Raw genomic sequence first — 288,358 nt, forward strand, 5'->3', positions numbered from 1 at the left:
TGTACCCTGTGTAGTTCATATAGAGAACAGCTGGCCCTGTGTGCAACAAACAGTAGTCAGTTGCCAGACTGATTATTATAAGTAAACATTTACATAATATTCTGGGATATGAAATGAGCTGTACAGCTGCTATCATAATTGAATGAGAGTGATAAACAAACGAATCTATTAGCTAAATAGCAACATTACTTCCAAAGGTGAATCGGGGGTAGAGTTCTTGTTTGTGATGCTACTCAGCTTCTGTAAAATACGTGTTAGCAAAAGCCTCTTTCTAAGTTGCCCCAATGACACCCACCAGCATGTAAAATCTACATATCAGCTTGATGATAGAGTACTTTGCCAGATGTCCTGCCCCAGCCCCTGAGCTGCCCTGTGTAAGGGAGAAGCTCATACATGAGTTGTGTGTGCCTGCAAGGGATTGCTCCTGCTCCTGCTTTCACTGTATTCTGACAGCAAACACACTGAAAGATGCTTCAAGGGAGGGGACAGAGAAGAGGCGGGCTAGGGTCCCTTGGCTTCTTTCCACCCCTATGGAGTAGGAGAAGGGGAATGGGACTGCACGCCGCACACTGCAGACGTGGAGCAGCTCCCCCCTTACAAACCCTGATTCCATCAGCTGGCAGCATATATGGCCAGTTACAAACTATACAGGAGACTAACCAAAAACAGAAGCGCTGCCAAAGGATTTGTTTCTGTACGTGTTCCCAATGTAGAACCAAAGGGCATCATGTAAGAAATGTTTTGCCTGCAAGGTGCTCATGGACTAATGTTCAAGCGATGGAAGAAAAGAAAATGATACTTTGCATCCTTTGTAGATCAGGGAATGAGAGTTGTGGGATCAATGACTACTATTGCTGATATGTTTTTCTATTCCATGGATTTGTTTCATGGGAGTCTATGAACCAAGAACATGTCGAGTGAGATATATATTCAGAATCGGACTATGGATTACTATTACAGCAGCAACAACTATTCCTGGCCAGAAGATCCAGTTTTCTTGTTCCCTGTCCCAGTGCTGACTGGGATAACTGTCACATGCATTCTTCTTTTCATCATAGGGATATCTGGAAATGTGATGACAATGTTAGTGGTGTCCAAGTATAAGGATATGAGGACTACAACCAATCTCTATTTATCCAGTATGGCATTTTCTGACCTTCTCATTTTCCTCTGTATGCCTCTTGATCTCTACAGACTCTGGCAGTACAGACCATGGAATTTTGGGAGCTCCCTTTGCAAACTCTTTCAGTTTGTCAGTGAGTGCTGCACATACTCCACTATACTGAACATCACAGCTCTCAGTGTGGAACGTTATTTTGCTATCTGTTTTCCCTTGAAAGCCAAGGTAGTGATAACCAAAGGTAGAGTAAAGCTGGTAATCTCCGTCCTCTGGGCAGTGTCATTTGTAAGTGCGGGGCCAATATTTGTCTTGGTGGGAGTTGAACATGAGAATGGAACAAACCCTTTGGACACAAACGAGTGCAAAGCAACAGAATATGCCATAAAGTCAGGTCTCCTAACTATAATGGTCTGGACATCTAGTATCTTCTTCTTCTTGCCTGTCTTCTGCCTCACCGTCCTCTACACTCTCATAGGCAGAAAGCTGTGGAGAAGAAAGAGAGAGACCATAGGTCCACACACCTCTATAAGGGACAAGCATAACAAACAGACTGTGAAAATGTTAGGTATGGATCTCTTTTGCATTCTGTATACTGTATTTTGTGTTTGCATAGAACATACGTTCTCAGTCCAGGGTATGTCTTCACTCAGTGCATCTCATTTCACAAACATTCAGGAATGTCTGCATTTGCTGTTACCTGCACTCAAGGTCTGCACATTTACACTATACACAAATAGGCAATTTGGGCAACATGTTTTATTCCTTCATCCCTTCCCTCAGTTATCTGACTTTTAGAAATCCCTGTTTTTCTCTGCCTAAATATGGGCAGTGCCTAAAAAGGCATTATTTATAACTGTATATATTACTAGGAAACATGCATTCTCCTGTCCTTAAATCACCTTTCAATGCAAGGGATTTATTGGAGACAATAATAAGCTGAGAAAAAATTTTTACCCCAAGATTTCATATTAGTGCAATAACAGCAGAGGCAAACAGGTGGGAACCAGAGAACCCAGGGGAAATATATTTTTCTGCACAATAAACTGGCACATCTATACTAATGCCAATCCAAAGCCTGAATCTTCTACAGTGGCTAGAAGGGGTGCAAAGTTCCTAAAGATGCATTGGCACTTACATAAACTGTTATTCTGAGTAGACTGGGCTTAAATATTGCTTGAAAGCATATCAAGCTGAAAATGATTTAAAGAATGTTTAGATATTTCTTGTTAATAAAAAAAGTATCTTTCTTTCCTGCTGGAGTATGCAGCACGATTATGTGTAATTACTTGTGCACCACTCAACAGTTACAGTAAAGGACAAAAAAATGCTAACCATTCTAGCTGCTGGGGACTGCATTTCCCAGCATCCTCTAACAACCAAAAAACTTATAAGAGATTCTGGGAATTTAGTTTACAGCAAGAGTAAAAACTAGGTAGTTATCTGAAAATCAATGCAGTTTTTGGTCCCAGTTACAGCAAACCTGTAGTTACCTAGTAAAAAAAAAGTCCAGAAGAAAATGGGAAAATTAGAGGTTAAAAAAGACTCAAGAAAGTAATTGTCTAATAAAAAGTATTTTGCCGAAGGGTTGCCATAGGAACCAATAATTGTCCTCGGTCCCTTTATACAGGCTTTTATCCCCTTAACGCACCATGGATTTCCACTGAACGTCAATAAGCGCTGCCCCTGCAGTGAGAATTTCAGAGACATCATGACAATATGAATTCTGTCCAAAAGAAAAGTAGAGCTGCTGCGGTATCTGCCATGCATTGCCAATAAGTCATTATGTTCTATATAGGGTGACCTTTCAAAGTGCGCAGGCTTCCGCAGGTATTTATTTGTGGGAGAATATACAGTAGTATGGAAGCAATCAGAATCTGTGCACTCCAGTAAATATATGAGTGAACCTCATGAATCAAAGGCATATTCATTCAGTACATCAGTGAAATTGCCCATTAAATTACACATATACTTTATTATTCTTCACCCACACGCTGTGACCACTTCTTCTTTAGTCAGTCTTCAGCTCGCTGAATAAAGGACAATATAGTTCTGCAGCAGCTGTAATGGCATATTTGTTTCAGATTAGTTACTGGTTTTTGTGAGTTTTGCCGACCAGAGCTGCCCTGATAAGAAGCCCTAATCTGTTAAGGTTCTACTTTCAGGTTCATGCGTGCATTGGTCCCCTAAACAGACAGCTTCACTGCTAGGAGAGTGAAATGATCATGTCAAGATAAATGATGTTCCAAAAGTAAATGTATGATGCGTTTGCCTGTCATAAGTAGTGGAATGGTAAAAACATAAATGCAGAAAAACCTGTCATATTACCCATTTAGAGTAATTTCCTCAGTAAGTAGGTGTGGATAATGGCGCACTTACATGTAAATAGATTTCCTTGATAGAATAAGGGGACATGTCTGCTGGGGCTTATTGATTAATGTTCGTGGGGTATGTTAGAGGGGCATCATATTCAGTAGAGTAATGCCAACCCATTTTCTTTCCTCAAACAGCACACTGGATTATTAATTTACTACTCAGGTACTGATATTGCTGCTATATTGTGCAGTAACACAGAGTGCCCTGTGGGGCATTTGTTTACATTATCTGATTTGCTATAGATCAATCCAAGCTAACATCTGAATGGTCACTGAATAGCAGTAAATCTACATCTGTGATGTTTTATAAGCAAAGATCTCCTATAATCAATTACATAAAGTTATCCTTTGCTTTCAATGCTGAGACACATCTCTCTGTTAGAGATAGAGGTTGAAATAAGCTTCACTACAGCAGTTAATGTGGGGAACTAGTGAGAGGGAAAGGAGGACGTCAGAGATCAGACATACTAAAATACCAGTTGCAGGCTATATAGGAACATCAATGCATATACTACGTGGCAATATTAAGGCTTTAGTTGTCCTTATTATAAAGGTATTTACTAAAAAAGTTTAATTTACAAAGGCAGGGGCAGCATGCAAAGTACAAAAGGAGGCACAAAGAGCCCTGTTATTTGCACTTTGCTGGTTGCCCTATGCAATAGTGATCTGTGGGTTGATAAAAGAGCCAACCAACTACTCAGTGAGCCATCATTATTTATAAACCTGCATTGAACCTGCCCTTTTCTGATGTAACCAGAGGGGGCGGGGCAGGCAGGCTTGTATAAATAAGCTGACAGCAGGTAGCTGGTCGCAGAACTGGGACAATGCTAATATTGCGTTCATACTGCTACCAGCTCACAACCTGCTGATATGTGTTTGGCTGGCCCAGTCCTGTAGGTTACCCCTGGGTCCCACAGATTTCGGGCCAGCCTGCACATCATTACTATGTAACATGCCCTAAGGCCTTCCTCTCAATACAGCACTGCATGTTTTGGACTGTTCCTAACTACTCAGCCTCAATTATGACACAAGCGTAAAGTGCACTTTTTAGATTATATTCATCATGCAAAAAGTGGGGGAAATTACTGCCGCCATTAATGCCACTAGTGTCCAATTTGCTAGCTGCAACTCAGTTGTGTCCTTGGAGGTAAACTCCGGAATTTCAGCCAGATTTAATGCATGCACAATATGCATTTAAACTAATGCCTCTCAGTTGCACTTGTGGTTGTAAATGAGCAAGAAAAATAGGGGAATACATGTCAGCACCTTGCTCTCATATTGACTATGTACATGTATCCAAAATTAAAATAACTCAAACTTTCATAAAAAGCTACAGTAAAACTTGACCCCCCATAAGTTGTATATAGCATAGTGATTAATTAAATTTATAAGGAAAAACCATATCTATGCAAAAGGTATTCATATGGACATTGTAATGTGAGTTGTCATACTTATAATATAGGGCAGAAACTAGAGGGAAACTTTAGGGAAATATTACTTTAACTTTCCCTAAATATCATGTTAGAATAGAGAGTATAGCAAATGTGAATCTCATTCATTTAGTATAATTCATTTCACTGCTATCTTACCCTGATACACAATTTTTGATTCATTATCAAGTTTAAATGGCTTTGCCCATTTATTAGGCTCTGGCAGCAGAAAAGTATAAAAATGGTTTAAAAGAAAACACAATTCCTTATATTCAGTTATACGAGGTTTAGATCATATTCTTTTTCCAAGAATGAGAAGCAAACCTTAAAGCTAAAATGGAACCACAAGCATTTTGGAACCCATGAACATTCTATATTACTATGTTTGAAGGCTGGGTCTAATACAGTCTTGTAAGTTCTCTTCTGGAAAAATATGTACAAACGTCTTTTAGTTTTAATAAGCTCTCTGGGACGTGCAGTGGTTGACCTTTCTTATTAGTTTACATTAAGCTTGGTGGCATGTCAAACCAGAGTGACCTTTCTGTATGTTGAAAGTCATGAGCATTTTCACAATGGATTTCAAAATGTAGAGTAAAAAAAATTATAGAAATTAGAAGTAAAACTGAAATGGTTGTTAGTGTTCAGCATACATCAAAGATAAATCTGTAAAAGCAATGCAGCAATTTACTCTTTAACCTTTAACCCAAAAAATACATTTCATGTTTGTAATAGTAACAAGCTGTAAACAACTATATAAATATATCTTGTGTGTATACAGAATATAACTGATCACACACTGACCATAAGCCAATTAAAACAGGATTTTCAGTCCACCATAATAATGTGTTGTAGTCACTAAAATAATGTGGTCATCTGCAACACGTAAGTAGGGATCCCTACATAAACAACGAGATACTTCGTTATAGTAACACTGAAATGGGTACAGCAATCATTTTAAAATATAATACCTTTTATTTATCAAGCAATAGCATATTGTGGAGTAATTCAAAAGGGGTTCAGATATTCATGGACTTTTGAACAAAATATTAAAACTGGAGGTGTTGTTAAAAATGACCTTGTATGCTGACCAGTTTATAGATGGAGTATTGCAAAATAGCCTCTGCTACATTGTGTTTCCCCATATTGACTTGTAGCCTCTCTATGGAGTATAATTGTCTACTGCATTCATGGGTGAATGGTGAAGGTTGGATGATTTGGTGAACGGTGACAGCCTGGTCATAAGGATTTCAAAGATTCAAGACAAGAAGCATAGGTTGTGATTGCAAATGATCAGCTGTTATAAGAAGAAGTAACAGAGAGTCTAGTTTTAATAAGGTTTCATATCAGGTTAGTGGAACACATTAAATCAATAAAAGTACAGAGAGGAAAGACAGGTCTGGAGATGATCAGTATAAACTAAAATTACTTATTATTTTTAAAAGGATGGTGTATAGCAGTTACATTAGAGCAGCTTCAGGCTCCTTCCAGTGCTATCACAGGCAGTGGCAAAAATGTACTGTAGGCCAAAGGGAAAATCTATATAAGTTTAGAATCTAGCATAGAGCAGTGACATTAAGAGTAGTGGCATAAAGCTAGTGGCAAGTACTGAGAGAGGATGATAAAAGAGGTGTCCCTATGACATAGCTAGGATCATACTGTTGGCTGCTTTGATGAATGCATTATCTTCTCAAAGTGAAAAAGAAGCCAAGCTACAGGAAATCAATAATGTCTATTGTCGAGTTGAGAAAATAATACAGCCTAGTGAGTATGTGTATAATGCTGCTTTTATGCACAGTATATGTTTTTACAATATATAAATAATTGCTTGGACAGGAGAAAATAATGAGCTGGGCAAGGTTCTTTTGTAAGTTAGAGATTTACCAAGTAGTTCAAAGTAGCAAATTGTTAAGGGGAAAGATATTGAATGGAATGTGATGTTTTAGAGCTAAGAAGGTACATACCAATGACAGAAGGGCAAAAGCACACAGGTATCCTGCCATAGAGCCAAGAGTAGCAAGGATGCATTTGTGAGAGGTTTTTACTTTATACCTGATGGAATCTTCCTTGCATTTGAAGTAGTTTCTTACATTTTGGACATTAAAATAAAAAAAGAGATTAATTAAATGTGTGTTATGGTTATGGATGTATGATTATAGGTTGGATAAAGGATGTATGTATTAAAAAATGGTTATGGGGTTGAATAAAGGATGCATGTAATAGGCAAGCAGTGTCAAAAGTGGTGATTATGGGAAAAGTTAAAATGAATATGTTAAACCAAGGGAGTGACTATTAAATTACAAATGAGAACTGGTCCAATTATATTCAGGAAGATGGGGTGAAAAAGGTAGTGAGTAGAAAGCAGTAGGTACACTAAGATCTGCGGCCAATTACATATGGCATCTAAACTATGCAGAGTCATTGGAATCACCGTATGACTTAAAACGTAAATGAACAGCTCTGAATTTTAGTAGATTTTCTCTTACAGACTGAATGATGTTCTGCAAATTTGATCAAAATTGGTAATTGACTGACCCTATCTCTTGTGTATCTGTACTACATACGTACATATAACTGGCACAGGTTATTACTTGGGCAGTGAACAGAATGCCCACTTGTAGACAATAACAGATAAGTGCAGTCAGTTGTTTGTAATTTCTATATTCCAAAGTGCAACAGAAATGGAGTAGAAAGTGCTGAGTTAAACTTTTGGGACAGGAAAATTGAAGATGGAGATTTGTTGGTACAATGAAGGAGGGAGACATTCAAGGTCAAGCGGCTTTGGAAGAGATTTCACAGCAGCAAGTTTAAAGGACATGTCAACCCGAAAAACATTTTTTTGCCTTATAAACAAAAGCATAATTCTAAGCAACTTTCCTATGTTCAGTGATTACAAATTTTTGTATTTGCAAACGTCAGTCTCGGCCCACTATACAGGTCAGTCAGTTGGCTTGTGTTATGTTGTTTTATAAGCCAAAGCCACCAGGGCAAATAGAAAAGGACAAACACTGCTTTTAATAGCAATAATACACACAGATTTATAGGCCATTACATATTTATAATGAATGTATATTGCAAAGTTGCTTAGATTTTTTTTCTCTTTTATAAGACAAAAAATATTTTGTGCATTGACATGTCCTTTAAGGGTAAGGGCTGAAAGAGAGAACACATTTGTAAAATCATAGGGGGTAAATTTAAGTACAGAGCTAATAAGAAACGAAAAGTCTTTTTAACAGACAAATGCATTCATTAACATCCAATAATGATGAGGGAGCCAAGGTGGATACAAAATGTAAGGAAATAAGCTCAATAATGCTTTCATTTATGATGAGGAAGAGATGTTCCTGTAACAGTGATGGAATGCATGAGATAAGAAGATAGTTCTCTTTATTGTTAATAATGTTCAGATGTTAGAAACATGGTTTCTCTGCTGCACAGCTGCCCAGTGTAATATCCTTGGAATTAAGGTCCAGGAAAATCTCAAAAGTCTCTCAGGGCAAAATGAATGGTTGGGCAATTGTTCTCCTGTGATTCGATTATATGAAGCTGATTAAAGAGAGGCCATTATTGAAAGAAGGTAAAATGAATTTAATCTGAATGCTAATGTATGGAAACACAAGACATATAGATTATGTGTTTTCTTTGCTGCACCCTATCACTTGAGGTCAAATTAGCAAGTTCAGGTCACCAGTACAAATAAATGGATAAATGTTATTTGGCCATAGATATACAATAGATGACCAAGGTCCACAACCTTTTTTTACCTGTCAGTAAAATGAGTTGGGGAGCAACAAGAGCATAAAAAAAGTTCCTGGGAGCACCAAATATGGCCTATGATTGGCTATTTGGGAGCCCATTTGTGGACTGGCAGCCTATAGGAGATTCTGTTTGGCAGTACACCTGGTTTTTATGCAACAAAAGCTTGCCTCCAAGGCAGAAATTCTAAAATGAGCACCTGCTTGAGGCCCCTGGGAGCAACACCCAAGGGGTTGGTGAGCGAGGCCCTGGTTGGAGATAGTGTATAGTATGGAAAATGTTAGCTTTCGTGTTTCCCAGGCTGACCACCAATCCGCACCGCTCTGTGTGCGCACACTCTGGCTGTTGCCATAACTATTAATGCACGCACAGAGAGCAGCGTACGGAAGCAGATCCGCTTCTTTCAGCCAGGCAGAAAGGCACAGGGCTGAGAGAAGTGGATTAACACTTCGTCTGCCCTCACCCTAAGTCTTGCCAAAAAGAGCCAATATCCGGTCAATGTCTCCTGGAGAACGTGTGTTATATTTAGCCTTTCTTCAACACAAATGTCCCCTGCATTTGTCTGAGACGTGATTTCTCAGCCAATACTCTTGGCATTCCAACCACCTGATATCTTTAAATATTTGTTAACTTTGACAGAATAATCAATTATGGATTTTGTCTAATAAGTTCTTTCTTCTCTTTCAGCTGTGGTGGTGTTTGCTTTCATACTGTGCTGGTTGCCGTTCCATGTAGCACGCTACTTGTTTTCCAAGTCTTTTGAAGCTGGGTCCCTAGAAATAGCTCTTATCAGCCAGTACTGCAACCTGGTCTCCTTCGTGCTGTTCTACCTGAGTGCTGCCATCAATCCTATTCTCTACAACATCATGTCAAAAAAATATCGTGTAGCTGCTTGTAGACTATTCCGACTAAAGCAGGTTTCACGGAAAGCCACCTACACAACAAACGATGAAAGCTCTCCCGCCTGGACAGAGTCCAATATGAGCACGTGACAAGAAATAGCTGCTGAAGAACAAACAGCTGCCCAATATTTGCAGCCTGGCACAAAGCCATAATGTACCAGGACATGCTATAGACATTTTCCACTATGTTTCATTTACACAGACAATCAATACAAGTTTATCTCAGGATGTTATTCGAAAGTAGCAATGTGTGTGCGTGTCACATGTGTGGCGATTTGAGTTTGCACCAATGCATCCATCAGTTAATGAATATTTTGACTGTTTTCTGAGCTCAGGTCAGCCTTTTAATCCAAGGAAGTTTGAACTTATGTAAACAAAACAGAGTGAGCTGTCTGAAATATATATATATATATATGGATATGGGCTGCTGTAAGCCATCTCCTTATGTGATGCATTTGTTCAGCTTCATGCAGCTCCTATGGGCTTTTATCTTAATACCTGTCTTCTGTTACTTACTGCCAGACCATTGGATATCTAAGACTGGGCATAACAGAATGTTTTATGGCAGCTTGTGTGTAATGATGTAATTCAGGAAGCAGGATTTTGTCAACATTTATGTGAGGTCATCCCTGCCCCACCAACAGAAAGTCACCACTGCGATTTCTTCTTTGGACATGAACACCAGAGGTTTTTTTATTATCTGAATATTCATTAGACTGGGAGAAAAGCACTACCTGGAAATGTTACTGTAACAAAGTATCTGACTGTCATTTTGGCTTATATTGATTGAATTGTAAAATGTGCTGTATATTTGGAAGCTATATTCTGGTTGATGGCAATCCTGCCATGAAGACAAACAAGCACCTTGAGGCCTAGCATGGATGGATCAGGTATCACTTGATATGACTTATGGGCTGACTATGGAGGTTGTTCCATAACTCTAGAGTAATACAGCAGATGTTGTGATTTGACTTACCCTAATTTGCTCTGAGGCAGAACTCCTGGCTTGTACGGTACTGTGGGGATGGTGCTGACACATGTAAGTAGCCATGATTAGTATTCAGCTATCCAGTCCGGTGATGGAACATGTGTCTCTAGCTAACATTCATCTTATTTTGTAATAAGTACTGTAACAAGAATGCCTGAATAAGCTATGGCAGCAAGTCACCACTGGATCTGAAAAACACAACAAAATATCAGCAAAAAGGGATGGAGAGATGTATGTGTATTTATTGAAACTAAATAAAAAGCTTGTCATATCCCTAGTAGTAGTATTTCATTTAGGGACATATTTTTACCATATTTTCATCAAAGTGGATTGAAGGCTTAGGGTATTTTTCCAGCTATTTAAAATAATATGATAATATTATTATACAAATGGTATTTTAATAAAGGTATCCAATAAAAAATAAAGTTATTCAAGATAGCCAATCATCTGGGGCTTATTTATCAACACTGCCCAAATTTGCACATGAGTAGTAACACATAACTACGTTAGTGATTGCCTTTATTTTTCAGCCAGCTGAACAGGTAGGCTAGTGATCCCCAACCAGTGGCTCAGGGGTAGCATGTTGCTCCCCAACCCCTTGGATGTTGCTCTCAGTGCCCCCAAACCAGGTAGTTATTTTTTAATTTGTGTTTTAGTTGAATGAAAACAAGATTTACTTCCAAATAAAGCCCCCTGTAAGCTGATAGTGTGCATAGAGGCTACCTAATAGCCAATCTTAGCCCTTATTTGGCACCTCCATAAACTTTTATGATGCTTGTGTTGCTCTAAATCTTTTTACATTTGACTGTGGCTCACGAGTAAAAAAGTGTTGGGACCCCTGAGGTAGACCAATGAATGCAACAAGTTGATTGGTTTCCATGGGTTAGTGCCCACAGGCAAATTTGCCCATTGTTAATAAAGGACCCCCAGGAAGTTTCAAAACCCAGGTAAACACAGTACACTCTCACTTTTACCCCTTATTGCCATTGAGAGTAGTAAGAAGGAGCAAAGGGAGGAAAATTAGCTTTTCTTTAAAAAATATTAACAAGTTTGAATGAAAGCATATTTCCTAAATTCTTATTTTTAAATGAGGAAAACACATTCCAGATTGTATTTAAACACAGTGCACTCTCACGTTTTCCCCTTATTGCCATTGAGAGTAGTAAGAAGGAGCCAAGGGAGGAAAATCAGCTTTTCTTTAAAAAATATTAACCTAATTTCCTACATTCTTATTTTTAAATAAGGAAAACGCATTCCAGATTGTATTTAATTGACAATAAGTCCCCGTTAAGATATTGTTAGACTACAGCTCTCAGAACCAACCCTCTGCAGCCTTTAATGGGGGGCATTGGTTGCCCATGCCAGGAATGGAATCATAATAAGCTGTTTGCTAAATCACATGCAATAGAAGCTTTTCAAACACAAGAGCACATAACAAATGCAAGGAAGGGTTGCTACAGATCTAGAAATCCATATGTCGTAGTTATAGGTTACTGGAATGGAGCAAGCTTTGCGCCTGTTACCACTCTCCCCCAGGGCAGTTTAGTAATAAATGGGATTAGCATAAAACAGTAAGCCAGGCACCTAAATAAAGGATATTTGGTAACCCGCGAGGAGCAAATATCACTTGTGCCATAAAAGATCTATTGCTTATAAACATTCATGTGGTTGTATTGTATACTGCTTTAACAACAGTGCTCCTAATTTTTGTTTATAAAACAAAACAGCAGCCACTTAATTCTCTGTGCATGCAGAAAGAGAGAGATGCTGTATTAAAAGTGGGCTGGTAACAGGGCGATAATAATGCAATATATATATAGCAGGTTTAGGGTTTGGATTTTATTTATTTTATGTTACACATTGTTGTCAGACACAATGATATCAACCTTTAAAGTGACAATAGAAAAATTGAGTTTACTCTACCTAAATGGTATTAATGTTTGTCCTGTTTGTTTGGAGAAGTACATTTCCATGGAATAATGACAGCATGGTTACGAATGCAAAGCATTGCTTGCAGAATGCAAACGGTACATTCCCTGGTTTTCTAAATACTAAAGGGAAACTCCACCCAAACACATATTAAGCTTTTTGCAAAGTTAACCTCATTTCCAACAACTTTGCAGTATACACCATATTCTGACTCAATTGCTGTGACAATGGCTGAGTTTCCCCTGAGACCCCTCTCCCTGGGCCTGTATGGAGCTGGGCACAACCACTGTGGGCAATCTTTGCCAGATAGCAGAACTCACCAGACACTTGGAATCCACAAAAGGTTCTTTATTTGTTGTGGGTGAACAAATGTTTGGGTGGATGGACAAATGCTAGCGGTCAAAAGGAATATTGCTTTCCCAACCCCTGGAGTAGCTCCTCACACATAGAAAGCAGGAACATGAATGGCATGATGGGAGGAACTGACATCACATATAAGGAAGGGGATGGGTGGGTATACAGACTTAGAAGTAAACAAGTTGCAGTAGGACCTTGGTCACTAGGTGGCAGCGTAACAATGAAAATGCATATAAACCATTAACTTTAAACCTAATACAGAAATATTAATTGCTGGGGCAGCACACACCAACTGAAGAATATGCAGCATTTTCATGATTTTTAATGTTATAATATGGTTTGGAACCAGTTTGGAACTGGTTACCTAAGCCTGGCCCCCTGTTACCCTGCTGATCTGGCTGACTACTTTGAGACTCAAATAAAATGTACCAGAAGTCGACTGTCCTCATCCTGCCTTCAGCCTCCATCCTCCAAATCCCACAATTCCCAGCACATGTGATGTCAATAAGGAAAGGAACATCAATGCAAGGCATTGTGGGTTATACAGCTCCTGCATGCTGTCTGTAAGCTGCAGAGAAGTTGTTACAATTTGTAACATCAGTGTTTTAGTCCATCCTCCCCTACCTCCCCTGGACACATGATGCAGAAACAGCAGAACTGTTTTGCAGCTGGATTTCAACATATAAAAATCGTATTTATCGATATTTTATGGCTGAACAGATTACAGTGATAATTATGTTGGGGGTTTCTTGTTTGTTGTGTTAGTTTAAAAAATTTTGGTTCATCAGCCAGAGTTCCCCTTTAATGAAAATGTTAAATTAAGGCTCATGTCATACATTATATAGTCCACTTAATTCTAGTTGGGAGAAACCATGGCAAGATGAAGATTCCCTTCCCCTCCTGTGGCAGTTTCCTATTCATTTGAATGCGACAGATGCTAGATCTATTAGGACAAGAACTCTTCAGAATGTGGGAGTGACCAAAAGTCAAACAGCTTTACACAGTAATGTAATCAAAGGCACAATATTTATCCAGGTCTTCTAACCCATAGCAAGCAGATTTTTGTTTTCAAACAGCTGACCTCTAAATGCCGCCTGCTGATTGGTTGCTATGAGATACTGGACACGTAGCCAACTTTTCACCTTTTATTACTTCACTTGAATAGTGTATGGCATATAGTACAAAGAAATGCAAAATTAGCATGACACAAACAAAAATAAAGAGGGATTCTATATGAACGGGCAATGAAATCATGTTTATCTGATCTATGCACATTCAAATTTGTATTCAGTCATGGTCTAGTGATCCAGACTACTTGGTAACCAAAGGAAACTTCAGCACTCCCACTGCAATAAGCAGCATCCCAGCCCTTGCCAGTCTGTTGAGGTAGTGATAAGAGGAAAGCAAATAAGCAATGGGGTGGGAGAAATAATAAAAACAAATAAGGAATTTCATTAATGAAGGTTTTTTTTAATGGTATCAGAAATGGTTAATGAGGATATCAGGAAGGAACAACCTGTTTAGTCTTCAATGAACAATCTGATACATTCTTAATAATTTCTGCTACACTTTTCTATCCACAGTGGAGATATTTCCCAGAATGTGAGCACTAAATGTGACCACAAAATATTATGTGCACCATAATGAGATAGGAACATAGGTGGAAAACCTTGTGTCTGTTTGCAAATGGTTCCCAAGATTCATCCTCGTTATTATGTTCCAGGACAAAAGCATTCACTCTCTGTCTACAATTGTGATTTCTCATGGGCAAAATAAAACAGCCTATGGCTAAATGTGGAAAAAGGTGCCCTGTACTTGACACTTAGTAAATGGTATGCACAACCAGGCCCCATCACGGGAGTAAAGTCTGGGGCCATGTACAAAGGGAGGGCCCAGAGATGAAAAGTGTTATTCACAGGACAACAAATAGCCAGGGCTTGCATTAGGTGGGCAGGATAGGGGTAAATCATTGGAAGAGTTTTGGAATAATTGGGTAGTAGCTGGGACAGATCAGGGGCATGACCATGCACATGTGGAGCACTTATTTTTTATGGGAGCTCCATTACACTTGGCTGGGCTTGCCAACCAGGGGCCAAAGGTGGCCAGTGGAGTAATAGCTGAGGCCCTTAAGGGAAATAGCTTGTAAAATAAGTGCCCCTTTAGACACAAAATGCTTAAGGCCTCTGGTGTCCACTTTGTTTTTTACTGACTGCATGTTGTATACTCTTTTGTGAAGTATCGCCCTTGTTGGCTATGGACATAAAGCAGTTAACTCCACCTTTCCACAAGTTGCTCATTTTCTAATACTTACACCTTTCCTAGCTCTAGTGCTTGATATTAAGCACATTGAGTTCTACAAGAAGGGCTAACTGTGCAATATTTAAGATAGGATCATTTACTAAAATGCAGCAGTTCACACATTTCCCACCAGATCTGTTTCTTTCTGTCAGTCATGCAACTGTGGCCTCTGAAAACCAAATACAAAAAACCTATGACTTGTGTATTAACGGACAATCATGTCTACAGCTGGAAACTGCCATGGCCTGTTCTGTTCTACTCTGTACATAGCTGCCAGAAGAGGAGTGAAATCATTATAGATGGAAAGGTAAAGGAAAACTGTTCAGTTGTGTTTAAGTAAAATAGAATAAAAATAAACAAAAGAGAATGAGACATTTTGAGGGAAGAAGAGATTAGGCGCATAGAGAAAGCGTAAGACAAAATTAGGTGTGAAAGTGATGACCATGGAGAATAGAAAGATTAAAGGAATTGAAGAGTGTATAAAAGAGAATTTGCAATGTAACAAGGTGTGACAGATTGAGGGCAAATTCATATTGCAATGTATGGAAAAGCACACAAAGCAATGAAATGACAAGATATTGTCCAGGATTTTTAGCTGCAGTTCTTTCCCTTCCTAAAACCAACAGTTAAATAAAGCTGGAGTTGTTCTGTGTATTGTGACAAACACCATATATCAGTTCCCAATAAACTGCCAATAAATTGCACAACAATACTGGGGTAATGTCTTGTAAGAGGCTCTCTCAGTCAGTGCATACCCTTTGATTAAATATAAACATAACCCACCAAAAAAGTGTAGGTTTGGGGTGATAAATAAAGCCCCAATTAACTTTTGTTTTGTTATTCTGACTTAAGCTATAGACTCTCACAGGTTTTCCACTAGGTTTCTAAGGCTACTGGCCCAATGACACTTAAAATAACAGCTGGGTAATGGCACTCTCCAGAATTCCCAATAGTTCCTTTGAATGAAATAATATTTCTTTTAAAACTTTTGTATACTATATATCTATCCTACTATGAGGAAATCACTGAATTAGTATATGAGAGCAGTACAGGTATGGGACCTATTATCCAGAATGCTCGGGACATGGGGTTTTCTGCATAAGGGGTATTGTTTCTGTAATTTGGATCTCCATACCTTAAACATTTAAACATTAACTAAACCAAAAAGGATTGTTGTGCTTTCAGTAAGGATTAATTATATCTTAGTATCAAGTACAAGGTACTGTTTTATTATTACAGAAAAAAGTTTGTCTATGTGCATTGATGAAAAAAGCCATGGCATCAATTAGTGGCAAAAAAAACAAAGACATGTGAAAGATATGTATTTCAAAATGCTACTACTTATCCGTAAACTCATTATCCAGAAAGTTCTGAATTACGGCAAGACCATCTCCCATAGACTCAATTATAAGGAAATAATTCTAATTTTTAAAAATGATTTCCTTTTTCTCTGTATTAATAAAACAGAACCTTGTAGGAAAAACATCGGAAGCCGCACACACAGGACTTATGCAACAAATAAACGATTTATTATTGCCAGAAAGGTGAACTAACGTTTCGGCTGATACACCAGCCTTTGTCAAAGTTGAAGCAACCAGTGAAAAACAACCATATATAGCGTGTATGGCGGGAAAGTGAATCAAAGTCGTGAAAAAAAGAAGATGTGAAAAAAATATACAAGATGTGTGCAGTACTCCAAAAACGTAACCCAAACCCATACCCAAATTGGGTATTCACCTGGTGATGTGTTTGTTCGTGTTTCCTTCTGCACTGTACTTTTTCCCGACAATGTGTGCCTTACCTGTATATCTTTGATTGTTTTCATGTACTATCCTGTATTTTCTATTTTTTATTTATTTTTTATTTTTATTCTCATGATGGTATTCGTTTATTCAATTTCCCGCCATACACGCTATATATGGTTGTTTTTCACTGGTTGCTTCAACTTTGACAAAGGCTGATGTATCAGCCGAAACGTTAGTTCACCTTTCTGGCAATAATACCTATACTGACCAATGAAAGCACTCATATATAACATTATATATACATATATACTTATAGTAAGATAAGAACAACTAAGCACACGAGAAACAGCTTAACCAGCATTCAGGACATACAGCAGAACCTATGATGATCCCTGTCTGCATCAATATACTGCAACAAGGCACCTGCTTTTATTAGATTTTTCTCTGAGATTGCAAGCCATACTATCAAAGATGTCAAATACGTCGATTTCAGTTTATATAATAGATTTAGTCCGAATACATGCTAAAGATAAACATGGTTATAACCAATATGGTGGTACACAACCAAGGATGTACTGATCACCCAAGTTAAGAATACAGATACATACAGTTAAATATAGAATTTAACCCTAAATAAATGTCAAGCAGTGACCCTAACAGTTGCACGTAAATCACAAATGGATCAATGCCTGTATATAATAAAATGTCAGGCTACATTGTTCAAGAGGAAGGTCATACTGAGTTAATCAGATTTATGTTTAATAACACATATGCTGACGGAAATGGTTCCTTGCTTACAAACAAAATAATGCTTTCTCCTGTGTAATTGGATCAGCCTTTGGTTGAAACCTCTTACATAGAAAACACCATTAGTGCAAGATTTTGTGTTTGTGAAACAATGCCATGTTTTTTTTTCCCTTACAATTAACCATTTTTTGCAGCCATGCCATACTTCACATGTGTCAAAAAAAGGCCCGCAGGCCGAATCCAGCCTCCCTGGCTATTTTATGTGGCCCATGGTGACTGTGTTTGACCTTGCAGTATGAGCAATTTCCTGGCTGCGCCGCTCCACTCCCAGTGGCGCTGCGACTGTGCCTGACTGAGCAGAGTGACCAATTGCCTGACTCCAGGTGCTCCAAGCAGCCACTTTCATTCTGCCCTGCAGGGTGCATGGTGCGGAATGACTTAATATGCACCACTCACCCTGCAGGGCAGCACGTAAAGCTGGCCATACACGCACCGATAATATTGTATGAAACCTCGCGAGGCGACCAATATCGCAGAAGGCTGCAGATAACGGCCGACTCGCCGACTCGCGGCCTCGCGGGTTAAAAGATTTTGATCCATCAGTGGAGCTTAAGAGCAGCCACTTGGAGTACCTGGAGCGGTGCAGGTATGTAACTGGGCAGTGTGTGTTGATGGTAGCAGGGCTGCAAGATAAGGGAACATTTGTCTTTGGACAATGTATCCCAAAACTAAACCAAAGTGATGCTGAAAAGGCCCCGGAACAAAAATGTCCCATCCAAATTGTGAACTTGTGGGACTATTTGTAAACTTATGACTGACTGACATGCAGTGAATTTAGCTAATAGTAATCACCCCAAAGTACTAAACTACTATTCCCTTGAGTTTGCTAGGGTGTTTGATACAGTACCTCACAGAAAGTTAAGTGATAAAATTAAGAAATATCGGCTTGGAACATAATATTTGTAATTGGATAGAGAACTGGCTGAAGGATAGATTACAAAGAATATTTTCTAATTGGGCCAGTGTTGTTAGTGGAGTAGCGCAGGGGTCAGTCCTTGGTCCTTTGCTTTTTAACTTGTTTATTAATTATATGGATTTGGGCATTGTATACAGTAAAAGATTGGGAAGCAAACTGGCAAACAAGGTTTAACATTAATACAAGATTTAAGACAAGATTATGCACTTGTGCAAAAATAACATGAATTCCATTTGTTGGGGGCATAGGCGGATTTTCAATAAGGTTAGGGGAGGCTAAGCCCCCCCAAACATGCTTGGCACCTTAAAAATACAAACAAAAATAAAACTCACTCAATTTCTGCACTGTCCTGCAAGCTCCATTTCTGCTGTAATCAGCTGTGCTCTCATTGGATCTTTCTTCTTGTGGATTCTCCAATCAGAGCACAGCTTTCTTGACAGACAGTAAAATTGACAAGGCACAGATGCAGACAGGGCTTGGAGAGATATTACAAACTAAAGGCAGTGCAGAAATGAAGACTGAAAAGAAGAATCTGCAACTTGGGGGCCCCCATTGGCCCCCAGGTACAGGGGGCAGTGTACGTGTGTAGGTACCTGTTTTATGTGAGTGCATTAGCTTACCTTAGCCTAGGAAAAGTTACAGGATGAGGTCATTTGTGGTAGCTGGGTTGCAAGGCATCATGGGTAGTTATCTGCCTGGTATCATACAGCTGTTTCCAGAGGTGATTGGCTTATTGGCAGGTGGTCCGATCAGCAGTCATAGGCAGGCAGGTTTTGTCTTGCCCAGCAACAGGTCATTCCAGCTGGATTGCTGCCTATAAAAGGGGGATGCACTGGACACTGAGGCACAGAAGTTTTCCCGGACGAGCGAGTCAGGATGTTCCCCTCCCACCTACCCACCCTAATATATATATATATATATAAAAAAAAAAAGTATGTGTTATAAAAAAAAAAATGTGTATTGTCGCAGCTGTGTGGAGGTAAGCCCTGGGCTTTTAGCAGGGGCTAATAAAGGTACACTTCATTCGCTGATTTTGGAGCAGAGGCTGGCTGGGGTAATTGATTTTATAGATTTTGGAAAGTTAGGATCTCTTCTATTTTAAAAGTTATAATGGTGTTATTTATGGTTTAAAATAAAACAGTTGTGGCCTTTTCTCCACCAAATGCTCCAGTGTCTTGTGTTTTCATTTATTTGGTTATTTATGTTAAGTACACACATTACGTGCTACTAGCCCCATGCAGCTGTAACTTTACCTGAGAACCAACTCTGAACTTTTGCTGCAGATTTCATCCCACAGGTACTATACACAGGTACTATATACAGGCACTATATACAGGCGCTATACACAGGTACAATACACAGGTACTATATACAGGCACTATACACAGGTACTATACACAGGCACTATATACAGGCACTATACACAGGTACAATACACAGGTACTATATACAGGCACTATACACAGGTACTATACACAGGTACTATATACAGGCACTATATACAGGAGCTATACACAGGCACTATACACAGGTACTATTCCCAGGCACTATATACAGGCACTATACACAGGTACAATACACAGGTTCTATATACAGGCACTATACACAGGTACTATACCCAGGTACTATACACAGGCACTATACACAGGTACAATACACAGGTACTATATACAGGTACTATACACAGGTACAATACACAGGTACTATATACAGGCACTATACACAGGTACAATACACAGGTACTATATACAGGTACTATACACAGGCACTATACACAGGTACTTTACACAGGTACTATACACAGGCACTATACACAGGTACTTTACACAGGAGCTATACACAGGCACTATACACAGGTACTTTACACAGGTACTATACACAGGCACTATACACAGGTACTTTACACAGGCACTATACACAGGTACTATACACAGGTACTATACACAGGCACTATACACAGGTACTATATACAGGCACTATATACAGGCACTATACACAGGTACAATACACAGGTACTATATACAGGCACTATACACAGGTACTATACCCAGGTACTATATACAGGCACTATACACAGGTACAATACACAGGTACTATATACAGGTACTATACACAGGTACAATACACAGGTACTATATACAGGCACTATACACAGGTACAATACACAGGTACTATATACAGGTACTATACACAGGCACTATACACAGGTACTATACACAGGCACTATACACAGGTACTTTACACAGGAGCTATACACAGGCACTATACACAGGTACTATACACAGGTACTATACACAGGCACTATACACAGGTACTTTACACAGGTACTATACACAGGTACAATACACAGGTACTATACACAGGTACTATACACAGGCACTATACACAGGTACTATACACAGGTATTATACACAGGCACTATACACAGGTACTATACACAGGTACTATACACAGGTACTATATACAGGCACTATACACAGGTACTAAACACAGGTACTATACACAGGTACAATACACAGGTACTATATACAGGTACTATACACAGGCACTATACACAGGTACTTTACACAGGCGCTATACACAGGTACAATACACAGGCACTATACACAGGTACTATACACAGGCACTATACACAGGCGCTATACACAGGTGCTATACACAGGTTCTATACACAGGTACTATACACAGGTGCTATACACAGGTACTATATACAGGTACTATACACAGGTACTATACACAGGTACTATATACAGGCACTATACACAGGTACAATACACAGGTACTATACACAGGTACTATATACAGGCACTATACACAGGTACTATATACAGGCACTATACACAGGTACTATACACAGGTACAATACACAGGTACTATATACAGGCACTATACACAGGTACTATACACAGGTACTATACACAGGTACTATATACAGGCACTATACACAGGTACTATACACAGGTACAATACACAGGTACTATATACAGATACTATACACAGGCACTATACACAGGTACTTTACACAGGCGCTATACACAGGTACAATACACAGGCACTATACACAGGTACTATACACAGGCGCTATACACAGGTACAATACACAGGTACTATACACAGGTACTATACACAGGCACTATACAAAGGTACAATACACAGGTACTATATACAGATACTATACACAGGCACTATACACAGGTACTTTACACAGGCGCTATACACAGGTACAATACACAGGTACTATACACAGGCGCTATACACAGGTACAATACACAGGCACTATACACAGGTACTATACACAGGCACTATACACAGGCGCTATACACAGGTGCTATACACAGGCGCTATACACAGGTACAATACACAGGTACTATACACAGGTACTATATACAGGCACTATACACAGGTACTATACACAGGTACTATACACAGGTGCTATACACAGGTACTATATACAGGTACTATACACAGGCACTATACACAGGTGCTATACACAGGCGCTATACACAGGTTCTATACACAGGTACTATACACAGGTGCTATACACAGGTACTATATACAGGTACTATACACAGGCACTATACACAGGTGCTATACACAGGCGCTATACACAGGTACAATACACAGGTACTATACACAGGTACAATACACAGGTACTATACACAGGCACTATACACAAGTGCTATACACAGGTTCTATACACAGGCACTATACACAAGTGCTATACACAGGTACTATACACAGGCACTATACACAAGTGCTATACACAGGTGCTATACACAGGCACTATACACAGGTACTTTACACAGGCACTATACACAAGTGCTATACACAGGTACTATACACAGGCACTATACACACGTGCTATACACGGGTGCTATACATGGGTGCTATACATATACACAGGCACTATACAGAGGTACTATACACAGGCACTATACACAGGTTCTATACACAGGTTCTATACACAGGTACTATACACAGGCACTATACACACGTGCTATACACGGGTGCTATACATGGGTGCTATACATATACACAGGCACTATACAGAGGTACTATACACAGGTACTATACACAGGCACTATACACACGTGCTATTCACGGGTGCTATACACGGGTGCAATACACGGGTGCTATACATGGGTGCAATACACGGGTGCTATACATGGGTGCTATACATATACACAGGCACTATACACGGGCACTATACACACGTGCTATTCACCGGTGCTATACATATACACAGGCACTATACACAGGTACTTTACACAGGCGCTATACACAGGTACAATACACAGGCACTATACACAGGTACTATACACAGGCACTATACACAGGCGCTATACACAGGTGCTATACACAGGTTCTATACACAGGTACTATACACAGGTACTATACACAGGTACTATATACAGGCACTATACACAGGTACAATACACAGGTACTATACACAGGTACTATATACAGGCACTATACACAGGTACTATATACAGGCACTATACACAGGTACTATACACAGGTACAATACACAGGTACTATATACAGGCACTATACACACGTGCTATACACGGGTGCTATACATGGGTGCTATACATATACACAGGCACTATACAGAGGTACTATACACAGGTACTATACACAGGCACTATACACACGTGCTATTCACGGGTGCTATACACGGGTGCAATACACGGGTGCTATACATGGGTGCAATACACGGGTGCTATACATGGGTGCTATACATATACAGATACTATACACAGGCACTATACACAGGTACTTTACACAGGCGCTATACACAGGTACAATACACAGGCACTATACACAGGTACTATACACAGGCGCTATACACAGGTACAATACACAGGTACTATACACAGGTACTATACACAGGCACTATACAAAGGTACAATACACAGGTACTATATACAGATACTATACACAGGCACTATACACAGGTACTTTACACAGGCACTATACACAGGTACAATACACAGGTACTATACACAGGCGCTATACACAGGTACAATACACAGGTACTATACACAGGCACTATACACAGGCGCTATACACAGGTGCTATACACAGGCGCTATACACAGGTACAATACACAGGTACTATACACAGGTACTATATACAGGCACTATACACAGGTACTATACACAGGTACTATACACAGGTGCTATACACAGGCGCTATACACAGGTTCTATACACAGGTACTATACACAGGTGCTATACACAGGTACTATATACAGGTACTATACACAGGCACTATACACAGGTGCTATACACAGGCGCTATACACAGGTACAATACACAGGTACTATACACAGGTACTATACACAGGTGCTATACACAGGCACTATACACAGGTACTATACACAGGCACTATACACAAGTGCTATACACAGGTTCTATACACAGGCACTATACACAAGTGCTATACACAGGTGCTATACACAGGCGCTATACACAGGTACTATACACAGGCACTATACACAAGTGCTATACACAGGTGCTATACACAGGCACTATACACAGGTACTATACACAGGCACTATACACAAGTGCTATACACAGGTACTATACACAGGCACTATACACACGTGCTATACACGGGTGCTATACATGGGTGCTATACATATACACAGGCACTATACAGAGGTACTATACACAGGCACTATACACAGGTTCTATACACAGGTTCTATACACAGGTACTATACACAGGCACTATACACACGTGCTATACACGGGTGCTATACATGGGTGCTATACATATACACAGGCACTATACAGAGGTACTATACACAGGTACTATACACAGGCACTATACACACGTGCTATTCACGGGTGCTATACACGGGTGCAATACACGGGTGCTATACATGGGTGCAATACACGGGTGCTATACATGGGTGCTATACATATACACAGGCACTATACACGGGCACTATACACACGTGCTATTCACCGGTGCTATACATATACACAGGCACTATACACAGGTACTATACATATACACAGGCACTATACACAGGTACTATACATATACACAGGCACTATACACAGGTACTATACACAGGCATTATACACAGGTACTATACACAGGCACTATACACAGGTACTATACTCAGGCACTATACACAGGTACTATACACAGGCACTATACACAGGTACTATACATATACACAGGCACTATACACAGGTACTATACATATACACAGGCACTATACACAGGTACTATACATATACACAGGCACTATACACAGGTACTATACACAGGCATTATACACAGGTACTATACACAGGCACTATACACAGGTACTATACACAGGCACTATACACAGGCACTATACACAGGCGCTATACACAGGTGCTATACACAGGCGCTATACACAGGCGCTATACACAGGCGCTATACACAGGCGCTATACACAGGTGCTATACACAGGTACCATACACAGGTGCTATACACAGGTGCTATACTGTATCATCCCACTCCCACAGGTACTATACTGTATCATCCCACTCCCACAGGTACTATACTGTATCATCCCACTCCCATAGGTATTATACTGTATCATCATCCCACTCCCACAGGTCTTATACTGTATCATCATCCCACTCCCACAAGTACTATACTGTATCATCATCCCACTTCCACAAGTACTATACTGTATCATCATCCCACTCCCACAGGTACTATACTGTATCATCATCCCACTCCCACAGGTACTATACACAAGTACTATACTGTATCATACCACTCCCACAGGTACTATACTGTATCATCATCCCACTCCCACAGGTACTATACTGTATCATCATCCCACTCCCACAGGTACTATACTGTATCATCATCCCACTCCCACAGGTACTATACTGTATCATCATCCCACTCCCACAGGTACTATACTGTATCATCATCCCACTCCCACAGGTACTATACTGTATCATCCCACTCCCACAGGTACTATACTGTATCATCCCACTCCCACAGGTATTATACTGTATCATCCCACTCCCACAGGTACTATACTGTATCATCATCCCACTCCCACAGGTACTATACTGTATCATCATCCCACTCCCACAGGTACTATACTGTATCATCATCCCACTCCCACAGGTACTATACTGTATCATCATCCCACTCCCACAGGTACTATACTGTATCATCATCCCACTCCCACAGGTACTATACACAAGTACTATACTGTATCATACCACTCCCACAGGTACTATACTGTATCATCATCCCACTCCCACAGGTACTATACTGTATCATCATCCCACTCCCACAGGTACTATACTGTATCATCATCCCACTCCCACAGGTACTATACTGTATCATCATCCCACTCCCACAGGTACTATACTGTATCATCATCCCACTCCCACAGGTACTATACACAAGTACTATACTGTATCATACCACTCCCACAGGTACTATACTGTATCATCATCCCACTCCCACAGGTACTATACTGTATCATCATCCCACTCCCACAGGTACTATACACAAGTACTATACTGTATCATACCACTCCCACAGGTACTATACTGTATCATCATCCCACTCCCACAGGTACTATACTGTATCATCATCCCACTCCCACAGGTACTATACACAAGTACTATACTGTATCATACCACTCCCACAGGTACTATACTGTATCATCATCCCACTCCCACAAGTACTATACTGTATCATCATCCCACTCCCACAGGTACTATACTGTATCATCATCCCACTCCCACAGGTACTATACTGTATCATCATCCCACTCCCACAGGTACTATACTGTATCATCATCCCACTCCCACAGGTACTGTACACAAGTACTATACTGTATCATACCACTCCATATACATATATATATATACATATACACAGGCATATACATATACACAGGCACTATACACAGGTACTATACATATACACAGGCACTATACACAGGTACTATACATATACACAGGCACTATACACAGGTACTATACACAGGCATTATACACAGGTACTATACACAGGCACTATACACAGGTACTATACACAGGCACTATACACAGGCACTATACACAGGCGCTATACACAGGTGCTATACACAGGCGCTATACACAGGCGCTATACACAGGCGCTATACACAGGCGCTATACACAGGTGCTATACACAGGTACCATACACAGGTGCTATACACAGGTGCTATACTGTATCATCCCACTCCCACAGGTACTATACTGTATCATCCCACTCCCACAGGTACTATACTGTATCATCCCACTCCCATAGGTATTATACTGTATCATCATCCCACTCCCACAGGTCTTATACTGTATCATCATCCCACTCCCACAAGTACTATACTGTATCATCATCCCACTTCCACAAGTACTATACTGTATCATCATCCCACTCCCACAGGTACTATACTGTATCATCATCCCACTCCCACAGGTACTATACACAAGTACTATACTGTATCATACCACTCCCACAGGTACTATACTGTATCATCATCCCACTCCCACAGGTACTATACTGTATCATCATCCCACTCCCACAGGTACTATACACAAGTACTATACTGTATCATACCACTCCCACAGGTACTATACTGTATCATCCCACTCCCACAGGTACTATACTGTATCATCATCCCACTCCCACAGGTACTATACTGTATCATCCCACTCCCACAGGTACTATACTGTATCATCCCACTCCCACAGGTATTATACTGTATCATCCCACTCCCACAGGTACTATACTGTATCATCATCCCACTCCCACAGGTACTATACTGTATCATCATCCCACTCCCACAGGTACTATACTGTATCATCATCCCACTCCCACAGGTACTATACTGTATCATCATCCCACTCCCACAGGTACTATACTGTATCATCATCCCACTCCCACAGGTACTATACACAAGTACTATACTGTATCATACCACTCCCACAGGTACTATACTGTATCATCATCCCACTCCCACAGGTACTATACTGTATCATCATCCCACTCCCACAGGTACTATACACAAGTACTATACTGTATCATACCACTCCCACAGGTACTATACTGTATCATCATCCCACTCCCACAGGTACTATACTGTATCATCATCCCACTCCCACAGGTACTATACACAAGTACTATACTGTATCATACCACTCCCACAGGTACTATACTGTATCATCATCCCACTCCCACAAGTACTATACTGTATCATCATCCCACTCCCACAGGTACTATACTGTATCATCATCCCACTCCCACAGGTACTATACTGTATCATCATCCCACTCCCACAGGTACTATACTGTATCATCATCCCACTCCCACAGGTACTGTACACAAGTACTATACTGTATCATACCACTCCCACAGGTACTATACAGTTCTAAAGGCTGAATCACTACCTGAAATTAAATTGTTTTTTGTCACCTGACATCTATAATATCCCTATCACCTACCCTAACAGATGGATGGTAAGTTAACTTTTTTTTTTTTACTTTTGTCATTGCTTTGTTCATTTTTAGTTAGTTACAGTGGAGCCAATGTATTAGTGCCAGTGTTATAGTGGCAGGACCTAAATACATACCCCCCAATTGTCCGTAATAGATTAGGGAAATGCGGGACATTCATTGAACTATCCGGGACAGCGGGATGTGCTATTAAAACCAGGACAGTCCCGCGGAAAGCGGGACAGTTGGGGGGTATGTATGCCGGGCGCTCCTGCTTCTTGTGCGGCTCTTGCTCCTTATATGGCTGCTGCTCCTTGTGCAGCTTCTGCTCCTTATGCATCTCCTTGTGCAGTGGGGACAGGCCCTTTTATAAGGTTGCGCCCTGTGTATGGGGGCTACTGTCTATGGGGCAATTGGGGACACTGTCTATGTGGTAATTTTTTATTACTTATTTTTCCATTCAGGCCCTTTAACTATTCTTATTCCCATCTCTTGTTTAAACCACTACCTAGTTGCTAGGGTAAATAAGACCCTAGCAACCAGATAGCTGCTGAAATACCAAACGGAGAGCTGCTGAACAAAAAGCTCAATAACTGAAAAACCATTAAAAATAAAAGAGGACCAATTGCAAATTGTCTCAGAATATAAAGGTGAACTACCCCTTTACGCTAACTGTTCACAAACACAAATGGATGGAGAACCCCTCACAGAACCCCTCACAGAAGTACACGTATAAATACTTTACTCCCACCCGCACTTTTGCACAGTATCCCTGGAAGCCAGTGGGAACGGCAAGAGGTAGTTGGAAGGTTAGATTTTTCACCAGCAGTGAATCCACTAAGTGTCACATTAGCTGTAGGTCAGTCTATGTATGGCCCATCTTTAGCCTCCCCAAACAAAAAAGTCTCCCTCCGCCTATGGTTTGGGGCTTCTTAAATTGTAAAAGATGGGGGGTGTTGCAGATAACAGGCAGTGCCAGGCACTATTTGCTATTGCTAACCATATACTCTGTCATAATAAATGGACATTTACACAATTTATGAAAGCATCCTTTAGTCCTTTTACCTACATATAGATCCCTCACTTTAAAATATTGTGCAGGTTTGAGGATCAGTGCATTGGAAGGATAGTAATGAGCTTGAAAGGGAGCAGAGAGGAGCAACTACACCGGTAAGATTATCCTAACTGTATAAGTAAACATCTGATTGGTTGCCTTCTTATTTAGAGTTTATTTTAAGGGAAATACACATAAAGTTTTTTCTTGTTGCACCCTGCTGTATACAATGGGTGAAGCAGCTCCTGGTGAATTTGTGTCTACTCCTGCTTGAAAGAAAACAATTATTCATTCGGATAGCTTTGTTGATCAGCGTGGGAATTAGTCATGCGCACCTGAGATTTCAGTCATTCTCTGCACGTAAAGATGATGCCAACTCCAAAGGTCACTTGACATTTATGAATAATTTTGATCCTTCAGATAAATGAGCCTAGAAGTCATTTTGTTAATACAGATATGGCTAATTGGACTGAATGAACTTGTGAAAGAATTTAAGTGAGATGGCAGAGAATGGCCCCATCTTTGGGTTGAGATGTAGTTATTAGGGACTGAGATTAAATAGTGTATTACAGACTGACTCATCTTAACCCTTCAGAGGTCTGTAAGTAATAGCATATTCCTTAGTGCTGTACAGGTATAGGACCCGTTATCCAGAATGCTCGGGACCAAGGGTATTCCAGATAAGGGGTCTTTCCATAATTTGGATCTCCATAACTTAAGTCTACTAAAAATCAATAAAACATTAATTAAACCCAATAGGATTGTTTTGCATCCAATAAGAATTATTTATATATTAGTTGGGATCAATTACAAGGTACTGTTTTATTACTACAGAGAAAAAGGGAATCAGTTTTAAAATTCTGAAGTATTTGATTAAAATGGAGTCTATGGGAGACGGGCTTTCCGTAATTCAGAAGCTTTCTGGATAATGGGTTTCCGGATAAGGGATCCCATACCTGTACAACAAACAGGTGTGTACAGTGAATGTACAGATTATATACAATAATACAGATAACCGATACAAGAGTAAAGGAGAAAATAACAGTAAAAATGATTAGAATATTAGAAAGGGAACATTGCTGTTCTCGGGCTTGCATTGTCCTGGCCACCAAACCCTCATGACATTGTTATTATTGGCCGGCATACACAGGCTCCAGGATGGAAAAGTCCTTGCTCTTTTATAATTCATTTTTAACCATCTTGATAAGTCCCATTCTACACCATAAGCTAAAGTAAAGGCAAGTAATTACAAATGAATGATATCAATACCATGACATTTCTTGTCCAAGTTAAACCTGCCTAACTGCTAATTAATTCAGAGGGAAGGCAAAGAAACCCCCATGTAAACTCATCTCCAGTTTGACTCAGAGTTCCTTTCTTTTCAACTCAAAAGTACTAACTACCTCTGGAATGATCTACTAGTCAAGTGAATAAAGCATGAGTTTACTGTAAGATCCCCATATATGTTTATACATAGTTATTATATCCATAACTAACACCTTCACACTCTCAATTACGCTGTTTTTCTCTTAACTTTCTCATTTCAATAATGTCCCTTTTAAACACTGGAAACCAAAAAAAAAAAATGCACTGCATATTCTACCAGTACTTTGTAAAAACAATGACTCTCTCCCCCTGTGAATCTATACCCCTTTCAATAGAGGCCAATACCTTACAGACTTGCCTTCCTTAGTAGACTTTAGTTTAATAGCCACCAGTACCACTAGGTCCATCTCTATTAAGGATTTGCCATTAAGGGTATAAATGGCCTGTATATTATTTATAACCTTACATTTATTAACATCCCTAATGGATACAAACTTCTTGCATAGTTGCACGTTATTTGCAAATAAATGGCTTTATTCACCCTCCCAGTACATATGATTTCTTTGCAATTAAAACTTGCCTTCAAGCCAGGGATTCAAAAATAAGCATCTGCTTTGAGGCCACTGGGAGCAACATCCAAGGGGTTGGTGAGCAACATGTTGCTTGCAAGCCTCTGGTTTGGAATTACTGCTCAAAGTCATTAATAAACAATTAAATAAAGGTGGACCCAATTCACTACCCTGGGTCACATCTTAAAAAACTCACCCCAATTAGAGAATATTAGAGAATGCACTGCTGACAACAGCCCATTCTCTAACAATATACAAATAGCATTAACAAGATCATCAACTTCAGTTTAGAAAGCTTAATAGTGCATGAGCAAAGTTCTCTAAGTAATTTAGGGTGTTTTCATCAGGGTAAGGTGTGAAATATGGCCGGAAAAGTTGTTGAGAGACCTATATTAATGCATAATGGTAATCAGTATGGTTTTATGGAGATTTCTGACTTGTATAGATCAAAAACTCCCAGCAATACCAAAGGAATCAAACCAATATATTTCTTTTCATCTAGTGGGCTTGGTGGTCAAAATTGTAATTCCATTGCTATAAATGCAACAAAGCCACCAAAACAAAATAAAAAGGTATTTCACAGTGGGAGTAGAGAATTTGCTCTTCACATTGACAATAAAACAGAAACAATACAGTACAAAATTGTAGGCTGTGTGTGTGTGTGTGTGTACACTTGGCAAAATGTGCATTGTGTGTATGTGCATGCGTGAGTGCTGCTAGTGTGCAAAAACCCGATAGCCCACCAAAAATATGTGTGTGTTAGTGTAACAAGTGTGTGTTTATTAGTGTGTTTGTGACACTTACACTACCTTACCATAGCTGGCAGGCAGTTTGGTAGGTCAGGAGGACCACTGGATTTTGAGGATGATCGCCATGTTCGGTAGGATTGCAGGGGGAGTGATTCTGGGGTACACAGGAAGTAGTAAAAGCCTGCCTGGGGGCCCCTTAGCACTCACCCAGCCCTGAAGTGCAGTAGAACTTAGAATCTACATTCTGTAGAGTTTTCAGCCTGTCATTTAAAGTAGATTCTACAGTCTGTGGCACTTAATGGGTTAAACATTTATGCACCATATTGTGTACTAGCCACTGACAACTGAGCTGACCCATCTATACTACTACAGCATGGACCCTGGAACTCTGGCTTCTTTACTGTGTACATTGAGAGTTCCCACAACCAAATTATTTTAGTCTTTATGGTACCGGCACACGGGGAGATTTGTCGCTCATGGTTACATCTCAGCTTCCCAGGGCGACACATCTTCCTGTAATGCTTTCTCACCGGCATTTTGGGGAGATCAATTGCATGCGGTAGACATGATTTAACCATGGGCCCTGCCCTTATTGGAGTCAAGCTCTTTTCTATTGATATACGTTTAACAAAATTGGGATTAGTCTTAATAAACGAAGCAACAAATTAGCTCAATTTTGCCTTCTTCATTTTTGCTGAACAACAATTTTTAGTCTTTAGTCCTAAAAGATGCTTCTGTGCCCTCTAACTTGTAGATTTTAAATGTTTTCCTCTTCCTTTCAATTACCTTTCTTACATCTGGGGCATTTTTCCTTAAGGGAATAGAGAATAGCTGAGAACTAACCATTCCAATCTATGATGATCTTCAAGTTTACTTTCCTGAGTCCTGACATTTATATATTTGCTGACTCCGTGTGTCTGAGTTTTACAATATACATTAAATTATAATATTATGGTGACTAATACCCAGGTATTCTAGTACTTGCATATTTGTAATTCCCTCTCTGTTGTTAGAGATTCAATAGAGCATTTATTCTAGTTGGGTTCTCAACAATCTGTGCCATGAAATTGTCATATAGCAATTTTCTAAACTTGCTTCAATTAAAAGTGCTAGGAGTAATATTCTTCCACTTAATATCTGGGTTATTATAATCCCCCATTACTAAGACCACAAACATGCAGCCTTTTATACTTCTTGCAATAGGAACTGAGCCTCTTTCTCTTGATTTACACCAGTGATCCCCAACCAGTGGCTCAGGGGAAACATGTTGCTCACCAACCCCTTGGATGTTGCTCCCAGTGGCCTCAAACCAGGTAGTTATTTCAACTTTAAGTTTTGGTTGATTAAAAACAAGATTTACTACCAAATAAAGCCCCCTGTAAGCTGATAGTGTGCATAGAGGCTCCCTAATAGCCAATCTTAGCCCTTATTTGGCACCTCCATGAACTTTTATGGAGCTTGTGTTGCTCTCCAAGTCTTTTTACATTTGACTGTGGCTCACGAGTAAGAAAGGTTGGGGAATCCTACATGAAGGAGTCTGTAACATGCTGCTACAATAAATTGCCTTACAGTTTGTGAAAAGATTAACCCTTATGGCATCAGTAGTATATTTTCCCACCACAAATATACATTTGATATTCCTACATAATCACTACAGTGATTTTAAATTGTATTTGGATTAGGGAAGATAAATAAGAGTTGATGATGACAGTTTGCCAAAGACCACTTTTATCAACCTAACAGTCAGGTAACCAAAAAATGTCAAAAAGTGTTTGTACATCTTTCTCGACAGTCAGTTTTTAATGTGCTAGTTCAAAAAGTTCAAGTTTTCTGCGAGAGTTGAATCAAAGAAATGAAAAATAGAACTGCTGGAAAAATAGACCCTGGATTCTACAAACTACCATTTTATTGACCTGGCCCCAACAGATAACATTTTGCTCAACATTTCTGAAAGCGACTTTTTAATGAATCATATAATGGTACCGGCTAAACACATGACCATGTAAATAAGAAGTAAAACATTTATTGGGCTTAAATATATTACATATACACTAGAGGTACAGTTACATCTTACATACTGAAGCATATTTCTGGAAAATCTATACATTAAATTTGATATGGCGGCTTTAATACAATGCATACAAAGTAGTCTTTAATTTACAAAAGAAGAAAGTGTGAATGTCTTATGAAATGCTTGGAATGTACGCCCAACAGTGAGGTATTTTTTTTATTTTCTTTTTTACAATTTATAAATTGTACAAGGAAAATTTCATTTAATTCTGAGTTGGTAAAACTGAATACTAATTCCTTTTACTTATTTTTGCCAAAATCTGTATGGGGAAAAAGGGCAATATTATAAGGAACACATGGCTACTAAATTCGAAACACGTTGGGTCACCCCTTGTCATGGACTTTCCTGGTGTTGACTATTGGTGTCCAATGTCAACACAAATAGTGGGGAAACATGAAAATATAAAAATATATTATGTATTTGTCAGTCTCATAACTTCAATGGACACAGGGAAGATGGTTTATAAAAATAACATTTGTTATTAAAAAGAAAAACAAACACATCTTCGTGAACTGGCCAATAACTATATTGCTCATTGCATATATAATAACAATTCTATATAGTGGCTTATTATTAAAGTTGGAACAAATAAGTAAAACAACTTATGGCAAGAGAACAGCGATTGTTTACTATTCAACGCAGCATTATTATATACAAAAATAAAATATTCTGAAAATAATTTTGATGTACCAACTGAAAGCAAGCCCCAGTATTTCTAATGGATGATACTGCTCCTTATTATTTTTGCTCTTAAAAATGTACCACAATTAGAATATTGCACTGAACCTATGGATATGGCAAAGGAATTTGAGGTTGCCTTTTAATAAACTTTGGCATTCTGTTCATAAAATAAATCAGGTGAGAGTAGGGTTGCCACCTGCCCGGTTTTCAGAAGAACTGCCCGGGTCAAAACCTCCTACCCGGTTTCCCAAATTAGGAATTAGGACTTAGTAACATTGACGTAGCAATCGGCCAATCGCTGCATCATAGCCCCGCCTCCTTCCCGTCCTGCAACTTCACAGCCCCACCTCCTCCCCGTCCCCCGTGACATCAGCCCCACCCCCTGCCAGGCTAAGAATGCCGGCAGAGGTGGCAACCCTAGGTGAGAGGGTAGAAGCCCCTTTTTAGACTGAAAATAACAAAGCTAATAATGCTGCTTTGAACTAAAGCATTAGAAAATATTTGGAAACATTCCATCTCAACTGTTTTCTTCTAGTCTGATTTTTTTTTCTTTTGTTTTTGTCTTTTTTTTTAAGGTAGCAGCAGTGCTTAAGTAATATATGTAAAATTAAAAAAAGAATTGTAACTAATGGGACAATTATGACTTAATTTTTTAAAAAATAAAATACAAAAAGATCTTTTGTTTGCAAAACAGAGAGTAGGATAATGTATAAAAAAAATACAATTAAATAAAAAATAACCAAAAACTTGGTATGCCCGACGCTGGCAAAAAAACATTAGTTTGCAAAACTACAGTATGTTAATATATTTGGCGCTACATATATTTTACAGAACCAGTTTTATAGTTGCTACATCATTACAGCCACACAGCATGATTAGTGGATAATAACACTTTTTTTCTGAAGAGATGATTAGAGCATTTGGTTACATGTAAACGTTTTAAAATCATTGACTTTTTTTTTTGGTTTAACATGCGCTTAATTTTCTCAATAAGAATGAAAATAAAACATGTGATAGATAACACTTAGAATGATAAAAAGTAAAAATTGGCCTAACTTACAAAACTGAAAATATATATATATATATATAATGTGCTACAAAAATTAGTACTTTTTTTTACAATAAATAAAAGATTGCACTGTAGTTGGAATTGAAAGTACTGTATTTAATATATTGTAAAAAATAAATCTAAAACAAATTACCATTGTTTTCCCATTACTTTGGTTATGGACTTTGCAAGCTGATACACTGTAGGGATATGACACTATATTTGAAAGAATAGCAACCATTAAATTCTATCACAAGGCACAATAAAGCAGCAAAAATAGACAAAAGGTATACAGTTATATAGAAGCAGGGTATATGCTCTGTGTCTGTTGCACCCTTTTGGAAACGACTTGCACCTTCAGCTGATAGATTTCCCTGAGGTACTGTACTTCTTTGCTTTAACTGGAAAGAGTTTCATGTCTTGGAATAAAATGACAGATCAGACAAAGGACTATCCATCAGTTGGTGCCGTATTAAAGAATAAAGTTTTTCCAGGATTTGCAAAAGTTTGCAAAGCAGAAAGGTGTATTCATCACAATGTCATTGACTATTTAAAGTCACGGTACTGTATATTAAAAAATAGCTTATAATGTTAATTTAACCCTCAGCTACCAGTCTTACACATCCCACCAATGGGTTTCTTTTTATTTTTCCTCTGATGTATGCCATTTCTCAAACTCCCTTCTCTGCTCGGAATTGTATTTAGACCCTTTTCAGTTGCGAAGGTATGAACTTTCTTCTAAATAATATTTAGTGTTATACAATATAATTACTTCAAATTTACAGTAAATCATGTCATATAAATAATGGCAAGCATAAATGGCAGCCGGCACTTCCAACCTCCTTTACTGCTGTAGAGGAAATAGAAAAGGTGCTAAGCATACCAGTTTAAACTAAAAGAAATTCTCTTCAGCAGTATTTTAGTGCTATTATCACTAACAGAGTATTTCACCTACACAAATATAAAAATGATCATTTCATAGTTTTTAACTTTCTACATTTGAATTTCTTGAGATACTATTTGATGTAAGGTTTTCACATTTAAAGAGTTTAGGTTTTCTATGACTGTGTATAGAACCTTTTGGTCAGACTGAGCTGGGAGCTATTACTGCAGCTTGTAAGAGCTTAATTTCTTGGGTTTCTAACTATTGCACACTGCCCTTTTGCGTTAAACTTTGTTTTAAGAATAAAAAAATGTTGATTGGTGTAAAAACATAAGGATTTAGAGATACTGGCACTAATTTATGAATACTGGCCAAATTTTGCACCGAACCCATAAAAATAAATTATAAAATAAAAGTCAATGTCGAATTGCTATGGGTTACTGAACTGGTGATAAATTGGCCAGTATTCGTAAATAAGATCCACTAAATATCTTACACTGCAAAGTATATATAACTGAAACTGAGATGAGCAAATCGGTTTGTATGAATTGTGATTTATTTTCAATCGACTAAATGGTAGTCATGAGCGAATCTGTCAAAAATTTGTAAAATGGCAAAAAATCTGTGAAAAGCGTTTGTTGCACAACTTTTTTGTTGCCTACGGTTTTTTTGGGGGGGAGGGCGTGACTATTTTGCCACAGCCACACCCATTTTGCTGGGACCACTCCTATTGTTTTGTGACCACACCCAATCTGGCGCAACCACACCCAAGTTGATGCAACTGCAAGTTTTTTTGCCACGCGCCGAATTTTTGCTCATCACTACTAATTAGCTATGAAATGTAATTAACTTCTGATGATTTGTGCTTGTTTACTATGGCTTCCATCAAAACAGGAAGTTTCCTTGATTTCAAATGTACAAATCATCCTGTGTATTAAAGGCAATTTGCTCATCCCTTTATTGAAAGACAGTGCATATAGCACATGTATTATATCAATTATTATACACATTAAGTTAAAAAACAAACAATGGAACGCATTGATTATTACAAACTTGGTAAGTTTAGGAATGGTCATTTCTGAAATATATGGAAATTCTTCGGAACAATACATTTTCCACAGTATGTTGTTAATTTAGACATCCAGTTAACCCATTATGCACAAAGGCCTGTAACATACTGCTTTCTGTTGCTTTGACACAGACCCTTTGCAGTTTTGTAACCATTGCCTGGATTGGTATTTCAAAAAGGTGCATCAAAACACTTTGAGTGTATCTAGCTGAAAAGTAAATGAATGAATTAAAAATGAAAAAAGTCAAAATCAAAAAGTTTGTATTTTTTAAAAAAAACGAATAACTGGTTAAATGTCTGGATTATAATGCGTAGCATTAGTTAACTTTGTACCTCAAATGTGTGTTGGACATTTATTTCATGAAGAAGTACTGAAGTATAAAGGCAAACAGAACAGACAAGGTTGCAAAGCCTAAAACGATGAGAATGGCAAACTGTTCGTCAGTAGGCATCATGCTCTTGAATTTAGAGCTGTCCAAATGGGATACATCTCCTGGGAGCATAAGTTCATTTCGTCTCATTACAAAAGACACAGATGGACTAAAAGATCCAGAGAGCTCCTGTGAGGTATCCAAGCAGCGACGACATACACATACTCGGAATCTGTAATCCATATTTGTTTGAAGACCTGAGATTTGGAACAATGTGTCTTCTCCTTTATATACCTACAAAATGCAAGACACGAGAAGAACATAAACAACATGGCAAAAAGTGTCCTTCCAAAGCAAATTTCAACTTTTCCTTAACATTGTTCTACAGTAAAACTGAAAGTGAGGCACAAACAAAGGAGACCTGCTCATGCCACACTCCTCCCCCAGGAGATAGTTATCAGTCGGTTTATTTAGGCCACTAATTTATTTGGTATATAAGGGTGTCTTGTTAGTATGGATGTACAGTGACCCAATGAATTCATGGAGCCAGAGACATGAATGGGAGAAGCAATGGGGATGAATGGGAAGACTAGCAAGTGCTTTTTCTTTCTGGCCTAGTGCTGGTTGCAGAATATCACCTAAAAGATCTCTGTGCAGAGAGATAATGATCTACACGACCTCTAAAGAAGCAGATCTGACTATTAGCTAAGCTGAGGCAACCCTAAGCAATAACATAATTTTGCTAAATACTGTCTCAAGAACAACTAAGATATCAGGTCTTAACTATTTAAATATTTTTGTTTTGAATTTGGACTAGTGATGTAATCACCCTATGTTCAGTCAGAAGAAATATATTCTATACTTTATGATACATAAACTCAAGAAAATCTATCTATGCAGGCCATGCAAACAGTTGGAGATTACATGCACTGGAAAGGTATAGGCACCTCATTCATTTAGCACCCCATGCTTTGCCAACAATGCCCCTTACTAATGAAGTTAATAGCAACTGTTATGTGGTAGGGGAATTTGTTGCAACAGATAGCTTTAATCATATGCTGAATAATGCGTAAATCACATGGGGATTATCCCACATTAGACAATTAACTATTCCCATTATTTCCTAGTGAGTATCTACTGGCAAGAGAAGAGGAGGCAAAAGGTTGACTGGTTCAACATTTTAAGCTCCAGTAACTTAATTGGTTTGCCTTGCACATCCTGCTAGGATATAATTGCTGCAATTGTCATATGTAGATGCTGATCACGCAGTAATGTTCTGTCCACAAAGTTTATTAGTCTGGCTAGTTCTACATGCTTTTATGTAATTACAGTTGAAGGGCTAAAGTGGCAGTACATTGCAGATTGATTCTATGTAAAAACTCTGGTTCAGACATCTAGAGACATGGTTCCACAGACCATAGAGATGATAATACATATTATGTATTGTGAGCCAAACACATGGATATCGTACCAGGAGTATTGGCACACGCTATTGCCTGCTTTCTATTGTTTTAATATTTTGTTCAGTTCAGCACAACATCAAAAGGTTGACAGGTCAAAATATCATTACCAAACTAGAAGCACCCAATCAATATCTTCCACTGAATAAAGGGGGCATTAAGATATTGGTTCTAATGTTTTGTTTTCATAATGGAATGCCATTACTCATTAGTTTGTTCTTGATATTTACAGAAAAGGTTATATTTCGGTGTCATACATTATACAGTTTTCCTAACTGAAGATCAATTCAGTCACAAATGCAAAACATTTTACAAATCAAAATATGGACTGATCTAAAAAATGACATAAGTATTTATCGAGAGTGTATAAAATATTTATTAAAAAAACAATATCCAGGAGCCTCAGTAGCTATTTATTGTGCATGGAAAAAAATTTTCCCATGCTATAATGCCCTTGCTCTGGCAGATAATATTCCCTGATATTGTAGTCTAGCAATTCAGAAATCATCAGCATAATAATATGAATACTTTAGAGGTATGTTAAAAAATTATGATATAAAAGAGCATGTAAATCTACATATACAGGTATAGAATCCCTTATCAGGAAACCTGCTATCCTGAAAGTTCCAAATTACGGAAGCCCATCTCCCATATACTCCATTTTAAGCGAATAATTGACATTTTTCAAAATGATTTCCTTTTTCTCTGTAATAATAAAACAGTTCCTTGTACTTGATCCCAACTAAGATATAATTAATCCTTATTGGAGACAAAACAATCCTATTGGGGTTATTCAATATCCAAATAATTTTTATCAGACGTAAGATAAGGAGATCCAAATTACGGAAAGATCACTTATCCGGAAACCCCCAGGTCCCGAACATTCTGGATAACAGATCCCATACCTGTACTCCAATAAAAGTACACTGTGTTCACGTTCAATAGACTCCAATAGTGTAGACTAGGCTGAATTGGGGTCTAAAAGGCCTGATTAATCTGTCAATTAAGAATCATTGCCTGCTACTGTTTCTCAGTATATATTTTCCCTGACATGAGCACTGGTGTAATTGACTTTAGAATAATTCAATCAAGTTTGGGGAAGACTTTGACACTGAAGACTGTGGATTGGAGAAATGTGCTTGTTTTATACTTTGGGGTGATTTATCAAAATTCAAGTTTTTTTTTTTTTTTTTTAACAATTCTTTTATTGAAAATTAAATGCACATATTTTACAATAAAGTGTTTCAGTAGGCATCTGTTCATTGTACAGTTGTACAGAAAGTAAATAAAGTAAATTACTAACATAACAATAACAACTTTGCAGTGTCTTCCTTTTATTAATACGTGTGCTATTCACCTTTCAACCTTTATTTGGCTATCGGCCTATCTTTCTGGGTCTTAGTGAAGTATTGTTATTGCGTTTTTTACCTTGTATCTATGTATAGAGGTTATCCGAGAGGAGGGTTTGGTCGTGGGGTCTTCCCTTGTCTCCATTGTTTAGGCGGGGTCTGTGTCTATCCATGATGACCATATTTTATGAAATTTTTGAGGGCACCCCCTCCTTATATAAGTTAGTTTGTATAGGGGTATAGCCTTATTTATCATAGATTCCCATGCTGCCACTCTGGGGCCATCTGGCGACTTCCAGTATAGGGCAATCGTTTTTTTGGCATACATACATTTGAAGTAGTGTTCTTTCAGCCCTTTTAGGTGATAGATCCTCGACTTGGTTTAACAGGGTTACTGTTGGGTCTAGTTGGAGTACCAGATTTGTTCTGTCCTTTATAGCTTTTGCTACTTTCCCCCAGAAACTTTGTGACCGTGGACAGCTCCACACCATATGTACAAATTCAAGTTTTTACTGCAATTTTGTAAGAGTTTGTTGCTTTGAAAATCTCAAATTTAAATTCTAGTTTCCAAAAGTTGAATTTTGGGGAGGACTTTAACATTGGCTTGAAAACTGGATAATGTGTTTTGAAGATACTTATGTATTTTACACTTTGGAGGACACTTCTGAAAATTCAAATTCAAGTTTTTCTGCAGTTTTGTAAGAGGGTTTTTGCTTCACAATCGAAAATTTGTTCTAGTTTCTGAAACTAGAAGTCAATGGGAATTATGCAAGCAAAATTCAAGATATTTTCAAATTGAGTTTTAAAGATCCAAACAAAATTTAGCAGACATGTTGCAAATGATGGGTAGAATGTGATTTCACTGCTTTCATGTAGTATTTCACATTTTTACACAATCAACTTATTATTCGCGTTTTTTTAAATAATTAAGCACACACTTGGAATTTTCAAGTTTTCTCAAAATAGAAAGAGACTCAAAAAATGGACTTTTGTTAGATCTGCCTCCAAATCTGCCTACATATCTACATATCTTTCTATCCTATCAACGTATTGCTTTACCACAAAAGAGGCTAGTGATTCTGTATTTCAAGGTATTCAGGTTCATCTGTCAAGCTAAGACACTTTTACTTTTAATTGATAATAAGTGAGGAATCAAAGAGGGATCAGTGCAGTGAACTTCTGCCTCTCTTAAAAGCTGTATTTGACATTACATTGAAACTGTTACCACCTTTCCCACTAATTCTTCATTCTGCACCAAATTATCATAATGACAATATTTATAAACCAGAAAACCATTTTCTTCTTTCTTCACTTATCGTAACAATGCAGACAATATGTCCCTGATGAAGCCACATGAGCGGTGAAATACGTAGAGATGTAAAGTTGGACTGTGGATTGTGGCTAGCCCCCATTAGTCCCAACATGGACAGGTAGGATTGACTCACTGGATGAAAAATTTGGGAAGGGGTGTCATGGTTATTTAGGAATAAGTGATAAAACTGAACAAAATTGAACCACTATATCCATGAGTCCACTATAGGAATTAGTAATTGTTTTTAAGGGTATTATCCTGAACCATTCCTAATGTTGTGAGATGGTGGCGATGTTAGATTAGTAAGTAGTTTAACAGGTTTTATTTTGTGAATAAAGGTTATGTTTAAGTTTTGGGTAACTGACAAACTTTATGAACTGGTGGGGGGGGGGGTATTGGGGTGTTAGAAGTATTAACTTGCTGGACCTGTGCCTGTAATGGTGCATCACTTCATTACTTTGTTGCCTAAGTTATTATATTCATAATGCAGAAAAGCCAGTGATACAGGGTACAGAGATTTCCTTGGCATGCCAAAGATGCGCTCTAATGTGACACAAATGTCAGAAATTAGCTGGCAATTTACTTCAAACACTCCATTTATCATAATTTTCCTGTTCTGAATTAATCTGGTACTATTAGCACTTTAAATTCAGTTACATAAATTACATTTTACCTTCTAGGCAGGTTTACCACCGTAACTTTATTAAAAATGTCATGAATATAACTATCTTCACATTTTAACAAACGTTCTAAGAAGCTGCACTTACACAAGCATTTACATTTGCGCGTGGGCTGCTATTTGCTAATAAGGGTCGGCCAGTTCCCTAGTAACAACTACTGACACCCGGTACACTTTATTGTAAAGACAATAAGGTCTAGTGTTAGGGTAGAGCAGAGAGCCATTTGCCCAGGGTAGAATCCACAGGGACAAGTTAGGGGAAAATACTGATTATATCACAATGGAAAAATATGTTGTGTAATAACTGTCATATCATATCAGGGATGTCTAATCTTTAGCCCTCCAGCAGTTGTTAAACTGCTCTCTCAATTAGTCCCAACTAATGGAACACGATAAAGGACATGTAAACCCAACATCTGCCTACAATGTATATAAGTTGGGCACATCTCCCCCACCCAAATGGCATCATGTGTACTGCATATACCCCCCCGTTTGCTAGCACCATCACATTTTCCTAAAACAAAAAGCAGCTTTCACCCGGTGGCCATTTTTCTTCTAACACATCAGTTACATTTAAATCTGGAAACAGCATATGTGAACAAAGACCCTTATTTAGCATATATTTCATCAATAATGCAGGCTCACACAGGCAAAACTGTAATGGTTAATAAGCACTGTAATGGTTAAGCTAAGGAAATGAGGTTAGGAGAAAAAAATTGAAGCAGACATCTAGAGCTGAGTTTCTATGGGAATCAGCAATGCCATCTCTTCATTGGCTGCTAGACTGGAGGGCGTGTTTAGTAATCTGAGCTGAGAAAAATTGAGCATGCTCACAAGCCAACAGCTAAAGCAAATTCCTGAGGGAGGGGGCCGAGTGGGTTACAGGAGGAGAAGGAAATCTGATTAATGGGGATGTTGAAGCCTTACTATTATCCTTTGAATAACCGTAGTGCCAGGTATTGTATGTATATATGTATGTATGTATAACTTTATTTATAAAGCGCCACAAGGTATTGAAATATTTTAAAGAGGCTGTTCACTGATTACATTTTTGTCTGTGGGGTTTACATGCCCTTAAAGAGCATAATGCAAATGGGTGAAATGCCAGAATCTGGACCATAACAAGTGCAGATAGAACTTTCAAAACCTGAATCTTCTAGGCAAGCCAAGCTGTAAATGTATGGCTTTCTTAATCTTCCGTTATTCTCTTACTGTGGTTTTCATCAAGATACAGGGAATGTACTTTAAGCCAGCATAGAAACCATTGTTAGATTCTGCTGAATATCAAATCCATGAAAACATTAGGGCTAGAGTTCAGCTTTGGAGCACAGAGACCAATAGACCAGGCTGTGTTAGTGCAGAGGGCAGTGTGCATGGGGCATAAGTGCCTTCCTTAATGAGCAATGCACCCCTCTTGCACATCCACCCCCAGGGTCAAAAATGATCCCTATTGTCTGAATACTGAGTCAACTCTAAACTGCCATTTTATTTCTAACCAGTGACAAATGGCATCATTGTAGCCTTTGTGAGCAAAAATGTTTTGTCTTCAGTTTTTCATTACAGAAAAGTCACAACCAAAACAAAAGTAATTCAATTTGGCCTCATACTAAACATTTGATGATTTTTGTACCTTGAAAAAGAACAAAATCTTGGATCTGATGCAGATGTGCTTCAGCAGGGAAATTCTAGGAAACATTATTTCTGCAATGATGGCTGTGTCAATAGATCCCTATTCCCCATGGTAACTAGCGTGGGACTAGGATTTTAGGAAACACCAGAGTTAATCTGACCAGAAATCTATATGGCAGATTTATATATTTTCAAGTTTGTGGGGAAAACATTTGTGACTATGACAATAAAACAACTTGTTTCCAATCTGGCGCTTATTTAATCTGGAGCACTAGCATATTTAAAGGGAGCCTATCACATCAAAACAGTTTCCTCACCGGAGGCTCAGTTAGACTGCACCTCTGGTGGGGGAAACACTGTGACAGAAAAGGCTCAGACAGAATAATCATGATTTGTTGTGCCAAAAAAATAAAAAGTCTATTTCAAATGAAAATCAAGTTGTCCCATTTATTTTCAGGCTGTAAAATCTTAAATTTTATGAAATAAAAAAAAGCATAAAATATAAAAAATTAAAATATAAAATTCCTTGAATGCTACAGAGAAACTTCAAACTGACTTCTTCAGAAGAACATCAGTTTTCAGGTTGCTTTTTGTCACATTGTACTTGAATTGATGGGAGCATATATAACCTCCTTTATATATATATATATATATATATATAAGAAAAAGAGAAATATTTCTGTACCATTTTTGCAAGATTGCTACAAAATCTTGTGATGTGCAGAATAACAATTAATCCCTGAATACTTGGGAAATTGCACAGAGGTAATTTAATTTAACAAATGTGATTCCTCATTCCCATCCTATATACTTGTTACTTTAATGCAACTTTATCTCATGTATGCTAATGGAAACCTTTATTACAAAAATATGAGAATTCCTATGATGAAATTCATCTTGAAACAAAATTCATTTGGGGACTGCCATCATTTCTTATTGGGTTATCTTTGTAGCGCTCAGTGATTTATTACATCCATTCAAACAATTAGCATTTTTATAGTGCGCCTTCTATATATCAGGATGAATGTTCAAGTTCATTTGGCGCCACTTGTAATGCTGATCACTGCACAGGGGTATGGTCCAAGAATAATCAAACAAGATTGCAGTTGTATAACTTACCTGTTTATATTCGGCCTCTCGTCCAACCTGTATTTGTAACATATAAGCGATCGGATCCCCTTTCATTGGTAATACCGACTCCCATGTGACTTCACACACATTTCCTTCTAATTGTGTAATTCGTGGTGCTAAAAAAAATATGGCAGCTTTTTAGTGACAGATAAGATACATACTAAAAGCACAATATCGCTAACGCTTTTACTAATATGAGGCAAAGCAATTAGCATGCTTGTCAAATTACCATAAAAACTACTAAGCTGATTCCTTGAAGGCAGATAAAACCACAAACTAAGGAAGAGATAAAATTCAGATCAATTTGCTCCTACTACCTCACTAAAATCTATATAACAAAAAGTCGTTACATGAGAAATGAAATCGGTGTATTTTTTAGAGAATTTTTATCATTGTAATTTTATTATTTGTTTTTAGCCATGGTGTAATTAGAATCCAGCTCCATGTGTACACTGCCTTCTGCTCTCACTTCTTTATTATTCTGGCAACTTTAATCATTCTTTTAAGAGCAAGAAATAATAAGAAACACTGCGACAGGCATAGTAACCCACTGTAACTTTTGGAGTGATGAGTTCTTTTACATAGTCCATTAACCATCAATAATTATTATACAATGTATTAAAAAATCCACAAATGGTCATTAAAATATCCCATTAATTGAGAAATAAAATGTAAAGGTGCCTATTAAATTACAAATAATTTGTTACAACCAGATATACCTATTACAACAAGATCGATCTATGCAATATACTGTATGCAATACCCAACATGACTGGCAGTAGGATGAAGGTTAAGGCAATGCTTTCAAATCAGTCATTTGCATTACTGTCAAATATATTTATCACTAGAAATCCATGACCTCTTGTCTTTATGACATGTATGTGTTATGTTGCTATTTTTGTTTGACTAAAGTGGGGGCTGCCATCTAGGAAAATGCTTCATACAAATGGCATTCCATTTGCATTATCAAAGTGTTATTTTCATTCCTAATCATCCATAAAACATCCAACTGTCAATTGCTCCCTATAGAAAGCATCAGCCTGGCGGGTAAGCCAATGCAAGTGACAACGCTATCAAACCTATAATTTAAGTTCAATAACATTAGGATGAAGCATCTCCCAGAATATATGTGTTTTTGTGAAGGAAATGATGGTTATAGGAGGCAATAAATAAATTATCCCAAAATTTCCGGTTTCAAGTTATGGTCTTTGAAATAAAAAAAAAGTAAAGGTGGGCAAACATGTAAAGATCCACTGGTTTGAAGAGGCTGCCAAACAAGTGGATCTTTTACTGATATGTCCAACTTGAGGTTGGCAATATTGGGCTGATCTGATCATCTGGCCCTCGAGCTGAACATGCAGGCCATCTGGGGAGTAGATGCACCACTGCGGATATGTCTTTAGAAAAATTGCCCATTCTCACATTGAATCTGCTGCTTATACTTGATGAACCAAGGAGTTCTAAATCATACATCTTGTTTTACTACATCTATTATTATATTGGCTAATAAAAGTTGCCACTAAATGCTGTAGTGTGTTAACTGCCCATGGTCATGCTATTTTCTTCTATGCAGCAAAAATGAAGTAATTAGAATCTACTATTCTGTAGTGTGGATATGAATAGGCCAGCCATTAAACTGGAGAGCAGTGCTTTTGTGCTATGGTAATAACTTTAATATTGGATTAGGAATGGCAGTTCTTAATAAAATGAGAGGAAAGCAATTTTTAAAAAAATAATGTAGTTATTGAGTTTGAGGAAATTAACAGATATCAGACAAACGGCACCCCTCATTGAAAATAATTTCTATTTAGCCTTATCTAATGGACAGGGCAGCAGAAAGGAGCCTATTCATTTCATAAAACAACATTTTAAAATATACAGTGCTTTCTTGTTATAAACCTAAGGAAAATATAAAAATATAGAGGATAAACCTTTAAAAATATAGAGGATAAATGCTTAACTGTGGGTGTCAGTTAGTTTGTGTGTTTATTTACCAGTGTGTGTAAATGTGTATTTTTGTGTGTAAATCATGCATGTGTGTGAATCAGTGGAATTTTGTATGTTAAGTGCCCAATGTTTATGTGTCAGTCAGAGTACAAATTGGTCCTCCTTCTACTGCTTTAACAGACTATTCTTCTGGGAATTCTTTTCACTAGATTTTAATACTCCTGGTGGAGCCAAAAGCTAAACAAACATAAGAGTGGTTAGGGAATGCACTTTGTGTTGCAATTTGTCCCACACTCCCAAATGTCCCTTATTTGGATTGAAGTTAGGGCTCTCTGTAGCCAGTCAAGTTCTTCCACTCTCACATCAAACTCATTCAGTACAGAGCTTGCTTTATGCAACAGCATCTTCCCCAAACTGTAAAGTAGGAAGGATGGAATTGTCATGGATCTCATTCTGTGCTCTAGGTTTAAAGTTTTCTTTCAGTGGAACTGAAACTTTATAGTAGGCATTTTTCCACATAGTATTCTCCGGTCATCAACTCAGATTTTCATTCAGATAGCTGGATGGCAAAATGCCACTAATCACCCCAGAGTCACTCTACTGCTCCAGAGTCCAATGGCGCCGACTTTTATACTACTCTAGCTGGCACAGCACAAGGTAATGTTAGGTATGTTTGCCTCTGATTACCCATAGAATCCCCATGGACCCTATGAATAGTTCTTGTGCTGACACTGTGTTCCAGCTGAGGTGTGTCCAGATACTTTTAGCTGACATGTGCCCAGATACTTTGAGCCATACAGTGTATGTGTGGGCCTGTGGGAGCAAGACTAGATTGTGACCTCTGCAAGGTAAGGCACTGATACCAATGCTTTAATATTTTCTGTGGAGCTGGGTAACTTAACAACACGATAAAATAGAGAGATTGTTAAACAAGAGCTGAAAAGAATAAAAACATTGCTGTTGTCCTGTAAACTTGTATACATAACTCCCAGAAGTACTCTAGTCTTTTTATCCTGAAAAATGTGCTTTATATATATATATATATATATATATATATTTATATGTGTTCGTACTGCATTGTGCAAGGTAGCACGAATGAACATAGGGCAGCTTGACCTATTAACACTGCACTGTCAGGGCTCCTATTGCCTTTCTTTAATCTCTCACCTTTAATTGTTGGAGGCACTGACTTTGTTGTGCTGAAAGTGCAGATATCAGAAAATGGTCCCTCCCCTGCGTCATTTACCGCTTGTATTCTGAAACTGTAACAGGTAAACTCTGCCAGCCGCTGTACCTTATATGTGTGACTTGGTCCTCTGTAAATGGGAAGAAACCTACAAAGTCAAAAAATAAATCAGAGAGTTAATGTATAAGCAAACCTGTAATTAGTCTGATGATATGCTATGTTACTATGCACATAAATGTACTGCACAGGGTAGATATATTCCTCTTTATAAAATAGGGAAACATTCTCTTTTAAAACAACATTAAAAAATTATCTTTCCACAAGCATATCTGCATCAATAACAGTATAAACTGCCAACCCTATTCCACCAGGCACTGCAATCAATAGTCTTTAAATATAATTATAACATGAATTTATTGAGGTATACCTAAAATACTCATAAACTCATAAAAGCATTCCTGGAGGAAAATGGGCCCTTCCCTCTGCTCAATAATAATTTGTGGTTAACACTTAACGGAATATGTAGATAAGGTTTAATGCATACTATTGTACAGCATATATTAAAGATATCCAAGCAACGATGTTCATTTGTAGGCATACACACGTGCTATGAAAAGCACTCTGCAGATCCATCAGTAGAGCCACGTGAAACCATAAGTCCCACTATATTGCTGTTGTGTTTCTGTTCCAATATCAGTATAATTAAGCCATGAAGTTCACACAGTAATGCAATATGTTAAAGGGCATTAACAAGTTAATGGACTGTTGTGCGAGCCACAATACAGACCTCTTGTATGCAAGGAGAGACAATTTGGTTCGGACCTCTTTTATAACATTATCCCATAGAATATTTTGCATGTCCAGGCACACATTTTAAAAGTCAAAAAATAAATCAGAGAGTTATTTTTCTGCTCCTGAAGGGGTCTAGTTGTGTTCTGACCAATAAACCCTGGTTCTATACTGTCTAAACCAGTGATCCCCAACCAGTGGCTCATAAGCAATATGTTGCTCACCACCCCTTTTGATGTTGCTCCAAGTGCCCTCAAGGTAGGTGCCCATTTTTAAATTTCAGGCCTGAAAACACATTTCTGACTTGGAGACAAGTTTTAGAAGCACAGACACAGTTTTACTCCAAGCAGAGCCTTCTGCAGGCTAGTGGTCCACATGGGGCTACAAATAGCCAATCAAAACCCCTATTTGAAATCCCCAAAGAACTTTTTTCATGCTCAACAAAACCTTTTACATCTGAGTGTGGCTCACAAGTAAAAATGATTTGGGATCCCTGGTTTAAACCATTATAAGCCCACTCTCTGTTTTGAACCAGGCCACCTTAACAGTGTTCTCAGTCAGCCCTGTTCAAATTCCTTGTTGTTCTTGTTCACCCAGTGCCCAATTTAATCTAGATGAGTAATTACATGATGCAGAAAGCAAGAACAAGTTCTGGTCACTTCCCGTCCTGTTGGGCTTAACTTTCCACATGCACCAACAGAGGTTGTTGGTTAACAAGAGTTCCAGATCACAGCAACAGTTTTGAAAGTTCTCTTGTAAACATCAGAATTAAGCATCACCTCACATTGTGTTGTTTCTGCTTCAGGCATCCTCATTTTTTGAACAATGCGCAAATGATGACACCAGTTATAATCAGTGTTAAGTAATATAACTTGAATCACATGACTTAATGACACTTTATGAAAAAATAGTGTACCCTTCTTTAAAAGTTATTAGAAGTCTCCTTGGGGTTCCATACTCTGTATAAAAGAACCCATGGAACTGCTTCATAATTCTAATAGTGTTATATTTTGCAGGAGAGCATACAATATTCCCTACATTAATCTGCTAAGTCCTTCTTGGCAAAAGACAACTTTCTTCACACAAGCCTACATAGTGAGAGAAGTGAAAAAAAAGAAAGAAATTGATATGTGCCAGTCAGAGAAAAACAAATGCATTATTTGATATTGGTGTACACCAAATCCGAGCTCAAAGTTTAAAAGAAAAAGAGCTAGCAGCCGGGGCTCCTCAGAAAGGAACAGAGCCCACGGAATTGTGAGAATTAAACAAAGCCAACAGTATTATGTTGATATTTAGAAACTGCTGGATGTTCTGTTAGAAATACGTGATTGAAGTCAGACGTCTGTATCTGTGCAAGATTAAAATACACAAGAGAGATGAGCTTTTATAAACTCAAAGTTTTTTTTTTAAACAAAGAAGAAAAGCACTGATATTAATCTAAAACCATTCTGACCTTTAAAGCCCAGTGATGCAGTGCATCATGGCTGCCTGTTAACCCAATCACTATGTAAATGAATAGTACTCTTGCATTTCTAGTAATACTGCCCTTAAGGTTTGGCTTCCATACATTACAGCTGGCGTTTATATTATTTGAACAGCAAATATAAATGAAGCTTTGCCCACAAATGGCATATGCTAATAGTCACGTAAGTGTTTGCATTGTTACATATATATATATTGTTTGTTGTACCAATGTTCTGTTGTATAAAAAAATAAACTATATGCGGGTAAAATGAAATGTCATTATGAAAAACAAAAAATATACTGCATGTATTAGTAGAATATTTTTTATACACACATATATAGAGGTATAGGACCGTTATTCAGAATGCTCGGGACCAAGGGAATTCTGGATAAGGGGTCTTTCCGTAATTTGGATCTCCATACCTTAAGTCAACTAAAAAATCAATAAAACATTAATTAAACCCAATAGGATTGTTTTGCATCCAATAAGGATAAATTATATCTTAGTTGGGATCAATTACAAGGTACTGTTTTATTATTACAGAGAAAAAGGAAATCAGTTTTAAAATTCTGAATTATTTGATTATAATGGAGTCTATGTGAGACGAGCTTTCCGTAATTCAGAGCTTTCTGGATAACGGGTTTCCGGATAAGAAATCCCATATTTGTATATATATATATATATATATATATATATATATATACAGGTATAGGACCCATTATCCAGACCAAGGGGCCAAGGGTATTCCGGATAAGGGGTCTTTCTGTAATTTGGATCTCTATATCTTAAGGCTGCTAAAAAATTAAAAAAAACATTAATTAGACCCAATAGGATTATTTTGCATGCAATAAGGATTAATTACATCTTAGTTGGGATCAAATACAATGCTATGTTTATTGCTACAGAGAAAAAGTAAATCCATTTTAAAAATCTGAATTATTTCATTAAAATGGAGTCTATGGGAGACAAGCTTTTCATAATTCGGATCTTTGTGGATAATGGATTTCCGGATAATGGATCCCATAACCTGTATATATATATATATATATATATATATATGTATATACACAGTATATTTACATATTAAAATACATTTTATTTTACACACACAAACATAAAAACATATAGCATTATGGGCAGAGAACACAAATATTTTTATCTGGTTTTATAGTAATAATACACTCTTACATAGTTTCGGGCAATAACACAAGACGACTTTGTTCTGTCTATGGCAGAGATTAAAGACACGCCTCATTTTTGTCCAAGGATTTGTAGTTCGGCGCAAGGGGCTGAATATAGCTTGCAGCAGAAATACTAATGAGATTAGTAAATGAGCCCTATAACCTTATAATGTAAATTATAAATTGCCCTTTAAATACAGAACTCAATTCAAATGTTTAATGATGTTTGAGGTCAATGGCCCGCATTAAAGTGCAGGTGATAAAATGCCTGAAAATACCATTCCACAGGCAAGTATTGTAACCATCACAAACATGTCAGCAGAAACATGGAATAGGGCAATTCTGCATGATTACATGATTTTACCTACATGATTGTGCTTTTCATACTGAATGGTATATTTTTGGATGTTGTCACCCCGTGTCTTAATGTGGCCAACAAAACACCCCTTGTGCCATTGCTCTTACAGTGTACATTTTATATTGAGAAACAAATAGAACTGGGCAAGAACACTTACATGAATTTATTCCTAAAGATCCTTTTGTAATACAGGGAAGCAATCAGCTGCCATTTACAGATGATTCCAACCTACTGAACACTTCAGTAATCGTAACCTACCCTAACAAAGAACACAAGAAATGTTCTTTTCTCAGAAAGCTCAGTATTTATCATAAAAGCCCATGCATTACTGTCACTCTGGGAGCTTCCACCCACTTATTTTCGTTTTACAAAACCAACAATTTCTGCATATTTTTACGTATCCTAAAGGAATTCGTTTAGTGAGAAATGAATGACACATTCGGCCATTCAGGCATTTGGTCCATGGAAAAAAAGTAAAATTCATAAAAATATGCTAAGGAGAAACAAACATATCAAGTAAATGGTTCCAATAGTCTCCACCAACTGAACAGCCACAGAAATATTGTCCTAAACTTTATTTTTGGCTACAATATCTGTTGACACCTGAATCCTTTAAAACTGTATACAAGTAAAATTCAAATTGTAAATCACTAGCACACGTCTTTGATTGGATTTTGATTATCCATACTAGATGCAGATTTATATGTGCTGGGTTTAAAGGCTAGACGTAACACTAAAAAGCAGGGATCCCAAACCTTTTACACATGTGAGCCACATTCAAATGGAAAAAGTTTTGGAGAGCAACACAAGCATGAAAAAAGTCTCAGGAGGCAGGCCCAGATTTGTGGCGAGGCCACAAAGGCCCGGTCCTAGGGCGACACAAATTTAGGGGCCGCCGCAACAAAATTTTTACATTTTGCTCCCATACGGAACAATGGGGACTTCTCCCTACTGCTCCGTATGGGAGTTTAAATGTTGCGCATGTGCGCTTGCATCAGCACGGCGTGGGGGTTGTTCACACATGCGCGCAGTGGGGGGCACTAAAGAGGGCCCGTCTGGATTTGAAATCCGGCGCTGCCTGGAGGTGCCAAAGCGCGCTATAATTGCCTAATTGAGAGCCCCTATGTTGACTGGAAGCCTATGGAAGGCTCTGTTTGGCAATTACACTGGGATTTTAAGCTTGCCTCCTAACCAAAAAATTCAAAAATAAGCAACTGCTTTGAGGCCACTGGGAGCAACATGCAAAGGGTTGGCAAGCAACATGCTGCTCGCAAGCCACTAGTTGGGGATCACTGCTATAAAGGAACAAAAGCAGAGGTTACAATAAATGAACGATTATATATATTTAGTATATGTTTAGCAAGGCTTTTCTGGTAAGTTACCCCATATAGCTTTGCATTAAACTTATAAGGCACAATCATTAACATTCCAATGGGGGACTCCTAATAAGGTTGCAGAAGTTTAATATTATTTTTACAGTTATTAAAATTTGACCTTACTGTCAGGAAACCTTTAATTGGAGGATTAATGATCCAGACAGCTCTTTTTAGCACAGGAACGAATTGTTCCAGCACAGAAAACAGCTTGGTAGATCTGACAGCATTGGTATTTTTTGTACCAAGTGGTAAGCATAGATATCTGTCATAAATTAGCCCCATGCTGTATAAAGTTTACTAACACGGATGGTAAGAATATTGTCTAACTTGCACTAGATTCAAGAAAGCAAATTAGTTGCCATGGTTTACTGTACTGGGCACAGTTCATATGTAAGTAAATTAAGCTTAGAATGTGTTGTTTTTTATTGTTCCTTATTGCCCAATGATATGAAAACAAAGCCTTTAAAATGATTGTTTACTGAGGTCGTATGCATTCTAAAGCCAGAATTAGACTACAAGCAAGTTTTATAGTGAATTTGTTTCTATGTCTTATGTTTCATGAGATGAAATACCAAAAACTGATCTGGGGGTGTCCTTTAATGAAGTGTCCCATAGATTTTAACAATTTTGGAAGCCATTCCTGACTGACCATTTCCATAAATATTTATAGTATACTTGTTCATAAATTACCAATCCAGTCAGCGATCCACCAGTTGCTGTAATGTGACTTCCATTCAAATGAATGTGAGGCAGCTCTGGCAGAATGTGGCGCTTCTCTGATAAACGTTGGTATGTGTGTGCCCCATGTGCCATCAACGTAATTGTGACATCAATATATATTTGGAATCACAAGGAACATGAAATATAATGCTCATTTGGATACTAACTCTTACATTTCTCATGAAAACATGTAGATGCATTAGCTCATTCTCAAGCAGTGGGTTCTGGAATCATAGCTTAGACAAGTACTAATTTGATCCCAGTTACAGACCAGTTTTTCTCTTGATGCAGCTTGCCAGTGTCAGATACACAGATGTGTATATTTGACTTCAACTGTGTGCTGTCTAACTAAGCTCCTGCACTCTGTTTCATTTCTCCTGCCACCTGGAACAGGCTAGTTTTGGAGCTTAGGGTGTCATACAACTGAACTGTATAATCTCTCGAATGCTGCTTTGTATAACTTTCTCTTTTAGTTGAACTTCAGAGGAGTCATTGACTGTCACTCATGTATGTTGGCTAATTAGTCATCTTTGTTCCCTATGGCCAGAATTGCAGAAGAGTTAGGGAGTTCTGCATATATGTATTTATTGATTTGAAAACTGGACAATTATGAGAGGAAGAAAGAGACTTTATACAGATTGAAAAACAATAATAAGCTTTGACGGGAAATGTAATGACAAGTGCATTTCTGTATAGTATTTTGTGTGCTATCCCAGTTACTGTATGAGTAATGTATCTTAGAAAACCTGAGATAATACTTAAATATAACTTAAAATGGCATTACATGGGCCAGTAAAGGATGCCAACTCAGTCCATTTAGAACAGGGATCCCCAACCTTTTATTTCCATGAGCCACATTCAAATGAAAAAAGTTTTGGAGAGCAACACAAGAATGAAAAAAGTTCCTGGTGTTGCCAATGAGAGCTATAATTGGCTATTTAGTAGTCTATGTGCTGGAAGCCTGCAGGAGGCTCTGTTTGTCAATTACACTGGGGCATTATACAGTCGACACTTGCCTTCTAACCAGAAATTCAAAAATAAGCACCTTCTGGCCACTGGGAGCAACATTCAAGGGGTTGGGGAGCACTGATCTAGAACATGCCAATAGCTTATGGGTTGTATGAGTCCTGTTTGACAGCCTGTCTGACTGATATTGGGATTGGCCACATATCTGTTGGTCAGGTTACAAAGTCCCATTGTGGAGAATAGCATGTTTATGTAGTCCTCTTCCAACAAACATTCTAAGCACCAATATTTCTTCAATCGTTGGCCCCGGGGCCAAACGACTGGGTATTCTTCTTTTGGCCCAACACATTGGTGGCCAAATGAGGTAAAGATCCACTTCACCCTTTTGTGTTCAAATTGCTTTGTATTGTATTTTTATATAATTTATTTATTTACACAAAACCACAACTATAAGAACACAACCTTTATTTTCAACTGTCATAGCCTTTAGTGCTTTGTATTGTATTGTACTGAATGCAATTAGTCACACAGCCCTTGGTATAGTGTATCTCAGTATTACTGCTGTTCTGTAATGTTTTGCAATTAACGGAAACTACATTTACATTTCAATTTAACCTATGCAAAATTAATAAGCAGTTAATAAGAATGGAATGCAGACCTGTATTAATTTTTTATTGCCTGGAATTGCATTAAATATGAGTGGGAGTTAACTGAGTTAACATTTGATTCCCCCTTCACAATGCAAAATAAAAGAAAGCAATAAATAAACAACATTATTATTGATATCTGGTCCATGGAATCATGTGGAAATGCCCAAAGTTAAATAATGTCAGAGCATTATATAAGTTATTATTTAGTTATTATTTCTCCCACAGATTCACATTATGGCTCAGTTTTTAAAGTTCTTGTGTCTTATTCCCTAACTTCTACTATTACTACACCTAACCTGAAATAGCCACAAATAACAAATAACACAGATCTATATGCACTGGGCCAATTTATTAGATTTTGTGCAGTTTGGCCACAATGCAATGATCTTATCAGCAGCTTCTGGGCTGCCTATTACAAATATGCCTATAAGAAGTGACATTCAACTCAATTTAATGTTTTATCACCCAAAGGGCTGACTTGCACGCTCTTCACATACACCATGTTTTCTAAATATTGGTTGGTGTATAATCCCACTAAAATATAGCTAACCCTCAATATATAATTCTCTTTTTGGCTTACTTTTAAATACTGGTTGGTGCCAGCAGTGGAGCATGTTGGTAGCTAAGCTTCAATGATGAGTGACGGTTGCTGATTACCCAAGAAGGCTAATACAGACTGCACTGCCTAATATTCCTGTAGAATATATATCTATCTTAACTCCAGTTGAGTTTTATTTCTGGCTTTGCTGGTTAGCATTTTCACGGCAACAATAATGCTGTTGGGCTATTCATGGCAGCTGCAATTTTCTTTCTGCATCTTTACGCAGTTTCAAAAACTGCTAATAATACAGCATTGTATTATCAATGTATAGGTGCAACAGAAAGGGCTTCCTTTTATTTCATGTTATATAAATAAACAGAGCTGTAGCTTATCCAGTCTGTTACATTGACCTCCTTCCAAGGAAAAATATTGAGAGCCTAGAATCCACAGGCAGCAGGGCTGTGGCATAGAAGCCTAAGCTATCTAATGAAAAACACATGCTGAAGAGCACTGGTGAATAATTACAGCCAAACACCATTTAGCTCCTACTATCAGAGCTACCAAGAACTATCTAGCACTGCAATAGTTACCAGTCAATAAAACTAGGCACTTCCACCAAAATGTATTCCATTTTCAGCTATAACACTTTATTTATGAAAGGTCCAAATTAAAATTAATTTACATGGATTATGACATAACAGAATAATTTAAGCAATCTCAATTTGAGAATAAGTTATAAATCCATTAATACCAGAGAGGTATAACACGTTTTATTTACACTGATTTATTATGACATTTCAGTGCATAGCAATGAAATAATAAATCATATTCTCATATGTATAATAAACTTGCTTCACACATAAAACAATATAACTAGTTGATTATGGGAAGTTTGCATCTGTCCTTTTTCACACTTTCATAAATGTGCCCCTTAGCTATGTATCAGTATGTCAGCTGCGTAATAACATAGGCTGCAAATAAACAGAGCTGCTAATAATTTTTTTTTGTGTATTTGTTTTATTTTACATTTGGTAACTTCCTTCTATTTAATCAATCATTATTACATTTCCTCTTCTCTTTCCAACTGTGAATGTAAGATATGTTAATAGAAGATTAACTAATGGGTCAAGGTATGATTTTTAGCATTTGTATTGATTAGCTTTGTCTACTTCCTTTATGCACATGTAATACTAATTAGCTGTATGGTAAATGAGAAGGTTTTATAGTTAAGGACATATTGTTACCACAGCAGGTGTACTTGAGACAGCCATGTTAGAAGTATAGAAGGATTAGACATGCCAGCCATGCAGCACTATAAGAATGCCCATTGAAACACAATACATCATTATTGGTGCCTTGCAACTCGTGGTAATGTGAAACCCTTCCAGTAAATTTTGATATTTTTGACATTTACTACCTGTATCATTGTTTCAAAGTTTGCCTATGCAGACATAATACAAATTGCAAACATTCTTTGAAAAGGAAGGACAAATATAATTGCATAGTTTGTGAGGATGGAAGGGTTGTGCCCCCAAAACGGTGATGCACAATTGGGCACAATAAATGCAATAAGGTCCCTAAATACATAAAGTAATGTGTGTGAAGCTCCTTAAGGTGCTCCTTAAAGACTCTCTTGGTCTGAGCCTATTTTCAGCAACTCTCCACTTTGGAATTTCAGAAGTTATATGATTGCTAGGATAAAATTCAAAAGCTATACAAAATAAATAAAAACACCAGTTTAAAAGTTGCTTAGAAATGGGCCATTCTATAACATATTAAAAGTTAACGCTGAACCACCCCTTTAATACCATCACATAAACATTTGCAAGGTGTCTATATGCTTTGCCATTGTTTTTTTTTTTATTGTGGCTCCTGTTTTTTTCTTTTGTTGTGCCAAAGTAGGGATAGCTTTAGAAAAAGGTATTCATGGAAATATAGTTTGCTCTTAATCTAGAAGGACCTAGTGTGAGGAAAGTAGATACACCTAGATGCTAATGCTAATTCATCATAAATCTGGTGCTAAAGGGACTATCTGTAAAACTAAGTTATACCTACACTATAGCATCACCCTGTATCAAACATGCATTGTGCAGAGATTTTAGTTGAAATATATAAAGCACACCCTTTCAAAGCTTCTTCTTTTATCGATGCGGTTTAACTTTTCTCATGCAGTTTGCTCTAGGAGACATGAACATTCTAAAATTCTTTAAAAATGTTAAATATATGTCTCAGTGTTAGCATGAAAAGGGCAACCATCTATTTCACCAACTACTTTACTGCTTTCACAGCCCTTTCCTCACTCAAAGTGCATCTATGTTCAATACAAACTACAGTTCCCCAAATCCCTTTTCCTATGGCCCCCAGCCACAAAACGCAACCTGGTTGAAAGAGAAGTGTGTCAGGAGAGCTCACCAAAATGTACAATGTAAAAATTAAGTGTCAGATTCATTTTAATGAACCGCCAATATACAAGAATGTTATTAGTCTAAAATAATTGAATGTCTAAACATATCGTGTTTAATAACCATACTACTAGTAATTGAAAGCCAACAAGTAAAGAGGGGACAATAACTACCTTTTGCTTTTGTCCTCTATTTGAAGAATGTAAATAACATCATCAGTAGCCTGTGACTTAGCACTACTATCCCCCCATTTTAGTTTGAGGCTCTGGGGTCCAGCAGCAGCACACTCTAACCGAGGAGGCAATGGAGGAAGAGGGTTCGTTTTTACATTTATTGTATGGCTGAATGGCCCAGCTCCAATATCATTCACTGCCTGGATTCTGATCCTGTGAAGAGAACAAACAGTGGTGGATTACATACATTATATACATCTAAATACACATTAACTGCAATGAAATAAAATAAAACACATGGACATTTCTGTCACTTTTGTCATTTTTGATAGTTTGTGCTCTAGGGCAGTGTTTTAGATGTTGGTGAGAGATGCTGGGGCAATGTGATGGCATGGTGTTACTGGGTGATAGGGTACCAGATTTATCAGTATCTGATCCCTCAGCTGCAAAAGATATCTGCCTGTAGATGGATACTAGTACCTCAGCAGCCTGCATGCCTTCCCCAGGCTTCTCATTTCTACTTCCATCAGGCAGGAATGTTTGTGATACATTCAGTGACAGTCAGGTCTCACCCTCTTTAGTGTTTATACAGTTCATTTCCTTGAGTTAGTTATATTTCCCTAAAGTACTGCTGCATTAACTCTGAGGTTGATTATTCTACTGCTGACTGCTGAAAAAAAATCCCTAATAGCGAGAAAAGAACATACTACTAGGTCCTTCACAAATAACAATAACCACACACCCAGCTTTCTGGCTACTCTTTGAGGTTGAGGCCCACCATGTCCAGATAAGAACAATGGCTAAATAGAAAATGAGCATTTCATAAAGTTCTGTAGCCATTCTTTAGATTTAACAGGTGTGGACTGGAAAAGAAAATGATCCAAAAAGGTGAAGTGACTTCAGATTCCCTGAAAAGGGGGAGTAAGGCAGGGGTTGTCAATATCTCCCATCTTCTATTATATAATGTTAGTTTAATTAATTGATCAGTTACTTTATTTGGCCTCTTTATGAATGGGGTTAAGAGAGAAACTGAAAATAACCCGTAACCATACAGATGTAAGATTAAGACCATTAAAGGAAGATATTTTTTGCACTTCTTTACATACAGGTTTCATATGGTCATTTGATACAGTTTTCAGTAGGTATAGTTTGCTATTGATATTCTTGATATTATGAGAGAAAGCAGTATCAATAAAAGTTATATTGGATTTTAAGCTTTATTGAGCAGGGCTTTCTTTACCTCTTGTATGGGTTACATCTTTGTATGTATATCCGATGTATACACCTTTCTATTGTGTAGTGCTGCTGAATATGTTGGTGCAGTATAAATCTTAATATTTGGCTCATGCTGAATACAAGTGTATAGTGCAATTCTGGATATTTAGAATGGTTGTATGCCAGCAAGCAGAATGTACTGGAAGGTGAGGAACAAACAAGCCTAAAAAAATATACTAAACTCTATTTGCAACTCTTGGAACTGCAGCCTGCAAGTCTTCATCAATGTCTTTATTTATTACTATTTCACTCTGCTTCTTCTAAACATAAGCTAAAGAAAACCAGTAGCATTCCAGCCTCATGAACTTCTTCCCCAAGAAAAACGTTAAGAATACCATACTAATATAAACAGGAGTGGTTCTATTTGTAGTCTATACACTGCTCCTAAACCATAGCAAGTGAATTAATCTTCACCAGAACGACATGAGAATGAATTGCTTTAGTAATTCCCACATGATTAACTTGCTCAAACATCTTTCTAAATGCAGCAGGGTCAAATACACCAGGGCGGCTAGTGCAACTATGTGTCACCAAGCCACTTTTGTTTTTGTGCTTTATGGGGAGTTCTGGTTTAGTAGTGTATATCTAAATATATGTTGTTTTCAGTCTGGGATACAGACAATGTCTGAAACTTTGTAAGTACAACAGTGAATATAGGACTATTAGTTGTGAAAGAGTTAACAACATAATGGTCACGTGTACTGACCAGTGTTTCTTGAGAAACTGAGCACTTTCCACTGCCTAACCTCTTTTCTGCCCTCCCCTTATTATTTCCTGCGTTTTCCTCCAACACAACAAAGCGGCCATATTCTCTTCAAAGTAACACTGTCTATTCAATTTGCTCAAACACCAAATGACTAGCCATTTATGTTGCTGCTTACCAGAGTCTCACAAAGGTCAGGGCTCCTGAATCCTTTTAAGCCATAGTATTATTATAAACTAAGAGCTCATGGGTATAAATACCTTTTATCAGTCCCCACACTGTAATACACAACAGATTATACAATTGTAAGGACAGCAAATAGCTCATCACAAGAAAACCTCGCATGAATTCAGTTGGGAAAGGCACCTTGCCATCGGCAGTTGAAAGAAAAAGATACTCTCAATCATATCAATGTATTTCTGAAGCTTATATTATACTTTAATTACACAGAGCCAATGAAGCTTACAATATAAGCTAGGAGCTTTAGCAGAGATATTTTTATCTTATGGAGTCCCACATAGATGTAGGGTAGAAGTGTCTGCTTGTTTAACAGCACTGAGCACAGATTATGGCAGGTTATTGGTTGGTTTCTCTCCCCAGTATAGAAGCTGCGGACCTAGATGGCAGCCTACAGTTTTCGGATTATTATAAAAATCAACTGGCAGTCCAGTCCAGCCTATAGGCACAGTTAATGAATGGAAAATATCAGAAACAAGAATCTCTTATCTTTTCTAAGTTCGATGTTGAAACATGCTGCAGAAATCAGTCACTTCCATATCTAGCATGAAGCTGCATCCCTTTTACTTTACTGAGCCTTCCTTTTTCTTTGAATAGGAAGCTGGTCAAAGAGCGTCTACCCTGCATGCCTGATTGTCTTCCATTGGAAGAGGAGGCAGCAATCATGTCAGCAGACAACTCTTTGACTGGCTTCCTATTCAAAGGAGAAGGAAAGCTCAGTACACCAAACGGCATGGCACTTCAAGTTAGATAAAAAAGTGACCAGTGTCTGAAGAATGGTTCAGCTTCTATCTTAAGGTCACCAACCAAGCGGATGTTCTCTTGATATGTCCACGTAAGGTGTGCGATATTGAACTAATTTGATCATGTGGCCCTAGGGCCAAACAATTAAATTACAGTGATGGGCACAGGAGCCATCCTACCAAAACCGCATCAATGAGCCGATGCAGTCCCTGATTCAACGGGAAAAATCAAACCCACACGATCGACGCCTGCCCTATTTTTGGCCAGACACTGATCAGAGGGGTATATAGGGGGTCACCATACAGAGGCAGATAAGCTGCTGAATTGGTTTAAAGGCCACCTTTGGAAAGAATATCAGACTCCTTTGGGAGATAGGTATGTCAATGTAGGGGCTGTTAAGAGATTTTTGAATACTTAGAAGTAAAAGGTTAATTTATTCTTATGTAACTGCACAAGTAACTGTCACATATTTTAGTTACACAAACATTTGGGACCAAAAATCCTTATAAACACCCCCAGGTGTTATAAACGCCCAGGAGGTAACCAATGGGCTAATAACTGGGGCCCCTTTGGGGGGCTAACTTAGTAGTTAGGGCCTCATGAATCCTTATAAAGGTTTTAGGGACTAAGCCAGTTTTATTACAGCACTTAAGTAAAATAATACCAAAACCATTATAGCATAAAAAAGTGTATTATGGGAAATGAGTAAAATGGAAATTAATTCTGTGTACACTATTATGAGGCAAATTATTGTGGGTAAAGTATCACTAGTTTAAAGTCACAATATGTTTGAATCTTTTTAAAGAAAATTCTGAATGGGTAACACATCTCAATGTTGTGAAAAGCTACAGGCAATGTAATTTGTAGTTTAAAAAATATCTGCAATACAATCCATCTTTTATTTTCCTGATTAATATTGCTCTACACTTGCTTGCAGCACAAAGAAACAGCTCGAGCTATGAGATTTAGCTTCCTACTGGAAGGGCATATGAGGTGTGGTATTATCTAGGCATGAAGAATATTCTGCCGTACCTTATTGCTTAATTCAAATAATCTAATTTTCTGAGCTGGAGAAACACAAATCAGTTTGCATTTCATTCGACATTTACTTTATCAACTTGATTGTGATCTTCCCATGTAGACTCATGATCGTTGCCACAATGCTTTTGGTTATAACAAAACACCAGTTTTTCATTCATCTTGGAGACAACCAGACTCCTAGGCTTAAGATGAGTAATTTAATATGGCCCTTTATTAAACATTAAATTGGGAGCCGTAAGAAAATGGAAAATAAGACAGAGAGAACATATTACATATTAGCTGCCTCACTCCTGCCCCTCAAGTACTGAGAAACCTCCATATATGAGCTCTTGGATAAATACTGTGGTGTTCAGGACATACTCTTCACTATCCTTCTACTGAATTTTTTATATCATGCTAAATAAAGCCTGTTTTTCAATAAGCCAAGGAAAACTAACCAATAAAGTTGTTAATGAAAAAGGAATATTCAACTGGCTGATTATACAGAAAAACCAAATACATTTTGGCATTTCTTAATGACTACATCTCCTTGTCCAAAATTTACTGTTTGGTAAAACTAAGTACCATTCTGCATTTTTCATATTAAATACTTCGTTAACTTTCGTGGATAGCACCCCAAGTTCTCTCCTAATCGCTAAAATTCAGATCTTTACTTTACTGTGCAAGAGCTTTATTCAGGATCACACAAAGGATCAGTAGAACGTTGGCAAAAATGGCAGCCAAGATTTAAGGTGAGTGGTTGCATTCACTAGGGGTAGGGGGGGGCTTAACACTGGTTAGTGTCAGAAGATCTTCACACTTTCATATAGATTTGCATGAATCGGAGGATGGAACTGTAGTAGGTGCAGGTGATTACCTGTTTGTCTCCACATACAGTAAATGCCAGGATTCTAGGAAAAATTGCACCTAGATTATGTGCCCTATTGTGTCAGAAGGCCTTCCTAGCAGATAAGTAGACATGCATTCTTTTTGTGTTACTGTCCTTAACATTTCATCTTCTCAAACAGCTGACCAGTAAATGCTGCCTGCTGGTTGTTATGGATTACTAGACAAGTAGCAAACTTTTGGCCATTAATTACATTACTCTCTTAATGTCTGAAAGTTGCTTGTTTTTTCAGTATAAGTTATGTCAATGGAGCTCCTGTGGAAATAAAAAAGGCACTCTGTAAAATGACAAAGCAAAGCCCTGAATAATAAATAGCAGCGTCGCTTTCTTTTCTAGACTGCTTATTAAAAACATTTTAATGGCAGTGTATTATACCAGGTTAAGCTACCTCTGATTGGCAGAAATTTTAAATTTTTTTTGGTAAAAACACTAACGCATTCATTGTAGGTAGGCAGAGTGTCTCATTCCATTTCTGTTGCATCCAGTGTTGTCTAAAAAGTGATAGATCCCACTCAGTTTCTAAAGATTAGAAGCATATTGGGAATGGCAACGCAGTGGTAATCCTACTTCATGTTCCTAGGTTTGGTTTCAGCCAGGGCACTAAACTGGGGTTTTCCCTTGTCTGGGTTTCCTTTGGATGCTCTGAGTTTTTTCTTTCAGGGAACAGTGATCAACCTCGCCCTTTTAAGTGCTGGGGAATAAATTGGCACTGTGCAAACAAACATTCTGTGATTGTACACAGTTACAGGACAACAGACGGAGTTATAAAAGTCATACATATTGGTACATCTAGGACTATGCATCAATAGTGCTGGCTCCTTCTGAAAGCTCAGGCACAATGCACTGAGATGGCGCCTACACACCAATATTACAGCTAAAAAAAATACATTTGCTGGTTCAAAATTAACATTTTAAATGGCAGAGTGCATTTATTTGCTATGTAAACAGTGTAATTTAGAAATAAAATGTATACCATAAAAATCATGACAGAATCCCTTTAATGGAATGAAGGTTAATGAAAGCCACCCAGTTCTTGATGTACTTTAAATTTCTAAGCTCATTATAGTTTGATTGTCTGTTAAGCAAACTAATGCTAAGCAGTGCATGGAATAAACTACAGAGAAATGCAGACAAGCAAATACTTGGTAGCCCCGCCACCTTGCTAAATAGTAATACTGATACTGTCAACATGTACAAAGTGCAAAGTCATGGGGCAGATTTATCAAAATGTGCTTTAACATAAAAACTCCCCAATGTTATATTCATTCCTATGAGATTTTTAGAAGTGTATTTATTAATAGTCAACTCTAATGTTCACCCATTGATAAATACTCTTCTAAATATCTTATAGGAATGAGTATAGCATGGCTGAGTATTTGTATTATGTAGTATATAAGTATATGAGTATATGTATTGCTGTAAACAAATACATTTGCCCAGGTTATTAATTGGGAACACATGGGGTGACTATTACTAATTTTTGGAAAAATTTACTATATTTACTGCAGCTGATCTAATATTTTCATCAGTGAATTTAAGTATTCTATTCTTTGCTGTAAGTCATAAATTCTACAGAGAATTGTCTCAACATTTGAAAATAATTAAAGACTGTGTCTAAAATGAAGAAATCAATATAAACCCAGAGGGATAGCTGGAAGCATCTTCCAACAATAGGATCTTTAGAATAAAATAAATAAATGCTCACAGTATTTCCAGTGCTAATCTATTATGAAGCAGAAATGAAAGGCCACATACTGATAGGTTGCTTCTGGCTGCAGATTCTCAATGATGTAAGTCGTTACACTTCCGACTGAGATGATAATGTCTCCCAAATCAATGTTGTATGAAATAATTTCAGATCCGTTGCTGCATGGCTCTTCCCAGCCTAACATGAGTCGCACCAAAGATAACATGCTGCATGTTTCTAAACGGGAATCGTCCATCACATAAAGGCTAGAGACTGCATCAGGGATAGAAGCTGGAGTTCTGCAGCTCACTAAATCACTTAAAGGCCCAACACCAGATAAATTTACTGCCTAGAGAAAAAAAATATATATATTAAGGCTTGTTTAGAAAAAAAATTCAAAACAGAGGTAAAGCATAATTACATTCAAAGTGATACTGTTACAGGGGTTGTTCACCTTTAAATCAGCCTTTAGTATGAAATAGAGAGTGCTATTCTGAGACAATTTGCAATTGGTCTTCATCTTTTATTTGCATCATTATTTAGCTTTTTGTTCAGCAGCATTCCAGTTGGAATTTCAGCTGCTACCTGGTTGCTAGGGTCCAATTTAACCAACCAGGCAGTGGTTTGAAAGGGAGACAGAGATATGAATAAGGGAGGGCCTAAATAGAAAGATAAGTAATAAAGAGTAAAAATGAAAATTAGGTTGTAGCCTCACAGAGCAATAGCTTTTTGGCTGCTGGGTCAGTGACCCCCGTTTAAAAAGATGGAAATAGTTAAAAGAAGGCAAATAATTTAAAAAATAAACAATGAAGACCAACTTGCTAAGAACAGGTCATTCTATAACATACTAAAAGTTTAACGAATACTTGGTTGTTCTTGATTATTAACACTGTTAATATGAATGTTTGGCAAAAATAATTAATCCACTGACTAATTTTATCTTAGTATGAAGCACAGCATCCTCAGAATAAAAATTCAAGGGTTGCTAAACTTTTAAATTCGATTAAAAAATGGAATTAATTTTTATTTGAACTACAGATTCAATGTGAGCCGAACGATCCTGAGCAGAATAAACCTAGTATGAGAATATAATCAATCTGCCCAACAGTAACATACATTGAATGGGTTCCTTTACAATAGAAAGGCTAGGCTTAAATATTGGTGCAGACTCAATAAACAATGTCCATACTGGTCTATATTAACCTGATTACAAGGATTAAGTTGGGCACCTTTTTTTTTTGCTAAATAAAACTAGTAAGGCAGTGAAGAGCCCACAAGTCAGTCCATTTACTAAGCCTTAAGGGCGACTTCTGCTAAGCAGCAAAAGTGTCCCTGAGATTTTTGGGGGGCATTTACTTCCATTTCCCCTCACCAAAATCTAATTTCATTATTTCTCTTCTGCAGGTTTTTTTAATGAAGTATTTGGCTAAAGCATAGAATGTGATCATCCACACACCTTCCCCACATCTAATAGGCCTGTCAGTTGCTTTGTGTTCAGGGAAACTAATCCTAGCATTAGCTCAGCAATATATTCATCATGGTCTCACCCTAAAATAGTCCATTTAGACCTTCTGTCCTCCTTGTCATACGAGGGCAGATTTAAGCTGTGATTCGAGTCCTTTAGACTGATTCGGCAGCTTATCTGTGAGTGTATGGACAGGCCTCTCCAATCGATATCTGGCCAAAAATTGGGCAGGTGTAGATCGGACAGGTTCCATCTGATGGCTCCTATAGGCCAAATGAACAAATTAGCCTGAAATTGCCCACCTTAGGTGGGCATATCAGAAAAAGACGTGGTCACCAAATGAGTGGATCTTAACATGTATGACATCCTTTAGACTAACAAGGTTTAGCAATCCTCATCTTGAAAAGTTTCTGTGGTTTATTAAGATAAAACGTCCCTGGAAACCCACCACTTAAATGCACTTATATATTGTCATGGGCAAGGCAGAGATCTTAATGCAAGAAAACATGTTCTGTTTCCCTACCCATAATGTGGTAAGAAAAACAGAAGTCGATGAAAATGGATCTGACGTCACATATTTGTTGCAGTACTGGCACAACATGCTGACATTTGCGGTGCCTTCTGACCGAGTATTTTGCTTTTAAACTACTAAATTAGCCTTTTGACAGATACCATAATGAGAGAGCATATTGTGCCATTTCTTCCAGTGCTGCTTCTTCAGCTACTGTTTCTCAATGGGGTATGTTAGGCTTCTTGTGCAAGGTGGTTGCTATGGTAATAGGTGTTAATACAGTTTGAAGGGCTGGTTCTGGGAAGTGCAAACTGAGGTAAATATGGGTCACTTACAGCCTAACACATACCACTTATCTGGGCAGCATTCAGAGCACTTAAAAGAATCTTCATGTTTCCTACAGGTACCGATACCGCACCAGCCTCAATTATTATCTAATAGAATTTATGTTAGCTCAAAACCAGCACATATTTGTTTATTTATTTTATGCAAACTCATTATCCTAAAATGGGTTTCAATAATTACATTATTTTTGTCTCTGGGAAATTCACAATCGAAATGTTTAATCAAATCAGCCTGGTGTGAGAGAGCGCTTTATAAGAACCTATTATCCACTTAATGGGTAGAGCCTATGGTATATCAGTGTTTATTTAACTGCAAGCAACGGCTTTGTTTTTTATGTGCTATAGCAGGAGATAATAGCCATAGTTCTATAATATGGGAAGTATGAGGATTTCTTAGATTAAAATATTTGATTATTGTATTTACTATACAGTTACATTTGACCCTAATAGCTGGCCTGTTGTTTGCCTTGAGGATTAGCATTCCAAAAGCCCAGTACAGGCAGGCTCTCTGCAATTCATGAAAATTAGAACTTTCTTTTTAGACCTGAATTGTACTGATTCACTAGGTTAAACCTATATATATAATTGGGGAAGCAGGACAACTCTGATTTGGAGGAGCTGATTCAGTTGCCATTTCCACTTGTGTTGAACAAATTGCTTTTGGGCTCTTATTCACAAGAGTTTGTTTCTGCGCTTTCCTTCGGTGCATTCCCTGCATTCCACTGCAGGGAAATGCAGAAACAAATGTACCTTATTCTTCCTAATGAGCCCATACTCACAGAGGCGCATGTAAGTGCCAAACCAGGGTGGGGCGCAACATGCTGCTTTCCACTTGTGTTTGGAGCTTACATCCGCCTGTGCGAGTATGGGTGCATTAGGAGTAATGAGCCCTTATCCTTTTCAAATACAAGTATGGAACCTGTTATCCAAAATGCTCAGGACCTGTGATTTTCCGGATAAGGGAAATACATTAACCCAATAGGATTGTTTTGTTTTCCTATAACAACTAATTATATTTTAGCTGTGATCAAGTACTGTACAAGGTACTGTTTTATTATGACAGAGAAAAAAGAAATATTTTTTAGACACTAAATTAGCTGATTTAAATACAGCCTATGGGAGAAGACCTTTGCTGTTATTCAATGGTTTCTGGATAATTTCTTTGCAGATAACAGATCCCATACCTGTACAGTTATTTACCTGAGGTGCTCAACAGCCTTTAGACACACATTACAAGAAAGCATGGATGCCAGGAATGCCCTTCAGGACCATGGGAACCATATGTGCTTCTTTGCAATGGTACATGCTTCGTCATTGTAAATTAATCAATTATAGGGAAGGTACACCTTTAAATTCAGTTTTAGTATGTTACTGAGTATCCTATTCTAAGCTGTTTTCCTACTTATTTCCTTAAATTCAGCCTATTTCAAATCACATTTTAAATCTCTGTACAAATAAACAGACACCAGACCCATTTCCCTGTGAGGCTACAATATTGTTATTTAGTATTGCTTATCTTTCAAAGAAGCCCTCTCCTACATATTTTACATTTGGATTTACTGAATCAAAGTTTTAATGCAGGTTAGGTAGTGCCACTACCGTGGAGATCTGCACAGTCCCATCTGCCCGACGGACAGGGCTGCCTTGTGGGTGCTGGTACCAAGTTTTGGTATTTAAACGCTATCATAAAAATCTGAAGAAGGTATCAACCTTTAGCATTTTAACAAAGCACCTTGAGTTTGAGCAAAAGTTCAGGCACTTCATTTCAGTTTGCATTTAGGTGTAAAGCTTATTAAACAAATGTGTCACCGTGCAATCAATACAAAGCTTTCCAAATTGGGAAATACATTATGTATAACACAATTCAGACTACTTAATACAGAAAACCTTCTGAAACTGTTCTAAAAGTGCTCTCCTGGGATCCTGCAAAAAGTTCCATGCATGTAGCAGCAATCTTTTTCAAATCTCTAGTATTTCATCACCAGTTTTAGCAAAAACAATTTATGGCAAATTACTGCAACTCCACACATGCTCTAAATGAGTTCAGTGAAAATGCTAGTGCATGAGTAAACTGGTAATTTAATCACCACCTTGAATCATATGCCTTCGGGGTTCTGCTGAAATATCTCCCATGTAATTTGTTACTTATCTGCTCATACTCATCTGCTTTTGTTTGTATTAATATGGATTTTTGTTTTAATGCTTGAGTGACAAACAATGTTTGTTTAAATACAGCAATATAATTGCTATTTCCATGCAACAGAACCCTAACAATGCTATTGCAGAGGCAGGTCTTGATAGGATAGCATCACTAGCACTACTAAGGGTCACCTTGTTAGGCATATATTAATAACAGCAATCATATTCATTATGTATAATAACACACTAATAACATTTTGAAATATGGAGGAAGGTGCATTATACGCACCCCACCATTGTTATCAATTTAGCTTAGATTCTATTATTTCGTCTTGCTTCTTTGCATATGTTATTGTGCACCCACAAATGACTGGTAGCATCCAGCATTTTACTGGCATCTTACTTAAGCTGATAATGGTCCTGAGTAGAAGTTTTGACCTCACTAAATCACATTGTTGTGGCTAATTCACCTACAAATAGAAGTTCATCTGCCAAACCCAGATTGAAAAAGATTAGTAAATTTCCTCAGTCTTCCCTTGTGATCCCTTTGTTTGTCCCAAAGATCAGCTATTACATTAGTGCAATCTGATCATAAATGCATGTGGCTGAATTGTACAATACCCAGTTCACTGAAATTCCTGAAAACGTGCCTGTGTGCAGTCATTTTATGCCTTGTCCTATCTCTGTATATGGCATATGAGCCCCTGAAACATTTGTTTTATTACTTTATAGCTTGATTTATTTTATCATAACAAGAAATGTATACATTTTTTAATTGCATTTCACTGTCGTAAATACCTAAAATGCCATTCAGAAATTGTTTATTGATTGTTAAATGCTTAGTGCCTTGCCTTAATTTATCTTATTGGGTTCAAAATAAGTTGAAAAATATCATTTCATGGCAAAGAACTATACATTATATACTCTGGTTACATATCTCTACATGTAATTGTAGCTCACAAAGTAATTTATAGTTCATCCTAGATAATACGATTACGTATGCATTCTGTCTGCTGCACTTCTGTGGCTTTATGTATTTTCTGTCTATTTAAATGTATTTTCTGTCCACTCCCACAAGGGGCAGATTTACTAAAACTCCATAATTTAAATTTTTTTTTTCAAATTCGACTAAATTCGCCTTCCAGAATGTCTAACATTTTCTAAAATAAGTCGCACTGAAATGTCGCTGTGAGAAAAGTCTTTTTCAAACTGTCGCTCCAAAAATCCCAATTTTATCTAATTGTTGCTGTGACAATTTGGAAAGTCAGGATTTTTTTTGAGACAAAAAAAAAGTTCAAGGAAAGGGTCATGGTGAGAAGGATTAAACAGAGCAAGATAGAATTAAATGGAGTGCATGGTTATGGGGGCAAAGAGAGACAACATATTGGGGGCAATGTATTACAAGGGATAGGTAAGACCATAAGAACAGACTGCAAGCAAAGGGCACATGAAGGGAACAGAAATTATAAAAGAATATTAGGTTTGCCACCTGGCCTAATGCCAATATTTTCCATGTGGCCACCTAAAAGGACATATTCAGGAATGTACAGAACAAATGGACATAATAAAGAGGGTGGAATGAGAGAAAGTGAGAAATGAACATAGTGAACGCCATAAATATTATTAATATAATAATGTAAATTTAATAAGGAAACAATTAGGTAATTTTAGGTCTCACCGCACCTGGAGTCTGCAGCAGTAATCCATTGCTGGGGACAAACCAGATATTTCAAAGCAAGGATCCGTGCCACTGTAAACTAACTCTAGATCTTCCTCTTCCTTTGCCCACTGTAATCGATACTCCGAGATATCGGCCCCATTACTCTCTGGACTCTGCAATGAAAATCATACAACATTGACTGAACCATGCTAGGGGTTTCCAGAGATTTCTGAAATCTACTTTGTTTTAAAGGAACCATAAAGCCCGTAGTAAATACATAGAGAAAAGTAACAATAAGGTTGCACATTTTTAGTGATCATACATCACATAAGTTGAACATCATGGGGTATAAGAATGCTAGATTCCCTATCTTGATCACAGGCACATTCTGCACCTGACGTAGTGGCATATGGAGCTGTTGCAGGAGCCAGGGCACCAGCGTCAGTTTTGTTTAACTACAACTCCCAGGATCTCAACAACAGCAAAGTATAAGAGGTCATCACTCCATACTGTGCCTGTTTTTTTCCCTTACTCCTGCTCATTCATAGTTTCACTTTTTTTTCTCCTTACAATAAACATCAGTGACATAAAGCTTAACACCTTCCTCTTGTAACAAACTAGAAACCAAGCATTGATCATGTGGTCAAAGTAAAAAGACAAGGAGGTAATTTTTCATCCCTGATTTATAGCAAGTTTAACTGCATGTTCACACATCTCTGCTTGCTCTGTTGCTATTCATCCTGGTCATTTTCACGAGTAATAACTCATTCCCTCTTTGCCTGCTTCACTCTTCTTTCACTTGACAGAACTCAGTGCCCATTTGCTTACGTTAACCCATATGTTCTTTCTAGGAAATACCTGCTTAAGTAACTTGAAAAATAATTTGGCATTTCTAGTCACGGTTTCCCTATCTCCTGCTTTCAATTTCCAAACAAAAGATACTGAGTGATTTATTACTCTGCCGAACACATAGCTCTGAAATATAACCCCCTGCATCCTAAAACTACAAAGACATATAAATTGCTACTGCATGAGCAAATGAAATACAATGAAACACTTGATAATAAAAGTAAGAGTTATTCTCCACTGTTTAAAGTGATACAATCACCCTGAAATGTCATTTGTCTGGTTCACTTTCTATGCACTGGGCTATGTTTTGTTGCTAAATATAACCAGATTTTAGATTTTGTCCTGTTTACTAAGCACTTTCCTGGCAGCTCAGCAGCAACACTGAACTTTAACACCCTCTAAATGGCATAAGCATTGTTACCATTGTATAAAAAATACCAATGCTTGATTAGATGCCCCAAAATATTCTCTTCTAAAGACACAGTTCTATATAACTTCTGGAGCACTGCTGAAAAATCATGACTCTGGCAAGTCATAAATTGCTACTGTGGTGAGAAATTGCCCAGACTGTGATTCAACCACGTTTTCAAATACTGTCTCTGTGCTGCCCAATTACTTACACTAAGTTTTTCTTGTGAAATGAACCTGCACTTTTAAATAAAATAATCCACAGTTTGAGTAAATAAACTTACATTTTTAGTAAAATTTGAGCTCCCCAAGTTTCCCCCTAAAAGTAATTACCACAAAATCAAACCACCATAGTCTTTTTCCCAATTGGCTACCGCCACCTTGAACATGGCAGTATGTCTGGCTGTACACTGAAATATCCACTCATTTAGCAAATTCGCCAAATGAGCAGCTCTTTCCCCAATATGCCCACCTTGAGGTGGACAATATCAGATCATGTTGATGGGATACAGGCTGTCGGGAAGAAGACTGCCCTAATGAGTAAACACAATTCTCTTTCTGTTGGGATTTGTCAAAATGCACAATTGCAGCAGGCACAAATCTGCAATTATGCTGAATTATGGGAAAAAAACACTGTAATGCTGACAAAAAAAATAGTGAATGGAGTTTGAAATTGCACTTTGAATACTGCATTTGCTGGCATTAATCACCCCTATAGCGTGTAATACTTTGAAGACTGGAATACCCATGATTTAGCCCACCAGCTTCTGCTGAATAAAGACTCTTACCATTCAGCAGCTAAGGTTAGCTGGATACATGAAACTGACAGCCCAGACTTCCTTAACTCCATATTATATAAGCCATGAAATGAGGTGGGAAATATTTTGAAATAGCAGTGTAACTAACAGAGGGCACTGCTTTCTAGCGAGCAAATACAACTATTGGTAATGAAAGAGGGAAATATACCACACAATATTCTGAAATCATCTCATAGCCTTTAAAGGCTTGCCTACGCTCTTATCACTGCAGTAGTTTGCTGGATTGGAGGAAAAAGCAAGCATATCTGAAACATATCCGGTTTCACCTCAGCTTTAGTACAAGCTAATATTGTATTTCTTTCAAAATGAAAATGATGATGCTCCTTCAAAGGGGAACTCCACCCAACACAAGCTTTTTGAAAAGTAAATAATAAATAATTATAAATAATAATAATTTTAAGCAGCATTGCATTATACATCAATTAAAAAATATGCAACCTTTTCATGATTTTTAATGTAATAATATGGTTTGAAACAGTTACCTAAGACTGACCCCCTGTTCTCCTGCTGATCTGGCTGACTACTTTGAGACTCAAAAAAAATGTAACAGAAGTCGACTGACTATTCTAAGCCTGCCTTCAGCCTGCATCCTTCAAGCATGCAAATTCCCCCAATTTCCTGCACATGTGATGTCAATAAGGAAAGAAAGATCACAGTGCAATGCATTGTGGGTTATGGTGTTCCTACATGCTGTCTGTAAGCTGTGAAGACGTTTTTACAATTTGTAACATTGCTGTTTTAGCCCCTCCACCCCACCAGGATTTAAAATGATGCAGAAAGAGAACTGTTTTGCAGCTGGATTTCAGCATATAAAATGGGATTTATTTATACTTTTTGAACAAACAGATTACAGTGATAGGTATATTAAGGGGTTCTGTGTTGTGTGGGGCTCTTTAATAAATTAACAACATGGCACTGGCTTGCACATTGCTCCCCTCAGATATTACAATCCCATCTTTATATCATAAACAACGGAGTATATGCTTAATATTTGTTATTATAAAGTATATGGCTGAAAGTATCCAGACACACTTTATGGCTTAAGTACCCCTTCAAAAACTGCATTTTTTCAGCTGGAACACTCACTGCCAAATTCCAAGCTGGCTCTCCAAGCAACACAAGCAGGAGAACTATTTGTCAGTACCATTGTTTTCTCTATAGATGAGCAGCAGCACAGAAGCCTAACATCAGCATAAGTAAATTTCAAATGTAGGCTTAACTGGAATCCGAAGAAGTAGAAACGCAATCTTAAGTGATTCCGATTCCAGGAAAACTCTACCTACTTGAATGCGGACTGTAAAGTTTATATGAAGAAAAATAATGGTCTGGGGTTGGGTTATGACCCCTGGTTCCAGAAGTAGCAAATCATAGGGCAAGAGCATTCTTCCAAATCCCCTCCTTCCTACTTTTTCTCACCAGTTTAGTGAAGGTATTTTTAGTTGCATGAATCCCCCATGCACAAATCCAGGTTCATTACAGAATTACTGTAGCTTGATAAATAGCAATGGAAGACCTTGACTGACCTGCACCTCAGCCTAACTGAATACCTGTGGGATTAAAACAGCCATTGTGACCTAAAACTGATCCCCAAAAGCAGTGCCTAACCTCACTAATGCTTTTGTGAGTGCATTAAAGCAAATATCACCAACAACCTTTAAACATATAGTTTGAAGTCTTTCCAGAAAAACAGAAGCTGTTTTAGCAGCAGAGAGAGGATCAACTTCATTTTATGCCCTTAGTTTGAAAATAAGACATTGGACAGGCAAAGCTCTGGACAGTGGTAATATCATTTATGTCTAATCTAACCTAATTATATAAAATACTACTTAGTATTTGGGGTTTACAAAAATGTATATTCCTTTACTGACAACATAAACAAGAAATGCCTAAATATATTTTTAAACCTTGGACTATAAAGGTGAGAGGTTCTCATAGCAACTAAGAACTCTTACCAGGCAGCACTGACAATCTGTAATTGATGGTTAGCGCAGCGCTTATTTAATTACACAGCAGTTATTTAATTCCAGTACAGGAGGATTAATTCTACTAATTGCGCGAAAGGTTTCACAGACATATCCCTGGAATGTGCTGGCTGTTTACTTTAAACTATAGTGGCAGCTCAATAAGGGCACCTAATTGAACACCTAATAACCTGAAAAGTACTACAATGTGTACATATTACATGGTTACACACGTCCACAATAAAACTCCACACTTGCAGTTAATCCTTTGTGCATGAAACTGAGTATGATATTTTGCAATAGACAGAGAAAACTAATCTGTGTGCATACTACAAACCTTTTACAAAGGGGTGCATGTTTTGTATGTTCTGTTTTGCATTTTTTCAAACAGCAACCATCTTGTCCTTTGTTCCCTGCACGTGTATTGAACCACAGCTGGGATGTTGGGACTGAAGCTTCACAGCACTTGCCCCAAAAGGCACAATATTTGCCCAGGTGCAAAAATCTGCCCCTTTTATTCCATAACCCCATTGGAGGGGTGAAGGTTAATCTATCCTGAACTGTCCAGCACACACTGTACAAATTGTCTTCCACTTGCTACTTTACTGCAACCTTGAGAACCCCTGGAAAGCCCTGGAGTGGTCACAGGTTAATACAAAGTAATACTGCATCTTTATAAATTAAGGTGGGCAGATACAGTATCTTTTCAAAAGTATATTACATATTTTCCCTCACTATTGGAAATAGTTCCAGTATAAAGGTTCTGAGCAGGCACAAGTTATAGGCATTGCTGTGTTAGGTGCTTGTTGAACCTCAGAAAGACACTACACTTGTGGGTTCATTGTCTCAATACAGTGGCAAAAGAATGGTTACATAACCTGTCAAATTATTTTATTTATCCCCTACTCCAAAGGTTTTTATTCTTTATGAATTTCTAATGAATTTCTGCCATGTTTGATGGGAGGAAATGATAAGTATTGCCTGCAGGATAACTCCACAGATAACATGTACTTCCTATGTTATGAACACAAGCTCTCCTTACCTCCCAGCTTATAAGTATACATGTGCCAGACAGGAAAGTTAAAACTGGCGGTTTGCACTGTGCGGGTGGTCCAGCTGCTGTTGTGAGTTCTGTAGCATCTGAGTAAGGGCCATACTGAAACATAAGTGAATAGTAAGACAATACTGATTAATTTACAAGCAGTTTTCTCTCTTTGACACTATGCAGAAATCCAACTAGATACGCTTTAACTTCAGCTTAAAAATCCACAATTTGAACCTCCATAAATAAATATAAATGTAATTATTTTTTACATAGACATAGCTGATTCAAATGACAAAAAACTATAAAACTCATGTAAACAATTTCTCAAACCCCCTTAGGCTTACAGTGTAATGCACCCTCTACCTCACCTTGTTCAATGTGAAGTGATGGATTCAGGGACTTGAAGTCCCTTTGCTTTCCAGACAATCTGTGCACCACAGGGTCTGCTTCCCCTATTTTTTACTCCCCTGTTGGTATCCATTGAAGGCCTTAGTTCATATGTGTCATCATTACACAGGTATGGGATCACTTATCCAATTTCCTTTTTTTAACATATAAAAATTACTTTGTATAAAAGTTTATTAAATGTTTACATGGTTTTTCATGTAATGGTGATTTGAACTGTAGGAAAAAAAAAGACCCTTATCTGTAAAACACTAACCTTGTAGCAGTAACCCATAGCAGCCAATAAGGTGACCAGTAAATTCTACCAGCTGATTGGTTGCTAGGGGTTACTGCTCATGGGTTTGGCAATTTTATTACATAACCCCAGATGCCAAGCATTCCAAATAACAGAGCCCATACCTCTACATTGACTTTCTACACAATGTTGTTTAACTGAGCATTGTATTTCTGGGAACTGAGCATGTTACATGATGCATGTCACTGATGGAACTGAGGTTTCAGCACTTGCTGCTGAGGGACTTACTGTCCCTGTCTTTCTGCAGCTAACATGTTATGAATGGAATATGCATTCACATTAAGCAGACAGTAATTATTCCAACGTACTCCTCCATCATTCCTTGCTCGTATTCTGAAATGATAAGTAGTTCCAGGAAGAAGACTGCTAATTGTACACTCCAAATCGCTTCCATGATACACTTCAGTGCCTTCTTCTCCAGGGTCAGAGATCTCTAGGCTGTACTCCAGCACCTGGCAGTCAGGCTGTGTTACAGGGGCATCTGCAAGAGAAGCCAGCTCTCATGAGTGTACGACTCAGGGCACACCATGAAAAAAAATGCTTCAAGGGAGAAAGCAGTTATTTTATTGACAACACCATGATAACACACAGCTTATGTTCACAATACACACATTCAGTGATAATTTATGTGGCTACTTGGCATTTTAAAATGAAATTGAATTATTTTCTGATTAATGCTGTTAATTAGTTAATGCATAGTTTGACAGAAAAATGCTTCACAATCTCTTCCAAGCCACAAATGCCGCCAATTATTCTTCGTTTTAACATAACACAATAAAGAGCGTTTTTTTTTTTTTCTTGTATGTATTCTCATGAAGGAATGAAAGCACGCGTAAACTCCCATAAGCTTTAACTACTTTATCCATTTTAGATTAGAGCACAAATGCTCTAACAAGCTATTTGCTCATCATTATGCTTTCTGCGACAATCACTGTTTTCCAATTTTCATTTCCCAGAATTCTGGTATTATTGACTTCGGCACAGTCAGTACTATACAATAAAGCTCTTTTCTGAGAATAGCAATGCAGAGAGGAAAAAAACCACACCAACGATCACTGGCTGAAAAATGGAACCCCTAGACAATTATTCAGTCAGGTCACCTTGGGCAACATAGCCAAATCCTCTTAATGGGTATTCCATTTACCCAGTATAAAAGAAAGGGTGGAATTAGGTAAGCAGAAGGTATACATGCTAGAGAAGTCTATAAAATGGAGACTGATAATCAGAATTATAAAAGCAGAATATCCTAGGCCCCTCATTAGTCTTTTAAATATTAGAAAACATATCCTTATGTTTACTATTGTCTTAACAGGTGCACAGATTGCTCAATGTTTTGTAACCAATCAAATGTTTTCTATTATTCTTTATAATTGTAGCACAGTTGTAAATGCCAACTACTTTGTACAGAAAAATGTATCTTTCTCTTAATAAAATTAAAGTTACAAAGTCTAAAACCGTACTAAACGCTGCCACAAGAATGTTTAGTTTACAGTTTAATAGACAAAAACTCACCCACATTCTATTTATTCCTATGGGAATTTTAGATGCGTATTTATAAAACGGTGGACTCCAACTTTCAACTTTTTATCTCTAAACTTACATTTTGATAAATCTCTCCCCAAATATAATAATTATTATTAGTAGTAAAATTAACCAGTACAAGAGGTAAAGAGGAGTGACAATTGTGTAGTGATTACTTACCCCACTGTAACTGAATTTCTTTGTGCTTGGGTTTGCCCACGACCCTTGGTGGCTGGCAAAGTCCTGGTGCTACACTTAAAGTCCGAATAGGTTGACTCTCTGAACACTGCAGATCGGGAAACAATCAGCCCCCAATCAATAAAGAAGGATGTTTTTCTTTATAATGTAATACAGCAAAGACTGGAAAGCTCACTAGTAATGAGTGCTAGAGGGCAGTTAGTGGTTCTTCCTTACCATAATATAAGAAAGAGACCACATAATAGAATCCATTGACTAAAATATAAAGGCAGACCTTCCAACTGAAATGGATCTCAGTTTAATAAAATGCATTGATTTAATGGGCAGACAAAATAACGCAAGAAAATGGCACTTTGTTCGTTTATGTTTTACTATGTAAAGCAAAACCATGTATTACTTTTTCTAAATTAATATGCCCAGTTTACTCCTGCCGTCGGACAAAAGCACCTAGTGAATAGTGGTATAATACCTAGCTATTAATAGAATTGGCAGCACTGTGGGCATTGTCTGTAACAAACAGAGCTGTTTCCCCATATTTGGTCATTAAAAGATGTAGCATTTATATTGTAAGCAGGAGATCAATATCGTAAGAAGAATGAAACCTCCAGGATAAAGCATGGCAGGTAAGAGGCACTATTTTAGAACATGAATAGCCAGCCTGTGTCTCTACCGCTGTATTAGGAACATCATTTGGTCAGCACTCTTACACAACCGATGATCCTGTAATAATGTTTTATATTTCGCAAACACATCAGGAAACAGCATATCCTTAAAGGAGACATATTGTGTGTATAGGGAGCTCCAATAAAGTGGTCTTTTTTAAAGGTAATATTAATTTTTGGCACAAAGTAAAACCAGTACCATATATTATGCATTATTGCCTACAAGATTATAGGGGCTTTTGGTTATGCTATATGTCTCCTTTAATATAGAAAGCAACAATAATTCGGTCTGGACTGCACTGACAGGAATTCTTATCATGGGTACCTTAATATCATTGAAAAACTCATTATACTATGACATGGGGCTAGAACCCCACTGCTTGCTTAATGAAAAGGGAATATGTATTTGATATTATATAATGCCTGTTCCTTCTGTCCCAAATAAGTCTGCCCATTGTATTAAATGCAGAGTGAACAGATTGTGGGTGTTTACCTGACTGTGCCCTCCTGTGCTGATGGAACATACACGAAGTTTATATAAAGTGCCAGATTTCAAGTCATTACAGGTATAAACTGTCGCTGATCCACTATACGCCACTATCCACTGGGTCGCTGAAAGAACAAGCAAAACAATTATACACTGGGTAGGAAGCAAAATCTAGCTCTGAACTGATTAAATTCAACATATGTTGAGGGAAGCAATGACAAGCAATTCAAGATGGAATTATAATTGAAAAAATGGAATTCTAGAAATCCTTCCAAAGATAAAATGCCATATAAAATGTATAAAAGGTCACTGTACAGTATATACAGTAAATGCACAGCAATAACAATTCGTTCTCATATCCTCCGTGCCATGAAAAGCATTGTGTAACCTTTAGTAAGTGAGTCTAGATCAAAGGCAAAAAGTTCAGCATCTGATCTACTGTACCTTTTTGTCTGGCTGCAAGATACTTAAATATTGCTGCTAGCCAAATCTGCAGGCCCCTCTACTCAAAACAAAAACTATATTCCAAATAAAGTAACCTAAATAGAAATGTACATCAGCAATGCCTTGGGAACTAATTTAGGAAAATGCTGTGTGTTGCCAATAGCAACCAATTGGCAATCAGTTTGGAACAGTTTACAAAATGAAAGGAAAGATCTGATTGGTTTCTACTGGTAACTACATTTGTGCAATCTAGTGCCAATGTTATTAAATACTTAACCTCAGTGTAAGGCTTTCCTTCCAATTGCTGCTTGCTGCACATCAGAATAATCCCATGAACCCTAAGCATGCACACATTTGCCATTAACAAAATGCATCAATGAAATACTAGAAAAAGATTAGTGAGACAACTGAGCAAGTTTCAAAATTCACCAAACTATGCAACTATGGAACCCCAAACTATTTTGGATTCTCAAGGAAGTACCTGATAATGTAATCATGTTGAACCAAAAGAGTCAGTATTTCAGTTCACTTTTTGAGGGAAACCCTGATATTTCTCCTCACTGAATGCAGTGTGATGCCTAAGTAATTGTAACAGTACTTTTTGAGTTACTTCTTCCTGCTCATTTATGTGCCTTAGTAACCAAGTTACTTAAAAAATATTTACCAAGCAAAACAGCTTTAAGTAACATGCATTAACCAACCTTCGGAAGCACCTTCACACAGTTCCAACAAATACTGCAGAATTTCTGAACCACCACTGTCTTCTGGAGGATCTAAAATGCACAAAGAAGTCATTTAGATGGAATTGTTAAAAGAAACATTTTTAGTAATATGTCTCTCCTAAAAAGCCTCAGATAGGTTTTGTAGAAGTAAAGGCTGGAAGAAAGACATCCATATATAACTATGCTGGGGCAGAACTCATTGTAATTTTCCCAACAGATTTGACTAATGTAACTCTTAACTGCTGAAGAAATATTTATTTTCCATTTGTATTTGTTCTCAAAGCTTCTGTGAAGGCACTGTTACAGGCTATCCCTCACTCCCACCCACCCATGAAGGCTAAAAGGTACTGCTTTTGTTCACTATATTGGTTGCTATGGGCACCCAGACAAATTTTGTGCTTTTATTGCATATGGGGTAGCGCTATGGCACGACGCCTGGCACATGAAGGTCGCCACAGATAGCTTCCCTGTACACATAATGGGAAAAACCATGAACAGCCTAGACACTGCAACTTTTGCCCAATACTTCTTTAATGTATGTCATTCAGGTTAATTAATGAGTCTGTTTTGCCCATTGCAGTGTTCTGAGGGAGAAATGCAAGTTGCAAAATGCACATCCCTGTTCTTCCCATTGAAATGAATGGGGAAATGAGCTGCGTATAGCAGGTGCTGAAACACCAAAGAAAGTGTTCCTGTGTGTTCCTTTCCTGTTCACCATGCTTCATGGTTCTAATTACAGCAATCTAAATGCATTGTGTGCCATAAAGTTAAGGTTAATATACATAAACAAAGACATAAGACCAGGGGCCACTGATAACAGACCCTCAAAAAGCAGAGAGAGAGACAAAAAAACAAAACCAGTTGCTGAAATAAGCCTTATGCAGCACTGCCTGTTGTATATTTATGTGTTCAAGGTTTTCCAAAAATAAATCAGCATTCCATACTGCAGCGGCCACTATCATAGCCTGGCATGTTATAGCTGCTGAGCAACTCTATCTTCTTAAATCCAGTAAGTAAAAAAGCAGCAGGAAAAATTATCATGTTGCCTACCCCACTGAACTGTGAATCCATGTACTGCGATATCACCCTTCACTGTTGGACGGGATGGTGGTCCCGGTCTATCAGGACTCGTTGTGCAGACCAAAATTTCACTCGGACTGCTACTTCCTTCAATGTTAGAAGCTATAAGCTATAAGAGAGATAAAGTAAACATAATACTTGCTGAACATCCCTGTACTACATACTGTGTTGGAAAGCAGAGTTGGCAAGATGTTGCTGAACCACAACTCACATCATCAGACCAGCAGCCCTCCAGATGTTGTTTCTATACTATAACTTCAAGCATCCCTGACAGCCTTTAGCCACTGGTGGGATGCTTGGAGTCATAACTTAATATCTGGTCTCTCTGGCCTGGCGTACTACTATATCACATTATTTACTTACAGGAACACATAGAAACAGTGAGCCAGAGAGAGACATATGTAGATATAAAGTTAATAGGTAAATTATAGATTGTGTAAGTAAGTAAGCATTACTGTAAAGAAAGCTCATTCCTAACACTAACAACATAAAAAATACAAAAAAACAACTTTTAAGATAAAGTGCTGTTATTTTATTTTCTCCATCTGTTTATTAAAGTATTATTTGAAAGTATAGCACTGTGTAGAGAAGTAGTCCTTCATATAAATACAAATATACATAGATATATAATGAATCATATCTTAGGGTCCCAGTGGCAAGTGTTTCTGCAAAATCACACCCCTTAGTGCTTATTCACTAAGTACCTGTGTCCAAAACCTTGCTTTGCTATGCAATTTAGAAATCCATCACAAGGTGCAGAGCACAGTGCTGGTAGGCACAAGGCACCCCTGTTCATTATTGCTTACCTATGTGCAACCCCAGCCCAACCCTCATCAATAAAGGGCTGCTAAATGCCAGCAGTGCTGTATTCACATGAGGAGCACAGGTAGAGCAAATAGCTGCACATGTGGTGCAAAGTGCTGTGCAGGTGCTAACGCGCTAAAGCATGGTGGTTTGCACCTGTTTCGTACACATTTTACCCAACATTTTATCATTGAGACCCCTAGAATTTGCTGAAACCACCAAGACTGGTATATATTTTCATTCATGATATCACAATATTAGCTTTTACTGAAAAATAGTAAATATTTTAAAGTGCCCTGTGGATAATTTCAATTAAGACAGAAAGTTAGCTATAAACACAGCTGCCAAGAGAAAACTATACAAATTAGAACATTGCCCTCTACTGGGGAAATCATGGCTTTCTACTGTTACTTTTCAATTTGTCAACTTACCCTAAATTTATATTGTGTGCTTCTTTGGAGATTATTCACAGTACAAGTTAATGCTTCTCCAGTGTAGGCAGTTTGGAATACACTGTCCTAAAGAGAGCAAAGAGACAAACCACAGATGCTTTAGGCATTGTTTTTGGAATGATCAGTGATTAGGCATTGTGTTAGTCCTTTTCCTGATATTGCATCTAAAAACATTACCGTACATGTCCCTTTCCTTCTTTTTCTAAAATATCTAAAAGAGAAGCATGGCATTTAAATCCGATTAAGCTAAAGCCAATGTTAGATTTCATTTCATGTATCAATTAAAATGTATTTGATTTCCTCTCTGTGTAAACATTAGCAGCATATGCTATTAACCTAAAGAGGCTGGCATTATATTTACTCAGAATATGATACACAGACCTATGTATGCAAGCATCTGACTGCCAGCAGCTATTTAGCTCCACTCTGTAGCTAGACAATGCATGCAGCTATCTAGTCTATCTTCATGGCACTGGCAATGTAGCACTCAAGCAGCTAATCACAGAGGGCACCTCCATTTCTCTGTGTTCAAATGGCATCGTAGCTGCTAGTACCCGTTTTTAATAAACCTGCAACCCCTTGCAGGGAAGGAAAGTGAGCAGAGAGTGGCCAGCAATTATGTCTCAGGGAGCAAACTGGCTAAAAAGTATACCCCTTGCCCCCAGCAGCTCTTACACAAAGAGGAATCAGGATATGTGTCTCTTTTAAATCAGTTACTATACATTAAATAGGAAACACGCAGGTAACATCCAATTTCTGACACATTATTTTTTATCCCCTGACAGCAATTGCTATGCATGCTGCTCACTTAGTCTAAATACAAGATCTTTACTGGAGTGACAGAAGTCTGCACAGTGTGTGGTAAGGGAGACTATGCCATTCTAATTATCAGATATTTTTTCACCCATTAAAATGCAATGAGCCTAGCACTGAAAAAAAGGGAATAAAGTGCAAGGAACTGATTTAGTCTCCTAGGCAAAATGGTGGTTCACCCCGATTATCTGCACTCCATACTCAAATGACATGTATAGGATCTGGAAACCGATTATCCAGAAAGTTTACAGAGTCCATTTTTAGCATTTTTTAAATTAATTTTCTTCAGCAAAAAAAACTAGAGTTTGCATTCCTATATCTGCCACATGTGCCTGCACCTGGGCTGACACATTGGTTCTAGGTGCAGGCAAGGTAGAAGGGGAGAATCAGACCCACAAAAGCCCAAAAATACAAAAGCAGGCATTTTTGGCCCAATCCACACTTGGTAGCCAAGCGCAGGTTGAAGCTGCAGTTTTAGTGAGGTACATAAGGGAGTGGATTCGCTTCTCCCAGCCTGTAAAAAAACACAGGCTGAGAGCAGCGGAGCAAATGCTCTGTGTGCCCTAAGCCTTAAAGGACACCTCTTACCCTAAAGTGAAAGCAAATTTAAGGTGATAGGTGCCCTTTAAGGGAAGGGCAGTGAATGGGTTGCCGGACCCTTACATTGTCTTCCTGAATCTCCAGGGTATAAGAAACCAACTCCTCTGGGAAACATCCATCTGGCCTCAACCACTGTAATGTAATCCATGTAATTCCAGCTCGTATAAGCTTTGGTGCAGAAGGTGTCTGTGGGATATTGCCTGATGTATAGTAAACAACTTCTTGGCTGTATTCACTATAAAAAAGAACAATTTGCAATTAGGATGTTTTTATTTTAAAACACAAACTACAAATAGTCGCTTGCATAACAATGCTTTTTTTGTTTCCTAATAACCAACACAAAACTGATACTGACGGAAATTAGAGTTCTCATCTACTAATTATGCCAAAGACTACTGAGAAAGACTGAGAATGACTACTGAGGAGGAATAACAGGGTAAAGGGGCAGTGTATGGCCACCTTTAGGGGCAAATTGAGTTTAGACTGAATTTAGAGGTTAATATGTAAAAACTCACCCACCATCTATTCATTCCTATGGGATTTTTAAAAGCATATTAATCAATGGGTGATAGTTAGAACTTAGCATTTGATAACTATGCTTATAAAAATCTCATCGGTGAGCATGTCTGAAAATCAAATCTGCCAGTACACTACAGTATATTGTATCATGCATCACCAAATTAGGGGGTTAAAGGCGAAGCTTTATCAGAAAGGTCTATGTAAATACAGCCATAAGCACTTACAGTAATGCTGCACTAAGTCCTCTATCAAAAGAAAAACAGGATTCCTTGACTCCTTTTTTGTAAACATGATGTTCAAGTGTCTGACTTCCTCTCTCAGAAACATCCATAATTCCCATGGCCTCAGTCTGTGCAGCTCTCTCCTCTCTCCTGCTCCCCCCTCCCACAAGAATGTTAAGAACTCCCTCCCTTAGGAATGTGTGATCTGAGCTATAATGGCTAGACTGGCAGGCAGGCAGGACTACTTAAAATGGCAGCTGCTGTCTTAAGCAAACAGAGAAAGCTTCTAAAGCTGTTTACTCAGGTATAGTAATGCTTTCTGCAGAATAAATATATTGTTCTAAGTGGCACTAATGTGGCGAATCTATAGGCAGTAAAATGCCAAAATGACTTTCCTTCTCCTTTAAGAACAACCAAAGGAACTCTGGACTGGGCTGCATCCCCATATTAGTTTCCTGGCCATGTGTCCAGAGAATATACAAATACCCCAGTTTTGCAATATATCAAATAAAGAGCTACACTCAGCAACCACTGGATTTGTGTCATCTTCTGGAAATATAGAGTTAAATATTTCATAATTTCACAGTTACCAATGAGAGGGTGCTTTCATAAAATATTATAGAACAATACACAATTCAGTGCACTTGGTGAATTCCAGAGAAGTGTGTAGGAATAGTGTGTATAGTAAGTAGGACTAAAATAGAACAAGTCATGTTAACTTGGGTAGAAACTAGTGTAATTGGTAAAATTTGTAAAACTGCCGTAATTGGTAAAATTTATAAAGGAATTTACACATTTTTATGACTTTTAGACTTGTGCCCCATTTTACACTAATATTTACTTGCAGTTCACAGCTGCTATGTATAACACAGTAAATGGTAGTGTACAAAGCAATGGAGAAATCTGCATTTCTGTGCTGTGGGACTGTGTAATGATCACAATAAGTAGTACATGCAAAAAGACAAATGGAAATGAGAACTCACCTTTTGCCAATATCATTGCGTGCTGCTACTCTGAATGTATATCCCATTGCTGGGCAAAGCTTTGCCACTTTGCAGTGCCTTTGGTTTCCAGAATGACATTCCCTAAACACACTATTCCTTTTTCCCTATGAAAAAACAGACATCCATTCTTATTTGTCAGAAAAATTAGCGCTACTTACAATTCTGAAAAATTTCATTCATTTTCATTCATTTAGAAGGCATAAGTTGTAGTACTGTGAAAAAGGAACTTGTACTGCTCTAAGAGTGATGCGCCTGAGCTAGCTAAAGGAGCAAGGTCCTTGTTACAAGCTAAATCTATGGTTATTGTGTTATTGTAAACATTAGGTAACCAATCAGAACACGGTAACAATGAAAATGGATACACCAGCATGAGGAGTTCAAAATGATACTTATATTTATATTGTAATTAAATTAGTTTTACCCTTACATTCTTTTAATTTTTTATTATTCTTGCTCTGTCCCTCTCCCTAATAGTTCTTAATGTTGAATTGCTTACAGTGCCCTTTTGAGCATTTTTGCAGTTCACATTCATTATTTTTTCTTTCAGTTTTTACGGGGTTTTTTTCCCACCATTAATACCATGAATGTAAAAGAAGAACGACCCCTGCTGTCCTTTTTCCAGCCCAGACCGGACAGACCTATAGAAGCTTAAGTTACTGATGCAGGAAGTGTCTGCGGATGCTCCTATACTCAGTGCTGCCACTGAATGTGACATTTCACTGAAAGACACATGGAAAAATATCCTGCTAGAAAGAGGCACTGTGAGTCAGTGTTTTATCATGTTGTTCACATCTCTCCCCGTTCTCACACTTTCCTTATGCAGTGGGTTGTTTTGGATTGATATATATATATATTTTATTATGCCAACACACATCATATTTCTTTGTGGCTTTGTTAAACTAAAGGAAAGAATTTCTAGGGCACTAACTAGGGCACAAAAATGAAAGGATACTGTTCCTAAGTACGCTTTACAATATTCCAAAGACTTTTAGTGACTGTAAATCACAAAACAAAAGTCATTGTAGCCACAATGACTTCCAAATTCCAATTTCTTTATTAAAATCAACAAGGAATTCAAAGTAGTACTTGGGATATCTCCTGTGGGGAGTGCTCTGATAATCCTGAATATCAGTATATTAATCACAACATGTTCAGATTTCAAAATATTCATAAGGAAAAGAAAAATTAGATTTCAACAGATCAATGATTTTTCCTTATTAAAAAGGTTTTTAATAAAACTAATTGTGTGATTTATCAGAAGAGGGAAGCAGAAAAGAAACTCCTAAACTAATCCTAAATCGAAGAGTAAAATGCATGCAGAATCCATTAATTAACTGAAACCCACATGTAACTCCTGTCCTCTACCTACACTTCCTGAGCACAAACAGGCACAGCGTGCAAAGGTAAGAAAACAGAGCAAGCTTTCCTATTGATTGCTCTCCTCTGACACAAGTTAACGTTAATGCTTCCTTGATTCATTGGTTGCTTGTGCAGCGTCTGTATTTACATCCTGTTTCTCTTTAATGAGATCAACAGATGAGAAACCTTCAGGCAATTTCTTGATTTCTTTCACAGCACAGCAGTCTTTTCTTCTGATTGTAGGAGGATGAAACAGATTCTATCAGATTAAAATCTAAAACAACCAACCAACATTCTAGTAATAGATTTTCCAACAATTCCAAGGCTGTGTTGCATCGGAGCTGACCATACATAATAATATCTGCTAATTTAGCCAAATCAGGCTGGTCTGATTGTTATACCTCCCCTATGGAGATCCATTGGATGAGAACACACCTATTCAACAGAATTTTTAACCTGTCAAATATCTGGGTAATTGTCATCCAGATATTAGGCAGGCAGGCCAGTCAGTGGGCCCCATATAAGGGCCATTAAGCAGTCAACTGGGTTTGGGGGGGGTGCAAGTTAGCATTGCCAGAACTAAGGGTAAGCAGAAGAGGCAAGTGCCTAGGGTGCAAGGAATGGGGAGCCTAAGACCCTAGGCACGTACCTCATCTGCCTACTCCAAGTCTTTGTCCCTACACATCGGATCAGCAGCTGCAGTGAGCATAAAGGAGATCTGAGCAGGAACCGGATATGAGGGTCACGTTGTTGAGCAGAGCACTGTACACAATACCTGTGTGTGTGGCCATCTTAGCAACTGCAGGGTATAACCAGAAGTTACTAGGCTCCATAACAAACTTTAATTTGGCTCCCCTAAACCTGGAAATAGTTTCATAAAATTATACTGAAACGCCACATTGGAAATCTGTTATTGTGCTTATTAGGGCAAAAGAATAAAAGTCAAATCTGTATAAGGGTCAAACTGCTTTTGAGATAAATATTTGTATAGGCTTCTGAGCCTCCAGACAAAAGTTTCTGACTAAAGAAAAAAAAAAGAATTCTGCCTTAAGTACCTAACAGTGTTAACTTTACAGAGCTGTATCCTGCTGCTTGAAATGATTTCTGCCTAGAACTGTGGCATCCATCAGAAACACATTTCGCTGTGGGAATAATGTCTTTCCATTTCACACAGACCATCTCTGTGTCATTTATTTGTTACACTTATTGAAGTTAAAAGTCTAAATCTTATAGTAAGCTTCAGTGATGCTAGGGCTGATTTTAGGGTAAGGATAAAATGCAAATACTTTACTTGGAGCCCCAGCAATAGAGGGAAACAAAAAAGCATACCTCCCAACATTTGAAAACTGAAAAGAGGGACAAAAAGATTTGGCAAATTTATTTGGCCCCAATAATCACACCCCTTTTTTTTTTAAAAAAAAATACTTTAGTTGAAATGGTGGGATCAGACGCAAAATGTGCTATATCCTCATACTGTACTACCAAACAATATACTCCTACATATAAAATACAAATATAGAGAGAAGGCAGTCAGTTATAAGTGTTATTATAACTATGTACCAGTTTTTCCCCCCATACACAGTGCCCCCAATGGCCCAATAGACAGAACCCCTCATACAGAGTGCCCCCCATAGAAAGTGCCCCCATAGACAGTACCCCCCATAGAAAGTGCCCCCAATTGCCCCCATAGACAGTACCCTCAATTGCCCCCATAGACAGTACCCCCCATACACAGTGCCCCATAGACAGTGCCCCCATAGACAGTACTCCCCGTACACAGTGCCCCCCATAGACGCTCCTTCTTCTGCCGCTCTTGCTCCTTATGCGGCGACAGGCCCTTTTATAAGGTTGCGCCCCGTGGGTACGTGTGACGGGGCGCAACCTAATAAAAGGGCCTGTCGCCGCCACAGAAGGAGCCTGAGCGCCCGGCTCCAGCCAGCGCATTCCGATGTCCCGGCGAATTTAATGAATGTCCCGCATTTCTGTAATCTATTACGGAAATGCGGGACATTCATTGAACTATCCGGGACAGCGGGATGCGCTATTAAAACCGGGACAGTCCCGCAGAAAGCGGGACAGTTGGGGGGTATGATAAAGTACCCACATATTTTAAAGCAGTTTATAGAGATTGTACATCATACAGTCCCTGCCCCTGTTGAGCTTGCAATCTAAAGTCCTCATTAACCTGTCTGTATCTGTTTTGGAGTGTGAAGGGAAACCAGAGTAACTGAAGGAAAGGGAGAAGATACAAACTCCTTGCAGGAAAATAATAATATACAGTATATAAAGAAACACCTCAACATACAAAACAATATAAATCAACATACCTCATCCCATTGCAATATGTAGCTGGTGATTTTGGAACCATTATCAGCTGGTGCCTATAAAAACATTCAATTACAATGTAAAATGTCAGGTTGATGGGTTATATTTTTGCAATTCTCTTACCTTATAGTACAATATATTCAAAAGGGCACCTTAAAATGACTTCTACTTTGCTCAAAAATGATGATGGCTGTATTTGCAAAGAAACTACCTTTATTGGTTTGCCAAGGAAAATACTATATACAGGTATAAAGTGCATAGGACCTGGGTTTTTTTGGATTGGGGGGCCTTTACATAATTTGGATTACCATATTTCAAGGCTCCTTAAACATATTGGGTTTTAATGGTGTTAAGTAAAGGAATAATCTAAGTTTGCCAAGGTACAGAGCATTTAAAAACAGTGGCAGAATGGGAAATGTCCAGTGTTTTGTTACCCAACCATTTTCTCAAAATGCTACAAAGTCAAAAGGAATGGTCCTAAAACTGTGGGTCCTATAAACCAGCACTACACTGGCCTGTCACTAGACAAAATGCAAGATTAAAACTTCTAACCTACAGCAACCGATCAACTGGTATATTTACAGGTCAGCTGCAAGCAAACATCAGAGTGGTTGCTACGGGCTACTAGAACCAGGCAAACTTTCCACCTTTTATTACACTTCATAATCTGAGTGTTCTAATATGTCGCTAATATAACTATCAATAAATGCATAGGCAACTGTGCTAACTGCAATGACTGGACATAAAAACAAATCTGCTAGAAGTTGTTGAGCTATTAGACGACAGTACGGGATGAGTAGATTAGCAAGGAACCCTACTTCGATTTTACTCTAGGGTAGATGCCTTTCCACTGCTGATCTTACCTTCCAATGTAATGACAAAGAGCTTTTCGTTCTGTGGGAAAGCTTAGGTGGGAAAGGACATTCTGGTGCACAGCTGTGGGTGGTGAAACTGATGGGCTCAGAGCAGGATTCCTTTACCGATTTATTCACTGTATATACTCTGCAAATAAATCATAGCTCTGATTACATTACACAAGGGTTACTCTGCATGGAAAGTCCTCTCTGCTTCGCTGAAATGTCATCCTATTTACTATGGCTGCCTGCTGCAGCCTATCAATCTCTGAAAGGCACATTTTCAATATACATTGCCTACAACCATGCCTCATAAAACTCTAAATGCCTAATGCCTTAAATTCTTGCAAATATGAAACTAACAACTGTCAAATATTACATCTTGCATGCTTTATCCTTTCACATAGGAATCATCTTTCAGAAGCATGAGTATAAAGCTAAAACAAATACAGGTATGTGACCTGTCATTCAGAATGCTTGAGACCTGGGGTTTTCTGAATAAGGGATATTTCCATAATTTGGATCTCAATATCTTAAGTCTACTGAAAAATCATTTAAACATTACTTAAACCCAAGAGGATTGTTTTGCCTCTGATAAGGATTACTGGTAATTATATATTTTATCTATTACAGAGAAAAAGGAAATCATTTTTAAAAATTTGAATTATTTGCTTATAATGAGGTCTATGGGAGATGGCCTTCCTATAATTTAGAACTTTCTGGATGGGTTTCCGAATAATGGATACCATACCTGTAAATACATGATGATTGACTTTATTATGCTCTTTCTATTATACATTTATTTCACACCAATTATCTGCTAGAATAACGTAAGGACAATTGTATGTATGTATGTATGTATATCTTTATTTATAAATTGTTGTTATCTCTGTCCATTCTAAGGCTAATTGCACAGATTGCTGCCTTCTGTCCCCTCTATGCATGTGTGTTGACAGACATGGGATTAGTGGCAAGGGCCCCACAGCAAATTTAATTCAGAAGCCCAAAATACTGAAAAGTTGACTTTTTCTACTACAATATATTGAAATGTTCTTATAAATATGGGCCTCACTGGGACCCGTGCACTTCTGCCGCCCCGTGTAGTTACACCGTTGCAGGGGATCAGCCACACACAGAGGCCATTGCAAAAAATGCATACTTTAGCATTTCTGCACCAAATCTGTTCCTTGTTTGCACTTATAGGAGGATTCCGTTCCAATCAGTGCATGTGCATATAGGGTATAGTGGATCAGCATTTCTCCACTGGCATATATATTTTAGCAGAAAAAAAAATCTGTGTGCCATTTGCCTAAACCTAAAAGCCCTACTCTCCAAGTATTGTTACTGTGCTGGGACAAACTGTTATAAATCATTCAAAATGATGCTTTCTGAGCTATTCTTGGCACAACAAATAATTTCAGACACTGAATGAGCATGCCCAAATTCCTACCTCTTACAGAGAAAGCAGTCTTTCTAGAAAGAAAGACCTTGCTGACTGCACTGTAGCACCTTCACCAGCACTGCTTGCCACCTTGCAAAAAATTGCTTCCTATTTACTAATCTCCATGTCTCAGGGTCTCTGTTTAAAAGGGTTAGTGTGTTCCTATGGAGATGACCCATCAGCTCACAAAACAGAGCACAGCAACATTACTGAATGTGCTTTTATAAGAAACAAGACTTTTTGCTCTTTAATAATAGTATTATTATTAAATAACTGAAAAATGTATACATTCCTTCACAGATATTTTCTACTGAAAAGAAATGTATAGGACAAAATGAGTATTTAATCCACACAACCCTGTGGTAGAGAAATATGACATTCAACATTTCAGCATTATCACTCACCTGACATGATAATCTGTTGCTGGCCTAAGGTCTTTCAAATGACATTCTAATTCTTCTCCACTACAGAAACAAATTGTGCATCAAAGATGAGTAATAAAAAGGTGAAGAGAATATTGGTTGCTGCTCTCAGTTGTAAGAACATCATCAATATATCTGACAAATACAGAGTAGTGCACATCACTGTGTCATGAAACAATCTAGAGAGATTTGTTATCCTAGTCCCAGATTTCTCAATGGCGATGGGATGGAAGCTACAATTTTCTGTCAGATTCATTGCTTTGTAAGAATTGATGTTAAGAAATTGATAGTAAGAATAATGTTAATGTCAGCTGCAATGCCTGTTACATTAAAGAGACAAGACATCTTTTATTAAGGCATACATTTTACTGCATTTAAGACAAGACAAGGGTTTAGTTTTCCTGTTGTTATCTCTACTTTTGCACTACACCAGGCAGCCACGTACATCCTGCCCCAGCTTTCTTTCTCTCGGGAAGAGGTTATATGCCCTATTCACTGGCAGAATAATTGATAATGCACTAAGAAAGCTAAGAAAGAAAACTTTCAGAGACATCACTGCCAAAAAGCAACTAGAAGAACAAACAACATTTGAAGAATGAAAAGTGCTTACTTTTTACCAAAAACAATATGTTATACTGTATACAGTATTGTAGTCTGAGGAAAAATGGTTTTACTTGAGAAATATTTATTGTCACGTTTTATGTTTGTATTGAGAAATCTATTGCCTAGTATTTGTGTTACTATTTCTGTTTACTGGAAAATAACAGAATTATTGTCTTGCAGGGATTCTAGATATATTCCCAGGATCCCTCTTTTTCAGAAAGGCTCATAAACATTTACTCCATCCACTGCTATATAAATATACAAAATTTTAACCTAAATGATAATTAAAAGAACACTGAACTGAATCTTGGGTAAAAAAATAAATAAATAAATGATATTGTTATATTAGATGTAGAGGGTAAGTGGGGATGGGGTTGAATATAAACTGTGGGCAGGGAAAAGAAGACATCAGCTACAGACACAGAAAAATGATGATGACGTATCAACTATAGAGGGATAGATGGATGAAATATCAACTGTCAACTCTTGGGTGGGAGTATGATATATTTATAAATCTATGATGACATATTCACTTGGGGTAGAGGAAGAAATGGCATTGCTGTATATTCGTAAGCTAGCTTTCTTGTCATGTAGTAAATTTGCCAGATGACAGGGAGCCCTTGGCAGTACTTTCTCTTGCAGTCCCAAGGCGCCCCAGCCTGACACTGACTCCCATTCACAAACATGACTGCAAATACACCAGATGTTCTGTGCATTATACCATGTGCAAATATAAGGAAGGTACAGCTTTCCAAACAGGACACATTTTGTTTCCAACCTCTGCTTTGCTAGTGCAGTTTTACAGAAAGAAGCTAGGATTAAGACCCATGGTCTATAAAATCCAGCCTGCTCTGTACAGTTTCAGTTTAGTACTAGCCAAGCAGACAGCAAATTTCCCTTTATTGTAGGAAGTGGGATAGAATGAATGTGCCCATGTCTATGGACTATTTCTTAATAAAGGAATTAAACATCATAACTATATAGGGCAGATTAATCAAAATGTGAGATTGGAGTTTACCACATTCTATCCATTCCTATGCGATTTTTAGAAGAGAATTGGTGAAATCTAACTTTCACTCATTGATAAATATGTTTCTTAAGTTCTCATAGAAATGAATAGAAAGTGAGTGAATAATTCTGTGGTAAGAAATCTGCCCCCTTAGTATTTCCCTGTTCTGACATGTATTTATTGGAGCAGATCTTTAACAAATCATTTTTGCAAGTTTCAGTTATTTTTATAAACTCTGTGACATGCATAAAAAAAGTTTTTATTCAAACCATCAAACAAAAGGTTTTGGTCCCTAATTCCCCAGTTACACGTTCATTTTTGTACCTGTAAATAATCTTGTATTTCCCATCTCTCCCTTTGTCTGATAAGGCCACCTCATAATTGCAAGCATAAGGCAGCCCATTATTGTGCTTATCTCCACTTGAATAGCCGCTGGGTGGAGACCATGTCACTAGAGCTGTCCTGGATTCAATATTGGAAACCTGAGTGAGAATTAAAAGTAGAATTATTAAGCATGTCACACCATACAAACTTGCAAGACAATATGAAACAAAGTGTTACACTAAGGTTTAAGTTTATAAAATACCTATGTAAGTGCAGCTAGAAGGACTGCTTGTATATAAAATTGGCTGCAATGGCTTGCAAAGGTCTTTAGAATCAAATCTGTTCTTTAGATTCCTCATACACACCCTCTGGCACACCCACTGAGGCATACTGCAACTTTTCTATCATGGTATGAGTGGAATCACACCATATCACATTGTGTTTATTAGAACCTAAATAAACTACCGGTAAAGGTTATCCCAATATAAGGGGTAAACTGCTTTCTCCTACATCGCTTACAGTTAAATGGTCAGAAAAGCTATGAACCACTTGATGCAATACTAGGGTTATTAGCAAGTATAGTGAGTGTAACAATGATCAGACCATGCCTATTTGGAAATCTATTTTGGACTGGATAAAAAACCAATTAACATAAGGATTTTTTATTATGATGTGCACCGTGGTGACTACTCTGGTATAAATAATTTATCCACTGGAAGCAGAAAGCACCATTAATAAGGACAGAGGCTAACAGCACACTGCATATTGAAAGACAAAAGCTTCAGATTTATAAAATATTTAAGAAGCAGTGACGCATTATTTAATCATAAAACTCCAGAGACTTTTAATACAGCCCAAACACTTCTGTTGACTTCATATTTGTCATTTTAACACCATCAGAGCATATTAACCATAAGAAATATAGAATTCCCTTTATATCAAAGATGGCTTAAATAGCAGGATTTGTAACCAAAGTATTATCATATCTTGTTACATTCAATTTAAAAGGACAATATTCCTATCTATAAGGTTTACATTCACTTCTATAGGTGTTTAGTAAAATACGTGCAGTATTGTTGTTTGTGCAACCTTAGTTTTAATGATAAAAAGCAGTCATGATTACTCTGAAAAAATATAATTGTCCAACAAATGACAAAACTAAGGCCGCTGCCCATATTGAAAAAAAAATATTTTGGGTAGATAGATAGATAGATAGATAGAGGTGCACTGTCAAAAGTGTATTCTCTAAAGCAGGTCTGTGATGCTGTGTGATGTACTAAAGAATTCAACAGTTATCTTTTTTCAATCCAAATGAACTATGTGATTAAATATAGTGTTTTCTCTGTTAATATACTTCCCTCCTTCTCTTCCCTTTGACCAGGGTCGGACTGGCCCACCAGAACACTGGCAAAAATCCTAGTGGGCCCCTCAGTGGAATGCAAAGCCACCTTTAATTTTTAACAAAGAAGTAAGCAGCTCAGTGGACTGGGAACCGCGATGCCTGGGGGTGGAGCAGAAGCAGGTGGTGGTAGGTAGAAGAAGTGGTAGGTCCTTAAGTCGGTGGGCACCCAGGTATACATATATATTATATAAAATATATACTACATAATTTAGATTCACCTTTCCTAGCTCATTTCAGGGGAGATAAATTTTAGTCTAAATGATAAGGTATTAATTCATTCTGCTGTCCAGCCTTCTCCAGCAATGATAGGGATAACCAGAAATAGTTTAGTAACACAGAACTTGAACTTTATTTAAATTCATATCATTATTTCAGCCATTTCCCTGATTTATTTATTTATTCATCAACTGTCATGTACTTCATTAATATTTATTACATATTTCATTGCAATTTTCATAAATTAATTCACCTTACTTTTTAACATGGATTCCATCATACTAATCATCCATTTCAATACTCATATTTTTGAAGATAATTCAGAAATTCTATGGATCCATTGGCAGTACTGTGGGGCTTGTGTGGGGGTTGTGTGTTTTTGTTGTATATAACAAGGTCTGTAGTAGCTAAACTAAGACCAACCTGATCCACTGTGCTGCTTTTGTATACCCTCACATGACCTGCCATTAGAGAAGGGAGTGGGTCAGCACAAAAGTAAGGGCCACAACTAGTTTACAACAACGGTAGTGGCTGGGACAGGGTAGAGAGTTCAAAAAAGGGGATGGGCATACTACTGGAGGCATTCTGGCATCACTAATATATTCTTCTTTATATATTACTATATAGAATAACAATAAATGGTCTAGCAACTGTCAAGTCAAGAATGAAAAAACACTTCTTTATCCTAATATCAGCAATTTTACACCGGCTCTTCTGAAGGCCACAAGAGAACTTATCAGAATACAGAAAAAAATGCTAAAGTACCAGTTTTATATAAAGCTATGGTGGAAATAAGTAAGGCCATATGAGAATATTGTTGGGTATTGTCCACTAAGGCCTGGGCCCACCAGAAGATGCTCAGGTACTCTGGCAGGCTAGTCTGGCCCTGGGGGTGTTAATGAAGCAAAAGCTGTGAAGCTTTAGCTACCAAATATGTGTGGCCTAAACCTTAGCCATTCAATGCACTCAATAGAAAGTAATCAGTGATGCACATCAGGCTATTCTATCCATTACTCAACATGCAACATGTGCCATAGCTCCTACAGAAAGCCTTTATGATCTGGCTGATGGTCATATTTAATACAATAACTAAGAAGAGACAAAATGAAATAAACACTACATACTTGTGGTTCACTTATTAACAATAATTAACGCCCCCAGAATGCAATAGTATATTGTCCAAGAATTCAAGGTATTGTGGCTCCCTGCCACACATACACAAATTAATCTGTTGTATCTTCTCCAGCTTAGTAATATCTGCAGGAATCTGAGATGCCTAAACGTTGTTGCCTTTACATAGTGATACCTATCTAGGTAAAAAATAGGAAAGTACAGAATTCTGGACTTGATATGGGATTTGGCTGAACTGCAGAATTCGGATGTGGATGAATCTTAAAGGGTTCAGCAAAACTGAATCCAAACCCATCCAACCTTTTAAAGAACTGAACACAACTATTTTCGATTTACAGATGGTAAAACTTTTTTAACTTTAGTTATTCTCAGATTTAAAAAGAGCAAACTCCTTTATCTGACAGGGACTTCTCTGCCAATTTTAAGATGGTGGAAATTTTTACCTATCAGGGGAATGTACATATATATATTAATATATATACTCTATGGGGCACATTTACTAATCCACAAAATCCGAATGGGAAAAATTCGGATTGGAAACGAACATTTTGCGACTTTTTCGTATTTTTTTGCGATTTTTTCGTCGCCGTTACGACTTTTTCGTAGCCGTTACGATTTGCTCGTATATTGTCGCGACTTTTCCGTATTGAGCGCTCGTAAACGGTGGCCAAACCTTTCAGACTTTGCATGATTTTGGAAACTTCCCATAGGACTCAATGGCACTCTGCAGCTCCAACCTGGCCCAAGGAAAGTCACGATACTGAAGCTTGAATGAATGCGAAACTTTCGTACTCGGCGCGACGGCTACGAGAAAGGTTGCGACAATTCGCGCAAGTCGCAACGATACGAAAAAGTTGCGACAATTTACGAAAAAGTCGTAACGGCTACGAAAAAGTCGCGACAATTTACGAAAAAATCGCAAAATACCAATCATTATGAAAAAAAACGCATTCGGGCGCTTTTCGGACGTTCGTGGATTAGTAATACTCCTTATATTTTACAAAGATGCAAATAATGTTCTACATTTTAGACACAGGTGGGGGATCCTGGGTAAACATACATGGCGTTGTTTCAAAATTAAGAAAAAATGATCCAATTTAAAAAAAAAGGAAAATGTCTCTGGTGAGATAAGCATTATGGCAGCTTTCATTGTACTTGTAAACTTAAACATGCAGTAAATGAAAGCTATATTGACTGAGTGAGGAATCACCTAACTGACCAGTTATGGGACAGTCACACCCAGCTTATAAATATACTTTATTTCTCTTCAAGTCTGTACAATACCCCTGTAGTCTATAAACATTTGTATAGTGAACAATTCACATTTCCCTGTACAATAGAGACTACATTACAACTACTCCACTGACTTCCGTAACACTAACCCCCCGGGAAGTTGCTAAGGACAAATACAGCTGCTTTAGGTCTGATGTGCTTTCTTCCTTGGACGGACAAAGGACGTCTTGTAGGGCTTGGGATTACAGAAACACTTTACTGCCCCCAATTTATTGGGCAAAGACCAGCTGCTGCACAATGCTGAGAAAAGCTCTTAAGGATATCAGTGTAATACAGAATCTTTCAGCAAACTCACCATCAGTTTCTCTATCCCAGTAAGGACTTCATGAGACTTCTTTACATCCGATTCATACTCTGCAATGAAAATAGAACAAACAGCTTATGTCTGCAGTCAGGCTATTCAAGGAAAAAATACCAATATCATCAGCCCAATCCTCTCGCCTGCAGTTGCTACTCATATTATTTGTTCAATAGTTTACCTATACTGAATCAGCTCAGTCATACCTCATAGGGAACCAGGGAGCAAGCAGAAGAGTTGTTTTCTGAATAGGTTAATGAAGAATACTTATGTATTGAATATACCATAGTCATTCTACTTGCGGTTCTCCATTTTATGTTATAATGTTATCATATTCTTCTTAAACAATGTGAAAGGTGTCTCTGAAAGCATAATCCTGGGTTTCATAATACTTAAACCCTGCCTACAACACCCAGTCTGGAACACAAGGTAGGAGAAGGACTTATTTTGGCACAGTACTTAGAAACAGATGATGAAACATGGCACCTCCAGGTTCTTCACAGCAGTTGGACCTGATAATGTCCTAAAAAAATCTGTCTCTAATTTGTTCCTCACACACTTACTAACAGGCTGGTGGCTGGTTGAATCAACTTGCTTTCATTTCAACTAAAAAGGGATAAGTATTCTAATTTACAAGTTTGTGGATCCATAGGCTTACAGCAGGTTACATTCCCTTGTAATTACCCTCAGCTTGAGGAGGGTGGGGTTTGATTAGTTCACCTTTACAGACTGCATAAATAGAACCACAGGCACTCCAGTGAGCTGCTTACTAACAGGCTGGTGGCTGGTTGAATCAACTTGCTTTCATTTCAACTAAAAAGGGATAAGTATTCTTTACTAACTTTATCAAAACCATTGTGTTTTTTTACTGTTGGGTTTTATTTATTTTTTTCCATAAGTAATTGTTGTTTTTGGAGCTAATTTACAAAGTTTGTGGGATCCATAGGCTTACAGCAGGTTACATTCCTTGTAATTACCTCAGCTTGAGGAGGGTGGGTTGATTAGTTCACCTTTACAGACTGCATAAAATAGAACCACAGGCACTCCAGTGAGCTGCTTACTAACAGGCTGTGGCTGGTTGAATCAACTTGCTTTCATTTCAACTAAAAAGGGATAAGTATTCTTTACTAACTTTATCAAAACCATTGTGTTTTTTTACTGTTGGTTTTATTATTTTTTTCCATAAGTAATTGTTGTTTTTGGAGCTATTTACAAGTTTGTGGGATCCATAGGCTTACAGCAGGTTACATTCCCTTGTAATTACCCTCAGCTTGAGAGGGTGGGGTTTGATTAGTTCACCTTTACAGACTGCATAAATAGACCACAGGCACTCCAGTGGAGCTTGCTCTGGTGGTAGGTGCTCTGTAAGTGATTGCTCTTGAAGTGGGACTCTGTAAGTGGAGTTATAAACTCAGGGAGTTAAACACTAAGGGAGTTAAAAACAAGGTAAAACAAGGTATTTACTACAAGTCCTTACACCTATTTTTGTTTAACTGTTCTTGTAACTGGAAGAATGAGTGGTAGCAACATTGAAGGTCTGACACAGTGCACAGCCTGCCACATGTATGCAGTTGTGGAACAACAGTTCCAAAGTGCATACCTCTGTTGTGGAGTGAGCGAATTGCCACTTTAGAGGCTCGCGTTAGAGTCCTAGAGGAACACGTCGCAACACTGCGTTCAATCAACAATCTTGAGAGGGGTCTCTTGTTAACTGAACAAGAACTAGTGGGGTCAGATAGTAGGGGGGGAGGGGAGCAGCAAAAGGATGATAGGGCAGTAAGCTGGGTGACAGTTAGAAAATCTAGTGTGGGGAAAAGGAAAAGGGAGGCTGCTCCAGGGTTTGCGCATCCCAACAGATTTGCCAGATTGTGTGAAGAAGATGGGAGTGTGAACTCTGGATTGGCGGTTCTAGGTGAGGCTGATCTCTCTAACAGCCGGGAGACCAGTTTCACTAGTAGTGGTGGGGAGGAGAGCAGAGCTAGGCCTAAACAGATGGTGGTTATAGGGGATTCGATCATTAGGAAAGTGGACAGGGTAATCTGTCAAGCGGATCGCTTCAACCGGACAGTTTGCTGTCTTCCTGGTGCCAGGGTTCGGCATGTGGTTGATCGGGTTGACACATTATTGGGAGGGGCTGGGCATGACCCGGCTGTCTTGGTACATATCGGTACTAACGACAAAATGAACGGTAGGTGGGGGACTTTAAAGAGTGAGTTCAGGGATCTAGGCTCTAAGATTAGGCAAAGGTCCTCCAATGTCATTTTTTCGGAAATTTTGCCGGTGCCACGTGCAAGTTTAGGGAGACAGCGGGAGCTTAGGGAGCTAAATGCGTGGCTAAAGTCTTGGTGTAGGAAGGAAGGGTTTGGGTTCCTAGAGCACTGGGCTGACTTTTCCTTGGGGTACAATCTATACAGCCCTGACGGATTGCACCTCAATGGAAGGGGGTCTGCTGTGCTAGGGGAGAGAATGGTTAAGAGGTTGGAGGAGTGTTTAAACTAGACAAGGGGGGGGTGGGTGAGCTAGAATTCCATGGGAAAATTAGTGTAGACGGGGTAGGGGGACTAGCAAAGGGTTGTGGGGGAGGAGTGGGGGGGGCATATAGTTTATCAGATAAGGAGCTTCCGTTACAAGGAAAGCAGTCTCATAATTGCCTTAGCTCTAATTCTCCCTTAGCTAATGTAAACATCAGGGGGAGAAGTAATAATCTCCGCTGCATGCTGGCTAATGCGCGTAGCTTGTCGGGTAAATTAGGGGAGCTGCAAGCTATTGCATGTATTGAAAATTATGATTTAATAGGTATCACTGAGACCTGGTGGGATGATAAATGCGACTGGGCTGTGAATTTAAATGGTTATACACTTTTTAGGAGGGACAGAGAGATTAAAAAGGGTGGAGGGGTTTGTCTTTACGTAAAGTCAGACTTAAAGCCATGTAATAAAGACATTACCAATGAAAACGTCGAATCTCTTTGGGTAGAAATTTCAGTAGGGCTGAAGGTCACAAAGAAAATGATCATTGGTGTATGTTACAAACCACCCCGTATAGATGAGGGGGATGAGGCCCAGCTATTGTTGCAAATGGAGGAGGCTTCAAAATTGGGTCAAGTTGTTGTTATGGGGGACTTTAATTATCCGGACATTGACTGGAGTAATGGGGTGGCTAAGTCAGAAAAAGCTAGTAGGTTTGTAAATATGCTAAATGACAACTTTTTATTTCAGGCGGTTCAAGAACCCACTAGGAATGACGCTATTTTGGACCTGGTGATTTCTAATAATAATGAACTCATCTCTAACATTTGTGTGGGTGAGCATTTGGGGAACAGTGATCACAACATGGTCTCCTTTGAGATAATGCTGCAGAGACAGCGCTATAAGGGAGTAACTAAAACACTCAATTTTAGACGTGCAGACTTTGCCAGTATAAGGGCATCTCTGCAATGTGTCAACTGGGAAAGGCTTTTCATGGGGTTAGACACAGAAGGAAAATGGAACATCTTTAAAACATTGCTTTGTAGGTATACACAACAGTATATCCCCCTAGTAAGCAAGGAGAGGCATCGCAAAGCAAAACCTTTATGGCTGAATAAAAGTGTTATTGTCGAGGTTGGTAAGAAAAAACGTGCTTTTAGGGCATTCAAGTTAGCTGGGACAGCGGAAACTTTCATCAGGTACAAGGAAGCAAATAAAGCATGCAAAAAAGCTATCAGGCAAGCTAAAATAGAGATGGAAAGGGATATTGCAGCTAGGAGTAAAAAGAATCCAAAATTATTTTTTAATTATGTGAATAGTAAAAAAATGAAGCAAGAAGGGGTGGGAACTTTATTATCACGGGGGGGTACGTTGGTTGATGAGAACGGGGAAAAAGCTGAAATTTTGAACTCTTATTTTTCATCTGTCTATACATCTGAGGAGCCAGATAATGAAGGCTTCCCTTGTAATATGCCCAGTTCTAGTAATTTAGCTACTGACGCATGGGTCACTCGGGAGGAAATTCAAAAGAGACTTGAACATGTAAAGGTAAACAAAGGTCCAGGGCCGGATGGGATTCATCCCAGGGTATTAAATGAGCTGAGCGCTGTGATTGCCAAACCTCTTCACTTAATTTTTCAGGATTCATTGAGGTCTGGCATGGTGCCAAGAGACTGGCGGATTGCTAATGTGGTGCCGTTATTTAAAAAGGGATCCCGTTCTCAGCCTGAAAACTATAGGCCTGTTAGTCTGACATCAGTAGTAGGAAAACTTTTGGAAGGGGTAATAAGGGATAGGGTACTTGAATACATTGCAGTTCACAATACTATTAGTTTGTGCCAGCATGGTTTTATGCGTAACAGATCTTGCCAGACTAATTTAGTTGCCTTTTATGAGGAGGTGAGTAGGAACCTTGATGCTGGAATGGCAGTTGATGTCATCTACTTGGACTTTGCTAAAGCGTTTGATACAGTACCTCACAGAAGGTTAATGATCAAATTAAGGAATATTGGCCTAGAACATAATATTTGTAATTGGATAGAGAACTGGCTGAAGGATAGAGTACAAAGAGTGGTTGTAAATGGAACATTTTCTAATTGGACCAGTGTGGTTAGTGGAGTACCGCAGGGGTCAGTCCTTGGGCCTTTGCTGTTTAACTTGTTTATTAATGACCTGGAGGTGGGCATAGACAGTATTGTTTCTATTTTTGCTGATGACACTAAATTGTGCAAAACTATAAGTTCCATGCAGGATGCTGCCGCTTTGCAGAGCGATTTGACAAAATTAGATAACTGGGCAGCAAACTGGAAAATGAGGTTCAATGTTGATAAGTGCAAAGTTATGCACTTTGGTAGAAATAATATAAACGCAAACTATCTACTGAATGGTAGTGTGTTGGGGGTATCCTTAATGGAGAAGGATCTAGGGGTTTTTGTTGATAACAAGTTGTCTAATTCCAGGCAGTGTCATTCTGTGGCTACTAAAGCAAATAAAGTGCTGTCTTGTATAAAAAAGGGCATTGACTCAAGGGATGAGAACATAATTTTGCCCCTTTATAGGTCCCTGGTAAGGCCTCACCTTGAGTATGCAGTGCAGTTTTGGGCTCCAGTCCTTAAGAAGGATATTAATGAGCTGGAGAGAGTGCAGAGACGTGCAACTAAACTGGTTAAGGGGATGGAAGATTTAAACTATGAGGTTAGACTGTCGAGGTTGGGGTTGTTTTCTCTGGAAAAGAGGCGCTTGCGAGGGGACATGATTACTCTGTACAAGTACATTAGAGGGGATTATAGGCAGTTGGGGGATGTTCTTTTTTCCCATAAAAACAATCAACGCACCAGAGGTCACCCCTTTAGATTAGAGGAAAGGAGTTTCCATTTGAAGCAGCGTAGGTGGTTTTTCACGGTGAGGGCAGTGAGGTTATGGAATGCCCTTCCTAGTGATGTGGTAATGGCAGATTCTGTTAATGCCTTTAAGAGGGGCCTGGATGAGTTCTTGATCAATCAGAATATCCAAGGCTATTGTGATACTAATATCTACAGTTAGTACTAGTGGTTGTATTTATAGTTTATGTATGTGAGTGTATAGATTGGTAGGTGTGGGTTAGGTGTGCTGGGTTTACTTGGATGGGTTGAACTTGATGGACACAGGTCTTTTTTCAACCCTATGTAACTATGTAACTATATATATGCACAGCAACAGTTTGTAAGAACAGTAACAGGTCTGTGCTGGAGAAGGTTTCCCAAGAAATGAAACACTGCCCAACATATCATGCATCTGTGTTTATCGGAAGGCAACTCTTCCACTGCAGAACTTATTTTGCACGCTGCAAAGGAAGTACAGTCCTACACTGGCCAGTGGCCATTTATTTCTTTAGTCATGCTCAGCTGGGGATGCTATACATGTGGCTGTACAAGAACTGCAGCCCATCACATAAAAAACATTGTCCATCACTATAAGCGAGATGATAAAAGGAACTGCTGTAACACATGATGATATTATAGGCAAATGTGGTACCTGGAGAACCTGATCTAACAGGCCAGTCTGGCCCTTTGGGCAACTAACATAAAGGGCACCTATCAAATTATTATTTCAGTTGGCTCCTTGTTGAACTGTTATACATACTATATTAATTTACCATCTGTTATTGCCCTTAGGGTGATGGCATACTAAGAAAATAGCGGCCCAAAGTAAAGGTTTTGCAAGTAGCCCAAAGTTCCTTTACTTCGGGCTACTTTGCAAAGCCAAAGCAACTCGTGTTTCTTCATGGGTGATTTGCATTATTGCAGTGGGAAGGACACGAGGAACGTTTTGTTGCTTGTGATAGCGCATATTTAACGTGGGCCACAAAACGTCCTGTGTGCTATTGCCCTTAAGGCTGTGGTCAAATTACCACACATTATAACAGCAGTAATTCAGGTAAGTGCCACTAATACTGGCAGCAGCTCGCACAAACAATATAAGTAAAATGATAGGTTTGTAGTCACCTGATCAAAGACCCTCACTGTGTGACTTTTCAAAATGAAGGTATAAAAAAATCACTTGGGGAACTGGCACACAACAGTCTCTTTATTCTTATTATTCATTCTTCAGCAACAAAAAATGATAATTTTCAGTGAAATTATGGTCCCATATGAATGCAGCAGGCAATGCTTTGTTCAGTGAAGGCATCTATATATTAATTTATGATGACGACAAATTATACAGTGCAGAAAAATGTTATTTTGGCAGGAAAAGAAGAGGTTGAGAACAGAGGCTATAATCATGAAAATAATCCACTTGCCCAGCAGAGGGCACATGAGACCAATATCTTAAAACTGCGCTGAGAAAAAGAATCGTTACAATTCGGACCACTGTCAGTCAGAAAGACCTTCAATTGTTGTAGAATACTGGGAGTTGAAGTTCTCAACAGCCAAGTTTGATAAATCAGCATCTAAATAACAATATGGCCTACTGCACATTCAAAGCTATGCTTTATTTAGTTTATTCGTTCATGTTATTATACTGTGATATTGCAGAACTATTACCTTAACAATGGTTATTACATTAACCTAGTGAGTTAAGTTAATCTAAGTTAATGCCCACACAAGGGGAACCTCACTGATCTAAATGCCATTCTCTTTCAGCAGATGTTTCATATTTAAGTGAGCAGGAACACTGCTGCTCTATAGAGCACTGTACCATTACACAAATATGGGCAAGCAGTCTGTTTAATTGCACCACAGGGTGCCACAGAGCCTTTACTATGCCAGCGAATGGAAAGCAGCTGCCAACAGAAAAGGTGTTTTGTGAGCCATGAATATCACTGACAGGCCCTCAGCAACTAGGGTGGCATTACACTTAAGGTAAAAATAACACAACAAATCATTTGCATTTCTTAACAAAGGATAAAATTAACTGTGGATTTTTAAATTTAAAAAAATAGGTAGTTGGGGCCCTTTAGGCAACTCTACACCCACTACCTTGTCCTATAGGCCATACCTCCCAACATTTGCTTGAACATTTCATATGGCAGAAGTCACAAGTTATCAAACTGCAAAGCCAGAGTTTTGCCAGAAAGCAAGAGCAACATGGCAGCACACATTCATATGGGAAAACACAAATATGGTGTTTTTATACATTTTATAGAACATGTATAGAAAAATAGTGACTACTTATAAACAGCTATCTTTATAGCCTCACAGCGGGTACTGAGCTTTTATCCTTGCTGAATGGCTCCCTTAGCTAGAACTTTACTGTATGACAGCATTTTAGGATTAAGTTTGTATGTAGCTTAGTGAAGTGATTACCTCTACAAAAAGAAAAATAAAGATGTTATATAATTCTCTAGAACTAAATGAGCCAAAATCAAAGCATCCCAGCAAAGCCAGTACTACAGCATGTATTGGTCTCGGCAGCTAATAGTTTCCATACACCGAACCTTTTCCCAATTAGTTATCCACGACCAAGCTATGCCAGCAACAATTTCATAATCAGAATGACTGAGTCTGTGCACTGCTGGGAAGCTACGTGCCTGATGCTTTGCTCCTTAATCACTGACAGCCAACGTTCCCAGCTGCTGCAGCAGAAAACTCCCAGCATCCCTTGCCAAACACCGTCCTAAGTGACTACAGCTTCTTTGCTTACTATTAAGTAAACCAAAAGTGCCTTGATACAGTATTAAGAGTTCTACAACTGGAAAGGATGCATTCCCCACTGGGTACGGTTTCATTGGAATCTATGGAAGTTTTGTAACCAATACCCATAAAGAGTGCCTGTAGAAGGTTCATGCAATCAAACTGTACAATTACAGCAAACACAGCTCCATACAGTTTACCCCCAATGTCTTTGTCTGTGAACCTTATGGTTATGCCCAACCTCAGCCCACCCAGATTCCATACATTTGGGTTGATCTCAGGGACCTTTGGGGGGGTTGGTTATGACAATGACACAATTAAGAAATTCCATGGCCAGAAGAAATAAATCATTTCAGTATGGGGGATCTGCTGAGTATATCTGGTATCTTATTCATTAAATTGTGCTCTATGCAGCCAATATTCCATAAAGTAAAATTGCTCAGTCTAGAGTAATATATCATTTATAGGAGTTCTCCTAATTTACTCCTTATTTCAGAAAATGCCTACATATCAGCTATTGTTTTCATAATCCCTAACTGGTCAGTATAATGTGTAACATGCAGGATAAAAAACACATGGAGCTATTGATCTAGTCTAGAGAATCAGAAAACTAGCAGTCCAATATGTGGCAGTTCTGACATGTTTAGGAGGTCATTTAAGAGATGATGGAATCTGCACTGTGACGTGATGCAATTCATTTTGGCACAGATCTATATTGGCACAAGGCACAGGAAACATACCCTTCTTTCTTTTTTCTTTCTTGTTTCTAGACTTGCCACATGTACAGTAGTTAACGTCATTCCGAGCCAAATGCAAGGAAAGAGGCAGAGTCTCAGACACAAAAATCTGATACAGAGCATAACAATAGTGTGCTGAGACCACTCCTTAATTAAAAATAAGTTTCACTGACAGCCAGACTAACTCATGCCACACAGGCTGCACAATGCCATACAAACATTAGCCTTGCACTCTCACTGTGGCACTGCTGTGCTAATAATGACATGCCCATAACTATCCAAAACTTTGTTTCCAGGGGAATGAAAGGCTGTCAAAAGGGGCTGTTTTGGGCTGTTTAAGCAAGCATTTCTAAGTAGCCCAATCAGATGTTTGATTAAATTATTTACCTGCAGCAGACAGGTTCAAATACGTGATATGTTACTATAAATTACAAGACAATGCAAAATGCTACCCATGTTATTACATCTTCATATTAAGGTAAAATGAGTATGGGTACAGAAGGATCATATCATTTCTGCACTGAGATTTGAGAAAACCATAGGAATAATCTTGTACACATTCAAATATTTATGCATAAGGCTGGGGGAGTTTGGCTGAAAGTAGACTTGATACTGGAATTCAGTTGCTTATACAGTCAGTCACAGATAAATGTGAGCACAATGGTGAATGCTGCACGCTACTAATTAGTGGTTGGTAGGGTCTGGCATGTGTACATAGATAATAAGCGAAAGTAGTATACTGAATGTCACTCTTTATATGAAGAATATGATGTAACACAGAAGAAGCACAGCACAAAAGGTAGCTAAAGGTGGCCATACACGGGCCGATTGCAGCTGCCGATATCAGTCCCTTAGATCGATTCGGCAGCTTATCGGCCTATGTAGGGGCAGGAACGACGGGCATGCCCGACCGATACCTGTCCTAAAATTGCCCAGATATTGATAGGGCAGGTTAAAACATTTAGTCAGATTGGATTTAGGAACCAGCTGTGCCCTTGCCGTTGTTATAATTCGATCGTTTGATGCCCTTGCCAAGCGAGCGGATCTTAACGGGTATGGCCACCTTAAGTCCTTTATCCCAGATTTAAATCATGGTACTATTATTGTTATTATTTTTTGTTTTACTAATTCACAAGAAGGTAATTAATTTGGTATATTGTCACAGTTATTATCCTTGAGAGAAGACAAACGTTTGAAGACTTCCCTGTACTTGACATTTTCTCCCCAGTGTAGCATGGTTAGAGGAACTGACCAGATGAAGAGAAAAAATAGCTTTATGAATTTTTGAAATGTAAAATTTTACAATAATTTGTTTGAGGGTTTGCATTTCCTTTAAAAGGCTGGTGTGCTAAAGGTTTTCCATGTGTAGTGATGTGCTCTAAAAGGCTTCATTGCCCAGATCAATCTCACTGTCGTTATCTGCCATGACCAAGCCATACATTTTTTCAGTGCTTAAGCTGAAGTGGATAATGGCAGCTCGACACTGGCTCCTGGTTGTATTTCTTACGTATTGTATCAACAGCAACAAGCCATTCCTAAGGCGTTACATCAGCACACCATCCCTACTACCCAACTGTCTGCTTCAGAAGAAGAGCTTAACGCTTGAAAAATCCCTGTCATCATGGTGTATGCTTCATTCCTCACTGCTCTTTAGATCTGAAAGGAACACCTCACTTCACCTGATGGAACAAATTACAGCAAAGGAAGGGAAATGCAATTACATCATCTCATTGAGGAGGATTAACAATCAACCAGAATTAGTACAAATGCTCAGAGACAACCTGAGGCGCGGATTTAGGATAAGGAACCTTTGTTTATGGTGGGAGCAGTTTTTGGGTAACTTAAGTCAGCAGCTCTCCAGTTTGGAAGTTATGTGGCTACTTGGTTACTGTGGTTCCACCTACCCTAGCCGGTGTCTAGAACTTGGCATGAATAGACCCCTACAGAAAGATAATTCATAATAGTGAAAATGTAATCTCAAAATTAATCGGTTTTAGATTGCCAAAGACAGTGACCCTGAAAACCAGCAATAATTTTAACTTGCAGACAGTAAAGAGGGAAAGTATGAAAAGGCAAATAATGCTAGCCAAACACTTAAAGATCCACTTGTTTGGTGAGGTCGGGGAGGCCTGTGCCTCATTGGCAGATAAGCTGACGACTTGGACTGAAGGGACTGAATTGGCAGCTAAGATCTTACGGAACAGTAAGTGCAGGGGTGGGATTGCGAAAGCTGCCCCAGGGCAGCAGAGGGGTAGCATTGGCAAGAGGTGCTCACACTGAAGGCCAGTTAGAGTGAGAGCTGGGGGAATGGCCATTTGCTTTTCTAGATACACCTGTATACCCATCTTCCAGGTCAGTTAAGGTAAGATTTAGGATGAATATAAATATTTGCTGTCCTAGATTTTCACCAACTATGACTGAATAACTGATGCACCAATATTTTCCTAGAGCCTAGAGAGTTAACCATCGTAATACCCTGATTTGTCCATCATCAGAGCCACATTGAATACAGTCCCTTTTCACTTTCTTAATTAGTAACATTAAATAGGTATTATTTACAGTAAACAGAAAAATCGCGTGACATGTTGGAAGTCTGCATATCGTGTGACACAAAATCCAGATCCCAAAAATGAGTGAAAATCAATGAACCCAAACTTGATTGATGCGTTCTGATGTCTAATTTTTCCAAAATGTTTTCATAGCAACTAAAAACAGCCTAATCTCTAACTGCACATGACAAGAAGAACCAGTCAATGCACCAGGCTAGACTGTAGAAGTTTCATTTATAGAAGTTTCATATAGAGCTATTTTCAGACAGTTTCTGGCTGCTCCTATTGGAGTTGGCAGTTGGCTCTGTTAACATTTGAACTTTCAGCATTCTTATGCACACAGTCATAAAAGTAAGTACAAGATAGAACCTATTTAGCAAAGTCTGGAAAGGTGAAAAGTGTGATTTTTTTTAAACCTAACAATAAAAACTATATCCCCTAAACAGCTCATTTGTAAAACTTTGCTTCATACAAATAAACCATTTTATAGGAATATACTTTTTCAGTAGTATAAGCCACTGGGTAATCTTAAATAGAAAACTGCCATTTTAAAGTACTAAGGGCCATCCTATGGGATCATACGACTCACAGTGCACACAAACAAACCAAGGGCACACATACATGCTAGGTCACATTTTCCTCCCACAGCAATTAATTCCTGCATTATTTCCTGTCAGCTGATCTCTGAGGGGGCACACAGATCATCAAAAAATGGCAGCTCAAGGCAAATGATGTAAAAGAGCAATATTTACTGATATATATATTCCAGTTTGGCAAAATTAATATGATAATATCATATAATATGATATTAACAATTTGTTGGTTAAGTATTCATTCTGGGGGTATAGTTCTTCTTTAAGGCAACACCCACAAAGGGAGGAAAAGGCAGAACATGTATATGCATACAGCACAAAACGCGTAAGGCTCTATTTGATATGCTCCCATAATAAGTTTCTGTCTAATCTACATAAGCGGTGATCAGCTCCGCCCCTAAAGCTTAAGGTTTGAGACATGGGCACCCAGACTCCACATGACTACTGGAAAGAGGTGTGGGATTATTATATTTGTATTATAAACACACACTTACACCTGAAAAAGATCACTGGTGATCATAAACCATAGTCAGTGTGGATGAAACAGTATAATTAAACAGATGGTATTAAGGTTACAATCCAATTATCACTTTAATTTGACAGTTGTAACTGCATAGTTTTTTTCTTTTTTTTCATATTAATCCAACTGCAGGTCAAACAACTATCATTATTTACAATATGTTTCCAGGCTACTATCATCTGCCAATTTCATTCCTAGTTTATGAGGGGCAGATTGGCCACTTTGGCACTGCGTTATTTGGTGCAAAAGCAAAGCACCCGAAACTTCCCTGTGTATCATTACCTAAAATGGAAAAAATTCAACATGGAATGGACAGAAATAAAGGTTTTACAGTGGAAAAAGTTGTGAGTGATTTACAGACAAAGTTGTGCTGCTGTGTGTAAGGTATGGAGGAGAACTGACTGCCAGCAAACCTTCAGCCGTAATGCATACCACTGCTAACTGCCCTTACGGGAGTAATCAAAGGGAAAGCCAAACGAAAGTTGCTCACATGTAATAATTGTTTCCATGCACGCGTTACTACGTGCAGAACTGGAGTCAGTGTCTCATTACATTTTGCATTGAAATGTACTGTATTGAAATGAGCAAAAAAAACGTCACCTCTATGATGTCTTAATATCAACAGAAAGGAAGGTCTGCAAACCAACCTACACTAGAACCTCCTGTGAGCAGAGGCCTCAGATCCCAGCTAAAATGCATAGACTTCAACATGACGAGCCCTTTAATTAGGTGCATTGTGGTCATGCCCCATTATGCCTATGGCCGTGCCCCCCCCCCCCCCCCCCCCCATATAGCCAAGTCCTTATCTCCCTGATTCTGGCCAATTTCTATATTGCTATTAAGCTACACTTCTCTTGGACCTTCTACCAAGCCTGCCCTGTATAAACAAGAAACAGTTGGGAGGTTTGAGAAACTATTATACTTCTTACAAACTTCATCTTACTGTGCCTGATAATTGTTTAACTGGTTCTAGAAAACAACCAGTTGGCCCATCTAGCCTGTCTATTAAATGCTTATTTGTGTCTTTAAATTTCCTTCTGTCTATCCATTCCCTGTCTGGTATTCTTTAACTGTATTAGCCCCTACCATATCCTCTTAAAGGCTGTTCCATGTATTTACAACCTTTTTGTTAAAGACGTGGTTCTAATGTTACTATTCAGATACTAACGTATCAACTTCACATTGTGCCCTATACTTCCAGCCATCTTACCCTTCTGAAATATTCTGACACAGAAAAAATACTGCTTCTTTGAACCATGATCTGGAAGCAATTTAGAACCAGAAAGAAAAATATGACAGAGTGCTGACACACACAGGAGCTTTTGGGGGAGATTATAAAAGGTTGACTTACTATGCTCGACAATAAAAGGAATCAGTGGAACACTAAGATTTTATGTAACCTCACTAAAATATGATGTTATCACAAATAAAACGAATCTAACGTTCAAGCAGCACAGCATTTTTCCTGTGAATTCTGACTTCCGACTGTTTTCTGCTTTGAATACCAATCATTCCATCTGCCTAGCAGCTGCAATTCCTAATCCTCTTTAATAAGTGCAGCTTTCACAGCAACCTCAAAGTATCCAACTTATGAAAACTTCAATTCTCAGTCATTGGATGAATTCAATTTTAGCCTTTTGTCTCTTATGGAAAGTAGTATAAACAGTTTCACTGGGAGGTAGGGGCTACTACACTTAACTTATGAAAAGGGCAAGCCAAGCAACCCCAACTTCTGGTTCTAAAATGGAGAATGCAAATCAATAGAGATAAATTTCTCAGCATATAAACCGGACTGGCAGTGTTCAATCCTCAATACCCACAATCAGCAGATAGTACCATTGTGTTGTGGCCTGAAGCTGCCATCAGTTGCACCATTTGTATCTGCTTGGATTTTAGATAATACGACTGTAGATCAGATTAAGGATCAGGGGCTAGCCACTGGGCAACCAAAGCCCTGACAGGATGTGGTTACTTAATTTGTTGTCAGTTTTTGTGGGACGTTAAATAGACATATTTAACATTTGCCATGTATCCTTTGTTGGAATTCATTCCATGAAGTAGCTGAAGTACCTCCCTAAGATTGTATGCTTTTGGGCAAACCTGCAAGATATGTACTATTGTACCCAAGGGCTGGAATCACTGAAAACAAATATAAAAGGATGGTGTATCCAGCTTACATCTTTATTTCTGGGGGCATCTTTCTCTGACAGAAGTTTTACTAACTAAAAGTTTCAGACATTTTAAGAAAGTTGCAGAGAATGCTTAAAAGTGTGTAATTTCCCAAGCAAGAGTTTAGACAGTCCCTTGTGAATTCTACCGGAAATGTTTCCCCAGTGACACTGGACTGGTGCCATAGGGCGCAAAGCTTGCATTATGCACTGCTAATCCATAGACACTGGCACTGCTACATTAGATAAATTAATGTCTGGCAAAATAGCTGCCTGTACTGACCTGGCCTTAACATTAAGGGATTTATGAGGCTATGTAGTAAAAGGTACAAAGTTTGCCCAGGAGAAATACCCCATAGCATCCAATCAGCAGGTAGTATTTAATGGTCACCTGTTTAAAATCAACCATCTTATTCGTTACTATGGGCTACTTCTATTGGGCAAACTTAGTGCCTTTTATTACATATCGGGGTTAGTGTTGGATTGCTAATTGCCTTCCTGCCCCAAAGTAGCAGGCCCAATACTGCCCCCTTCACCCCCCTGCTATTAGTTCTACTGCACTTAGACCAGAGCCAGATATTTTGCCACCTCTGCTAAAGTGCTAGCTGAGGCATGGTCCTCACCTTGCTACAGAAGTGGACAAGCTCAAAGCTCAATAGTATTAAAACAAGGTTTTCAGTTTTGGGCAAGAATGATTTTGTATGGGATAAAATAAAGGAGATGTTACCCATACTGTATTTTGGGGAAAACACATTTGAGGCAGAAGTACATGTTTTATAAACTGGAGAATCCTTATCCAAAATGTAGCCTCCCTTGATTCAACACATCTGGCTAATGGATGCCTTCAGCATTGCATCATTACTCCGGGTAATATTAAGAGCACTCTATGTTGACAAACTCATATGAACCGTTAAGATGTTTTCATTATTTGCATTAAATCACTGGCACAGGAACCACACAGCTTTCTTTTGTTATTTCATGAGGAACATAGATTATGTTACTCTACAAATTGCCTTGCTGGAAAAATTAAGAAAGGACATGACATCTAAAACTGTTGGTCAGATAGTTCCACAGAAACCAATTAAGCCAATTACCATTCCCCCCACCCCATCCTTTAAATGCCCTTTTCATGATTCCTCACAATAGATCATTAATGCTATGTCCATGCAATACATTCTTCAGATGAAGCACTGACTTGATAATTGACCTGTAAAAATGTCATTCTTCTACAAATCAGCTGTTAAATGGATAAAAACGCCCATAAGCGTTAGAAGTGGTACAGGATATGATCAGTGAGGCGAACAGAAGCCATAATACCATTAAATTTATGTATGAATGGTCCATGTCAGAACTTAATTTTCTAGATGTTAAGATAAGTTTGCAGGATGGTAAAATACAGACCGACCTATATAGGAAAAGTGTGGCTAGGAATAATTTTTTGCACGCTAAGAGTTACCATAGTCCAAAAGTAATGCGTGCAATACCCAAAGGGCAATTTATGCGCACTAAAATAATTTCCTCGCGTCCAGAAAAGTGGACGTAAAGAGGAAGCGTAAAGTGGGCTTGTGGAGAGGTTTGCCGAGAGAGGGTATAATACAAATATAATACAAACTGCAATTAAGGAGGTGGAAAAATTGAATAGAAGTGATTTATTATCAAGTAAATGTAAGAATCTTGAAGATCAGAGAATAACTTTTGTCTCTACATATAGTCAACATAGCAGTAATGTACAAAATGTGATTTATAAATACTGGCCTCTAATAAAGAACGACAAACAGCTTGGCAAGCTGTTCCAAGATAACCCTCTTGTTTGCTATAAACGGGGATACACACTAAAAGACATTCTGTGTCCTTCTGTCACCAGAATAAAGACATCAATATTTAAGGGTTTGCAGAAAACAGGTACTTTCCCTTGTCTTAATTGTAATTGTTGCTCCTCGATAATAAAGGGTAAGTCCATATGCCATCCATCCAAAGGGTATGAAATACCATTGAAGATGTACGCAACATGCAATTCCTCATATGTAGTCTATTAGTTAAAATGCCCATGTGGGCTAGTATATGTGGGCCAAACCGTATTCTACATGAAGGTGCTCTCTTTTGTGTTTATAAACGTATTGGAAGGCTGAGCGGTGTGCCTCTGAGGATTGATGCATCGAGTCTGAGCAGGAAGCTGTTCAGTTGAATACCTATATTCTGATTTAGCCCATACGCTTATTTAGTTGGGCTTATGTAGAAAAGGTTCATAAACACTATCTGAACTTTCAGATATAAGTATAAATGTATTTTTTAACACAGACATTTATAAATATACATTTATATTTATATCTGCAAGTTTCAGATACTGTTTATTAATCTTTTGTACATAAGCCCAACTAAATAAGCTTATGGGCGTTTTTATCCATTTAACAGCTGATTTGTAGAAGAATGACATTTTTATGTAAAAATGGGGGGCACATTTTCCCTTTAACTCAGGGGTGGCCAAACTTTTTGGCTCAGGGTCCACATTGACTTCCCGCTGGGTCGGGCCAGCGTTACACTGTTTCTGCTTGATGGGCAAACCATAGTTTGCCCATACCTGCTTTAACTTATAAAACAAACACCCAAAAGGCATTAGGGTGAAGACATACTGAGCTACTAGTAGCAGCTACTTTTTCACGGTTACTAAACTCCAGAAAATACCCCGCCATAGACAATACTGAGAATTGCCTCTGCTAAAACACACGTAAAGACAGTTATTAGTAAATTATCAGCATTGTCTATTTTAGTAGCCACGACAAGTAGCTGCTACTAGTAGCTCTGTGTGTCTTCACCCTAAAGAGCAAAACTGTCAAAGAAAATTTTGTGAAAGGATTAGGGTGTCCAGGGGTCCTGCTTCTGAGCACTCTGTCCTCCGTCCTGCACCACCTCAAGAAGGACATTAAATTGGCCCCAATGGGGTCTGTCTGTAAAGAATTATTTAAATTACTTTAATTTATTAAATAGCGGGAAGGAAAGGACAAATAACCAGTGACATATTTGACAAATAAATCCTTCCCCTAAGTATGTTTTGTATATTTTCGACGACATTTTATATATTTCAACTTTTTAAAAAAACATGTTTAAATAAAAGGTTGAATCCTCAGCCAACTTTATTAATTACTTTTTCTATGTATTATAATTTGGCAATTTGTGTATTTTTTGTTATTATAATATCAAATATTTCATATATATATATATATATATATATATATGGTATGTAGCAAGAAGACAGGCACTCACGTATAAGTAGGTCCAAGGGAGCCTGGCTGCAGTCCCAAAATAATAGATGGAGTAGCTGTAGAGAGAGTCCGCACTCACAGGTCTTAAGAAAATATAGAGGTTTTATTCAAATCAACATCTAACGTTTCGGCTGCATCCACAGCCTTTGGTATGTATATATAAAGCTGTTGCGCAACCGGGTCTTGAAAAAAAGGCACAATTTATTTCAAAATCTTCAAAATCAACATTTTGACCCATTTTATATATATCTTGAATTTTTAAATTTTTAAAAATACTTTCCTTCCTAGGCTTAAATTATTATTCTATTTAAACTGGCCAACTTTCTAATGTTGCTTCAGTGTGCAAGGAAGTTACTTACAACAACACAGACACTACTGCACATACATAAAATGTAATAGTACCGGTATAAGATCAATTATCTGGAATGACCAGGACCGGGAGTTTCGTATAAGGGGCTTTTCGCTTATTTGGATCACTCAAGGTATTTAAGACTACTAAAAAATTTAAAATGATATAACCAGAATTGTTTTGCCACCAATATAAATTCATGCAGCTTAGTTATCATCAAGTACAAATTACTGTTTTATTATTACAGAGTAAAAGGAAATATTTTTTATAGGGATGCACCAAATCCACTTTTTTTGGATTTGGCTGAACCCCAAATCCTTCGTAAAAGATTCAGCAGAACATCGAACCAAATCCTAAGGGCAATGTAACGCGCGCCCATTCGGCCAAAAATGTTCCGTTTATGTGACAAAAACTCTCGTGGTTTTAAGTATTTAGATTTGGTTCAGCCAGGAGCGTGGATTTGCCCGAATCCAAATCCTGCTGAAAAAGACAGAATCTTGGCCGAATCTCAAACCAAATCCTGGATTCAGGGATCCCTATAATTATGTGTTTTCATCGAGTCTATGGGATATGGCCTTATCATACTATAATTTGAAGCTTTCTGGATAATGGCTTTCTGTATAAGAGATCTATACCTGTATTAACAATACAATGTATTTTCTTTATAGCCATGAAAAAGGATAATATAAGGAAATAATGGAGGCCAGCAGGAAATGCACTAAAGACTGGGTTAGATTTCCTGCAGACAGATGGGAAGAGAAGATGTTGGATAATCATGCATATTTAGTTTGGAAAGGCAGTAGCGTTCTGTTTACCTGCACAGTTACACATTTTGAAAATATCATTCCAACAGTGCTTGCAGAATAGGACCTTCACTCTTTTTTCCAAAACTTGTGTGGAAAAACAAATGCAGAGCTGCATAGGAACTTATACTGCATGTCTGTTTTTCCTTTGCATCTTTTTTCAGCCAGATTTGTATTTTTTAAGCTTGGTATTTTTCACCGGTTATGTATGGGGCTCCCAGAGCACCACCCTTGGCAGCTTACGTGGCAGAATTATATGACTTGCCAGAATCAGTTCAATATTTTTTACTAACCAAATGTCCTCAAATATTTTACCATGTGTCTTCCAGCAACTGGGCTAAAATGCATATGGTAATAGAACAAAGTAAAGCACTACAAAAACTTAGGCTAAAAATTCAGCACCTTCTGTTTTGAGCTTTTCTACAAGCCAACTGCCACCACAGTCAAGATTTATTCAGAATATGCCCCTAGTAGCTGCCCTTCATTTTTTCTGCTGATGCATATTAAATGCTCTGAGCTGCTACGGTTACCTGTGTTTAGGGAATGTCTAACAATATGCAAGGCCTTTTTTACAATTCAGGACACAGCGTGCAAGATGAATAAAATGTCTGAAAACAGTTGTCAAACTTTTTTTTATTTTGCAGGCTGTATAATGCATTGCGTACCTTGCCACTAGCCTCTGTGCTCTGAAATGGCATGCCCAGTGGATCGAGTATTGCCTGTTTTAGACAGTGCTCAATTCAAGAAGGACAGGCACCGAAGCACAGGTAACGCTGGACTTGATTAATAATCAACTCAATGATCAATTAAGGCTGATGTCAGACGTGGCGTATTCTCGGCAAGCTGAAAAATGCATGCCGAGAATACGCCCCGTTACTGTAAATGTGTCCTACCTGTGCCTGCACCCGAATGAATGAGATACGCTTGGGTGCAGGCACATGAAGCCGATATACACATTAAAAAGCAAGAGAATTTTACAGTTGCGGGGCGTAATCTTGGCAAAAATTCAGGGGCGTAAAATTAGGGTTTAACTGTAAAAAAATCTTTACCAAGTATTCACTGTGTAAGATTATTTTTTAACTCTGTGCTATTATGATATTTTCTTTTTATTAAGGAACATGAACTAAATAACTCACTGAAAAAAAGTTGCTATGAATTATAATGTATGGTGCCTGATAAAAGTAACTCTGCAGCAGGATTTTAAAAAATCAAAAGATTTTTTTTTTTGTTGTTTTGTGGTAAAGCTGTCACTTCTTATTTAAAAGTAATCTGAACCTGGAGTTGCTAAAATCATTGCCTACAAAGTAGATCTCTGAAGTCCCATTCAAAAAGGAATTCTTTGTCTGTAAGCAGAGACATTCCAATCCCTATGAAGAAAGGTAGCGCTCAGGCAAGAACAAAGGCTGCTTCTGTACCGGCTGTGCAGGTGTGTGCTCTTACATTTTATTTACTGGCCTTGCAGTACAGGTAAGAACCCACCAGAATTGAGCTGTGGCCTAAATGTACACAAACGCATATGGTTACTTTCCAAAGTTCATTTGACAAATAAACCTAAGGGCCACCACTACATGGCTCTCAGTCGACCCGTCAGGGTAAGAAATTATGCTCAGAATCTGCCACATTGCCAAAGAAAGTACTTTAAGGTTCGTTTCATCTGTGAAAACGGCCACATACTCCAGAGCAGGGATCCCCAACCTTTTATACCTGTGAGCCACATTCAAATGGAAAAAGTATCGGGGAGCAACACAAGCATGGAAAAAGAGAGTGCCAGAGTGCCAACATAAGCTATAATTGGCTATTTGGTAGCCCCTATGTTCACTGGCAGCCTACAGAAGGCTCTGTTTGGCATTATACTTGGTTTTTATGCAACCAAAACTTGCCTCCAAGCCAGGAATTCAAAAATGATCACTTGCTCTGAGGCCACAGGGAGCAACATCCAAGGGGTTGGTGAGCAACACGTTGCTCACAAACCACTGGTTGGGGATCACTGCTCCAGAGTAATGTGCACTGAAAAAGTTGCCATGAAACAAAAGTGGCTGCAAAAAAACACCAATTAAATTGAATGTGTTTCGCAAATTTGTCACCAAAGAGAAATTTGATCATCACTATTGATAACAGTGTATAAGTTAAAGAAATAAAAAGTCCTGAGATACTGTATTAGGTCAAGTTCAAAGCACTAAGAAAAACGTATTTGGAAGCCCACATCTTAAAGAGATCACATCAAACATTTTTACTGGGTAATTTATACACGGAAACAAGGGAATGCTGTTAGAAAGTCAGCTACTGTGCTAATTATCTGGGATCTAAGGGCAAGGGCACACAGGATGCATTGGCAGCCTCCAGATAAGTACATTTTTTGGCAGATATAATGGACAGATTCAATGCTCCCTGGTGCAGGCACAATGCTTCCAGTGCAGGCTGACGATCCACCCTGTGTGCCGCTGCCCTAATACTTGGGGTTTGTTATGAAGATACTAGGGACAGGCCCTCAATTAGGTAAACAGAAATAAAGTTTCAGAGATCAGGATTAGTGGTTGGAACCATTGGCTTTTCTTACACCCCCTAGTGTAGCCAAATCTATGAAAAGCTGGAGAGAAAAATTTTATATTTTGTTTCTAGGGTTTCCATAAAAATGTAGTTGCTGCTAAAAAAAATGCTTTGGAAAATTTGTCACATGCTAAATTATGCTTAATGTGCTTGAAATTGCTGAGACAGCTCTTCCAAGTGAATTGTTTTGTCTGGCATCCCATTAAAAAAACACAGAAACTATAGTAGAATATAGTAGAAATATATTTTATTCATTAACCCTAACATGGTGCTGTTGTATATATGCGTTGGTGTGGAGGTGCCCCTAAAGCAGTTATGGGGGTCAGAAAAAAAACCTTGCAGGTTTCGGTATAGATTTGCTCTTTTAAGTAAAGTGGAAACATCGAACTCCAACTATAACTGTAACAAGCCATGCAAATAATAAAAGACCAAGGTGAAAAAATTTGTCAAAACCTGAAAAGCAAGGAACATGCCCACAGCCTGACAGGACTCAATTTTGATCTTTTATATTGGCACCTTTTTAGTTGCAACTAGGCACTGTACACTATATTATTATGGAGGATAAATGCACAAGTAGTAGAACTATGCAAAGGCACGCAACCTATGGACTTTGAAAAGATTCGCAAAACACAACAATTTTTTTATTTTTGGCACGTGACATTTTTTAGTACCGGTAAATTTTAGCAACCATTTTGCAATAAAATCTGTCAGTGACGAAATGCAGGAATTTGCTACAAATCCATGCCTGCAGCAAAATTTTGCTCATCACTACTTCTATGTTTTTCCATCAAAATACTGGAACAACTTGTATTTACCCCACTACCACTTGCAAAAGTTAGAATCCAAAAACAGAGTGTGCTATGCTGGTCAAAAACTTCCCACTGTAGGGACTGCATGATCGATTAATAAAGATGCACCTTCACTAAGTAAAGTAGATCAAAATTCAAATTCAATGATCATGTCAATTAATTTTACATTTATCATCTCCTACAGTGAGATTCTAAAGCACATTAGCGGTTACAAGAATGTAATCGGGATATTTTGCTAAAGGTTCTATTTTGGAAGATAGGATTTTCTCCTTTGTACTGCAAAGCCTCTTTATTTTTAGCACAATTAGTTTATTGTAGCAAAAGAAAAAAAAGGCCCTTTCCATGCCCATTATTTTCCAAGGATATAAATGTCAGAGAAAATATGGTTCCCTTCCTGTGCAGACACTAACACCAGCAAGGATGCAGTTGTTCTAAAGATGACATTACTTCGTAGGCCAAGGACTGTGCAGAATATATCGTACAAAGCGGATCTATATTGAGATTATCTTCATTTTTCTCTTTCTAGAATAGGGCTGAGTGACCTAGGTTTGTTATTTTCTGTTGGACCACAATTTGCCTCTCTGCAGTTCAATATCCTAGAATTCTGCCAAAGAGCATAAAACATATACAGTAACTGAAAAATACTTTAACACATTGCATTAATAAATACATTTGAGATGTTCACAAATACAAATGTCCTGTTTCTGTATCCTCATTTGGATGTATTGCATAGTGACATCTTTTCAATGATTATTTTGTATCAGGCAGCTTTTATGTGGGACATGCACTCTGAATGGGAATCTCTTGGAATTGACAGCGTCACTCTTTTTCCTCACTTACAGAATCATAAGTTATTTGTGGTGGTGCTGAAAATGGTAAATGGTCAGAATAAATCAGAGACAGAAGCTAAGTAATATATGGTTCAACTGGGACCAAAGCATAATGGGAAAAAAGGTTAATCAGCAAGGTGATTTGTGGGTCAGCCTGGATTTTATGGGAGTCTTACTGGAAATGCATATTTCTGTCAGTAATGTGGACACAAGGGAATGTGCAAATCCAAGCTAAATTTCAACACAATGACAGAATTTTGTTGTTTTATTTCAAGCTGAACTGCAGACTACTCTTGGCTAAGCTTCTGGTGGTTATGTACCCTCCCTAACAACAAAGCAAAAAGAAACCAGACATAGCAAAGCACAAAACTTATTCTCTCTTTAGAAGAGAACACCGACATCAATACGGCATATGAGCATTTAGGAACAGTGACAATGAAAGAGAAGAGCAGACTTTCCTCTGTATTCATGTACTGCAATGCATACTGGCAACAATTCAGTTTGTTAATTGATCAGGTTTAAAAATTTCAGCTGACCAATTACTGCTGTTCTTATTATTGGGGATTTTAGCCCGAACAAACGGAACAGGAGAAAGGTGGCCATGCTGTGAATTTTCCTTCATACAGAATATGTCTATTTGGCCTGTGAGCTGAATGGTCAGATAATATATAGGACTGGCCAGTGTCTTGCCACATCAAGCCTCTAATTAGAAAACTCAGAATTAAAGGAGAAAGCACAATCAATTAAAAAATATTTCTGAAATGTCCTTTAAAGTCTAATGGCAGTTTCGGTTGCTTTCTTTCCCGCAAGAATATTGAGACAAGTCAACCTACCTTGTATGTCTTGCTCATTTGACTTGGGACTGCTTCTAGCTCTTCGTTCTGGCTTCTTTATCCCTGTTATCCCACCGACCCCACCACATCCTCCTCCATTGTGAGCTTTGCTATTGCCATTGTAAACAGTCGTGCAGTTTCCAATGTGGTTTTTGTAGAGAGTGGCTGGGGGACTATTAAGTCGGTTTTGTCTATCAATTTGTCGGTCTTTTAACTTTTTGTGTGGAGGCTTGCAGTACTGGTCTTCCCTTGTAATGTAGCTGGACATTCCATACAGTGGTATTATTTCTGATAAAAGAAGGCAAAGTCACACTTGCAACAAATGTTCAACCAGTAATTTTAAGAAACAACTACAGTATAAGAAAGTGTCACTATACCCTCAAATATCCCAGCAAAGTTGGTCTTCCTACAGTGGAATGCATATACAGAATGTTGGTATAACAGAGTCCTATGCAATTGTCCTAGCTATATAGAGTGGAATTTACAGTCCTGTTTGGCCAGTCACAAACCCAGTACTACTCCACTGGAGAACATTAGATGTAATCTTAGTCAAAGCCTGGTGCCTTGGGTTGCTGCCAGCTGCCCTGGTGAACTTGGGTAGGGTAAAATCCAGCACTTTCTGAAAAAATGCAGCCTTTCTCATATACATAGTCTTTCATTTAACCTAGCATGCTTGGATACTGAAAATATTATGAAATATAATATTTAGATGCAACAATTCATATTTTTGAGTCAGCCAAATGCCGAATCATCCGCAAAAGATTTGGCCACATACTGAACCAAATCTAAACCATAATTTGAAAATTGTCAAACTCTAAAAAAAAAGCATTCATTGTAAACATAACATTGTTATGAATATTCTAGTAATATATTTTTAAAAGCTTAGGATTCTTTTAAGTACATTGATAGACATTTGACATTTTTTTTCCCTCTGGTAGAATCATTGCAAATTATGTTATCTGGAAATAAAGCTTCAGGGAGATAAATATTCTGACATTTCTGTGTTTTTTATGCACCTGGATTTAGAAATAATTAAATGTCATGCTTAAATTATATTAATGGATTTCATAAGAATTTGCTACAAGAATATGTGGTTACCTTGTTCTCCATAAATTGGTGGAAGATGATGGGGAAAGAACTGAGGTGGTATGTCCCCAGGACCAGTAACCGGAGGATAAAATGGGTTGTGTGAATTGTGGAGAAAATGTGGATGATGTGCAAGGTAAGGAGGTAAATGATGAGTTGGAGAGATGGCTGAAGGATAACTGGGAGGATAACAGTCTGGGGATTGAGGTGTAACCACAACTCGCCGAACGCCTGCAGAATCTTCTATTACCTGCAATACAGGACTGAATGTGATCTCTTATAATGTAAAAGGATACATTTATATAAAAGAAAATGTAATTTCTAAGCTACGTCATATAAACATTAATTTAAAATGACCAGTCGATTTAAAGAATTTGTTAATACACTTGGGATAATAGTATTTTCTTAGCCAGGGTCAGACAGGGACTGCCACCCCAGGGGCCCGCACCCCCCAAGGTGCCACCGCCGAGCCCCCTAACCCCCCCCCCGCAGAGGCCCCTGCCCAACATCCTCCCCTGAGCGTGCGTAAGTGAAACACATCAGGGGAGGGACACCTGCAGCTGGGGGAGCACTGACAGGGGTCGGGTCTGGGCTGCCCTGTTCTTATCCCTTTCTGTTTTCTGGTTCTAACTCTTGAAACAATGTAGCAAAAGTCAGTTTTCCTCCCTTGTTATTAATCATCTAGCTTTTGCTAACAAGACCCATGTCGAGAATATAAACAGATATATACAACTTTCAATAACAATTCTATTTACAAATAACTCCATTCAAAATTCTTTCTATCTGTCTATGTGAAGGGCCTGCCTCATGTTCAATTCTAATATAAAAAAAAGTGAAAACTGATGATTCTTCGCCAGTGAAGTTTAGGGTATAAGGTGTGGGTGTCAGGACCAGTAACTTTCAGTCCACTTGTAGGAACACTTCAGTATGATCCGATATTTGAATATGTCTTTGGAACTTGAAACATTCATCTCTCTAACTCCATTTCCTTCCTAGGACACAATTATGTGTGATTTCAGACCGTGCCAACTACTGATGTGTGGATAAGGAGAAACTTAAAATGCATTTTTATACAAGTTGAAGTTCCACTTCATCTACCTGTGAGATGTAACCAGGAGGAACATGTATTGGTGGGATAGATCCATTTGGAGACATCATAGGAACTTCAGCAGGACCTAGAAGAAACAAAGTATATTATAGAGGTTATATTTATTCATAAAAAAAACTCAGTAACAAGTGCTGAGCCTGAACAGTGTGCTGATGCTGTACAGAACATTTAGATCACAGAGTACTAATAATTCAGCCGACAAATAATAGTACAGACTGTTCTGTAGGACAGTCTGAAGATTCATTTACGGTGAAAGGGCCAAAGTGAACCAGACTGATATGATGTAATATATACTCTCCCAACATTTTAAACAGTGTCACAGACGTATATACGAACTATAAATTAAGATTAGTTTGTCAGACTAAATAGACTTTTCTGCCCAAAACTGACATTATATTTAAGGTAAGTATAATAAGCCTACAGGTATATAAATAGTCAATTTTGTGTATGGTTAATTAATAGAGCCTAGTAACAGGCCTAGGCTGGCAATATTTGGACCCTGGCAAATGCCAGAGGGGCTGCTGTAAGATGCCATAGACAGTCACTATTAATTGGGCTGGTGGGGGGCTGTTTGGGCATCTTTGTATTTGAAATGCCAGGTCCTATTTTGAATCCCAGCCCGGGTCTGTCTAGTACAGGAGTGGGCAAACTTTTTGGCTCGGGGGCCACATTGACTTTTAAAATTTGACGGGGGGCCGGGCCAGCACCAGATGCATACATATTGCACCCCCAAGCTGTACCTGTGCCAGAAGCCATCATATTGCCCCCAAGCTGTACCTGTGCCAGAAGCCATCATATTGCCCCAAAGCCCCCAATCTGTACCTGTGCCAGAAGCCATCATATTGCCCCCAATCTGTACCTGTGCCAGCAGCCATCATATTGCCCCCAGGCCCACAGTCTGTACCTGTGCCAGCAGCAATCATATTGCCCCAAGCCCACAATCTGTACCTGTGCCAGCAATCATATTGCCCCCACCCCAAGCCCACAATGTGTACCTGTGCCAGCAATCATATTGCCCCCAAGCCCCAATCTGTACCTGTGCCAGCAATCAATCATATTGCCCCCAACCCAAGCCCACAATCTGTACCTGTGCCAGCAATCATATTGCCCCCAACCCAAGCCCACAATCTGTACCTGTGCCAGCAATCATATTGCCCCCAAGCCCCAATCTGTACCTGTGCCAGCAATCATATTGCCCCCAACCCAAGCCCACAATCTGTACCTGTGCCAGCAATCATATTGCCCCCAAGCCCCAATCTGTACCTGTGCCAGCAATCATATTGCCCCCAACCCAAGCCCACAATCTGTACCTGTGCCAGCAATCAATCATATTGCCCCCAACCCAAGCCCACAATCTGTACCTGTGCCAGCAATCATATTGCCCCCAACCCAAGCCCACAATCTGTACCTGTGCCAGCAATCATATTGCCCCCAAGCCCCAATCTGTACCTGTGCCAGCAATCATATTGCCCCCAACCCAAGCCCACAATCTGTACCTGTGCCAGCAACAAGCTTCAGAACTTTCCAGGCGCCAGCTCTCTGTTTGAATGACGCGCGCTATCCCCTACTGCGCATGCCTCACAGCGCCAGCGTGATGAGCGCGTCAGTTTACGCCAGTTTAAGGTACGTGCCGGCTCCTGGGTGATCAACACACACGCCAGAGAGGGTTGGGGAGGGAGGAGTTCAGGCCCTGGCGCCGCGCTCTGACAAACAGCAGGGCCCACCAATCAGAGACGCCGCCGGCGTCCATTTGATGGGAGGACGCAGCCCAGCTGCCATTTTTAATACTGGAGGTATGTTTTTCACTAGCAACTTTGGCGGCTTCGGCGGGCCGGATTGAAATCGCGAACGGGCCGGATGTGGCCCGCGGGCCGTAGTTTGCCCACCCCTGGACTAGTATAACCAAGTTAAAACAACATAATTACTATAAACTCTGACTACAGTTAGCACAGAGTTATACTGCTCATAGCTGTCAGATTGGCATGTTAGTACAGATTTCCAAACTGTGAGACAGGCTAGGGACAGCCTAAATTATGGTAGGGAATCTACACAGATGCTTCATGGTTCCCTCAGCTATGCTTGGGATTATGTTTTATTCATCTGTTTTATATTATCAGCTATGTTATGGGCCAATGCTGGGCTGACTGTCAAGCCAAATGGACAGATCTGCCTGTGTCTTGTAAACTTTAACCAGAGCCAGAAATGACTGAAAACCTGTTACTGATACAGTTCAGAGGGAAGTAGCAAGTTTGAGGGTCATAGGTAAAGGCCATCCGTATATTTATCTCATCATTCTGGTTTTGTTGATTTTTACATTTTCTTGCTGTTAAATCTCATTTATCTGAATTCTAGGTTGTTACCTCCTCATGAAGAATTAATTAAACCAAGATGTTTGTAGCAATGAAAATATATAAGCCCCTACACATCAAAAACCATTCATCTATAAAGCACAGGCAGTGTATCTATTATCAGACAATCTATAAGAGTCTAGCACTATTCCAGCATATGATCCTTTTGCTCTAATTTTTCAGTTTCCTGAATTCCTGACAATCCCAACTGGGAATATATAGAAATAAATTAGCAGTGACCTATTCTAAGCACACTATTTTACTTCAGTGCAATTTTTCTTGTTAATGTAGAAGTAGAAAAAGCTAGCACCGTCCACACTAACCATATGTTGCAGTTGAAATAAAATCCAACTAATTACAGATCTTGGAAATAAGTTTTATGGCCATTACTGATTGCAGCTCTAAGTTTAACTTATTATCGTAAGGCTTGTATCAGATTTCCTTTCCCTCTAGTCATCACTTTCCATGCAATGTTTAGTAGCCTTTAACATCCTAGCATAAAAGTCACCCACAGAGACTACTTAAGCTTGTATTACTGAATATTTAGCTTGGTTTCTTCAATTAAGAGTGGGATTCAAAAGAATGAGAAGACAGTGTGAAGAGAGAAAATCAGCAGAAATGTAAGAACAAAAGGTTCAAATACATATCACAAAGCATCTGCAAATAATTGGATCCCTAAAGAGAGTTCCAAAGGAACAGAGAGCTTGCTAAAAGCATTCCTCACCTTTGTCCACTGTATCAGAAACCGATGCTCGTAAAAAGACCAAGAGTACAAAAGATAAAGGCTGAATAATGTTTAAGGCTGGCAATTGCCATGGAGGCACAATTTCTCCTCAGTTAAAAGAAAATGTATCCAAAAAACTTAAGTTGCTGAACTACAACTTTTCTGCCAGTGGATACTGTTGAACAATAGCTGAAAGGTCAACATTTGGGTATCTTGAATTATATACACTGAAATGTCTACTGTTTGTACAGGTATGGGATCTGTTATCCGGAATCCAGAAAGCTCTGAATTACGGAAAGCCCATCTCCCATAGACTCCAAAGGTAGTGCTTTTTTATAAGTAGAGGTGCAGCAACAGCACAGGAAGCAGATAAGTAACTAAAATCACCTTTCCTACCCCTTTAAATGAAAATCAGGTAAAATGGCCTAATCGCAGAGCTTTTACTTCCCTTTCATGTAAAGGATCTGATTGTGACTGGCAAGTGGGCACAGGGGGGTAGGGGGCCTCAGGGCACCCCGGGGTAAGAAATCTGGCACTGACGTTTGCTACGGGTCTGGGGCGCTGACCATTGGATCAGTGATGATTGTCCATGAAAAACTGAGATTTATGTGATTTTTTATGAAGAAATAGTCATATTTAAAAAAAAAATTCCCTGAGTGAAGGGCCGGGGGCAAGGCACCGTTCTAAACTTTAAATTTTACATTTGGTTTGATGTGCTGGATGGCTTAGAGCAAGTTTGGAATAATTGTATTTAGTTGAACATTTTTGGGCATAGTAATGGAAATAATAGGTATAATATGTCTCTTATAACTAACAGACCATACATGCTGACATTTCTATCACCTTATGTGTTTATTTTTGTTACTCTAATTTTTATTAACTGCATAACGTTTGCATCTATACCTTACATAGTACTGCCTATACTTGTGGTTCTATATCAATAAAAATGCAATACATTTAGGCCTATACATGTCTACAATGACATATCAAAACTGAGATTTAAAAGTGGAAAATAGTCTACAATAATAAAATATATGGTCAATCAAAGGGAGAAATGGATTCAGATGTCTGTGTAGTTATTATATGTACCTTACCAAAATTACCTGAAAATCCAACCGTAAGCAATGTGCACTGCAACTAAAGCCTTCCTTTTATTCATCCAGCCCTTCGTACAGAACACAGCCTTTCATTAACATCTGTCTGCCCTCTGCCTGAAAGCTCAGGTTGTTCTGAGTAAGGATTCACTTAGGTCTTAACGCACAGTAATGCAAATAGCTTAATCCTTTCCTGCCACCACACAGCTATCCTAATACAGGAACCTTCTTATACAGATACTGCTAATCTTGTTAAATGCACCTGGTGGTTTATATGATGTGGAAACCACTTTATTATTTATCCAAGACAGCCCTGATCTTTAAGAAGTCTATATACACTGAAGTACTTGTGCCTAAGTTCTCATACGGTAGTAAATTAAAGGGATCTTGTCATGCTTAGGTCAATGTGCTGATTTTACTGGGGATTGTGTAGGAAGAATAATCAACACAGTTTTTGCTCTGTTAAAGAAAATAAAAATCATGGGAATGCATCCCCTTTCTATCCCCAGAGCACAGACAGATAATTATTAGCTTAACAAATGGTATGAAAATATACATAGCACGTTAGAAATAGGCGATTTCTGAGCTTTTTATAACACTGCTCAGGCAACGGATATCAATTAGACTTACAAATCAAGTTGGAAAGTGACCCATATTAATGCAAACAGTTATGTCAAGTTTGGACCATCCTGTTTGTTACCAAATTAATTTGGCGATAAGGCCATCCAACTAGATTTTGCCAAGTAAGACCAGTTTGTGACTTTAGGCTTCCTAGGATAAAGAAAAGCTCTAAAACAACCATGATCCTCTTGGTGCTGTTAGTGTTATAAATATTATTTTTTGTAGGTCAAACACCCCAGTATGTACATATTTCAAGAATTATGAAGTAGAAAGCCAAGATGGAGAATCAGACTAAAAACCTACCACAAATAAGTGACCAGGTGATGGCAGCAATATGAAAAAACTGTTTTTGCACAGTCTTTGCGGGTCAAGCACTGAAAGCATATACATTTGGGTTGGCAAAGTATGAGTTAGAAATGTCATGATTTGAAATTGAAGGTAAAGCACGACGAGCAAATGTTGTGCTAATAATGGTCTAATGCAGAAGCTGCAGAGCAAAAACTGTGCAAAAGTTAGTAAATATGAATTTAACATGGAATGTTATAAGCAGAAATATTTACAAGGGTTTTTTTTTAAGGAAAAGTCAAGGCTGCTTAACCATTTTTTATTCACTTTTTTTCCATAGACGCTCAGTATCACAACAACTGGTGAAAGCTTGAGAGGCTGCACATTGCTATAGTCCTTTAGTAGATGTAGAAACAACATAGTCATATTAAACTGTGCAATGAGTTTACTTGTGTCCCATAGTAGTAAAAAAATAATGACATCTCAGTGGGAAGACCTAAACAGAAGAGGCAACCATAGAGGATAGAGACAAAAAAACACACAGAGTTCTTTGTTTCTTCTGACAACTGAGCTAAATCATTGAATAAGATAGATGTTATTCACTTTCACATCTTCTGTTTGTGACTGGAAATTTTGGTAGCACTGGTTTAGAGAAGAATGCCTCTCATCTTCCAAGCCCAATAATATAGGATTAGCCAAGACTTTCTGAGTGATTGTGCAAGCCCAAAGTGTAAGTAATACAGGCTTGAAATGAACCCATCCTATTGAGCAATGAGCATAATTCTTTCTCTTTTGTCAAGAACTGGTAATTATTATTATTATTATCATCACCGACATATTTAGCAGCGTTAAACAATAAATATTGGAGTGCTAGATTTATACATCATATGGTTGTACTCCTCTATGCTTGTAATGTTGCAAAATGTGAGTACTTGGTATGCCAATCTAACTACTGTATATACTCAAGTATAAGCCTAATTTTTCAGCACCCAAAATGTCCTGAAAAAGTCACCCTCGGCTTATACTCGAGTCGGGTGCTATGGGTCCCTCCAGATTAGCACCCTCTGTCCTTTGTGTGCAAATTAGGCCACCTGCAACCAGACCCTCCAGTGCCTTGGCCCACTCCCAAATTCATCTTAATCTACCATCCTCACCTGTCCCATTCTGCACTAGACATTGCACTTTATATTCTATATAAACTATATATAGTTTTGAAGGATTTTAACTCTTTCTGTTTTAGCTTGGTTGCTAATTGAGCTAAGGGGGTAGTACTCTTAAGGTATCATTGTTGATGCCATATTGTTTTTGTTGACCCTCTTCTCCACTTACAGAGCTAGTCTACTGTTTTTGTTTGAAATAAATATTCAAGAACATATACCCCACTGATGCCTCATTTAATGTAATATTATTGGTATTTATTTTGATTATTGAAACTTAGCAGTAGCTGCTGCATTTCCCACCCTAGGCTTATACTCGAGTCAATAAGTTTTTCCAGTTTTCTTAGGTAAAATTAGGTACCTCGGCTTATATTTGGATCGACTTATACTCAAGTATATACGGTACTAACAATTACTCTACACATTACCATTATATTTTACAAAGGGCAGGGTGGGTCAGAAATTAATACAGCTTCATCTGGCATGAACATGTATTCAGCTAACATGCCTTTTAGTATTCCCAAGTCAGAAATCAGACATGTGGTCACACCCCTGATCTACTCAGTCCCATTCAAGCAGATGCTAGTCTTTATTTTATGACTTCACTTTCTCTGGAGTTTGCAGTAGGGCTATATCACAGTGTATATACAAACACAATGGACAAAATATATTAAGGATCAAAATGCTAATAAACAAGCAGTGTCAATTTAATTTTCCTCCACTTTTACTTATATAGTGTCAACACATCTACGCATTTACGCAGTACTTTATTATTAATTATACAATATTTAAACAGTCCCTTTCCCAATGGAGCTTACAGCTTAAGGTCCCTATCATATTCAAACACAGTAGGGTCAATTGTATCAAGAGCCAGTTAACCTGCCTACGTGTTTTAGAGTATGGGAGGAAACCAGAACACTTAGAGGAAACGCATGAAGACACTGGGAAGCCACTTTGTAAAGGACATGGCTATTAGAAGCGGATAAAATATGTATGCAATTACCTAAAGCAAAAGGGCAGGTCTCTGTCAGCCCACTGTAGCCCCATATATGTGTCTTTAGCACAGCCCAGTTCACCCACAGATAATCCCTGTTGATGGCCACAAGTTCTGGGTTGATTTGTGAGGAAGACCTGACACACATATGCAGTAACATGGAATGGAAGGAAAAGCAGGAAACTGCTATTTAAAAGTTGTGTTGTGTGTATTATGTTCATTTTGCCCATTATGGCCCTTTGATACCTAGTCAAGTATATACAGAACTTTTTTTTTTATTTCAAGCTAAAGAAACTATGCATTCTGACCATTCTTTATCTTTGTCAGTTGTATATCACCAGATTTCATTTCCAAGTTCACAGATAGGCAACAAGGAGGAAGAAGGTGTATTTGACTTACATTCATAGAGCCAGCACAAGGCAACACATTCACTCCATGATAGAGAGTCTCACAGAGACTGCAATATGTTCCAAGTTGGCAAACACAACTCTGTTTGGACAGTGTGTTCAGTCATCCCCTCGGCAAACATCAGGATTCCTATTAGTGCACAGTAAGAAGCCAACTGTGTGCATTCACACATCAGGGCAAAACGCAGACAAGCATATCTTTGTTTTAAACTTGCTATCACTGTATGTTGCCCTTTGCCACCATTTTATCACTTCATACTTAAATGGGATCTAACAAACTTTTTTAGAATGAAGCAGTAAAGTTCTTTAGAATAATATTCATTGGCACTAAGCAGGTGATCTCTATGCAACCCAAATAAAGGAAAATACACAATGTTCCCTATAACAGAAATTCAGAACTATGATAAATGTCCGATATGGCACCACAGTAAAGAATATTACCAGTAAAAGAAATACTGTTAAACAGTACCTCCATTTAAACTCACACATTTCCGTAGGAAGTAGGGAGGAGGATGCTTTTGGTCCATTCCAAGGATGAGTAATTAGTTCTATGTTGACTGTGTGGTATTATAATTAAGGCGTTCATTATTAAGAGTGGAATGTCTTGGAAGGAAACTATGACTAAATCACTCTAATTTTGCCCAACAGGGACTCTACACAGCAAGAAGGAACTCATTGGTGCACATTGCTTAGTAGTCACCAATAGCTAATATTATTGTTAAAAATAAGCAGACCTTATATTTATTTTTGTTATTATGAAGCTTATAGGTGCATTTTGCCCTTTAATGGATATTTAAAATGTGGGTGTTAGAGATATATGACCCCACACTGCAGCAGTTCAGCTCATGGGCCAATTCCGTGATAGGGGTCTCCTGGCAATTAGGTTTTCCTTTCAAATAATAATTTACCTGTAACCACGGTTATAAAATCAGTCTATATCCATTGATTTTTTTAAAAAAATACTGTATACTATATACTGTTATATGAGAAAACTATAACTTACAATTGCTTCTAAAAAAAATGTATGTACAGTATCTTTTAATTTCCTATTTTAGTCTCAATGTATGATATGAAAAGTTGAAGGACCAGTCTGCATCAATACTCAGGCTACTGGTGTCCAACTGGAGTTAAAGAAAAACTCTGGCTTCTAAACCAAAATTTGTTACAGAGCCGCACACAACACAGAAAGCCCTTATATCACTGTAAACCGTTCCTTCAAAAAGTATGAATACATATTATTTTTATATTCTGAAATCCAGCTGCAAAACAACTCTTCTCTTCTCTCTGCATCATTTGAAATCCTGGAAAGGGAGAAGGAACTAAAACACTGATGTTACAAATTGTAACAACTTCTCCACAGCTTACAGACAGCATGCAGAAACTACATAACCCACAATGCATTGCACTGTGATGTTCCTTTCCTTATTGACATTACGTGTGCAGGGACATTGTACTGTTACATTTTTTTTTTATGAGTCTCAAAGTAGTCAGTCAGATAAGCAGGGGAACAGGGGACTGGGCTTGAGTAACTCTTCCAAACCATATTATTACATTAAAAACCATGAAAAGGCTGCATATTTTTAAATTGATGTATATTGCAAAGTTGCTTGATTCTACTTTTCAAAAAGCTTAGTTGGGTTTGGGTGGAGTTCCTCTTTATACTTCTTTCAATATGAATTACATTTACAAATAACTTTCAGCACTAAGATTTTGTAAATAAATTCAAATTTTAAAGTTGCTCAGAATTATTGTTTCTTTTATTGGACCTAAAATTATTGTTTGGGTTGACATGTCCTATAAGGTTCCACAGTGTGGCATCATAATCTAATGCTCGGACACAAGGTATTAGAAATAGTTGGCCTAAACATTTAGAAAAATGACTGTTGCAAATATAAGCAAATATAAATATAATCCATAATTAATTTACCTTTGGCAGCACATAAACTACATGCATACAATCTTTAAAGGAGAAGGAAAAGTAAAAACCAAGTAAGCTTTATCAAAAAGGTCTATGTAAATACAGCCATATGCACTCACAGACATGCTGCACTGTCCTCTATCAAAAGAAACAGGATTTCTTGTCTCCTTTTTTTAAACATGTTATTAGGGTATCTGACTTCCTCTCTCAGAAAAATCCTTCATTCCGGGGGCCAGAGTCTGTGCAGCTCCCACCCTTCTCCTCCTCCCCCCTCCCATAAGAATTCATAAAACTCACTTTCCCCACCCTTAGGAATGTGTGATCTGAGCTATAACGGCTAGACTGCAAGCAGGAAGCTATGAACACCAAGCTAAAATGGCAGCTGCAATCAGAGAAAGCTTCTAGGGCTCTTCACTATGATATGATATGATATGATATATGAAGCTTTCTGCTAATAAATATAGTTATCTAGGTCGCACATTATAAAGGTATTTAAAAATTCCAGCTTTCAATCACATATTGCCTGCCCCGCCTCTATGCCTTAGGCATAGAGGCGGGGCAGACAAGTACTTTAACTTTCAATTCAGCTCTCACTTTCCCCCTCCCTTTTAGCCATCTAATTGTGTAGCCACTGCATGGGCTTGGGCATCAGGTTCCCCCATTCTGGCACATACGCAAGATTTTGGGGTGATACAAAGCTTGTCTTAATAACAGTGTCCAAAAAATGGCACTTGCCTATTTGATGTGATTGTGTAATTCCAGGACTGAAGGAAACAAGATTTATATTACTTATATAATGTAAGTGAAGTTTATTTTGCTTAACAAACACAATAGAAAAGAATTTCAAATATTGTTTGTAAATACTGGCCTGTCTGTATTATACTTTACCACCTAGTGGACAAATGTTTTTGAGCTGCAGGGAATCAATTTTTTGAGAGCGTACACAAGGCAAAACTGAGGAAAGAATTTGAATGGAAAGTGACTAGAGTTGCCCTGGTGCTTATGGACAGATACTTGAGCAAACTGCAATGTCTGCTGACCTGGTGACACCTGGCTATTAGGCTGTAAACCTATAAAAGGTATTTATATCATTTTTAAGATAGTCTGTAAGCATTTAACATATTGAATGCTATTTCATGTCAGTTTGGTATTTTCTTCTGTAAACTAATTAAAGTTTGGCAAAGAGCATGTCCATTTTTTCACATTGCTGCATTTTGGAGTTCCTGATGACATCAGATGCATATGGAATAATTTAGTAGAAACCATCCAGAAAGCTCAGCTGACTAATAGGTATCCACAAGCCATGAATGTTCCTAAGAAAGAAAAAGATTTCTTGGAAATGCTTCTGTCTACAGATTTCAAACTGCAAAAAAATGCAATTCGTAACTCTTTGCAGGTTGAAACTGCGTTCAGTTACTGTCAAGGCAACTTGATTTGTATAAAGCAAAGGAACTAAGCATATTGTCTGGGAGATCCTAACTGGAAAAAAAGGTTACAGAGCACAGAAACAAACCAGCTCTTCTACATACAAACTCAGGAAGGATCTCCTTTTATCTTTTGGAGAGCTAGGAATTAGGCAATCATATGTAGCTTATGTGTATAGTACAGTCGACAATAACTCAGTTGAATGAGTGCAAATAGGTAAATCACAGATGCATTGCAGTTGTGGATTCTTTTCTTTGGAATTAAAGTTTGGCAGCAATCCACTCCAGTCTGGGAGGATAGCAATTAAAAGCATGCCTTCTGAGTGACAGATACCAATATCTAGCATTGTGAATGGCTCTTTGGCTCCTTTTATCGTTCTCACTCTAACTGTGATGGTTTCACTGCTTTCCAAGTCCTAGCCCTTAGAAGCCATGATTCCAATATCTTTCACTGATGAGATGGAAACAGCTGTCTGCAAGTCTGGATATATAGCTATGAACTATTAGGCTGTATCTGTACTATTGAACCAGCAGTTCAGGATGCATAGTTGCCCACAGGGACATTTAAGAAGATATTTCCATGTCTCCAGCCATAATTCCTTAAGTGAAGCCTTTCATTTTCAGCTATGAGTGTAGCACAAGGCATGTGTATGCCTTTTGATTCCAGAAGGCTTTACACTTCAGTTCCCTTTACCCCATTCTCATCATAATAGTTTACCTGTATAGTAAAATGAACATATATATTTAATATCGCCATGTTTAGCTATAAAAATACACAGATACACAATGCTTCATATCACCCCTTCAACTGGTCACTTGGTTCCATCAGATTTTGCATTATCCAAACAGAATAGGATAGGGCTGGTTTTACTGCCTGTGCCAACCATTTGGAAGAAAAGAACATAAAATATCACGTTATGCGAGAATGAGAAACTTGAGGACTGACACGGTATTAACATGCCAGTCTTTCAAGGCTGAAAAGTAGCAAAGACAACACAATATCTGGAATTCAAGGTCAACCCACAAACAGACATTGTGTCTGAGAGATGGCATTTACCTGCATCCTTTGCCAAAGTTTTAATAGCATCTGGAAACAACTGAGGAATCCCAGGAAAGGAGTGCTGTAACAAGGAAGTAAGACTGCTTATATCAGCTGTGCCCCCATGTAGACTGACCTGCCCTACAGCCAGAGCTGAAGTAAGTGATATCCTTAAGTTTGCTTGTGGAAATACAAAGCCAACAATAAGCCAAGCCTGGCACTAGCATATCTCAGCCTATAGGTGCACATAAACAGTACATCAATATATTAATGTCTTAGCAACAGGGATAGGATAAGGGTGAATACAATTGGAGAGGTACTTGCCTTGGCTGCAATTCAGCTTTGTTTCAAGGCATACCATAAGGCTGATTTATAAAAGCTCAAACTAGAGAATCCCTCCGCATTCCCATCAGTCTGATCTGTTTTAGGATTTATCAAAATGGCTTATGGCTTATTTTAGAGCTGCAAGTTTAATACAACATTTTAACATATCTTTTATATTAATAAAAATAATAATAATAATAATAATAATAATAAAAACCTTAAAGCTTTATTTTACTTTCTTAAAAAGGGATGTGGTACCTAGGCATTGCCACAGCTGTGTGTATAAACACAAGTTAGTCCTCTCCTATCTGCATTCTCCTTCCATACACTCCTTTAAGTCACCCTTCAACCTTAAAGGGGTAGTACCTATATATTTTCAACATGCCAATTGTTTTAACCAATACTTTTTTCTCTTTCTTTTTTTAATAAAGCACTAATGAGGCCCTGTTTTGTTCTGTAACGTTGGCCATACATTGAAAGATCCAGTCGTTTGACAAGGTTGCCAAACAAATGGCTCTTTCCCTCATATGTCCATTGGATTGATCTGATTGTTTGTCCCTAGGACCAAAAGACCAGATCCCAACCATGGGGATACAGGCCATTGGGGTGAGGACCATATCAGTGAGCTAAGCCCCTTGGAGTGCACCATACATTGGCAGACAAGCTGCCGACTGAAGTAGACGCATCGGCAGCTAAAATCTGCTGTGTTTTGAGATAGTAGATATGGTGGCAAAGAATTGAGTGCAGCCTGCATCTTGTACTTTGTGCTAATTCAACACAAGGTAAATGGCACTTTATTACTAGCAGCCATGTACTGCCATATTGGGCACTGCTGTGTCCTGTGCCATTGGCACTGCATAGCTTGCACATTTGAATGACTTGCAGAATGGGCAGAAGAGGAGACACCTGGGCAAAGTCTTTTCCTGGAAATTGCTGCAGCAACAATCAAACACATAACCTGTTGCAGATCAATTCTTTCTTACAGCAATGGGCAGAAAGTCATTGAGCATAAGTGACTACATTCCAAAATATTCTCACCAATACAGCACTTCCTATTTGTGCCAAAGGAAAACAAACACTGCTGTTAGAGCAATCTTACATGTGCTCTATTTACCACTGCGGTAGTCAAGACTCCCACTACCTGCCAATACTTGATTACCATCCACATCAGTGTTTTTCGGGAGGTAACTGCAACCTGCAACACTTTTAAGCCCATTAAAGTGGGAATTCAGCCTTTGCAAGTAGCAGGATTACTGCTATTGCTCTTATAAAGTGGGCAATAAAACGTGACCAAACTTGTGTTTTGTAGAAAGTAGGAGACAACTATACAAAAGCAGGAAAGGAACCAAAACCTCTGTTTTACAAAACATCACACATTTTCAAGCACACACTGCACACTGTTTCCATGCTATATTTAGGATTAATACCTCTCTAGATAATGCAAAAGCCTAATAAAATCATGATTCCCCATTTCACAAAGCCAAAACCATATTGTTCACTATATGTTCTTCTCACACACACACACACACATGATGGAAGCAAAAACTTTTTGTTGATTTTGTTTAGCAACAGTTATAAAATATCAGCTGAGTGATGTCAGGAAATTTATTAGTAAATACAGCAAGCTTTCCCCCTAACAGGATCCTTTTACATACAAAGCTGGTTTGATATATACATCCCAGATGTGCCTATCCTAACAAATCGACTTGTTTGTAAACTGGTGCAAACAGCATAATATTCATCTAGGGCTTAAAATGAAACTACCCGGAAGCATTACTCTGGGCTTTTTTAAGTAAATGTAACTTTTGCACTCCAATTCACTCTGCAAACTACAGTATTTAACCACTTGCAGTATGAGACTTTATAAAGGGAGAAAAGAAAAACCCCAGTAACTTATGAAACTATGTGGCCGACATAATTTTAAATGAATTAAAAAGCCATAGTTAGCGTTTGAAGAGAAGTTTTTAAAGAGCCCTGTAGCATTTAAGGGTTAATACACTATTTAAAAAAACTACCAGTAAAATAAAAGTTGACTAGAATCGCCAGCCAATAGGAAGTTCCCGAACTTTATGATGTCACTATAAAAACATTTCAGTTCTAACAGAGCAGACGGCTATACGCAATTTCCTTTTATTTGCACAGTCTCCTTATGATTCCAGAATCTTTTACCTATTACTGGACAAGACCAAGGCATAGCGAGGTTAGTCTCTGCACAAAAGTATTCTTTGGCATACAGCAGTGACATTTTTTAGATTATAGCTAGCTTCCTGTAGGAAAAGAAAAATCAAAGGTGAAAACACCCTGGTAAGTGTTCCATGAATGTCTCACATTCATATGCTGGCACAGTGTGCAAGCTTTAGCTCAGGCCTTGGAAAACTTACTCCTGTATTCCCATTGTCTGAGAAAAAAACGTGATTGGAAAGCACCGAGAACATTACCAAGACCATATCATGTATATCCTTCATATTAGTCACATTATCTGCAGATTTATGAAAGGTCAAACTGATGAATTCAGAAGGATTCTCAGTAGTTCTGGATTTTAATGCATAGGGGTTTTTTTGGCTTTATTAACAGGATTTTGTTTGTATTTATAACTTTGTATTCAGAAACATGGTGTGAAAGTGAATTACTGAAGTGTTCAGATCAGTGACTGTATGATTTTTCTCCCTGGCCTAATTAAGTGGTTGATTTTTATATAAGACATATATATATATATATATTTTTTTTTTTTTTTTTTTTTCGTAACAGATAAAATGATTGCAACATATCTTAAAACCAGTTTGTGAAAAAATAAAAAATACACTTCTTTTTATTGACATATACAGGATTGAGAAGAAACAAAAGCTATCATTTGCAGAAAATGTATGCAAGCTCAGGAACTCACTTGCCTTTTTTGACTTCATTTTGCTCAACCATAATCCTCAAGGGTTTATAAATGTGCTCCCAAAAGTGGCTATAAAGGGGTCAGAAAGCTGCTGACTATGGACTCCAAACAGAACCAGTCAAAAGGCCTTTGGAAAAATCAGCCAGTATCTGTTAGGCAAGTTTGAAAAATCCATCGAATTGGGACTGCTTCAGATTGCTGATGAAGTCCTTGTCAGACTAGTCTCCACAGGCCAGCAGTTTGATACAATGTTTGGCCCCTAGACAAACTTTGTCAAACAATTGAATCCCTAAAGGTCCACAGACACTGGCGACATCGCCAAGCGAGCGGATCTTCTCCCGATATCCCCCACCTACGGGTGGGCGATATTGGGAGAATCCAGGGTAATTCGATCGTTTGGCCAAACGATCGAATTATAATGATGGGATAGATATCGGTCGGGCAGGCCCGTCAGAAGTGCCCATACACAGGCCGATTAGCTGCCGAATCGGTCCAAGGGACTGATATCGGCAGCTACTATCGGCCCGTGTATGGTGACCTTAAGGGCTCTGGCACACGGGGGAGATTAGTCGCCCGCGACAAAACTCCCTGTTCGCGGGCGACTAATCTCCCCGAGTTGCCTACCCCTCCCATCCCACCGGCGAACATGTAAGTCGCCGGCGGGATGGCAGACGCGGCGGCGCGGTCTGCCATCCCGCCGGCGACTTACATGTTCGCCGGTGGGATGGCAGGGGGAAGGCAACTTGGGGAGATTAGTCGCCCGCGAACAGGGAGTTTTGCCGCGGGCGACTAATCTCCCCGTGTGCCAGAGCCCTAAGTGTTATGGCTAGTTTAATAAGCTGCAGGAAGACTTAGGCTAATGCCACATGGGGCTGATTCTCAGCCTGTGGAAATACGCATACTGAGAATCAGCCCCTACACTGGCACTAGCCTGCTACCTTGCTTGTAACCAGAGGTGAGAATTTGCATTTCAAAGCCGGTATCTGCCACATCTGCATCGAGTGGAGACAATGCTTCCAGGTGGAGGCAAAGTAGCATGATTGTGCCAGCGTAGCAGTTAATTATCGGCCTACGTTTTTCTGTCGGCTGAGAATCAGCCCCGCGTGGTACTACTGGCTGATGAACTTTAGAGATGCAACAACAATAAAATCGACTTAAGTTTGAACAGAGCTGTATAAGAGCTAATATGTAATCAGCCTTGCAGCATTAGAGTTGCTAAACACATTAAGGGCTCTGGCACACGGGGAGATTAGTCGCACGCGACAAAACTCCCTGTTCGCGGGTGACTAATCTCCCTGAGTTGCCTTCCCCTGCCATCCCACCGGCGAGAATGTAAGTCGCCGGTGGGATGGCACACGCGGCGGCGCGATTTTGCGCAAATCGACGAAAAAGCCTCGCGAGGCAACTTCTGCGTTTTGCGCGAAATCGCGCCACTGCGTGTGCCATCCCACCGGCGACTTACATTTTCGCCGGTGGGATGGCAGGGGAAGGCAACTCGGGGAGTTTAGTCGCCCGCGAACAGGGAGTTTTGTTGCGGGCGACTAATCTCCCCGTGTGCCAGAGCCCTAAGGGTTAAGACACACAGAGCTACTCAGTACAAGCTACTTTTCATGGCTACTAAACGCCAGAAAATACCCTGCCATAGACAATACTGGAAATTGCCTCTTCTAAAACACATAGAGACAATTATCAGTAAATGATCAGCAGTCTATTTTAGTAGCCGTGACAAGTAGCTGCTACTAGTGTGTCTTCACCCTAAATGAAATTCCTGCCTATATTCCAAGATTTCATCAAACTTGCAATCACATTTTTTTAAAAGATGAAAACCGCACTACATTTTTTGATCCTTTTGTTAAATGATCAATGTACTTGCTGGATGGAACACTTGCAGGCAAAATTTTTATTTTATATATTTTACACAGACAAACTACAGGTATGGGACCTGTTGGGAAATGGGGATTTCAAGAATTTGGGTTTTGATTTGTTAAATCTACTAAAAAATAATATAAACATTAATTAAACACAGTTGTTTTGCCACCAATATTATTTTTGTCTTAGTTAGGATCAAAAACAATGTACTGTTTTATTATTACAGAGAAAAAGGAAATAGTTTTTAAAAATTGTAATTATTTAATTAAAGTGGAGTCTATTGAGCCTTCTGGCCTTTCGGTAATTCAGAGCTTTCTAGATAACAGGTTTCTGAATAATGAATATCATTGTAAAAGGTATAAGGTTATTATGCACCCCTTAATAAAAATTGTACTTTTAAACAAGTTCAGTACTTAATTACATCTTGTTTCCTATAAGACTGTAATTTCCAGGAACACTTCCTGCTCTGCTACTGCAGGGGGAACCAAAGTGCACAGCTAAGGTAGGAACTTTTACCTGATGCACCAGTTTCCATGTGCAGGACTAAGAGACTGTTCCTGTTGTCTTACAGGTAGTAATCCTCATCCTAAAGTTTTATAAAGTTATCTAAAATTGTTTATATGACACTGCAAACCAGTTATACACTGTCTCCAGCACAGACAGCCTGCAGTGAGTTACAGCAGCCAGACAGTTATACCTGCTGAATCAATGCACATGTTGCATAGTAGTTAATGCTGGTTATAGATTCTTTATGCAGCAAGATATGTTAGATTTCCAGCATAGTAATATGTTATGTTACTTGTATACTGAATTACTTGTATAGAAGTGTATGTTTAGATGTTTAGGAACTTTTACCTGATGCACCAGTTTCCATGTGCAGGACTAAGAGACTGTTCCTGTTGTCTTACAGCTCCCTGCAATAAAAGGAATTCCTTCTCTTACCCTCCCCTCGCACTCTGAATGTATTTTCATATGTGCAACATCATACCTATTTAAGAAAATTGTGGTACTTAGGCCTTCTATTGGGCTAGTGCAATAAGTCATTTAAATTCTTCTAGCCTAATTATCACTAATTATTATTTCCTAAAGTACTGCCTTCTGCAGTAGATGCACAATTTAAACTGTCTTTTTAACAAAAACTAAATAGTCAAAAAGAACTGTAAATATATCAGTTTCTTACATGATATTCTATGCCAGTGTTTGAGTTAGTCCTCAGACAACCTCACATAGGTCAGCTGAGTTGATCTAAAGCAATGAACTTCAGACAGCCATATACTGTACACTATGAGCTGGCAGAGAGGTCACATTCTGGTGTGTTAAGGACAATGTTTAGAATCCCTGTTCACTCGAGTTGTACAAAGAGCAGGGTTAAACAATGAAGAATCTGTCTATGCACTGAATCTGGGAAAGCTACACATACGTATTCCTTATATATATATATGTGTACTAATACTTGTAGGCTTTTAAAAAGGTGGCACCATACAAGTGCACCACCCTACTGCTCAGTGGAGTCTTGGACCACTTGCAGCTTGACACTGTAGGTTTTGTGTACAAATGCAAAACCAAGCACAAAGCCGTAGTTTGGATGCAGCATTGAGCGCACATTGATAATTTGTTATGTGCAAAATCGCCATACTCATAATATGAATGTTAACTTTTAATCACAAGGTGGAATCTTTTCAATGCACTCTTAAAGGAAGTTTGATTAAGTTAAATTCTAGTCTACATCTGCACTTAAAATCCTACAAAAGCAAAGGTGGATTGAAGCTAGGATCTGCTCTCCATCTCCCATTAGCGTGTTGCTATTTGCACCATAGGCCTGTGTAACCCATATACCTTCTGGCACTCTCAATATCTAATTGTTGTGAGAGCGGCACCGGCATGTCAGGTCCCCTGGTGGGTTCTAGGAGGACTGGGCCAACACTCTCTTGAAACCGTGAGGGAAAGTATTAACTTTCGGTACAGATTTGAATATCTGTATCTTTTTTTCTTTCATGGTAAAGCTGTTGAGCACATAATCCGACAGCTTTTCTTGCTCTGTTTCCAAATGCAAAAAGACACAGGTAGCAAAAGCAATAGCATTTTTGCAACAAAATGTATGTGGGACATAGCTATAGCAGAGCTGTCAACTTTCAGCTGGAAGATGCTGGGAGAGCCAAAAATTTTTCCTGGTACCTGGAAGTGATGCATGCGCACGCACTCATGCACGTGCTTCCGGAGGTGATGTCACGCACAAATGCTACGGATGATGTCACGGGACTGCTTACTGTGCCCAGGAAATCTGATGCACAAAAAGGTTATGTACCGTGCTAGCCAGTCAAATTGTTACAGGGTAACCCCTTTGAAATAAAAAATCATCTTAGTTCGATGTTCTGAAAGCTTGCTATGGTTATCTTAGTTAGCTAATAAAGGTATCCCCTTTACAACACTTTTGTTATTTTTTATTTCAAGAGGGAAATCTGATGCAGACTTCAGGGCATTGCTAAAAAAAAACAGAGGAAGAGTACTGGGTGATAGGGGTTAAATCGTGAAGCTAAAGAGATTAACCCTTACACTGGGTGACGGGAAATGGGTGGAGAGAAGGCAACATCGGGTAACTTCTAAATGTTAGGGGGGGTTGTCAGCTCTGCTATATGTCAAAGTAAATTTAGGGGCCCTATTATGATGTAATCATTAATTACATCAACACAATTTGGTTTGTTAGATAGGTGGTATAAATGCCAAAGATCAAACTGTTTGGATGAGCAGATTACTTTTTTTATGCTCAGAAAAACTTTGCTTTCCCTCACTCTACATATTACACAGCAATTTAAAAACTAACAAAAAACATTCAAAAGCTCATTCTGTTTCCTGGAGAAATGTCTCTCTTTTTCTGTAGATAGGGTTCCACAGTCTCTAAAGAGTAGTTGCTCATGGTGCCTAAAAGCAAGGATAACCCTGTGGCATAAATGTCAAACAATGTTCTGTATTCCATCACTGGTCTCAGTTTTTCAGGTTTTACCATATAAATTCCAGAGAAATTGAAAATAATGTTAAACAGATGTGACTTAAAAAGAAACAGTCAGATTGTCATAACAACCACTCTTGTTTTCAGTAAGATTAAATGGTTTTTGTCGAGCTTAGGTACCAAAAGGTTGAACATCCCCATACCTAATTATGCAAACATTATTATTCCCTTGGGAAACAGTTCACATTTTCTACAATATATATATTTTGAAGAAAGCTCAGTTGACAACCTATGTCAAGCAACAGAGGGCATATACAGAAGCTCTTTGTGTGTCTGTTGAGGATAGATTAATACACTCTGTCATTCCCAAAGACCTCCAGAGATCTCTTTTCAGTAGTACATGATCTCTGCATGGGTTTTAACTTACTGCAGATATTGAAACATATTTTAATGTTATTATGTTTGTTTACGGAAGGTCTTTCCTTTCAAAAATTGTATTAAGTCATATTTAGTTTTCATAGGATTACTTTTTATCAACTATTCGCTTTGGAGAGTGAGCCCATTATAATCTACAATTAAAGGGTTGTAAAAGATTAAGGGGTAGATTTACCAAAATTTGAACTGGGGAATCCAAAGGAATTCCCAGCACAAATTCTCTGATATCAGGAGATTTATACTGACTTGACATATTTATTAAAACTGATCAATTTGTGTTCAACTGCTTTAATCAGTCAAACACCATTCCGTGCAATGAATAGAGTGTCACCTGGCTGGTAAAATACCAACCAAAGTCAGGGGCTGGTATTATAAATTAAGCTCTTGCCAGTAAATCTGTAATAAGCCTTTCATCCCACTTAGTTCCTAATCCATTTCAATTCCAGCTCCATCTTACAACTTTCCCCAGTCATCCAAAATCTGCAAAGCCTGTAATCACTATTGATTTGACAAAATCAGATGCAATCATAATGTGCAATATGCAGAAGCTTATAGAAAGTTTTCTTGGATAAGCAAAACAAACATAACCCATAGCCAGTGGCTGCCTGAGGCAGCAGCCCAATGCCGTCCCCTCTCTCCTGCTTCGTGTTTATAACTTAATTGTTGAAGCGGGTCCAGAGGGTGATGCATCGCTAGTGCAGTGAGCACTAGCAGAGCCGAATTTTCATTTTAAAAACAAAAATTCAGCCCTTTAAGTTACCAGAGGCCTTTTTTTGCCGCCACTGGTAATTGGCCACTCACTGCCGCCTGAGGTAAGGTTCTCACTGCCCATAGCAAAACACAGAGTGTACTAGGTACTTTACAAGGCACAGTGTTCAAAGGAAATTGAAAAGAATATACAGGTATGGAACCTGTTATCCAGAATGCTCGGGATATTTCCTTAATTTGGATCTCCATAACTTAAGTCTGCAAAAAATCATTTAAATATTGAATAAACCCAACAGGATTGTTTTGCCTCCAATAAGGATTAATTATATCTTAGTTGGGATCAAGTACAAGGTTCTGTTCAATAATAACAGAGAAAAAGGAAATCATTTTTAAAAATTAGAATTATTTGCTTATAATGGAGTCTATGGGAGATGGCCTTTCTGTAATTCAGAGCTTTCTGGATAATGGGTTTCTGGATGAGGGATCCCATACCTGTATATTAAAACAGTATAATTTAATCACAAGCCCTAATGTTTCAGTAGCCCTATAAGAGTAATGATCCCTTTCTTTAAATTTGTCCACAGCAGCCCCCCGGCTTGGGACTTGTTAGACCATCTGGTGAGTGTCAGGGACACTTCACATGCTAAGTGTGATCCGGGCTTCTGTTGAGAAGCTAGCTAAGGGGTCATCAGAAAATATTAGCAGTAAAAAAGGTTACATTTGTCAAGGAAGCTGGTGCTAAAGGGCTGTTTTTTTTTAAGGAACAGCTTAAGTTTACTTTCAGTGTGTTTAAGACAGCCCTATTTTTATTGAGGCTTCAACCAGTCTCCATGTTTAATTTCATTTGAATGTAGTTGGTGTTTTAAATCACCTATCATATTTTTACAGTAAATATAATCAGGGGATTCACCTCATTTATATCAGATTCAAACCCGAGAAGGTATACAACTTATACACCATTTCAAACAGCACTGGGGGCTGGAAGGCATTGTGGAACATGGCCACAACTGGTGGAGTTTGGTCACAGTTAGAGGTAAGGAAGCATTGTTTAGGGACTGTACACCCCAAAGGGTTAAACCTTTCATGTTTGTGAATGTGTTTTTTGTTCTTTTGTAGAACTGTGAATTGTGACAAGTACTGTAATAGGGCATGCTTGAAAAAGAAATTTCTATTTCTGAAATGTTGCATGATTGTCCTATAGATGAATAATAAAATCTTTGGGTGCAGCAGTTACTTATTATATATAAATATATATATAACATAGAAGAAGGAGGGCACACACCATAAAAGTACTTGGCCTTCGTGCTGTGTACTTGATTGTGAACCACAGGGCAGGATGAACTCAGCACTCACAGCACTTGTTAGAAAATTTAAAAATCCTTTTATTTGTGCAATGAACATTTTGCTCACATACAGACTTTTATCAACATAAATAATTATTGTTATGCCCTGAATTTGGTCCTCCTGTAAGTGGGTTTCAGCAAAAGTAAATGACCTTGTGCCCACTGATTAATTGTCGGACTATCAAGTGCAGTGAGGCAACATTGCCAATAACTGTGCACAAGGGCCTGACTAGGGACAGGCTTGCCTCTATGTCTGAGCAACAGCTGGCGGTGCTTCTTGTCAGCAATATGAGCAATCGTTATGCATGCTGTGCCTAGCAACAGCACACGCCTTGGGCACTTTACAGATTCTGGGTGTAGGAGCACATTCACCAATACAGGATTAACTACTGGGACTGATCAGTGCCAAGGGAGGTTAAACAGCTCTGAGGGAGCACAATCGGTCAGTAAAGGGTTTTTTGCCTTATTTCCTTGTTTTTACTTTGCCGTTGCACTGATAATATATACAATATATAAAGATAGCAGATAGGTACAGGCCATCTTTGTAGAACAATAAATTAACATTTAAACCTTAGCCAGGAAGAAGTGACAGGAGCCCCTTCAGCAGAGCACTAATGCAGAAAGGAACACAGTGTAATTTTTGTGATGTATGAATCTACCTTTATTTGCACGTCAACAGACAAGTTCAAAATCCGATTAACTGGCCAGACTAAGACTAAGGGCAGCAGGAAGCTGTCGTCTCTCACTGTTTGCTCTGCCTCACTTCAAAGGCAATCCCCATCCATACTCCAGGAACAGTTTAACTTCAAAACATATCTTAGGCAAGCCCCTAAGGTAATATCAGCTCTGCTACCGAGTAATGGTTTTAGCAGACAATCTGGAGATTTTTTTATAGCAGTGAATCGCTACTGAACAAAACTAAAGGCAGGAGGAAACATTTATACCAGCAGGGAAATCTCTATGCTTCCTACTGCGGAAGAAAACCACAAGCTGAACAACAGCAAAAGTAATATAACATACCATACAAATGGTCACACATACACAAAGGGTAAATTCATAAGAAGACAATTTTCCTATTAGTAGCCAGTGGTTAGCACATCTACCTTGAAGTGCTGGGGCCCTTTGTTCGATTGCAACCTGGGCACTAGCTGCAAGGAGTCTTTACCCATGTCTACTTGTTTAAGTTTCCTCCAGATACCCCTGTTTCTGCCCAATCTGCAAAAACATATAGGCAGATTGGCTCCTGCTGAAACTGACCCTTAAAAGTGGCCATACACGTTAAGATCCGCTCGCTTGGCGAGCTCACAAAAGTAGATTCAAATCCCCCCTCTTGGAAGACCAGTATGCAAATCAGTTTTGGCACTTGACTAAAAGTATGAATGGCTACACATATACCTTTCAAATCGTGTCCATAATTCACACACTGACTTGCACAACATATATTTTACAATACATATAAAGCAGGCCTCACATTTGGCCTTGAAAAAGTTAAGCATGAAAAATCTTTTCCAAAGGTCCTTTAAGGTTCAGGCTGAGGGGATGAAAGGAATTCATTTAAAAAAAAAGCCCAATCTTTATTTCACACTTTTTTTCAGTCCATTGCATTCCAACAGAGGTCAAACTACATGGACTAAGGAGGCAGAATCACCCCAAGTTGAATTTAAATGTAAAGAGCAGATTTTTGCAGATGTGACTTTTTGGAATTTGTTGCTAAATGTAAAATCTACACAAACAAGCCTGCAGAAAACTTTGGAGCAAGTTTGAAGTTCTAGAAGCCAAGAAACAGACTAATTTCTCTAGGTATTAAACAATTATGGATTTTTAATGAGGGGTGCTTTATACAAAGGCAACAGAGCGCAATAAATATTGAAGAGATATTGTATATATTTGCAGTACTTTGCAGTTTTCAGCAATGGAAAGATGCCCTTTAGAATAAGTTTTTATTAGTTATATTTAGGGACACTGCATATATTGTTAAACATTTATTATGCCATGGATATTTTTCAGCCTCAGGGATATGTTAGTTAAATATTTGAACTGATCGATCAGTGACAGTCCAGCTAAATGTAAACAGAACCTCAATTCCATGTAAAACAAGGATTCCGATCAGTAAACTGAGTAGCTTTGACCTAAATGTCACAGGTCAGGCAAACACATATAGTCACATAAAAAAGACAGGTTAGGATAAAGACTACAGCAGGATGGATCACTGTCACCTCACATACACTGGAAGGGTTGCCTAAGGGCAGGATTAAGTAAACTGCACTTCTACAGAAATGGTGGCAAAATTGCTACAAAATGTTACAGTGGTCACATAGTACATTCTACGGCAGGGATCCCAACATTTTTTTACCCGTGAGCAACATTTCAATGAAAAAAAAGCTGGGGAGCAACACAAGCACAAAAACTTTCTTAGTAGGTGACCAATAAGGACTGGTTAAGTAGTTGCCCAAATGTGGACTGGCAGACTACTAGAGGCTGTTTAGCAGTACACATGGTCTTTATGCCTCCAAAACTTACCTCTAAGCCAGAAATTCAAAAATGGGCAGCTACTTTGAGGCCACTGGGAGCAACATACAAGGGGTTGGTGAGCAACATGTTGCTCCTGAGCCACTGGTTGGGGATCACTGGTCTATGGTAAGTAGTAGTAAAAAAATAAGGCTGATTTAATTCTTGGTTTCCTAGCCAATAATTTGACCATATTGGGGGTCTGCCCACTGGGAAAAGACTGCATCATGTCTCAATGTTGTCCTTTCTCAACGGGACTTTCACAGCTGCTCACCCAAAGCCAGTCACTTCTAAGATACTGGTCAGACAGGCTATTTTTTGGGCCAATTTGTAGATCATTTGTTCTATAAAGTCAGATGTCAGATAGTATAGCAAATTTTTAAATTATTTTTTGCAAGATTACAGGGAAAGTAAACCCTCAGAATCTTTTCCTTTGCCAATATGTTTCATAGTTCCTCAGGTAGTGTCAGATAGTCTATGTCAGCTTTAGCCTAATGTCATGTGCTACATTTATGCTGTTGCAGTGTCAGAAAAAAACTCGAAACCACTCCAATGCTTCCTATGTTCAGTTTGCACCTTGTTAATGTTCACACAATGATGAAATTGATTGTCTATACAGCTTCGGGTAAGATAACAAGGGTTGTGTGGCACTAGAGTTTGATCAGCCTAACCACAGGAGAGTCCACTCAAACTAGTGAATGTCTGACACGCATCTATATAAAGAAATATATATATATATAGTGCAACACACTTGACAGCTGTATCCTTTCTATGTCATTTTAATCTCTTTAAAAATAATGAGGAGGGGGTCTGTAAAAAATCTTATAAACTCATAACAAGCAAAGTCCAGCTAGAAGAGAATCACGTGGAACATTAAATTGATATACCAGTGCTTTTTTTAAGATATTATTTTTCTCCAGATATTTTGCTTACATTAGGAGCCAAGCAGGTACATAATATCATACATAGATTCTGTACATGAGCTGTAATGTAGACAAACAACATATCCTTGACTAATTGCTGTCTTTTGAACTGGGAAAAGTCTATTTAGCTCTGACCGGGACAATGAAGACAGACTGAAGATTACCACAGACCCTTATACTAAAACCGAAATCTCCTACAAACACCCATGTGTATAGCCCTTTGAAGTATCAGAGAATGTACTTCCAAATGTACATAGTAATATAATGATAACTTATACATCATTACTTCCGACAGCATCAGGCCTGCACGTGCACTGGCCACAAAACAAATACCCATGGGGCGAAGGAATAAGCATATGGTATGTGATGCTGGACATCACACTGCAAGGGTCACTTCTCCCACTATGAACCCAGTATTGTGCATATCCCCCATAAACCTTGCCCTGTAGAAGTATAATTCAAATTCATGGAGCCTGAAGAACAGCAGGCTACAATGACCGGCTGCAGGCTACAATGACCGGTTGCAGGTCACAATGATCTAAAGCAGTAATCGAGCCAGGCATCCTTGGTTCAGGGTTCAATGTCTATGTTACTCCCTCTCTTTAATACATCTATAACCTGATAAAAAAAATGTTTTATATGCTGTCAGGCATACTGGGAGATTTAGCCCAAGCCTTTCCTAATCCTCCATCAGCTTTTTTGATTTAAGGAGCCACATCTTTACACCCAAACTTGAGATGCACTATGCAACTAAGTTTGTTCCACAATTATTGGGGGCACTGCCTACAGTATTTCTCATTTGACCAGGGATTTAATGTGTGTGTGTTGAAAAGGCTGTTATCTAACCATCACTAAACAAAAAAACATTTGTGGGAAGGACGTATATAACTGATGGTTCACAATTTTTATTTACACAGAAAACACTATAAATTAAGGCACAGCAAAGGGTCACTGGGACCATTTGTGCTTCTAAAAGCCAGTAGGTAAGCATAAGCGTATGGGGTCTTTCTCTGGGCCTGCAGAAACACATTTTAACAGCCTTCATTTTAGTTTAGTTATCCCTTTTAAACACATTTGTCTCTATGCTATAAGGCAATATGCTCAGTTTTGCATTACATCATTCAAAGCTAGTGCCAAGTTAATCTCTTAAAACCATATAAAAGAGGAATACTCTTAAAAAGCAGTATATAGACCCAAACTGATCTATGACAAAAACAAAGTGAGCTACAAAATACATCTATCAAAACCACTGACACAAAATTATATTAAACAAAGTCCAATAATATTAACCAAGATATTTACACAGTTAATCTGGGTTAAAAAAGGGAAAAGTCCATCAAAGTTTAGCTCCTCCAAATGTACCCCAGTGCCAATATATACACACACACACTCTCACCAACCTATCTATTTACTCACATATATAAACTATATAGTTTATATATGTGAGTAAATAGATAGGTTGGTAAGAGTGTGTGTGTGTATATATTGGCACTTAGAGATTTAGATCAATACAGCCTTGGATACTATACTTTAATCAATTAATCATCCAAGTCCCTCTTAAAGGCATTAAGAGAATCTACCATCACAACATCACCCTCCAGGGAATTCCAAAACCTCACCACCTTCACAATGAAGAACCACCTAAGTTGGTTGAGAGAAATTTGTGGAACCAATTGAGAACCCTGATTTCCAACAATGCAAGTGGCCTGCAGCCACCTTGCCTGGGCAACTGGGTGAAGTGTAAGTGTATATATTTTCTTTTTTTCTTTTTTCTCTAACTTTTTAATGTCTCGTGAGTGATGTCACGCTTTGCGATTAAGTGACGCCACTCTCAGGATACAATGTCGCTCCCAGGATGATGTCACCTCCAGCAATTACAGGGTTGGTTTCCCAGAAAAGCCCCTCTCAGGGAGAAATGCAGGATAGAAGGTCTGGAATGGGCACAAATCTGCCCAACCAGACAGGCACAGGTCTCTAGCACATTCATACTGCTAGATAAAAAAAGAAGGGCATTTTGGCATATATGAAATTAAGTCAGGGTTTTCTCATTTTACTACTGGCAAGTTCCTGCATATTTGGGCAATTCTCTGAACTTCGCTCATATTCATTTTCTAACTCCATAGGTTTAGTAATTCACTTTTTAACCGTCTCCTTGGCAGTACACTGAAGCTGCTCTGTTTTGCTTCTTTTGTAGGAGGCCACGTCAGCAGGAAACCCTGCTGGCTGCCAGGTCACATTCATAACTGTCTAGAGCAGCCAGCAAGCAGCACAGTTCTGTTCTTTTCCCTTCCACAAGCACACAGTGCTCCAAGTCTGGAAAGAAAGTGCAGCCCAGAATCATGCACACAAACTGAAATTTCCATTTCCCATCTGATGTTGTGCGAGGTTAAACTATTCCTTGTTTCGATTGTGTCATTATAGGAACCGCATTGAGATGAACGCAATTAAACTACAAATGTCAATGCTGGCTTTTCCTACATACTATTGAGCTAAAAGTACATGGGCACAGATGATGTGCAAAGTTTGTTATTCTTAACTTAATAAGCAGGCCATGTACTCATGTGTGGGGCCCAATTAAATGGCTTTCTGATCAGTCCCCTCATACAGACACCATGTCATTGGCCACATTAGTGTTCTTATAGTTACATAGTTACATAGGGTTGAAAAAAGACCAGTGTCCATCAGATTCAACCCATCCAAGTAAACCCAGCACACCTAACCCTCACCTACCAATCTATACACTCACATACATAAAATATAAATACAACCACTAGTACTAACTGTAGATATTAGTATCACAATAGCCTTGGATATTCTGATTGTTCAAGAACTCATCTAGGCCCCTCTTAAAGGCATTAACAGAATCTGCCATTACCACATCACTAGGAAGGGCATTCCACAACCTCACTGCCTTCACCGTGAAAAACCACCTACGCTGCTTCAAATGGAAGCTCCGTTCCTCTAATCTAAAGGGGTGACCTCTGGTGCGTTGATTGTTTTTATGGGAAAAAAGAACATCCCCATCTACCTATAATCCCCTCTAATGTACTTGTACAGAGTAATCATGTCCCCTTGCAAGCGCCTCTTTTCCAGAGAAAACAACCTCAACCTTATCACTGACTGAGGCCACACTGCTCAAAGGGTGCCCTATAACAAGGCTGTCCAACTAGAGGCCTGTGAGGCAAATGCAGCCCCCACAGGATTTTTTTGGCCCTTAATATGCCCATTGACTGCATTTATTCTTATAATCATATATAAAAATCACCAAAGAAAAGTGGCACTGCTGAAAACTGCTGGGTGCAAAAGGACTTAGCCCGTTGGTACAGGCTAACATACAAAAATCCACCAAACATGTCCTGCACTCAAAACACTTTATTGTTAAAAACAAGTAGAAAAACAGGCAACGTTTCAGAGCATCCCACTTCTTTATCAAGCCATATATATATATATATATATATATATATATATATATATACACACACACACACACACACACAGCAAGCTATCTGGTTGAGAGCATTTTTGATTCAGTTTCACCATTCACACAATAAATTACATCTCCATTCAGCCCATGAAGTCACAGGGAAATTGCTTGCATATAATTCCAGCATACATATATGGAAGCGGAAAGCAAAAATTCTCAGTCCTTCAGATGCAGTCATCGCCAAAAAATGCACTATGACGTGTTCACACAATGGTGGCAATGGGTGATCGTAATGGCAGTGTTAAGTGATCCACTGTGGGTAGTGGGTGTTGAGACCATTGCTACCAAAATATTACCCAACTTGCTATATACAGGATAGTTACAACCTGAGATTTGCTGATTGACTCACACAAAAATGGTATAGCCTGAACACATTAACCTAGCACAGGGTTGTAATCAAGGCCTTATCAACTGCCTGTCTGGTGACCGAGCAGGGCACTCCTGTGGTTATGGCAGGGTCTGGCTAGTAATTAAGAACTGAGTAAGCCTCTGTATGAACATCAGTGTGACAGACTTCTTAGCAGTGCAGTACATAAACATTCAAGGTGAGATATTAGGGAACATAAAAATCTTCCAGAGATTAGAAAGTTGGCTTAAAGACTCCTGTCTTAAGTTCCAGTAATAAAATAGAAACATTTAGCATACTTTTCTATTCCCCAAATGCTTTTTTTTAAGATAATTTCCTTTTAAAGCAGCAGCTCCAGCAGTTTTAATATTCATGTAAAATAATTAGGCAATTATCTATAACTGTCTACAATTTCTTCCAGGTTTTTAAGCAACTTTATAGACTGTATAGTATTTACTTACTGAATGTACTTTTTACACTATACATGCACACACATGTTGAAATAATGCATATCAGGCCAGTCTAAAGGAAGTCATTAATCATCCAGCAGAATGAGCCACGTGGAGGCCACTTGGATATCAAGATCAGCTCTAAACTAACACTGCAAAGACATCTATATTAGAGCACCAAAGGCAATTATGTTACTTCATAGAATTCTTAAAGGGAAACTCCTTTTCCTAAATGACAGAATTTTTTTGTATGTGTATGTAAATAAATATATATAAAAGTAATGTACGTAATACAGTCCAAAGTCCAAATGGTGCACATACACCAATACTTATATAATATGAAGGCTAAATGCCAAAGACAAAATACAGTAGGGCTTGTTTACTTTTGCAAGTGCAGTGTGCAAAGTGTAATTTTTACCCACAATGCAGTGTTTGTCCCTATACATACAGCATAATTGCATCAAAACAAACATAAATACACTAGAAGCATATCAGATAAAAGTTGAGACTAAAAATTTCAGAGTAAGGGTTGTGCATACAGTGTTTTATTAATCTTCCAAGATTCGATAGCAAAAGCAGAGGTTAAAACACAATTGAAAACATTCCTTGGAATTCAGTTGCACACTACCATCAGTTTATAAAGGCTTATCAATATTTGGCCATAATTTACAGTAAGGATGCACCAAATCCACTATTTTGAGATTCGTCCAAACCTCGAATCCTGCGTAAAGGATTCGCCCGAATACCAAATTAAATCTGAAAAATACATATGTAAATTAGGACATGGAAGGGTTTGTGTGTGGTGAAAAATTTTCAACTTCTGTGTTTATTTGACAAAAAGACACGTGATTTTAATGGTTCGTCCAAATCCCAATCCTGCTGAAAAAGGCAGAATTTTGGCTGAAACCCTGAACTAAATCTTGGATTTGGGGCATCCCTAATTTACAGTAAATAAGCCTAAGGGGCATATTTATCAAATAGTGAACCAAGAGCTTGGTAGTATTTAAAGTAATATACACAGGCAACTGACAAAGGGGCACACCCCAAAACGTTGTGTATTCTACATGACATAATAAACCACAGGAGTTTGCTGTGCTGAATGGTTTCCATCTGCAGCTTGAATTCGTGTTTGATTTGTGTTTCTTTGAAACTAAGTTTAACATCTTTATCAAAAAGTGAAATTGAAACTTGCTACAGTCCGCTAGAGTGAAATTCTGCATCAATTGCTCTTTGATAAATATGCCCTTAAAAGTGTTAAAATGATTGGCCCAGTAAAATGGATTCTGCTGGCAAGGGTAAGCCTCTAGTACTAACAGCCTGCATTTACAAACCATAAAATGCCAATTACTTATTTTTTTGGAACAAAGAAAATTTGTGCCAAGAGAAACCCAGACAGGACTGCTTGGAAAACACAAGATAAGAAGTTAAAAACATAGCTCAAGATGGATAAAAATGACTGGAAATCTGAAGTGGTACAGGCTGGTAGCCTTAAATAAAATAAACTTTTGGAATGCAAGTCTTCTCCACTAGGCACCAATATAAATACAATAAGACTCCTCACATTTCCAAATGCGACTCATGCAAGCAAATGTTTAGTGTCTTCTACATTATATCGCATAGATTTTTTTTACAAAAACTTTAATGGCTACAACTTTAGGCATCTTTTTTTAGAATTTAAATCACATTAATTGACACAAAAATACCTGCTCCATTTTTTACTGAACTTATAGTAGTATCAGCAAATGAAAGAGACACAAAATAGAGGAATTTGGTAATGCTGTTACATGGCTTAGGATTAAAGTACATCTGTAGTACTGTTTTATCTTCTTATTTAAGATAATCTTAGTTGAGCTTTCAATAAAATGCCTTTAAAAACACATTACAAAATCATTATGACCGTTCATCTCCCATAGGCACATTAACCGCAATAAAGATGTGCAATGGGATCGTTTCATGTGCCTCCTCTTTATTTTTACAATTTCAGCCCTATCCAGCTAGAATAGAATACATGGGTGGAACATTACATTGTACTCATAAATGGTGCTTTTTACAGCAATCTGTCTTTATACAATGTGCTAGTAATTTCATGTAAGTTATAGGGAAAGCTTTTCAGCTGCAGGTGGAAAATCTGACGGTGTTTCTATCTAGACTCCAAAAGTACCAAAAGTATGTGAATAATCATCAATATACTTAATATATCAGTGCCAATGCCACTTCAAATCTAAAGATAATTGGCCAATAACAACACAGTCATATAGGTATCCTAATACAGTCACTGCATATATAAATTAGGTTCTCATACATCACTTTCCAATCCCATACAACATTGCCTTCTACATAATATACCAAAATAAACAATGTAGCCAGTTTCATTAACTTTCCCGTCTACTCATATTCCACTGTCTGGCACTGGAAACAATTTCACTGCCTCATAAAATATTCCTCTAAATATCTATATAGCTTCTTTGCTACTTAAATTATGTGTCAGCTACCATTTACAGTTTTTATTCGCTCATTCAAGTTAACTTCACAGCTGCACCCAACTTTTGGACAAATTGACAAATTACTCCATACACTCACTACTATTTCAAATGGCTGAAGTACATGCCAAAAAAAGGTCACAATTGGCCTTTAAGAATTGCTGAAGGTCTTGACTGGTGATGGCCGGGAGTGGGGATACCCCAAAAGTGAACCTTTATTATACAAAATCCCAATAAATTGTCCAGAGGTTCAGAATGTGTTGTGTTAATCAAATCTAATATTTTCAACCAAACAAATGCTTATGAAGAACACATTTGTTTTTATAGAAACACCCAACTGCTGCTCACAAAAGTTAATTTTAGAAGGAGAAAAGGGAAATATAGTCCTACTCTCCACTTGGGCTCAAGTGTAGGCTTAATTCACACTGATAAAAAAAGCTATATTATAGATTTTGGCAGGAACAGCATATGAGCGAGATTTTTGAGAGAAGAGATTAAGCAGGAATCAGGTTGGAAGAATGTATAACTGGCAGGAGGACCTAGCAACTGAAAGACATCCTTGGATAAACAAAGAAGAAAAGTGAAAAAATGCCTGAATCAGACATGGCACACTTAGGTGGACTTGCCTGGAAACGAATAACTAGGTTATAAAATGGAAAGTATGTCCTGTTTAAAAGAAGTGTTTTTAATTACCCCTAACTACACAACAATATACAATGGTTTCATTTATTTTGTGCAAAAGGCATAAGCTGGAGCCTTGAGTCGTAGTTAGTAGGAGAATAGCTTTTATTACCACTGTACTGTTCTGCATTTCAAAGAGACAATCCAAAAACTGTATTCATGTTTAGTGCTTTTGTGCCTGGAGAGAGTCAAGAACAGCATCCAGACACAAGACAGGTAACTGGATTTAGTCACAGGGAGGCAGTGCCTGAAGGGCATACTGGGCAGAAAAACAAAACAAACAATTTGTAGTTATAGAGATTCAGTGCCTGAAGGCAGTTACTTTAAGGGGCAGATTTACTAAGACACGAATGCTGGGAGCGTTCATTCGAACGCTGCAAGCATATTTTCGCCGAACTTTGTGTGTCTTATGCGACCTTTCCGACGCCCGCGCAAATTTTTCCCGCTGTTTTCAATCGTTCCGTATGAAAATTTTGTGACTTTCGGATCACCAATACGATATTATCGTGACTAATACGATTTTTTGTAAGCATTTTTGTGATATTTGCGATGTTCAGAAATTTCCGTTTTCAATACGAATTTGTCCCATTCGGAATTCGAACTCGCGTTTTCATGAATGTGCACCTTAGTGTACCAGAGAGAAAGTCAAGACAGTTAGAAATATCTGTTTTCACAAAACACCTTTAAGCTGGGGGAGTTTGGTGTTGGGAAACAGCTTAGAGACTTGCAGTAGTTTCAGCTTGGACAGTGGTTTGGACAGAGACCTTCAACCCAAAAAAAAAAAGACAATCACCAGCCCATCTCTTTGGCTAGGAGGAGGCATTCACTCCAGAGAGAAGTCCTATCTGGCTATCCTCTTTATGAGAAATACTCTCCTGGCTAAGGCTATTGCAAGTCTCTCTGCAGCCGGCCATTCCCCAACCACTTCAACTTTAGCACAAGTCAAATCTGTACACGTAGCCCAACATTACCAACACTAATCAACAGTAATTGACCTGATACACAATTAAATATCACTGTCAGCATTGAAACATTTTAAAGCACACACAGAGCAAACATATAGCTGCCAGGTGGCTAAGTATTCTGAATGTCATCTGATGACTGACTACAGTTTTTGCATCCCAGCAAGACCATTTTCAGAAAAAAACTTCATGGTCCAAGTAGAAAAGCATTATTCTAAACTTATGCAAGTTTAAAATTCCTGCCTCTTGGCGACACCGCTCACAGGCCTGTACATGCCTCAGGCAAAGTCAGTAATCTTCAGCAGCATTAAGCTGAGCTAAGGAGAGTGGGCGCATGAAATGACACCTCTCTTCTAATTCATCTGAAAGAGATACTCTTCAGCCAAGCATAATGACACTGAACATACCCTCCAATGCTGTTGATACACATGAGTGAGTGTTAGCGATTCTAAACTGGCCCAGGATAAAAAAAGTTAAAACAAATATTAGAATACTAACAATTCCCATATGTGTAAACGTGCATGGCATTTGGAGGGTTCTCTGGCTAAAAAGTGCCAGTATTGCTGCTGTCAGCTATTTCCTAACTGAACAGGAGGGAGCAATGGCAAATTCTGGCATTTTACCAGGAGAAATATGGCAAAGGAGAAAAGTCCTTGTGTGCCATCGCATTTAAGGTACACATTTGATTAGGGGTTTCCTTTGGAGGTGAGCAAAGCAAAATACAATTTGTGGTACCACTGAAATGCAATTCCCACCATCTACAAAGCCTTTGGCTGTTGGATGCTGTAAGCTCTATTTCAATAACAGTTGCCACTGAAAAGTTACCTTGCCTGACAATAAACAATATCCCCCATTTATGCCCAGTTCCTCAGCACACGGGGGATTAGGTGCCCCCCTTTTTTCACTCCCCTGTTTACATCTTGCTAAAATTCCATAAACCAATAACTGAGATTTGTAATTACTTTATTATCATTGTCAATTAAGTCATTGCACTTGTTTTTTTTCATATTATCCATCTGTAGATGAGTAAAGCAAGTATTCATACAATGCAGGATTCAGCACAAAAGAAACAAGATGTAAGCAAAGATGAATCAGATAGATTTCAGTTTATGAAAAGAAAACGTCTTGCACAGCTTCAGGCTCCTTACCTGGAATGCACTGCAGAGTCCCATCTTCTGCCCTTATTGTGAAGGTTTCTCCTGGGTTAACCTGAACTAGAATGACCTGTCAAAATAAGATGAAAACAGTGGTTCAAAACAATGCAACATGTGCAGTCTTTCCTGTAAGGGTTTTTTTTACCTCATTTGCTAGCGAACGTTCTTTGGTGCTGGGTTCCAGCTCAAATATATCACTGTTAATGTCCCTGTCATACTTTTCAGTGCTTTAATTTAATAAAAACATGGTATAAAGACTAAAAAGAACCAACAAATAATTGTGTAAAAATAACTGTTTGTCAAATTCCTACAAGATATTCTTCTTGATGATACTCATTAGCCTACCTTCTTTTATCGTCTGGCTGTGCCCTCTTGTTCAAGAACTCTGTATTTAACATGCTGCTTTCTTAAACATCTAGTATACCATCTCTAATTTGCTTTGTTTTAATATGTATATATTAGGGCTCTGGCACATGGGGAGATTAGCCGCCCGCGACAAGGGGTGTCGCAGGCGACTAATCTCCCCGTGTGCCAGAGCCCTTAAGAGGCTTATGCAATGTAGAGAGCAAAGTTTGCTGCAGTTCTTATCAGCTTTATCAGCCAATCAGCAGGTAGCATTGTAAATTGTAGGCTCTTTTGGGCAGGGCCGTCTTCACCTCTTGTATCGGTTATTGATTGCTTTATATGTTACTCTGTATGTCCAATGTATGAAACCCACTTATTGTACAGCGCTGCGGAAGATGTTGGCGCTTTATAAATAAATGTTAATGTAATGTAATGTAGCATTTACTGCCCCCCTGTTTAAAAGCAGACATTTTGTTGTTTGCTATGGGCTACTGCAAACTTTGTGCCTTTTATTACACTTGGGGGTAAGTTCCTGAATTTGTACCAATATACTATTTGAGTCTTTTCTACATTCTAATTTGTTAATGTTGTTTTTGGATTAGCTTTCCTAAAGAAAGCCAGGAACAACCAAACTATGCAAATACACAAAAAAGAAGAGCAAGAAATAACTCGGCTTTGTCTGCACTTTGATGTGATTAGAAACAAAATGAAAATCTCCTTATATATCCATATATATTTTGTTTATTTGTTTATAGGGCTTAACAATATCATCTTAGGAGAATGCCGAAGGGGTTTGAGAAACATTTATACCCATTATGGTTTCCTAAATACTCTCCAAGGACATTTCCTAGTTTTGACTCTTTATCCCTAGAAATGTTTGTCCATGGGAAGAATGTTTGTGGATTGTAAAGCTGACCAACGTAGCATAAAAGTTTTGATGCTTAGAGCTCCAGAAACCAGTCCCCAGAGTCTCTTCACACTTAGTAAACTGAGCGGGGAGCCTCAAAGCCTTGAATGGGGTAAAAGGTAAGCGATTAAAGTCACTTGGGGGTGCCTAACATTTTGGTACCCCCAAGTGACTTTGCCTTTCCTTCTCCTTTAACCTGTGTTTATATGCAGGCAGAGCAACAGTCACATCTTCCATTACCCTATCAAGAATGCTTGTCAGTAGTGCATTGTTAACTAATGACTCATGCTGGAATCAACCAATCTGAGCTAATGAAATCTGTCAGCAACTCACAACATGCGTGTTTTTCTTGCAGCCAAAATAAAATGTTAACTTAAAGAATTCACAAATAAACTCTTAAACATCTAAACAACTGTAAAAAAAAAATAAAGAAGAGTTCAACAGATTTTTTCTTTATATTTTCAAACTATTAACTTTCCTGGTTGTTGCTAATATACAGGGTATAAGGGGTATTTTGTTTAAATACTGAGAAGTTAATATTATAAAAAGTTCCAATTTGGCTACTGGTCTAACAACCTATAGCAAACAATCCAATCAGCAGGTAGTTTTAATTATTCAGAAAAAAAACTCCGACTGGTTGCCAAGGGATACTAGACCTGGAGAAATGTTGCACCTTCTATTGCTTCCCGCCGTTAATGTTGATTTATTTGTAACAGTCCTTTACCCAGTAAATGGTTTAACTTTTTTTTCCTTTTTTATACTTTTATTTGTACGCTGGGAGCTTTTCCAGACACTGAAGAAGAACACATAATTGAAGTTCATTTGATACATCTGGGAAGCGTTTCTCTAATATTTGTTTGCACAATATTTATATTTTAGAAGTAAAACTATTTCACTTTAACTCCAGAACAGTAGAAAAAATTAGGTTATGGGCGAAGGTTTAAATCAGCAATGTTTTGGTTTACAATATAAACCAAATATATGTATATTATTACATGTTATGGAAAGTGCAATTTATGGCCCAGTTTGGCCACAGGACCATTTCTGTCATACCCTGGGTAACTAGGATACTGCCCCTTCTGGGCTCTTTAAATTGAATTATAAACATACTAGGAGCAAGGCCATCTCAATAAATGGATAAAAAGGGGCATTTGCCCAGGGCCCACCAGGAAGGGAACCTACTGGCACACTTTCATCTTGAATAGCATTTGACAGAAGTCAAAACTGGACAAGCTCTACAGTATGGTTCATATAACTGACTTGCCTGTGGCATCAACATTTTGTCATTTTTCTCCTCCCATTACTGTTGGTCCAGGGCAGCACACCTGGGGATCATGTCTGCTTCAGCATTTCTTTACTTCCTGCCTATTTTTTAATAAACTTTAATTCATGTGCTTGAGGTCTATTCTATCACATATTTTGTAAAGAACTATGGGCCTACCCATGAAAATTTGCCCAGGACTCACTGGTATCTTAAAGAGGCAGTGCTAGGAGTGGGGTGGAAGTTGATAGATAGCTTGTTGCTAGCTTGTTAGTGAGACAATGAGAACAGCCTAGGCTCTTTATTGTAGAAACTTTACCTATGACTATAAACAACTATAACAGAAAATAAATAAATAAATACACTCCCATAGATGCAGCATAAGCAAATTATTTGGCCCTCCCCTATGGACCCTATAATCTAAGTAGGGAAGTGTAACAGTATATCAAAGGAAGAAGTTATGGATAGACAGTTGAAGTGGTATAGTAGGTGCTATGGACACAGCATATTGGTATTTGTAGCTTAGGAGACCAGTGAAGTTGATGCATCAGGGTGGATGCATCTGAAGTGGTGATGAAAAAATACTGGAATGTGCAGTAAAAATGTATTCCAAAGATGTGGGTGATAAGTGCAAAGGAAATATTTGCAGTCCCCATCAGTTACTGAACTGTGCACCAAATGCAGAAGCATATACTGTATTTACTGTATGTGACCTGTGGTAGTTCCATCTTAATTCCGCAGTACATATACCCCCAAAAGGCCACTTTGCCTTGTAGAAAATGGTGTGAGAAATAGGTGCAGCTAAGGCTGATCCCTGTTGTGGTCTGACTGAGCAGGAATTTAGATAAAATTATTGTATTTTGATGCACAATGTTGGTAGGTATGAAACATGTATTTTCCATAAGTCTCTCTGTTGGATGCTTATCTTTATTTATAGGGAAAGTGTGGCAGGTATATAACAAACATATTCCTTCAATTGTATGCCACTCACTGTGTTAGTCCTATCAGGCAGAGGAAGAAGATAATCCCTAGAGATGACAAACCACATTCCTTTTCTAAAGTACTATAACTCTGGTCAATAGTATCAGTAAAAAAGAATCCCATACTGTTATTAAGATAAACTTAATATTTCAGATTTTATAGCCAAAACTAAATCACAACAAAATCTGGACATAACGTTACCACAACGACCATATTCTTTTAAGTTTAAAGTGGTTTATTAAGTAGCAATACAAAGTTCAGTACAGTTTGATGCCTGAATATAAACCAATCTGACTTGTAGTCTAAACAAGACCAGTCACAGCAAAACTATGTAAACTGAAGAAATATATTTTTACTTTGATTTGTATATGTATTGTAATCTTACATTAATATTATTCCAAAGACATAAATATTGTTGATGCGTATATTGAGAATCTAATTAAAGTATGCTTTTGGGGAAATATTTGCAATATGCAGCCCTCCTGCTGATGTTGGTACAGTTCCCAGTACCCTACCTCATGTAAAATCTGTTCCACAAAAGCTCAAGGGCCACATATTCAATATACTTGCTTCAAAAGTAGATGTATTAGTGCCACCACTGTGTTCTTGCTGAGTACTTATTCAGCCTACCTCTCCTGACTGCATCATTCTGCCCTTACTGATGATGAGAAAACACTGCAAAATAGTTTTAGTATACCTGTCATACACATCTTGCATACCTGTAAATCATGATGTTTTAGGCAATGCCCAAGATGCACACTGTACACACCCATATATGAAAAGCCACACTACTGAACCACCTGGCCAGATATAAAAAGTCCCTACAAAGTGAGTTCCACTAGTCCCACCAGAGGGGCAAGTGGAAGGTTTTAGTGTCAGACTGTGTCTCCTAGGATCCACCAGAGAATGTTACATCCTTGGCCCACCCTCAAAGAAATGAGATATAGATAGTGTCTAATGGGATACTGTATGTTTTTATAAAGGCCCATGATGGCAGTAAGGATGGGTTGATTATCCTAGGCTGGGGCCCACCAGGAGATCCTCTGGTACTGCGGTACTAAGTGCAACTTCTCTTCTCCACTGTTGCAGAAAACACCATATGTGACATAAAATTCTTCTTATTAAAATAATACCAGAACAAATCAAAAATATAAAATGTTGCCAGTCATTGCTGTCTGCTGTATATCTAGCTCTGTGTATACATTCTTATCAAACAGAGACTCAATCGCTGTGCAACATCTACTGAGAGTTTGATTGAGACAAACATGACCTAGAATGATCTAAGTTTTGTGCCATTTCCATTGATTTACTGTAGGTCTCAGCAGGTTCTGCCAGGAAAAGTACTGTAACTTTGTTATCCTAATCAATAAATGTTGTTAGTAACAACACTGATTAACAAAGGGGTGAAGTACTGCGGTAAAAACACACATATTTTCCAAACTCTAGTTTAAAGGGGAGTTAATATTTATTTATAACTTATTTGTACTGCTATGCTACCATAATAAAAAGCCTTATTTAGAAAGGTATCCAGACCCCAAAACGTTACTGCTCCAGTAACGAAGTCCTTTATATTTAGCTTTTGGGGTTTATCATTAACAAGGTTAATCGCCCTGGGTTGCAGGGTATGCAAATATATATCAAGTACCCTGTGCCCCCACGCAGGACACATCATTTTACATACCATAATAAATAGGCCCCTAAGTGTATTATTTCCTGGATGCAATGAAGAGAGGGGGTTACACTGAAACTGAGTTTTGGCAGCATGGCATTTTTATTTCTGTAAATTTCATTCCCTTTAAAAAAAAAATTCACTTTTTATTAGAACAGAGACTTTACTGATATACCATGCCTGACAGCAGGTTACAGAATGCTACTAAAAAGGATTAGTAACACCAAAAAATTAAATGCAATATCTGTTATTTTTGGTCTGCTGAGTTTAGCCATCTTTTTAATCTACTCTCTAAACAGAGTCTTGTTTGGGTTTGTATTGTGTTCAGTGAAGCCTTAGATAATAAATATTCATGATATCCCAAGCCCTGAAAAAGAAACTACATATCTCTTAAATAAAAGTATAACGCTATCTAGAAGCAAATTTAACCAAGTTATTAATGAAAGGCAGAGACAGTTGAGGTTGTGCACTGTTGGTAACAAACCACTCCAGAGGTCTAGGGCTTATTTATACACAGGAGGCAAATTTGCACCTGGGCAGTAACCGCTGATTAATTATTTTTTTTTAGCAAGCTGCAGGTTAAATAATAAAATAAATTATTTGATTGGATCCCATGATGTACTGTCCCGGTCAAATGTACCCAGTGTTTATAAATGGCTTAGACTGTAATATCAAATTTGCATGCATACTTTTATGTAAAAAACAAAAATCATATCTGCCTGTGGGTAGGTGTCACCAGTGTACTTAAGAATGACAAAACCAGATATATTTTACTAGATATTTAGCACTTTTATGTATTATAGATATAAAATTGCAGCTTGAGGTGAGTCCATGTTTCTCCTCCAATGTGATATGGCAAAGCCACAAAATGACTTGACTCAGTTAATAACAGCAAACAAACTTAAAAGATCTTAAGATGTAAATTAGTTTACAGAGCCAGTAATGGAAACAGGTTTTCCATGCATTAACCTGCACTAGTAAATAGTGTGTTTGTTTTAGAATCTTTAAAACTGCATTTATGAAAAAGCTATTACAGTGAAACCTCAATTTTACATACCCTGATTTTACGTTTTCCTGCATTTTACACCATTGTTTTGTGGTCCCACTAATATATAACACATATAAACTTCCCTGATTTTACATTTTCCCATGCACTAGTAAATAGTGTGTTTGTTTTAGAATCTTTAAAACTGCTTTTATGAAAAAGCTATTACAGTGAAACCTCAATTTTACATACCCTGATTTTACGTTTCCTGCATTTTACACCATTGTTTTTTGGTCCCACTAATATATAACACATATAAACTTCCCTGATTTTACATTTTCCCAGATTTTGCACCATTTTTTTCTGGTCCCCTGAAAAACGTCAAATGGGGTTTCTACTATATGTAGCAAATGGGTGCTGCCATTAAGCATGTAGGCCCCACATTTGCAGAACAGATAGTCGTTCAAAGACAATGGCTTTAATTCTCACGTGGCTGTAAATAGGGGTCAAATGTAATTCATACGCACCTACATGATAAAAACCCTTCTCAAACTACTGAACTCTGTATCAGTAAAACCTGGCATCCCAAGTATTCTGAATAATATCCAAATACCATCACATTCCTGTACTACATCCTTTATGTTGTATATAATACATAAGCAATATACTTAGGGTAAGATCACCTAATATGCTTTGTTTTTAGTTATAAAGTCATATGAAAAAGTTTGGGAACCCCTCTCAGCCTGCATAATAATTTACTCTACTTTCAACAAAAAAGATAACAGTGGTATGTATTTTATTTCCGAGGAACATCTGAGTACTGGGGTGCTTTCTGAACAAAGATTTTAGTGAAGCAGTATTTAGTTGTATGAAATCAAAAGTGAAAAACTAGTTGTTACCCTTGTAATTTTGCAAATTTGAATGCATGTAACTGCTCAATACTGATTACTAGAAACACCAAATTGGTTGGAATAGCTCCGTAAGCCTTGAACTTCATAGGCAGGTGTCCAATCATGAGAAAAGGTATTTAAGGTAACCAATTGCAAGTTGTGCTTCTGTTTGACTCTCCTCTGCAGTGACAGCATGGGATCCTCAAAGCAACTCTCAAAAGATCTGAAAACAAATATTGTTCAGTCTCATGGTTTAGGGGTTAAGAGCTTTGGCACACGGGGAGATTAGTCGCCCGCGACAAATCTCCCTTGTTGCGGGCGACTAATCTCCCCGATATCCCACCGGCGAAATTGTACATCGCCAGTGGGATGGCATACGCCTCGAGGGGCAACTTCGGCAAATGCGCCGCCGCGTATGCTATGTCATATCGGGGAGATTAGTCGCCCGCAACAAGGGAGATTTGTCGCGGGTGACTAATCTCCCTCGTGTGCCAGAGCCCTAAGGCTACAAACAGGCCCGGATTTGTGGAAAGGCCACAAAGGCCCGGGCCTAGGGCGGCAGAAGTTTAGGGGCGGCATGCCGCCCCGCCGCAAGAACATTTTTAAATTTGGCTCCCATGCGGAGCAGTTGGGACCTCTCCCCACTGCTCCGTATGGGAGTTTAAAGGAGCATTTGCGCATGCGCACTGGGGAGCGGGAGCGTTCGCGCATGCGCAGAGGAGGACAGCTACAGGGGCGGCCTCGGGGCGCCTCACAGAGAAATCCGGCCCTGGCTACAAAAAGCTATCTCAGAGGTTTAAACTGTTTCAACTGTAAGGAATGTAATTAGGAAATGGAAGGCCACAGGCACAGTTGCTGTAAAACCCAGGTCTGACAGGCCAGGAAAAATACAGGAGCGGCATATGAAGGATTGTGAGTGGTTACAGACAACCCAAAGATCACCTCCAAAGACCTGCAAGAACATCTTGCTGCAGATGGTGTATCTGTACATTGTTCTACAATTCAGTGCAATTTGCACAAGGAGCGTCTGTATGGCAGGGTTATGAGAAAGAAGCCCTTTCTGCACTCATGCCACAAACAGAGTCACTTGTTGTATGCAAAAGCTCATTTAGACAAGCCACAGTCATTTTGGAACAAAGTGATTTGGACTGATGAGACAAAAATTGAGTTATTTGCGCATCTGCATGGTGGAAAAAGAACACCGCATTCCAAGAAAAACACCTGCTACCTACTGTCAAATTTGGTGGAAGTTCCATCATGCTGTGGGGCAGTGTGGCTCGTTCAGGGACTGGGGCCCTTGTTAAAGTCAATTGTCAGATGAATTCAACCCAATATCAACAAATTCTTCAGGATAATGTTCAAGCATCAGTCACAAAGTTGAAGTTACACAAGGGTTGGATATTTCAACAAGACAATGACCCTAAACACAGTTGGAAATCTACAAAGGCATTTATGCAGAGGGAGAAGTACAATATTCTGGAACGGCCGTCACAGTCCCCCGACTTGAATATCATCGAAAATCTATGGGATGATTGGAGGCAGGCTGTCTATGCTTGGCAACTATCCCATTTAACTGAACTAGAGAGATTTTGTATGGACGAATGGTCAAAAATACCACCATCCAGAATCCAGACACTCATCAAAGGCTATAGGAGGCGTCTAGAGGCTGTTACATTGCAAAGGGAGGCTCAACTAAGTATTGATGTAATATCTCTGTTGGGGTGAGATGCATATTGCACATTTTCTGTTAATCCAATAAACTTTGTCACTGTTGAAATACTACTGTTACCATAAGGCATGTTATATATTAAAGTGATACTGACACCAGAAATCAAACCTTTTTTATAACATTGCCTTTGCATGCTATTTATAATTTTGCCATAAAAGTATTTGTCCAAGCTTTTACATTCCCTATCTGATCCCCCATGTTCCTCTATGAGGGGGCTGCCATATTTGTCCAGCAGGAGGCCGTTAGCATTAGAAGCTATAACTGTCAGGCTGAGAAGGGACAGTCAGGCTGGCAAAACAGTCAGGTTTTGGGATTTCAAGTAACAATTACTTACAAAAGCAAACCTATCAGCAAAAAATTATCAACACGACCTATAGGCAACTTTTTATGTAGATTCATATTTTAAAAAGTTGTTTTTTCGTGTCAGTATCACTTTAAAAGGAAGTTGCTACTTTGAAAGCTCTGCCAATGATAAACAACACTCCAAAGAATTAAGAGGGGTTCCCAAACTTTTTCATATGACTGTAACTACTTAAAAATGTTTTTTTTAATATTCCTGCTCTTTCTTTTCTTATTGCAAATAAAATATCCCTAGACACACTGTGGTGTTCTGGCACTGTGATAGGGCGAGCACAATGCTGTACACAGACAGCTGCACTAAACATTCAGCAAAAGGGGAAAGCTCCCACTAGCATCCCATCGAGCCTGGGGAGTTCTACCCACTGTCCATTACAATGAAAGAGTACTGCATGTTTCTTATAAAACTTGGGATACTTACTTGCCAGATGATGAACACTCACATCACATGCACTCACACAAATCAACATACTGACACATCCACTCTTAAAATGAGCCAAATGCTTCAGTGGTTTGTCACTGGCTTAACAATTTCCAAATATGTGGCCAAAATAATGTTTTGCCAGAGTTCTGAGAAACTTTTGTGATGGTTTTTAAAAAGGGCCCAAAGCCAATCAGAAAACAGGGAGGTATTCATCATATGGTCTTCAGTGGATACTCCTTCTGCTAGTGTCATTGTCATTATATGTCAGTGACTGAGAAGTAATTGTGCAAGAGAAACTTGAGAGTAACTGAGAGTTACAGGGTAAACACAAGACAATGTGTGGGTGGGAGAAGGGCAAGATATAAGGAGAAATTGTTGGTGGGTTATAGTGCCTGATCAGCTGTCATAGCTGTCATGTGTACTAACATAACCAATGCACCAGGCCTACATCTACTGTGTCCAGAAACCATTATAAAGCCTTACCCTGCAGGTAAGACAATCATTTCATAATTTTTACTTGCATAGTAACATATTTTAAAACACATATTTCCTACTAGTAACTTTGTGTTTGTCTATGCCAAACTACAGCTTTTCAGTTGCCAAGCAGGAACAAAAACATATCAAGTAAATGCTCATCTTCATCAAGTGTTCATCTCACTTCCCACCTTCAGTCAGTAAGTTATCCTATCCAACACTTTTATTATTAGCATTTAAATGTAGATGCAGGGGGTCACAAAATGAAATATGGAGAGACTGTAAAACTAATATTGTCATATCATATATTAGTATATGCAGTTACTTTCATCTAGAGAGATTGTTTTCCATTCACATTAGATCTTACATATATCTTTATTAACCATTTAAAAAAAATGTTGGCCTGCAATCAATCAGGACAAGCATTCCAGTTGTACTCCTAAGTTCACCAGTGTATCCCAAGCAGCCTGGTAGGCCAACATAAAAAGACCAAGCTGGTATTGAAAAGGCATTGCCTTATATGTAACTGGATGCTTTTTAAAAATGCACAATCTCTGAATAATTCCCACATAAACTAAAATTAAATTTTGCAAACTTTGTAGTAAACAACCTTTGTTATATATATATATATATATATATATATATATATATATATTTGCCAAGGAGTAGACTTATTATGGGATCACAGAGGCCAATGATATTGCTTTCACTTTCCATTCAGCCCTTCTAGATGTCACTGCCCTTACTACATTTCCCCTCCCTCCTCACCTATTTGTGTAGCCAGTGCATGGGCATCGGCACAATTTTGGCACATAAACAAGATTTTGTCATGATGCAAAGCTTGCCTTACTAACAGTGTTCACAAAATGGCACCTTCCTGTTTGCTGTGTAAAGACTGAAGGAAACAACATTTAAATAACTTTTAGTGGGTCCATACCATGACACAAAATGCACCTGTTTTAGCACCTTTCACGGTTGTGAGTTTTGTGCCACAGTAAACTAGATTAAAGTAGGTAGCATTGAGTATTACTTCTGATCACCCCAAAAGCCATTTTGGATGTTCCTGGCAATTCTGGCTTGCACTGATAACATTGTGAAAGCAAAATGGCTCTTGCAGTGACTGAAACACAAAATGCAAGTGCATCCTTTCTATCTTCAACCTTGATTCAAATGTATTTTATTTTATACACCTCAAACCTGCATAGGCTGGACTATATAGAAAACAGCAGTAAAATGAAGGATCTTAAATATATGGCACTCGGTATTGCAGAAATATTGCTTCCCAAACCTGGTGCTGGTATGACATGACACTAAACGTAGGATGTATCAATGAGTAACAAATTATTTTAAGAAGGTGAGAGGCTTTGATTAACTGGCCAAATGTGTTGCCAACTTTTCCCAGAATTAAACACGGATAAAACAGCATGAGCCTTTGCATCATACCCTTACTGTATATTGTAGCATGAGTCACACCCTGGCAGACTCTGTGGCGCGTCACTTTCTTGAATCATACATGTCATTCTAACTGTAGAGCAGACTCTTAAAAATAGAACAGAGGATGTGGAATAGCAGTACAGTTAAAGGTTTATTTAACTCAGACTCTGATTAAGTGAGAACACAACCTTCTGAATCAACCAGATGCACATTTTATTTATGGCACAATGTCATGCTTTAATTCAAGTACAGGTATGGGATCAGTTATCCAGAAACCCAGATCTCCCATAGACTCCATTTTAATCAAATAATTAAAAAATTTTAAAAAGATTTCCTTTGTTATAATAAAACAGTGCATTGTACTTGATCCCAACTAAGATATAATGAATCTCTAGTGTAAGCAAAACAATCCTATAGGGTTTAAGTAATGTTTAAATATTTTTTTTGTAGACTTAAGGTATGGAGATCCCAATTCTGGAAATATCCCTTATCCGGTAAGCCAAAGGTCCCAAGCATTCTGGATAACAGGTCCCATACCTTTACATCCTGGTTTAGTGTAGTAGAGCATTTAACTGAAGTGCAAGAGGGCTGTAAGGTCCCAGATAATATTACCTTTGTTTGGCCTGACAATATGGTAACCCAGAATGCTTGGGACCAGAGGTTAAAAAACATTTAAACACTAAATAAACCCAACAGGTTTGTTTTGCAGCCAAAATGGATTTATGCTTACTTTTTATGATTTATTACAAGGTACTGTTTTATTATTACAGAGAAAAATGTTGTGATGTAAAAAACAGAATTATTGCTTAACCTGGACTCTGCAGAAAATGGCTTTTCTGTATTTTGCATTGGGTTTCCAGAAAAAAGAACCAACACCTGTACAAAAAAAGCTATTAAGAGATTTTTATACCTTCCCATGAGAAAACCATCTCACACTTGAAATTTATTGATGCAATATTTTTTACATCTGTTTTCACTAGTGAAAACTTGAAAAATGGGGACAACCCCCCGAGATTACAATAAATATCACAAATTTATAGCACGTTGCCTTTCATGAGTGCCATCTATACACTGCAAATCAATATTTAGATTATACTCCTGGCAGCACTGTGTAAGGATAGAGCACCACATTCTTATCAGTTGAAGAGCTGGGACACTTGATTGCACAAAAACACATATTACCTTTTACTCCTGTAAGCTGATAGTGTGCATAGAGGCTACCTAATAGCAAATCTTAGCCCTTATTTGCCCCCCCCCCAAGAAATTTTATGATGCTTGTGTTGCTCTCCAAGTCTTTTTACATTTGACTGTGGCTCACTAGTAAGAAAGGTTGGGGACCCCTGGATAACAGAATAAGAGTGGGTTTGTTGAAAGCAATGCTGAATGGAAGCAAATCCCACCAGTTTTGTTCCAACATTTAGTGGAAAGTCTTTTCCGAAAGGCTTTTTTGCAACAAACCGAGGTTTAACTTTATATAACTATGTGTCAGGATAAGATAGGAGACGTGTCCAGAGACTTTTTGGTTATATGGTGTATTACTCCTCAACCCCAAATGATATGTGGACCAACCACATGTCATTTCAGAAAGAAAATGGAAGATTTGAGAGATTACCCCAGCAGACCTAAGAATCTTTTCACCTGGATTCTAATAATAAATAACCATATAAACATAAAAAGAGTTCATAAGGACACCTATAATATTAAAATATGACACTTCAGATTAGAACTGTCCCCAATTGCAAAATCTCTCGCAAAACTGTAACATTAGGTTAAGAGAATTTTTGCATTTTCATTTGTGTGTGTGTGTGTGTGTGTAAATCAAAAACAGATGATGTGGTCATAAGAGACTCTTTAATGTATTTCCAATAAAAATATTTTGGATTCTCAGTAAAAACATTATTAGTGATGCTACACTAATTTCTGAACATATTCAAACAAATGGCCACCACGACAATTTCAGAACTTATTTTGACCTCAATCAAAACTAAAACTACTGGCATTCACTACTCATTATTTATCTAATTTTTTAAAATAGCACTGATTTATTACTATGTTAATTGTATGGTCTTCATTTTTATAACAGTGCCTTTTAAAAGTGCTTATTTTCAAAAAAAAAAAAAAAAAAAAAAAACTACCTAAACTCTGTACATTTTTCTAATAATAGAGGTGATGTATTGAATTTTACACCTTGCCTCTCTGCTTCTTTTTTTTTTTTCAATCTCTGTTTGCCTATATATATATATATATATATATTACAGTCATATATACACAGTCTTTAAATGTTTGTCACTGTGTCAGTGTACAGCACTAAAACACTTGTGTCTGAGACACCATAGTGTCTCTGGATCCCAAGGGTTTATTATCTGACCTTCGGCTATGGTGGCAATATGTCACTGTCAGTTCCAAGGAACTTGTGAAGTTAGCAGACAAATCATCTAAAGTTTGAGTTTAACTGTGAGCCAAAATGAGTTTCCCACCTCAACAAAATCCATCCATCAGCGTGCAATAAATTCCAAATTGTCTGGGGTAATTTCAATGACAGTAATGGATTTCCAAGTGAACATTCTGCTGGAAGCCTGTATCGAACACCAAATTATTTCAGTTCAATTAAATTCATTGCTCTTTTTGTTTTTTTTTTTCTTTTTACCAACCTGCTGTGATCCATCTCCATTTAGTAGATGCGGCATCATCGCTACCTCCCCATTCAGCATGGGTGGCAGATCCAGTGGCATTTGGTCGGTCATCATCATTGTGACGTACATTCATGGAGAATTATCCTCAGCTGCCTTTCTAGAAAGTAAAACATGAATTGTTATTTTAAAATGAAAACTGTTATTTCCTGAGGGTTTAAGAAGTGTTTCATCCTCTCCAAAACAGCAGCATAATAAAATACATTTCAGATTATATAAAATATGTCAAGCAAGAAGTAATGTTGGATGGCCTTGGCCTGTGTGTACCCACTGCACCTCATTTATATAGAATCAAAGTACTGAGAGGCTAATTTGCCACTGATGTTCCCCAGATAAAGCAACCAGAAGAAATTTAATAGAAAACAAAACTGCCTACAATGAATGTCCCAAAACATATTGGTTAGGGATTTGGTTAGGGGATTCGGCCAAGATTCTGCCTTTTTCGGCAGGATTCGGATTCGGCTGAATCCGTGGTCCTGGCTGAACTGCATCCTTAAAATCATGTGACTTTTTACTTCATTAACGCAGAAGTTGAAAATTTTTTGCGCGCACAGTTCCTTTTAAGCTTTTTGTGACTTAGTTTGCATATGCTAATTAGGATTCAGATTTGGTTCATTATTCGGCCAAATCTTTCACAAAGGATTCATGGTTTGGCCGAAATCCAAAACAGTGGATTCGGTGCATCCCATCCACATGGACTGCTGCATTTCCAGACAATAATTGTGGCCTCCATGTCAACTTACAATAATTCTAAATGAAATTAATACGAAGCTATCCAATGTGATTTGCAAAAACTCAATTTTCACTACTTTATTTCACAGGAAACTGGTGGTAAAATTCCGTATTTTTGCTTGACAGTATGGCATTAAACTCACTCAGCTACTGGAAAACAATAGGATTAACACATTCTCAGATCTTTTACTGGGTTCATGTTAAACACAGGTGTGCAATCCCCCTATAAAAGTACCACAAAACAATGCCCAGCCTCCAGGTATCCCTAAAGCAGTAACTTAAGACGTTTAATTCATATAACACCCATGTATAGCACAGGGGGAGCAAGGGACCATAAACCAATATTTCTCTGTTGGCAATAAAGCTGTTTAAGGGAACTTGCTTCTGGTAAAAAAGTGGACAAATGTGTTTAAAAAAATGTTCCATTCCCAGTGTAGTATCTGAGGGAATATTATATCTGCAGTATGCTAATACAGTTTAAAAGTCCTCAGGCAAAGTGGAAGGCAGATGGATAAAACAGACAATTCAGAGTGTCATTCCATCTGACTTACCAAGTTAAATGTATGAGCCACAGTTTATAGAGGTTCTATACCAGGGATCACCAACCTTTCTTACTCGTGAGCCACAGTCAAATGTAGAAAGACTTGGAGAGCAACACAAGCACCATAAAAGTTCACGGAGGAGCCAAATAAGGGCTATGATTGGTTATTAGGGAGCCTCTATGCACCCTATCAGCTTACAGGGGCTTTATTTGGTAGTAAGTCTTGTTTTTATTCAACCAAAACTTGCCTCCAAGTCAGGAATTCAAAAATAACTGCCTGGTTTGGGGGCACTGAGAGCAACATCCAAGGGGTTGGGGAGCAACATGTTGCCCCCGAGCCACTGGTTGGGGATCACTGTTCTATACATATGGTCTGTGTGACAGGCAGCTATCATCGCTGCTTCATTGGCCAATGGCAACACACCCAAATTTTGTAACTGACTTTTTTTAAAAAAAAAAAAAAGAACAAAAAAGAGATCATTTGCAATTGATGCTGGCCCCCTACAAAAAATGTCTAATTATATAATAAAGTGTGTTGGACTGCTTATATATTACACAAGCATAGCAGAGACTGGGCAAAGAGTTCACCATTATAAGTGAGACTAGGGGGCCGATTCATTAAAACACGAGTTCGAATCCCGAATGGGAAAAATTCGGATTGGATACTTTCAAAAATATCACGAAAATCCTTACGAAAAAATCGTATTAGTCACGATAATATTGTATTATCGATCCGAAAGTCACTAAATTTTCGTACTGAACGATTATAAACAGCGGCAGAACCTTTCCGATTTTTTCGTGCAAGCGTACAAAAAAGTTGCGCAGGCGTACCAAAAAAGTCGCGCAAGCGCGAAAAATTGGTGAAAATACACTCGGAGCATTTGTGTCTTAATGAATCTCCCCCTAGGTCTGCAGATCTGTTTCACGCCCTTTCTGCTGAATCCTCACATGTATCATTTACTGCAATAAACTTGTGTTTTAAAGGACATTGAGAAAAACGGTATTAAATGTGTAGGGTTTATTTAGCCCACCCTCTGCTGATATGATCACGCTCCCTAAACTAAGAAAGAAAAGAAAGAATTTCTGCACAAACCTATAACCAGAGATCCTAATTCATAGAGATTTGTAAAATGCTTGGCAAAGCAGTACCGTACCGAAAAAAGTGCATTTTAGCGTATAGAACTTCTGCCATAATTTACGACTTAGACCCTATGTTTTGCTAGAACTGCATGCATAACAATTAAAAAAACATAATGATTTTCTATATGGACTGCAACCCCAAGAGGCAGCTTATCTGCCTCCCAGTATGTGCCCAATTTCCTGGTATGGAGTTAACAATGCAAAATGTCAACAACACAATAACAAACACAATAAAGCTCCTGACTAGGCCTTTAATGTGACACTCGCTTGTAGATGTACAGCAATTAGCATCCCAACATGAGGACACAATTTATTAACTTGCACTGATCTGCTAGGCCTTCAGTTTTCATACCTGAAACTGCATTTCAAAGAGAGTACCAAACTGAGTACTTTCTGGACATGCTAGAATTTCCAAATGTGAATGATTCGGGTTTAGTTATGGCTCATTCATGTGTGAGTTTGGGATTATTTCCACACAGAACCATTCTGAAAATGTAGTATGTTCCATATGAAAATGTAAGAAGAAATTTTCATGTGGTCTCTTCCACCTTCAGGCCACCACTCCATTCTTCAAACCTTAATTACCAGCAGATATATGTTCTTTTATTAACATGTTTATATATGGGCTAGATAGCCACAATGACACTCTAAACAATTTCATTTATTACTAAGCAGCTAATGAGGAGCCGTCGAACCGGGGACATGAGCAGACGCAGTACCCGATCTGACTGAAAAATCAAATCTGCTTGATCGACACCTGGACAATTTCTTCCCTAGATATCAATCGGGGAGGCCCATCAGGAGGCCCCATGCACAGGCAGATAAGCTGCAGAATCAGTCTGAAGGACTCTGCCATGTATGGACACCTTTAAAAGCAGAGTCCTTGGTGGTACCCCTACATACCTTTGAAATACTTCAAGGCCTGACTTTTCCCAACTTGTAAAAAAGTTGTAAAGGAAACTTGTAAAAGAACACCCTTTAATTAAATGCAAAAGATGGAAATTATTATCTCCTAATACAAAACACAAAAATGAAAAAAAAAAAAATAGTGGAGTGGCATCAGATGGTATCGGTTCATGTGTGGCAAGCAAAGGAATAATAATGAATTAAATATATAATAATTAAACTTATTATTAATATTCTCCATACATAAGAACATAACAGTTGATACTATAATTCTGGCAGCCTACCACAGGAAAACCTGACTATCTTTGGTCCCCAAAGATAGAGATTGACAGGTTCTAGATCCCAGTTTTAAGCAGAAAAAATACATTCTTAAAGAACATATGAATACCAGAAAAAAACATGTGCTCTTGTGTGTTAATAAATCATAATAGCACAGAAGTCTAGAAGACCATGCCATGGCTTGCTTGGTTTGTAAGGTAGTAATGATTGTTCATATGGAAAAATGTTTTGAGACATGACCAAAACCAAGAAGAATGTACACAGCTGGATTATCAGAGAACACGCAGTCCGGAAATTGTTGCTTGTGCATCTGTTTGTTAAACAGCTAAATCGAATGTGTGTTTCTTACTGAAACTATTTTCTCTCTAGTAATGAGGAAGAAACAGATAAAGACAGAGAGAGAGAAAAATTATAAATTGTCAGGAATCAACTCTATTTAAAAAAAAAAAAATTACAGCAAATAGAAAACACAAAAGGACAAATAAAGATGAAACACTAGTGCAACCACAAGTATATTATATAGTTACAGTGCATTTAACCTGCTTTGCAAGAACTAAATCAGTAATGCATATCAGTGAAAAAATACATTTAAAAGTTCTTCTACCATAATATGCTCCAGATTTAAGGGATTTATACAAACTGCCTCAAAATATTTAGGGCAATGAATAAAAGCAAAAATCTCAAAACAAATCACAGTGTATTGTTAGCTAATTTAAAATGTATTTATAATTAAAATGTATTTATAATTAATAACAAGTATTGCACAGACAAGCCTAGAAACAACCCCACAGACACATCCATGTGTAAAGCTGGCCATATATGCACCAATATTATCACACAAAATGAGGTTTCGTACAATATTCAGTGCATGTATGGTGGATTGACGAGACGACCGATAACGTAAAAGGCTTGGATATCGGTCATCTCATTGATCAGGTGGGACAGAAAATTTTGATGGCGCCCAAGCAAAGGCATGTGTTGAGATGAGAGGCATTAGTACTACAGCCACATTTCCCAAATAAAGGAAAGTATCAGTTGTGCAGTTGGCTTTTACAATATTTTCCATAAAGGAATGAAACCATGTGCTTGTGCTACTCTAACCAGTCTACACACTGGTACACTAGGGGGCACATTTACTAATCCACGAACGTCCGAAAAGCGTCCGAATGCGTTTTTTTCGTAATGATCGGTATTTTGCGACTTTTTAGCGAATTGTCACGAATTTTTCGAGCGCTCAATACGAAAAAGTCGCGACAATTCGCGAAAGTCGTAATGGCTATGAAAAAGTCACGACAATTCACAAAAGTCATAATGGCTATGAAAAAGTCGCAACAATTCCCGAAATTTGTAATGGCTATGAAAAAGTCGTAACGGTTACGAAAAAGTCGTAACGGCGACGAAAAAATCGCAAAAAATACGAAAAAGTCGCAAAATGTTCGTTTTCCAATCCGAATTTTTCTCATTCGGATTTGGATTCGTGGATTAGTAAATCAGCCCCTAGGTCTATGTCACATCTCATTATAACAAAAACCTCTAATTACTTTGCAATTAAATTGATGGAATTTACCATCAATATCACATACAAGTTGACGGTATCTGCTTTCACCATTGTTTTATGCATAATTTCATGCTTTGTGTTATTGCTAATACTGCTCTGCAAATATTTTCACAGTATATGAGAGAAAACCGCTAGCCTTCTGACCCAAGCTTCTTTAGGGCTATGTTTGTTGTCTCTGGGGTCCCAAGTCCTGGGACTACACTCCAACAGAGGCATTGCATCTTATATTATTTTTATATGCTCATTCTCTGGTTTCAAGGATCAACCTAGAACTGCTTTAACTGAAATTCTCAAGTTCTCTGGATCCTAGGATCGTAGAAACTGTAGCACATGGATATTTCTGTACAAAACAGACTTAAGCAAAGTACATGTTAGTAAACATTCCATTTAAAGGTAGCTGAGGCAGAAAGGAATCTAAACAGGAAGGAACAATGCTTTTTTACGGTAAAAGAGTCTCAAATAGAGAAATATTAATGCCTGGGCTTTTTGGAAAGGCTTTCTTCACATGTGGATTTTACACAATTATACATCTGTTCATAGCGGAAGTAATTTGAGCCTGAAAATATTTTTAAGCAGGCTGCAAATCAATTGGCCATTGTGAGCACATAATACAGTGCTATCTGATACAACAGCAATTTGAATTTGACATTTACATGTGGAAGAAAATTTGAAAATTCTGTAAAAAAAAGTGTGTGTGTATATATATATATATATATATATATATATCTTGCTTTAATAACTATTACAATAACAAAGTCATGCTTCTTGCAGAAAACATATCATAGTATAGTTATATGCAGACAGACACAGCTACAAAAAGCATTGCTCTCATGTTTCTTAAGAGTGGGAAATCCCAAATTATGTACTTTTTGTGCCCTGCTCACAGGTGATTTCTACTAGTTAAAACGGTAAGCCTGCACAATAAATCTCTTTGTCACCAGATACAAGACAGACACATTGCCATTAAAGTAAGAGCTCCATTGAACAAAAGCTTTGTGCGAAGCTGAGCTACTACTGCCATCACTTATTAGGGCCGTACTCCTGTGGTTGCAGGAGGTGGGTTTGGGCATGACACGGCTCTTGGGAACAGAAAACCAACAAATATGCACACTGAATATCAAATCAAGGGCAGATTATATCTCTGCTGACACCAATGGGCTCTTTCTACATATTGTTTTCATTTACCTCTGCCATCGCCATCTAGCCAGCTTCCCTAAAACCCACACAATCAAGCTTTCCTTTGGTCTTGTCTTGTATGTAAGTATTTTTATTTATTAAGTGAAACTTTTCTTCAATAAGTCTCCAAAATCTCACTGCCTAATCACCCCTTTCACAAATCCATAGCTTATACCATGCATTCCTTACAAATTACATCTTTGCAATGCTATGTTTCTCAAAGTGATAAATTATTAAGGCTTCTATCACTGAATCAAGAAATACATGAACAACCTTTTTTATCTCAATGTGACGATGAGGATTATCTTTCTCTCTCTCATTCATCATCATATTAATGCCACTGCCAAAACCTACTGCTTTTTTCTCTGCAATATTGCCAGGATACATCCCTTTCTTTCACAAGTAACTGCTAAAACACAAATCTATGACCTTACCCTATCCCACTTAGATTACCTTACAGCAGGATAGCACACAAAATACTAAGTTACAAAGCCCTTCACTCATATGCTCCTCACTACATGTCTTCACTTGTCTCAATGTATGTTCCTGGCTGTCTCCTCTGCTCCACTCAGGGCTACCATCTTTTTACACCATTCACACCCACTGTCTTCTCTCGTTTTAAACCTTTCAACCATCCCTGAATTTCTCTGTAAGGAATAATACCTCAGAATAATACCTCAATAGCTCCAGAAGCACTAGCGAATTATTTAATGATTTTGTTTAGTCCTGCACTTAAAGGCCAACCCTCAAACCTTGTGCACGCTTACCCTCCAATTTGTGCCTGTATGTTACCCACCCACTTAGATTGTAAGCTCTAAAGGGCAGGGGCCTCCTTCCTACCATGTCTCATGACATTTATATTAATCATATTTATTGTATGTGTCCTTCCTGTGTGTACTGAGGTAAGATTGTACAGCACTGCATATTCTTGTAGCACTTTTTATAAGGACATTGCATTTCACTAGTTGCTGTAAGGCCAATAAGGGCCTTCAAAAATGCAATCAAGTGATGATTTGCACATGAAACTTATATTAAACTGTAAACATCTAAGCTTTCAGTTGCTAATAAATATATAAATCACAGGGATGTAAGAAAATTGCCATTTTAAGTACTAAGGGCCACCCCTGGAATCATACTCACAGTGCACACAAACAAACCAAGGGCACACATACATGTCACGTGATCAGGTGATCTCTGAGGCGGCACACAGACCATCACAAAATGGTGTCTCAAGAGAAAAGATGTAAAAAGGCATTAATTAATGATATATTTATTCTAGTTTGATAATCTTACCAATGGTATGATTTATAATGCGGGTCAGTATTATGTGATCTAAAATAAATGAAACATTCCTCGCTGCACAGTCCCAGGTTTTCCACTGCAGGCTAGGATATGCAAATTGGACCTAGCAGTACAATACTTTTACTTTAGTCAATGCCACAAATGTTTTGTTTCATTCAGTTGTGTAATGAAGACTGTGCCTTAGCTGCCTACTGAATCTACATTCCTCTGTCCTTTGTTCTTGCATGGTTATCTATCTTCTCCTCAGTTTACCAGAAACATTGTTTAAAATGCTATCGGCAACAGTGCACCTGCACACCAGACTCCCTTTATTTCTATCACTCCAAACAGAGCATTCACTTCATTACTGTATCTTCATTGAAATATATGGATTAAGCTTTACAAGGGGATTTCTGTCTAGTCCTTCTCAAATGCACTGAGAGAGATTCTGTTGCTGCTTTTGAAGAGATGGTTAAGATATGAACATTGCAAAAGGAAGATCCCATTCAACACAGTGTTATCTCTAAATGTATACTGTACAGCCCCTTTCACCATAACCTCCTCTCACATTCACCACTTTGCTCATTGCAGACTGCACCAATACATCCTGATTGTATCCATACAATACAATCCTTTCACCACTGCCTACTTACACAACAGGCTCTAATTTTGCAGAGGACTGATGAATCCGTGGGGCGCCACAGGGGTCTCTGACATCATCTTGTTCGGAGTAAGAGTAACTATACTTCTCTTATTTCATTGGTATAAAGGTATAAGCAATTTCTTCTTCACAAAATAAATATAAGAGGTTGGAAATAAAAAAGGCAGCTAGACACAAGCTGGTATTTGTGTTACTTTACTTTTTGGCTGGTTTTGTAAATCCAAATGGATCACAAGATGGCACGGATTGTGTCTATTGAAAAAGGGGCTAAAAGTGGGAGGTTGCATTTCCTGGCCTACCAATGTGACCGATGTACAGAATTCAGAAGTTACTGGTAGACTAAGTTTTACTATAGACAATTTGACTGCAATAATATCCGATTTCTGGTTAATTTAATCAAATTATCATAATAATGTCAGAATTACTGTGGCTTGGCCATCCAAGACTAGCCACACCACTTTTCCATAATATGCTGTATATAAAAAATATATATGACATATGGCAGATATATGATATATGGCAGATTTGTAATTTATTCAGATTCACATTACATAGTAGCTCTGAAACCAGTGCAATAAGCACCAGAATTTAATAATTAGCTGTGTAACATCAGCTTATATTACAGGTCAACCTAATTTTTTGCTTGATAATTTGCAGCAGCCCCTAATTTTAGCTTCTCAGCAGCTGCTGATGGGGAGCTCCTGTGACAAATTTAAACACCTGGAACATTGCTGGTACTGAGATGCTGAAATTTTAGGCTGGGGTAGTAAGTTCAATCATTTTTAGGGTTTTGTTCTCCTTTATGGGTTCCCCTCTACCTTTCAAACTGCATCCTACCTTAGAAACTTAAAAACCACAACTTAAGAGTGCTATGTACTAATCATATAATTTGTGACATCATCCATTCATTTTTACATGAACCAGAAAAAAACTCTCTTAATTAACTAATAAAAACAGCAAATAGGAGTGCTATTTAAAAAGAACTGAGGTATCTATCTATTGCTGTGCTGAACAGTATATATCCCACATTTTTCCCTTCATTAAAAGACACAAATTCACCATGAACCAAAACACCAGATGTAAGAAACAGCTGCTGTTCAACTGCAGTTCCCATCACCCATCACTCTGAGAATAAAGGGACTAAATAAAGAACATACCATCTCCTTATGACACTTTTACCCATCTGGCCCAGTTTTGCGCAAACTGATCCAGGTGTAGAAGAGGCAAACCCATGTGTGCAATCATGTCATTATTCTGATCTGCAGATTACTCCAAATGTACATTAAACTGATGTAATAACAGATACAGTCTTTAGTAGGTTATATATTTAAATAAAGTAGATAGTGTACCCCCTCCAGTATATATAATGATATAAGTCTTTATATAAAGATATGTCTTTATATAAGATATATATCCTGTATATGTGTGTTTGCGCATAGGATACAAATTAAGTTCCAGAATTAGCCCCACAATATTTGGTTTAAGCTGGCCCCTCGGGCCAAACGACCAGATCACATAGGAGGGTTGCAGGCCGTCAGGTTGACGACCGCATCAGCAAGTCTATGCATTCCTCACCCCAATGGAATTTTCATACCTGCCCATTGACATAGGGGCAGATGTCAATTAGGCAGGTTTAAAAGTTCTGATCAGATTCCGATTGGATCAATCCGATATCACCTCGTTTGTCAACCTCAAAAATAAGAAGGTCTTTTAATGTATGGCCACCTTTAGGCACCTCATTTGAATCAGCTTTCTATATTGATAGATCATGGAGATACACCATAAACAAATATGTGGAACTGATTTGGGGTCCCAACCAATAGCTTAAAAAATCCCAGCACCTACATTTATGCTATGTAAAGAATGATTGTAATTCTATTGAGAGCCATGAATGACATTGGACATGTTAGTCACTTTCATTATAGATAACTGTCTGACACATGACACATATGCACATTATTCTCTAAATACATCCATGTTTTCAGTCAATAATTTCCATGCTGGCAAATGGTATGACATTAGCTCACAGAAACAACCCAGTTTAGGCTATATTTGTCCTCTAAGCACAAGGCATCCCTTTGACTAATCCCCTGTTATGCAGTAGCATACTGGTCGTTTCAGCATACAATTACTTTTGCACTAGGTAAATACCAAAGATTCCACTATAAAACTTTTATGTTTCTGTCAAACGCATGAGGGTTCTGCTTTAACTTGCTTCAATAAAAATGCAAACTCAGCAATATAAATCAACTCTTCATACTGAAGGCTAATGTATCCAATAATAGAGCATTAACAATAGCAAACAATTGATTTGTTTTTTCATTTTCATTTATATTCATGCATAAGTGAATTATTTAACCTGATAATTCATTATTCAAAAAGTTTATCTTATCCTTATGTTATGTTATCCTTAGAAGTGACATGATAGGTTGTGTTTAAGCCCTACAGTATCTCAATACAATGTCTCTGCCACCCTAATGGCATGCACTGGATAAAGGTTGATGGTACACAGGGCAGATTTCAGGCACTTTGTCTGCTGTGTATTTTATCATGGAATATAAATGCCCAAAGTCATTCCACTTAGCAGCAACTAGTTCATACTGACAGCAATTCGCTACATGGTGTAGGAACACCCTATTTCTTCTCTGGACCTAACAAAGCCAAAATCTAGACCTAGCATATATATATACAGTACACATATTCTTAATCGATACATATAGTTTTGTTTGGAGCTGCTCAGTCCTTCCTGCCTTCTGTTCCTAATCAAATGCTGTGTGCATATTGACCCAGGGAACTTTAGAGCTACCAGCACCTCCTGACCAGGCGCCATCTCTAGGGTCCCCTTTGCACCCAATGTCAAAATGCTCAGCACACTTGTGCATAAAAAATGGGGCACAGACATCACTCGCATGCTGAACACCAGAAGAACTTCCACGCAGTCACATTAGATTTTGGCACCATGCAATTGCGGCAGCTGCAATGCCCACTTGTGACTGCAAAAATGATGGAATTGGGGAAATGCTGCTGTGGGGAACAAAAACATGGCAAGTGAACTTGCACTTGAAATTGCACTTTGCCCACTGCACTTGCAGACATTATGACCCATTTTATCTCTGCCTGTATGGCTACCTAAATAATGCTTAGTATAATGTCATTTCTCCATACTATTTGCATTATAATTTATATTAAAAGAATGAGATAAAGACAGACTGTAGGATAAATTGGACAGTGTGTGTCTACTGCAATTATGTATGCACGGATTCCCTTTACTATACCATGGTTATAAAGCATAGTAAATATTCTTTGGGGCTATATAAACAGAAATATACATGCAGTTACAGACACACCCGTATGAACATCAACACATATATTGGTGCCATGAAGACCGAAAACACATAGAATGTTTGAGATCTGAATCGTACACTTATGTCTGCTTCTTCCAAATGATAGAAGGATCATTATACTCCTTTGAGAGTGTAAAACATGAGCGCTGATTAGTAATGTTTTCTTTTTTCTCCTCCATATAAATAAAAAAATGTACCCTGGGGTAGCCGGGACAAAGAAAACAAACATTTGGTTTAGTTGGAAAGAATTGCAATTTGCTGCAGATGTTTGGATTCATAGCAATAGTACAGTACAGTTGGCTTCAAAATCCCTCAGTTGTGCATACTCCCATACAAGTACGGGACATTGTTATTCAAATGTATTTGCTATGGACAACTAACAGTCACACTTAATCAGAAAGATGGAAGAACAACGAACCAGCAATCACTGCGAGAGGGTGTGGGAATATCCAATATATTGATAGGGCTCATTGGATTCCACCAAACACTGTTGTCTGTGCCCTACATATGTACTAATGATGGGTTACAATTAAAAAAAATACATGAATACCTAGGAGTCCCATGGACCACTGGGGTTTTGAATTTTAGTGTTGTGGGTTTTTTTTTTTATAAGATTCTGTTTTGAATAATTTTCATAACAAACAATTGAGGAAGCAGAAAGATTGAGAAAGGAAAGAATACAAAGTGAGACAAGGGTATCATATCAGAAAGTTCAAAAAGAAGATTTTTGTAAAATCAGACATTTTGTATTTCTAGCTAGGTACCCCACACGGCATTGCATTTCTCTGGACATCCTCTTGCTAAGTAAGTCTTGGCAAATTTTTGCTTTGAAAGGGAATCATTTACCAGCTTTTGGTAGAATTGTAAGGAAGGAAAAAAGCAATTGTAGGTAACATTCTAGGGTAGGACCAAAGTTGTAAATTCCAAATTACTCCCAGTAAGCACAGCTCTGGAGTTTAGTGCTGTGTTTACCATGAATGGGGGCCCTAAAAAGATTTTTCCTGTAACTTTTAGTTAACCAAAATATGTCCACAATCATTGTCAGGCACAAATGATTTAATAAGGGCTATGGATTGTTTAATCATTAGTAAGTCCCAACAGACCTGTCCAGGACATAAACAGTAAGTAACCAAGGGACATCTACTGAGCCCACTAACACTCAACTCACACCACTAGCCACAGCCTTCTACAATATATGATAGTTAAACCATGAGCAACTGTATTAAAGTCATTTCCAGAAATACCTTCAGTGTTTGGCGACGGATTTTCAATGTATAAAATTGTTGCAGATTTTTAATTTATATTAAGGGATAAAAAATGGGGAAGAATACACAGAGGCTGTTAGAGGAATGGTCAGTTTGTATCTATAGGTGGGTAACAGATCCTCTTCCTCAATGATCTGAGGAAAAAAACTACTTTATGAAAAGCATCAAAATGCTTTAGTGCAGTTCATACCTTGAAATCTTCTGCAGATAATTCAGGATAATTCTGGAAGGTAATGCTGAGATTTGAATTTCTGCAGCAGACAGACAGACAGACAGACAGCCCTCCCTGAAGTGCAGAATTCCCAGGCTTTAGGGGGAAAGTACTTACAGGAAAAAGAGAGCAGCACCCAGGAAAGTGGGAGTAGCACCATGCACGAGGGTTCCAATAAACAAACATGATGGATTAAGAAATATGGGTCAGATAATGAGTATTACAGTCGACATAACAAGTATAAATGGCATACAGGGGTGAAGGCTGTTACAGTCTTAAGCCAAAAGTCAGACTACTGAAGTTTCTTAATTACTTTTAAAAATGAGGATTAATGTTTGGGAAGCAGGGGCCCCTACAAGTGCAGAAGGGCTTAGGCATATCAGAGGGTTTAACAAGTGACCTTTCAGCCTTAGTTTATTCACAAACCAGAGCACACCCAAAAGCCTCCAGCTGTGAGGGACCCTCTGAGACTGGGGGCACTGGAAAAGCATCTTACCCTAAACCAGGCCATGTTCATAAAGAAACTCAATTAATATAAATTTGGAAGAACATAATCTACTCAGGAGCGTATTTATTTTTCTGTTGCAAGTTAATGCCTGCTTTGCCTTTCTCTAGAATAGCAAGCAGCCAGGAATTCTAGGCAATTATATGAGCACTAGTAGTATAAAACATAGCATCTTCTATACATACAAGTCTCCAGTGAATTACCCACAAGTACTGCTTGCACCGGTTGGACTGGGTTGCCATAGAGCAACCCTGTGCCTAAAAGCAGTTAGATGCCCAAACCCAGCATGTAAAATAAATTTCATGAGTTCTACTCATTGCCTTCAAGCACTGTTACCATATTTGTGCTGTAGTTATGGTAAACGCAACACGTTTCAGCCGATATGATTATAACCTCACCATAATACACATAAACAAGAAAAAGAGATGTCATCACCCAAACCCCTGTTGTAAAATATGAGAATATTTGATGTTCATAGTTCTGTGATCTATATCAAAGTATTCGACCTATGGCCACCAGCCTTACGGGCTCCTGTGGGTGACAAAGTGCCTGAATACCTGCCCATTCACATTACTAGGTGCAGTGATCCTGGGTAATCACCCCAAAAAAGGAAAGGAGGCATTTTAAGTGATTATCTGGGATTGCTGCATGTAATGTCTTTTACATGTGGTGATTCCAAGTAATATGGAATGGGCAGGAATCACTGGCACTTCATTTGCCCACAGGAGAGAAGATTTTCCACCAGGTGATAAAGCACCCTGTGCGACACAGTACCGTGCGATTTGGCCAACAATATGATTCAATTTTTTAATTCTTTATTAATACAGTACCACTGTTATCAGCAGGGCCGCTGCTGGCCAAATGGGTGCCCTAAGCAGAAATTTACTTTTGTGCCTCCCACCCCCAAATATTATGGAAGTAAAAATAAAATTGGCCAAATAGGCAGAAGTAACAGAGGTGAGGGCGCGCAGCGCACGTCATCACGTGTGCTTAGCCTACTCTGCGTTCACCATAAAATGCAATATATATGTTTATATTTTTGTTTATTTGTATATGTATATTATTAATATTAATTTATTATTATAATATATAACAACGATTTTTTTGAGCAGCTGGGATGGTGCCCCCCTGGGAGTTGGTGCCCTACGCAGACTGCGTACTTTGCGTATAGGGAGCAGTGAAACTTGTGATCAGGGTACATGGAACACAGAGTGGCCACAGTTCACAACAGCTTGCTTTTGTTTTCCATACACAGTATAAAATTACTGTTACATCATCCTTTCCAGCGTCATGCAACAAAATCAGGCCCGGTTAAGCTCTATTGGCAACATTGCAAAACTCTAGTTTAACTGCAGTCTGTACAGGAGGCAGAATCTGTCTATCTGTACTTGTAAAATCAGAACATGCTGTAGTGCAGAAGGAAGCGTGAAGTGGATTCCAAAGAACCACGCAGTTCAAGCCTAAGGCAGAGAGCAGCATTAACTGAGGGGAAATGATTAAGGAATGTGCAGAATACCTTCTGCGGCGTGCGTGACAGACTCTATGCAGCCAGTGGTTTTTATTCAGGGAAAGCTCAATCCACTGTCTCAAGCACTGTAGCTTTGCACATACCTGGAATAGCAGGGCAAGCATGTATCCAAACCTCTTTATTCTTTCTATACTTAAACAGGTACTAACACCTAAATGTAAAGGGTTTATTTTATTAATGCATTATACTTTAATTGAAATGCGGCCCATACTGTCGACCCTATAACTACAGAAAGCTTGTGCCTGCTCTTATATACATTTCTCCTGAAACTGCAAGTGAAATAGTACTTGTCAGCAACAGTTTAAAGAAGGGCCCTTACACACATTTTTAATGTGCATGCTAAATGCATTCATCTATTGTTATGTATTTTTTTTCAAGTTAGTGTATTTTGTGTTCTTGTGTATTTAAAATGCATTTTACTATTTTAATATATTTTCAACACACATCTCAAATGCATACAATTCTGATCTCAATTATATCAATTAATTCATGTGTTTATGTGCATGTAGAAGAGAAGGCTTTCATTCTATAGGTGCGTAGAGAATCATGAATGACATTTGACTTCTGCCTATCAGCACTTTAGTACTAAAACCCAAATTTAGTTCTGTTATCTGCTATGTAAATGTGGGCCCTGCAGCCACATCTAAAACTCGAATGGCGATTCCTATGACTATATAAACTATTTCAGAACTGTTTAGATAATTTAGAAATGAACTACAATAGAGCTTCTGAAGCACATAGTTTTGGAAGTGCAGGGTGACAGTATAGTATATAAAATACTTTCAAGTTATGCTGTTAGTGGTCCTTTGGCCATATTATATAATTAAGTACCCCCTAATGTAATATATAAAGATATAATAAGTCACCAAGGAGTTCCATGACCATATAAAGATACAAGACCGAGTGCTTTTATACAGGACTCCAAGGTAACTTCTAATATCCTCATATTTTACAACAAGGGGTACATTATTTATTATAATTCAAGTTTTAGTTAGTCATGTTACAGAAATGACATCATTAAGCACCAATGACATTACTAAGCTCCGTTTATATCATTTACAAGATATTAATGGCGCTTGTGTATTATAATGTTACAATTTTCAGGACATTACACTTGTGCGTTATATAAAAATTAATGGAAAAAACAAAGCAGACAAATATTATGAGATACATTCTGTGTGCATTAACATATATATATATATATATATATATATATATATATATATATATATATATATATATATATATATTTTAGATGAGCAGCTAGCTCACAAGTCCATGACTATAAAGGACATTGCGCTTTGCTAAAATGCTTTTTTCTTAGAAGTAAGGAAAACTCATAATCCCAAGCAGCTCAAAATTCTATTATCACAATAAAATGATGTCGGATCCGGTAATTTACAGTAGCACAACATCTGGAAGCGCACATATCATACCAATGGGCCGCTGCCCAAACAGGAGTCTGCAGAAATATTTGTGCTCCCAGTGAAACCTTTAAGAAACCGGTAAAGAAGTTTACAGAAGATTTACTAGAATGTGTAACATTTTGTACCACTAGAGTTTCAGTCATTCCCTCCTTGTGTTGCTTTAGTGAAGAGAAGCATGTAATTAACACACACTGATGTTACTGCTCTCATGTGATTTTGCTCGGTTGCACTTGACTAATTTCACAGGAGGAAACAAGGCTAGGGGTGCCCACAGAGGAGCAAAGGTTATGTTTAGACCAGCCTCTCAAGGACCCTTGAATTAAGCTGCCTCTATTAACCTTTTGCTAGGTACAAGGACCAACCCAATTAAACACTGTATTTCTTTTCCTTTTTTTCTTGGTTAAAAAGTGATTATTAAAAAAAAAAGTGTTTCTAAACTAGACCTATTCAAGGCTGCATTAACCTCTTCCTCACATTTTTAGATCCAATAGACCCATGTTTTCTGTTCCTGAAGCAGTGAAAGGGGATTTTCAATAAAAAAAATAATCATATAAAATGGGCACGTCGAGCAATTCCCCCAACAAATATTATGGACTTTAGTGTGTACACTTTCTCCTTAAACAAAAACATGTGGAAGCATTACATAAGGCGCACAAGCATTTACTGAGTTAAAACTGTAGGGTTGGATGGATAATTAAAGGGGTTGTTCACCCTTGAGTTAACTATTAGTATGATGTAGAGCAGTGATCCCCAACCAGTGGTTCATGAGCAACACGTTGCTCCTCAACCCCTTGGATGTTGCTTCCCTGTGGCCTCAAATTAGGTGCTTAGTGTTGACTGCATAAAACCTAGTGGAATGCCAAACCAAGCCTTCTATAGGCTGCCAGCTCACATAGGGGCTACCAAATAGCCAATTATAGCTCTTATTTGCCCCCCAAGAAGGTTTTCTATGTTTGTGTTGCTCCCCAACACTTTTCACTTTTCCCATTTGAATGTGGCTCATGGGTATAAAAGTTTGGGGATCCCTGATGTATAGGTTAATATTCTGACAATATGCAATTGTTCTTCATTTTTTATTATCTGTAGTTTTTTTAGTTATTTTACTTTTCGTTCAGCAGCTCTGCAGTTTGGCGTTTCGCCAGCTTTCTGTTTGCTAGGGTCCAAATTACCTTATTAACCAGGAAGAAGTTTGAATGGGAGGATGGTAAATGAATAGCTGAGAGACTGAATAGAAAAATAAGTTACAAAAAATAATAATAACAATAAAATTGTAGATTCACAGAGCAATAGTTTTTTGGCTGTTGGGGTCAGTGACCCCTATTTTAAAGCTGCAAAGAGTTAGAAGAAAAAAGGCAAAAGGTGAAAACTATAGATAATTAAGACCAACTGAAAAAATGCTTAGAATTGGCCATTTTATAAGATACTAAAAGTTAACTTAAAGGTGACCCACCCCTATAACAATTATGGGTATATTTATTATGCTGTGTAAAACGTGGAGTGAAGCATTACCGGTGATGTAACCCAGGGCAACCAATCAGCAACTAGATGTCAACTGTTAGAAAACCAAAGCAAAGCATCTGATTTGCTGCCATGAGCAACATCACTGGTAATGTTTTACTCTGCTTTTTACACAGCATGATAAATATACCTTTTATAGTATCATTAATGTCTGTGTTGTTCAAGTTGTGGCAACACTAAGCAAAGTCAAAAGGAACACCAAAAACAAGCCTTGTAATCTGGCTAAAAGGCAATTTTCCATAGGTAGAGTGAGTGAGTGTGGAAGATAGTTACATTTTGGCTTGGCAGAGACATTTCATACTCCTTATCTTAAATACAAATATAAATATTAATTATCTTCATTTGGTGCTTATGTCTGAAGGTTTATAGAAATAATACACTAACATTTTTATGCAATAAGCTTTCAGAAACCACCTCAACAATCAAAATACCCTCCCTGGACAGCAGCCACTCTGGTAAGTGAGAAAAAGCCACCCTGAAATTACTTGCCCAAAGCTACAAGCAGTTGAAAGCAGAGTAGTCACAAGAATTACACAGAGTACTCCACGCAAAAAGGGACACCCACTTAATTCACTAGAACAGAGGGCATTTTGTCCACTGCTGCCTTCTCTCGGAAAGCACTGGTGGACAACATACCCCTGTCAGCTTGTCACGACTCCTAGCCTTAACAAATTACAATCACCCAGACTGATAAACACACAGAGTAAAGAAGCAGGCCTAATTCCATTAAATGCTCAAGTGAGTGCCTTCCCTTAGAATGCTTATCAGCAACATTCTAAGGGCAGCCTAGAATGTGACAGTTATTCCAGGGTTCTCTTGTAGCCTCAGTGTGTTTGATTGTGTGTAATTCATTAGTGCAGGCTGAAGGCTAGTGCCACACAAAGCGACACAGAGCAGATAATCTGTCCTGGGACTCTAGAAATGTGAAAGTTGCACCTGCACCGGGGAAGCGCTGCTTTGGCCTGGGTACAGGCACACAGTGTATTTCAGCCGGAGGCTCCTCGAATATGCAGTTTCGGCTTAAATATGCTGCGTGTGTTTGCACCCGGATGGAAGCAATGCGTCAAGAACAGGCAACTGTGAGATTTTGATGCTAGTGCCACAGGGGGCTGATTCTCAGTCTGCAGAAAACACAGGCTGAGAAACAGCCCCTACACTGGAACCAGCCTGCTACCTTGCCTGCACCGGGCAGCATTGTCTCCACCTGGGTGTAGGCAGACGCAGCAAATATCGGCTGGGAATGTAAAGTCTTTCGTTTTTTTTCCAATATCCACAGCATGTGCCTGAACCCGGGTGGAGACAATGCAGGCAAGGCAGTGTTGGACTGGCCCACAGGGATACCAGGAAAACTCCTGGTGGGCCCAGGTGTCAGCGGGCCCTCCTGCCTCTTATCATTTGGCCTAATTTATGGTCATTCCCTATTTCTCTATAGAAACAAAGATACTAAATATAAAGAATAGATTATAGCATGTAAAGATAAAATACTAGGGAAATAAAGAGGTTGAGTGAGGAGTGGATGAAAAATAGTTTGCAGAGTGGATCCATGGTCTAGGGCAGTGATCCCCAACCAGTGGCTCGAGGGCAACATGTTGCTCACCAACCCCTTGGATGTTGCTCTCAGTGCCCCCAAACCAGGGAGTTATTTTTGAATTCCTGACTTGGGGGCAAGTTTTGGTTGCATAAAAATCCATTATAATGCCAAACAGAATCCCATGTAGGCTGCTTATCCATGTAGAGGCTACCAAATAGCCAATTATAACTCGTATTGGGCACCCCCAGGAACTTTTTTCATGCCTGTGTTGCTCCCCAACACTTTTTCCATTTAAATGTGGCTCACATGTATAAAAGGTTGGGGATCCCTGGTCTAGGGTTTTCTGGTCATCCCAGTCCAACACTGAGGCAACATAGGAGGCTGGTACAAGTATAGGGGCTGATTCTCATCTTGTGTTTTTCCACATCAGCCCCGTGTGGCACTAGCTGAAGGGGTCCCTTGGCGTTGCACAAGAGCACGTATGGATGCCAATAATTTACTGAATAGTGTATCATTTTTGCAGCCCTATTGAGTTTAAATTCTGTACATTCCTTGCATGTTAAATACATTTTTTCTGTTTCTTCTGATCTATGGAAAGTTCCATTTGGAAGCATTTTGGAGGCACACTATGCATCTGATGTGCATTAACACTGCTTCTCACTAATGTTAAAACATTTATGTTGCAACTGAGTGTAAATGGAAACACCTGTGAGAACAGCAATACAGAAATATATTGGTTGCAGTTTTGAAGCTGATCATAGGTAGAGTTTGCTTCGGTTCTTGTTACCCACAGTAAGCAATTAGCAGTTGGTGTTTAGAGGTGCTGTGGGTTACTAGACATGGAGACAACTTGCAGTGTAAAATAGTTGTGATTTTAAAAATAACCTTTGTACTCTGTGTCTGCATTCCTGCAGTAAAAGCAGTTAACACTAAGGGGGAGATTTACTAATCCACGAACGCTCCGAGCGTTCATTCAGCATATTTTGGCGACTTTCATACCAGCGTGACTTTTTTCGTATTTTTCGCGACTTTTTTGTACTTTGCAACAAAATTTGTGTGACAAAATCGTATTTGCGCCGAGTATGAAAGTTTTGGATTTATTCAAGCTTCGGTATCGTGACTTTCCTTGGGCCAGGTTGGAGCTGCAGAGTGCCATTGAGCCCTATGGGAGACTTTCCTTGGGCCAGGTTGGAGCTGCAGAGTGCCATTGAGCCCTATGGGAGACTTTCCTTGGGCCGGGTTGGAGCTGCAGAGTGCCACTGAGCCCTATGGGAGACTTTCCTTGGGCCGGGTTGGAGCTGCAGAGTGCCATTGAGCCATATGGGAGACTTTCCTTGGGCCAGGTTGGAGCTGCAGAGTGCCATTGATTCCTAGAGGCTTCCAAAATCATGCACAGAAGGATCAAAGTCAGAAAGGTTTTCCTGCATTTTACGATCGTTCAGATACGAAAATTTTGTGACAAAAAATTATCGTGACTAATACGTTTTTTTCGTAAGCATATTCGTGATATTTGCGATCTTAAGAAATTATCATATCCAATCCGAATTTATCCCATTCGGGATTCAAACTCACGTTTTCATGAATGTGCCCCTAAGACTACTAAGACTAAGTTCTGCTCCATTTTATGTATATTATTCATTTTCTCCTGTGCCCCATGTTTTATTTCATCATATGACAACTTTTCAGCTATGAAAGGAGTTAAAGTTTATAGACATGTCTGCCTTTCTGATCTGTGTATTTAGAACATCTGGCCTTGGCCACAGCCACCCATAGCAACAAATACAACTTCTTCCCTGCAAATAACATGCTCAGGAGCCAGGGAATGTAACCATTTCTGGAGAAGATTAGGATATAGGCTTGTAACCAACTGCACTTCAGCTGTTTGTTCAACTACGTCTCCCTTAATCCTGTACTTGATATAAAGTTAGAAATCAAATAACTGCAATTATTTTATAGAGGTCTGAATGTAATATTTATTGCAGGAAGCAAAAAATGTTACTATAAAGAGCAAATATGGAAAGTATTTATAAATATTGTAAAGCTTCTGTTTAGGTTCATTTTATTAGCCGAGAGTATATTTTAAAACTCCTGTTTGAGCTATTTTGCAATGTTTCCATTCCTTCATTCCACATGTTTCACTTTGTCATAGCAGCTCTTAAGCCCTGATTCCAGATGCTACTATGTCAGTGGCATAGATATACCTGTATATATAACTGTATATGGGCTACTGTACTATACTTTGGGGTAATGTGAAGAGAACCTCTCTCACAGATAAGAGGGATAAGAGATTTAGGGTTAATTCACAGAAACGCAAAAAATATTATTCTCTCCATGGGCCTCATTTACTGACGAAATGGAAAATTTTGCCAAGTGTTTTCTTTGCCTCCCATATCAGTTTTTTTTTTCCAAAAATTCCATGTTAATGCATTTGTCACAAGATTTTAGCAAGTGATATGCCTACGCAAGTATTAAATCTGCATCTTTTTGTAAATTGTGCAAAAATCGCTTCCATGTTAATATGGGCACCAAGCTGACCCCCATTACTTCTAAGAGTTTTTTCTAAGATGTATATATTTCATAGTCTGCCTTTGCTACTATGGGATGGGAAGAAATATGTGCAGGAAGCAATACTATCCTACTAAGAATCTATCTATCTCTCTATCTTCCTATCTATCTATCTATCTATCAAAATCCAAACACTGATGGGGCTGCTGCAGGTATGCACTGGCAGAAGCACATACCTATAATTCTCTATTATAACACTGCAGGCATCAAAGCCAGCTAGCAGATGTTCACGCATTCAAACCAGGGGAGGACTTTTGTCAAGTGCATGCTGGTATGAAGAGATGAAGTGACTTTTCATTCAGAAAACAGATGGTAGACTAGAATTCCCAGCCATGCCTAATAATTTTTAATTGCATTGTAAAGCATGCAATCTATACAATTTAAAGTGCTGTCTCAGAAGTTACATCTGATCATCTCTACCAGGGTTTGAGATATGGGCAACTGAGTGAAGGAAAAATGGAAAGGCCAACAGGGATATTCATGATGTGGCATGCTGGCATTCATTTTGCAGGCATTTGGCTCTCAGGGGATGCTGGGACTTGCCATTAAACAAATGCTGTAGGCCCTCTTGGAATTCCCAAATGGATAATATTCGGTAATATCTCAGTCTAAGGAAAAGAGGATTTGTATTTTTAATTGTGAGAATATATAAGTAAAAATGAGCATCCACTAGAGGAGAGCAAGCATTCCACTGCTGTGTTTTACTATAATACAAACATTATTTAACCATCTGGATTGAGCAAAGGCAGCATGCCAACTTTCTGCAGTTCCTTCTCAAAAGTAAACGAATGATACATATGTGCCACGTTGCTAATAAAAAGACAGGAAGCTGCATAAGATATCTCAGGGAATATCCTAGAAAATAACTTTAGGATTCTACAAAAACGCAAACAAGAATAAATCAATATACCAAGATGTTTCATATATATATATATACAGCAGCGAAGAGATCCGCACTCACAGGACTTATAGAATTAATCTGGTGTTTATTGAGAAGACTAACGTTTCGGCTACCTTTGAGGTAGCCGAAACGTTAGTCTTCTCAATAAACACCAGATTAATTCTATAAGTCCTGTGAGTGCAGATCTCTTCGCTGCTGTATCTAATTCTTCACTTGGACCTGCACCCAGGCTATTGTGACCCGATTGACGTGAGTGCCGGCTCTCTCCTGATGCATATATATATATATATATATATTTTCAGCAACAATAACAAAAAATACCATATAATATTTGTGACTTTTTTACCCTTTTTGTTCCTTTTTTTAACGTAATTTCAAAAAATGTTATACCGACACCTCTAATGGATGCATTGATCCATAACTATACCCCTTGGTAGTGCAATTAGTTTAAAAAACAAACATAGATCTCTCATCTGCCATCGCCAGTACTGAGGGCAATGCTTTATCTTGTGCACTGCCTAAGGGCAAGGCTTACCAGCAGGAGCACTTGCTATCTGATTTCAACAATATCTCCTGACTGTCAACTGGGATCTCCTACTACAGTCATTGCCCAGGCAAGCTGTTCTCAATACAAACCTAATTGATAAAGTAATGTAAAAGAGAACAGCATACAAAAGTGTCAGGTCTGAGGTGAATTAATGTTGTCCATGAAAAAAAGGAAACAACAAAGGAAAACCCCTGGTGAGTTTATGAGAAAGGACAGAGTAGTTTGGAATGCATATCAGCTGATCCCCATATGTGTGCCTTGCCCCAAAAGTGGACGAACATCAGTTATAACTTCATTTCAACAGAATCCTCACCTACGTGACCTTAAGCATATTCTTTCAATAAGTGTTCATTATATGAAAATAATTTGCAAATGCTGGCTGGCATTGTGTTGATTACGGTTATGGAATGTCTTAACCAGTGTTTACTATATGCTACTTGCCCTTTAAATGCTCTTTAAGCAAAAAAGTCCCATGGGTGCTCCCAGCAGTTAAATGAATGCTAGCCTTTGACAGTACCCAGGCATGGAGCACATTTGGAGACACGCAAGTGTTGCTGTTTTGTTTCTGCACATGCAGCTACAATGTTCCAGCACCTATTTAGTTTTTCCAGATCATTAAACATTGCTGAAATATGCCAGTGATGCTCTTATAAGCTACACTAACACTGAGCTGGAGGAAGGTACTTAATAATCTTAGGGAGGGAAAAGGGGGAACATATAGCGGGTATATCAATGGTACAGAATAATTGCCAAATAAAAGCACATTTTTGCAGGTTACTTGAACTTTTACAGGCGTAACCTAACTGTGCATTTACTGCTCTGGAAAGGATCACAGGCCTGCTGCTTAAACTGACCTCACAATCCATTGGCCCTTCTACCCTGTCGCATAGTTTGCACCTACTAAGTCATTTCCTGCCAACCATATTAAGCTGTTTTAAAGACTAGGGTGCTGCTGTAATTCTTTTGGGAAGTTATTAACTTTACAACGTGCTATCAGCCTGAATGGTAAACAGCACCATAAACACACGCACTATAAACCCAAGGGATTTAATGCAGTGCCTGTTTCCAATTTGCATTTCGCACAATACTTACAAAAATATGAATTCTATGCAGAGTTCAAATATTAAAACAATGTGCGTCATACTGCCAGCAGCCCCAGTCCATAACATTTTCCAGTTCCACGTTTAAGTATGATGAGAGTTCTCTGCAATGCATTAGCTGGGAGAAATGTCTGATAATGTCAATTCGCTTCTAATCTTCAGATTCATGTGTGGTCTAAGAAATAAGGTCATCATGCATTTCAGCCATATTTTGGCCCGCTGTTATCATTCAAAACGACTTTATCTTTCTACTTGTGCCATAGTTCCAAGGAAAAGACATTTTTTGCATATTGGGCCTAAAAAAATATTCAGGGAACACTTAAGGACAAATAGTAGAATTCATAACCAGCAGGAGCAATGCTTATTATCATCTGTATTTATTATAGTTATTAGTAATTATGAGCATTATTACCTGTTGCATTGTGGGAGAATCAATGTATTTTTGATAACTTAGCGTTATTTAAACTAAGAAAAAAATTTTTAGGCCATAGTTGGGCAATAGCACTCCTCTTCTTTTATGCTAAGTGACCTTCCAGCCAGGTAGCACTGACACATTGTTAAGGTATACAGGGAGCAATGGGTACAGTACCGATAAGCCTTTCTATACCAGACTGAAAGCCATACACTATGGCCAGCTTTGTACTGTTCCGTCCTAACCTGAGATTCCTATTCACTTTTTCTGCCAGGACAGGTCATCCTAGATCCATCTGAATCATGTGCAGCACCTCAACTGGGACATACAAGCCCAGATGGTTGGGCAGTATCGACAAAATTAGTCAAACTTCCCAACCGAATCTTAGCATGTATGGCTTCCTTTAGTCCTAAAAAATGCACACACTAGGATATGGACAGCTCCAATAATCTTTTAATTTTACTTCTTTAGGGTGAAGACACACTGAGCTACTAGTAGCAGCTACTTTTGCATGGCTTCTCAACTCCAGAAAATACCCTGCCATAGACAATACTGAGAAATTGCCTCTGCTAAAACACACAGAGACAGTTTTCAGTAAATGATCAGCATTGTTTATTTTAGTAGCTGCTACTAGTAGAATGTGTCTTCACCCTTAAGTACTAGCTACTCTACCACAAACAAATGCTTGCATGGCTGGAGGGTGTATCAGAAATAAAAAAAAAAAAAAAACAGTAATAAATAGTACTGGTTCTAAAGAGAGCTTTGGATCTTCTACTTAGTCAGGAACCCTAATATAAACAATATGTGTATTAAGTAGGGTTACTGCCAGAAATCTGTTATACTGGGGAGGCTGCAGAGGAACATGAATGGCAAATTTGTCAAGAGGTTATCGTTGCCTAAAGGCAGTCCTGACTTTTTAACGCTTGAATCACTGAATGGTGATAATATCGGTTTTGAAGGAAAAATCTCTAATTTCTAGCCTTGTTACCTCCAGTAAGGTTGATGTCATTTGAAACAATTTAACCACAGAAACCCACATTTGAAATGTGGCATGTGAATCATTGACATTCAATACATGTATAATGTTCAAGGACACAAAGATATTTTGGACTTGTATTAAAAAACTGAGGTCAAAATAAAGCAGACTTTTGAAAGAAGTAAAATCCATAGTCAAAGATCAGCCCACAAAAGTTGAAGAACTCTTGCTCCAAGAATGCCTAAGAATGCAACGCCTATTATTCGGCCAGTCTAAGCCTGTATGCACAGCAACCTGGGGTTCTTCAGCTGTGCCTGAATTACAGCTTCCAGCAAGCACAAGAATTTAAGGATGCACAGGTTTTAGCCTTTCTGTATCCACAACGTATGTGAACAGACATTGAGTAAAATATCACACAAATGAAGAAGTTTGATTTTTTTCTAATGCAGCAAATAGTTAATTAGCTGCCCAAGGTGTACAGGTAAGGTGCTGCTTAAGTCTCAAAACTAAATAATACTTAGTATAGACAATGAAGGTTTATTTCATTCTTGTAACAGGGATCAAGAAGAATCACCCCAAGACAGCATGGTAATTCATTTTTGGGTTCAGACCAATAAGTGTCAGAACCACTGCTCTAGACAGTTAGAAAACAATTTAAAAGCACAGCAAAGAGACTTTAGAATCTTCTTGAAATCGCCACAACTGCCAGTGTATACACAGTATACAGTTAAAGACTTGCAAAACAATGAAAAGTCAACAACTCAAGTACTACACCAATGTTTCTCCTTTCACTCAGGCACATGCTTTATAGCACCAATATACACAACTAAACAGGCAACAGAAAATGTTGCATTCAAACACATAATAGGCCGTCCATTAATATATACTAATGCTATTTATTATTCAGAAATTGAGTGAAAATATATTTTAAATCTAACGACTAAGAGAACCATCAGGCCTCACAGAAACAACATCTTCATTAAAAAGAACACTCACTGCAAGGGCTTGCAGAGCTGTGGGCATTTTCACAACAGCAAAATAGTGTATATCAGTAACTGCTAGACTAAGCAGTTCATTCAACTTTTCTTTGTCCTCCGTGGATCAGTTTACAGAGATAACTATGGTTGAGAAGATTGCTGGGAACTACAACTTTCCTGCAAAGCAGCTGTGATTCATTGGAGTGTGAGAAACTTTTGTCAAATTGTTTTTTTTGCTCTGCTCAGCTGTATGTAACCAACTCTCAGGAGGTGGTGGTTGAATCCAGCATGCAGTCGAACTTAACATAAGAAAATACTTGCAACACAAAGCTAATTGCCAAATGGTAAGTCATCAGAGGCAGTGATACCTGAGATTCATTATACTTCCGAGGCCAATTTTGATAGCAGATGAGCTCCAGGCAAACACGGGTCAAGTTCTTATTATTCCTACAGCCATAGGCAGAATACTAATTAATCAATCAAAGATCAGAAGTAGATTTGACAAATCAGAATTTCCATAGTGAAAATATTTCCATAGTGCAAAGGGAGTGTAGTTGAAGCAGTACAGAATGCAATGTTCACAAGAATATGTGCTGTTTTTGACCATTTGGTTTCAAATCAAGTTTTTTTGCTGTTATAAAGCCACCAGTTTTGGTTTAAATAGAGAATGGGTTGAAACTACTGCAGTAAACATTTGTTTCTCAGATTAACTACCATTCTTATTCACACTACAAATGAGGGCATTTTCATATACTACAGCTACAAATTAGCAAGGCCCTCTCCCAGAAGGCCCCTATCAGAGCAGAATGGGACCCCAATAGGAGAAAAAATGCCTAGCACACACATGGTTATGCCCTGACACTCCCTGGTTACAGCCCATTATTTCAAAACTCTGCCCATGACCTGGCCGGACCCCATCTTTACTGAAGTACCCCATGGATAGGGGGATAATTTGTAAAAAAATATTACAAATTAGGTCAAAGGGCCCCATCTGTGAGAATTACAAGGAATTAGGAGAACCAGAGAGGTAGGTAGAATAGATAAATATAGGTTTCTGGGATTGTTGTATAGAACAGAAAAGATATGCCAGACATACTATGCCAAGTTGGGTGAAAAAGAGCGAGGGAGTGAGTACCAGAAATGGAGCTTTATATCACTTGAGTGAAATGAAGGAGACAGTCTGGAGTATTCTAAAAGTAAAGTAAAAATGTGCAGAGATGGTACTTAGTAAGTTAGTGATATTAGCCTTTATTATATTTAATGTTATGTTTAAAGCCAGGCAATAATCAAGCCATTAAAAAAAACCAGAAGCTCACATCTACAGCACTACAGGAGATTATTGGCTCTTGGATTATTTGGCCTATAGCCAACTAGTCAGAGTGAGCTATATCCATTTTACCCAAAATGAGAAAGGACTCCAAAAGTAGCCAGTCATTCAACTTCACATGTGTCACAGCTGGGTTTCTCTTTTGTACCTTGTCCCAGAATGAAGCCTCATTTAATGTAACTTTACTTCACTGCTCAATTACTGTGCAAAAATTGACAAATATGCATTACCCCTGTGGGTGGGTAACAACAGAAGAACTTCCTGTGATGCTCTTATAAGGAGCAATCAGTTACTGTGTACAGAAGAAGGACAGAAGTAAAAAAAAAAACAGTGCCTGTACTGCTCTGGCATTATTTTTATTATTATTATTATTATTGTGCAAATCAGCCAATAAAGTCAGATTTTTATGCAAACATCATCACAGGATACAGAGTGATTTGCTTAGTGTAGCAATTATGTTACAAACAAGGAACTTAATGTGGTTATATGGGGACTATAAATCCACTGCAAGTGGGAAAGAAAAAATTACAAATGTTAACAATCTCAGGGATGTCCACCCTGAAGGCCTACATCTCCTGCTGAACTACAATTCATATCCTTCAGCCGTTCCATGACACTGGAAGTTGAGGTTCAACAACAACTGGATGCCAGAAGAGTGGGAAAGTCTTTTCTAAAGTCGGTCACCCAGGAGCTGCTTATCAATAGTGCTATGTCAGAAAGCCAAATGTATTGCGCATGGCCAAACTGCACCATTCCAAAGAATGCAGGAACCATCTGCTTCCATGTAACCAATGAACCATCACAGGTAATTGCTTGAACTGATTTTCAGTTCTAAACAATCACATTTTAAGAGATTTTGATAGACTTCAACAGCTGAACACAAGATTCACAGAAGAATCAACAGTCAGTCAGTTCTGCAAAATGGAACCAGATTAGCCAAGCCTTGTTTTGTGTGTAGCTAAAATTAATAGGAATTCTCATGCATTTTCTAGATAACATTATGGACACTATAATCACAAATAACATTCCCTACAGACCTAGAAATATCACTTTTTAGAATAGATTAATAGCACTTTCTACCTCTTTATGGAAAAACTCTGACAATACACAGATGAGTTTTAATCACAAAATAAGAGTCATACGAGGACATCTGCAAAAAAATCCAGCAATAAATTTCAAAAAAAAATTAATGTTCTTGGCTATAAAACAAGCTCTAAATGCCAAAATACAATTTGAGAACTACTATGATACTGGCTGGTACCTAGTCAAACATAGCATGGGGTATAAAAATATACTCAGCCACAATGAAAATATGCCACAGCCAATAAAGGCTGGCCTTCTTATCAATAGAAATATCTATTCCAAATTAAGGAATGCATTGCAGACATCCAAAATTCTACCTTATTTTTATTATTAATCTAGCCACTATCTAGGCAATTTAAGGATTTGCAGTATTTATTTTCGTGCCGGAATAGAAAGCCAACACCTATGTTCAAGGCATTTTTAAGAAACACAGGATCAGACTTTAGTAACAGCTAAAAACAGGATGTACAGCTGCCCACAGGGACATAAAAAGACTTATTTATTATAAAGTGATAAAAAATAAAAGGCTTACTTACCTTTAAACAGTTGAGATATAAAATATGTATATATAAAATATATATATATATATCTCAACTGTTTAAAGGATAAGTAAGCCTTTTATTTTAAAATCCCCTAAAATTACTCTTTACAGCTCCCAGAATAGCATATCTTTTGTTTCTCTATTACAAGCAGCTGAACTGCAGCTCTTTTACTGACTTCCTTGTCTAGTATGAAGCTAGAGTTAAGCTTTTGCTTTCTGCAAACTCCTTCTCTCTCCGACTATGAAGACCTCAAAGAGGTGCCTACTGGGCATTCTCACTGCCTTTCCTCCAATTAAAATCAATTAGGCATGCACAGTAGATATGAGGTCATCATAGTCGGGGGGCGGAGCCTCATGCTAGACAATGAAATCAGTAAAAGAGCTGTAGCTTAACTGGTTGTAATAGAGAAACAAAATAAATCTGGATGCAGGGAGAAAGGTATGTTATTCTTGGGGCTGTAGAGAGTAATTTTAGGGATAAAAAAAAAGGTTTACTTATTTTTTATTTTTTTTTGTCCGGCACCACATGATGAATCAGTAACTGGAAATGCAGGCCTGAAATATTTACTGTAAAGGTCAGTACAGCAGAGTTGTTGTTATAATGGTCAATTACCTTTGTGCATAGACATGATTTTCTGTGTATATATATATATATATATATATATATATGCATTCATTTTGTCAAAAGCTGCCAACCAGTTTGACCTTGTATTCCTACCACAAAGTAATCAACATCAACACATAATGATAACAGTGGGAGAATGTATGTAAAATCTATGCTACTGAAGAAATCCCAGTGGTCCGCTAATCTGCAAAGGTGTGGGCCACAGGTTAAGGGCCATTATAAAGAATAAAGAACTTTAAACACAGAGTCTTATTATTAATAACGTAGTCATATAAGGGTATATGGGGTACAATATTGCCTATAATATATGATATATATGAAAATATATAATATATGAAAAGATTTATTAGAAATTAACTCTGAGTAAATTATCACATCCATAGAATAAAGGACACTAAGGATAAAACTATACATGATGTACAGTATACACTTAGATTACTTGAATCAGACCAAACTAAAGTTGACAGGAATGTTCATTATATTCCCAACACTGGCTATCCCTCTCCACAGCTCTAAAGCATAAATCTAATAAATTAAAAATGTACACTAAAAAGTAGAACTAAGAACGCCAGAAGCAATAATTTTGCCCAACAACAATTATTCTGAGCACAATAAAACAAATTGTCATCAGACTGGCTCAAATTCTGACTTCTAACAACAACTGCATAAGCACAATGCAAGGGATCCCCTGCTATCCAGATGCTTGGTATCACAGTTAAATGGGTCAATATGTGCAATTTGTTCCACTGTGTGTTGCCCAGCTGGACAGGGATCCATTCATTTAGTTGCCAAGGTGCCACCGAGCTACAAAGTTTTACACTGAAGTTATAGTTCATTCAGCAAACCATCCACTAAATAATTTGAACACAAGCGAGAGGGGTCAAAATGTAAGATTGCACAGCACTGCCTAACCTTGTAGCACTGTATAAATAAAGCTCTAAATACATACATACATATGACCCAGGAAACATTTGCCTTTCCCTTAAGAAGTGACAAATAACCCCTCTGCCAAACTGGCCTCCCTACAGGTGGATATTTTGCCTTCCTCTGAAGCAGTTGTACCAAGTTACAACTGAAGTTCTACTTCAATAGACTAGTATCTTTTTTTTTCAAATTAAATAACTATGGAACAAACTATCAATATCAATAAGGATGTTTATAAACAGGGCACTCCAAGGAGCACATGGTCACTGTTCTGTGATGTTGCAATAATGACACTCAGCAGTTCCCTTTCTGTCCCCAGGCTGCACTCAGTAGGAAATGCACACATTTTCATGGATACTTTGCAAAGTGCAATAAAAAGTCCACTCTGTAATTTGCAAGAACCGTGGGGCTGTTTGTCAACTAGATCAAAGCTGGCACATGAATGCTCCTTCCAAGTGGAATTCCTTCCTGTAGGTGGCACATTGTGGCTGCGTACCTATCTTCTCCTATTTCCACTTCTTTCAAAAAACCTTTCCTTTTCTCACATACCTTCTGTCTCTGGGGGCTGGATTTGCACAGCCTATAGAGCTCGCCAGTGTCCAACTCAAAGCAAACTCTGATTTCAGATTAACTAGTTATAGTTTCACTGCAACAGTATACTTCAACTAAAGAGGAAATAAATACTGTAAATCAAATGTGAAAGAGCGATTACAGACAACAAGGAGTTAAACTTGTAGTGGATGGAAATATACTTTTGTGGGCGGTTTAGGTGGCATGAAGATATTAAAAGGTAATTTATTATGCTTGGAAGTAAGAGTAATATCAGAAAATAATGATTTGCTTAAAGCACATATGTATGTTTATATATTAAACTACACCATCTAGCATCCCCTAGGAGTAGGTGAATGCATTCTGGGAACTGTAGTTTCACTGCTGAAGGGTCACCAACTAGGTACACTGGTTGGGTTGTATGCCAAGATCTGCTGTGGATCTCTAACTAGGGATCGCCTTACCCTGCATTGAACTGGCATACACATTAAAAAGCCAAAGCTGAAAGGTAGACAGGAAAATATGCAGGCTTCACTACTCAGTCTGTAAGCAACCCATACATTTATATATAGATGCTGTTACTGGCATTTATTTGTAAGGGAAACAACTGGAATGAAAGTAATGCGCTAAATCAGGTTGTCAGTGTAATTTCCCATCACAGTCCCGTGAGTAACTTTATGCCAGCCAAGCACTATCCATTTTGTAAAAAATAGGAAGTTTTCGATTTGAACTCTGGAACTGCACTAAATATCTGCATCGCTTCCTCAGCGCTCAGCCTGTAGCTCTCCCTGCCAACTTGGAACTCCCAGTATCCACAGATCTCACATCAACTCAGGCAGGCTGCAAGGGATAGTGGGAGCTGTAGTTAAGCAACTGCTGGAGAGCCAGAACTTTAATATCACTGACTGACTGACTGCTGCACACTAAAGAAATAGAAAAAGAGAGAAGGAAAAGTGAACACCCAAACATTTGCAGAGAAGCCAAAGGGAAAAAACTGTGAGCATTAAAATCCCCTACAAAGTACATTGTGCCTGGAAATCCCCCTGCCATGATTGGGCTGAGTGAAGTGCGAGAAGAATGAAATGTCAGAGTTCTGCCTAAATTTCTCCAATGTGCCCCCTGGATCCAGACACTTGCAATGTCTTTCCAGATAGCTGGAGGCTTCAGATTCTTTGGTGTTTTGTTCTGGGAGGGAGTTGTGGCTTCACCTGAGTGACATCTGGCAAAACCCAATGCCAGACAGTATGTGCCTCATAAGAACCTTCCTTCATCTCAAGTCTCTTCCCTCTGCCTGCCCCCAGGGTACACATTTCCAGCAACCACCCCCCCTCCTTCCCCGCAAGGCAAACTTCTCTGTTTGTTTTCCCACACGGCTCCTTACAGGTTAAACTACTGACAGCCATGCACACAGAATGGCATTCCTGCCCTGTTTAACCCTCTACACTGGCCTGCCAGCTTTCTCCAGGAATGCTAGCCACTTAACCCTTTCTTTGATAGAGGGGTGTGAAGGTTACAACATTGCAGTATGCCTTAGTACACAACATAGTCACTATATAGTAACCAATCATTGCTAGTAAAGAACATTAGAGCAGACCGCTTAGGTACAAAAATGGGTGTCTATATCAGTATTTCCCATAAATAACAAAGCTATACAGAATACTTAACCAGGAGTGTCTGTGTCAGCCTGTTTCTAACTGTAGCACCCCCAAAGGCTGAAGGATGTTATACTGTAGTTTAACAACAGCTGGAGCAAATTATGTTGCTTAATGATAGTTAAATAGAAAGGAAATAGTTATAAGTAGGGTTTTTATTAATTTATTTTCCTATACATGCCCAGTAAAGTATATGGGTTTAAGTTATTCTGCATCAAAAGCCTTGTATGCATTACTAAGTATGACACACTAGTTCTTCAGCCAAACATTTTCCTCTTTACGCACCACTGAAACAGTGCCCCCAGTGGCCAAGGGATCATAATAAATAGAGAAATGCCTGCTTGGCTTTACTAAGCAATGACTTCTGAACAAGGTTACTTTTTCAAACACATAACCTTATTTTATTTAAATGAAAAAAAGCCACCCATAACTTCTATTATTTTTAAAATCCATATGTGGTCAGAATGATGTGCCTTTAAAGACAGCCTGGTGTCTGTATGCAAAGCTCAGCTAGATTTGGCAGGCTGCTCACAATAAGTGAACCTCACCCAAATGGAAAAGTGTCAGAAAACTGCAGCAAGGATCATGGACTGAGGCTGACTAGAGCCTTCCTGGAATGCTAGGATATGATGGAGGGAGATTACTAACAAACAAGCTCATGTTTTTACATGGTCTCCAAAATTTACTGTTTTAGCACAAGGGCAAGGGCAATTAAAGCTATCATCTTTTTTTTCTGGGATGAATCCTACGAGCGTTCACTAAACCACCGTACAGAGACTATTTTATTCCAGCTCGCAGCAGACGTACCCCTCACGCTACTGGCAGGGCTTCACACAGCATCTCTCCAGCTCTGAGTTCAAGGAAACCAGACACTACTCAGCTAAATGGTCAGATCATGCTGCGACATGCGATTTTGTAGCAAATCCATGATCTTGTTCTATTTTTAGAACAAGAAATTTTAAAATGTATTTTACTTGAAATAAAATGCAAACATAACTCCATTCAAATGAGTGGGGGCGTCACTGCAGATCCAGAGAGAATTTTCATTGTACAAAAGTTACAGTTGTGTTGCAAGCTTGATCAAATTGCTGTAGTCTGGCTGTGCAGTGTGAACAGTGTCATTCTAACTGGAATACAAGTTAATGGAGAGCATAGGGGCCAAAGAATGGGGACGCAACTAATTCGATCTGATAGAAGCAGATAAGTCTGTAATGTGAATGAGGCCTTCATGCCAAGGATGGCTGATATCATTGGGCTCTCATTCCCCAACACCCACACCTTTAACAGCACTACTCTGGCACCGAAACAGTCAACATCTGCACCATGTCTGAGAGGAGGCAGAAGATTAAGCAGAGTACCAGTACTACAGAACCATTAAGCTGAGTACCAGTACTACAGAACCATTAAACTGAGTACCAGTACTACAGAACTATTAAGCTGAGTACCAGTACTACAGAACCATTAAGCTTAGTACCAGTACTACAGAACCATTAAGCTTAGTACCAGTACTACAGAACCATTAATCAGAGTACCAGTACTACAGAACCATTAAGCTTAGTACCAGTACTACAGAACCATTAAGCAGAGTACCAGTACTACAGAACCATTAAGCTTAGTACCAGTACTACAGAACCATTAATCAGAGTACCAGTACTACAGAACCATTAAGCAGAGTACCAGTACTACAGAACCATTAAGCTGAGTACCAGTACTACAGAACCATTAATCAGAGTACCAGTACTACAGAACCATTAAGCTGAGTACCAGTACTACAGAACCATTAATCAGAATACCAGAAGCACCACTGATACGTTCCCTTTACAAACTCTTGGGAGAAAGCCATACAGTGACCACTGGCACATACACAGACCACCCCCTCCTAAAACTTTGTCTCCCCCTCCCCAACTTGCCCTTGTGCCCCCAGTCAAAGAAGACAGTGCAGTAAAGACAGTGCGACCTGCACCTCCCTAGCTGTTGTTTCCTTAGGACCCTCAGCATCTACCCCCCCCCCTCAGTGGTTGCTGCGGGCATGCTGGAAGTTGTAGTTCAACAAGGGAAGGCAATTTGCAGGTTGCACATCCCTTTGATCATGGTCTGCTGTTATATCCATGCCATGCAGAACCATCTCAAGTGATCTAAGGGGTACATATCCCACACACGGAGTGTCATAGCAGACAGAACTTTTTCTATTGATCTCGAACAAGACATTTCGTTTTCCCTTCTTTAAATCCAACAAAATCGCACAAACATGGTAACAGAAAAGAGAAGGACCCCCTGCTGCGGTCCCGCTGCACGATGTGTATTACCTTATATATCGCTGAAATAGGGTTTGCACAGAGGATCGATCGACGTGCGCAGCTACTCCAGTAAATCCCTGCCAGCATGAACCCTATGAAAGGCAATGGAAGGGGCCTCCCAATCCCAGGCACCAGCACCCAGCCTCCGCCGCTGCCCACTCCTCCGCTGCCCCATTGGCTCCCCGGTAGCTTAGCAACACAGGCCGAGCCCGCCCACCCTGGTATGCCTCCAGCCCTCCCTCCTACAGTTAGGGGATGGTGCCTGGATCATCGGAATTGGGAGATCTGGAGAGCACTGAAATGAATAAAGAAAGCGCGGAGGGACTGGGGAGCTGGCCAGCCTGGAATTCCCTCCAGCAAGCAGTGAGTTAAAGAGAGCAGGTTTGGGCGGGAAGAAAAGCAGCTCATACTCACCCCCTCCCCTTTTTCTGCCTGTCAGCTTTCCCTGCAGGTCAATCGGCAGGCACGGAGCACCATCTGCAGCATCCCATCTCAGCAGCTTCCGTGCAGCTTCGTTTCCCAACTGCACCTCTCCCCCTCCTGCCTCCTTCTACTGAACGCCGCCGGTGCAATGAGCGACGACATCATTGACCAGGTGCGGGCCAAGATTGCTGCCGAAGGAGCCGACTGGCTGCGCCAGCTACTCGGCTCATTCGGTACGCAGGAGCAGGGGGGACAGGCGGCGAGCAGCGCCAGCAGGCGCCCGGCCCACCGCGCCCGCCCTCCCTCTCGCCTGAGCCCCAGTCCCCCGCGCACTACCCGGCGCACGTCCTCCTCCGCCGCCTCCCAACCCCCGACTGCCGCACCAGCGAGGCGGCGCGGGGAGGCCAGGACAAGGGCCCAGGCGAGGGCGCGCGACGGCACCACTGCCACCAATGTCTCCCGCGTGCAAAAGCCCCCTGCCAGTACAAATAAGGCAAGGAGGGCTGCACGCAGGCCCATACAATCAGCCCCTGCCCCTATTAGCCCCACCAATCCACTAGTAATGGCCCCCTCCATGGCACCTACCAGCCCAGCATCCCTATTTAATGCCACCAACCCCCATAGCAGCACTGGGCCTGCTGAAACCATGGGGCAATATGACCCACTAGCAGCTGAATTTGAGGAAGGGGAGCTCCCACTGGAGGATACTTTTTCCAACCTGGGCAGCCTGTCCCCAGACCACTTTTTCTCCACCCAGCCACCCCCGTCACCCCCCCCACTTTCCCCACCTGGATCTGCCAGCTACGAGCCGCCGGCTCACTATATATATGAGGCACCCTTGGCCCAGGCACACTCCAGCTCCCCCCGGCAACTCGGGGGTGCACCCACAGCAGGGACTACCCAGGGTACGGAGGCGCATAGGCACCACCGTTCCGCTGGCGCCATTAGTGGGGTGTCGGCCGGCATACAACCCGCCACCACCCAATTCAGGAGCACGGTCGTTCGGAGGGCGGCCTCCACACGATCCACCTCACCTGGTATACACGGCCACTATGGCAGTCCCACCCTTGCTGACGAAGGCTACCACCTCGGCAGACCCAGGCTACGCGATACATCTGGGCAGAGCCCGAGATCACACCCGGTAGCAGTACCTGCAACCTCCATTCCAGCTAACCGCGACATACCTAGGCAGGACCGGAACCCAACGGGTGAGTTTTCATGTGTCAGGGCATGGGGCCAGCAGGCCCACGGCAGTACAGAAATCTTAGCTGCGCTGCATGCGATTATGGACAGGATAGGTCCCTCCCAGTCGAGCGCAGGCAGCTCCTCCCCTTGTCCGCTGAAGGATACTTATTTCTGCGGCGTATCCCCGCTGGGCTGTCACTTATCGGGAGAAACTAGGGAAAAAATTTGGCGTAATGAGTTTATTGATATTTGGTCCCTCGTATCACCCGATCAGCCCACAGTGGACAGGGAGAGGAGATTTGATAGAGCTGATGACAGGAAACCAAAGGTGGCCAAGACTTTTGGCAATTGGCTACAGGCATTCTCTGTCCTTGCCTGCGTCATAGGTCAAAAATATCCGGCCAAGTGCTCGGAGCTCTTCGTCTATTTGGATTCCATTTACGGGGCCTACAGGACACACGGGGGCGCCTCATGGTGGCGCTATGACGAGGAATTCAGACGCAGGCTGGCTCTGAAGCCAGAGTTGGGATGGGATATGAAAGCCACCGACGCTTGGCTCAGAATCATGATGACCCCTAAGCCGCCCTTTCAGTATAGTGCCGCTGCGCCCTCCAGCACCGGGTCCCAAGGCGCAGTGGCAGCAAGACGCCCCGGGGTCTGCTGGCTTTTTAATGAAGGGCACTGCAGATTTTTTGGGACGTGCAAATTCAAGCACGAATGTAACTTTTGCGGCGGGGCCCATTCGGCCCTGCGATGCTTCAAAAAAACCAGAATGCCACCAAAAACTCCAGCAAGCGTTCGCGGCGAGGACGCCGGTGAACGTACAAAAGATGTCACCATGGCTAGACCAGTACCACAGGAAGGGGGAAGCCGCACTAATTAGGGACGGCTTTACATACGGCTTCTTTATCCCCTTCACCCCAAATTCCCAACCGACATTCGCAGAGAACCTAAAATCGGTCCCAGAAAATAGGGAGACAGTGGCGGCCAAGCTGCGGAATGAAGTAGCACTGGGCCGCATGGCTGGCCCGTTTGCTTCCCTGCCTTTCCCGAACCTACGGGCTTCACCTTTGGGTGTCGTTCCAAAAAAAGAACCGGGAAAGTTCCGGCTAATCCATCACCTCTCTCACCCAAAGGGCAAATCAGTGAATGATGGGATCAGCAAGGAAGCCGCGGCAGTTTCATACGTGTCTTTTGATCGCGCGGTATCCCTGGTACGGCAGGCAGGGAGGGGAGCGCTGCTAGCGAAGTCGGACATCGAGTCCGCCTTCCGCCTGCTTCCGGTCCATAGCGACTGCTACCACCTATTGGGCTGCCAGTTCGAAGGCCAGTTCTATTTTGACATGTGCCTTCCCATGGGCTGCTCAATATCGTGTCGCTACTTTGAATGTTTCAGCACTTACCTCGAAATGGGTAGTCAGACACGAAACTGGACATAACTCCGTCATTCATTACTTGGATGACTTCCTGTTCATAGGCCCCCAAGCTACAAACGTATGCCAGCTGCTGCTGAGCACATTCCAATTTTTTATGTCGAGATTTGGAGTGCCCCTGTCAAAAGAAAAAACGGAGGGACCAACCACCGTTTTGTCTTTTCTGGGCATTGAAATTGACACGATAGCGCTAGTCTTCCGCCTCCCGGAAGACAAGCTGCAAAAGCTAAAAGGCACAGTATCCGAAATGCTAACAGCAAAAAAAGTGACGCTCCGTAACATGCAATCCCTATTAGGCCTGTTGGTGTTTGCGTGCCGCATAATGCCTATAGCACGAGTCTTCTCGCGGAGGCTATCCCTAGCCACGCGGGGCATTAAGCATCCGCATCACTTCATTAGGATCACAAAACAATTAAGGGAGGACTTAAAGGTCTGGCAAACCTTTTTGGAACACTACAATGGCCACACCTGCCTCATGGACACTGAAGTGTCCAATGAGGAACTGAGCCTGTTCACGGACGCTGCCGGCGCCACTGGGTTTGGAGCTATTCTCGCGCAGAGCTGGTGCGCAGAGCAATGGCCCGACAACTGGGCTTCGGTTGGGCTCTGCAAAAATCTGACCCTACTGGAACTCTTCCCCATAGTGGTAGTGGTACAGATATGGGGACAGAGAATATCGGGGAAAAAGATATGTTTCTGGACGGACAATATGAGTGTTGTATTTGCCATAAACAGACTAACGTCCTCTTCCCTACCAGTGCTTGCTCTGTTACGACATTTAGTTTTGCGCTGCCTTGATTTTAACATATGGTTCAGAGCCCGGCACGTGCCGGGGCGCGTAAATACTGCTGCTGATGCCCTGTCTCGTTTTCAGTGGCGGACCTTCAGAGAGCTGGTACCAGCAGCGGAACAGGAGGGAATGGAATGCCCAGTATTCCTATGGCGCATGGTGGAGGACAACTGCTGAGCATGGTCAGGTCCTCGGTAACCCCAGCTACATGGCAAGCATACGGTAACGCATGGGGTGAGTGGCTTCCATTCACCAAGGGCAGGAATGGCGAAGACAACCGCCAGCTACGCGACAGCACAATTGCTTACCTCTTAGAGCTGCGAGCCAGGGGCGTGTCAGCCGTGTCCGCGCAAAGGCGCCTCACCGGCCTGGCCTTTTTCTTTAAGCTTATAGGTTGGCAGGATGTCACCAAGCACTTCATAATCAGGCAAGCCCTCAAGGGCTGGAAGCGCGAAGGCAAAAAAGGGGATACGCGCAGACCAGTAGATTTCCAGCTGCTACAGCGCTTGCTAGCCCCTCTGCAGGTCATTTGCAGGTCCCAGTACGAAACCGCACTATTCCAGGCAGCATTCAGCTTGGCTTTCTTCGGGGCCCTTCCCATTAGCGAGCTAGTCCCCCCGAGCGCCAAAAAGCCAGGCGGCTTAATGCAAGAGGATATGATAATAAACCAGAAGTTTATACGCTTCCGGTTAAGCAGGTCAAAAACAGACATAATGGGGAGGGGCTGCTGGGTAACCATCTCCGCCATTCGGGGCCAGGCTTGCCCAGTAAATCTGATTAATGCTTATGCAGCACTAAGGCGCGCTGGGACGAATTTCCTCGTCCACGAGGATGGCGCCCCCCTCACTCGCTACCAATTTAGCCGCCTTTTCAACAGATGCTTGGAGCATCTGGGCTTAAACAAAAAGGAGTTTGGTACGCATTCCTTTAGGATCGGCGCAGCGACCGAAGCTTGTTTACAGGGCCTCAGCGATTCAGCCGTAAAAACTGTGGGAAGGTGGAAGTCCAACTGTTTCGCAGCATATGTCCGTCCCAACCTGATAGTTAATTAGTTTTCTCCCGCCCCCCCCCCCCCCCCCCCCCCCCCCCAGGTTCCACCACGCCAGTAGTCCTGTTGTTTGGGCACTCCTATCTCCGTCGGGCAGAGAGGCGGGCAGCAATTCGTCCAGGCGGCAGGAACCTTGGTTTCCATGGGGTTGACATGGTCTGGAAGGGAATTAGCGGCCTACGGTGGCTACAAGTCCTACCAGAAGTGTTCTCCTTCAGTAGAATTTACAACGGCCCGCTAGTACTAGTCGTGCATGCGGGCGGCAACGACCTAGGCACGGTAAAAGTAGCGGAGCTCATAACATTAATTAAGTCGGACCTAGAACGCTGCGCCTCACTGTTCACCAACCTGGTTATTTTATGGTCCGAAATCGTCCCTAGGCTGACCTGGAGGGGGGCTAGAAATTTAGCTGCGATTGATCGGGCTCGCAGGTTCTTGAATGTGAGGATTTCCCGTTTTGTCAAGAGTAAAGGGTGGGTAGCATGGCGACACTGTCACCTGGAGGATGAAACGTATAGATTCATGACCCAGGACGGAGTACACCTTAACGACATAGGTCACGATATCTTCCTATCTGGTTTGCAGGATGGCATTGAGCGGGCACTAGGGCTCTTGGTGGGTGGGGGTCGGAGTTCAAGTAGGGGTACATGAACTCCTCCTGGCGGGGGATAGTCCTTGGCCATTTAACCTCTGGTGGTGTTTGATAGTTTTCACATGCCCACTGCGTTTGCAGTGGCCGGCATTCGTTACAAACAGTTATTATAATAATTATATGTTTGGGAAAGTTTTGTAATACATGGCAAGGACTATTTTCTCTGATGTTGGATTCTGCAATAAAGCTGTGGCCGAACTCCACCCACTAAAAGCTATGGTGTCATTGTGTTTTCTTGACCAGTTTAGATTCAATGGGGACAAGTTGGTAGGGAGGGAAGGAGTCTCCACAGTCTTACTCCTCTCTATTTCAGTGTGTGGAATCTGTGGATTGTGCCTGGATCCTCACAACTGGGAATCTCCAGTTCCCCTGTTTAGCAGAATGGTTACTGCTGGTGAGTGGGAGAGAGAAACATGCTGATGAAAGGGGATCCATGGGCAAAAAGCCCCCCACACCCAGTGTCGGACTGGCCCGCCAGGATACCAGGAATGACTATTTGATAGTTTTTCCCTTTTTCCGTATGGGACCATGGAAGCTTGATAGATGGAAGAATAAAGTATAGTATGTAGAGAAAACAGACTAGGATAATAAAGAGTTTGAGGGAGGAGAGGAAGAATTAAAGTTTTGAGAGTGGGCCCATTGTCCAGGGTTTTCTGGTGGGCCCCTGCCATCTCAGTCTGACGCTGCCCCAATACTTCAGAAGTGCGCACAAAATGACATTACTTTAATATTATGCTGTACTTTGTATAGTAATAAAACCATATTAGTCATATATTTTACATGAAAGCATTAGTGGATAGTTTTATCAGATGCTCAAATTCAATCACACTTTGGCTATGTTCTCACTGTATATTACTCATGGCACCAGTTCTGGCTTTTCAGCAGCTGAGTGGGCCTCAAAAATCGTTTTTGCAAAGGGCCTAAAAAATTTGCAACAGGCTACTGAAAACAATTCAATGTTCAAACCAAGCAACATGTGTCTACTTAAAAGAAAACAAAAACCTTTTAGCCCCTAGTTGGTGCACCTGGGCACTGGGACAGGTACTGGGCTCAGAGCATTAGCTGGCATTAATCCATAATTGTCATCCCCCCAATTATTATTATTGTTATTAATATTATCCTTTAAACCTATACTGCATTCTTGCATTCTACGGTCCCTAACACATTAACACACAGTAAGGTCAGTTTTATTAGGAACCAACTAACCTACCTGTAGGTTTTTGGAGGAAAACTGTAGTAGCCAGGAAAGCCACGCAAGTACAGGGAGAACATAGATAAAGATAAAGATAAAGATAGTGCTGTGCTGGAATCAAAACACAGGACCTCAGCTTGCAAACCAAGTGTTCATTGTCCCTTTATAAAATGTCCAATATAACACATCATAATGCTTTATATATACTAGCAAAAAGGTCAGTGCAAGATGCTTATATCAAATAGGTGTATGTATGGGGCACATTTATTATCGGTCGTTCATGCCTCCAAATCCCTCCCCAGCACCGGAAAACTCCAAGAATGAAATTACACTGTAAACTTATTAACCCCCCCCCCCTCCCCCTCAGCACAGGATAGCACTGTGACCGAAACAGTCTGAATGCCAAAGCTGCAGATTGGCGCCATATAAATAACTGCAGGTACAAATATGTTCTATATAATTGCTGGGGCACACTTTGTATCCTCCTGGTGTCTGAGGACGTTTTATCGAACTTTGTCCCAAACAAATGACACCCACGCAGACCTTGAACATATATGCATCCAAAGCTGTTCAGTGGGAAAGATCAGTCAGACTGTAACCCAACTACTCAGCAACCCTGCTGCCCCCTTAAAACTAATTGCTATTGGTGGAGCAGCAGTCAGGAGGGGCCTTAGCAGCATTACGGTACCTGTTTTGTCCTGTTACTGGACAATGCTATAGGAAGCTAAACAAATTTAGGTTTACTGGGTACACCGATAACTACAGGCGTAACAGGCCCTGACAAATACACTTCTGTAGACAGCACTGTATGAAAGATTCTGGTACCTGGTCTCCCATAAGGCTACTACATCAGTACTGAATTGGGCAGTAAATAACTGTATCTATATGCAATGGCCAATCTGTCTGATGTTAGGTGTCCACATCAGTTCTCTGCCAATAAAATCCATATAATCTATATCAGTATTTTACCAACCTACTTGGAGAATAAATATTGGGGGTTGGTGCTGCCATACAGGAAGGCACATGTACGTACAATGAGTTGCACCCAGCTCCAGCATTCCCACTTCCTGCTGCTAGAGGATGCGCCCCCACAGCGCTGCTGATACTGATGGTTCAATGAAGCCCGTGGTGGGTTCTAAAAGTTCTTGAGGCTCTTGTATCTCAATAAAAGAGTGATATCTGATATCAGCAGTTACCAGCTGGCAGGGAAGTGAACTGACAACTGAGCAACTTAAAGTGACACTCACACTGAAAACTACTCTTCAAAATTTGAATGTACATTAAAAGTTAACTATACTGTAGGTCATGTTAATTATTTTTCTTTGATAGGGCTGCTTTTGTAAGTAATTATTACTTTGAAGTTCCTGCCAACCTGCCTGTCCCTTTTCAACCTGCCCTAATACCAACAGACTACTGCAGCTCAAATATGAGTAATACTTTTATGGCAAAGTTCAGGCAAGGACAATGTTATGATAGAATAATAATAATAAAAAAAGTTCAATTTCTGGTGTCAGTTTCTCTTTAACATCCACTGCAGTATGTGTATCTATAGTCTTCCTGGCTTTGGGTCAGGTAGTCATAAAGAATTCAGATCCATTACAAATGTTACTGGGGCCTTGGAGAAAGATGCTATGATAGTCATTACAGCAGATACTATGTAAAAGCAGTGCTGAATCATTAAAGTGCTGCCGGAGGTGAAGCAATATTATTAAATGCAGGATGTGCTTGATGAGAAGCTGATCCTATTTTTAATCAGTATCTCTTGTTTGTTAAATTATTGTAAAATCCCTGTTTGTTGTTGTTGTTGATGATTATGATGATGATATTAGAAGCAGTGGCAATCTCTACAATCTACATGAGGTGCATATGGGGAATATCTGCTTATATAAAGTATTCTTATCTGAAACCCTTTGTCACTTAAAAGTTAATAAATTGGTAGCTTAAATCTTAAATTATACAGCACTTCTCTACACATACCCACTCAGTTTTTGGGAGGGTTCCTGACATGTATATAGTTTGGGCTTTTGGTATAGCACAAGGTAAAGTTTGGGACAATGGCAGAAAATGAAAAAAATTGTCTGCACCACTGGGCTTGGTCAACTAATTAGCTTAATTGGGTTTTAGTATCATGTATATGCTGATGATACTCAAATCTACTTCTCCTCTCCAGACATGCCCTCAACAGCTATTTCTGAATTATCCTCATGTTGCCTAAATCAACATGGATAAAAATGAACTGGTCAATACTTCCAAAATACATATGCAGCCCTTCCCCCACTCCCACAAGAGCAACTAAGGAACTTCCTAGACAGAATAAAACTCCCCTCCATCCCACCAGACACCAAAATGCAACTAGATAGTGATATCACTATAGAAGAGATAGAAGAAGCTATTGCAGATATGCCACCAGGTCGTACCCCCGGTCCAGACGGCCTTCCAGCTGAATGGTACAAAGCCCACTCACAAATACTGTCCCCCAAACTATGCACCTTATATAATAACAGACACCAATGTTCTCCCAGAATCATGCTACATGGCACATATCACACTTATTCCCAAAGCTGGCAAACCCCCAGACAACTGCAGCTCTTACCACCCCATATCTTTACTAAACTGTGACACAAAAGTCTTTGCAAAAGTGCTAGCTAATAGACTAAAACGAATTGTAAGATCTGTAATCCATCCCGATCAAACTGGATTTATGCCACAAAATGCCACAGACATAAATATCAGACAGCTATTCAATAATCTAGAATACGAACATGATAATAAAGGGAACAGAATTGTGGTATCCCTTGACACAGCTAAGGCCTTTGATACAGTGTCTTGGAGCTATTTGTGGGAAATCCTTTGCCGCTTTGGATTCGGCAGCAGATATAGGGCTTGGGTAAGGGCACTCTATTGGCACCCCCAGGCGAGGGTCCTGGTTAATGGGAGGCTAACCGACCCCCTCGCACTTGAGCGCGGAACGAGGCAGGGGTGCCCTCTTTCACCCTTGCTATTCGCTCTGGCGATAGAACCCTTAGCAACACTACTCAGGGACTCGCCCAACATACCGGGACTACAGGTCGGCAGACTAATAGAAAAAGTATCACTATACGCGGATGATATGCTTCTATATCTAGCCAACCCGAGCGAAGCACTATCTAATGCATTGTCCCAGATAGAGGAATTTGGCACTTACTCAGGACTAAGAGTGAACCAATCAAAATCACTAATTTTTCCAATAGATCCACTTCCCCCACCTCAAGCACAGCAGATAGGACAACTACAAGTAGTACATTCATTTAAATACCTGGGGGTTGTCATTAGCAAGAAATTACCAAATTTGAAGAAGACAACTTGACCCCGATAGTCCATAATCTATCCAATAAAATAGATACATGGACACAGCTACCTCTCACCCTGCCAGGCAGAATCAATCTCCTAAAAATGATATTTCTACCTAAATTTTTATACATTTTTCACAACTCTCCAATACCACCCCGTGCCAAATGGTTCAAACGCATTGACTCCCTGATCCTAGGGTTCCTATGGGCAGGAGAACACCCTCGCATAAGCCAAAAAACCCTGCAAGCTCCTGTAACCCAGGGAGGCCTGGCCCTACCCAACATGAGACTATACTACCTCGCCAGTCAATTAATTTATGCACACTGGTGGTTAACCGCACATCGGGACAACACATCCGCACTACTCGAAGCCAATATACTGGGTTCACTTGAAGCTCTAGCAAACTTACCATACAGGGGAAACTCCCAACACTACACAACCACTACCCTTATGCGCACAGTTATAACCGCTTTTCAAAAGGCCCTCAAACACGTCCAAGGCCCACAACAACTGTGGTCACACTGGACACCATTATGGGGCAACTGCTCCTTACCCAACTTTACCTCCCTACCCAACATTGCACAATGGGCTTCCTATGGAGTTAAACAACTGCAAGATATACTAGTAAATGGGAACCTCAAACAATTCCAAGAACTCAAAGAAAGCCACCAAATCCCGCAAACAATGCACTTTAATTATCTTCAACTCAGACACGCCTTTCACTCCCAATTTCCCACCAAACCGGTAGAAATGAAAGGCACCACCCTAGAAAAATATTTACGCAGGGAAAATCTCATCAAGCCCCTATCCTGGTACTATACCATCCTATGGCAGGCTAACCCAGACCCCCTGGCTAAGGTACGTGAGAAATGGATGCGTGATATCCCCAGCTTAACTGAAGAAATGTGGGTCGATGCCTTAAAGCAAATTCCAGACTTGACAATATCTATAGCGGACAGGTATATACAAATGAAGTTCCTTAACCGGGTATACCTTACGCCATACAGGCTTTCCAAGATGTTCCCCCACATCCCAGATACCTGTATAAAATGTGACCGAGACACTGGCTCATATATGCATGTGTTCTGGAGCTGTCCAGCTGTGCAGAACTATTGGCGAGAAATCGTTAACTACATCTCTGATGCCCTAAGCTTTCCCCGGATCCTATCACCAATTGTTTGCCTACTGGGAGTGGCCGAGGACTTAGGTCTCACACACCACTCCAGACTCTGCTACCTCCAGCTTCTATACTATGCCAAAAAAGCCATTCTCTTACAATGGAAATCCTTGGCCCCCCCAACCCTACCGTTCTGGAGAACTCTAGTAAATAATACCCTTACCAACCAGAAGCTGACCTACCTCGCACGTGGTTGTCCAAAAAAATTTTATTCAATATGGGGCCCTTGGTTGATCTTCCATGAAACCCCAGAAAACTCCACAGACTGTATACCACAACAATGAAGATAAACTGGTTCCTATCTCCCCAGCTCTACACTCTGCCTCTCTTTCCTCTTCCTTATTCTTTCACCCTGTTTCCCCTCTGATTATTGTCCTTTTTGTATTTTTATGTTAAGTTGAAAAATGCAAAAATAAAAACTTTAAAAAAAAAAAAATGAACTGGTCAACTTCCCACCTTCCACTTCCAGAGCCTTCTGGATAATGGGTTCCCAGATAAAGGATCCCATACCTGTAGTAGAAATGATCCAGGCCTTCACAGTTGTCACAGGAGCTCCCCATCTTGGATTTTATCAGAAGTATCAGTGACAAAGGGATAATTATTAAAATCTGATGCTAATTGCCCTGGTTTCAAAGCTGTCATGTATAGAGAATATGAATGAACTATTAGGGGCAGATTTATCAAAATGTGAGTTTAGATCTTATTACATAAAAACTCACCCACGTTCCAGTAATTCCGATGGGAAATGTATTGAGCAAATGGTGAGTTCTAACTTAAACCCCCTGATAAATATGCTTCTAAAAATTCCATAGGAATGAATAGAACATAGGTGAGTTTTTATGTATTACAATCTAAACTCACATCTTGATAAATCTGCCCCTTAGTGTAATTAGTGCATGGGAATGCAGGTATGCATTCACACTGTTTATCCTCACCATATATTTAATTTCCTCTCCCTCTAAGGCTACGGCCACACAGGGCTGATTCTCAGCCTGCGGATAAATTATGTTGGTCCAGTTGCCGAAACATGGAAAGGCTGTTCAACACCAAAATACATACTTGCATATTTCGCCACCAAAGTCTTCTCTGTGTGCCTAAATCTGATCAGAGTATAGGGGGTTAATGTGGATTAACACATGGTCAAGAATAAGGCCATGGTGGCCATACATGGGCCTTTAAAACGTGCCAATTTGGCCATTATGCTAAAAGTCAAAATTCTGACAATCTCAGGCAGTAGAAGTCACACTACTCATTTTATTTTTCAGCCATGGCTTTTAAAGGTAAACAAGTCATAACCTTGTTTTCATTATTCTGGAAAGTAGGTCTTTGAAAGTCGGACTTTTAAGTCATAGCTTTGAATAAAAACCATACATTTGAGATTAAAGACCATAAAGTTTTGCTTCACATGTTGAGATTTTGCCTTGTAATCTCAAAACTTTCATTTTAACAGTTCTTCGCTGAACAGTTGCTTGACTAGTAAACTTGGAAAGTACTGAGGTCATATGAAAAGCACTTTATATTGTATATTCTACCGTCATTTTTCATGTATTTGTCAGGTAATTCATCTTGGGCCACTAACTTTTATTTCTGTCATCTGGTTCCATTAATATACAGTTTCAGAGCAACAGAGATTCCTAACTGGGACCCAAAAAGGTTATCATCGGTATTTTATATTCAATTAACCATTCATTCTTGATTCATGAGAGATCTGTTAGAGGCAAGAGCACAGCCCAGTCAGTGGATATTTAGAAATCTAAAAAGAAAATATTTCATGGGATCAAAAGAAAACCATTTTATTGAGCTCTTTCAGTTGCATAACAGAAAAGAAACATTAAGCACTGATGGAGCACATGGTTAAAGAAATTGCTTATTAATTAAAAACAAGGCTGTATTTGAGTCTGAAAACTATTTTCAATATAGTGTAAAGTAGTGTAACTTGGACTTAAAGGAGAAGTACACCCTCGTTAAAATATATCTGGCCCCTTCCAGTGGACCCCCTACCAAACCACACAACCCCAATACTGGCCTGTTTGACATAACTATAAATAGCACAGCAGCTGAGCTGAGTTGGTGGGCATCCTATCACACCACATTATGTCCTTTTCTCCATGATCTCACACCAGGCAGCTAAAGCCTATCTCAGCCTATCTCTACTGCAGGGTCTGCAACAACTTCATTTCATATTCTTAACTCACTTGACAAAAGCCTCCAAAATGGATCCTAGCAAATGCTGAATATGTGGTCTTCAGTGGATTCATACTGGCCCAAGCCAACTGTAATAGATTAGTCCAAATTTGTACCTAAAGTAGAGTGCATTGTATGTGTACTGTGGCACGGCACTCTTGCACTAACCTGCTAAGCTGCGTTGGTATAAAAGTGCAGGACTAAACTTGACAGTGCACCTATACCAGTACTTATTCTTATGTCACTGATTGCATGGAGGGGTAATATTTACCTTACGTGTTGACAAAAACAACACCTCTGCTTTGCTCTTATTTCTACCTACAGAATTAGGACATTTTTTGTAGAACCCTTGGCAATGTGAATTAGGTTATGAGTCGGAAGAAATTTAAATCTAAAGTGGGGGGGCGCAGTTACAGTATTTGAATCAACTTTGTCACCCAAATATTGTTTTACAATTAGATATGTTAAAGCCTGGTCTTAAAGGGGTCAAAAGGAACCACCTTAAACAGCATAGGGATCTATTTTTGGGGCCTGTGACATAGTTTAAGAATCCTTGATGTAAGCCAAAAATGTGAGGAGATGAGTAATAAAATACAAAGCAACAAAACACATTTTAATGTTTGAAAACAGAATCTTTTTTTGACAGAAATTTACATTGAGAAATAATATCAGTGCGAGCGAGACTTGAAGCTGTATTGGCACAGTTAAAGCAACAGTGTAAATGAAGTAGCAAAGACAAGAGATGCACTGCACTCACCCATTATCAGTACATTAAGGGCTCTGGTACACGGGGAGATTAGTCGCCCGCGGCAAAACTCCCTGCTCGCGGGCGACTAATCTCCCCGAGTTGCCTTCCCCCTGCCATCCCACCGGCGAACATGTAAGTCGCCGGCGGGATGGCAGGCGCGGCGGGGCAATTTCGGGAAATCGCCGCGTCTGCCATGTTCGCCGGTGGGATGGCAGGGGGAAGGCAACTCGGGGAGATTAGTCCCATCACTCCCAGCTACAGTCAGGTGATCCCAGTGATGGCCAATAACAAGAGTGTCCATTTGTGATTTTTAACCTTGGAAAGTAAATTGCAGGTTAAACTCTTAAACCCTTTGAAAAATGTGTAATGAAGCAGTAGAATTCAAGCAATATATGATTGACAGCTGGGATTTTTAAATGCCTTTATAATGGGTTTGAATGTGTTAATATAAAAATGATTTTGGGTTTCATGTTTAATTTGAAAAGGACTTTTATTATACAGCTTTTTATGTCTGGGTGACAGGTCCACTTTAAAGGGAGGGCATAGTAATGCACAGCAGGTCTTAATTTCTCTGTATATTTATAATGAGTGAGTGCAGAAGATCTCTCTACTTTCAAATGTTATGGTCACGGCCTCATTGCACCTTACCTAATGGTTTAATTTGTTTATTGGTGAGTACAACGTTCCTTTATTTTGTTATAGATATTCAATAGCACCCATTACCCACCAGTGAAACTTCTATGCAGTGTGAAATTGTGTGTGGGATCTTGCTAAAGAAAATGGCACTGTACTATACATGCTTGTGTAAAAAAAATAGTTATACCAGAAAGCTTATGTTATGACTATCCCTTTAAGTTTCATTAATTCAGGCTACTTGCTCTGATGCACCTGAACTAACAGATTTACCATCTGGATCTCTAGACACACAGCTCAGCTCAAAGAACTATAACATGGTATTATTTTACTGTAATTTGCTGGCTGCTGTTATCCAGTTTCCCCAAGAACTGTGAGATCTCTTTAAAACAATACTGCTCTTATCAGCTGGCAACGCAGAATCATTTAAAATGTTTGCGTGCCGGAAGTATTGCTTAACCACCAATGTTTTGGTTGAAGGAGTTACTGAGTTTTACAGTGAAGAAGCTGAGTCCATTGTAGTTAGTTTATGTGTCAGTCCTAATATCACTTCAATATATGACCTTTTAGAATTTACTTTGTTTGTCTTTTGGAATATTTATTTAAAAATATCAAATGAAGAATGCATGATTATATTATTTTGCCTTGACTGCAAAATACAGGTAGGTTAGTGTGGGTGCCTTGGGGCAGGTATTATTTTTGGAAAAGAAAGAGGTACAATTATAGAAAATATGTTTATTTTTGTATGAGATGAATTGTACCATCTCATCAACCTTCCTGTGTCAGATTGTCTGTGCTAACTACTAACTCTCACAGACAGGAGTAATGGTATGGGGGAAATATGGGGAGGGGGGGGGGGGCGCAGATAGCTAGCCTTGTCTAAAGTGCCAAAGCTCCTTGGCATTGCTTTGAACTGATTTCCCTGATTTTTTCATTTGGCCACACATATAAATCAATATGCAAAGACTAGCTTGTCTTTTTTTCGTCTGCTTTAGCTGCAGTGCACCAAAGTTTCATTGGTCATAACAGTATGTAGGGCTGCCCCTGCATGATCCAATACAGACAAATACAGAATAGAAATGAGTAATATGCATCAAACAATTATGAAACAATTAATGGATCTATGAATAGCTATAGTCTTGTGTAGTCTAGTACAGTGCTGTCCAACCGGTGACCTGCGGCCCCCCTCTGTGTGGGCCCCCCCCCACCTGTTTGTCTTACACACCTTTGTGTAAGCTTTAAATTGTATTAATTCTGAGATTTACCCCTGCATTGTTCACACCTCAGATTCAGGCTGTAAACCCATGTATTGTTTAAATATAAAATCCCCTGTATTGTTCACACCTTTTAGATTCAGGCTGTAAACCCATGTATTGTTTAAATATATAATCCCCTGTATTGTTCAGGCTCAGACTGTAAACAGCTACATTGTTCACCTGTTCACACCTCAGACTGTAGGAGCAATGCCACCATTGTTCCATTGTATGTACTGCCTGACTTTTGTTGCCTGTGTGTATGGCACACACAGGAAGCATAGGGCAGGAAGAGTATGGTACACACAGGCAGCATAGGGCAGGCAGAGTATGCACACACTGGCTGCAAAGGGCAGGCAGAGTATAGCACACACAGGCATCATAGGGCTGGCAGAGTATGGCACACACAGGCAGCATAGGGCAGGCAGAGTATGGCACACACATAGGAAGTACCCTGCCTGCCCTATGCTGCCTGTGTGTGCCATACTCTGCCTGCACCTTGTTGCCCGTCTGTGCCACACTCTGTTTGCCCTTTGGTACCTGTGTGTGCCATACTCTGTCTGCCCTATGCTGACTGTGTGTGCAAGAGTAAACTCTGTGGTATTACTGGAAGTTACTGGGCCCCAAAGCAGAGATCTTTTAGGGCCCAAATAACACCAGGAGGACATGTCTCTTGGAAACATATACTAAATCGGCACATGTATAAGGGCTTCACTGGGTGCCCTACACTCCTGGGTCTCAAAGTGACCCGAAATACTGCTGCACTCATTGTTACTCCCCTGACTAAACTGAATAGAGAAAACAGCAGTAGCACAAACTAACTTTGCCATAAACAGCACTGTAATCATTACAGTGGAACAGTGAAATAGCTGATAATGCAATATGCACAGTTCTGTTTTCTTTGTTCTAGCTTATGATACATAGTCTTTTGAGGATTTGTTAAAATAAATGTGGTAATGAGTCATAATACATAGCTGGATTAATGGAAGGCTATTTGGTAATGTTTTCCAGAGAATTCTGCCAGAACTTTTGTAATGTAGATCCTTTTAAAGATGTGCAGCAATATGCAATTTCAGACTACAGCTATGGCAGAACTACAGCTTCCAGAATACCAGGAGTTATGGGTACAAAAAAAGCTCCAAAAACACCCTGTCCCTTGTTTAAAGTGATTGCTGCCGGAAGTAGCATCACCCAACAGCCTTTATAGGCAATGCTGAAGTGTGGAAGAATTTATGTAGGTACTCCTAATTTATTTTGTCCTCTATGTTTGCCTGTAGTGTTTTGTCAGCATGTTTTGGTTTAAAAAAATATCTTAATAAGAATATTTGTAGAAATGTGTAATTAGAATTCATCGGTTTGGTTTAAAAAAAAAAAAAAAAGCTGATAACTTCCTTACACCATTGTTTTTCAAACTTTGGCATTGGCTTCCCTAAGAGGCCTAGAGCCTTCCCTGGTGTCTCAGACTGAACAGCTTGCTATCCTACATAGATATAGATAAGTTGGGTTGAAAAAGACCAAAGTCCATTACGTTTAACCCGTATAAACAATCACCAGTACACATACTTGTGGTGCAGACCTCTCTATACACTTACCTATGTAAATTGTATAATTCAATATCTATACTAACTAGCTGTAGATCTTAAAATTACAATAGCCTTGGATACTATGCTTGTTCAAGAAATCATCCAAGCCCCTCTTAAAGGCATTAACAGAATCTGCCATCACAACATCACTAGGAAGGGCATTCCCCAACCTCACTGCCCTCACCACACTACTACTACTGTATCAACTGAAAGTTCTGTTCCTGTAATCTAAAGGGATGGCCTCTGGTGTGTTAATCTTGGCTATAGGAAACAAGATCCCCCTAACTGTATCTTATCCTCTCTAATGTACTTGTAAAAGAGTTATCATGTCCCCTCGCAAGCACCATTTCTCCAGAGAAACCAACCCCAACCATGACAGTCTAACCTCAAAGTTTAAATCTTCCAATCCTTTTACCAGTTTAGTTGCAAGTCTCTGGAAATGCCCTTTTTAATGCAAGAAAGTAATTTATTTAGTGTAATTTAGTAGCCACTAAATGACACTGCCTAGAGTTACGCAGTTTGTTATCCACAAATTACACATTAATAACTTTTATCTTAATGTCATCTAAAAATTATGTTGGACTGTTTGCCTATTATTCTGTATTTATACAGTGTTGTTTACATATGTCTGTAACCTTGTTATGAACTTAGGGGGCCCCAGCCTAGTGTTGTGGCTGAAAGTGAAGCTTTAGAAAACGCCTGAAAACCGATTGAATACCGCTTTATAGCAACAAAACATATTTAGGCTGGCAGAAAAATGATTATGTGGCTTTACAAAGGTGATTTACTATATGTATCTGTGGGGTGCTTTTCCCAGAGGCATACCATAGCTTGAAAAGCCCACCCTTCCTCCATAAAAAAGCCTTAACTTCTGCTTCATTGTAGTCAGTAGTTGTAGGATGCGCTGTCTATATGTTAAAGCATGTTACAATGTAACTCAGCATTCAGCAAATAGGCATGGGTGTTCCTAAATCACCTTCAGTGAAAGCAAGATGGCACATTTATACTGTGTATTTTGAGAAATGAGTGAGGAAAGAGTGAGGAGGGTGGCACTTTTGGCATACTAGACTAGCTTACCATACCTGAAAGCTAAATTTTTCGCCACCAAAAAAACGCCCATAGTCTCCAAATGCTGTAAAAAAAAAAAGAGTTGTGCGGTAGCTGAGAAAAACCACCCATTGATTTCAACGTGTTTTGCAAATTTTTGGCATTTCATGAATATTTTGGCAAAGCGAAACGGGACAGATTCGCTTATCACTACTAACAAACTCTATAATCAAGTTTCTAACAGTGGGTGAGTGCTTTACCCCTAGGGTTCTACTTGTCAAATTTCAACAGAATTTTTGCAGGATCTCTTTAAAAAAGCTTGTACAATGTTGAATATGTCTTATTCAATACACTGTTGTTTTTTCTATATATTTCAACTTCAGTTTAGTACTTATGAAAGGCAGCATGAGATAATTACAACTAACAAATCTGTGAAGTTCCCAGGAATAGCTAAAGGCATACTGAATTCAACAAAACCCCAAAAACCAGAAACAAGCCTATCATTTGTGAATATGAAACCATACAAATTCCAAGACATTCAGTAATGTTTTGTTATAGTTCAATGACCTCAGCTGGAACTGGTGTGTTAAATGGAATGTGTTACCTGCTTGTTAAAGAACATATTACATCAAATTTAACGTAATCTGATTAAATCAACATGGGAAAATAGCTGTTTACATTATTAAACAGCTATCCATGTGCATATGACACAATTTTGCGCACCCTCCTGCAGGTTACAGAGCAAAATGCACAGATCTCTTTCACTCATTTGGGCTTTTGTGGTGTAGGGCAGAGCAAGAGATAAAGCTGAGCCATTAACACAATAAACTGGACACCAGCGGGTCTGAAACAAATTGATAACAAATGTATTGCATGTCACAAAGGCTACATAATTAATTTCTGTGAAGAAACTACTTACATACTGAAATAGTATACTGTACATTCTTGGGTCCAGCCACAACAAACAATGATACCTTAATAATACACACTTAAATCCCTACCAGGTGACATACACCAGTATATGCCTTTACCTGATTTCTTTTTTACCTCTGGGTCAGGCCCAGATTTATGGAAAGGTCACAAAGGCCAAGGCCTACAATGGCAGAAATTTAGGGGCATCATGCTGCCCAGCTGCATTGAGCAGGCCTAGGAGCATTTGCAGTTTAAATCCAGCCCTGCTCTCTTCGCTGGGGCCTTCCCTACATTTGCTCACTTGCTTCACAGCACGAATGTTGCTGGTCTTGGAAGCTGTAGTGCTCTGGAAGGAACAGGCAGGCCAGACAAACTGTTCCAGTGGTTCAGCTCACATAATGGAGCGGACATTCCCAGGAAGGCTGCCCTATGTAAATGTATTTAATGGTAATGAGAATGTGTAAGCTCTTTCTAAGCGGGGCACAGAGCACAAAGGTAACCTGTCTGTGTTTAGAACTCCCAGGGGGTTGGGGGTGCTGCCTCTCACTGCAAGGAGCAGAGGGAGCCATTGACAGAGGGAGGGGGTCGGAGTCACTGAAGAACTGAGAAAAGCCAGGAGCCAGGAGGCTGAGCATCTTGGACCAAGTGAGTCCATGTGCTGGAAAAAAGGCAAGTTTCCCCCACTTGCTGCTGCTGCAGTGAATTATGGGTAGACTTGACAGAAAATAATACTTGCCTCCTTATTTCAGTTCTTTCCCCAGTGAGCAGGAAACAATTATATGTGTGCTGCTTTAAAAAGACTCAAGGTTTGTGTTCCGATTTTAGGGGAACAGCAAATATTAGTACAGTAAGAATTTCCAATAGAAGCATTTGGGAGAACAGCAAAGCTAATAACAAATGTAAGTGTTGCCCAAAACCTGCCTTCTTATAAACACAGTGTATGTGTACATTCATCAACAGGACATTTTTTATGTGGTGGGGACCAAATCAAACAGGCTTTGTAGGGCTGGACTGTCAGACTTACAGCATTTTTCTTCTTATAAAAAAGCCCATTAGGACACAGGCACAATTCCTTGCACTTCCATGCAGTAGGTTTTTTATGTGTTCTATCACTGTAGAAACCCTACTCTTCTGTACAGGACTGTATTCACATGACCAACTAAAATACATGCAATCTCTACTGTCTCTGTAGAGTAGAATTAAGCTGGCCATAGACGCACCGACATTATTGTACTAAACGAGGTTTTGTAAACTACTTGGTGCATTTATGGTGGATTGACGAGGTGGCCAATATCGCAGAAACCTTGGTTATCGGTTATCTTGTCGATCAGGCGGGATAGAAAAGATGTCCGAGCAAAACAAGCATTTAGGGATGAATTGTCAGGGGTAGAATTTCTATTGTTTTTACCTCCATTCAGCCCTGAACATTAGTGGAGGGTACAAGTGATCTTCCTGCTCCTGATGGTCACAGGAAAGATCTTAATTGTAATATGTATGACCACTTTTAAGGTCTGTTAACCAATACATCAGGGGCCTGTGGAATACTCACAAAATGGTTGTGATTCAGCAGAAAAGCCCTGATCTCATGCAGCAACGAGAAACTTAAGAAATTTGGTTTTAATAAAAATCACCTGTCACTTTGGCAAAAAAAGCTAAAACATAGCCAAGCAGTTTTCATTTAACCTCATAACAAGCTCCTGTTGGGTTTGGGGGGTCTTTTCTGTAACATTGGAAGAGAATATGCTTTGTGTGCCATAAGCCTAAAGACTGGGAGCATGGGGTACAGGAAGAAGTGTTTCTTTTCTTTGTATTTGACCCATGATATGGAAAACAATTGAGACACTCCAAAGATGAACATCACCCATGTGCTCTGGGAATCAAGTGAAAAACTTTTCTTCTTACATAAGTGAGAAAATTTATGGCAGGACATGAAATACTGAGCACTATTGACTTAAGAGAGCACAGAGGCATTGTCAGAAGTAAAGACCTGGACATGACAGTATTGCCATTCCTTGGGTCAGGAGGCCAGAGGAGGATTGTATCATAGGATTTTATATATGCAGAAGGTGTACTGAACCCAGAAGACACAGGGGGAAGATGGACAAGATGTGAGAGAATGTGGAAGAATGCCAGTCTCTTCCCCTGAAGTGGTGTGGGGGCCCCTGGGTAGCAGTTCTGGTGGGCCCTGCACACCCCAGTCCACTGCTGCTCATAAACAGTGGTGCTATAAGCCTTACCAAGCTGACACCTGTGAAAAATGTCACTTACCCTCATTGTTTTTCTCCAACAAATTTTCTGGGGATATATAAAAAGTGGGTATGAAAGGAGTGTTTACAAAGCTCAATTGTACTGCTTACTCTTGAGTTACCAGCATGCGTCACAATCATGAAAATGATCCATTACAAGAAGTTAATTACAGTATTTATAATTCTGTGTATTTTCTTCGCCTGACTTATGCTGAATATTAAGTCTTTACTTTACACTAGCTCAGCCTGGTGTAGTCTATTAAAATCAAAGGACATGCTCGGGAGGAGAGAAAATGATTGCGTGATGTACAAAGCAGTGCACTGAGAGTTGGTCTTTATATACAGTAGCTTTTTTCAAGCACCTAATTTTAACTCCTGCTACACATAAAACAAAATTTATTACACAGCTTTACAACTATGTATGATTTAACACAATGCACCGTGGCAATGTGTAGTGTATTCTTTTCATTGAAAGGGTCATCAATAGGTATTTAAAGCAGCTTTGTCTAAAATCCTTGTAGTTAATTGTATGGCCAAAAACATGCTAGTGTGTGTTTCCAAGAGCTTGTGCCTGTCAAGTAAATCCTCCTTGTATGCCATTACCCTTATGACAATCGAGGTGTTTTGTGACCCATAGGAAATTGCCTCTCCCGTGGGCAACGAACCACCCTAAAATTCCTTGCCATCCATCAGCATTTGAATTATGGAATGTCAAACACTTTCTATGCGGCAAACCTGTGTATTTACAACATATAGAACCAGTCATTCTATCACAATTAACTTGAACCAATTCCAATACTGACAATGGCAAGGTATTTTCAGGTGTTTTGTTGCCCGCAGGAGAGGCGATTTTCACAGCTCAGGATTAGTGAGCACAGGCACAGATTTTCATACAAAACTTTGGTTTTTATGGACTTATCTGTGCGTGATCAGATACGATTCAGCAAAAATTTAGAAAAAATTAGGAAAATGTTTCCTGTCACAAAGCCCAGTGCTGCAGGTGGGAAGGTTTCTATCAGCTCCCTGTACTTCTCCCCTGCTGTGGATTTGCCCTCTGCCTACTCAGTTGACCTGTGTGCAAATAATGGCAAAGCAGCTTTCACATAGCTCAGTGCTGCTTGTCATGAATAAGATGGAATGGGTGATGAATGGGCTCTGCCATAAGGAATACTGTTTCCTGTTGGTGGGCCTCCTTTTATATTAACTCTTCTTCTGTAGGCTGCCTTCTGCCTCCTCAGTGGAGCTGTAGATTTCCAGTGTAATAATAATGCCTTTTTGGCATAATATAGCAGTTGTAAGTAGCATAATTTAGCTGGAGGTCTCTTCGAGCGTATTTTTGCCAAATTTTTCGTCGCTTGCGCGACTTTTTCAGACTCTTGCGCGAAAAAAACAGAAAGGTTTTCCCGCTGTTTACAATCGTTTGGTAAGAAAATTTTGTGACTTTCGGATCGCCAATGCGATATTATCGTGACTAATATGTTTTTTTTGTAAGCATTTTCGTGATATTTGCCATCTTCAGAAATTTTAGTATCCAATCAGAATTTATCCCATTCGGCATTCGAACTCATGATTTCATGAATCTGCCCCTTAGAGTTCAGGGCCGGCCAAGGTAGATAAGTGCCCCAGGCAACCTGTCCTTGACTGTACATGACCCGGCCCCTTCCCTTTTGCGAGTGTGCACACACGCGCACTGTTTAGTAGTAGGCGGTGGGAATGGAGGCTGCTCCCAAGGGCCTAAACTAAGTGGAAAACTGCAGAAGATGCAAATGCCCAGTGCCTCCCCATCATTGCGCCCTAGGAACATGCCTCTTCTGCTTAACCCTAGTTCTCGCCCTGCTTTGGTTGCCACCCTTTCCTAAAAAATCCTGCTTTCCTGTATTTTTATCTTTCTTACCTATTAATGACATTGGCATCATGCATCATTTTTGCTGGCCAAGTTGGTAAAATACCATCCAGGTGGCAAATGTAGGGATATCAAAGCTAGTTTGAGTGAAAAAAAAAACAGGAGGTAATTATTAGAAACACCTTAGAAAAATATATTTGGTGCTGGTTTTGAGATTTGGACCAATGTTTTTTTTCTCTCAATTTTTTGCTATTTTGAATTTAGTATTAAAGGAGAAGGAAGGTTACAATCACTGGGGGGTGCCAAAATATTAGGTACCTCCAAGTGATTACTTGAAATCCTAGGCCAGTGCCTGTTAGGAGAAAACTGCAGCAACTGGGGTGTATGCGACAAAGTGATCCTCTTCCTCCTTCGGTCTTCGCTCATGAGCAGTGGAGTGAGAAACCGAACAAAAAAAAGTCAGCTTTCGTTCAACTGCGCACACGGGGTCTCGAGGATCTCGTCAAAAAGAGAACGAATGAAGAGGATTGCCCGCCTGTATTAACCCAGAGTCGACGCAGTTTTCTCCTAACGGTGCAGCAGCCAGGGGTTTCAAGTAAGTGTTTTCAATCAATGGGAGTGCCTTACATTAAAGGGGACCTGTCACTCTAAGAAATAATTACAAATTATTTTCTTTTGTGTTTGTCAAGCAAAATAAACTTAATTTTAAACTTATTTCCTTCAGTACTGGAATTCACAATTGCAGAAAACAGGCAGGCTTCATTTTGTGGACACTGTTATTAAGGCAAGCTGTGTATCCTGCCAAAATCTTGTTTCTGTGCCAGTATGGGGGGACCTGATGCCCATGCCCATGCACTGGTTACACAATTACATGGTGAGAAGGCAGGGGAATGTGAGGAGAGCAGCAACATCTAAGAAGTTCTGAATTGAAAGTGAAAGTAACTGTCTGCCCCACCCCTATGCCTAAGGCATAGAGGCGGGGCAGGCAGTATATGATTGACAGCTGGGACTTTTAAATGCTTATATAATGGGTATGGATGTGTTAACAAAAAAAATACTTTGGGTTACATGTTTAATTTGAAAAGGGCTTTTATTATACAGCTTTTTATGCCTGGGTGACAGGTCCACTTTAATGTTGGGGTAGATGAGGAAATGGCTGATAAATAAGATTAATTTTACACCCTGCCCTACTAAATGATTAGATTAGTAAGTATGGAAGGGAGGAGGAAGTTGAAGAAAGTCTTAAGGCAGTGATCAAGTGTAACAGTATAAACAGAAAATTGGAAAGCAAGGAGGCAGAAAAGATGATGATACTCAATGTAGGAAACTATATGGACCATTTACTAACAGAGGGAACGTGGAAAAATTACAAAACAAAAGCACAATTCAACATGTTTTCCCTCAATTAATCATATATTGCAGAATTCAAGAATAACTGCTTCAGTCAAAAAGCTAGGAACAAAGTATGCACCCACTGGGGTAAAAAAACAAGTTGTATCCGCATTATTAATCCATTATGCAGATAGGGAGTGGGCTTTTACTTACATGGCATTCAGTTGTGCATAATTCCATCAACAGAGACAGCAGATGCAAAATGTGCAAAGGGAGCCCTGCACTTGCTGCCATGTTGATAGCAGTTGTATACTAGTTTTAGTCATTGAAATAAGATCCATGGTTGCACTGGGGCTAGGAGCAGGAACAAAGGTATAAACACTTTCTGCCTGGTATTTTAGCATGCACATGTTTATGCATGTTTATGTATTAAAATGCATTGTTTCTTTATAAAAGACAAATATATTTGGAAGAACCCATAGAGTGAGCAGAGGTTTAAGAGTACTGACCAGAGTCTTAGGTAAATACTACATAATCCACAATATCTTTGGCTCTTAGCTTCTGCATGTTGCTAGGGATGTGCTGGGTAGCAAGTTTAAAAGGCATATTAATGATAGTTATGAGTTCCAGAGCAAGACACTGTTTATGTTGCCTGGCATGGTGACTGTGCACAGTGGAAGTGTGGCCAAAAAAGCCCACAAAAAGAATCTAAGCAAAACTGTACCTACTAATGAATGACTGCTCCAAACAGAAAGATTCTGCTACTGGGAAAAAAGCTGACAGAAGGTTCTAAGGATGGACCTTGAGATACCAAAGCAGATCTGCTGTTGAGTAGTTGCTCTGAAGAAAGTAAACCGAGACAGGACCACCCTCGCTGAACTTCTGGAAAAAACTTATTGATGACTCTTTGCCAAAACAGAAACTAGTGTATCAAGTCCGCGGATGCCCGGACAAATTCTAGGCCATATGGAGGGCATGGCTTTTGGCAAACGCATCACCTTAACCGACTTTGAACACTGGGTTTCTTTCTTGGCTTTGTACAAATGTAATCCTCAGATTTTACACCCCCCCCCCCCCCCCCCCCAGCTCATTCCCCTCTTCCTCTTCTTCTTCTGACGCCTCCTGATTTTCTCTTCTTGTTTTCCTTAAAGGGACTGTTCCCTTATGTTGTTTAAAATTTAAAAATGTAAAATAAAATCTTTAAAAAAAATACGCTTGAAGTGTTTGAATTAACGCTCCGAGCGCTCATGTCTTAGTAAATCTGCCCCTAAGTGTCCCTAAAGACATTGTGCTGTCAGCATTATATTTTTAGCTCACTTCATGTTTCTAGAAAAAAATCAGAAGATATGTTTGACTTGGGTAGCAAGCTTTTTATTAGGGGTTTTGCCCAGTAAGAACTGTGTTTGTATTGTGTGTATTCTATGTTTATTGGACATGTTTTTATGATGTATATATTCCAACTAACATTCACAGCAAAACAAACTCAGAAAAGCACTTTAAACTTCCCCCTTTTCATTATTACTAATTTTGGGTTCGACCGGACCGCCAGATCCTTTGTAAAAGATAAATTGCATATGTAAATTAGGCCACTGAATGGTTAATAGTGCCCTTAAACATTTTTTTACTTCTGTGCTTACACGACCAAAAGTCACATGATTTTAATGCAGTACTGTCATGGGAAAACATGTTTTGTTTCAAAACCCATCAGTTAATAGAGTTTCTCCAGCAGAATCCTGCATTGGAATAGGTTTTTCAAAACACAAACATATATTTTTAATATTTAATTTTGAAATTTCACATGGGGCTAGCCATATTCTTCATTTCCCAGGGTGCCACAGCCACGTGACCTGTCCTCTCATAAACTTCAGTCACACTTAACTACTGAGCTGCAAGGTGGAGTGATATCAACCCCCTCCCAGCAGCCGATCAGCAGAACAATAGGAAGGTAGCAAGATAGTAGTTATCAGTAGGTATCAGAATAACACTCAATAGTTACAAATCCAAGTCCGGCTTGGGACTCCTCCAGTTACATTGGAGTAGGGGAAACAATAGATTTCCTGAAATGGTTCTAATGGGTAGCACTGGCTCCCACTGAAAGCTCAGACTCAGGCACAATGCACTGAGGTGGCTGCCTACACACAAATATTACAGCTAATATAAAATACATTTGTTGGTTCAATAATATCATTTTAAATGGTAGAGTGAATTATTTGCTATTTAAAGGAGAATGCAAGTCAAAATTTAAAAAGCATACTGCCCAAATAGTCCTCCTATTGTTTAGTAAAAACGCCACACTTTTGGCTTGCCTAATCAAATATTTACTCAGTCACACTTACTTCACATTTTCTAGAACAGGCAGCCATCTCTAAAAAGGTATTTTCCATTCCTTTCCCTCCTCGCTTCAAACTGCACATGTGTTTCATTCCCTCCCCCCATCCCCTCTGCCAGATCCGCTTCTGATTGGCTGGTGGGCATGTGTAGCTACTGAAGGAAGCCTACAGCCTACAGGAAGGGGAGAGAGATTTCAGTGATGTCACTGTAGTCTTCACACTGCTGTAGGCTGCCAGCACCATATCTCAGAGAAGCAAGCAGGGATCTGGGAATTTAGATATGCAGTAAGTACTTAAAAAGAATGCCTTTAGACTTACTTTTAATTTATATTAACCTTTCCTTGTCCTTTAAACAGTGTAATTTAAATAGTGAAATAAAAAGTACACCATAAAAATTATGACAGAAGCCCTTTAAGGATTCGGTTTTGGATAGGCCAGGAACTTGGATTTGGCCTGATCCAGCCAAAAAAAGGCCAAATTTTGGCCAAATCCCAAACCAAATCCTGTTTGTTTTTTTGCTATCTTTGCAAAGGGGCATTTTGTTGAATTCACTTAATATCATTGGATTTAATGATTAAGAGAGCGCTATTCACTGAAGTTTTACTAAAATAAGTGAATAAACTGAGTACAGGGGAGCACATGCATACAGTAGAGTAGAGTAGAGATTTGTGCTATTCAATACAGAATTCAAAATTAGGAGAGAAAAAAATCAGTGGTCTAAAAGGGTTATATGTCGCTGCGTGAACACGGAAGTGGAAATTTTTTTTGCTGCACACGTAGCATATTCTAATTCGGATTCGGTTCGGTATTTGCCCAAATCCCTTACAATGGATTAGGGGGTTCGGTCAAATCAGAAAAGCTGGCACTTATATATATATTTATTGTATTTATTATATCACTTCTCCTCCCTGTGTGTAATTTTGTATTCTGTAAGATTGTACAGCGCTGCGTACCCTTGTGGCGCTTTATAAATAAAGTTATACATACATACATACATACATACCCTATTTTGCACACTTCCTTCTGCTACAGCAGTATCACCGCAGCAGGGTTGGACTGGGGGGGGGTACAGGTCCCACTGGGTTCCCCCGCCGGCTGCGTCCCCCGCACCCCCCCCCCCAGGGGCCCCTGCTGAACCTCCCTAACCCCCTGCAGGGTCCCCCACCCAAAGTCCTCCCCTGAGCGCGTATAAGTGCGTCAAGGGAGGAATGATCTGCCGGGGAGCGCCGGCCAGGGTCGGGTCTGGGCCGCCGGGGCCCACCGGGTTTTTTCCAGGTGTCCTGTCGGCCCAGTCAGACCCTGCACCACAGGCTCCATTTCAGTGCACAGAGACCTACAGCTAGCCCCTTGAATAAAGCGATGGCTGCGCTCAGAATACCCTGTGCCCATGCAGCCCACTAGCTGTTGTTTAGTGTTAACTCAAACTATTTATTTGGTTGTTGCTTAGCACATTTTGTCAGAGTAATGACTGTATTTATTAAATGTATTTTAATCAGTGGAAAAGTTAAGGCTCGGTAAAACATTACCGTCACTTTGAACTGCTCAAAGCAAACAGTTCTGATGAACTGACACAGATATCCACTCTGATAAATGTGTCGGTTCTTTAAAATATTCTTGATTTTTAGGAATGTTTTCATAAATCACAAAATAGATCAAATTGATGGGATTCTTTCTAGATTACATAGTTTGATCCATAATAAATCTGCCCTCAGATTTTTAATTTAGTTTAGCAGTTTTAACCTGATGTACAACAGGCATGAAAAATGTGTGGGGATTTCAGCTAACTATTAACCATTCCAAGTCTGAGGCCTTGAATCTTACATTACCTCAACCTACCCTTAAATTGATAAACCTGAACTTCACACAACAAAGGAAAATGGAGACTTTAAAATCATGGGCAAAAGTGGTCCTTTCATGGTTCGGCAGCATCCACGCCTTTAAATGACCCTCTTGCCCAAACAATTTTACCTTTTTAGGTCGCTACCTATCACTATACCAGATGAAGGGGAGGACACCCTAGGGTTTCTCAGAAAACCATTGATACCACTTAAAAAAAGGTGGGTGAATATATTGGCACATCAGCTACTCCCAACCTCCCCTTGTGCTCTGTTATGGACTCCTAATATTCTATGTCCTAATCTCAGTATGGGACAAATATAAATATCATGCCAGATTTTCCTTACCGACCTTACCAGCTGCTTCCAGGATCACCCCACAACAGTTTTAATTGGTCAATATATTGCAATGTATGGAGAAACAATCCCTGTTTCCTTTTTGGGGGAGGGCATTTTTAGTAGCTCACTACACAGAATGTCTTAATGTTCTTTATATATATTGATAATGGGTAAGTGCAGAGGACCTTAGGCTGCTTTAGGCAATGTGGTCTAAAAGGAATTATACTACTACAGTATTTACTATGTTACCCAGATAAATCTGAAAAAGGACCCACATATCACTACTAAATAGAAAAATCCCACATATTAATGTTTACAGGAGAATTCTGATAGCTCATATTTTCCTTGCTGCTAAAATAACTATTGCGAAATACTGGAAAACCAAGACCATTCCTATCTCTCATTTTAAAGATAAAGTAAACTGAATTATTGTCATTGACAAACTATCTAGCATTCTCAAAGATAAACACAATAAATTCCTAAAGGTTTGGGTATACCTATGCTTTTACAAATAATAAACTTAAGCTGGCCATACACATACCAATATAACTGTACCAAAAAAAAGTCATACAATTTTTGGACCATTGGTTGGCTCAGAATTATCATCCCGACAATTTTCATACCATGGCAATCGGTCATTCAGCTGATTAGACGGGTCAGAAAATTTCTGATAAAGGGATAAAGATAATATCTTTGCATGTATTGCCTATCTGACTATATTTTGTGACATAACTTTCGTACGATTGTTGTCTGGCAATTATTAATGGCAAAACATCATTAGATTTGTTATTTTTAGGACTTTAATCCTACAATTTAAATCCGAATGTTAGTTTTAGATCATTGCATAAAATGTAAGTTTGTCGCAACACAACTAAAATCTGAATGTGTATGGCCAGCTTAATCCTCCCTATCATTAATTTGCTATGTTTGTACTTTACTATGATACTTTGTTTAATTGATACAGCTAATATCTCAACTAATTTGACATAGCCCCAATCAGATAAAATGGAGGATATAAAAAGCAAAAGAGTGGTCATGTTGCTAAATCTATTGCTCCATCTTCAGAATCATGAAGGACACCAGAACTGTAAATAAACAGGCTACATTTTTTACAACTCTGTTGTGCAATCTTTGTGTTACTGAAGATGCTATGAGTTACTAGACCTGGTGCAAACTTGGTAACTTATTATTACATTAGCCCCCAAGAGAGTGGTCCCCAACCAGTGGCTCGGGAGGAACATGTTGCTCACCAACCCCTTGGATGTTGCTCCCAGTGGCCTCAATTCAAGTTCTTATTTTTGAATTCCTGGCTTAAAGGCAAGCATTAGCTGTATCAAAACCATGTGTAGTGCTGAACAGAGCCTTCTGTAGACTATTAGTCCACATAGGGGCTACCTATAGCCAATCACCACCCATATTTCCATCCCCATGCTTGAGTTACTCTTCAACTCTTTTTATATTTGAATGGGGCTCATGAGTAAAAAAGGTTTGTGACCCCTGCCCCATGGTATTAATGTTAAATCACATTTGGAATACATCAAATATTCCTTTTTATGTCTGGTAAATTGTATTGAATCCAATGGACTACTGATATAATTAGCACATGGATTTGTTATTGAGCATTTAATTTAATTTTAATTAAAGTGCAATTATTGTGTGTCTAAAGACAAAAGTTATGACCAGACATGGGTCACCTACCTGTAATGTGGGATCAGAGTTCATTATCTTTGATGAGGATTTTATAGAAGGCTATTGCTGGGTCTCAGACGATCTGTTTTAGTGCTATGTATTGCTATTGTTGCCACATGTTGAAAAGTCATATGCAGTGGCTTATGCCCCACGGTAGTGTTGACTAGTATGACTAGCTACATCTGGCCAGCCATTGAAAACAATGAACCAGAAAAAGAAAGACACCCAGGCTCCATGTACAGAGCAATAAATACTTAGGCTTACATAAAATGCAACCCCTGAGAGTGGGTCCAGTCAATAGGCGGAACAGAAGAAGGACCACGAGGGAGACCATTTGAAGGCACTGTACTCTGAAACTGGACACTGTTAACTACTAGCTGACTGTTAACTACTACTCTCTATGTTAGCAACATCTGTGTAACATTTTGATAAGGGTCAGGGTCAAAGTAGGATGGCAAAACACCAGTAAAAAATCCAGTGGGCCCCACCAACCCAGTCTTGGGCTGGCTTTTGGCACCTCACCCCCGATGCAAATAATGCAGTGCTACACTGTGCTGCACAAGGGGGCGCACACAGCGGGTGAAGGCCGGCTGACTTTAAGACTGGCCCGGTGGGCCCCCAGACACCCCAGCCAGATACTGAGGAGAGTCTGTTGTAAAGATCCACTAATAAAGCATTTAGGGGTTTAATAAGTTATTGCAGCAAGACAATATGCATTTAATTTTTATATATTTTTTTTTAGATATTTACATTTTATTTTTGTGATGCAACCCTCAGGCTTGGAATGCATGTCAATTTCTATGTGCCTGTTGAATCTAGCAATTAGTTTTCAGTTTAGATGACAGAATACAAAATCAATAACAGAGCAATCAAAAGCAATACAAAATATGAAAAACACTTTCACTTTTCATCTACAGTTTTGTTGCTATGGGTCAGTGACCCAGACAACCAGGTAGAAGTTTAATAGGCATTCTGGAAATAGGCAAAATGGGAACAAAAATAATTTAAAAATCATACAAAATAAATAAAAAGGCACTAAGGAAAAACTGATTAGTATAGGCACATCAATAACATAATAAAAGTTTATTCTTAATTTAAATGTTCTAAAGAACCCCTGGTGCTCAAGGTATTGAGAAATAGCAGAGTTTGTGTAAAAATCAACATGGAATCCCTTCCTACAGTACTAAATTAAGGGCCTAATCCGAAGGAGTTGCGTGTAACACATAAGGCCAGTCAGAATAGTGTTACATTCATATTATTATTTTATAAGGCAGGAGTTATGCCCAGATGATTTCATGCAGGCAGCTGCAAGGAGTCGCTGAAAGTAAATAGTGTCAGGCAGGGAGCAGTGCAGGGGAGAGCAGTGACACCATGGGTTAGTGGATATGAAAGGATTGGCAGACAAAGCTGGCAGTGGTTATAGGGGTGCGACAGCTGTTGGGAGCATTATAAGTTTTTGGGGTAGAATTACGGAATTGTTTCTATGAGATGGAACCTTCTCCATCAAATAGTAATCTTTAGCACAGAAATTACCATCACCATTGCAGTCAAGCACATTCCATCATCCTTTCTAAATGTTTATTTTATTAATTCAGCTTTGGATTCAGATCCGCAATGGATACGGAGAGCAGCCTAATGATTGTATATTTACTTAAAAGAAATGTGTTGATGCAGCGGATGTTGTGATGAAAGGAGCAGCCTGAGCCACCCACCATGTTCAAATAACTGTTATCTGATACCATATATTACTGTATATAGATCATTGGCTGTGTCACTAGTGTGGAGGCTGCACTCTGAATTGCATATGTGATGCCGGGCAAATTGAATAAAAATGCACATTTCTAAAATGCATTCAATTAGATAATTCTATATGAGCTGCGAGTGGGACCCAAGAGGAGCAATATAGCAAACAAACACCAAGAGAGATGGCCTGCATCTGACCTATAAACAAATAAGATAATGTTAAGTTCAAGTGGGCTCAGCAACTTGTCCTTCACCTGTACAAACATTTGCTAAATACAAAGCTAGATAGCGTAGGCGAGAAAAATATACTCGCTTGTGAAACAGCTCTGCAGTTTAATAGAGTAAGCAGCATTTACTGTGGGACCAGGAAACTGTCCACTTATTTAAGACATGGTACAAATATTTTGTAATTCCTCAAAAATATTTTTACCTTCACTGATGTGTCAAATTCTGAGTGCCACATTATATACGTTTTAAACTACCCATAATTATAACTTTATCCTGGTTATCCAGCTTTCAGTTTTTGAATCATTATTTCAGTTTCTGTATTTAATTTTATACATATTGGCTAATTATCATTTATGGACCCCCTGGCACTATAGCTATTTATAGCTACAGTATCAGATATACGGGACCATTTTTGACTCTTGACTTTATATATTTTACATGTTTCAGTCAGTATATTCCTTTTCTGCCTGGGCTCCACCTTGAGCTCTCTATCCTCACAAAATCCTGTGTGGGAGAATATTATTTATCCAGAGTTTTAGTTTAGCATCATGCTTTCCACTACACAGAACAGCACAGAATCAGTGTCTTTTCTCATAAACTATTATTAAAATGGCTACTGTATAGCCTACTGTGTTACCATAAGTAAATATGGGACATTCAGCTGCCAATACTTTGATGATTGTGTAGGCTTTATAAATGTGCTTCAGAATAAAAAGTAAAAAATATGCAGTTCTACTACACATGCTAAGGGGTAGAATATGCCAAAATGTAACTGTAAGGTTATAAATAAAAAAATGAAGGCAGGACCAAGAGCAGTTTAGCACCAGGAAAAGCTGTCTGACTCTGTGCATAAATACTGGCACGGCCCAGGAAGCAAAACACTTGACAATAAGCCAAAAGTAGCATATGTAAGAAAGAAACACTCAGAAGGTAGAGACCTGAAAGCAATCTGCTAAATGGCCCTACATAAAAGAATGTCTTTTTGTTCCCATCTGGCCATATATCAAGTGAAAGAACTCAGAAAGGTAAACATGACCTCCAAGTTATTCTCAGTTGGTTTGCCAAGCTGCTAACATCACTGCTCATAACGTTTTGAAAAAAAACAAAAAACCCCAATTAGCTGTATATCTGAGAGTAAGAAGAATTTCTGACATGCTAAATGTTGACTATGACACCTTGTCTTCAGATGATATCAGAAACAAGTGTCAGACCTCCCAGTGCTCAGTATAGACAATGAGAGCTCTCTATTTGCAATTCCTTTTGCCTGTTCTGACTCTTGGTCCTGATCATTCTTCTTCCTATTGTTGGTTTCTGTTGGCCCACTTCCTTACATCTGTACAATAAGCATCACTGACTGCCCTTGGATGCTCTGGGAACACTGTGCAGTAATACTTGGTGGGAACTGAGTTAATCATGAAACAAGGTGGCAAGCATTAACCAAAATTTGCTGCTGTTTTTATGTTTATTATGTCGTTATGGCACAGCAGGTATGGGACCAATTATCTAGAATGCTTGGGACCTGGGGTTTTCCAGATATGGGATCTTTTTTAATTTGGATCTCCATACCTTAAGTCTAGTAAATAATGATTTAAACATTAATTAAACCCAATAGGATTGTTTCTCTCCAATGAGGATTGATGATATCTTAGTTTGGGTCAAGTACTGGATGCCGTTTGATTATTACAGAGAAAAAGGAAATCATTTTTTTTATTTCACTAGGGTGGCAGTGTGAGCTACATTCATCAGATAAGCATACTCAGCCTTAAGAAATAAATTTAAAGGTCAGTATAGGTTCTTCTATAAATTTTAACAAATCATTAGGGTTAAGGAGAATGCCTCATACAGATATAAATAGACAAAAGGAATTCTGGGAATGAATTCCAAAGGGCTCCAAGAAAATCCCATTTACATGGGTTTATCCTAGAGGCTAAAGCTCACCCACTGGGTTTTTAAAGCAGAAGCCAGAATAATAGCTGATCAGATTCCCAACTACAGACCAGTTTCGCCCTTTTTGGGGCTCGTCAGTGTAGTGCAGTGTTTTCTGATCAGCTTAGGTAGAGCCATAAGTGTGAATTCACAAACAAATCATTAGGGTTGAGGAAACTGCATCATACAAATTCCCAACTACAGACCGGCTTGCCTTCTTGGGGCTCTTCAGTGTAGTGCAGGGAATGCCAGAATTCTTTTTTGTTTATTTGTATCTGCATGGGGCAGTCTCCCCAACCCTAATGATTTGTTTGTGAATCCACACTTGTGGCTCTACCTAATCTGAGCAGAAAACCCTGCACTACACTGATGAGTCCCAAGAAGGGTGAAACTGGTCTGTAGTTGGGAATCTGATCAACTATTATCCTGGCTTCTGCGTTAAAAACGGGTGAGCTTTAGCCTATAGGTTAAACCCATGTACATGGGATTTTCTTGGAGCCCTTTGGAATTAATTCCCAGAATTCCTTATGTCTATAAATATTAGAATGCTTAAACAGGCTTTATGGTGCTTCCAATTTTCTTAAATCAGACTTAAGGCCACACACGTGGCGACTTTCGATCTTTCGTGCGACCATCGGTTCCCACCCTCCACAGAAGTTCAGGGCTGAATCGTCGGATATGGAGGTAGAAACAATAGGATTTCTACCTCCTTCTGCCGATTCACCCCTGAAGGTAGAATTTGCTCAGGCGCCTTCTATGGTGCCTGATCAAAATGTTTTAACATCCGCAGCCTTCTGCAATATCGATCCCCTCAACGAGTTGCCATACACGCACCAAATATCGTACAAAATGAGAGGCACAGATTGTAAAATGATTTTTATCATTTGGCATAGTATAATCTTTGTAACAATTTGCCTTTATTTCTGTGTATTTTACTGTACATTTAATGTGTTGTAGAAATGTAATGTATTCATTAAAAATTGCACTATAGTAGAACCCTCATTTTCCATCCCCGGACTTTAAGGTTTCCTGGAATTGACATTGGTTTTTCTCAGCCCATACAAACAAGCAGCTTTTTCCACATTTTATGTTTTCCTGGAATTTACACCACTTTGATGCTGCCCCCTGGGAAACATAAAATGTAGGTTCTACTGTATATGTATACAACATTGTAGTATATGTACGTACTGTATATATATATATTCAACAGTACCTGGTAACCTGGTTTTGAGGCCAAATAATCTATAAGTTTAAAAAGAAAATATAATTAATAGAGATATTAGTAGACAAAAGGGCAGGGTTGCATCATTTAAGACCACTGAAGTAATAAGAAAGGGGCCCTGCAAGGTATTTGCTCTGGGCTTCATGAATTAACCTTGTATTTAGCCTTGTCCTATGTGATGATATCAGTCCCTGACAGGCTGCTATTAGTGATGGGCGACATTTTTTGCCAGGTTTTGCCATGAACAAAAATGCCCATAGACTCCAATGTATTGTAAAAAAAAAAGATGCAAGGCTTGGAAAAGATCTCCACAAAGAAAATGCTTTTTTGCTAATTTTTTGCCGTTTTGTAAAACAGGACAGATTCGCCCTATTACTGTAGGTATGCTTGGAAAAGAGCAGAGTCGGCGAGAACAACAATCCTCTTCCTATCCTCTCTGTATCAGGTTTTTGTGCCTTGAAAGTGAACATTTTAACCACCTGCATTTGAAACCAATTACAATATGATCATTGAAAAAAAGGTTACTCAGAAGAGGTCAGTGTTACAATTCCTCTATTATGTGAGGATTTATCTTGAGTCATCTGTTCGTTTTTACCTCTTAATAATGTCCTAATAAAGAAACCTGTTGAATGAATCATTCAGTCATTTTCAGAAACGAGTTTAGACTAAAGCGATTAATAAGAGTTGCTTTGTGACAAACATCTTGGCCTGGTGACTTGGCCAACTGAATTTGATATTTCTTCTTTCTCGACTACAAGTGTTGGCTAATGTGGAACAGAACTTACCTATTCAATATGAAGTGTGAAACAGATCTGATTAAGTGCAGCTATGTCCAGCAAAATAAACATTTACTGCTTTGGTAGCTCATTATTGAATTTTGTTAATTAATTCACTATAATGACCTATTCATTCATTTTATTTATTATTTCATTTATTTTATCAGTGTGTATGATTACGTATCTTTCATTTTACTTAATAAAACATCAGTACCATTAATAAAGGCATTATATAAAAAATATTAGTTCATTACAAATGTATCATTATCAAACCTGTTGTGTTCACAAGGCATTGACACCTACATTACTAAAACAGAGCTGATTGTGTTAGTCAGTGCTATATTAGTGAGGGGCAGGTAATGGAGGTAGGTGTCCCCCCTTCTGGCCCTACCTTGTGTCTCATTCAGAGGTGCAAAGTTGAAATTGGCAGGAAGCACAGCCTGCATCTCTGTAAGCTGAGCACTAAGGGGCACACTCTTGCACCCCAGGGTTTGTATATTTCCCATATTGTCTGGGTCCTGACATTTGTATGAGTTCCTTTTTTTTTTATTTTAAGGCAGTGCTATGTGTGTAGCATTAGACATGTGAATACCTTCTGTTTTAAGAAGGCTTTCAGGGCATGCCTTGATTTGAAGAGGGCTCCCTTTAGCTCATCTCATCCTAACAAATATGGTTCTTTACTTTCATTTTTTTTTTATTTAAACGCAAAAGTATTGCAAAAGTATTTGTTGGTGATCTTTATATATAATGTTATTTTTTTCATATTTTCTTAGACCCTAATAAATGTCTACTTAGAGCAATTTCTCTATAATTGTATTCTATAATTGTTAGGCTAAGGGCACACTGGACATACAGTCACATCCTTCTGCATACGTTTTGTACGCAGGTGGAGAGAAGTGGATCTGCTTCTATACATGTCTGTGTGTAGCTCCACTAACATGCATGCCGCTGGCCTGAATGCTGCTGAAAAAAATATGCGTTTTTGCCCAGATATCTGCTCCATGTAGCTGCACTTAGGCTGCTTCTTTCCACTTGTGTACAAAATGCAGGCAGTGTTGCAAGGAACATCTAGGGAAGTGACATAAAATATAAAAATGTTTGCTTACTCCTTAATTACGTTTTGTTTAGTTTTTTTAAATCACAGGCAAACAGCGCATCACAAAAAGCCAAGTCAAACACTGTAATTAAATAGCAAACTGTGTAATAATTATCTATTTAAATGGGTTAGTGGCATGATGAGACATGATAAGACATATGAGGCAACTGTCTACAAAAAGTTTGCTCCATCTGTAGGAACAACTTTAGGAATAACAGTTGGATATAGCAGGCTTTCAAGAAATTGCCCTAAACAGCTACATAAAACTGTCAGTAACAGTGACCAGGGTAAGAGGTGAAGCCTCACCCATGACTTATGTTTGGTCTGTTTTTGCTCTGCTCTTCAGTCACTTATTTGGTATCCTGTGATAATTATTATAATTATTAGGAAATCTAGTATTATGGAAGACCCACAATCACTACCCACTGTATCTTCCCTGTAACATTTGAAATAGAAACTTGCTGTGCACCTGGATGGGTTATAATGAGTGATAGCCTTCCCGTGGCACAGATTCCCACACCCACTACCAATAACCTGGTGATTCAATAGCATGGTGAATGTACTATGGTTGGTATAAAAGTGACAGTCAGCTGCCTAAACAAACTTTTGTGCACTCACTAACCTGTAACTGTACTGCACTTGTTGTAGGGTCCCATTACACAGCCCAATCCACAATGTGAACGTCCACATGCAATAGAATAGAGGCAAGCACACTGACATTTCAATAAGGATTTAAATTCCTTCCATTAAAATATTTGATTGCAATTTATACAGTGCAAACATTGTGTGGCATGCATAACGTCTTGCCACACGCAGTTTGCACAGTATAACTTATAATGGAACCAGGGCCAAAACTTGGGGTAGGCAAAAGAAGCACGTGCCTATGGTTCAGCGATAGGGAGGCGCTGGGCATACACTTCTGCTGCCTACCTACCCCAATTTTTATAGCTCCTCACCAGCAATTCTATAGCTCCTCACCAGCCTGACTTGTCACCACTCCTCCCCCTAACCAATTGTCCCTGCTCCCTCCTGCTGCTCCCCCAACCTGCCCCCCTGCTTGTTGTGTAGGTGGACATATGTCAGAATAAGAATCACCTGTGGTGCTTCCCACTGATGTTCATGAGGAACAACCTGCTGCCACTGGTACTTCTACTAGTAGAAATAATAAAAAAGATTTTAATGGGAATATGGTTTCCTGAACCTATTTCAGTACTATTCCAATACATTTTACAATTCCTTTACCATAAATTATAAGACATTAACTAAAATGGAAATTATTTTAATATTTTAAACATTATCTCCCCCCACAAAATTTGGATAAAGAAATTTGCTGTTGAGTCCCCCTCTTACATGCACTTTAAGAAGAATTTTGCTGATTGGATGATTTGGTCACTAAGTGACAGATTTTCTCCCAGAACTAATGTGACTTGTATATAAATAGTTTTTTGTTGTTTGAGGTTCTTGCACCCTAGTAACAATTTGTTTTAGAATTTCTGAAACCTTCTAGTAAAGTTTGATAATGCTGTTCTTTATTTCTGCATTAATGGCGAACATTATGCATTATACCAATACCAAGTTACTTCTTTACACTAAAGAAGTATCTTACTAATCATCTTCAAGAGGCCTTTACGCTCTGTAAAGGGGAAAAAAATGGGAAAAATTCATATTTTTTTAATTCATACTTTTCGTGGTTTGCGTCAGTTTGTGTAACAAAATCGTATTTGTTGCAGCAACTATGAAAGTTTTGGAATTCATTAAAGCTTCGGTATCATGACTTTCCTTGGGCCAGGTTGGAGCTGCAGAGTGCCATTGAGCCCTATGGGAGACTTTCCTTGGGCCAGGTTGGAGCTGCAGAGTGCCATTGAGTCCTATGGGAGACTTTCCTTGGGTCAGGTTGGAGCTGCAGAGTGCCATTGAGCCCTATGGGAGACTTTCCTTGGGTCAGGTTGGAGCTGCAGAGTGCCATTGAGCCCTATGGGAGACTTTCCTTGGGTCAGGTTGGAGCTGCAGAGTGCCATTGAGCCCTATGGGAGACTTTCCTTGGGCCAGGTTGGAGCTGCAGAGTGCCATTGAGCCCTATGGGAGACTTTCCTTAGGTCAAGTTGGAGCTGCAGAGTGCCATTGAGCCCTATGGGAGACTTTCCTTGGGTCAGGTTGGAGCTGCAGAGTGCCATTGAGCCCTATGGGAGACTTTCCTTGGGCCAGGTTGGAGCTGCAGAGTGCCATTGAGCCCTATGGGTGACTTTCCTTGGGCCAGGTTGGAGCTGCACAGTGCCATTGAGCCCTATGGGAGACTTTCATTGGGCCAGGTAGGAGCTGCAGAGTGCCATTGAGCCCTATGGGAGACTTTCCTTGGGCCAGGTTGGAGCTGCAGAGTGCCATTGAGCCCTATGGGAGACTTTCCTTGGGCCAGGTTGGAGCTGCAGAGTGCCATTGAGTCCTATGGGAGACTTTCCTTGGGCCAGGTTGGAGCTGCAGAGTGCCATTGAGCCCTATGGGAGACTTTCCTTGGGCCAGGTTGGAGCTGCAGAGTGCCATTGAGCCCTATGGGAGACTTTCCTTGGGCCAGGTTGGAGCTGCAGAGTGCCATTGAGTCCTATGGGAGGCTTCCAAAATCATGCACTGAAGGATCAAAGTCAGAAAGTTTTTTGCATCGTTTGTGATAGTTCAGATAAGAACATTTTGAGATCATACCACGATACAAAATTTTGCGCAATTAACCCACATCGGAAATTATCGTATTTACTTGAATTTTTGGCAATCATACTTTTAATTATCCGAAATTCAGACTTTGATATATCTGCCCCCAAGTGTCTTTATACAATATGCCTTGTATTTCTGTCTTTGTTGCCTGTCTTGAATCTTGGCCTTTTGCACATTTACTGACATTTGCTGCTTTTTCAAACATCTGCAGGTTTCTGCTTTGCAAGCCATATCTCTTGTTATATTCCGGTGTCCTAAGTCAGTTAGCTCACTGTAGGGCCCTAAACAGGCATTGAAGAACATCATTACAGTCGCAATGTAGGAGCCAGACAGACAACAGGGGCCTTTGCACAGAATGCTTATTATTCTCTGCACTAGTGAAGCTTACAATCTAAGGTTCCTATCACAGACACTAGAGCCAAGTTTATCAAACCCACACAAGCACCAAGAGAATGCAAATACTCATATGTGTAAATACTGTATGCATGTAGCACTTAACATTCAGTTTTAGCAGGAACCAATTAATCTGTCTGTATGTTTTTGGAGTGTAAAACATTAGATTATATTATAATAAAAAAGGGTAATTATGTGATGGAGGTATCTCTTTACACAGGCTCTTAGCCAGTTTGATGATAATTGGACCTCATAAAGGGGCATTTGAAATGATAAAGGGAATAAACTGTGCTAAAGATAACTCCTTCTTCAACCTTACGATTAGTAGCTTTCTTTCTCCAAAGGAATGTAAAAACATTCCGTCAGACTAGAGGGCTCCAGCAGTACAGAACATAGCGGAAACTAATCTGCCTGTTAATAAGGCTAAAGCATTTAAGGAAATCCTTGGAGAAGCATGGATCTTGCATAGTTATGCCTTGATGTCTCGAACCTGAGATTTCCACTAATGAAAAGGTAAGCTTGTAAAAACTATGTTCTTGGAAATTGGGAACTTGTATTGAAAACAGGAATTATATCTTTCAATTTTATTTAAATAAGCCAGAAAATACTTCCTTCTCTAGGTTGTTACCAGAGACTTGTTTAAATAATAAAAAGTTCTTCAATTGCTATTAAAGGAGTGGTTCACCTTTAAGGTAACTTTTTTTCAATTGGTCTTCATTTATCTCACATACGTAGCACTGGGGACAGGACACGCAGAAGTTTCCTGCACGTCCCGTCCCCAGCGCTCCGTATGTGAGCAAAGTTCAATAGCGACTTGGTGGAATGCCAACCTATGTCCGGGCCTTTGTGGCCTCGCCAGGCCTGGTTATAGTTTTTAAATTATTTGCCTTCTTCTAACTCTTTGCAGCTTTCAAATGGTGGTCACTGACCCCAGCAACCAAAAAACTATTGCTATGAAAAGCTACAGTTTAATTGTTATTGTTAATTTATATTGCTTATTTTTCTATTCAGGCCCTCTCCTATTCTTATATATTGGTCTCTCATCCAAACCACTCCCTGGTTGCTAAGGTAATTTGGATGCTTGCAACCAAATTACTGCTGAAACTCCAGGCTGGAGAGCTCCTGGACTCAAAGTGAAATAACTAATAAAATAAAAAATAAAACTACTAATAATAAAAAATAAAGACCAGCTGCAAATTGTCTCAGAATATTAATCTCTACATTATACTAAAATTTAACTCAAAGGTGAACAACCCCTTCAAGCTGCTATTTATATAGTGCCAGCAATTTACACAACACTTTACTTACATTCATTTATAAAAAAACAATATATCTATAGCAACCAATCAGTAGGTAGCATTACTAGTCACCTGTCCAAAAGCAAATTAAATTTATAAGCAAAACATATGTTCAGCGCAAACCCTATTCATTGCACTAGATACTGTCCCTTTAAGCTTTATTGAATTCATGTGTTGGGCAAGTAAGTAACCTGAACACCAACTTACCTGCAATCTGATAAGGCTGGGCAGTCATGTGGTGGCAGAAGCGTAGGCTGTTAAAGGAACAGTAACACCAAAAATTGAAAGTGTATAAAAATAATTACGATATTATGTACTGTTGCCCTGTGCTGGTACACCTGGTGTGTTTGCCTCAGAAAGACTACTATAGTTTATATAAACAAAGCTGCTATGTAGCCATGGGGGCAGCCATTCAAAGGAGAAAAGGCACAGGCACACAGCAGATAACAGATAAAGCCCCATTATATTCTACAGAGCTTATCTGTTATCTGCTATGTAACCTGTGCCTTTTCTCCTTTTTTCCAGGTTGAATGGCTGCCCCCATGGCTACACAGCAGCTTATTTATATAAAATATAGTACCGTTACTTTAGCAAATACACAACTTTACCTGTGCAGGGTAACAGTACATGATAGTTTAAATACTTTAATACACTTTCATTTTTGGCGTTACTGTTCCTTTAAGCTCAGAGAAAGATCCTACCCTGTTGCAGTTGCCAGGACAGAAATTAAATATGCCACATCCTATGATGAAAAACTCAAATACAAAAATAGCAGTCACTAGAAGCTGTCCTTTGCAAACTGTAAAATATTTTTTTCATTTTTTCCACAATTTTTTTCATTCATGTTTTTTATAATTTTATTTTTTAATAAATATGGACAGTTTCAAAAAAGTAAGTTTAGTCATGGTAGAAAACACATGAACATTACACAAATACGAATTTAAATAAATCTGCCCCTTAATTAAATCTAATCCGGGTTAATTCAGTACGTGATAAACTTGTCAATATATTCCTTTTTCTTTATGGCCACACCTTGTCGCATGGGATGCCCCCCTGCATTGGTAAATTGACCTATTCTACCAAGATATATTAAAATCACTCATTATTTAGGGACTTACTGCACCCTCTACATTCCTGCCCCCCCCACCGAAACCGCATGGTCTGGTTCCATGTAGTTATGCCCCTGTAGAATGCAATTAGTAGGCAGAAACCCTGTTTGTCAAGTGCTGAATATGTAGTAAGTGTTAAGCATTAAATGCATTTGATTAACTGTATTTTGTGATTGCTTGTACCTTGTTTTATAGCAAAGTTCTTTAAATTATTTGGTGCATCACACCCCCCCCAAAAAAAAACACATAAAACAGCCCATTTGTAAAATTCTACGTCATCAAAATAAACCATTTTTATAAAAATATACTTTTTAAGTAGTATGGAACATTGGCTTATTCTAATTTATGTACTAAGGGCCGCCCAATGGTGCACACAAACAAACCAAAGGCACACCTACCTGTTAGGTCAATGAAAGGACAAAGTTTTGTTTTTTACTCCTACACTTCTTCCTGTTAGAGCTGCATTACTTCCTGTCAGGTGGTATAGTTTTCCTTTAAACAGCTCCTTAAAATTTGTAATTGGCGATATAAAGGATGATTTATAAAAATTGAAGTTTAAGGGGAAAAAAAAAACACAAGAGCAACAAAGAGGCTAAAAATCGAGAAGATTGTAATAAACTGGGAAAATAAATGAATAATTGCTTGAGACAATTTTCACTGACTTCTATAGAACCCCTCAAGATTTTACTTTGAGGTTTTAGAAACTACTGCGTGAATATTCTAATGCACATTTTTTTGATATATAACCCCCATGGTGTAAATCTGTTAGCGGCAAATCGTCCGATAACTTTTTGTTTCGTGTATAACATACTTGGTACAACATGCCATTGGTGTCAGTTTTTGTTTATTATTATTATCATTGTTTGTAAACAATGTATATTTTCCTTTAGTGGTCAGGTTTTGGCAATGCCATCATCCACGACAAGTGGCAGAGCAGTCCATAAAACAACGGGAGTACATGGACGTAGTGGAGGAAGCCTGAAAGAAAAACTGCCAGAGAGCCTGGGGCTATGAAGTTACACCCCTGAGTGTTAGAGTTCCTTTAACCTTGTGAACTCAAAGCTGTCACATCATTTTTCACACAGACTTATACTCAGCTAAATGCGGATAGCGCTGGCTACTGGTTACTCACTCAAACCACTTGGCGAGCACTTTGATACTCACACTGCTGGCTTGTTGCAATTCTTACATCTGTGCTGATATGAAGTCAGATTCGGACCTAGTCTGCCACTCTTGCTCCCCTCTAGGAAATACTCACAAGGTTATGAAAGTTGGTCACCTCTTTTTTTTTCTTTTTGGGTTTTTATCATTTTTAGGTTGAACTTTGTCAAATATGCAAACACCCAGGTAAGTGCTATGGTAAGGTTACACAGAGTTTCATGATAAAAGAAAACTGAGATTTCTTGACAAGTGTTGAAAATTCTCTAGTAAGTGGAGTGATTGTATTTCATACAAACAATTGCTAAACTGATCGTCTAGAACAGTGATCCCCAACCAGTGGCTCGTGAGCAACATGTTGCTCACCACCCCCTTTGATGTTGCTTCCAAGGGCCTCAAAGTAGGTGCACATTTTTACATTTCTGGCTTGGAGACAAGTTTTTAAAGCAAAGAGACACAGTTTTACTCTAATCAGACCCTCCTGTAGACCAGGGGTCAAAATGGTGCAGCTCACCAACACTTTTTACATCTAAGTGTGGCTCACACATAAAAAAAAAAGTTGGGGAACCCTGCTCTAGAATAATAGGTTTGTTTTTCTTGTTTTTTGCTGAGAAGGAGCATAATTTGCATCTCAGACTTTGATAGATCTGCCCTGTAACATCCCAAGACTTTTGGGAAAGCTCTAGAAAGGATGCTGGTATAACAGGAATTCTTAAAAGGAGAAATAAACCCTAGAAATGAATATGACTAGAAGTGCTATATTTTATATACTAAACATATTATACCAGTTTGTAGGTTCAGCATGTCTATAGTAGTAATGATCCAGGACCAGTGTCGGACTGGCCCACAGGGATACCAGGAAAACTCTTGGTGTCCCGCTTCTAGCCATTTGGTCTAATTCATGGTAATTACTTATTTTTCTATGGGAACAAAGCAACTAAATATATAGATTATAGATAGAATAGATTATAGCAAGGAAAGATAAAAAAAAACTAGGAAAATTCAGAGATGGAGTAAGAAGTGGATGAAAAATAGTTTAAAGAGTGAGCCCATGGTCTAAGGTTTTCTGGTGGACCCCTGTCACCCCAGTCCAACACTGTCCAGAACTTCAAAGTTGTTAAAGGCAGACACCATCCTAGAATACGTTAGAAGTGTCTGCACACAACCAACTGAGGTTCTCCTGGAAATCCCTCACCGCGCCTCTTGAAAGAGGAGGCCTCCAACATCCCGATTTATATTTATATATGTTGCCGCCCAACTATCCCACCTACACCCCTGGTTCTTCCCAGATGCAAAAGACCCCAATATGCCATTACTGGCCTCTATTCTAGGCTCACTGGAGCCACTGCCTCATAGTTCTCTGCGCAAGCTACGAGACTCCAACCCCCTTCCTCCGGTATTACAAGTAACATATCACTCCTGGCAAACTGCCAGGAAATTAGCCAAATCAACTCCCTATCTATTCGTTCCACACACGCCATTATTGGGCAACTCCCACTTCACGCATCTACGGTTTTTTAATTACTTTATATACTAGCCTAGACTAGGGCTTAAAACCTTGGGACAAATCCTTAACAATGGTATGTTAATGTCTCAACAACAACAACAAGCAGTTCAGGTATATGCAACTAAAACATGAGTTCAAAGCCCAATTTGGAACATACCAAATTACATATCAGAATTATTCCATTGATTCCATACTCAGAAATCCCAACCCTAAGAAAATGGTCTCCAAATTATAGTGTGCTGCAAGACACTATCAAATCCCCCTTTGGTAGAACGCTTGCTAAATGGCATCAATCTATCCCCACTATCACAGAGGAACAATGGGATGAGGCCACAGAATCCACATATACATTTTTAATATCTACCAGGGATAGACTGATAAACTTTAAAATACTGCATCAATTCTACTATAGCCCAGTCAGATTGAACAGAATCTACCCTGATAGAACGTCAGCATGCCCCAGATGCCAGGCTACTCAAGCTGACTTCTATAATATCATGTGGTCCTGTCCCTAAATTCAAAATTACTGAGAGGGATTATGAAGTGCCTAAACGACAACCTAGCCATACCTCATATCATAGCGGTTGAATTCTGTCTCTTTGGAATAATTGATGAAATAATACCACTCAGTAAGTCTTGTATACTGGGCAGATCGTTCCTATTCTATGCCAAAAAAACTATAATTATGCAGTGGTTAAAACCTGCTACTCCAACTGTTTCTCAGTGGATCAATTTAGTCAATAAAATGCTACCAATGATTAAACTTACATATGAAGCCAGGGGAATCCCTTGTAAGTTCAATAGGGTCTGGGGACCATGGGTAGACATCTATCCTCTACCTTAAGCACAACCAGCAACTAGACCTAACAAATGCTTAAGATAGACCCCATAAAGTATAGGCTCTCAAATAATAACTGACTATATTTTTTCTTCACAAACCCTTATTTTTCTTTATATTGACGACTCCAATTGCTGAGCAATCAGTGTCTGTTATTAAATATTTGTTTAATAAAATAAATAAATAAAGAAGTGTCTGCGACACCCACATGCTCAGTGTGCTCTGGGCAGCTGTTGAGAAATTAAGCTTAGGGGTCATAGAAAATTATCAAGAAGAAAATGAGCTTTGTCACAAAGGGTGATGCTACAAGGCTCATTATTAATTCTGATGCTAATTCCATTAGTTTCAGAGCTACCATGTAGTAATAATCTGTATTATTTACTAATCAGCCTGATATTGTCACATTTATATTCTATTTATGCAGTATATTGTGAGTGAGTCCCTAAGCTCAGTAACTGACAGCAGCACAGAGCATGTGCAGGGAATCAGCAGAAAAGAAGATGGGGAGCTACTGGGGCAGTAAAAGGCTTGTATTAGTTGTGTATAAATGAGTAATAAACAAAGTTATTTGTGGTGGCCTAGGATGTTTGGACCTTACTATGCAAGCAAAGGAATTTGTAAAGCTGCCAATTTTTGGATCACAGTCATTTGTCCTATTTGAGTTATTATCTGTCCCAGGAGACCAGACTTTACAATGCATATTAATACATTGTAAGGTCCTTAAATGAAATAATAACAGGTTATTTGGGTGGGGGTCTAGTTGAACTCTTTCCACCTACCCATTTACATTGCTGGAGTGGGCAATAAACAAATACACTGATGGGTCCCCACCCTGTTCAGGGGATGCAATCTCTCAGCTGTGGGTTTTATACAATCCCTGCCTATAATACTAAATAAATGAATCTATACAGGTATGGAATCTGTTATCCAGAAACCTCAGAAGTACAGAAAGGCCATCTACCGTGGACTTAATTTTAATGAAATAATTGCATTTTTAAAAACTAATTTCCTTTTTTTCCTGTAATAATAAATTAAAACCTTGTACTTGATCTCAACAAGATATAATAAATACTTATTGGTAGCGTAACAATCCTATTTAATTCTGAAATGCATCATGGGTTGCACAGGTTTTTTTCAAAATCATTAGCTAATAGTGCTGCTCCAGCAGATTTCTTTTAGCACGTGGGTAAACAGGCATAACCTGCCTATAGTGCCTCCCAGTAATTTATTGTGGCTTAAAGCATTTCTTTTTCAACAAGTAAAATACACTGTGCAATAACTGCCCCTGTACCATTAGCCTCAATTAGCTTGTGCAAGAAAGAAGATATAGGTATATACACACAGTATGCACTTGCAAATAATGGTAAATTGACTTCTATGAACAACAATGCCAGATCCTAAATACATTATACAGTGAGGGGCAGAAGTAGTGGCACCTAAAATACATTAAATACAGTGAGGGTCAGAGGGTAGTGGCACCAAAACATTATTAATGATTAAATGCAGTGAGAAGAAGTGGGAACTTTAGCCCTAAATACATTAAATACAATGAGAAGCAATGATTTCTGATACCCCAGACCCCATAACCTTCCAAAAACAACAAGTTTCCTGAAGGCTAGAGAAAATTCAGCATTTTAGAGATCAAAACAAGTTCAGAAATTGTTGCTTGGGTTGTACTTACAGTATGTTAAGTGGGAGAAATGATAGGTTATCTAAAAGTGCTGTGTAGTGCTGTTTCCTTCTGAAAGCTCAATGCACTGAGATGGCACCTACACACCAATATTACAGATAAGAAAATACATTTGCTGGTTTGGGAAAAAATTTAAATAGCAGAGTGAATTATTTGCTATAGAATGGAGTGTAATTTAAAAATAAAAAGTACACCATAAAAATTGTGGCAGAATCCCTTTAAATTATTTTTTAGTGGACTTAAAGTATAGAGATCCAAATTATGGAAAGACATTCTGGATAACAGGTCCAATACCTGTACACTTGCCTATTCAACCATGTTTTTTTTTAAGAATTGTACCCTTTTGAAGTGCTGAGTGGATCTGTGGTGTGTCTGCTCATTAACTGATCACTGAACTGATTACTTCTGTGTCTTTTTAAAATCAATTTAATGACAGTATTAAGTTATTAAAAGAAGATCAAAAGCAATATTAAAAAATGTGCAGTAGGTTTGCATCCTCAAAAGTAAAAGCTACCCAGATGGGGGGTATTATTTTCCTACTGTCAAAATGACCGATCTGACATTATCCTTAGGTTAATGCTCGGCAGAGGGAGCTGAAAAGACCGTCTCTGAACATCAAATACAGTGGGTATCTTTTATAAATACGAAGTATTCATATCCCTATGTACATAACATTGCTTTTAAATTAGAGATTTTAACTCTGGCTAAATGAATTATGAGACATGCAAATGATTCCTTCAGGTTTTTTAAACCTTTCTAACATCTCTCCTACATAAATGATGTGCTATTTTAGATTGAACTAATAGCCATTTAGGCACTGAGAGATGCCTTCTCCGGAAACCCAGAGGCTGTATGCATTCCAGATAATATATTCCATGCCTGCGTGACAAATATACATGCCATGATATTATCACTGATGTTTCCATTTACACTCTCTTTCATGTGTTTAGTTGCTCTGTTGAGAGCTCCTTATTTTTTCCATGTGGTTAAAACTGTCAATATCCCTGTGATAATCTCTGTGAGCATTGCATTGAGTAACATGCAAAGCAGCCTGCCACATAGTCCATTCTTTATCCTAAACATTTTGGAGAATTAAGAACAGACAGACTCTGTTTAAATGAGTTATTAAGAGTTCATATTTAACCAGTTCTGAAATGCCCCATTTAGCTTATACAGGCTTGTATACATGGGTGTATTTATATGTAGGCACCCAAGGCCCGTGCCTAGGGAGGCAGCATTGTGGGCAGATATGATGTTATGCATAGCTGAAAGTGAACTGACCTGCAGCCGTGTACAAGACAGCAGTTCGGCAAGCTAGGGGATTCACTTCAATCCGGTGCCTAAGGTGGCACTGAAGCTAAATACAAAGTTGATCCAGAATACCTGGGAACTCCAGATAAGAGATCTTTCCATAATATGGAGCAGCATGCATTCTAGCTACTAAAATGATTTACTGTAGCACAATTAAAATCAAGCAAAATGACTGTATAATTATTCCATAGAAACACATCAGTGAAATATAGTAAATTAAGATTTTAATACTAAATAGGACACACAGAAAATGCCATACCTGTATTTCTAAGCTTTCTGGATAAGACACTTCTGGATAATAGGTCCTATACCTGTAGTGTAAAAGTCCTGTTGCCGTTTAAACCATCTGGAGCCTATTAAGAGGCCAATAATTCTTGGAATCCAATTATTTATTCCTGTAACATATGTTTCTTCTTTTTAGAAAATGAAAGGATGGGACAATGTTTGTTTCCCCAATTCAGATATTAAATAAATCACATTCTTGTACCAATACATCTGTTTGGGTTTCTGTTGTCACCTGTTCCAGATATACTGTGCCATTGGCCTGTGAGAGCAATCAGACCTTCCTGCACTTGAAACATATCCTTATGATCTTCCCCTTTATTGTAGGATAGGTCACAAAAGTTTAACTGACATGTAGGGTCCTTCAGTCTGATACTGATTTGAACACAATGCCATTTGACATGGAAATTGTTTTAAGCAGACTAAACACACAAGACAACCTCTGTTCCCTTTCATGGGCAGCTTCTAAAGGTAGAAAGAAATTTACAATTGAAGACAGCCCTTTAATCTACACCCCAGGCACTTTGCTGACAAAATCCGTTATATATATATAGTATATTTACACAGTGTGTTCTCTGAAACAGTACTCTATTCTTCAAGGAGGAAATCTCCTCGACTTCCCCTAATATTATGCATTTCATCTTGAGCGAATAAAGGGAAACAGTTGCGGTATTAGTTCTGTGTACAGTGTTATAGTTTTACATGAAGAAGTTGTTTTTCATTTTGGCTTCACCATATAGTAAAATTAGAACAGGATTGACTAGATTTTCCATGGTTTTTTCAGCAATGATGTTCATAATAATGTTCATTGACCTCTTAAGCATTAGGATTTCTGCAGTTCCGGTTTTAACTTATGGCTTGCAGGAATTGCAGTGGCTTTCAGTACAGAGGCTCATTTACACCCACAGATGCAGTGGACAGTTTGTGCTTTTATCCGCAGTGAGTTGCATCTAATGCCACTTTCAATAAAGGTATTTGCAGCCGCATGCGCTCTGCATATTTCCATATAGCTGTGCTCAGGGGCGATCAGACCTTCCTGCCTTCTGCTCCAAATTAAGTGCAGCTGCGTATTGTATTGACACACAGCACTGTGCAAGCCTTGAACCTACTGTCACCTCCTGGCCAGGCAGCAGCTCCAGTGTTCCCCCAGCTCACTGTGTCAATCAATGCAGTGCACTTGCCCCTAAAGAATCGGGCGCAGATGTTATTCACATAACGAACACCGGAACTGATGTGAGCGAACATTGAAACTGACATCAGGCTGGAAAAATATTTGGCAAATATGCATCTGATTTTCAGCAAAGCACACATGCAATTGTGTGCACAAGAATCAATTTCAGTGGAATGACACATGTATTCTGGGAAAACCCAATGCATTGTGGGTATAGTTGCCACCTTTATTCTGTCGAAAGCAGGAAGGGGGGCAGGCAGTGATGTCAAGGCGCCAATTGGCTGATCGCCAATCTAGGAAAGTGCTGCCCGATTAGAAAAACCAGACAGGCAGTTTTGGCCTGGACAGCTCTTCCAAAACTGGGCTGTCAAGGTCAAAATGGGATGAGTGGCAGCCCTAATTGTGTTAAAAAAATAGCACTTGCATCCGAAAGTATACTTTGCTCACAGTGTCAGGGGAAGGAAATGCGCACTACTTTTCTGTTCAGAGAAGCCTTGCTCCTTTTTAGAGTATCTTTAAGAAAAGCATAAATTTACTTTTTAACAGGACTTAAATCCTGAACCGCTGGCCCTTGGCTAGACAGAATGATAGAATGCAGCAAGGTAATTTGTGTGCATTGTACCACATTGACTTTAACCAGTTTTTCACAGAATATCCAGTTCCTCGTTTGTCACTGCCTGACAAATTGCCACATCTGACAGTGGTGTAACTAGAAGTTATATGAAACCTATGAAGATATGAGCATGAAAACCATATAAAGATGACCCCTGTAGTAAATATATATGGAACCGAACATCTTTAGGTCTCAGCTAGGCCTCCTGCACTCTGAGGCCCTCTAGTAGCTGTTGGGTCGGCTTCCCCTATTGCTATGCCCCTGGTTATAGTGTTAAAGGTAAGAATAAACAAAGAGTTCTCTCCAGGGACTGTCGCTTGGCAATTTTTCAGCGCTTCAATACAGGAAATACAAATCATATATCACCTCTGCAAATGGGACCGTGCCTGCTATGATGCATGTCAGTGGTCAGCCTGTACCTAACCTGAAACTTTAAAATCCTGTAACTGCTCTAGATAAATGGTGTCAAAAAGTGGCAATTTTTTTTTCACAGAAATTGAAATTATTTTAATCAAATTTAAAAATGCATATTAGTATTTGGCATTTGTCGAGGATTCAGTATTCAGCCTTTTCTAAAAACTTGGAATTTGGTGCATCCTTAAAGAATAAGTAAACCTTTTTTTTTCTATGAGTAAAATTACTCTAAACAGCCCCCAGAATTACTTACCTTTGTCCCAGCATTCTCTCTGACCTGTTTCCTCAGTCAGACAGTATTCTTTATTGTTGCTTCCTTGTGCAGAGTGAAGCCCCGCCTCCACTTCCTGTTCAGTTCCCTCTTCAATTAGACAAGGCAGTGGAGAGCCTTCTGGGCATGCCTGGAGGCAGCAGGAGCCAGTCTGTGCATTAGCCATTTTTTAAAAATTTTTTCATGAGAGACCTGAACAGGAAGTGGGGGCGGGGCTTCACTCTGCACAAGGAAGCAACAATAAAGAATACCTTCTGACTGAGGAAACAGGTCAGAGAGAATGCTGGGACAAAGGTAAGTAATTCTGGAGGCTGTTTAGAGTAATTTAAAAAAAAAAAGGTTTACTTATTCTTTAATTGCTTCTTGTGCCATAATTCCTTATCCATAGCCACAGCCTGCGGGTTGTAATGTGTCTTTACTTAACAATAGAATTTAAACAAGTTACTTTTTCTTTTAAATTATTTGCTTTTTGTTTGGATTGAGACTATGGATACTTACTATAAACAAATCTGTGCTGTTATCTGTTGGAATGGTACAAAAGAAATCTCCATGATTTATAGGAAGGATATGGAGTTGACCTAATTGAACACCTAAAAATCACACTAACACAGTTACAATTGTATAAAGAGCAAACATCACAAAACAGGTTTATACTTCAGTAAACCCAGGAGCTGAGTTTATTTTAGTGTGAAAATTTTGCAGGATTAAAGGAGAAGGAAACGTAAGCTTTATCAAAAAGGTCTATGTAAATACAGCCATAAGCACTTACAGTAATGCTGCACTGAGTTCTCTATCAAAAGAATCACAGGATTTCTCGTCTCTTTCTTTGTAAACATGATGTTCCACTGTCTGACTTCCTTTCTCAGAAACATCCTTAATTCCCATGGCTGAGTCTGTGCAGTTCTCTCCTCTCTCCCCTCTCCTGCTCCCCCCTCCCTTAGGAATGTGTGATCTGAACTATAACGCTAGAGACTGCAGGCAGGAAGCTACTTAAAATGGCAGCTGCTATCTTAAGCAAACGGAGAAAGCTTCTAAAGCTATTTACTCAGGTATAGTAATGGTTTCTGCAGAACTAATGTGGCAAATCTATTGGCACCAAAATGCCAAAATGACTTTCCTTCTCCTTTAAAAGGTGAAGAATTATTGCCAATTTAACAATTTTTGTAAATGGAAGCAATATTGTAGTTCCAATCACCCTAACTGGCATTTGAGTTGGGCTTTTAGGATTAGGATTTTAAATTATTTCCAAATCTCACATACCTGCCTAGGCTGTAGGTTTCAGCCCTAAAGTTTGACAATCACTGGGGGTCATTCACTTACCACAGTGTGCACACAATAGGCACATTTTAACCACTATGCAGTATTTTTTCCCCAGAATTCCAGAGTTGTTGTAGTCACCAGAGGGAGTCATTCCTGACACAATAGCTATGATGTCTCAAAACCGACGCAGTGTTGTGTTGCACTTCAACACAAATAGAATGCAATAGTGCAGAAACAGACAGATTTAATTCAGTGAGAAAACTTTATTTCATGGTTCATTGTGGGCAAACTCCATTGAAGGCTATGGGAAAAGCTACAATTAAATTAGAAATGATATTTTTCCACAGTATAGAATCTGCCCCTAAGTTAAAGGGGTAGTTCACCTTTAAGTTAACTTTTAGTGTGTCATAGAATGGCAAGCATGTTTTCAGTTGGTCTTCATTTTTTATTTTTAATTATTATTTGCTTTCCTCTCCTGGCTCTTTCCAGCATTCAAAAGGGGGTCTGGTAGCCAAAGAAATATTGCTTTCTGAGGGAGGCTACAACTGTATTCTTGTTGTTTTTCAATCAAACCACTGACTGGTTGCCAGGGTAATTTTGACCCTAGCAACCATATAGCTGCTAAAATTGCAAACTGGAAAGTTGCTAAATTTAAAGCTAATAATTAAAAAACCACAAAAATAAAAAACTGAATACTAATTGCAAATTGTTTCAGAATAGCACTCTCTACTCAACAACATACTAAAAGTTAAAGATGAACAATCCATTTATATGACTTTTTTTGGCATTTGGTGTGAGAGTGACATTTACTCCTGATTGGGCACATCTAGTTCAGGTCTCTGGAAACCCTAGAGCTACCTCCTAGTTGGAAGAACGTTCAAGGGTTCCCATAATATCCCTGCAACAATAAATACAACTACACTCTATTTGGAACAAAGGGCAACTATATGCAAAGCGCACATGTATCATTAATGACTGGGATTTTCCATGCAACTGAATGCAGGGACAAACTGCCCAGAGACATTACTGAATATATCTCACTTTTAGTGATTATCAGCCATCACTAGAAGTACTAAAGTGCCCTGCAGGATGATCTGAATTAGATTTAATAGAAATAAAACACAGCTGTCAGGGGGCTCAGTGCAACCCTCAGTAAAATGCAAGATCTGCTCTGTGTAAGTCTGCCCTCAATATGGAAATGTTCTATAGTTCTATAGTTCATTCAGGAATATTGCCTCATCGTATAAGGGAAACCTGCAATGTAAAGTTCCTTGGCTGAAGAACAACGGGCGAACACATCAGTAAAAGAAAAGAATGTCCATGTGCTTTTAATGTGGTTTGCCTTTGATTACACAGCCTCCAGGTAAAGATGAAAAGATGAATTGGCCCTCACTGCTGTTTTCAACTTACAGCAAAGTTCAAGGGTGCAGGAGGAAACACTTTGTCATTAACAAGTTGCCGACAGATCACTCATAGAGACCGGGACACAGAAATGACTGGGCTTTTATGCTCAAACAATACAGCCACTACCCAGAACAATAAAGCCACTCGCAGTTACAGAGACGTATGTTATTAGAGTCAATGAGAGGGCAGTTTTCTGTGGGAATAAATCTTTAATTTATTTCTATGAGATAAACTTAATGGGAAGATAATGTCAAAAATGTAATGTCCTATAGTATCCACCTGCTTGTGAAAAGTTGAAACTAAAACCCCAAATCATACCAAATTATTGTACCTTTTATCATAAAGCTGTTATATGTGGGGTTACAGAATTTTGAACTGAATATTTATCACTATCTATTAAATATTTACTAAAACAAAATAATATTTATACTTTATTACGTTCAGCTATGGGAGTTATATATTTATAATTTATATGTCAAATACATAGACAAACAATGGAATTAGGACCGTGCTATTACCTAGAGTGAAGAGCAATGCCCCTTAGCTAACAGTAGGGATGGATGCAGGTGTCTACAGCTAGAATTGCTAAAGGTCAAGACATTTGTTAGAAAATAATTTTTCAAGTTTTTTAGCCACTTTTTCGTCTAATCCTTCCTAAACACAATCATCGTCATCAGTTGACTTTCTTACGAAAAATGTATGCAATTGAATGTATAAAAAAATTATCTGTAACCAATAAACATGAACAGGGGACGTCTGACTATTAATTTAGCAAATTAGCAAAAAGATTTAGCTGTTAGGACTAGAGCTGAAAATGATATTATTTAAACATTAAAATGGAAGATTTGGCCCAAGCAGACAATCACTATGCAGTAAAATCTAACCTTGTAAAGTAAGATCTGCACATGGGAATACTTGACCTATGGAATTAGCAGCCTATTAAATCATGAACAACCATCTACATTTAGAAGGCATCTCCATTTATTTTTGCTCACATATTTTACATTTGTGTCTTTCTCTTTTGATCTATGCCACACTTCATTCCTACCAGCATTAGCAAGCTACAGCAGGGAACTTAACAGGGTTCTAAAGCCAAAAAGAAATTTAAAGGTGACATTCACCAAAAACACTGTTTTGTACAATGAAAGAGGATGTCATTCTCAGCAACTTTGCAATTGGCAAGGACCCACTTGCTTACTTACATTCTATCTGCAAATTCCACTTCTTTGTATTTGATAAGGAAGGTTCCTTGTGCACCAGCAGGTTGATATTTATGTGAGGGTTTGTTTCCCCTTCCCTGCACAGACAGGATAGTGGCAAGGAGTCCCAATTACACTTGAAAGGAATTTTACATCCCACTTTGGGGTATTTTGTATATTGGCACTGAGCTTTGTTAAGATAACATTTTCTTACATGTTTATATAGACATATGCTTGAGCAGAATGCCTTTATCCCTGGTCTCACCTCCCTAAATATTTTTACCATTTCTGACTAGTTTTTGCATTATTCTTCCTATTTATATTAAAAAAATTAATTGTGTAAAGTATTTTCCAAAGGAAATATGAACAAAGAGAGAAGGAGAATCTCTGATTCTGAATGCTTTAATCTTTACTGTTTGAACTCTGTCTGATCATGACCAGATTTTACCTTTGAGTTCAGAGTGATCAATGCTTTGTAGTTCAGATGAAAATGGATGCTCTAGAAATAATACAATGGCCCAGCTAGCTTGCTTGCTTTACCTTGTACTTGCACTAAATTCACTCCCATTTTATGTATGGTTCACTGTGTGTCAGTGTGACTTCCCTGCAGCTCCATCTCTGCTTTTATTTTTATAATCCAACTGAGGATCACTGTGATGAGATGATGTCAGTATAGCATTACTGGGTGTACAGCATAGCTAGCACACCCTTGTTCCACATCCAGCAATATGACCTGATGTCATGGAGCCCCAGGGGACCCAAAACATTATATGAAAACAAATAATGAGAAAAACTGAGCTACACAAAGGACCAGTAAAAGGCATAGCTTGGGATGTAACACTGCCTAGGATCAGTCAGCTCTGAGGCATTAGGGTCATTTGAGCAGCTTCAGTTGTGGTCTCGCTAAATATGGCCACAAATGTTGCAGGCTTATTGACTCTGTGGGACCCTGGAGCATAAGGTCAGTGGTATACAGGCATAAGGCCTGTTATTCAGAATGTTTGGACCTGGGGCTTTCAGTAAATTTGGATCATCATACTTTGCCTGCTGAAAATCATGTAAACATTAAATAAACCCAGTATGATTGTTTTGCCACCAATATGGATTCATGCAGTTTAGTTACCATCCAGTACAAGGTACTGTTGATTTTCAGAGAAAAGGGAATCATTTTTAAAAATGTAAATTATTTTGTTAAAATGAAGTCTATGGTAGGTGGCCTTCCTGTAATTCTAAGCTTTCTGTATAACAGGTTTGTGGATAAGGGATCCTATATCTGTATATAAAATTTGTTACTAGTTGCTGACACCTTAAAGTTTTTGACAAGAACTTGTTCTAATCGCTTTAAATACGGTCCCAGTGTTATTTTAATACATATCCTTTGACTTCCCTTTAAGCCCCCTGTTGCTTACCTGTGTCAGACCTGAAGCGGATGTGGGGACAGGACAAAGAACCGATTGGTTGGAGTCACTAATTAAACTGATCATCAGTGCTGGGGAGCTGGACACCTTTCCCACAGCAGATAATAGTTAGAAAACTATTTTTGTCAAACAGCATCATGTACATGTCATAGAATGATTTTAATGGGCATTTACTTGGTTAAAGATATGCTAGGTGGTACTGAATGTGTTGAAAATTTCTGAAAAAAGCTCCCATTTACGGTGAAGACACACAGGGCTACTAGTAGCAGCTATTTGTCACGGCTACTAAAACAGACAATGCTGATCATTTACTGATAACTGTCTGTATGTGTGTTTTAGCAGAGGCAATTCTCAATGTTGTCTGTGGCAGGGTATTTTCTGGTGTTTAGTAGCCCAGTGTGTCTTACAGCTCTGATACTGTGTATCTTAGTTACTTTATCTTTAAAGCAGACCTGTCACCCAGACATAAAAAGCTGAATAATAATCTTTTTCAAGTTAAACATGAAACCCAAATTCCTTTTTTTAAATAACACATCCATACCCATTTTAAAGGCATTTAAAAATCCCAGCTGTCAATCATATATTGCCTGCCCCGCCTCTATGCCTTAGGCATAGAGGCGGGGCAGACAATACCTTTAGCTTTCCATTCAGCACTACCTAGATGTGACTGCACTTCACACTTTTCCCCACCCTCCCCATCACCTAATTATGTAGCCAGTGCATGGGTATGGGCATCTGGTCCTCCAACAAGATTTTTGTGTGATGCAAAGCTTGCCTGACTAACAGTGTCCACAAAATGGCAGCTGTCTGCTTGCTGTGATTGAATAGTTCCAAGACTGAAGGAAACAAGATTAATACTATCTGTATAGTGTAAATGAAGTTTATTTTGCTCAACTAATATGATAGAAAAGAATTTGGAGTTTTTTCTTAGGGTGACAGGTCCCCTTTAAAGGAAATGTGAATCCTCAGAACAATCACCTTTGCAATTCACATTACATTGTGCTTTCTAGTCTTTTTAAAGCAGAACAACATTAGAAAAGTTACTCCTTCTTCTCCCAACTGTAGCATGGATAGCAGAACTGACCAGCAAGTGGTGTTGTTGTTTCAATTTCATTATATTATCAACTTAAAATTTGCTAATATTTTGAGATCTACAAAAAAATCAGATGATTTGTACAACTGCTTAGAAGCGCACTCTGAGCAACTTTGCTTTTATTTGTTTTAAAGATTTACATTTCTTTTAAATATTGCAAATTGGAATATTTCTAGTGCTTTGATTTAAATGCAGGTTGGTAGTCTATTTGTGCCCAAATTCAACTCCATTCAGCTATTTATTTCACTTTCTGAAATTCAAATATGTGTTTTTTCAGTTTGCCTTTCTCTGTCTCGGTCTGTTCGCCCAGTGGCAACATTCCTGCCATTTTTCCTGCATTCTCTAGAAATTGTAAATCAGAAGTTGATGAAATCTTTGTAAATCAGAATTCTTTCCTCCTTATTGCAACTCCTGGAAAGTCATGTTTGGGGCTGGAAACAATGTATGGGAAATTATCAATATTATGTAAAGTATGGAAACACATTTTGATACTATATCTTGTTTATAAATAGGGCTTACTTTAACTTCAATTTGTCTACGACTGTTGTTGAGTTAATACAGAAAGCCCTGTTTATCTGTATATTTCATTTAAATATATATATACTGCAGTGTTTTTCAACCTTTTTTGGGCAAAGGCACACTTGTTTCATGAAAAAAATCACGAGGCACACCACCATTAGAAAATGTTAAAAAATTTAACTCTGTGCCCAGCAGCAGTGCCCCCCTAGTACATTGGTGCCAAGAGCAGTGCCCCCCTAGTACACTGGTGCCCAGCAGCAGTGCCCCCCTAGTACATTGGTGCCAAGAGCAGTGCCCCCCTAGTACATTGGTGCCCAGCAGCAGTGCCCCCCTAGTACATTGGTGCCAAGAGCAGTGCCCCCCTAGTACACTGGTGCCCAGCAGCAGTGCCCCCCTAGTACATTGGTGCCAAGAGCAGTGCCCCCCTAGTACATTGGTGCCAAGAGCAGTGCCCCCCTAGTACATTGGTGCCAAGTGCAGTGCCCCCCTAGTACATTGGTGCCCAGCAGCAGTGCCCCCCTAGTACATTGGTGCCAAGAGCAGTGCCCCCCTAGTACATTGGTGCCAAGAGCAGTGCCCCCCTAGTACATTGGTGCCAAGTGCAGTGCCCCCCTAGTACATTGGTGCCAAGAGCAGTGCCCCCCTAGTACATTGGTGCCCAGCAGCAGTGCCCCCCTAGTACATTGGTGCCCAGCAGCAGTGCCCCCCTAGTACAGTGTTTTTCAACCTTTTTTGGGCAAAGGCACACTTGTTTCATGAAAAAAATTACGAGGCACACCACCATTAGAAAATGTTAAAAAATTTAACTCTGTGCCCAGCAGCAGTGCCCCCCTAGTACACTGGTGCCCAGCAGCAGTGCCCCCCTAGTACATTGGTGCCAAGAGCAGTGCCCCCCTAGTACATTGGTGCCCAGCAGCAGTGCCCCCCTAGTACATTGGTGCCAAGAGCAGTGCCCCCCTAGTACACTGGTGCCCAGCAGCAGTGCCCCCCTAGTACATTGGTGCCAAGAGCAGTGCCCCCCTAGTACATTGGTGCCCAGCAGCAGTGCCCCCCTAGTACATTGGTGCCAAGAGCAGTGCCCCCCTAGTACATTGGTGCCCAGCAGCAGTGCCCCCCTAGTACATTGGTGCCCAGCAGCAGTGCCCCCCTAGTACATTGGTGCCAAGAGCAGTGCCCCCCTAGTACATTGGTGCCCAGCAGCAGTGCCCCCCTAGTACATTGGTGCCAAGAGCAGTGCCCCCCTAGTACATTGGTGCCCAGCAGCAGTGCCCCCCAGTACATTGGTGCCAAGAGCCAGCCCCCCTAGTACATTGGTGCCCAGCAGCAGTGCCCCCATAAGTCAGTGTGCCCCGTGGCCCCCCCCTAATACATTGGTGCCCAGCAGCATTTTACTCTTCGGCGGCTTCAGCAGCATCTTCCCCTCACGCGCGCCGCCTCTGCACTTCTGCCTACACGCGACCGCACACAGGCCCTTTTATAACGTTGCGCCCCGTGCGTACTGACGTCACCCGTACACACGGGGCGCAACCAATGACAGGGCCCGGATTTTTTTTTTTAAAGTAAAAATTGCGGCCCTGCCTACGGCACACCAGGCAACATCTCGTGTGTGCCGCGGAACAGCGGTTGAAAAACGCTGATATACTGTATGTGCGTGGAAACAATTCTGTGTTCAAGGTAACAAACAAGGCAATTTATGTCAGAAAATTGCACCTTACTCCATGTGTCATTTTCTAATTTCACACTTACTTTATTTTCAGAAGCGCTCTGGTTAGGTGATACCAATGACCACAATGTCACATTGGCTGCGTTAAATTTTTGCATCGTTCTTCCGCACAAAATTATGCCATAGACCCAGGTTCAATGCCCAAATATAGGCCTTTCTCTGTGAAGTTCCTGTGTGCACCTGAATTGCTGTTCTGACTTGATCCTTCAGTTTCCTGACTTTTTTGCCCTGTTTCTGACTATGTTGATTGCTGCCTGCCTCTACCTTTTGCATGAATACGACTTTGAGCTTTCTTAACCCCTTGCATATCATGCATTGGACTTTCTTGGTTCTGACTTCAACAAGGGTGAAGGCTGTTGGGCCTTAACATGTATGTGTTTGTTTGCTTTATAATGTACAGTGATGCTATTCTTACATATATTCTACAACAGGGGTCCCCAACCCTTCTTACTCATGAGCCACAGTCAAATGTAAAAAGACTTGGAGAGCAACACAAGCATTATAAAAGTTCATGGAGGTGCCAAATAAGGGCTAAGATTGGCTATTAGGTAGCCTCTATGCACACTATCAGCTTAGAGGGGGCTTTATTTGGTAGTAAATCTTGTTTTTATTCAACCAAAACTTGCCACCAAGTCAGGAATTCAAAAATAACTCCCTGGTTTGGGGGCACTGAGAGCAACATCCAAGGGGTTGGTAAGCAACATGTTGCCCCTGAGCCACTGGTTGGGGATCAGTGCTCTACAATAATACATTTTACATGCCATCCTCCAATTAACAGCAAATGCTCCATCTGTAAGGATATTACATACATTGGCATTAATATAAATGAGTCAAATCCAACAAAGAACTAATATTTCTGTAGCCTTATTGTGACTTTGATAAATCTGATATATTAGGAGAGAAGCAACTATACAAAAATTTGACTTCTGAAATAAATAAACACATCAAAGAACCACACTAATAGCAGCTGTTTTACACTTTGTGTGTATAAGTGGGACCTATGAGTGGAAGTCGAGGGAAAATGACAGCTAGAAGGTATGCTTACTTTATGTCCCTTTTCCCTGGTTTCCCTGACAGTGAAGGACAGGTGGATCGGCCTGGTGATAAACACATATATACTAATATAAAGACTGGTGCATACATCTATATGTCTGTGACCTTGGAAATTGTCTTTAATCTTAACACACACACTTTTAATACACTCACCTTGATACACCAATTGTACTTTTTTTCAGTAATTCAGATTAAATTCTACCCTTTCTTCCCCATCTCATATTTTGTTTAATAGTGTAATCTTACATTTTGATAATTATAGGATCCTCTTTCTATTCACTTCCCATCACAAGAGAATCTAATAGTTTACTATCTCATGAACCCTGTCATCTAGCCCAAAGGATCTCTCTGCTATTTTGAAGTACTTTCTCCATAAGATGTATAAAATGACCTTTAGACTTGGCAGATAGCCCTCAGACACTCTTGTCATTGGTCTCTCTAAAGAATGTAGTGGGTGGAAGCCAGACTGTCGGGGGTCAAGAAGGGTTCTGGAGAAGAGGAAGTGAATAGAGTAGTTGTACACAATTTAGCAAGAGAGGCTTTGAATTAAAGGGCAGAAGATGGGCAGGAAGGTGGTAGAAGGATGTGGAAAAAGGATTAAAGAAAAAGGTTTTGTACCACTTTTAAGATGAGCATGTTTAGAGAGAAAAGAGAAAATGGCAGGTTGTTAGTATGGGTATCTGGCAACACACTAAGATTTCACAGCAGAAAGGAAAATAATCAGAGAAATAAAACAGTGAAGACCATGTCATTATTATTTTTATCAGACACTCTAGCTGTATTTATCCAGTTAAAGTCATACCTCCAAGAGCAGGAGCACTAAGGGCCATAAACTGAAACCCAAGCACAAAAGCACAAAGTGCAGAGCCCTGTGTGTAACACCTGCCATAGGCAGACAGTACACCCATGGGTTTCCAGCATCTAGCATCACCAAGCACCAAAGTATATGTTCTGAATGAAACATAACCTTGGAATGTTCCAATGGACCCTTTTTGCTAAACATGTAAGCACATGGTTATACTGTGGCCCACACAAATAAAAGCTGCCCTGTTTGGTCAAATGTTCCCACCAAATGCAAGGGTGCTGGGAGTTGCATCAAACACATGTTTATTAATATTGTGTACATTACAAGCATCCATATCCAGGCAGGTTCCATTCCAAGAAGCAGCAATATCCACATTCCATTGTCATCTAGACTGGTTAAATGACAATTTAACAGAAGCAGTCCCAAATATTTACTCAATGAGCCCTTTCCATTGTTCATTCAACCCTTCCACCCTCAGCCTCATTATCTTTCCTAACACTCCCTTTTACAGATCCAAACCTATTGGCACCCGCTTTGCCAGGTGCTTTGTGCTAGGTCCTTAGGTTTTAAGCATAACAGAGTTCTTTTTCTACCCTAAACATCTGACAATATACAGTACATTATATACAATATACATTACACACAAATAACATTTTAACTTGTCCTTAGGCCCGGATTCATGATGAGTCCACAAAGGCCTGGGCCTAGGGTGGGCAGGGCTGGATTTGAGAATAAGGTGCCCCGAGGTTGACCCCGTTTTGTACAGATCATGGCAAAATAAGAATGTGTATACTACAAAAATGTCTGTTGCGTGTAAGGGGCAATTGCTACTCTTAAAGAATTGTGGTTTGGTATTATTTAAAACTGTCAGGCTTATTACAGCTGCTGAGGACATCAATATATTAGTCCCTGCTATAGTAGTTTGTTAAAAGGGAAATGTGCAAAGGACTAATATTCTGGACTTTTCTGAGTTTTTCTTGAAAACGTTTCACCACTCATCCAAGTGGCTTCTTCAGTTCAAATGACTGGTAGGGAATTCCCCGGTATTTAAACTCTTGATGGTAGTAGAGTCACAGACATCCAATCACAATGGTGTCTCAGGCCCCCTCCTCTGTTCAGGGATGGTTTTTCCAGGTTGGCATAAATGGCCTCTTTCACACCTCTTTCAAACCATCTGTCCTCTCGGTCCAAAATATGCACGTTACTGTCCTCAAAAGAGTGACCTTTTTCTTTGAGGTGTAGATAGACCGCTGAGTCTTGTCCTGAGGAGTTTGCCCGCCTATGTTGGGCCATTCTCTTACAGAGAGGTTGTTTTGTCTCCCCAATGTATAAGTCAGAGCACTTTTCACTACACTGGACAGCATAGACCACATTACTTTTCATGTGCTTGGGTGTTGGGTCTTTCGGGTGCACCAGCTTTTGTCTCAGGGTGTTGCTGGGTTTGAAAAACACAGGAATGCGATGTTTGTTGAAAATTCGCCTAAGTTTTTCAGATGTTCCGGCAACATATGGGATGACTATGTTGTTTCGCCTGCTGTGTTCCTCCCTTCTGTTTGTAGGTCTGGTCTTTCTGTTGGTCTTTTGATTCTGTTCTCAGTAGACCCTTATATTATGATACATATTTAGAACAAAATGTACTCAAAATTATTTAAAAGTGAATACATCATGCTCTATAATAATGTAATATTATATTACATTTTTCAATAGAAGACCAGACAATGAAACACCTTTGGGTATGTACCCAAATTACCATATTTACTCCTGAGTGCTGATTGGTTGGCATGAGTTACTAAGGCTAGGAAAACTGTTACTGTTTCATTACAACCATATGTTCTAATGAGGATTCTTACATTACATTGGGAAAAACTTCCCCTCTGTTAGTTCATTCCAGTCACATACTCTAATGAGAGTTCTTACATTTGTTTACATTCTAAGGGATAATCTGTGCCAAAATAACTTTTTCAATTGACTATTGCATTCCAGTTTTATGTACTTATCAAAAAATAATGGCCCTTTGATGCTTTACAACATGGCATAACTGGCAAGCAGTTGTCTAAAATGATAATCATCTTTTAGAGCATGTTACTGTTTGGTACAAGGTTAGTAGCTATTGGGGAGAACATCTCAGTAGGACTGGACTGGCAATCTGTGGACTGCTGTAAGATCCCACAGACAGTTACTATTTATTGGGCTGGTGGGGGGCCATTTGGGCATCTGTGTATTTGAAATGCCAGGGCCTATTTTAAATCTCAGTCCAGACCTGCATCCCAGTAAATAAGTAAGTCATGCACCTTGCAATGTACAGTTGTAGGTAATAGTATAAAGAATATCTGGCTTATGAAGGCTGGAAATGCAATAGAAAAGATAAGCACCACATGGCATCACAGTCAGTTGTTTTTTTTTTCTGACTCTTATTGATGTCATTATGAAATGTGGATTGAAAAGGTCAAGGCAATACATATAAAACAGTTAAAGGAAAATGGCTTTAAAGTTTATATTGAGCCTGCCTGCCCACCCAAAATTTACTAGCGAGGCAATTTTTTTATTTGGAAACTGGGAAAAATAGAATGGGGAGTGGAATGGGTCAGAACAGGTAAAAGTCAACATATTTATATTGTCACTGGATGCCTTCTTCCATGGCATTTTCAGTACAAGACTATTAAAATCTTTAAAATGATGATATCCACTTATGAATAATTTTCCTTAAGGAAGCCCAGTTCATTATTTCAAACTGAAAACTGAACAAATGCTCCATAATAGTAATGTTATTGTTTAGTTTCCAGACCTCCACCTTTATGTGATTTTATTAATCCTTCACCACACATGTTTTTGTCCCTATAAGAAACAAGAGAAAAAAATGATTCAGTTTTGCTAAACGGCACTATACATGACATAATTAACGTTCTTTTTCCAGTAAATATAAAGAGGGAGTCAGTATACTATGGCAGGAATTCAATATTTATAGTAAGCTTGAATGAAATCATTGCGTATGGTGATAGAATATGTCAATTTAAAACAAATCTGCATATTTATTCTACTAAAGCTCTATGAGAAACTTGAGAAACTGGGGATATGCATTCAGTTATTATTCCTAAGAAAAATGATACTCCGTGACTTTAAGTTGAGCTTTACTTATATGGCATTAAAAACTGCCTGAGTCAAGGTTCAGACAGTTAACATACATGAGGGAGGAACTTCACCCAAATTTATGATTTTGTCCTCTATCTCACAGTCAATCTTGTTTTACTAATTCAGCAAAAAAGGTAAATCAGTAAAAAATAGAATACTTTGGGCTTTATGGATAACTGGTAGGCCAAATAAAGGTCCCATAGCTCTAAACAATATGTACCCTATAGGCAGGGTATATCTGTCATTTTTTACTTCTGTGACAATGTGAAATGCAGGTAAAGTAATGTTTCCATCACAATATTTAGCTTTATTCTGACAATAAACTGACCTATTACTCTTTGGGTTATGGACACCAACACAAATAATTTATTTCTAATTTCTTAGAGGTTTAATAACATTTAGAAAGTATCAGTTATGATGAATTATGAATTCTGTGTAGAATGAATTTAGTTGTACATTTTGCAGTATGTAATATGGAAAACTGCTTTCTTTATAACAAGGATAAATATTTACTAGTCACATTCTAAAGTGTCAAAAATAATATTTATTACATGTTTCAGAGATGCAAACCCTAGGGTAAATGTATGGTTGGGGATCTAGGAATTAATCTCATGGGATCCTATCACTACTTCCAAGGTTGCTGAATGATGACCCGCTACTCACTTGGTCTAAATGTATTACAAGTGAGCATATGCATTTCTTCTAATACTTCAACTACCATTATACCTACTCCTGAGACTGTCTCTCAAGCTGAACCTGATACTACTACTAACCAGTGTCTGCAGTACTAATAATAAAAGAATAAAAACCTAAGATCACAAGGCCTGAAATGAGCAAAAGTCACTGAACATGATGGGAGACACAATATGGGCAACAGATATATGTACTTCTCTGCTTTCAAGAAAACGGCTCCATATTCTCTTGAAGTTGGTTAATTAATCAAATGGAAATTTCAATGATCCATGTTATACTTACATTCAGGGTTCCCGATCTCATAATCCTTGCTGCAAGCTTGATTGCTATTGCCAGAGATGAGCATAAAATGATGACACCCGAAACCAAGTTGATGATTTCAAGAATCAGATAGTACCACTGATAGAAGTAAGGATCTGTACATACATTTGAAAATGTGGCATAAGGAAATGGAAATTTAATTGCATATCCAATGTAGTTGGTTGATGAAACTCCAGCAAAGGTATAGTAACAATATGGGCCAATAAGGATGGAAGCAATGGCCAGTACCAACTGAACTGGTGTTCCGATGACACTTAGTAATGTAAAGATAAATGTAGCTTCCCACTGAAAAGAGACATAAGATTATCATTACTGGGTAGAAAGAATAAATATTTACCAATAAGAACATAAGAAGTGTTAGGGCTGTGGCAGACGGGAAGACTAGTCACCCGTGACAAATCTGCCTTGTTGTGGGCAACTAGTCTCCCCGAAATACCATCCTACCGGCAAGTATGTAAATCGCCAGTGGGATGGCATACGCGTCGCCGCGATTTCACCCGAAATCACGGAAGTTGCCTTGAGAGGAAAGGAGCTGCACTGATACTGTATGTAGACTACATAAGCATAGCCACATTTCACCAGGAAGCAGGGCTAGTAGAAAGGGCAAATGCTGCACAGAAATAGAAATAAAGGATACTTAATAAAAGTTCTTTAAGGAGAAAAAATATATTGTAATACATAGTTCATATGTACTTAGGTAAATGATTTATTAGTTATTTATTTGCATATTTTGGTGCTGTTTTGTTGCTATGCTAGAGAAAATATAGGGCTCATTTACTTATGCAGTTGCAGCATTCAAAGTGCAATATCTGATGTTGATCATCAATGTTTTCTCTCAATTTCAGTCTCAAACAGAATTGTGCGAGTGTTGGTTCGTTAATCAGGTGAACATTCTGGTTCCCATTTTTGGTGTGGGGAAGGCATCACATCGGGCATTAGTGTGTTTATTTGGGCACTGTCTGTTGCATCTGTTGAGACAGTCTGCTGTAGGAACTCGGGTATTTCCTCCATGTCCAGAGTAAAAGTAGCACCAGTGTTTCATCCGTCAGTAGACACAACTGTGCACAGTTTTTGTAACAAACTAATGAATAGTTTAAATATGCATAGTCTTGTGCCAAAAGCACTTGCATTTGTTGTCTCTTGGCCAAAACTGGTGAAAAGGTTTACGTCAAATATTATATCATTAAACATCAGTAAACATGTGTTTTATATACGTTTATGCCCTCACTGTAAAAAGAACTTCAACACTGCTTTAAATGAAAGTTCCATTCTTCAAATCTAAAGGAGGGGGGCTCTGGTGCGCTGATCATTTTTATGGGAAAAAAACACCCCCTATCTGCCTATAATCCCCTCTAATGTACTTGTACAGAGTAATCATGTACCCTCACAAGCGCCTCTTTTCCAGAGAAATAACCCCAACCTCGACAGTCTAACCTCATAGTTTAAATCTTCCATCCCCTTTACCAGTTTAATGCACATCTCTGCACTCTCTCCAGCTCATTAATATCCTTCTTAAGGACTGGAGCCCAAAACTGCACTGCATACTCAAGGTGAGGCCTTACCAGGGACCTATAAAGAGGCAAAATTATGTTTTCATGCCTTTCATGCCTTTATACAAGACAGCACTTTATTTGCTTTAGAAGTCACAGAATGACACTGCCTGGAATTAGACAACTTGTTATCTACAAAAAACCCCAGATCCTTCTCCATTAAGGATCCCTACAACACATTACCATTTAGTGTGTAACTTGAATTTATATTACTTCTACCAAAGTGCATAACTTAGCATTTTTCAACACTGAACCTCATTTTCCATTTTGCTGCCCAGTTTTCCAGTTTTATCAAATCGCTCTGCAAAGTGGCAGCATCCTGCATGGAACTTATAGTTTTGAAAATTTAGTATCATCAGCAAAAATAGAAACAGTACTTACAATCCCCACCTCCAGGTCATTAATAAATAAGTTAAAAAAAATAAAAAAGCAAAGGATATAAGTTGAAAAGCAAAGTATATTTACCAGTGATCTTTTTGTCCATTCTCTGTAGGCCAGAAGTGTAAGAATACCAACAATAAGTGCCTGTAAATGGGAAAAACATGTTAATATTTTGTTATCAAAAATACTTTGTTAAAATGATATGTCACCTTTGGTAGACTTTTCATATAGTACTCTCCACCCATCCTTGGTCTATGTATTTCTTGTCTTTAAATTTTATCAACTCATGTTGCCTGAAGACATTAGGGTTGATTCACTAAAGTGCGATAACGATTATTGCATGCTTTTTTGCGGTAAAACTGACATGGAAAAAACGCGCAATTCGCCAAAGTATTAAGTATTATCGCATGCATTAAGTCGCATATCGTGTGCGTTAAATAGTGCGCATCCGAATGCGTTAATTTTACTGCATTGCGTTAATTCTCGCGCAGAAATGATACTAACGCATGCTTCACAAACACTTAGACGCGCTAAATATTGCATTAGTCTATGCGAAAATTAACACCTACTTGGGGCAGGCAGTTATTATAGAAAAGTACAGTTCATGAGCTTTTGGCAACACAATAAGGACTTAGCAGTGGGATTCATTCAAGTCTGTGTTGGCCCTAGAGTGATGCAGCCGCCAGTTTGCAGGGAAATGGTCATTTTCCAAAAAAGTAGTTTTACGAACATAATGGTGTGGATGGCTAATATGGTGTGCAAGCGATAAGTAGCGCACGTTCGTTAATTAGCGCGCGCGACAAGTAGCGTGCTGCGTTAATTAGTGCACGTTGCGTCAAGTTCCGCACGAAAATAGTCTTCACGACTTAAATAACGCAAACAGCATCGGGAATCATGTGTTAAGACGCGAAAAATTAGACGCGATAAAATTTTTAACGCATGCTGTAAATAGCACTCGTTTTACCGCATATTAGCGAATCAGCCCTATTGTCTCGGAGGCTAGAATCAAACTGCTGCCAGATGTCTTTTACACAACGTTATTTTTGTTGCTGTTTTAACTTGTTTTTTTCACTGTTCCCATTTTTCTGAAAAAAATAATCTGTTACATCCAGTTGATTCTCAGGGTCTGTTTCTTTCGCATGAGAACAATTCTGATTATGAGGTTACACTTGATACTTGTATAATGTTTCTAATGTTGGCAGATTAAATGTTGTTTCCCATGTGTAAAGGGATTGTTCCTTAGTATTAGGGATGGAAAAAATACACAAATGATAAGCAAATGCATCTGTGTCTTTACAGTTACATAGGTACGGTATTGCTGCATCACTTCAGGGTTCCCTTCCTACCTTTGGTTTATGTTCAGTAAGGTCTCTTTGCTTCCTGTTCTTTGGCCCTCTGAGCAGGAAAGTTGTGTTACCTAGATATTGTAGTGAGTTATCCATACACTGGGCTTATTGGGTATTTGCAAAGAGCTGAGCACTACTGCTGTGGATCAGGGTTACCAGGTTTTAGCAGAATCCTGAAGGAATCAGCCTGTTCTTAGCAGTGTACTACAGGATTTTTTTTTTCAATTAAATGTAAAAATATGGCAATAAAGCATGACAAAATGTCACGGCTCTGACCTTTTCAATATTTCTAATCATGAGTTACTGTCATTGAAACTGTATGTAAGTGAAAAAGAACACAAATTGCGTCAAACCATTGTGTTAAAGAAAGGTCAAAATGTTATAGTTCTAGATAACTTTTAGACTAGTTTTTCCCAGCCATTTCTACTGTAATTGCTCAATAAAAGTAAAAAAGAAAATACATGAAAGATATATAATTCCCTTATCATCAAAGACTGGTGTCTACATTTCTTTTCATTGTTGAAAGTTCATACGTCTCCCGATGTTGGAGGTGCTCCCACCATTTACAGGTCAAGAGTCACGGTAGTATATCTGATACTCAAAATAGAACAACCAGAAGGCGACATGTTGCTTATAGAAAAGTACAAGGCATTTTATTTGTAAGGGCTAAACACAATATTTTCAGTGCCCTCACCCCATCTCTGATGAACTCGAGATACAGTACACAGACAAGAATTTGGGGATTCAGACTAATTTGAAAACAAATAATCTGTATATTCAAATCTGCACACATTCAGTTGTCCACCATTTTAAAGTAGCATGACTATAAAGAGAACCTAGCATCAAAAAAATTGCTTCCCCCACAGGAGGTGCAGCTTAATTGTAGGAATGCACCAAATCCACTATTTTGGGAATCCTTTGTAAACAATTTGTGCGAATACCGAACCAAATCTGAAGGGATAAAAAAGAATTGTGTGCGTGTCAAAAGACTTCCAACTTCCCTATTTATGTGACGCAAAGTAGCACGATTTTAAGGATTTAAATCTATTTCACCCAGGACCATGGATTTGGGGTAAATCTGAATCCTGCTGAGAAGGCCAAATCTTGGCTTGTTGTGGATGGGAAAAGATTCCCCAATTAAGGGCAATTCCCCAGTGCAAGGTAATAAATGTGTTCTTCTTTTCCGGCATAGAAGTTAGACAGGAAGGGTTTCTCGTGTAAGGAGTACTAGTACTACTCCAGGTAGTCTGGCAATTCAGAATTGGTAGGATGGACCCCAACGAGGAGGCAGGGGCTTAAGAGCTGTGGTTAAGCCACAGTTAGGAAATGAGAATCAGTGTAGGGACCAAAGGGAAGACCCTTTGGCAGGAAGACAGAATGCCTATCTGGAGTAGGGCAGAGGGGTACTAGGAGAGTACTGGACTGCTAGGACCGAAAGGGGATGGAAATTCCCCTAGGGTTAAGCTGGTCTTTGACAAGTTGGTAATGTGTTTGAGCTTCTGAACTATATGCATGCCTGTGATATATTTGGAACTGATGGTTCTGCAACCTGGCTTGGATGTGAATGTTCCCCATGTTCTGTAATAAATAGTTATTGCGTGAAGTATCCTGTGTCAGCGTGAATCATAAGTGTACTTGTGCTACAGGCTAAATCCCAAACCGAATCCTGGATTCAGTGCATCCCTACTTATTTATTATTATTAACATTTATTTATAAAGCGCCAACATATTCCGCAGCGCTGTACAATAAGTGGGTTTTATACATTGGACATACAGAGTAACATATAAAGCAATCAATAACCAATACAAGAGGTGAAGAGGGCCCTGCCCAAAAGAGCTTACAATCTACTTAACAGAGCCTGTACTCCGGTTGGGGAAAGCATGCCCCCTGTGAGTGCTAAGCCACTTGATGCCAGTGGGCTCCCAGTCTGGGCAGCCATGTTCAGTGTCATGCATGTACATAATCAGTGATGTTACAGATATTGGTAAACACAAAGAGGGCTCAATATGGACCTATATATCCTAGGTACACCTGAGGCAGGGTGAGAGCCCTAAAATTAGGCTCTATACCTTGCACCTCTTCTATAAGCAGTTTGTCTTGCTGGTTGTTTTATTTTGATATTGTACTTTTGATATTGTACTATTGTACTGTTCTGAAAGGAGGGTTGCTGAAGCACAATAGGTGGGTTACTGCCCCAAAGCAAACTTTGCCTGTGACGTTACATAAATAAAGGATAATAAAAATTACCCCCTTATTTCACTGCCAGACTGCTAGGGTATATTCTATCTTAGCTTGTTTCTGTTTGCTTTGATTTTCTGTTGTATAGAACTGTGGATTATGATTTATATATGAATAACAGTATATAAATAGTTTCACTTTTCTATGGCAAATACAGAAAAATTACCAAAGAAGCACATCTAGGATTAGTAAAGTTTTTTCAATATTTCTTTAACTTTCAGAACAAATAACGTTGAGCTGTCTGATGTTGCCACTCTCCCAGCAAGAGGTCTGGCTGCATGCTTAAAGCTCCTGTTTATAGCTCAGTGTGGGGCTATAATTCAATCTAGCAATCTATGGAATGTTTGCTGTAGAGTGACGGGACCCAACTATGCTTCAGTATAGCACTAAACATATCTAGCAGGATTTTAAAACACAGAGACCTCGTGTATCAGGAGGTGACTATTATCTCTGCAGAACTCACAGACCAACACCTTTTCTGTACAGCTGCCTCTACTAGCATGCAATATAAAGAGAATAAAATGTAGGTGTTTCTTCTTCATTGTCTGTCATCGTATACTTAAAACATGAGCAAGATTCTATTACACACTAACAGTCAGTGTGGATGTACAGGCCCGGATTTGTGGAGAGGCCACAAAGGCCCGGGCCTAGGGCGGCAGAAATGTAGGGAAGGCGAGCGGTTGTCCGCTCATTCGTGCATGCGCATTGGGGGGGGGGCCTAGGGGCGCGCCGAAAACAAATCCGGCCCTGTGGATGTACAAGCTTGATACAGCTGGCAATAGGCAAGCAAATTAATGCAGCTTATATTTAAGGTTATGTAGTCATTTGTGTCTTAAATTTTGCTGAATGGGGGATTTAAGTAAAGTAAGTCACTTTTATGAAGATGGGCAGTCTACCACTCTACCAACTCACTCTAGAGGCAGTATTTATTTTACTTCAGTCACCTAATATGAGGCCTGGGCAAAGTGACAATTTCGCTGCTGCCATTATACTGCCCCCAAGCCTCCTTGCTTACCTTTCAGAATTGGGTGAAACTGTGTTCTCTATGCTAAATTTCCTGTTAAACAATGGAAATGTAGCTTTTAAAGTTAACAGGTAGGGCATATTGGCTGGCCAACTGCCCTTTATACTGCAGTGTCAACCACTGTAACCTGCAGCACTTTATACCCTCCTATTTGCGTCTGTAAGTTACCTACCTATTTAGATTGTAAGCTCTACAAGGAAGGGACCTCCATTATCTTATATCTTGGACATTTAGTTCTGGGCAGTTTTTAATGCAACTGTACTTTGTATTCAATTGTACTTATTACTGTACTTTGTATTTACTTGTATCTATTATTGTAAAAAGCCTCCTATTTGTTCTAACAATATATTGTTCTGCTGTACAGTGCTGCATACATAAGTTGTGCTAAATAAATATACAAATACAGATGTGGGAATCTCTGAATTACGGGAAGGTCATCTCCCATAGACTTCCTTTTAATAAAAATAATTCAACATTTTTAAAATGATTTCCTTTTTCTCTGTAATATTAAAATGGTAGCTTGTAGTTGATCCCAGCTAAGATATAATTAATCCTTATTGGAGGCTAAACAAGCCAGTTGGGTTTAAATCAGGGGTAGGGAACCTATGGCTCGGGAGCCAGATGTGGCTCTTTTGATGGCTGCATCTGGCTCACTGCCAAATCTTTAATAAAAAAAAACAGGGGGCATGGCCTGTGCTCAGCGGATAGAAGACGTGTTCTAAGCTTTAGAACACGTCTTCTATCCGCCGAGTGCAGGCCACGCCCTCCTCCGCATCGCATCCGGCATCCTTGGGACCCACCCTACCTTGCCCCGCAGCATCCGCGGCCAAACGTATTGTATGGCTCTCACGGAATTACATTTTAAAATATGTGGTGTTTATGGCTCTCTCAGCCAAAAAGGTTCCAAACCCCTGGTTTAAATGATCTTTTAGTCGACGTAAGGTATGGAGATGCAAATTGTGGAAAGACTCTTTATCCGGAAAAAAATCCAGGTCCCAAGCATTCTGGATAACAGGCCCCATATCTGTATACATACATATGGTTAATAATGTACCCCATTAAAATATATAAGGGTATGATAAGTCACCAAGGCACATGGCTTAATGCCAAATTCTTTTATACAGGGCATGGAACTCCGAAATGACTTCTTATATCCTCATATTTTAGAACAGGGAGTGCATTAATTTTAATAGTACACAAGTTTCAGTTCGGCATGTGACATAAACAACATCACTAACTAGTGATTATTACAAAGCACCGTTATATATTATAATGATATAATTTATAGGATACATATGGCCCATAGTGTAATATAATAGAAATAAAAAACTCAAAGGCCTTGTAAAACTGTTTTAGGGTATTTGTAACAAATACATTTCTACACTCATCAGTCCTACTGTATGTTTTTATGATCTGGATGCTATGTTTCCCTCAATTCCAGCTATTGTTATTTTCCTATTTTGTTTTTAGGTAGCCAGCAACCTCAATTTCTCAGGTAACTGGGAGAGGAAAAGAGCCTACCAAAATGTTATAAATTGCAAAACCCAATCATAATAACAATACAATCGATTTATTAACTGAAGTTAAAGGCATTGCACTTTCCTTACCAGAGCTCCATTCCAGATTGGACAAGCAATCCGAACACTCCATCCAATAAATAAAGGCTTATTGCTGAAAACTGGAAAAAATCCCAAAATTCCTGATAAAATACTTAAGAGGCCAAATGCAATTAGACACCCAGCAGCAACTGGATAGACTCTAGCCATTTTCCCATAAAGTTTCTTTTGAATGTTTCACAGACTTGCAAGCAATTCTGTTACCCAGCACAAACTAATGTTTCTTGGAAACTGTAGCCATGGAGCAAACCCATTGTTTTCTTGTGTTACCTTAAGACACTATTTGCATTTAGTGACTTCCGGATATGCAAGTAGTTTTCTAACAAATAAGAGAGCCTGTATTTGTACAGTGTAGCCAAACAATTTCATCTGCACTTTTCATGTCAGTCATCAGCCACTGCAGGAAACAGATATCTGCCTTCTATTCTCCTCTGACCTCAGATATTAATAGGGAATACAAATCATTTTTTCTGTAAGGGTTAGAAAAAATGTTAATAAATCTGCAACAATGTTCTTAATTATGGACTTGGATCAGTTATTACTGTATTTCTCAACCTGGCAGAGAACATAGAGTTCAGAAGGGGTTTTTGAATGCATCTTTATTGATTTATTTGGAGGTTTAATTAAACACACTTGATCCATCAAAACGAGCATTAAGTGGAATTGTAATTAAAACCAATACTATTTATTTGACAGTGATGACAAGCAGAGCAGATCATTTAG

The 288,358-nt window shown here is 39.0% G+C and overlaps 4 protein-coding genes across 5 annotated transcripts; 2 read left to right on the top strand and 2 right to left on the bottom strand.

Annotated features, from left to right (window-relative positions):
* The first annotated feature begins 890 nt into the window (after window positions 1-890).
* Window positions 891-10,555, top strand: ghsr (growth hormone secretagogue receptor). The gene is made up of 2 exons (XM_002931572.5): window positions 891-1,685; window positions 9,363-10,555. Exons 1-2 carry the CDS (start codon window positions 911-913, stop codon window positions 9,665-9,667), a joined length of 1,080 nt encoding a protein of 359 aa, XP_002931618.1. The 5' UTR covers window positions 891-910; the 3' UTR covers window positions 9,668-10,555.
* A 23,238-nt stretch (window positions 10,556-33,793) lies between these two features.
* Window positions 33,794-212,033, bottom strand: fndc3b (fibronectin type III domain containing 3B). Of its 2 annotated transcripts, none has more exons than XM_012963399.2 (26): window positions 211,919-212,033; window positions 175,792-175,926; window positions 161,679-161,754; window positions 126,167-126,243; window positions 125,081-125,318; window positions 123,983-124,270; window positions 99,902-99,960; window positions 95,565-95,722; window positions 93,611-93,670; window positions 91,775-91,913; window positions 90,914-90,967; window positions 87,207-87,331; window positions 85,547-85,718; window positions 84,050-84,136; window positions 82,785-82,923; window positions 81,714-81,785; window positions 80,575-80,693; window positions 79,402-79,507; window positions 78,009-78,181; window positions 76,998-77,111; window positions 71,943-72,092; window positions 65,869-66,149; window positions 59,228-59,440; window positions 48,588-48,754; window positions 45,462-45,589; window positions 33,794-38,207 (listed from the first exon to the last, which is right to left on the bottom strand). In XM_012963399.2, the coding sequence occupies exons 2-26, from the start codon at window positions 175,900-175,902 to the stop codon at window positions 37,896-37,898; spliced, it is 3,618 nt and encodes a 1,205-aa protein (XP_012818853.2). In that variant the 5' UTR covers window positions 175,903-175,926; window positions 211,919-212,033; the 3' UTR covers window positions 33,794-37,895. The 2 variants fall into 2 exon arrangements, with proteins under 2 accessions (XP_012818853.2, XP_002931617.3); XM_002931571.3 differs by having other exon boundaries at window positions 175,792-175,930.
* Window positions 212,034-212,166: 133 nt separating this feature from the next.
* Window positions 212,167-216,797, top strand: LOC100497302. Its single transcript, XM_031902202.1, has 2 exons — window positions 212,167-213,540; window positions 215,825-216,797. The coding sequence occupies exons 1-2, from the start codon at window positions 212,481-212,483 to the stop codon at window positions 216,790-216,792; spliced, it is 2,028 nt and encodes a 675-aa protein (XP_031758062.1). The 5' UTR covers window positions 212,167-212,480; the 3' UTR covers window positions 216,793-216,797.
* A 61,084-nt stretch (window positions 216,798-277,881) lies between these two features.
* Window positions 277,882-287,880, bottom strand: tmem212 (transmembrane protein 212). The gene is made up of 4 exons (XM_002931569.5): window positions 287,627-287,880; window positions 281,495-281,554; window positions 279,441-279,764; window positions 277,882-278,171 (listed from the first exon to the last, which is right to left on the bottom strand). Exons 1-4 carry the CDS (start codon window positions 287,783-287,785, stop codon window positions 278,151-278,153), a joined length of 564 nt encoding a protein of 187 aa, XP_002931615.3. The 5' UTR covers window positions 287,786-287,880; the 3' UTR covers window positions 277,882-278,150.
* Between the last annotated feature and the right edge of the window lie 478 nt (window positions 287,881-288,358).

The sequence above is a fragment of the Xenopus tropicalis genome, chromosome 5 (genome assembly GCF_000004195.4).
Source record: "Xenopus tropicalis strain Nigerian chromosome 5, UCB_Xtro_10.0, whole genome shotgun sequence".
In the NCBI taxonomy this organism is placed as follows: Eukaryota; Metazoa; Chordata; class Amphibia; order Anura; family Pipidae; genus Xenopus; species Xenopus tropicalis.

What these genes read in the sequence shown, in the direction of transcription:
- LOC100497302 (XM_031902202.1), top strand. Translation starts at nt 212,481, where the DNA reads ATGAGCGACGACATCATTGACCAGGTGCGGGCCAAGATTGCTGCCGAA. An exon ending in GCAGGACCGGAACCCAACGG is followed by an intron (nt 213,541 to 215,824) that starts GTGAGTTTTCAT and finishes TCTCGTTTTCAG; the next exon opens with TGGCGGACCTTCAGAGAGCT.
- ghsr (XM_002931572.5), top strand. Translation starts at nt 911, where the DNA reads ATGTCGAGTGAGATATATATTCAGAATCGGACTATGGATTACTATTAC. An exon ending in ACAGACTGTGAAAATGTTAG is followed by an intron (nt 1,686 to 9,362) that starts GTATGGATCTCT and finishes CTTCTCTTTCAG; the next exon opens with CTGTGGTGGTGTTTGCTTTC.
- fndc3b (XM_012963399.2), bottom strand. Translation starts at nt 175,902, where the DNA reads ATGTACGTCACAATGATGATGACCGACCAAATGCCACTGGATCTGCCA. An exon ending in GCACAGGAGGGCACAGTCAG is followed by an intron (nt 79,508 to 80,574) that starts GTAAACACCCAC and finishes CCCGATCTGCAG; the next exon opens with TGTTCAGAGAGTCAACCTAT. An exon ending in GAGCAAGGAATGATGGAGGA is followed by an intron (nt 77,112 to 78,008) that starts GTACGTTGGAAT and finishes CTTATGTTTCAG; the next exon opens with TATGGCCCTTACTCAGATGC.
- tmem212 (XM_002931569.5), bottom strand. Translation starts at nt 287,785, where the DNA reads ATGGCTAGAGTCTATCCAGTTGCTGCTGGGTGTCTAATTGCATTTGGC. An exon ending in AATGGACAAAAAGATCACTG is followed by an intron (nt 279,765 to 281,494) that starts GTAAATATACTT and finishes GTCTCTTTTCAG; the next exon opens with TGGGAAGCTACATTTATCTT. An exon ending in TGAGATCGGGAACCCTGAAT is followed by an intron (nt 278,172 to 279,440) that starts GTAAGTATAACA and finishes TGTTTCTTATAG; the next exon opens with GGACAAAAACATGTGTGGTG.